Source organism: Euprymna scolopes, chromosome 38 (genome assembly GCF_053919585.1).
Source record: "Euprymna scolopes isolate OS-2025 chromosome 38, ASM5391958v1, whole genome shotgun sequence".
Taxonomy (NCBI): Eukaryota; Metazoa; Mollusca; class Cephalopoda; order Sepiida; family Sepiolidae; genus Euprymna; species Euprymna scolopes.
This window is the reverse complement of record NC_136519.1, coordinates 56,116,917-56,405,274: the sequence shown is the minus strand read 5'-3', so window position 1 is coordinate 56,405,274 and position 288,358 is coordinate 56,116,917. Positions and strand designations below refer to the sequence as shown.

At 33.2% G+C, this 288,358-nt stretch overlaps 1 protein-coding gene and 5 pseudogenes across 2 annotated transcripts; all 6 read left to right on the top strand.

The window, feature by feature from the left end:
* The first annotated feature begins 93,801 nt into the window (after positions 1-93,801).
* LOC145263159 (cyclic GMP-AMP synthase-like receptor 1) lies at positions 93,802-265,392 on the top strand. Of its 2 annotated transcripts, none has more exons than XM_080120165.1 (4): positions 93,802-94,438; positions 240,994-241,225; positions 250,099-250,272; positions 264,341-265,392. In XM_080120165.1, exons 2-4 carry the CDS (start codon positions 241,021-241,023, stop codon positions 264,718-264,720), a joined length of 759 nt encoding a protein of 252 aa, XP_079976291.1. In that variant the 5' UTR covers positions 93,802-94,438; positions 240,994-241,020; the 3' UTR covers positions 264,721-265,392. The 2 variants fall into 2 exon arrangements, with proteins under 2 accessions (XP_079976291.1, XP_079976290.1); XM_080120164.1 differs by having other exon boundaries at positions 93,806-94,438; positions 250,099-250,308.
* Positions 144,426-144,559, top strand: LOC145263449 (U2 spliceosomal RNA; annotated as a pseudogene).
* LOC145263448 (U2 spliceosomal RNA) lies at positions 151,407-151,540 on the top strand (annotated as a pseudogene).
* LOC145263447 (U2 spliceosomal RNA) lies at positions 158,389-158,522 on the top strand (annotated as a pseudogene).
* LOC145263445 (U2 spliceosomal RNA) lies at positions 185,457-185,590 on the top strand (annotated as a pseudogene).
* On the top strand, positions 201,136-201,269 carry LOC145263444 (U2 spliceosomal RNA; annotated as a pseudogene).
* Positions 265,393-288,358: the final 22,966 nt, after the last annotated feature.

The window sequence follows — 288,358 nt, the reverse complement described above, 5'->3', positions numbered from 1 at the left end:
GACACTATTCCTCCATAACTTCTCCATTTTGCACTATTGTTTCATAACTTCTCCATTTGACACTATTCTTTCATAACTTCTCCATTTGACACTATTCTTTCATAACTTCTCTATTTGACACTATTCTTTCATAACTTCTCCGTTTGACACTATTCTTTCATAACTTCTCCATTTGACACTATTCTTTCATAACTTCTCCATTTTACATTATTCTTTCATAACTTCTCCATTTGACACTATTCCTTCATAACTTCTCCATTTGACAATATTCTTTCATAACTTCTCCATTGGACACTATTCTTCCATAACTTCTCCATTTGACACTATTCTTCCATAACTTCTCCATTTGACACTATTCTTTCATAACTTCTCCGTTTGACACTATTCTTCCATAACTTCTCCATTTGACACTATTCTTTCATAACTTCTCCATTTGACACTATTCTTTCATAACTTCTCCATTTGACATTATTCTTTCATAACTTCTCCATTGGACACTATTCTTCCATAACTTCTCCATTTGACACTATTCTTCGATAACTTCTCCATTTGACACTATAGTTTCATAACTTCTCCATTGGACACTATTCATCCATAACTTCTCCATTTGACACTATTCTTTCATAACTTCTCCATTTGACACAATTCTTTCATAACTTCTCTATTGGACACTATTCTTTTATAAATTCTCCATTTGACACTATTCTTTCATAACTTCTCCATTGGACACTATTCTTTCATAACTTCTACATTTGACACTAGTCTTTCATAACTTCTCAATTTGACACTATTCTTCCATAACTTCTCCGTTTGACAATATTCTTTCATAACTTCTCCATTTGACACTATTCTTTTATAACTTCTCCGTTTGACACTATTCTTTCATAACTTCTCCATTTGACACTATTCTTTCATAACTTATCTATTTGACATTATTCTTTCATAACTTCTCCATTTGACACTATTCTTTCATAACTTCTCCATTTGACACTATTCTTTCATAACTTCTCCATTGGACACTATTCTTCCATAACTTCTCCATTTTACACTATTCTTCCATAACTTCTCCATTTGACACTATTCTTTCATAACGTCTCCGTTTGACACTATTCTTCCATAACTTCTCCATTTGACACTATTCTTTCATAACTTCTCGATTTGACACTATTCTTTCATAACTTCTCCATTTGACACTATTCTTCCATAACTTCTCCATTTGACACTATAGTTTCATAACTTCTCCATTGGACACTGTTCTTTCATAACTTCTCCATTTGACACTATTCTTTCATAACTTCTCCGTTTGACACTATTCTTTCATAACTTCTCCATTTGACACTATTCAGTAATAACTTCTCCGTTTGACATTATTCTTTCATAACTTCTCCATTGGACACTATTCTTTCATAACTTCTCCATTTGACACTATTCTTTCATAACTTCTCCATTTGACACTATTCTTCCATAACTTCTCCATTTGACACTATTCTTCCATAACTTCTCCATTTGACACTATTCTTTTATAACTTATCCATTTGACACTATTCTTTCATAACTTCTTCATTTGACACTATTCTTTCATAACTTCTCCATTTGACACTATTCTTTCATAACTTCTCCATTTGACACTATTCTTTCATAACTTCTCCATTTGATACTATTCTTTCATAACTTCTCCATTTGACACTATTCTTTCATAACTTCTCCATTTGACACTATTCTTTCATAACTTCTCCATTTGACACTATTCGTTAATAACTTCTCCGTTAGACACTATTCTTTCATAACTTCTCCATTTGACACTATTCTTTCATAACTTCTCCATTTGACACTATTCTTTCATAACTTCTCCATTGGACACTATTCTTTCATAACTTCTCCATTGGACACTATTCTTTCATAACTTCTCCATTTGACACTATACTTCCATAACTTCTCCATTTGACCATTTGACACTATTCTTTCATAACTTTTCTGTTTGACACTATTCTTTCATAACTTCTCCATTTGACACTATTCTTTCATAACTTCTCCATTTGACACTATTCTTTCATAACTTCTCCATTGGACACTATTCTTTCATAACTTCTCCATTGGACACTATTCTTTCATAACTTCTCCATTGGACACTATTCTTTCATAACTTCTCCATTGGACACTATTCTTTCATAACTTCTCCATTTGACACTATTCTTTCATAACTTCTCCATTTGACAACACTATTCTTTCATAACTTCTCCATTTGACACTATTCTTCCATAACTTCTCCGTTTGACACTATTCTTTCATAACTTCTCCATTTGACACTATTCTTTCATAACTTCTCCATTGGACACTATTCTTTCATAACTTCTCCATTGGACACTATTCTTTCATAACTTCTCCATTGGACACTATTCTTTCATAACTTCTCCATTTGACACTATTCTTTCATAACTTCTCCATTTGACACTATTCGTTAATAACTTCTCCGTTAGACACTATTCTTTCATAACTTCTCCATTTGACACTATTCTTTCATAACTTCTCCATTTGACACTATTCTTTCATAACTTCTCGATTTGACACTATTCTTTCATAACTTCTCCATTTGACACTATTCTTTCATAACCTCTCCATTTGATACTATTTTTTCATAACTTCTCCATTTGACACTATTCCTCCATAACTTCTCCATTTGGCACTGTTGTTTCATAACTTCTCCATTTTACACTATTCTTTCATAACTTCTCCATTTGACACTATTCTTTCATAACTTCTCCATTTGACACTATTCTTTCATAACTTCTCCATTTGACACTATTCTTTCATAACTTCTCGATTTGACACTATTCTTTCATAACTTCTCGATTTGACACTATTCTTTCATAACTTCTCCATTTGACACTATTCCTCCATAAATTCTCCATTTGGCACTATTGTTTCATAACTTCTCCATTGGACACTATTCTTTCATAACTTCTCCATTTGACACTATTCTTTCATAACTTCTCGATTTGACACTATTCTTTCATAACTTCTCCGTTTGACACTATTCTTTCATAACTTCTCTATTTGAAACTATTCTTTCATAACTTCTCCATTTTACATTATTCTTTCATAACTTCTCCATTTGACACTATTCCTTCATAACTTCTCCATTTGACAATATTCTTTCATAACTTCTCCATTGGACACTATTCTTCCATAACTTCTCCATTTGACACTATTCTTCCATAACTTCTCCATTTGACACTATTCTTTCATAACTTCTCCGTTTGACACTATTCTTCCATAACTTCTCCATTTGACACTATTCTTTCATAACTTCTCTATTTGACACTATTCTTTCATAACTTCTCAATTTGACATTATTCTTTCATAACTTCTCCATTGGACACTATTCTTCCATAACTTCTCCATTTGACACTATTCTTCCATAACTTCTCCATTTGACACTATAGTTTCATAACTTCTCCATTGGACACTATTCATCCATAACTTCTCCATTTGACACTATTCTTTCATAACTTCTCCGTTTGACACTATTCTTTCATAACTTCTCCATTTGACACTATTCTTTCATAACTTCTCCATTTGACACTATTCTTTCATAACTTCTCCATTTGACACTATTCTTCCATAACTTCTCCATTTGACACTATTCTTCCATAACTTCTCCATTTGACACTATTCTTTCATAACTTCTCCATTTGACACTATTCTTCCATAACTTCTCAATTTGACACTATTCTTCCATAACTTCTCCATTTGACACTATTCTTCCATAACTTCTCCATTTTACACTATTCTTCCATAACTTCTCCATTTGACACTATTCTTTCATAACTTCTCCATTTGACACTATTCTTTCATAACTTCTCCATTTGACACTATTCTTTCATAACTTCTCCATTTGACACTATTCTTTCATAACTTATCCATTTGACAATATTCATTCATAACTTCTCCGTTTGACACTATTCTTCCATAACTTCTCTATTTGACACTATTCTTTCATAACTTCTCCGTTTGACACTATTCTTTCATAACTTCTCCATTTGACACTATTCTTTCATAACTTCTCAATTGGACACTATTCTTTCATAACTTCTCCATTGGACACTATTCTTTCATAACTTCTCCATTGGACACTATTCTTTCATAACTTCTCCATTTGACACTATACTTCCATAACTTCTCCATTTGACACTATTCTTTCATAACTTTTCTGTTTGACACTATTCTTTCATAACTTCTCCATTTGACACTATTCTTTCATAACTTCTCCATTTGACACTATTCTTTCATAACTTCTCCATTGGACACTATTCTTTCATAACTTCTCCATTGGACACTATTCTTTCATAACTTCTCCATTGGACACTATTCTTTCATAACTTCTCCATTGGACACTATTCTTTCATAACTTCTCCGTTTGACACTATTCTTTCATAACTTCTCCATTTGACAACACTATTCTTTCATAACTTCTCCATTTGACACTATTCTTCCATAACTTCTCCGTTTGACACTATTCTTCCATAACTTTTCCATTTGACACTATTCTTTCATAACTTCTCCATTTGACACTATTCTTTCATAACTTCTCCATTTGACACTATTCTTTCATAACTTCTCCATTTGACAACACTATTCTTTCATAACTTCTCCATTTGACACTATTCTTCCATAACTTCTCCATTTGACACTATTCTTCCATAACTTCTCCATTTGACACTATTCTTTCATAACTTATCCATTTGAACTTATTCTTTCATAACTTCTCCATTTGACACTATTCTTTCATAACTTCTCCATTGGACACTATTCTTCCATAACTTCTCCATTTGACACTATTCTTCCATAACTTCTCCATTTGACACTATTCTTTCATAACTTCTCCGTTTGACACTATTCTTTCATAACTTCTCCATTTGACACTATTCTTTCATAACTTCTCCATTTGACATTATTCTTTCATAACTTCTCCATTGGACACTATTCTTCCATAACTTCTCCATTTGACACTATTCTTCCATAACTTCTCCATTTGACACTATAGTTTCATAACTTCTCCATTGGACACTATTCTTCCATAACTTCTCCATTTGACACTATTCTTTCATAACTTCTCCATTTGACACTATTCTTTCATAACTTCTCCGTTTGACACTATTCTTTCATAACTTCTCCATTTGACACTATTCATTAATAACTTCTCCGTTTGACATTATTCTTTCATAACTTCTCCATTGGACACTATTCTTTCATAACTTCTCCATTTGACACTATTCTTTCATAACTTCTCCATTGGACACTATTCTTCCATAACTTCTCCATTTGACACTATTCTTCCATAACTTCTCCATTTGACACAATTCTTTTATAACTTCTCCATTTGACACTATTCTTTCATAACTTCTTCATTTGACACTATTCTTTCATAACTTCTCCATTTGACACTATTCTTTCATAACTTCTCCATTTGACACTATTCTTTCATAACTTCTCCATTTGACACTATTCTTTCATAACTTCTCGATTTGACACTATTCTTTCATAACTTCTCGATTTGACACTATTCTTTCATAACCTCTCCATTTGACACTATTCTTTCATAACTTCTCCATTTGACACTATTCCTCCATAACTTCTCCATTTGGCACTATTGTTTCATAACTTCTCCATTTGACACTATTCTTTCATAACTTCTCCATTTGACACTATTCTTTCATAACTTCTCGATTTGACACTATTCTTTCATAACTTCTCCGTTTGACACTATTCTTTCATAACTTCTCCATTTGAAACTATTCTTTCATAACTTCTCCATTTTACATTATTCTTTCATAACTTCTCCATTTGACACTATTCCTTCATAACTTCTCCATTTGACAATATTCTTTCATAACTTCTCCATTGGACACTATTCTTCCATAACTTCTCCATTTGACACTATTCTTCCATAACTTCTCCATTTGACACAATTCTTTCATAACTTCTCCGTTTGACACTATTCTTCCATAACTTCTCCATTTGACACTATTCTTTCATAACTTCTCCATTTGACACTATTCTTTCATAACTTCTCCATTTGACATTATTCTTTCATAACTTCTCCATTGGACACTATTCTTTCATAACTTCTCCATTTGACACTATTCTTCCATAACTTCTCCATTCGACACTATAGTTTCATAACTTCTCCATTGGACACTATTAATCCATAACTTCTCCATTTGACACTATTCTTTCATAACTTCTCCATTTGACACTATTCTTTCATAACTTCTCCATTTGACACTATTCTTTCATAACTTCTCCATTTGACACTATTCTTTCATAACTTCTCCATTTGACACTATTCTTCCATAACTTCTCCATTTGACACTATTCTTCCATAACTTCTCCATTTGACACTATTCTTTCATAACTTCTCCATTTGACACTATTCTTCCATAACTTCTCCATTTGACACTATTCTTCCATAACTTCTCCATTTGACACTATTCTTCCATAACTTCTCCATTTTACACTATTCTTCCATTACTTCTCCATTTGACACTATTCTTTCATAACTTCTCCATTTGACACTATTCTTTCATAACTTCTCCATTTGACACTATTCTTTCATAACTTCTCCATTTGACACTATTCTGTCATAACTTCTCCATTTGACAATATTCATTCATAACTTCTCCGTTTGACACTATTCTTCCATAACTTCTCTATTTGACACTATTCTTTCATAACTTCTCCGTTTGACACTATTCTTTCATAACTTCTCCATTTGACACTATTCTTTCATAACTTCTCAATTGGACACTATTCTTTCATAACTTCTCCATTGGACACTATTCTTTCATAACTTCTCCATTGGACACTATTCTTTCATAACTTCTCCATTTGACACTATACTTCCATAACTTCTCAATTTGACATTATTCTTTCATAACTTTTCTGTTTGACACTATTCTTTCATAACTTCTCCATTTGACACTATTCTTTCATAAGTTCTCAATTGGACACTATTCTTTCATAACTTCTCCATTGGACACTATTCTTTCATAACTTCTCCATTGGACACTATTCTTTCATAACTTCTCCATTGGACACTATTCTTTCATAACTTCTCCGTTTGACACTATTCTGTCATAACTTCTCCATTTGACAACACTATTCTTTCATAACTTCTTCATTTGACACTATTCTTCCATAACTTCTCCGTTTGACACTATTCTTCCATAACTTTTCCATTTTACACTATTCTTTCATAACTTCTCCATTTGACACTATTCTTTCATAACTTCTCCATTTGACACTATTCTTTCATAACTTCTCCATTTGACAACACTATTCTTTCATAACTTCTCCATTTGACACTATTCTTCCATAACTTCTCCATTTGACACTATTCTTCCATAACTTCTCCATTTGACAGTATTCTTTCATAACTTATCCATTTGAACTTATTCTTTCATAACTTCTCCATTTGACACTATTCTTTCATAACTTCTCCATTTGACACTATTCTTTCATAACTTCTCCATTGGACACTATTCTTCCATAACTTCTCCATTTTACACTATTCTTCCATAACTTCTCCATTTGACACTATTCTTTCATAACTTCTCCGTTTGACACTATTCTTTCATAACTTCTCCATTTGACACTATTCTTTCATAACTTCTCCATTTGACACTATTCTTTCATAACTTCTCCATTTGACATTATTCTTTCATAACTTCTCCATTGGACACTATTCTTCCATAACTTCTCCATTTGACACTATTCTTCCATAACTTCTCCATTTGACACTATAGTTTCATAACTTCTCCATTGGCCACTATTCTTCCATAACTTCTCCATTTGACACTATTCTTTCATAACTTCTCCATTTGACACTATTCTTTCATAACTTCTCCGTTTGACACTATTCTTTCATAACTTCTCCATTTGACACTATTCTTTAATAACTTCTCCGTTTGACATTATTCTTTCATAACTTCTCCATTGGACACTATTCTTTCATAACTTCTCCATTTGACACTATTCTTTCATAACTTCTCCATTGGACACTATTCTTCCATAACTTCTCCATTTGACACTATTCTTCCATAACTTCTCCATTTGACACTATTCTTTTATAACTTCTCCATTTGACACTATTCTTTCATAACTTCTTCATTTGACACTATTCTTTCATAACTTCTTCATTTGACACTATTCTTTCATAACTTCTTCATTTGACACTATTCTTTCATAACTTCTTCATTTGACACTATTCTTTCATAACTTCTTCATTTGACACTATTCTTTCATAACTTCTTCATTTGACACTATTCTTTCATAACTTCTCCATTTGACACTATTCTTTCATACCTTCTCCATTTGACACTATTCTTTCATAACTTCTCCATTTGACACTATTCTTCCATAACTTCTCCATTTGTACACTATTCTTTCATAACTTCTCTATTTGACACTATTCTTTTATAACTTCTCCATTTGTACACTATTCTTTCATAACTTCTCCATTTGACACTATTCTTCCATAACTTCTCCATTTGACACTATTCTTCCATAACTTCTCCATTTGACACTATTCTTTTATAACTTCTCCATTTGACACTATTCTTTCATAACTTCTTCATTTGACACTATTCTTTCATAACTTCTTCATTTGACACTATTCTTTCATAACTTCTTCATTTGACACTATTCTTTCATAACTTCTTCATTTGACACTATTCTTTCATAACTTCTTCATTTGACACTATTCTTTCATAACTTCTTCATTTGACACTATTCTTTCATAACTTCTTCATTTGACACTATTCTTTCATAACTTCTCCATTTGACACTATTCTTTCATAACTTCTCCATTTGACACTATTCAGTAATAACTTCTCCGTTTGACATTATTCTTTCATAACTTCTCCATTGGACACTATTCTTTCATAACTTCTCCATTTGACACTATTCTTTCATAACTTCTCCATTTGACACTATTCTTCCATAACTTCTCCATTTGACACTATTCTTCCATAACTTCTCCATTTGACACTATTCTTTTATAACTTATCCATTTGACACTATTCTTTCATAACTTCTTCATTTGACACTATTCTTTCATAACTTCTCCATTTGACACTATTCTTTCATAACTTCTCCATTTGACACTATTCTTTCATAACTTCTCCATTTGATACTATTCTTTCATAACTTCTCCATTTGACACTATTCTTTCATAACTTCTCCATTTAACACTATTCGTTCATAACTTCTCCGTTAGACACTATTCTTTCATAACTTCTCCATTTGACACTATTCTTTCATAACTTCTCCATTTGACACTATTCTTTCATAACTTCTCGATTTGACACTATTCTTTCATAACTTCTCCATTTGACACTATTCTTTCATAACCTCTCCATTTGACACTATTCTTTCATAACTTCTCCATTTGACACTATTCCTCCATAACTTCTCCATTTGGCACTGTTGTTTCATAACTTCTCCATTTGACACTATTCTTTCATAACTTCTCCATTTGACACTATTCTTTCATAACTTCTCCATTTGACACTATTCTTTCATAACTTCTCCATTTGACACTATTCTTTCATAACTTCTCGATTTGACACTATTCTTTCATAACTTCTCGATTTGACACTATTCTTTCATAACTTCTCCATTTGACACTATTCCTCCATAACTTCTCCATTTGGCACTATTGTTTCATAACTTCTCCATTTGACACTATTCTTTCATAACTTCTCCATTTGACACTATTCTTTCATAACTTCTCGATTTGACACTATTCTTTCATAACTTCTCCGTTTGACACTATTCTTTCATAACTTCTCCATTTGAAACTATTCTTTCATAACTTCTCCATTTTACATTATTCTTTCATAACTTCTCCATTTGACACTATTCCTTCATAACTTCTCCATTTGACAATATTCTTTCATAACTTCTCCATTGGACACTATTCTTCCATAACTTCTCCATTTGACACTATTCTTCCATAACTTCTCCATTTGAAACTATTCTTTCATAACTTCTCCATTTGACACTATTCTTCCATAACTTCTCCATTTGACACTATTCTTTCATAACTTCTCCATTTGACACTATTCTTTCATAACTTCTCCATTTGACATTATTCTTTCATAACTTCTCCGTTTGACACTATTCTTTCATAACTTCTCCATTTGACACTATTCTTTCATAACTTCTCCATTTTACATTATTCTTTCATAACTTCTCCATTTGACACTATTCCTTCACAACTTCTCCATTTGACAATATTCTTTCATAACTTCTCCATTGGACACTATTCTTCCATAACTTCTCCATTTGACACTATTCTTCCATAACTTCTCCATTTGACACTATTCTTTCATAACTTCTCCGTTTGACACTATTCTTCCATAACTTCTCCATTTGACACTATTCTTTCATAACTTCTCCATTTGACACTATTCTTTCATAACTTCTCCATTTGACATTATTCTTTCATAACTTCTCCATTGGACACAATTCTTTCATAACTTCTCCATTTGACACTATTCTTCCATAACTTCTCCATTTGACACTATAGTTTCATAACTTCTCCATTGGACACTATTCATCCATAACTTCTCCATTTGACACTATTCTTTCATAACTTCTCCATTTGACACTATTCTTTCATAACTTCTCTATTGGACACTATTCTTTTATAAATTCTCCATTTGACACTATTCTTTCATAACTTCTCCATTTGACACTATTCTTTCATAACTTCTACATTTGACACTAGTCTTTCATAACTTCTCAATTTGACACTATTCTTCCATAACTTCTCCGTTTGACAATATTCTTTCATAACTTCTCCATTTGACACTATTCTTTTATAACTTCTCCGTTTGACACTATTCTTTCATAACTTCTCCATTTGACACTATTCTTTCATAACTTATCCATTTGACATTATTCTTTCATAACTTCTCCATTTGACACTATTCTTTCATAACTTCTCCATTTGACACTATTCTTTCATAACTTCTCCATTGGACACTATTCTTCCATAACTTCTCCATTTTACACTATTCTTCCATAACTTCTCCATTTGACACTATTCTTTCATAACTTCTCCGTTTGACACTATTCTTCCATAACTTCTCCATTTGACACTATTCTTTCATAACTTCTCCATTTGACACTATTCTTTCATAACTGCTCCATTTGACACTATTCTTCCATAACTTCTCCATTTGACACTATAGTTTCATAACTTCTCCATTGGACACTATTCTTTCATAACTTCTCCATTTGACACTGTTCTTTCATAACTTCTCCATTTGACACTATTCTTTCATAACTTCTCCATTTGACACTATTCTTTCATAACTTCTCCATTGGACACTATTCTTCCATAACTTCTCCATTTTACACTATTCTTCCATAACTTCTCCATTTGACACTATTCTTCCATAACTTCTCCATTTGACACTATTCTTTTATAACTTATCCATTTGACACTATTCTTTCATAACTTCTTCATTTGACACTATTCTTTCATAACTTCTCCATTTGACACTATTCTTTCATAACTTCTCCATTTGACACACTTCTTTCATAACTTCTCCATTTGACACTATTCTTTCATAACTTCTCCATTTGATACGATTCTTTCATAACTTCTCCATTTGACACTATTCTTTCATAACTTCTCCATTTGGCACTATTGTTTCATAACTTCTCCATTTGACACTATTCTTTCATAACTTCTCCATTTGACACTATTCTTTCATAACTTCTCCATTTGACACTATTCTTTCATAACTTCTCCATTGGACACTATTCTTTCATAACTTCTCGATTTGACACTATTCTTTCATAACTTCTCGATTTGACACTATTCTTTCATAACTTCTCCATTTGACACTATTCCTCCATAACTTCTCCATTTTGCACTATTGTTTCATAACTTCTCCATTTGACACTATTCTTTCATAACTTCTCCATTTGACACTATTCTTTCATAACTTCTCTATTTGACACTATTCTTTCATAACTTCTCCGTTTGACACTATTCTTTCATAACTTCTCCATTTGACACTATTCTTTCATAACTTCTCCATTTTACATTATTCTTTCATAACTTCTCCATTTGACACTATTCCTTCATAACTTCTCCATTTGACAATATTCTTTCATAACTTCTCCATTGGACACTATTCTTCCATAACTTCTCCATTTGACACTATTCTTCCATAACTTCTCCATTTGACACTATTCTTTCATAACTTCTCCGTTTGACACTATTCTTCCATAACTTCTCCATTTGACACTATTCTTTCATAACTTCTCCATTTGACACTATTCTTTCATAACTTCTCCATTTGACATTATTCTTTCATAACTTCTCCATTGGACACTATTCTTCCATAACTTCTCCATTTGACACTATTCTTCGATAACTTCTCCATTTGACACTATAGTTTCATAACTTCTCCATTGGACACTATTCATCCATAACTTCTCCATTTGACACTATTCTTTCATAACTTCTCCATTTGACACAATTCTTTCATAACTTCTCTATTGGACACTATTCTTTTATAAATTCTCCATTTGACACTATTCTTTCATAACTTCTCCATTGGACACTATTCTTTCATAACTTCTACATTTGACACTAGTCTTTCATAACTTCTCAATTTGACACTATTCTTCCATAACTTCTCCGTTTGACAATATTCTTTCATAACTTCTCCATTTGACACTATTCTTTTATAACTTCTCCGTTTGACACTATTCTTTCATAACTTCTCCATTTGACACTATTCTTTCATAACTTATCTATTTGACATTATTCTTTCATAACTTCTCCATTTGACACTATTCTTTCATAACTTCTCCATTTGACACTATTCTTTCATAACTTCTCCATTGGACACTATTCTTCCATAACTTCTCCATTTTACACTATTCTTCCATAACTTCTCCATTTGACACTATTCTTTCATAACGTCTCCGTTTGACACTATTCTTCCATAACTTCTCCATTTGACACTATTCTTTCATAACTTCTCGATTTGACACTATTCTTTCATAACTTCTCCATTTGACACTATTCTTCCATAACTTCTCCATTTGACACTATAGTTTCATAACTTCTCCATTGGACACTATTCTTTCATAACTTCTCCATTTGACACTGTTCTTTCATAACTTCTCCATTTGACACTATTCTTTCATAACTTCTCCGTTTGACACTATTCTTTCATAACTTCTCCATTTGACACTATTCAGTAATAACTTCTCCGTTTGACATTATTCTTTCATAACTTCTCCATTGGACACTATTCTTTCATAACTTCTCCATTTGACACTATTCTTTCATAACTTCTCCATTTGACACTATTCTTCCATAACTTCTCCATTTGACACTATTCTTCCATAACTTCTCCATTTGACACTATTCTTTTATAACTTATCCATTTGACACTATTCTTTCATAACTTCTTCATTTGACACTATTCTTTCATAACTTCTCCATTTGACACTATTCTTTCATAACTTCTCCATTTGACACTATTCTTTCATAACTTCTCCATTTGATACTATTCTTTCATAACTTCTCCATTTGACACTATTCTTTCATAACTTCTCCATTTGACACTATTCTTTCATAACTTCTCCATTTGACACTATTCGTTAATAACTTCTCCGTTAGACACTATTCTTTCATAACTTCTCCATTTGACACTATTCTTTCATAACTTCTCCATTTGACACTATTCTTTCATAACTTCTCCATTGGACACTATTCTTTCATAACTTCTCCATTGGACACTATTCTTTCATAACTTCTCCATTTGACACTATACTTCCATAACTTCTCCATTTGACACTATTCTTTCATAACTTTTCTGTTTGACACTATTCTTTCATAACTTCTCCATTTGACACTATTCTTTCATAACTTCTCCATTTGACACTATTCTTTCATAACTTCTCCATTGGACACTATTCTTTCATAACTTCTCCATTGGACACTATTCTTTCATAACTTCTCCATTGGACACTATTCTTTCATAACTTCTCCATTGGACACTATTCTTTCATAACTTCTCCATTTGACACTATTCTTTCATAACTTCTCCATTTGACAACACTATTCTTTCATAACTTCTCCATTTGACACTATTCTTCCATAACTTCTCCGTTTGACACTATTCTTTCATAACTTCTCCATTTGACACTATTCTTTCATAACTTCTCCATTGGACACTATTCTTTCATAACTTCTCCATTGGACACTATTCTTTCATAACTTCTCCATTGGACACTATTCTTTCATAACTTCTCCATTTGACACTATTCTTTCATAACTTCTCCATTTGACACTATCCGTTAATAACTTCTCCGTTAGACACTATTCTTTCATAACTTCTCCATTTGACACTATTCTTTCATAACTTCTCCATTTGACACTATTCTTTCATAACTCTTCGATTTGACACTATTCTTTCATAACTTCTCCATTTGACACTATTCTTTCATAACCTCTCCATTTGATACTATTTTTTCATAACTTCTCCATTTGACACTATTCCTCCATAACTTCTCCATTTGGCACTGTTGTTTCATAACTTCTCCATTTTACACTATTCTTTCATAACTTCTCCATTTGACACTATTCTTTCATAACTTCTCCATTTGACACTATTCTTTCATAACTTCTCCATTTGACACTATTCTTTCATAACTTCTCGATTTGACACTATTCTTTCATAACTTCTCGATTTGACACTATTCTTTCATAACTTCTCCATTTGACACTATTCCTCCATAACTTCTCCATTTGGCACTATTGTTTCATAACTTCTCCATTTGACACTATTCTTTCATAACTTCTCCATTTGACACTATTCTTTCATAACTTCTCGATTTGACACTATTCTTTCATAACTTCTCCGTTTGACACTATTCTTTCATAACTTCTCTATTTGAAACTATTCTTTCATAACTTCTCCATTTTACATTATTCTTTCATAACTTCTCCATTTGACACTATTCCTTCATAACTTCTCCATTTGACAATATTCTTTCATAACTTCTCCATTGGACACTATTCTTCCATAACTTCTCCATTTGACACTATTCTTCCATAACTTCTCCATTTGACACTATTCTTTCATAACTTCTCCGTTTGACACTATTCTTCCATAACTTCTCCATTTGACACTATTCTTTCATAACTTCTCTATTTGACACTATTCTTTCATAACTTCTCAATTTGACATTATTCTTTCATAACTTCTCCATTGGACACTATTCTTCCATAACTTCTCCATTTGACACTATTCTTCCATAACTTCTCCATTTGACACTATAGTTTCATAACTTCTCCATTGGACACTATTCATCCATAACTTCTCCATTTGACACTATTCTTTCATAACTTCTCCATTTGACACTATTCTTTCATAACTTCTCCATTTGACACTATTCTTTCATAACTTCTCCATTTGACACTATTCTTTCATAACTTCTCCATTTGACACTATTCTTCCATAACTTCTCCATTTGACACTATTCTTCCATAACTTCTCCATTTGACACTATTCTTTCATAACTTCTCCATTTGACACTATTCTTCCATAACTTCTCAATTTGACACTATTCTTCCATAACTTCTCCATTTGACACTATTCTTCCATAACTTCTCCATTTTACACTATTCTTCCATAACTTCTCCATTTGACACTATTCTTTCATAACTTCTCCATTTGACACTATTCTTTCATAACTTCTCCATTTGACACTATTCTTTCATAACTTCTCCATTTGACACTATTCTTTCATAACTTATCCATTTGACAATATTCATTCATAACTTCTCCGTTTGACACTATTCTTCCATAACTTCTCTATTTGACACTATTCTTTCATAACTTCTCCGTTTGACACTATTCTTTCATAACTTCTCCATTTGACACTATTCTTTCATAACTTCTCAATTGGACACTATTCTTTCATAACTTCTCCATTGGACACTATTCTTTCATAACTTCTCCATTAGACACTATTCTTTCATAACTTCTCCATTTGACACTATACTTCCATAACTTCTCCATTTGACACTATTCTTTCATAACTTTTCTGTTTGACACTATTCTTTCATAACTTCTCCATTTGACACTATTCTTTCATAACTTCTCCATTTGACACTATTCTTTCATAACTTCTCCATTGGACACTATTCTTTCATAACTTCTCCATTGGACACTATTCTTTCATAACTTCTCCATTGGACACTATTCTTTCATAACTTCTCCATTGGACACTATTCTTTCATAACTTCTCCGTTTGACACTATTCTTTCATAACTTCTCCATTTGACAACACTATTCTTTCATAACTTCTCCATTTGACACTATTCTTCCATAACTTCTCCGTTTGACACTATTCTTCCATAACTTTTCCATTTGACACTATTCTTTCATAACTTCTCCATTTGACACTATTCTTTCATAACTTCTCCATTTGACACTATTCTTTCATAACTTCTCCATTTGACAACACTATTCTTTCATAACTTCTCCATTTGACACTATTCTTCCATAACTTCTCCATTTGACACTATTCTTCCATAACTTCTCCATTTGACACTATTCTTTCATAACTTATCCATTTGAACTTATTCTTTCATAACTTCTCCATTTGACACTATTCTTTCATAACTTCTCCATTGGACACTATTCTTCCATAACTTCTCCATTTGACACTATTCTTCCATAACTTCTCCATTTGACACTATTCTTTCATAACTTCTCCGTTTGACACTATTCTTTCATAACTTCTCCATTTGACACTATTCTTTCATAACTTCTCCATTTGACATTATTCTTTCATAACTTCTCCATTGGACACTATTGTTCCATAACTTCTCCATTTGACACTATTCTTCCATAACTTCTCCATTTGACACTATAGTTTCATAACTTCTCCATTGGACACTATTCTTCCATAACTTCTCCATTTGACACTATTCTTTCATAACTTCTCCATTTGACACTATTCTTTCATAACTTCTCCGTTTGACACTATTCTTTCATAACTTCTCCATTTGACACTATTCATTAATAACTTCTCCGTTTGACATTATTCTTTCATAACTTCTCCATTGGACACTATTCTTTCATAACTTCTCCATTTGACACTATTCTTTCATAACTTCTCCATTGGACACTATTCTTCCATAACTTCTCCATTTGACACTATTCTTCCATAACTTCTCCATTTGACACAATTCTTTTATAACTTCTCCATTTGACACTATTCTTTCATAACTTCTTTATTTGACACTATTCTTTCATAACTTCTCCATTTGACACTATTCTTTCATAACTTCTCCATTTGACACTATTCTTTCATAACTTCTCCATTTGACACTATTCTTTCATAACTTCTCGATTTGACACTATTCTTTCATAACTTCTCGATTTGACACTATTCTTTCATAACCTCTCCATTTGACACTATTCTTTCATAACTTCTCCATTTGACACTATTCCTCCATAACTTCTCCATTTGGCACTATTGTTTCATAACTTCTCCATTTGACACTATTCTTTCATAACTTCTCCATTTGACACTATTCTTTCATAACTTCTCGATTTGACACTATTCTTTCATAACTTCTCCGTTTGACACTATTCTTTCATAACTTCTCCATTTGAAACTATTCTTTCATAACTTCTCCATTTTACATTATTCTTTCATAACTTCTCCATTTGACACTATTCCTTCATAACTTCTCCATTTGACAATATTCTTTCATAACTTCTCCATTGGACACTATTCTTCCATAACTTCTCTATTTGACACTATTCTTCCATAACTTCTCCATTTGACACAATTCTTTCATAACTTCTCCGTTTGACACTATTCTTCCATAACTTCTCCATTTGACACTATTCTTTCATAACTTCTCCATTTGACACTATTCTTTCATAACTTCTCCATTTGACATTATTCTTTCATAACTTCTCCATTGGACACTATTCTTTCATAACTTCTCCATTTGACACTATTCTTCCATAACTTCTCCATTCGACACTATAGTTTCATAACTTCTCCATTGGACACTATTAATCCATAACTTCTCCATTTGACACTATTCTTTCATAACTTCTCCATTTGACACTATTCTTTCATAACTTCTCCATTTGACACTATTCTTTCATAACTTCTCCATTTGACACTATTCTTTCATAACTTCTCCATTTGACACTATTCTTCCATAACTTCTCCATTTGACACTATTCTTCCATAACTTCTCCATTTGACACTATTCTTTCATAACTTCTCCATTTGACACTATTCTTCCATAACTTCTCCATTTGACACTATTCTTCCATAACTTCTCCATTTGACACTATTCTTCCATAACTTCTCCATTTTACACTATTCTTCCATTACTTCTCCATTTGACACTATTCTTTCATAACTTCTCCATTTGACACTATTCTTTCATAACTTCTCCATTTGACACTATTCTTTCATAACTTCTCCATTTGACACTATTCTGTCATAACTTCTCCATTTGACAATATTCATTCATAACTTCTCCGTTTGACACTATTCTTCCATAACTTCTCTATTTGACACTATTCTTTCATAACTTCTCCGTTTGACACTATTCTTTCATAACTTCTCCATTTGACACTATTCTTTCATAACTTCTCAATTGGACACTATTCTTTCATAACTTCTCCATTGGACACTATTCTTTCATAACTTCTCCATTGGACACTATTCTTTCATAACTTCTCCATTTGACACTATACTTCTATAACTTCTCAATTTGACATTATTCTTTCATAACTTTTCTGTTTGACACTATTCTTTCATAACTTCTCCATTTGACACTATTCTTTCATAAGTTCTCAATTGGACACTATTCTTTCATAACTTCTCCATTGGACACTATTCTTTCATAACTTCTCCATTGGACACTATTCTTTCATAACTTCTCCATTGGACACTATTCTTTCATAACTTCTCCGTTTGACACTATTCTGTCATAACTTCTCCATTTGACAACACTATTCTTTCATAACTTCTCCATTTGACACTATTCTTCCATAACTTCTCCGTTTGACACTATTCTTCCATAACTTTTCCATTTTACACTATTCTTTCATAACTTCTCCATTTGACACTATTCTTTCATAACTTCTCCATTTGACACTATTCTTTCATAACTTCTCCATTTGACAACACTATTCTTTCATAACTTCTCCATTTGACACTATTCTTCCATAACTTCTCCATTTGACACTTTTCTTCCATAACTTCTCCATTTGACAGTATTCTTTCATAACTTATCCATTTGAACTTATTCTTTCATAACTTCTCCATTTGACACTATTCTTTCATAACTTCTCCATTTGACACTATTCTTTCATAACTTCTCCATTGGACACTATTCTTCCATAACTTCTCCATTTGACACTATTCTTCCATAACTTCTCCATTTGACACTATTCTTTCATAACTTCTCCGTTTGACACTATTCTTTCATAACTTCTCCATTTGACACTATTCTTTCATAACTTCTCCATTTGACACTATTCTTTCATAACTTCTCCATTTGACATTATTCTTTCATAACTTCTCCATTGGACACTATTCTTTCATAACTTCTCCATTGGACACTATTCTTCCATAACTTCTCCATTTGACACTATTCTTCCATAACTTCTCCATTTGACACTATTCTTTTATAACTTCTCCATTTGGCACTATTCTTTCATAACTTCTTCATTTGACACTATTCTTTCATAACTTCTTCATTTGACACTATTCTTTCATAACTTCTTCATTTGACACTATTCTTTCATAACTTCTTCATTTGACACTATTCTTTGATAACTTCTTCATTTGACACTATTCTTTCATAACTTCTTCATTTGACACTATTCTTTCATAACTTCTCCATTTGACACTATTCTTTCATACCTTCTCCATTTGACACTATTCTTTCATAACTTCTCCATTTGACACTATTCTTCCATAACTTCTCCATTTGTACACTATTCTTTCATAACTTTTCTATTTGACACTATTCTTTTATAACTTCTCCATTTGTACACTATTCTTTCATAACTTCTCCATTTGACACTATTCTTCCATAACTTCTCCATTTGACACTATTCTTCCATAACTTCTCCATTTGACACTATTCTTTTATAACTTCTCCATTTGACACTATTCTTTCATAACTTCTTCATTTGACACTATTCTTTCATAACTTCTTCATTTGACACTATTCTTTCATAACTTCTTCATTTGACACTATTCTTTCATAACTTCTTCATTTGACACTATTCTTTCATAACTTCTTCATTTGACACTATTCTTTCATAACTTCTTCATTTGACACTATTCTTTCATAACTTCTTCATTTGACACTATTCTTTCATAACTTCTCCATTTGACACTATTCTTTCATAACTTCTCCATTTGACACTATTCTTTCATAACTTCTCCATTTGACACTATTCTTCCATAACTTCTCCATTTGTACACTATTCTTTCATAACTTCTCTATTTGACACTATTCTTTTATAACTTCTCCATTTGTACACTATTCTTTCATAACTTCTCCATTTGACACTATTCTTCCATAACTTCTCCATTTGACACTATTCTTCCATAACTTCTCCATTTGACACTATTCTTTTATAACTTCTCCATTTGACACTATTCTTTCATAACTTCTTCATTTGACACTATTCTTTCATAACTTCTTCATTTGACACTATTCTTTCATAACTTCTTCATTTGACACTATTCTTTCATAACTTCTTCATTTGACACTATTCTTTCATAACTTCTTCATTTGACACTATTCTTTCATAACTTCTTCATTTGACACTATTCTTTCATAACTTCTTCATTTGACACTATTCTTTCATAACTTCTCCATTTGACACTATTCTTTCATAACTTCTCCATTTGACACTATTCTTTCATAACTTCTCCATTTGACACTATTCTTCCATAACTTCTCCATTTGTACACTATTCTTTCATAACTTCTCTATTTGACACTATTCTTTCATAACTTCTCCATTTGACACTATTCTTTCATAACTTCTACATTTGACACTAGTCTTTCATAACTTCTCCATTTCACACTATTCTTCCATAACTTCTCCGTTTGACACTATTCTTTCATAACTTCTCCATTTGACACTATTCTTTCATAACTTCTCCGTTTGACACTATTCTTTCATAACTTCTCCATTTGACACTATTCTTTCATAACTTATCCATTTGACATTATTCTTTCATAACTTCTCCATTTGACACTATTCTTTCATAACTTCTCAATTTGACACTATTCTTTCATAACTTCTCCATTGGACACTATTCTTCCATAACTTCTCCATTTGACACTATTCTTTCATAACTTCTCCATTTGACACTATTCTTTCATAACTTCTCCGTTTGACACTATTCTTCCATAACTTCTCTATTTGACACTATTCTTTCATAACTTCTCCATTTGACACTATTCTTCCATAACTTCTCCATTTGACACTATTCTTCCATAACTTCTCCATTTTACACTATAGTTTCATAACTTCTCCATTGGACACTATTCTTTCATAACTTCTCCATTTGACACTGTTCTTTCATAACTTCTCCATTTGACACTATTCTTTCATAACTTCTCCGTTTGACACTATTCTTTCATAACTTCTCCGTTTGACACTATTCTTTCATAACTTCTCCATTTGACACTATTCAGTAATAACTTCTCCGTTTGACATTATTCTTTCATAACTTCTCCATTGGACACTATTCTTTCATAACTTCTCCATTTGACACTATTCTTTCATAACTTCTCCATTGGACACTATTCTTCCATAACTTCTCCATTTGACACTATTCTTCCATAACTTCTCCATTTGACACTATTCTTTTATAACTTATCCATTTGACACTATTCTTTCATAACTTCTTCATTTGACACTATTCTTTCATAACTTCTCCATTTGACACTATTCATGCATAACTTCTCCATTTGACACTATTCTTTTATAACTTCTCCATTTGATACTATTCTTTCATAACTTCTCCATTTGACACTATTCTTTCATAACTTCTCCATTTGACACTATTCTTTCATAACTTCTCCATTTGACACTATTCGTTCATAACTTCTCCGTTAGACACTATTCTTTCATAACTTCTCCATTTGACACTATTCTTTCATAACTTCTCCATTTGACACTATTCTTTCATAACTTCTCCATTTGACACTATTCTTTCATAACTTCTCCATTTGACACTATTCTTTCATAACCTCTCCATTTGACACTAATCTTTCATAACTTCTCCATTTGACACTATTCCTCCATAACTTCTCCATTTGGCACTATTGTTTCATAACTTCTTCATTTGACACTATTCTTTCATAACTTCTCCATTTGACACTATTCTTTCATAACTTCTCCATTTGACACTATTCTTCCATAACTTCTCCGTTTGACACTATTCTTTCATAACTTCTCCATTTGACACTATTCTTTCATAACTTCTCCGTTTGACACTATTCTTTCATAACTTCTCTATTTGAAACTATTCTTTCATAACTTCTCCATTTTACATTATTCTTTCATAACTTCTCCATTTGACACTATTCCTTCATAACTTCTCCATTTGACAATATTCTTTCATAACTTCTCCATTGGACACTATTCTTGTATAACTTCTCCATTTGACACTATTCTTCCATAACTTCTCCATTTGACACTATTCTTTCATAACTTCTCCGTTTGACACTATTCTTCCATAACTTCTCCATTTGACACTATTCTTTCATAACTTCTCCATTTGACACTATTCTTTCATAACTTCTCCATTTGACATTATTCTTTCATAACTTCTCCATTGGACACTATTCTTCCATAACTTCTCCATTTGACACTATTCTTCCATAACTTCTCCATTTGACACAATAGTTTCATAACTTCTCCATTGGACACTATTCATCCATAACTTCTCCATTTGACACTATTCTTTCATAACTTCTCCATTTGACACTATTCTTGCATAACTTCTCCATTTGACACTATTCTTTCATAACTTCTCCATTTGACACTATTCTTTCATAACTTCTCCATTTGACACTATTCTTCCATAACTTCTCCATTTGACACTATTCTTCCATAACTTCTCCATTTGACACTATTCTTTCATAACTTCTCCATTTGACACTATTCTTCCATAACTTCTCCATTTGACACTATTCTTCCATAACTTCTCCATTTTACACTATTCTTCCATAACTTCTCCATTTGACACTATTCTTTCATAACTTCTCCATTTGACACTATTCTTTCATAACTTCTCCATTTGACACAATTCTTTCATAACTTCTCCATTTGACAATATTCATTCATAACTTCTCCGTTTGACACTATTCTTTCATAACTTCTCCATTTGACACTATTCTTTCATAACTTCTCCATTTGACACTATTCTTTCATATCTTCTTTATTTGACACTATTCTTTCATAATATCTCCATTTGACACTATTTTTCATAACTTCTCCATTTGACACTATTCTTTCATAACTTCTCCATTTGACACTATTCTTTCATAACTTCTCCATTTGACAGTATTCTTTCATAACTTTTCCATTTGACACTATTCTTCCATAACTTCTCTATTTGACACTATTCTTTCATAACTTCTCCATTTGACACTATTCTTTCATAACTTCTCCATTTGACACTATTCTTTCATAACTTCTCCATTTGACACTATTCTTCCATAACTTCTCTATTTGACACTATTCTTTCATAACTTCTCCGTTTGACACTATTTTTCCATAACTTCTCTATTTGACACTATTCTTTCATAACTTCTCCGTTTGACACTATTCTTTCATAACTTCTCCATTTGACACTATTCTTTCATAACTTCTCAATTGGACACTATTCTTTCATAACTTCTCCATTGGACACTATTCTTTCATAACTTCTTCATTTGACACTATACTTCCATAACTTCTCCATTTTACACTATTCTTTCATAACTTTTCTGTTTGACACTATTCTTTCATAACTTCTCCGTTTGACACTATTCTTTCATAACTTCTCCATTTGACACTATTCTTTCATAACTTCTCAATTGGACACTATTCTTTCATAACTTCTCCATTGGACACTATTCTTTCATAACTTCTCCATTGGACACTATTCTTTCATAACTTCACTGTTTGACACTATTCTTTCATAACTTCTCCATTTGACAACACTATTCTTTCATAACTTCTCCATTTGACACTATTCTTCCATAACTTCTCCGTTTGACACTATTCTTCCATAACTTCTCCATTTGACACTATTCTTTCATAACTTCTCCATTTGACACTATTCTTTCATAACTTCTCCGTTTGACACTATTCTTTCATAACTTCTCCATTTGACACTATTCTTTCATAACTTCTCCATTTGACAACACTATTCTTCCATAACTTCTCCATTTGACACTATTCTTTCATAACTTCTCCATTTTGTCGTTTTTTATTACGATGAGTCATTTAAAATGGCTATCAAATAATGTGGAGAATATTGGAAATCTGGGGATAATTGTTCACGGAATACCACTGGTTATTGTCAGTCACTTATGAGAATAGTAAGTAAGAACTCCTTGTAAGTATACATAATTATATAAGAACTAACTACATTAAGCTAAAATAGACAAAACCCAGGATAACAATAAAAGTACACTCTGTGGACAAAGGGACGAAACGGTAGATCACATAAGTGAATGTAGCAAACTAGTTGAAAGAGAATACAAGAATAGACACGACTGCATGGGAAAAACACCATTCACCCGTGTATAGAGCATTGTTGTTATATTTGGGCTGGTGCATCTGCTACTAGTCTCTCACTCCTAGACAAGGTTCAAAAGAGAGTCGCCAACCTGATAGGTCCTGAACTATCATCTAAGCTTCAGCCTCTGTCTCATCGACGAAATGTAGCATCCCTCTGCCTGTTCTACAAGTATTTAACGGTGAATGCTCCGACGAACTGCAAGCACTTGTACCTCCTCGACGTAAATACCCCCGACAAAACCGACAAGCAGTAAAATCACACCCCTTCACAGTTGAGATCCATAGATGTAAGAGAGCCTTCTACTCCAGTAGTTTCTTCTCCAGACCGCTAGGCTTTGGAATTCCCTTCCAGGTCCCTATTTCCCCAACTGTACTGACATGCAGAAGTTCAAGTGTAACGTGGACCAACATCTTGTTGCCCAACCCCCACATAGTACCACTGTAGCTTATGTCCCTGATAGTAGCCCCCTACATCAAAGTGGCAATGGGCCTTGTTTGGGGTGAAAATTTACTAAAAAAAAAAAAACTATGCAAACGAGTGCATTTTAAACATACAGACAGTATCGGAAAATGACAACTACATCCTCTAGGATGTGGTTGTACATGCAGATACACTCATTCAATTAAGAAAATCGGATGTCATCATAGTTTATAGGAAAGAAAGAAAATGCGAAATTGTAGATTTTGCCGTCTCAGAAGATGACATGGGTAAAAATTTAAAAAACAGCAAAACAAAGCAAATATTCTGAAAGGAATATGCAACATCAAGAGAATTGGTATAATACCAGTAATTGTAACTTCACTAGGAACCGAAAGGTGGAAAAAAGAATATGAGAAATTGGAATCAAAGGGAAGACTAACACTTTACAGCGAAAGGTAATGATAAAAACAGTTGAAAAATTCTCAAATACGCCAACACCAATCAACGTGAAATATGAAAACTAATAAGCCACAAAGAAGACTGCAACAAAAATAAAACAATCCAAGAAAACTGAAACTGAAAGACATTTCATTTTATATATGTAAAAAATAAAAATGTTAAATATATACACTTGTGCCCGATATTATTCATACCCCTCGGATCTTTGAGATTTCTATAAGAATATTGCTCAAACCAGAAGGTAGACAATATTAAAGGGATTTCAAACAATAAATCAAGCATAAACATTTAATTTAAACTCAACAAATAAATAAATTATGCAAGTTTGAAACATTATACAAAGAAAAACAATAATGGCACTAGTTCAAAATTATTCATACCTCTCTTACTAATAGTCAATAGCATGCCCTTTATTCTTAATAACTGCCTGTAACCGTTTTGGATATTTATCAACAAGGTTTTTACAAGCATCAACACTGATTTTTGACCATTCTTCAATGCAGTAGTTCTCTAAATCCCTCAAATTTCTAGGTTTCCGCTTTTTAACCTCAGTTTTCAATATGTGCCAGAGGTTTTCGATATGGTTCAGGTCGGGACTCTGGCTAGGCCATTCCAAAACATTAATTTGATTATCCTCAAACCATTTCTTGACTATTTTGGCAGTATGTTTTGGATCATTATCCTGTTGAAGGACCCAGTTTGGTCCTAAATGGAGCTTCTCCGCATCCTGTCTAATGTTTTTCTGGAGTATCTCCAAATATTGCTCCTTCTTCATGGTTCCATCTATCTTGACCAAACTACCTGGACCACTAGCCGAAAAGGAGCCCCAAAACATTAGGCTACCACCACCATGTTTCACCGTGGGTATGGTGTTCTTTGGGTTGTAAGCTTCTCCTTTCTTCCTTCAAACGTAAGAAGCATCCATATGGCCAAACAATTCAATTTTTGTTTCGTCAGTCCACAAAATACTTGAGAAAACGGACTCCGGAGAATTCACATGGGTCCTAGCAAACTTTAGACGTGCTGCAAGGTGTTTTCCGGTGTGCAATGGAGTCCTTCTTGGTCTTCTTCCTTTCAGACCATTTTCATACAGAGTCCTTTGCAATGTTTGCCTTGATATTTTTATGCCAGAAGACTCCAGATTTTCTAAAATGTCCTTATTAGTGGTGGTTGGATTTGCATTAACACTTCTTACAATATTCCTGGTGGCTCTAGCAGACAGTTTCCTTTTCCTTCCTCTACCAATCAAGTTGTTTGTTGTGTGGTGGCTCTGGAATTTTTTGATGATGCTCTGTACTGTTGCTGTAGGGACCTCAAATTTCTTGGAAATTGACTTGTAACCTAAACCATCCTTATGTGAATTCACAATTTTAGTCCTAAGATCATTACTAAGCTCTTTTTTCTTCCCCATTCTAATAATTTTTATTCTTTTATTGGTTTTCAGTTGATATCATTTTAATTTCTGAAAAATGCAAAAAACGAAATGAAATTAATCAAAGGTTGTATAAAAGCATTCAAAATAAGAATCAAACAGAAAACAAACAGTCAGAAACTCGATTAATACTGAAAAAATAAGGGGGTATGATTATTTTTGAACATTGCAGATTTTATAAATAGCTGTATATTTCTTTTATTACAAGTATCCCGAGATTTTAAAATGACGAAAATGATCAGAAGAGGTTTATTAAGAATATGTATCAATATGGACGTAAACAATAAATGCTTACAAAAGTTACACCTAATAAACTTAATTTTCAAGGGGGGTATGAATAATATCGGGCACAAGTGTATATATATACATATATATATATATATATATATATATATATATATATATATATATATATATATATATATATAAACTTCAGAAATAATTTTAAAAAAAAATAATAATAAAATAAAATTTTAAAAGGCATCAGTCTCGGTTGATACCACACAAAATAACTGTGAAAGGTCAAGAAGGATTTAAAGACCGAAGAGGGGGAGCAATCATCAGACTGGGGGAGGGGGGTTATTGCCACCTAAATCCCAGTGAAGACTTTTGCAAACGTTATTGAAAGAGGTGGAGTGTAATGGAAATCTAGGGAAACTTATTGTCACTCAGATTCCAGGGAACACCCCCGGTTACTATCAGTAAGTAATCTCTGATGATAATCTATGTGAGAACGTCTAGTGAGTACCGCATAATAATAATAATAATAATAATAATAATAATAATAATAATAATAATAATAATAATGGAGAGACTAGGGATAATTGGAATCAAAGGGGGGTTATTAAGATACAACGCACAATACTGCTAAAAACAACCGAAATATTAAAGAAAATCCTCGACCGCTGAAACCAACTCATAAAACCAGTGAATGCTGACCAACAACAGGTAAATAGAAATTAAACAATGCAGAAAGAATTATGCACGGCTCCAAAGGAACTGAGACTGCGCATGCATCTATTAAAAATAACAAAGTTATATCAAATTATTTAAAATAAAACAAATAAAAAATTTAAGTTTAGTAAAGTATTAATAATTTTTAATCAAGTTTTACAATAAAAGTAGACATCAAATCCCATTAATAAATTTCTAAATTAGAAACTATGATGGATAGTATATATATATATATATATATATATATATATATATATATATATATATATATATATATATATATATATATATATATACATACTATCCATCATGCGTTTTGTTACTCATTTTTTTTCATGTCTGGTTCCGAAACTGTGTTAAGTCGTAGTTATTCGTTATTCAGAGAGGAATTCATGCAGACCAAACGATCCTGACGCTACGATCTTTGATCTTAAAATATTAGAACGGCTTATTTCATACAGTATATACGAGATTCCTTCAATAAGTTTTCAGACTTTTTCAGATGGGCACTTTTATTGATAGTCCACACATGAAACTCTAGTCCCCTTTAAAGTAATCTCCTCTGGCTACAATGCAGTTGTTGTGGCGTTTCAACAACTTCTAGAAGGCTCCATGGACGTTGTTTTGTGTGAGCATGTCAATGAACCTTATCACAGTCTTTTCATCTCCTTAATTGTCTCATAACGAAAGCCTATTTGAGCTTAGTGAAAAAAAAGTCACAGGGAGCAAAGTTTGGACTTACAGGGAGGGTGAGGAACTGTCTTGATACCTACTTGGTCAAATAATCTTTGACGACACCCTCAAGACATACTTCGCTAAAATCTTCCGCATCTTCAGTTCCTCGGGAATAATTGTGTGTACAGTTCCACACTGACATCAATCTGAGAACTTATTGTCTCTATAGACACACGACGGTCCTTATCCATGAAATTCTTTATTTGGCCAATCCACTCTGGTGTTCTGATTTCCTTACTCCACCCACGCCTCATCATCTTTCATAAACTCCCTACCTTCCTTGGGTCTCTTATGTCACTCAAAAACTGATGCTCGATTCATGCAAAATGGCCCAAAAGCAGTCTGTAGCATACTATACGTTTCTGTGGCATTTTTTCCAAGTTTAAAACAGAATTTTATTTCATATCGTTCTTCAAAATTTTCCTCACGTTCAGATTGCATTTTTGAAATTCACCAGCTGTGATAATCAGGCACTAAAGTGTTGTATAGTGGGGTTCATATTTGGGGATGATATATCGAGAGATGACGGGGACATGGAATACAGGATTGGCAATGATGAGAGAGACATTTATAACATAGAGTGAGAATTCATTATTGAATGAATGTGTATTACTGTTCTTTTACATCAGAGGGGAGAATCATTCCTTATGATAGAAGAGGAGACACATTACTTAGAAGGGGGTTATACAAGCTTCATAATAAGATGATTAACACATTACCTTCAATTGTTGAATGACAACACGAAGACAACAGTTACAAATATCGATGATGGTCTTTATTTCATTTGACCGATTGAAATGATGATGACGTCAGGAATTCACATTGGTTCTACATGGTTAAACTTCTACCCTTTCGCCTCTAAGGAGACCCTCCTCTGACCATCAGCTCTTTCCAACCGACTCTGCTGACTGTTCGAACTTGACTGCCCGACTGCCGACTCTTAGCTCTCGACTCTCGACTCTCTGACTAATCTGCTAATTATCTCTTATTATTGAGAATACCCTTTTTGTTATGACGTCAGATGTGTGGTTCTAAGCGTGACCACTCACGATATTCAGCACACGTTCTCCAAACACACTTCTGCAAACAAAGAATTCTCACAAACCTATTTTTCAACTTAACCTATTTTTTCAATATATTTTAATTTGTATTGTTTATTCTTTTTTAGCTGACCTTTTTAATTCAGTTTTCATAAAAGAACGAACAATTAAATTCTTTTTACAATACAAACAATATCTAACTATTTCCAAAACAATAGCTAAATTCTAACATTCCAGTTTCTGAATCTATTCTGAACCTTGCTTGCAATGTTCGAGTCTCGGCTTATCCTAATCTCATTTTCCACTTATCTAATGTTTTTCTTATTCACATGGAAAGGGGGGCCTTTCCTTGTAACATCAGTCGGATGTATTCCAACTTCTATTGTAGCTGTTCATTTGAACCTAAAATCATAAAAATTAATCAGTCCTCTCATAAGATGCATGGCAATAACATACTGAATTTTTAAGAGTCTACAACAATTTTAAATGCCAGTACAAAAAAAAAGTCTGGAAACTTATTGAAAGCACCTCGTATGACTTCTTATATAATTTATAGTTTTCTATTTATATGCTAACCAGCAAAATTTATAACCTGCCTATGAATGTAATTTTGCTAACTACTTTCTCCTGAGGATGAGAGCCATCCATTTAAACTCCATGGAATAATGTTTGTAAGGGCTTTCTTGCATTCCGTTAAGACATATACTCTCTAAGATATTCTCCCCCACCTATCAGAACCTTTCCATTTCCAGGAACTCAACTATGACTAGAAGCAGCGTTCTATTCACACATGACATTCTTACATTTTCTATTTTAATAAATCGTTAGATCTTCAAAGCTACATGAACTACCATAATAAAAAAACACATTTAGTTTATGTGATATTTGATTATTATGTCTCGGAGATTGTATTTGTTCATTCTTTTCGTGTGCTAGTAAAGAGCGATAAAATGGCGATACTAATGTCATTTATATACGATTCGGTGTCTGTATGTTTATGTATTTGTATGTGCAGGATTCACTCCTAAACTAATTAACATTACGATTTTTTAAACATTACTTCTTGGCGCAAAATATGGTAATGTGTGCTATATTTTATTTGTTGTGATTCTTCACTAAGAGGATGGAAATACTTCGTTAAAATTCAGATGCTTCCTATTTTTTGTGAAATGTTTACAATATGCATGATTATACATTAATACATATGTGCTAAATGTCAGTTTGGAGGAGTATTTGAAGGTTGTTTAGAAGGCATAATATAGACATCCACGTGAACATTGCGATATCTTAGATTTGTATTGAATTTGATCCATAGTCTTTAGCCACAAATTCATTAAATTTGCTTGGATTTTATTTTCTAGAATAAAAAAGATTTAATTGATTTGGATCAAATTTGGAATCGGAATTTAGTATAATATCTTGATTTTTATCCACGTAAGAACTATAAAAGTTGTGCAAAACTGTTATGTTCGTGGAATTCATTTTACTCATCATTTTGGTATCATATTCATTTTATTCATCATTTTAGTATCATATTCATTTTACTCATCATTTTAGTATCATATTCATTAAGGTCGATAAGCTTATCCGTATGGAAAGAATTATTTTATTGAAAAAAAAAAACGATCTCAAAAATGTTTTATGGAAATTAATGAGGCATTGAAAAAACTATCGGTAGTTTGTATTGTTGAGACATGTTGAGTTGATTACTCTCGCACAATTGCCCTTCTCTATCAGTGCCACATATATTTCCGATCATTGCATTTGACAAAATCTTTTTCTACTTGCAAAATTGTACAATCATCTTTATGGTTGAGAGCACAATTATTTATTTTTGTATTCGTTAATTTTCATAATGCGTTCTACCGAATTATCGATCGACGTTGGGTTTTATACTGTATTTATCCAAACGTTGTTATAAGCTTTATTTCTATAATCGAACCCGAATGATGTTGCTACCAACATTTTAAACATTTCCTTTGTATTTGAGACACACATGTGTTATGTGTGTTGTTGATATATTAACAGAACGTTCAAATAAGTTAACAAATATTCATTTTATTTGGATTATTTCGACTACTGTTATCATTTTGAGTCTCATTTTCACAACATTTCGGTTCATACACCCTCCGACCTTCTTCTAGTGTATCTTGTTAAACTCAGGAATCTTTCCGTCAAACTTAGAAATCTGCACAGAATTTCGAACGGAACCATTTATTTTATCCACAGCGTAAGTATGCTATCATTCTCTCAGCCATTATTATATAGAAGTCTTAAGTAATTTGCAGTTGTATTCCTCGTGTTGACTGAAGATTTAACTTGCAACTTTCAAAAGAGTGTCACTTAGAATTGAATTTACCAATTCCTTAATCTCTCTTACCGTCGGTTCATGCGTTGATGAAAACTGTAACCAAATAATTCAAATAATATGGATTATCAATCCTCATCTCAAAATTTTAGAAACATAAGTTTAAATGAGGTTTAATGTTTTCTAGGAATCTAAAGAAACATTTAATTTTCCCTTCGATTACATCTGGAGTCAATAGGGTCGGTTCTCGGTTAGGTCCATAAAATAATTGAAATATATTAAAATGTAAAGAAGTTGCGCTCATTTGTACTCAATTTTTATGGTCTATAAAATAAAACTGAAAGTAAACTAGTAATATTTGAGTGCAAAAGACTAACAATCTATATATTAATATGATAGCGTGTGTGTTATTTTCTGTGTCACGTTTACATCCGGATCGTTTAATTGTTATGAACTTCAATTTCTTGTAATAAATAATTTTACCAAGAATTCTTCACAAGTTTTAGTTTCGGTTTCGATTATAGCTGATGGCACTTAAGTCATCTATTTTTTTATAAATATTTTTATCAAGAATTCTTCATAAGTTTTGGTTTCGGCTTTGATTATAACTGATGGCACTCCAGTAATCTATTTTTATATGAATAATTTTATCAAGAATTCTTCATAAGTTTTGGTTTCGGCTTTGATTATGGCTGAAGGGACTCAAGTTATATATATATTTGCCGGGCGTTCAGGCTAGCTTAGGTAAATACTTTTGCAGTTTTAACAAAAGAGCTACAATAGACCAGTAAAGTGGGATCAGAGCGCCCTCGGGCCAAGATCAAAGTGTAGTATCTGTTCTGCAGATGTTGCACTTCAATTTCTTGTTCTTTCTTAGTTGAGGAGAAATCCTTCACGACTGAGACAATTTTTATTTTTGTTCCTTTTCTCCATATTAAAAAACGACCCTGGTGTCTAACTCTGTCCCGTGAGGAGGCATTGTAAATATCAGAGCGTCTCCATATAGACTGAATATCTACAGAATGCAAACATCAATATATTACATATGAATGAGTCCCCTGTGGAATTTCCACAGGTCCCACTAGTCCATATAATTATTTTTATTGGCGTTTTAAGTAATTTGTTGTATTACAAAAAGCTCAGCGTCACAATGTAGGTTTTTTTAAACACCACCTCACTAACAATTATTTTTTTATTATTTGGCCTCATATTGCAAATATTATTTTTCATTTTTCTTTAAAGACAAATATTGTAAACATAGCTATATTTGAAATTACTTCCTATCAACTTATATCTCCCCATGAAGCAACACTGGATGAATAGCGCTAACATTTTGTATTTCATGCGATTACAGTGCGATATGGTATAAGATGGATGCAAATATTTTTGTCCGTTTCAAATTTCATCTTGAAAATGAAAAAAAAAAAACTGTTTTTGAAAATCTTTGTTCATAACAATAACGACTCTTGATCCCATTTATCATGGAACTTATAATGTAATGTTTTTTAGGTCTGCATGTGAAATATGAACATATCTCATGCCCAATTTTCTCTCGTGATGTTAACTTAAGGTCATCTAAATCGTTTTGTAACTCTCGAAATCTGAGAAAGCTACGGTAGAAGAATATGCAGAATAGGGCAAGATTTTACAACTTATTTCTCCTGAGATATCATTGGTCAGTAATGCTGTGCGAGGACAAGTTTTATCATGATGGAAAATGACTCCGTTTTAAGTTAACGTAAGTAAGAATATTGCAGCAAAATATGAATGGTATTGGAAGCAACGCCTATTATTATTATTATTATTAGTAGTAGTAGTAGTAGTAGTAGTAGTAGTTACTCACTAGTAGTTCTCCCACAAGTTATTATCAGTGATAAAACTGAAAATAAGATGTAGTATTCCATGGAGTCTAAGTGCAAACAAGTTTCATCAGATTTCCGGCACCCTTGATTGTTGGTCTTCTCCACAATTTGAGTGGAAACAAGCCTATCCAATGTTCCAGTATCCTCCGTATCCTTCTGGTGAAAGTCTGGTATGTGCTTTATCTCTCCTTGGTCTTCCATTTTCTTTCATTCATAATCATTTTGTGTGCTATCAACTGAGGTTACTGAGGTTACTAGGAGTTCTCGAATTGACCATCATCAAAGATTACTCACTAACAACAACAACCGCTAGTGTTCCGTTGAGTTTCCTCAGATTTCCAGCACTCTCCACCTCTTTCGATAACCTTTGCAAATGACTTGACACTGACTTAGTGTTTGAAACGATCATTGGTCTTTACTGCAATTGGCTGATAACAATTCTTCCCAAGGTCACAGTCCTTTTTACACCCAGTGGAGGCCTAGTTAGTGTTTTCCCTCCTCCTTCTTTCATTTCTCCTTAATCCTTCACGACTATTTCTGTGGCACCAGTCAATGCTGACACCACCATTTTCTTGTTGCAGAGGAGGCATAGTTAACTTTCAATTTTACGGTTCCAGTTTTCTTCATTCCATGATTCTTTTTATCTTTTTGATTTACTTCCGTTGCAGTTTCCATATGACCCGTTAGGATTTGTAATTTGTGGTGGTTAGTTTCTGCATTCGAGGAGTTTTACTTAAGATTTTAGTTGTTTTCAGCTGTCTGTGTATATTCTAAATCTTCCCCTTGATTCCGAATACTCCTAAATTTTATCCAACTGTTCCTATGAACTCATAACTCATTAATATTGTACCAGCAGGTTTTAGTGGTCCATGGAATCTGAATGACAATCTGAACAAATTCCCTCTTTGATTCTTACAACAATCGGTGAAAATCATTTTGCGTTCTCAGTTATTTTTCGCTGTTGGTTTTCCATGAAATTACAAACCTTTCCAGGATACAGCACTCTGTTCCTTTTCAGTTGAGGTCTCAATAGAGCCTTCCTTCCATAGCCATTCCATCCTCCTCGGCCCCTCGTGACCATTTTCTGGAGAACCATACAATGTTACCATTGGGTTCAGTTTCCTTTGTGTCGCATAATTATCATCATGGTCGTCATCAACATTATTTTTTGTTTGTTTTTCACTCACTGAAGTTCTCCTGCTAATCTCTATTTATTTGCCTTCTTATTGGGGGGGGTAGCTACAAAATTGTTTTATTATATGTGAAAATCTCAACTCCCCAAAAAGAGAATTTGGATAAAGGGATCATGAACATTGATTAGATTCACATCAAACCCGAAATAATTTTACAAGTGAGTTATTTATAAGCTCAGTCTAGAATGATTTCTTCTTCATTGACTGAAGACGGGAAAGATGAAGTGTAGTATCAAAATAGATATTAACTGTGACAGTCACAGGTAAAAACAGGTAAAAACATTCATTGATTCTAAGTAACAACACATCTCCCCATATTTCCAGTACTCTTTACTTCTTTGGTGTATGTTTGCATTTCTCCAACAACCAGTCCACGGTAACGTACAAATACTTTCTCTGGGATTTGAGTTACAACAAATCTTGTCAAAATTCCTGTACTCTCCATGCCTTTTGAATCGATGTCTGGATAGTACTATCTCTCCTTAGACTTTCCATCCTCCAAGAACTATCATGACCATATTCTGTAATAGACTCGTGCTTCTGTGATTCTTAGATTCTTCTATACTTATTAGTAGTATGCATGTATGCGTGCTTGTAAACGGTTTGTGATCATGTTGACAACCGTCAGATAACTAAAGTTAAGCAATGTTGAGCCTGGCTAGTACAGATGGGTGACCATTTCAGAATTCTAGGTGATATGCTCTCCGCTTATCTCAGCATTGCTTCCAGTCGTCATGAACTTGCCACTTGTAATTAAGAATGCCACTCAGAAGAGGTATGATTGCAGATTACACAACTCTCGCCATAAAAATTCCATGCACAGGAACTCTTACAGTTGGTATCCATAGTCTGTTAAGTCTGAATGAAGCTGCAATTCTTTTTCCAACAAGATGGAGATACATGCCACATGAAAGAATGTTCCACCTCCCTATTATATTTTTCTGGGCTACTTTTAAGTGAACCGCCTTGTACCATATATGTATGTATGTATGTATGTATGTATGTATGTATGTATGTATATGCAATTGCTAGTTGATGCTGGTGGACAAAACTATCGATTTCAAAATTGATTCTAAACCAAAAATCATAAATAGAATTCTGTTGTCATCTACTTAAAAGTGATATCAGCTTCATTTACTAATTACTTAGTTGATACAGTTCCTATTAAATAACCAAACGTGAAACAACGTTGAATTTGCCAGTACTAAATGGGGGGGTGTTCTCTTCACTTATTTCAACATTGTTTAGAGTCGTCCTGGATTTCTCCTTGCCACTTAATTCAAGTAGTGTTGATTAAGGACAGGTGTGTCTTTGGATTGAGCAAGTCTTGCTTCACAATTACATCGTGATAGGGTTATTCATTGTCTCCCAAGAATAAACAAAAGCTATTACTTAGCTGACAGTAAGTAATCATTACCATTATTAACATTATAATTACCATATTTTATTAATATTATTATTATTATTAGTAGTAGTAGTAGTAGTAGTAGTAGTAGTAGTAAATATGTTCTTTTTGTAAAGAACAGGACATGAGGACGTTCTTTACATATATATATATATATGTGTGTGTGTGTGCGTGTGTGTGTGTGTGTGTGTGTGTGCGCGCGCGCGTGTATGCATGTTAAGATTCACCTTTAACATAAAGAACTGTCTGTTGCTCCGAGAAATAAAACCGGATTCGGAAAAGTTACCTCTCTTTGACCATTCAGTAAACTTTTCGATTAAGCGTCAAAATATGCCAACAATTCAGGTACATTCCCGTCGCACGCCGTGAGGGAAAATTAATAAATGTGTATCCTATTTTTGTATATATATATATATATATATATATATATATATATATATATATATATATATATATATATATATATATATAATGTGTGTGTGTATACGACTCTCCTATAGCCCACACCAGTGATCGATCATGTCCAAACTTGGTATGATTGTCCCTCCGCCTACGGAAGTTGCGTACCATTTTCCAAAGTAAAGGTCAAGGTCATAGCCTGTGTATATATACTCTCTTACAGCTGGACCTGTTATGACCAAACTTGATATTTTTCAAAGTTAAGGTCAAAGGTTAACACCCGAGTGTACAGCAAAGTTCCCCATGAAACTCCGCGAATTTGCTTCCCTGAAACGGAAGTTAATAATTTAAGGGACTGCCAGAACAAAGCTGATTTAATTCATCAATTAGAAAAATCAAAAGATAAACACATATTTGGCGAAAATCACAAAAAAATAAAAGAATAAAAGAAAATAATAAAAATTATAGCGGTAATTGTTAAAAACACAGTATTCTATATTGGACACTATTTCCAGTGAGACAGATAGAAACAAAGGCTGAATAGTGCCCAACATAAAAGAACCAAAGATTGGTCCTCTTTACGTTGGGTTTAAAACCAACGGTATTGATGTTTTCTGAGCTTCTTTAACATAAAAATATATAAATATTACACTCGTATTTTGAATATCTTTATAATCAATCATTTTGCTGGGTTCCTCTCCGAGAAATTACACACACAGACGCATACATACGCGTGTGTGTGTGTGTGTGTTTGTGTGTTAATTGCCAGTTTTCAATGTCCTCTGTACAATGGATAGTGTATTTTGCATATACATATATATGTATAGATATATGTATATACATATATATGTATAGATATATGTACGTATGTATATATATACATATAGATATATGTATGTATATGTATATATATATATATATAAGTGAAAGTGTCTGTCTGTGTGTGTCTGTCTGTGTATATTTCCCTACACAATAACTCTGTCAATTTTCAGTCTACAGACTTGAAATTTGACATGTATATATGTATGTATGTTTGCATGTCTGCCTAAAACTTTCGACAGAGGCGACGAATTTTCACAAGATTAGTATCGTTTGGAAGCTCGACTCTTCAGACGACAAATACCGAAAAGTTGTCTGAAAACATTAATTTCTTCACCTTCAACTGGGCACTTTTATATAGGGAGGGATCGCTTTTTTCACCGATATTTTCGACAGTCACCCCCTCTTTTCGATTGTCTAGGCTTAATTTTAACTTACGTAACTTCCGGTTTGACGGTGGTCGTAACAGCAAAGACGTCACGTTTTCCCCCCATTCTTTTCCTTCTTCACAGTACGTGTTCGAGCCTGCCTTCCTACTGCCACTTTGTTTTTGTTTTGTTTTTTTCTCAACACACAACTCCAAACACCGGACATCCATATATATAAAAGTGAAAGTTCCCTGTGTGTGTGTGTGTGTGTGTGTGTGTGTTTGGACATTTCCCTACGCAATAACTCTGTCAATTTTCAGTCTACAGACTCGAAATTTGATATACAGTGTATTGAGATTTGGTAAAATCTTTGTAATTCGTTTTCGGTCATAAATTTAGCTGTTAAGGAGTCAACATTCAACGATTTGACCTTTGAGAACTCTACCAAACTCCTCAGACAATTTTGGGTATAAACACTTGAAATTTGAGATATAGGTTCCTTGGACATGGGTCTAACTAAATAACTTGATTTGAGCCCAAAACACTAAATCTTAAGGGTCATAACATGGGTCAAAGTTTTAAAAAAAATGACCTCTGCGGGCTCTACCAAATTACTCAGACAATTTCTGGTCTAAAAATTTGAAATTTTACATAAAGTGCATTCAGAGATAGGGCAAGCTTTTTAATCGGTGTGGGTCGAAAATTTGAGTTACTAATATATAAATGTATGTATGTTTGCATGTCTGCCTAAAACTTTCGACATAGGCGACAGATTTTCACAAGATCAGTATCGTTTTGAGGCTCGACCCTTCAGACGACAAATACCGAAAAGTTGTCTGAAAACATTAATTTCTTCACCCTCAACTGGGCACTTTTCTACAGGGAAGGGTCGCTTTTTTCGCCGATATTTTCAAAAGTCATCCCTTCTTTTCGAATGTCTAGCCTTAATTAAATCCTACGTCACTTCCAGTTTGACGGTGGTCGTAACAGCAAAGACGTCACGTTTTTTCCCCCCATTCTTTTCCTTCTTCACGGTACGGGTTCGAGGCTGCCTTTCCACTGCCACTTTTTTTTTTTTTGTCTCAACATACACCTCCAAACACCCGGGCAACGCAGGGCACCAATGCTAGTATATATATATATATATATATATATATATATATATATATATATATATATATATATATATATGTGTGTGTGTGTGTGTGTGTGTGTGTGTGTGTGTGTGTGCTCGCGCGCGTGTGTTCGTGTGTTAACTGCTGATTTTCAATGTCCCCTACACCATAGACAGTGCATTTTTCTTTTTTCATCGACTATTCTCTCTTTATCTCGTATGCCAAAACTTCGAATCTACCCCATTGTTCTTTTTCTTTTTCACACAGTACGTATAAAATCCTTCCCGCTTCTTCGCTTCTAACCTATTACTCCCTCCAAAGCTCCACCACTTGTGACCTTTCCATGTGCCTCCTACGCTATTCGTAGGGATGTAAAATTTAACCTTTTAACTCTATTTTCAAGCCACGTCTATTTTCGTCCCTCTCACTGTTATTCAATATTTCATAACATCGTTTTTATACCCATATTTTATCGCATCGTTCAAGAGGACTATTTTTCGTGGGTTGTCTGCATAAGTTGTTCGCACTTGCTTTTTATATTTCATACATTTTCTGCTTTTTAAACAACTTGCGTTCATATTTTTTCATGTGATCAATTATTTGTTTAAAACACGTCTCTCGTTGTTATACTTCTGAAATTTTGTGATGAGATTTGTTCATTCGTAATATTTGAATTATTAGCACTACAGCTTTCCTCTTGAGTGTTATTCGCACAACGTTTCGTTCGATGTAACGTCCGCCCTTCATTAGGTGCATCTTATTGAAAATAGCAATCTTTCTGTCAAACTCAGGCATCTGCGCGGAATTTTGAATGGGGTTAGTATGTTCTCCTTGCGTCAGCCATGAATGAGTAGAAGTCCTAAGGAATTCATAATTTTATTTTAATCCTCCAATTGATGACTGAAACTTGAACTTCCAGAAGAGTGTAAATTACAACTGAATTTAACCAAGTACTTTATCCACTACGTCACGGGTACTTTCGACAGAAAGGTTCCCAAGTTTGACGAGATACACTTGAAAAAGGTCGGAGGTTATATCGATCGAAACACTCAAGGTAAGAACAGTTATCCGAATGGTGCAAATAATAAGAACGTCTCTCATTTAAATGAGATTTATATGGCAACTGTTCCCATCTGGAATCTTATTTTAACAACGTTTCGATCGATGTAACCTCCGACTTTTTTTAGCTGTATCTTGTCAAATTTATAGACTCTTTCCGTTGACTGTCGACTTCGGGAATCTTCACGAACTTTCAAACGGAACTGTTTATCTAACCCATGCGGGTAGCATGCTCTTATTCCAGCAGTCAACAAACCTACAAAAGAGCGTAACTTACAATTGAATTTTACCAAGTTCTTTAATGCTTTCCGAGTTTAATAAGTTACACCTTAAGAAGGCCGAGGGTTATATCGATCGAAACGTTGTGAAATTAGAGTTCAAGAGAGGAACAGTAGACAGAAGAATTTCAATAATGCGAATAATCAATCCTTATCTCAAAAATTCAAAAAAAAAAAATAAATAAATAACCACTCTTTACAGCCTTTGATGTGTTGCCGTAGATGGTCGTGTCATCAGTATAGATGTCAGCGAATGATTTAAGTATGTGTTTAGGGAGATCATTGATGTAGATCAGGAAGAGAGTTGGGCCCATGATTGACCCCTGAGGGACTCCAGCATTAATGCTGCAGGCCTCTGGTTTTTGTCCATCGACCACTACTCTTATGAGCATCTCAGAGAGAAATGATTTAATGATAGAGAAAGCATTTTCAGTTATACCGTAGCTGGAAATCTAGGCCTTTATGCCATACCTTGTCGAAGGCCTTATATATGTCAAGAGCAATTGTCCTAGAAAGGAAGTCTTTGTCAAGAGATTCACTAATACTATGAGATATAACCGTTAGCACATCTGCGGTAGATATTGCAGAACGGAAACCATATTGCGTGTCACTAAGAAGGTTATTTTTGCTGAGGTGGTTGACTATTTCTCTATTTAATATGGATTTTAGCAACTTACTCATGACACACAGGAGATTTATTGGTCTGTACTGAGAGGGAGATGACTTATCTTAAATACAGGGCATACTGATGAGGTTTTACAGGGTGTTGAAAAGGCAACGTTTAAACAGTTTTGTAAGTATGGGGGCAAGTTCTGGTTGAAGCTTTTTTAACACTATAATTGGGATGCCATCAGGGCCAGTTGCTTTACTGGAATCAAGGTTCTTGATTAGCTTGGCGACCTCACGTACAGATATTTGTATGTTACCTAGCGTGTTCTGTGTTATAGGAAGAAATATGGGGAGTTGATGGCCTTCGTCGCATAGGGTAGAATTAGCTGCAAAGTTCTTGGCAACTAGTTTGGCTTTGTCTGATGCTGATACATATACTTAATATACATATACTTAATATATATATATACTTAATACACACACACACACACACACACACACACACACACATATATATATATCGGCTTTAAACCAAGCGAAGTTTCAAGAAGTCTTCCCTTTTCAGCTACATAGGAAAGTCTGTGGATGGCTTCGCTCTTTTCTGTTGTCGTCTTCTCCATTTATATATTCACATTTATAAAAATCTCGTTTTGTAACTGCTACATAGGAAACCCCGTATGCGGTTTTGCCCTTTTCCGGTGCAATCATCTCCGTTGAGTTGATCCCAGTGCATAGCGGTTTCCGTATTTAATCTATGGATTCACATCCTGGTCTGGTTAAGGAAAAACATCCCATTCCCGTTTGTCTCGATCGATTACAGAAATAAGAATGATTTTTCTTAACGGTTTTCGCAGCACGTGACCTTGGTTTTCGGTTAAAATTGTTTCCTTAAATTGTTTCCTTTCTCTTTACTTTTGGGAAGGAGGATGGCACAAAGAGAGAGATGGAGAGAGAGAGAAAGGTATACTACGTCAACAGAATGGCTATGATTACCTAGTGTGTCCGTTTCCGCAGAAGGGGGGGAGCTATTTAATACTTATCAAATAAAAAGGAAGGTTTGTCTATCTAGTTTTCTCCCTATCATGATACCCCGTTACAATATACATAAACATGATTTTGCAACTAGGCTCGAATCTTTAGACTTCTGGTAATTATCATTACACTCATGAAATACAAGTGTTTCTAGGTAAAAATAATAAATATTTCAAATATATATATATATATATATACATATACAGGGTGACCAAAAAAAAATAGAGGACATTCAATTGTTTTTCTGAGCATTTTACAGTCAACGGAGAAAAAAAGGCCAAATACCCTAGTGTTTCGATGTGATGTTTTGAATATAATAAACTAGTTATGACCATTCGGACAAAACACTGAGAACCAGGGCCTATTTAGAGTTGGGTCACCCTGTATAATGAAATAAGAATTACAGTTAAGTTTTGTGCTTCCTTTTTAAAATTAAATGTTTTTAACTCTTTTTCAAAGTGTTTTTAACATGTTTTATTAACTACTTGTTATTATATATATATATATATTGTTATTATATATATATATATATATATATATATATATATATATATATATATATATATAATACTTATCATGAAGCATCTAGGATATAGATGCTTCATGATAAGTTTTTTTTTTAAAGAACGTATATGAATTAATCTCTGCAAGGATAAATTAATTTTTTTTGTTCAATAACTAAAACCAGTTCATATATACATGTGTGTGGGGGGGACAAGAAATTCAAACATAAACCTAACAGCCAGCCTTGGCACACACCTGAATGTGCTTCCGCCATTATACATTTGTAGATAGAGACCACTACTTCAAAACTTTAAGTTTTTAAACATCTACTACGTTTTAAACGTAATAGATGTTTAAAAACTTAAAGTCGTGTATAGAACTGCCAGCAATTGCTGCAAATGTATTATAGAAAACGCGAGAGTGTCGTATGCTCAGTCCATCAAGTACAAATAGAAGAACAAAGGTTTGGTTCTCATGAGTTTTGGCGAATAACAAACAAGGTGCTTAATAGATGCATGTTCTCTATTCCGACCATCATCAACAGGCCTAAGGTGATTTCGTCAGTATCTGACAACGCCAAACTCTTTGCCTAAAACTTTGCCGCAAACTCAACCTTATGCAACCAGGGTCTTCTACCTCCAGAATTTTAATCCTAAAACTGAAAATAATCCGAGTGACATCTACATATCTGTTCGTGATATTGTAACACTCATCAAGAACCTTTATGCCAGCATAGCAACAGTCCTGGCAACATTCTAGTAATAATATCAAAAATAAATATAAAATATAAAATAAATATAAAAAAATAATATTCTAGTAATAATATCAAAAAGCTGCAATCGGAAATGGCACCTATTTTTGCAAAGCTGTTCAATCGATGCATAAAGGAGAAATGTTTCCCAACACCTTGGAAAACCTTATTAGCTTACACAACATTGAAAACTAGTGTCGTCTGAATTTCAGTAGAGCCATATTAATTTTCTGTGTGTCATTAGTAAGTTGATTGAATCCGTGTTAAATAGAAAAATTGTCAACTACCTCAGCAAAACAACCTACTCAGCGAGATGTAAAGTTGATTATTGACTGTAATTTTACATAGGATCAGTGAATCTATCGACGGGTATTTTTTTTTTTTTTTTTTTTGCATAAAATTACACTTTACAAGATTTCCAGATTTTTTTTTTTCCATTGGCAGGTTTATATAAGTAGTTGTCGATGGACAAAGTTTTAAGCTCAAAGTATGCGTAGCTAAAGTTGGCGTGCCTCAGGGATCCATCCTGGGTCCAACTTTTTTCCTTATCTTCATCAATTATCTCCCAAATCACATTCCTATGTCATTCGTCGACATACACAGATGACACTACGATCTATGGCAACACTTCAAAGGCCTACAACGAACAATATTTCTGTAAGTCTCTTCTCAAACCTTGAACATGTGGTGCAATGGGGTAAAAAAAAAAAGTGGTTAATTTTAACGCATCCAAAACAAAGTTTTTATCTTTTCGCCATAAACGCTCTGATCCCCATTTGACTTACATCAGATATGTTGCCATGGTCGCCGGTAAAATGGTTGTGTAATTTACCACTCGACGAGGCATGTAACTCCTGACGCAATCCTCTACCTGGGTAGAGCCAAATACGTCCTAAAATGGAGTACTGTTGCTATATTTGAGCGGGAGTTGCTCAGGCACCCTATCCCGCCTTGACAATGTTCAAAACAGGCTTCAAAACCTAGTAGGTGATACCCTTTTTCCTTCCCTCCAACTTCTTTCCCACAGAAGAGGCGATGCGAGCCTGTTTCTGCTCTATCGTTAATTTCATGGCAAATGCTCGTCTGAGCTTCAATCTTGCCAAACTTTCACACAAAAACACTCATCTAGCTACAACAACTATCAGCAATTTTCCTCACTCTCTATCTGTGCGTAAATCTAAACGCAAATTCTATGAACACCGCTTCTTCCCTAGAACTTCCTGCCTGTGGAACTCTGTTCTGCTAACCTGTTTTCCAGCTGATTACAATATGGTTGTCTTCAAATACAATGTAAATAAATTTTTGTTGAACCGCCCTCCCACAAAACATCCGTTTCGATTTCTACACCATTTTCACCACTAACAATTGATACGCTGTTGTCTTAATGACTTCTGTATGCTCATTAACCCTTGTCCTCGAGTGGCGTTCGGGTCTCGATGAGTAGTGACTCCCATGTAAAAAGAAAAAATGAAGATTAATTGGAATTGGTACTCGGAAAAAGCAAATTTTAGAGTAACGGAATTGGTATCGGAATTAGAAAAAAATTCTACCTATTTTCCGATACCTAAAACGATTCTTTAAATTGTCTTTTTTATTTGATTTTGTTTAAAACAAAATCTGACACTGCTGATAGTAATGATCAAAAATATTTATTGATTTTAAACAACCACTAAAAATAATATCGATGGATCAATATTTCCTACACAAGTTTATTTTTATGTTTCAGAAAATATCTGCAGATTTAACACGTGTTTTTACATTAATTGAAGAAAAGCACAACTAAATATTTTGAGATCTATAAAGAATGACAATGGGAATAGGTAATTGTTGTATCGGAATCGGGAAAAATATTGAAATTGTCCTATCACTAATATGTGTGTGTGCGTGTGTGTGTGCGTGTGTGTGTGTGTGTGTGTGTGTATGTGTGTGTGATGAAAATTATGGAAATAATATTCCAACGTGATGGAAATGAAAACGATATATATATATATATATATATATATATATATATATATATATATATATATAATTCTGAAACTCAAATGACTTTGTAACGATGTATGTAACCCACTTTCCGGTTTACGACATCCGGTTGCGCATGCTCACATGACCTGCACACTGAAATATTAACGTTATTATTTCGAAATTATTATTTAGCATGGGAAGAGTGGTGTTTAAAATAACTTAAACGTGATACAGAAATGAACGATGTAAAACATAAAAGCAGACAGTATTAACAATTGTTTATTTGGATAATTTAAACACGAAAGAAAAAGAACAATTGGGACGCTGAAATATTAACGTTATTATTTCGAAATTATTATTTAACATGGGAAGAGTGGGGTTTAAAATAAGTTAAACGTAATACGGAAATGAACGATGTAAAAAAAATGCAGATATATCAAAATTGAATTTAACTATAATAAGTATTATGGTATCTGTTCAGTGCAGATTTACCTATAAGTATGGCCAACTACTTATAATTCAGTAACTGTAAAAAAATTTCAAAAATAATCAATTATAATAAACAGAACGACTCATAGAAATCTATCTATATTCTTTTTTCATTTTAATATACTTTCATAGAAATGTTTGTTATGTCAAAAAAATATATATTTTCTTTACGTCACAAGTGTCACGCTCATGCATGAATTCCATAGCTAATATAACATACTGACCCAATGGGTCACGGGTAGTCTAGTATATATATATAATTGTACAGAAATAAATATAAAGCGCTTATGTTGAAATTTTTTTTTTCTTTGTAATCGAGCACTTTGTTGGAATTCTTTCCCATAAAACAGTAAACATATATATATATATCATATCAATAAATTATTTTCCGTCTTCATTTTTCACACACACACACACACACACAGATATATATATATATATATATATATATATATATATATATATATATATATATATATATATATATATAATCATTGGTAAAATTTCTGCTGAGTAATGTTATTCCTGAAGTTTTTCGGGTTTACCCACATAATCCGACTGAGTTGATTCAAACACAAGTTCACGTCTCCTCACATATATTGATACTCCCCAATCTGTAATGTACCTCCATCAAAACATTGATGTGTTTGTTATTCTATTTATTTTACGTCGACCACGTGGCTGCTAGCTGATGCGACGATTCATGCAAATATTTTGCTTTTCACAATCCTTTCACCGGGTTGATGTATATATTGATTTATGAAAGTATGTGAAACATTGTAAGAAAATATGCTCCCTGGTACAATATTGATTGTCTTCCTAGTTCTGAATTTCAACTACTGTAGTAGTAGTAGTAGTAGTAGTAGTAGTAGTAGTAGTAGTAGTAGTAGTAGTAGTTTAAATAATTAACTTATGCACGTTAATACATAATTCAAATACAAAGACCACAAGACGAGAAATAAGAACTATCGTCTATAGAATTGAATGCGAAAAGGTTTACTCGGTATTCGTGCATTTTTGTTTTTGAGGACCATTTTTTGTTTACATTTTTTAATACTTCTTTTCAGAAACAGAGGGGCACAATTAAAAGATGTTTTTGAAGTTGTTCAAAATAACTGTTCAAAACTAGAAATTTTGACGATTATTTTTATTGATGACGAAATTTTTATTTTGTAAAAAATTGTTCGTTTTTTCTAAGTCATAAATTTCATATAATAACAAGTGTTCATCCATTTCAGATTTTTTTACTTTTATTATAAAAAATCTGTTCATAATTTTTTTTATATTATGTCTACTTTCATTTATTCCAGAAAAAGTACAAAAATGAGTGTTGTAATTTATTTCGACATTCTAATTATTTAAAAAAAAAAAAAAAAAAAAAAGCAAATTATTTTAATTCAATAAATACGCAGATAATCAATTTATTTTGTGTTATTAATGATCAAAGATGGCTTAAACTTCTGGAATTACCTCCCCTGTTTCAGAGGGTAGTCTTCAAAAATTAAAAACAAAATTTGTCCTCAAAGACTAACATGCACAATCTCCGTTTATTCCACTTATGAGAGAGAAAATCTGTTGGAATTGAAAAGCGAGCAGCGAGGCGCAATACACGCGCAATCGTTCACCGTCACAGATGTAGATGATGCTCAGGTCAACTTCACCAATACAAAGATGATAGATTGTTGGGGTGATACCTCTACAGATTTTGATCATGGACTATTCCTTACGTCACTTCCGGTGACAAGTTTTTGCTATCGAGTAGTTTGGAGCTGAGATTCAGTGGGAATGGATCGTAACCTTACTTTGTCCTCCCAGTTGAGCGACTATCAACCAATATACAGTTCTGTATTTTCTGTTAATATATATTTCATTTCATCGTTTCCAAACCTTTTCGTTCTTTCAACATTTAAACCACAACAAACTGGCGACGAGGTTTCGAAAACTCATGAAGGAAAACCGAATTTTAAAATACCCTGGTGTTCCCACAACAAACTGGCTGCGAAGGAATTCGAATAAAACAAAAGCAATTGACGTTAATTCCAAAATATTTACGCGCGAACATTCACAGGCAAAATTTGGCTAGTCTTAATTAGAAAGAAAAAGAGAAAACAGACATTTTTCGAAGGTCCATAAGTAAAGTCATAATGGACGTCGAAACTACTCACACAAAAACGAGTGCCAGAAGGCAGAATGAAAGCTGAAACCGTAAGTTAAAATCTTTAGTCTTTTCTTGAGAAAAAGGTGAAAAAAACGACTTCTGTTACAAAGCGTTTTTGCAGCGGTTTTACATGTTGCAAAAAAAACACAGCTACACAACTGTCACTTTTGAAGAACCAAGAAACTGTTAATTTTTGAAGGCTGGTCTAATTTAGCGCACGTATGTCGTTCCGTGATTAATTCATTGCAAACAGAAATATAACATTTTTAATTAGTTACAAAATTTTTTCTTGAGTTTTTAATCTTTTTTCTTTTCCTAAGTGTCGTTGGAAGTGAACATTTTATTTTATAAAACAAGGACATTTTTTTTGCTAGAAAGCAAAGACGCCATTTTTGTTTGTTGTTAATATTGAAAAAAAAGTTTTCCCCATTTTTATTTCGGCTTTCACTGTTTTAGACCTGAAACCCCCAAGTTATGTATATAAAAAAGAAATTACAGCACAACACACACCCCAAAAAAGATAGAACATTTTTTGTTCCCTCCAAGATTTTTTTTCCAATGTTCATATAAAAAAAGTGTTTTGTCGTTCGCTTCGAGTAGATATCCAAGATGGATATACCATTATCACGCAGTTGCTCAAGGTGCAGCAAAAAAAAACAGTAGAAAATTGAAAAGAACAAAATAGACAGTTCCAGTTGCAATTTCAACAGCAGTTTCAGCAACAACAATTTTTCTGCAGTTCCACAAGCAACAAAAAGACAACGCAACAAATGCTGGAGTAGAAATTGTTACTTCAATAGAAGGTACAAGAGTAACTTTTCTTTAAAATGTTGAACAGATTTTCCCACAAAAAACCATATGGGATTTGATTGAAACGTTCACCTGTGTACCAAAGCAGGATAAGACGTTTGACGCTTTTTATAGGCGATACGAAGACTTCACTGTTGATTGCCAAGAGTGGAGCAATGCCAAAAAAAGGTCCAGTTACTTTTAAGGCAACTAGGAACTACAGGACACAGGAAGACGAACGAACTGGAATTCTCCGAGGCGATCAAACTTTTATCTGAACTTTTTGGCCCGAATACGACTCTTTTTCACAAAAGTACTTCAGCCTGGCGAAACACGATGGCGAAGATTATCTTACATTTGCGTCCAATGTTAACAAACACCGCAACAACTTTCGTCTGGTTGAACTATCAGCGGATGATTTCAAGTGTTTGATTTTTGCACAGGGTTTCGTCTCGACGAAATACGCAGAGATAAAACGACGAGTTCTCTCAAGACTCGAAAGCGAACAAGGGCTCACATTCCAAAAGCTGACAGAATATTTGCAACGCGTAGGCAGTGTAAAGAACGACAAGAAATATCAAAGAGTCAGGTGTGTCATACGTACGAAGAACTAGTTACAGACAAAAGGGATACTCCCTCGGAAAAAAAAAAACAAGGAAACAAGAAGACAACCCAGGCACAATCAAAGAGTAGTTATTCCATCTTCAAACCTAAATTGCCTACAAGTCCATGAAGTCATTGCGGCTAACAACATTGGTCTATAGACTGTTTTTACAAAAATAAAACATACAATGAGAAAGGCCACAAATCGACTCATTCCAGAAAGAATAGAAGAAATAAATGGCTCGACAAGCGAGATCTGACATTGAATTGGAGAGAAACCGGCGGCAATATGTAACTGTTATTATCCTCAACAAGGAAGTAGATTTACAGTTGGATTCCGGTTCAGAGTTGTCAATCATCAACATACAAATATGGAAAAGGTTGAAGTAACCAACCACGAGGAGAACTAACAAATCAGTTCTTGCAGTGACAGGCGATAAGATAAACTTTGAGGGAGAGCTGATACTTCCTATAACATTGAATGGCGCCACCAAAAATGAGTCTTTGTGCACAAGACATCAGAAAATCTCTTCAGAACAGATTGGATGGAGAAATTTAAACTCTGGGACCAACCGATAAACAATTTCTGTCATAAGGTAGAAAACTCTACTGGGGCACAGCAATTAAAGGACGAGTTAAAAGGAAAATTTCCGGAAGTTTTTTCATCGGTACTAGAAAGATGTACCAAGGCTGTAGCCAGATTTGAGCGGAAGAGAAACGCTCTGCCCGTTTTCAAGAAGCAAAACGTTCCGTTTGTGCCATTCGAGAAAATTGATAAAATTGAACTTGGTCGGCTAGAAAAGACTGGAATACTATGAAAAGTGAGCACCAATTAATGGTCTGCCCCTACTGTGTACGTTACAAAAAAGACCAACCAAATTCGTGTCCTGAATGCGGCTCTGAAAGATTATCACTATCCCCTCATTACACAAGAGGAAGCATTCAACAAACTTAACGGTGGTACGAGAAGTCGAAAAGAACGATTTTATTTGCAAAAGCAAAAGCAAATTCGCTATGAAGGGCAAAAACATTTTCGAGGCATTCAATCTCGACCCTCCCCAATGAACACGAGAACCACGACGGTCGGTTTGAAAAGGAAAGTCACCGATCCACTAATGATCGATCTTAAACGTATGACGCCTGTTGAACTCTGGTCCGTCTGCCTGCTTCCCACCTGACTACAACTTGGATGTGTTCAAGTCCAACGTTAACAAATTCCTAATGAACCGCTCCCTTAAGTAAACACTTCATCAATTCTCCACACTAACGTAATGTACGTACTTGCAATAACCCTTATCCCTGAGTGGCTTATGGGCCTTGGTAAGTGGTGACCACTGTGTAAAAAAAATGAGATATTAACAGCTTTTATGATCAAAAAGCTTGGGAGGGGAGTGTTGGAGTGTCACCTCTGCAGATTCTGACGATGGAATATTCCTGACGTCACTTCCGATAACCAGTTTCTGCTATCGAGTAGCCTGGAGCTGAAACTCAGTGGGAGTGGTTCGTTACCTTACTTTGTCCTCCCAGTTGAGCGAAGTCCAACTCAACCAATATACGTTTCTCTATTTTCTGTTAATATATATTTCATTTCACTCTTTCCAAACTTTCTCGTTATTCTTACAACATGTAAGCCACAACAGATGAATAACTGCGTAAATTAAGTGAGACACATTCTACAGAAATTTCATCAACAGCTAAAATTGACTCCCAGTTACAGAATGCTACAATATTGATATGATAGGAACAAACAGGAATAAAATAAAATATTTAATAAGAGCAAATAGTGAATGTCAAAACAACAGACAGTGAGATTAATAACAACTTCAGGAAAAGACTACAGTGCAGTATCTGTTCTGATGCTACACTTCACCTTTTCTGTCCTCGGTCAGTGGAGAAGTCCTTCATAGCAGACACAATTTTTATTTTTGTTCCTATCCATAGTGAATTTTTCTTCAATGTGTGTGTGTGTATTCCAAAGAAACTTTAAGTACTTTTCAAAAAAATAAAATATAAATAATGCAATTTAGATTCCTGTGTATAATAACTTGGTTCAACAAATCGCAGATTTAGCAGTTGCATAAGTTGGCTTAGCACTGAAAAAAATCAAAATTACAATACATGATTCAACTATATAATATTGAAAAGTAAAAAAGATACCTTAACTTGAATTAGAAAATAGAAAATGGGGATCATCAGCTGTTTATAATACAGCTGTTTTGGATATTTCAAAACAAGACGTGTTAAATGTATAGCTTTCCATAAGAAAATACCACATCCCCATTAACAAAAGGTAAACAAAACCAACTTACTATTTCACTAATTAAAATAATAATGTATATATAATAATAATAATAATAATAATAATAATAATAATAATAATAATAATAATAATAAGAAGAAGAAGAAGAAGAAGAAAAAAAAAACTAGTGGGACCTGTGGAAATTCCACAGCTAACTCTTTCATGTGTAATATATTGATGTTGGCATTCTATGGATGTTCAGCGTAAACAGAGTAAAATACTCTTAAATATGATATTTTAATTTATGCAGATTTCGTATATCTTATTATAGAGTCACTTTTCAATCGATTCTTATCTTCTACTATAACAGCTATTGAAAGCAGCAATTGCTGTGGATGTAGTTGGAGGATTCGACATTCCTATCCCGTTGCGGTTAATATGACGAAGGCCAGAAGAAGAATTGGCCGAAACGTCGTGAAAAACCGTGACCTATATTCTACATTTTGAACAGATATGGGGTTGCACCCTTATTATCTGGACCATGTAGTTATAGACATAACATAAGCTTTCCATTTCTCGATTACAAAAATAATGATTTCTCTTTTCTCATATTCCGCCAAATCTCATTGGCTGAGAACTGACTATTCGTTCCTTCCAGAATGTAAATATTCGTACAAAAACGAACGCTAAAGAGATTTACAAACATGGCTTCACTCTATACACGAGGCAATCGTTTTAAATAAAATACACAAATACAAACATATTAACATATCGAAACATGTTCATAAGCCAAGCCTGCTTTTATTTTTACATTAAATATGCCGTACATGTTAACTTCTCTTATACAGCTACGCTACCGTACTACATCTTTTGTGTTTACTTGCATCGCACATATTGTTTTCCGACACATCGTCATATTCGTACGTTTTAAATGCGTTTGCAAAGTCATTTACGTACGTTTTAAAGGCGTTATTTCGAAGGCTCGTAATGTCGTAAGTTCGCCGTGTGAAAGTCGACTAAAATGTATCCTTTTTTACCTCCTTTTCCTCTTAGCGTTACACGTTCGAGCCTGCCTACTGCGGCTAATTTGGGGGGAGGCGTTCCCACGGGTACTAGCTGCTATTTAAATTGGGGGGGGGCTTAATTTTTTTTTCTTATGGCCCGCAGGGGTAATAACTATTATGACATGTTTTATTTTTTTTAAACGTAAGTCACAAAGCAAAATATATTGTTTTGCCTAATTTCTCCCAATTGTATTTTCTTTAACTATAAAATATTATAAAATGTTTGTGAACAATATTGCATTAAAAATTATAAAATATTTCTGTTGTTTAAAATTTAAATTTAAAATGTTTACATTGTTTCACATTATAAAGTGTTCTATTTATATTGTTTATAATGTAAACAAAATTCTGTATATATTGTTTAAAATAAATAATAATTGTTTGTTATTTAAAGAAAACCTTCTGTTTATATTGCTTCTTTTTTCTGCTTATTTTAAATTGTCACTTTCTAAAATGCCATTTACATGAGGAGATTGGGATGTCTATTTCGAAAGCCGTTCTTAACATGAGGAGGTCGGGGGTTGGGTAACAACAACAGCTGTACTTTAATTTATTACGTGAGGATGCATGTTACCATCGGGCAACGATTAACGGGTCCTGCTAGTACATTATAAAGTTGTGATTTCAAAAATAAAAAATATCTATATGGCCTGGGTTTATCAGCTTGAATCGAAATCAAAACCAAAACTTATGAAGGAAAAATATATATGCATATATATATATATATATATATAACTTGAGTTCCTTCAGCTATAATAGAAACCGAAACCAAAAATTATGAAGACTTCTTGCAAAAATTTAAAGATGACTTGAGTGCAATCAGCTATAATCGAAACCGAAACCGAAACAAAAATTTATGGAGAATTCATGGTAAAATTATTTATAATAAGAAATGGAAGATTATAATAATTAAACGACAGCCACTCGGAAGAAAAAAGATGTAAGAGAGGCACACAAAATAATACACACGTTATCGTATTAATATATAATTAATAATAATAATAATAATAATAATAATAATATTTAAACAGTTCTCAATAGTCAAACATATATGTATGTATGGAATTAAATTTAAACTGTGTAAATTAGAATTCATAATGATGTATTATTCGATACAAAATACATTTACAAAACTTAAAATTATCCTTATTCCGTGGTATTTCAAAGAATGACTCTTACTCTCAGATGAAAGTAGTTAGTAAAAAATATTCATAGGCAAGCTATAATTTGGATGGCCAGCATATGAATTGAAAACTAAAAATTATGAGAGAAATTATATTTGTATAAAAGTTGGTAATAATACAGAAATGTATATATTAAAAGGATATTCCATATGAATTTGCGGATCGATGAAGAAAAGTCTTGATTGGCTAGATATAGAGATGCATTTGAAATAATCCAATAGTAATTGTAATAATCCAAGCAAATTCCAAATGCGAAGATGGCATCTTAAAGTGCGGTGAAAGATTTTTTGCATTTCTGCATTAATTTGTAAACTTTTAAAAAAAATTGAATTTGAAGTGTACAACTCGATATGTCTCTTAATTTAACAATATGCAAGCTTTCCTTTTTCAAAGAAATAATCCTATATTTTCTTTAAAACAGTTTTATTTATAATCAGTTTTTTTCTGCCCAATTCGAAGAGCATATATATTCAAAATATCGCTGATGTTTATGGGGAGGCATTAATAATGCATAAAGATTCCCGGCCGAAAAAAATACATCCAAAATTCATTCAACTTTCATATTTACTTTTCATTCACAATTTTTTTTTTTTTCGTTGCATACGTTCATGTAGCATTATTTTTATGGTGAGTGCTTTTCTTGTTTGCGTTGTTCATATTAAGTTCGATGAAAAATCGATTAAAAAAACAGGTAACTAATAATTTTTGTTCACTAGCCGTAATTATTTGAATTAAAAACTTCTTTCTCTTTTTACTTCTTATCTTTATCTTCTTTTTCAATTTTTTTTCTTTCACATAAGAAAATTTATGACAGCACAGTTTGTTAATCTCATTCATATAAACTTGCGCTTAAATTATAAATTTCTGGAGTAATTTGATTAAGTAATTATATTTACTAATTTTTATTCGAACTATCCTATTGAGTCATCCATTCTTATTACCGTATAAGAAATATAAATAAAACTACGTAAGTTTACTTTCGTATTTATTTATATAGATATCTCACTCCTAACACAGTGTTCTACATGTATAAGAGCCAGATACATCCTAAAATGCAGTACTGTTGCAACATCTGGGAAAGAGTTCCTCAGAGTACCCAATCCTGTTTAGATAAAGTTCAAAACCGGTTTCGAAACTTGATGGTTATAAATATATGACAAGATTATTTTGGTGTATGAAGAGTAGCTATTTTGGGCATATTTTAAATAATATAATGTTTAAATTTGTCCAAATGGTTACGAAACAATTGTAACACATTAGGAAATTGTTATATAGGCCTTTCTATGCATAAAGGAAATTACACCGGTTCTTACTATATATATATATATATATATATATATATATATATATATATATATATATATATATATAGTGCCAGTAATGCTTACACGGTGAGAAGGAGCGACAGTACTCCACTGCCTATCTGAGCGCTAGTGAGTTATACCCGTATTCTTACCTTTTGTACCTGTGATGTTAATACACTTCGTTTGTTAAACCAACCTCGACTTGATTTTCTTCTTTTACTATTGTGTTACGACACAATAGATTGGCGATAACGGAATCGAAACGATATCACTGCCAACAATCACCAAAAGTGATTGAAATACAAGGATTCGCGAGATTTTTACGGCAAAACACCTTCATCATTTCAAACAGATCTTTGGAGGTGCAGGGATTAACAGCAAATTAATTACTATAATAGGAAAAAAAAATAAAGACTTACTGTCAAAAACCTACAGCGAGAGAACGCGAATAATATGGTCAATTATAAAAATAATTGAACAGACTGACACGAGTGTTTCGAAAAGGAAAAAGGTTCACTTTTTTGTTTTTTGTTTTCTTTTTTTTTGGGGGGGGTGCACAAGAAACCATTTTTTTTTTTCACGGTAAGAGTTTTTACTTCAAATGACTTGTTCAGATTAACTACTACAAATTCGAATCGTTATTTGTGATGCTTGAACAAACACGTTTGACTATTTATTAGTAAAACGCCCATCAAATTTGACAAGAGAAGGAGAAAGAAAGACAGAAAGAATATATATCCGTAAGCAATAGTGCTTATCAAAGACCTGTTAAATAATCAAATCATATTGTGCAAAACATAGAGGTTAAAAATAAAATAAATGATTTTCGCATACAAAAAAGCTAACTCCCTAAAAAACGAAGGATTTTATTGTTTGCTACGTAAAACCACGTACAAGTTAAAGAAAAAAAAAATTTTTTTTGACAAATGTTATTCCAAACAAAAGAATTGGGGTAAGAAAACTGGATGGACTTTTTGCTCACGAAATAATATTGGAAAAACTTATTTTTTTTTATTTCAAGTGTACATTGTATTTCGTAAATTGAATTCGTTAAGATGGACACCGAGTACAGAGAGTCTATTTTGCAATTATTCAAATTTTAAACAGAACAAAATCGCGCTTTGCAACAAAGACAACTTGAAAGTAAGGAGAAATTTTTAAAAAATTCAAGCAGAACAAAGTCTCACTTTGCAACAAAGACAACTTGAAAGTGAAAAGAAATTTAAAAAGAGCTGTTGCAACAACAGAAACATTTCGAAAAAATCTTGATTAAAACACAGGAAGAACAAGGGAAAATTCTGGAAGCAACACAGTTAACGGAAGCAAACGAGAATCATAACACATTCTTGCAGACAGCTGTGTGGAACGCCATTGAAAACTTCAATTATAAGATGTCACTTTTGCTCATTTCTATGGGAGATATAAAGATATTTTTGTATCGGATTGCAGTACATGGACAGACGCTAAAAATGTTAGGCTTTTGCTAAGAAAATTGGGAACAGCTGAACATACAAAGTTCATGAATTTTATTCTCCTAAAAAGACCAGTGGATTGGACTTCCAAAAGAGAATTACGCTACTAACAGAACTGTTTTCTCCAGCAATATCTCTTTTTCACAGGAGATGTAAGTGTATGAACGTCACTAGAAGGAAGACAACTACACTACTTATGCAAGTATAGTGAACAAACATTGCGACGACTTTAAACTGGATGAATTATCATCAGATAATTTTACATGTTTAATTTTTGTGCAAGGGTTAGTTTTAAATAAAGACGCTGAAATCAGGTAATCAGATAAACTTGAAAACGAGCCGAATTTAAAACTATAAAGCGTAGCGGAAGAGTGTGAACGGTTTGTTGCGTTGAAACAGGACATTCGTGACATAGAGGAAAGCAGAGTATCGCACATTAAAAAGATTCATCAGACGCAAAAAATGGACTTCAAAAAATAACCAGACGAAAAAACAGGGAAAAGATCCGCCTGGACCGTGCTGAAGGTGTGGAGATAAACATTGGTGTCCCTACAAATTTAAACAATGTGACATATGCTGCCAGAAAGGACAGAGAGCATCACATTGTAAGAAAAAATCTGGTAGAAAGAAGACATCCATTAAACTTACAAAAAATTGAACCTGAAGAACGAAATATCCGGAAATATGTACAGGTTAAAATGTTTGAAAAGAAAGTAAGACTACAGCTTGATAGTGGGTCTGACATTTCCATTATTAATGTACATACATGGAAGAAGCTTGGGGGATCTGCTATAATTAAATCACATAAAACGGTGAGCAGCGTCAGTGGTGAAAAAATCATTTTCGAAGGAGAATTATTGACGAATATTTCTTTTCAGAATAAGACCGAAAAAGAAAAAAAATTTGTCATGCGGAAATCAAATAACCTTTTGGAACTGATCTGTTCGAAAATGTTAGACTATGGGATCTGCCTTTAAGTTTGTTTGTTTGTTTTTTTTTTTCCAAAAGGTTGAGGATTCGAATGTGGAGGCAGAAAAACTTAAGAGGGAGCTAAAAAAGAAATTTCCAGACGTATTTTCAGGCGGTCTTGGAAGGTGTACAAAAGCAGTAACAAAATTTGAAGTCAGCAAATGAACAGCCAGTGTTCAGAAAGAAAAGGAACGTTCCATACGTCGCTATAGAACAAATAGACGGTGAATTAGAAAGACTCGAAAATATGGGTGTCATTGAAAAAATGGATTATAGTGAGTGGGCTGCACCAACAGTTTACATTAAAAAAAGAGCAAAGAGATTCGGGTTTGTGCCGACTTCTCGACCGGCTTAAACAGGGCATTACAAGAGCGCCATTTTCCGCTTCCGAGCCCTGAAAAAATATTTGCGAAACTGAGTGGAGCGGAATATTTTTCTAAAATCCACATCAGTGACGCGTATTTGCACGTTCCAATGGATGAGGAGTGTTCAAAGCTGCTATGTATCAATACCCATAAGGAATAGTACAAGTTTAACAGACTTCCATTTGGGGTTAAAGTCGCCCCTGCGATTTTTCAGCAAATTATAGACATTATGTCAAATGGTTTGTTTTTTTCAGTAGGGCACCTGGACGATTTGTTAATGAACAGCACTATCAAAGAACAACACAAGGATCATGTACACCAAGTATTCGAAAGGATTCAGGATTATGAATTTAAACTAAAACAGGAAAAATGTATGCTTTTCATCAGGAAAATAAAATACTTGGAGCAAATAATCGATCAACATAGAAGAAGGCCGGATCCAGATAGATCGAGTGCAATAAGAGAAATATTGAAAATATTGCGTCTCTACAAAGTTTCTTAGGGTTGGCGAATTACTACAATGTATTCGTACCAAATATGCATAAACTAAGATCACCATTAAATGAACTGTTAAGGAATAACCAAAATGGGTCTGGACGCAAGGGGGCGAAGAAGCATTTCAGGAAATTAAAGATATATTAACGTCTGACTTGTTTTTGGCACACTATACTCCCAAGCATGATATTGTAGCTGCAAGCGATACCAGCGCCTATGGCATAGAAGCATGCATATTATACAAAATGGATGATGGAAAAGTAAAACCCATAGCCCATGCATCCCGGACACTTTTGCCATCTGAAAAAAATTACTCGCATATTGGAAAGAAGCGCTAGCCATTATATTCGCGGTAAATAAATTTCATCGTTTCCTGCAGGTAGGCCACTTCTGTTACAAACAGATCATAAACCATTATTAACGATTTTCGGATCGAAAAAGGGACTACCACAACACGGCGAATAGACTCCAAAGATGGGGTACTATGCTTCTGAACGACAATTTTCAAATGGAGTATGTACTATCTAAAAAAAACTTGGTCATGAAGACGGGTTATCAAGGTTAATACTTAAGCAGACAGAACTATTGGAGGATATGGTAATAGCAGCTATTCAAGCAGAAGTTGAGGAAAAAAATATTTTATGTTACACGATAAGAAAATTTCCAGTAACGCTTGGATGAATCTATTATAAGCATGAAAGAAAAAATTAATAACCAACTGGATGAGGAAATCTATTCAATTTGCGATAACGTCCTGTTATATAGCGACGGGGTGGTAATTCCTGCAACACTACAGAAAAGGATGCTCACGGAATTCTATGTAGGATATCCAGAATGAAAAGCCTTATGCGCTCTTTCGATTTTTTTTGTTTGTTTTTTGTTGTTTTTTTGGGGGGGGCAAACATGGATAAGAATATAGAAAAAAGAGTCAGGGAGTGTAGAGGATGCGCATTAGCTATAAAAGCTCCTCCGACTCCATTCGGATCGTGGGCAAAACCGGACCGACCCTGGTCGAGATTTCACTTAGACTTTTCGGGACCGCTAGAGGGGTTCTATTATCTCATTGTTGTAGACAGCCTATCTAAGTGGCCGGAAGTACTAAAATGCAAGAACCCCACATCCGAGGCAACTATTAACTTCCTGTATGAACTATTCACTAGGTTTGGGGTAGTAGACAGCATTGTCACAGACAATGGAACGCAATTCACGTCTATTGAATTTAAACATTTTGTGAGGATCATCTAATCGGGCATATAACTATTCCGCCATACCACCCGAGAAGTAACGGGTAAGCAGAGAGGTTCGTTGATACATTCAAGAGAGCTCTGAAAAAAGCTAGTGGATCACTGACGGATAAGTCAATCCAACAGTTTTTACAGGTTTACAGTCACGTCGAATGCAAACATCGAAATTTCGAAGACACCTGCTGAGATCATGTTCGGACACAAGGTTAGATTGATTTTCCACAAGTTGTTACCAAACCAGGATAGGCCAAACCTCAAAAAATCGATAACAAAAAAAAAAACGGTATAAAGTTGGCGAAAGTATCTTCTACAAGATTCACAAAAATAATATGACTTTCTGGTAGTCCGGCATTGTTGACAAACAAATAGGCAACATGATCTATATGATTAAGGGACCAGATTTCGTGCACAGGCGTCACACTAATCAAATACGGAAAAGATACTCGAACATTGAGATGACCAGATCGCCCGAAGAGGACATCATGGACACAGTATTTGATACTTTTCAGGTGTCCATACCAGAGACGGCTCCTGAGCATAGGAGGTCAAAAAGAAAACGGAAATCAACTGAGTTGATTAGGGTGAACCGAAAACAGAAACGTTATTAATTCCCAGATGGAATGTTTTCAAAGTGGGTGTTATACCGGCCTCTCTATACATAAGGGAAATTACACCGGTTCTCACTATATATATATATATAGTGCCAGTAATATCTATATCGGTGAGAAGGAGCGACAGTACTCTACTGCGTAACTGAGCGCTAGTCAGTTATACCCGTATTCCTATCTTTTTACCTGTGATGTTAATACCAACCTCGACTTGATTTTCTTCTTTTACTATTGTGTTACGACACAACAGATTGACGATGACGGAATCGAGTCTACAAAATATAAATAAAAGGAAATTGACAATGTTCTTAGATTAATTGCCTAATTGGCATGCAAATGTCCGAAGTCGAACAAAATAAAATATGAATAAATATGGTATTTTAATGACTACAATTATTCAAAACAAATGTAGCATAATCAAGTTATATTTACACATTTGTTTATCTCTAAATTAATTCGGTGGCAGTCTATTCATCTTATATCTAAAATTCAAATTACCATCAGTACCTTCGGTTTCAAATCCAAACGATATGCCGAGCACATCAATATCACTAACTACAACTTCAGTAAAGTGTTCGATAAAAAAAATCCAAAAATTGAGAACGTAATATTTTTTATCTATATGCATTATAAGAATCAGAGAAACAGTACCGTCGGTTTCACTTTTTTCAAAAGATTGGTGTAAATTATATACATCTCCAACCTTACTTAGTTTTTCCGTTCACAACTATTTGTTTATCTTTAAATTATTATTTCGGCGACAGTCTTTCTCTCTGCTACAGAAAAATCGGAATGCTATTAGTACCGTTGGATTCACATTTTCTAAGAATCGGTATCAATCATCTTTATTTAATTTTCTTTTCACATTATTTTAGGTCATCTCGGCTCTTTCTACTTTTTTACAAACATCAAAATACTATTAGTACTGGTGATTCCTTTCTCTCTAAGGATTGGTATAATTTATCTATATCTCACGGTTCTTATTTAATTTTTCTATAACATTTTGATACTGAATAAATTTCTACTTGACAGTTTAAATGCTTCAATACTACTCATTATTTCATATTTCATCTATTCCTGTAAAATTTTGAGGCCAATTAACTTGCTACTCGACAGTTTAAATGCTTTAAAATCATCCTCGAGTTATCCATTAATTCATTGTTCTATAAAAGATCTTGTTTCATTTCATAAGATCACAATTCAGTATGCGGCTGGGTTAAATGACCTTTCAAGTGTTCATTGTTTTATTCTTCTACAAAATTTATTTTTTATACAAGATTTAATGTTTAAATCCGTGAAACACGCGCTTTAGTCAACTGCACCAGAGCCGATCTCGAGGACATCAATCTCTGTTTTACCTGCCTTTATTAGTCTTGAGTTTTAGGGGTAGTTCTTTACCTTACTCCTAAGAGTGACCTCCCCTTACCAATCAATGTCCTCTCGCATCTACCGGAGACCGAACTTCCTTTGCTCCACGCTGATCATGCTCTGCCGTGAGGTTTTCTAGCTTACTCGCTCCCCTTGGGTAAAGCCTTCGCCGCCATTCCTTTGATATTTCTAACCAATCTGCCAATGTTTTCACTGCCCATTTTACGTAAACCTATCATCAATTGTTGGCTTTGAAATGAATCTGCCCTCCAGCGCACTATTAACATGAGTCTAGATTGCTCGGGCCTGTTAGCGCACGTCACCTCAATGAACCCGACGACATGCCCCATATCTCCCCTCGAGGCTAACAAGACCGTCTCTGCCAACCTATGCATCATCCTCTTCATCATCGCCCTGTCTAAATTACTTGCCTTTACTTCAGAGAAATTCATTATAATAATAATAATAATACATAATAATAATTCATTATAATAATAATACATAATAATAATTCATTATAATAATAATAATACGTTTCTCTTTTCTTCTTTTTTTTCACAAAAATTACTGCTTCGGTACTAGCTCATTTCTTAAAAGAAAACATACGTTAAAGTAGACTTAATCAAGAAAAACACACTGAAAACAAGCACCCACAAAAAAAATGGACAAAAACAGGGATCCAAAAAATGTCCTCCCTCTCTTCTCATTGTCGTCTGCCGTCTATTTCTGTTGTTGTTGTTGTTGTTGTTGTTGTTGTTGTTGTTGTTGTTGTTGTTGTTGTTAAACTGTACCTTTTTTGCTATTGTGTGGCGAGCTGGCTTCGACCTAATGGTCTTAGCTATGCTCTTTATGTCATTTTAATGTTCAGATTTTTTTTTTTTTTTTTTTTTGCTTTTCAATAGTTCTTTTTCCCGATTTTTTATTCAATTGTTCCTTTTATTTTTTTTTTCTTCAAGAAAAACAGAGTTCTGCGCTCTCCAAAAGTATTTGTGCTAATTTCACAGAGATATGATATCCTGGTCACGGCAACATAAATGCAATCCGAAAGGGTGGTGAGCACACATCCCGCGACACGAGATTACATTTACGTTCCTGTGACATGGGATTTGTGCTCACCATCTCCGTTGTATTAGAATAGAACTTTGAACTGAGATCAACATATAGCATCTGTTCTGATACAAGATTTCATATGTTCTGCCCTCCATAAGTGGGAGAGAAATCCTCCTTGACTGACGCAATTTAAATTTTTGACCCTACACAGAATTACCCCTTTGGGTTAGTGGGGTATTTCTGACATTAAAACCGACCTTGTGTCTAACTTAGCTCTGGGAAAAAGGGGTAAATAGGGGCAGGATGATCAACACCAGAATGCCATTTAATTCATGTATTACGTTGTATGATAATTTTCTGTAAATTTCTCTCTTTTTCTATTTCTCCACCCACCCCTCCCTCCCTCTCTCTCTCTCTCTCTCTGCATATATATATATATATATATATGAGCAAACAGTTAATAAAACATGTTAAAAAACACTTTGAAATGAGTTAAAACATATTTAATCTGAAAAGGAAACACTAGATAAATGGATAGTCCTTAATCCGCAGAGTTTCGAAGAAATACTTTCCTTCTTATCAGAGGGTAGGAATTAGCAAAATGCGGGATCGGATTTTGCATGCAAAAGTATTTGATGAAACAACAAGTAAGTCAAAGATCTTACTTGAAAACAAAAAAAGTGAAGCAGAGGGAATATGGTAAAGAAAAAGGTGATTACACATGAATGGATAGTCTGGTTGAAAATAAATAATCCAGTGACGGTAAAATCCAAATGTATAACTTCAAGAAAGTTACTTGAATTTCCATTTGCACAAGTAAAATCCAACGAAATCCTGTAATTGGAAGAAGATGGTCCATAATTATCCAAAGGCAGAAATCCATGGAAAAATTCACAAAAATGTGTACAAGGAAAAAAAGGAAAAAATTCCAATAATATTGATAAAAGAAAAATAAGATATGCTTTTCACTCTACTGTCGAAACATAAATATAAATAAGAAAGATCAAGGAAGAAAAAGAGGAAAAAAATGGTGATAGAGTTAAATATAAAATAGAGAAGCAAATGTCAAAATGACCCAGACAGGAAATTTTAAAGGCGCAAAAAAAAATATATAGGGCAAAATAATATAGATCAACTGAAATGTACAGGTCATCACTTAAAAAAGGTCAGCAAGAGTTGTTAGAAGACACTAAATGTAAAATAAATAAATAAATGAATAAATAAATAAATAGAAAATAAATAATAAATACACAATAAATAATAAATAAAAATAAAATATAAAATAAAAGATAAAAATTAAGGGAAGAGGATGGCCGATATCTGCGAATTCAGGAAAAACAAGAAAAAAAAGTAAGTAAAAGCATATAGTAAAATATAAGTAAATATACATACAAGATATGAAAGTGTGGGTAGATTGATATATTAGATAGATAGGAAAGTTTAAAGAATCAAACAGAAAATGCAGATAAATAACCGGCCATGCAAAGAAGCGATAAAGAATAAAATAAAGGATTATTAAATTATAAAGTATTAAGAAGTATGTAGAAAAAGGATAAAGTTAAAGAAAAAAAAATTTTATATCTATATAAAAGGTAAAAGTAATAACTATGTAATTTCAAAATTGCCATAATTAAATTTGGACTTATGCTTACAGAATTTTTATTTTATATATATACTAGCAGGGCTACCCGGCGTTGCTCGGGACCGTATAAACAATGAAAAAACAAAAGCAGATATTGAACATATGTTTTATTCTTAGGGGAGAGGAATCTTTCATCTCAAGTTTTAGCGTTACAAACAAACATTTGTCTTTTATATATATAGATAATGACAGGTTTTTTGGGGCCCCCCTCGAAGATAACTGATCAGTTGACCAACTTCTAGTGGTCCGTTTGACGTGAAATTTCGATATTTGTCATCCGGGTGATGGGGCTTCGATATGATACCAAATTTGTCAAGTTTGGTTCCGTCTTTCAAAAGTATTAGCGTTACAAACAAACATACATACATACATACACACAGACGTTTGGCTTTTATATATATAGAAGATATATATATATATATGTATATATATATATATATATGTATATATATATATATATATATATATATATATATATATATATATATATAGCTGTGGACATAATTACTAGCTGTACCCTGCCACACGTTGCTGTGGCTCAATTTGGTGTAATGGAAAAATCTAATAAAAAGAGAAAATGCATGTTTCTTATATTGTTAGTACAGCAATCCACTCCAAAAGTGTAACAAAAAATTTTTTTAAAAAAACTATACTCTTGCAGAATCTGACCAGGATCCTTAGGAGTTTCCATAAATCATGGTTTAGGCTCGACCAGCAGTAAATGGATTAAGCCGAACGTTGCTAAAATGTTGGAATGGTTAATCAATTTTTTTGTGTTTTTGTTTTTGTTTTTTTTTTGTAATCAAAAATCTTCTTTTTTTTAATATTTTGGTGAGGAGGGGTACTATACACAGATTCGAAAAGTTGCCCAAAAACAAATAAATCTAAGCAAAAGTTACATTTCTACATAACTGGATCATTTGTTTGTTCTTATTTAATGTAAAAGGTTTAATCAGCTCGGAAAAGCACACAGTGTTTATCAATGTATTTGAAAAAGACAAATAGTCGTAGACTCTGTTCAATATGCTAAGTTTGGTAAAATAAGTTTAAAAAAACTAAAAAAAACTATACATGACAGTGTAAGAAACCCACCGAATATATGTGACCATGACATAGGCTGACATATTTGGTGGATTTCTGACAGTATATTGTATAGTTTATTAGTTTTAACTCATTTTCCAAAACAACATAATTAACAGTGTCCGCCACCATTTGGATTTTTCAAATACACTGATAAATACTGGTTTTCGAGTCGACTAAACGTTACATTAAATCAAACGGGTTTCTATTACTGAACACAGATCCGAAAAAGTTGTCGAAAAATAAATAATAAATGGTATCAAAGGCAAGATAAGTTACTTTACTACCTAGTTTGGTAGAAAAGTAATTTATTTTGCCTTTGATAATATTTGTTATACATTTGTTTTTTTGGCAACTTTTTATTTTATTTAATATTAATTTCTGTGTTACTATTTTAACGATTAAAAAAGGTGTGTTAAAGTCAAAATTGTATTTAATACTAATTTCTGTGTTTCGGTAATTTTAACGATTTAAAAAAAAGTGTTTTATAATTAGAATCGTTATTTTTCGTCATCTTTTCCCTGACGAATAATTTTTTTTTTTAATAAGGTAATATTTAAAAACACAGTTAGATGATAAATATTCACTGTTATAAAATTTCACAGAAAACGGGATTGTAACTTTCTAGCTTATCGAGTTTGAATAAACCAGACGTTCCATTTATATATATATACATATATATATATATACATATATATATACATATATATATATATGTATATATATGTATGTATGTATAGATGCTTATGCATAGATAATCGTATAACGATTAGATCACTGTCTGATTGACGTAAATGAACATTTAAAATTAAAATGTTCGACTGGTGTTAATCGTGACACCCTGCACTGAAGATTCCCGAAAGGATGAAACACTAGTGTCTGTAGGTATTTAATTATTATAGTAAAAAAATTATTATATATATATATATATATATATATATATATATATATATATCGCATTCTCTATACTCTCTCCTTTCTTATGCTGCTTTTTACGATGGATAATGTGTTTAAACAAAACTGTTGCTGTTGAATAATAGTGGGTTTATACACGAGTAAATGTACTAGTTAAAACAACATTGTACAAAATTTATTGAAGTCATAAACAGGAATGAATTGTAGGCAAAGGTCGGTAACTATAATTCAACAATCGAATACACTTTAATGCATGTACTCACATTGTATGACTCTTTCTATGAATTTCTCTCCTTCTCTCGCTGTGTGTATTTCATTAACTCACTGATTCCTGTTGCTTTGAGGTGCAACATACCAGACAGATGATGAGGGGAGGTTCTATCATGATTTTGCTATTGCCTATGACCTCACTCAGATTGTTCATGAACCCACCCGTGTACCCGATACTACTGGTCAGTATGCAAGCCTTCTAGACCTTTTTCTCACAACTTCCCCGAAGCTATGTTCATGTTCCGTCCTATCTCCCTTGGGATCCTCCGATCACACAGTTGTATCAGTTAAGATAAAAATGAAATGTAATAAATCTTCAGATATACTTCTCCACCGTACTGTATATCGATACTCTATGGCTGACTGGGATAGCTTCCGTACATTCATATCTGATCTACCTCTGCATTCCATGTTTAAAAAGGATGTATCCTCTATAGTATCAGACCTTACCGAATGGTTAACTGTAGGCATAGACTGATTCATACCATCCAAAAAATTCCAACAAAAACCTAACAGCCAGCCATGGTTCTCCCCAGAATGTGGCACTGCGATTGCGCACAGAAATCACTTTTTCCATAGCTACCAACGTAATAGATGTACTGAGACTAAAGCTGCCTTCAGGACTGCCAGCAACCACTGTAAAAGAGTAATAAAAAATGCAAGAGAGCTATATGCTCAGTCCGTCAAATCCAAAGTAGCTGAGCAGCGACTTGGTTCCCACCAGTTTTGGCAAATAGCAAACAGGATCCTGAACGGAAGCGTGCGTTCCATTCTAACCCTCATCAATGGACCAGAGGTCATCTCATCAGCATCAGACAAAACCAAACTATTTGCCAAGAACTTTGCAGCTAACTCTACCCTCTGCAACGAAGGGCATCAACTCCCCGTATTTCCTCCTACAACAGACAACACCCTATCCAACATACAAATATCTGTGTACGAGGTCGCCAAACTAATCAAGAACCTTGATTCCAGTAAAGCAACTGGCCCAGACGGCATTCCAATTATAGTGTTGAAAAAGCTTCAACCAGAACTTGCCCCCATACTAACAAAACTGTTTAAGCATTGCCTTAAGGAGAAGTGCTTCCCAACACCCTGGAAAACCTCGTCAGTATGCCCTGTATTTAAGAACTCAGGTGATAAATCATCTCCCTCTCAATACAGACCAATAAGTCTCTTGTGTGTCATGAGTAAGTTACTGGAATCCATATTAAATAAAGAAGTAGTCAACCACCTCAGCAGAAATAACCTTCTTAGTGACACGCAATATGGTTTCCGTTCTGCTAGATCTACAGCTGATGTGCTAACAGTTATGTCCCATAGGATTAGTGAATCTCTCGACAAAGGTTTCCTTTCTAGGGCAATTGCTCTTAACATATCAAAGGCCTTCGATAAGGTTTGTCATAAGGGCCTATTTCACAAGATTTCCAGCTACGGTATAACTGGAAATGTTTTCTCAATAATTAAATCATTTCTCTCTGATAGGTTCATAAGAGTAGTGGTTGATGGGCAGAAATCTGAGGCCTACAGTATTAATGCTGGAGTCCCTCAAGGGTCAATCCTGGGCCCAACTCTTTTCCTGATCTACATCAATGATCTCCCAAAACACATACTAAATTCATACGTTGACATCTATGCTGATGACACGACCATCTATGGCAACACATCAAAGGCCGTAAATGATAAAGCTCTCTCTGAATCCCTCTCCTCTGATCTTGAGCGCGTCGTTCAGTGGGGGAAGAGATGACTGGTTACTTTTAATGCCTCTAAAACCAAACTCCTAACTTTACATCATCAACACTCTGTTCCTCATCTAGCATCAATTGAAATGGATGGCTCTCGTCTTGGTGAGGCTTCATATTTTGACAAGCTCCTGGGTTTGACCTTTACTCCTGATCTGAAATGGAACACGTATATCAAGTCTGTTGCCCAGGCCGCTGATAAAATGGTAGGATCCTTCTACCGCTCCAGAAGATATCTCACTACTGATGCAATTCTCTATCTGTATAAAAGCCAAGTACGTCCAAAGGTGGAGTACTGCTGCCACATCTGGGCTGGAGCTTCAAAAAACAGCCTATCCTGCCTTGACAAAGTACAAAATATACTTCGTGGCTTAGTGGGTGATGCTCTCTTCGCTTCCCTGCAACCTCTCTCCCACAGAAGAGACGTTGCGAGCCTATCTTTGTTTTATCGTTATTTCTATGGCAAGTGCTCGTCCGAGCTGCAATCTCTGGTCCCCCTCGCCAATCCTTCATGATAAACACCCGTCTAGCTAAAACCACTATCAGTAATTTCCCCCACTCTTTATCTGTGCCTAAATCAAAACGTAGATTCCATGAACATAGCTTTTTTTCTGAGAGGTGCACGCCTGTGGAATTCTCTTCCATTTGCCTGTTTCCCACCTGACTACAACTTGGACGTCTTAAAGTCGAACATAAACAAATTCCTGATTAATCACCCCCTTAAGTAAGACGCTTTATCAAATCTCCAATACCAACTGTTACTACGATATTATCCCATTGATTATTGTACACAAAATAACCCTTATCCCCGAGTGGCTTACGGGCTTTGATAAGTGGTGATCCCCATGTAAAAAAACAAAAAAAAACATACCTGAATAAAACTGATGTTCCACTATTCATTTGTTTTGTTCACTATTTTCTTCATTGCTACAATTAACTTTTTATACTATAGATTATAGATTGTTTCTTTACGGACATCATTCAACTTTGACAAGCTGCATAAATGATAAAATACATTATAAAATACTAACAGTTCAAATGAAAACGAAAAATGTAACTTGAAAAGACAATCATTTTAAAAACTACACTTTAATCATGGGAATAAAAATGATGGCAAAATATTTGGGTTTGTAATGAATTGGGATGCTATAGATAAAAATAAAAACAATCGTTTAGTGTGAGATTCGAACCTGAAAGATAGCATACAATATTGGAACTGAAGTTGAACGTTTATCTACACGGCAGTCTATTAAACGAAAATAGTTTGAACCTATTTAAACTGTTTGTGGGTTCGGCATACGGATACAAAATTAAGAATCTGTTTTTACCTCTGTGCATGAATCTTAAATAGTTCGATTGTCTGAAAAATATAAATAGAAGTTCCATTTTTTTTTTCATGCAAATAGGATGTCACATTACGGCAGGTCGATTTTGGAACCCCGGTGAGGCAATGGTGATGATAGTTGGGGTTTGGCATAGAAAAGACTTACGCGAAATATTTTTCTCAAAATCGTTATCTTTGCTTGAGGAAATGACTTTAAAAGTTGAAAAATTGAAGCGATTAAAAGTTTTTTCGGTGAATTGTCAAGAACGTCCTGCCATCAAAACAATCCGTACTGTTAAGAAAATGGAATCATTATTTAGAATATATTTTAAACTACATTTTTAAATAAAATGAGTGAGGATAATGAATTAATAAAATAAATATTAAGTGTAAAGGCAAAATTATGTTTTTTAAATAATAACGACCAAAGTTCGCTTTTTCATTTCAGGAACTTTTTTGGGGTGTTTTTTTGGGGTAGATTTCACCGTCGCAAAACACGCTCGTTATTGATATTGAAAATTAACGTTTGTTTATTATTTAATTTGAAAACATAACGATTTAGGATTTATTATTTCGAAAGGAAAAACGAAAAAGACTTGTTTAAAATATATATTGTTATATTTCAATTGTCTGCAGTGAATTTAAACATATTTGTTTTATCTTTTTTAATTTGTTTTTCTATTAGGTTGGTGCAAAAATAATGGCATTTTTTGACGTTTAAATGAATGTCAAAAACATTTTTGCACCAACCTAATATTTCACATCAAATTCTATTTTAAATTTTTATTAAAATATGGTAATACTCCAGTTTTATATTAAACCAAAAAAAATAGTCCATACAATTTTATTCTACACATTCTTTACGAAACATAACCACGTAAATTTTCAAGTTTTTCTACTTAATAAAAAATACTTTGCAGAAAATTTGTGTCAAATTTAATTTCTTTTATTGGGAGTAATTGTTTTTAAGCAGTGTTTTTTCTTCTAAAATTATAGTTTTAAAATCAGATAACCCACAAAGATTAATACGAGTAAATAAGGAAACTCCTTTAAAGGTTTTTCGTTATTTGTGCATCTATGTTATTGTGCTAAAATAACTTTGTTATTTAGAAAACCATTCTTAATATGGGAAGGAGGCTGTATTGTAACTATTCTGTACTTTCACCTAAAAATGTAATAAACAAAAATTTCATAAAATTTAAATTTAACTTGAAAATACTATTAAAAATAGCATATTAACATAGATGCACAAGCACTGGTTTTTCAAACTCTAAACACTTATTTAAAATTGCACAGCTACATCAAGAATGAATCTCTTTATGGATAAATTCATGTTATCGAAGGAGGAGCTAAAATCTGCTAAAAATGTCTAAACTAAACTCTACTATGCCTCTGATTTGGTTTGCTCCTCTCTCTTCAATACATCTAATTCAACTCTACAAAGTTTTTCATTATTTCTTATAACTAGCGCTTATTTTTTTACATATGAAACTGGAAGATAGCCTAATACAGTTTCCTTCAGTTATAATCCATTTATTTATTTTACTTTTCAGATTAGAATGTTAGTAAAAGCACGACGTACAGTTTTAACCCGTGGTTCACAAAATTTGCTGGTCCACCTTGTCATTTGGATGAAACAGCACCCCAACTTCACGACAATCATCCAGTTTAGTTAGTTCCTCGAAAACAGTTATCCCCACTCAAAAAAATAGTGAGCTTTCTAAGTTAATTGCCAAGGAAATAATTAGTATTCGGCAAGCAATCAATCCACAATTGCCCTTGTTAAGGTAATATTATATAGGACAGAAGCTCAATATATTTTGCTATGAGAGGGCCAAACAGATTGATAGGAAATTTCTTGTAGCAATCAGTGAAAAGAATGAAAGAACAGCTAGACAGACTGTTTGATATATTTTCTTGTAGCTGTAAACTTTCTGTCTTGAGAAGTGATGACTTTGCAGTAAAGTGCAAGACAGAAAATTGTCAAACAAAGCACATAATCTGCACTTGTCCTCCTAACAAGGAGATAAAATTAATTCTATAGATTCACCTGCAATTATGTTCCTTTTTTTTGTGGAAAATAAAATAATATATTGGTATTAATTATGTAATCTGGATCTATTATTAAACCTGCAATTTTTCCAATTTTCAGGTTCCACTAGAAGAACTGCCATTTACAGCAATTTTTTTAATTAATTGATGGAACAACAAAAAGCCTAACAACATTTACTGGTATTTTCGGGAAACTTTGTATCAATAATTATGAAGATTTGCCTCAAGTAGAATTCTAAAAAATTAGTGTCCCTCCCGATCATCATTATCTGACAGCAGAAGAAACAAATAATTTAAATGTGAAGACCAGAGGCTACTTTTTGAGTATGCTGTTGGCATTTCTTGTGGAGAACTTAACTTAGCAAATTTGGTCCCTTGAATCAAGGAAGATGGCTAACATAAGCCACAAGATTAATGTGTTTATGGACTAGAGTTGTCTATCCTCAAACACTATGATAAATTAAACATTTTGGTCAAATTTATCATCCAAGTGTATGCAGTTAGTTGGTTTGAGATCAAAACCGACAATATTTTTTTTAACCAACAACAGTATATTTTAATATGATTCAGAGAACAAAACAGTTAACTGAAATCCAAATTACTGTTTTAAAATGTTCAAAATACAGTGCTTTTACACTACTTCCGGAAAATATAATATCGATGATAAACTCAGATGAATTGGATGTGAGAGAAGAGGGCATTCAAACGATTTTGTCCATTAGGTAAATAAATATTTATCCATTAAATTTTATTAGTTTTCTTAATTTACCCAAACAATAGTTTTATTCATATTACATCGCAAAATATTTTTAAAAATAAGTGTTTTCAAATAATTGTTTTTTTGGGGGGGGGGTTGCTTTTTCTAGAAATGGTGAACAACTAAAAAAAATGAAAAAGATTACTGCTATCAATTTTGCAGCCATACACTGGTCAAATTTGATTGATTTTTTTCAAAACGCTGTATATGGGCAGGAAACAAGACATAGACACATTATTACAAAGTCATCGTGCCAGCAAATTAGACCTTCATTTTCCTCAAAAGGAAATTATACAGAACAATTTAGTTCTATTATCACTTTATATTATTGCGTTTGATAAAAAAAATTAAAATACATGGTTCTGTAACTTGTATCAAGTTGTTATATTGTGTAATACATCTCCACACATCTTTTTGAATTGTGAAATTTAACAAACTTAGTTGCTTATTAGCTTTTTTTTTACAATTTCTTTTAATCAATGCAGTGAAAGTTGAGATATTTTGCTAGTTGTGATTCATAATTGTTGTGGATACGCCCACTAATTAGCATACGTGGGTGAACAAGATATAGATAAAGGTATCAAGTCAGCAAGACCGGAGAGCTGTGTTCGAACGCCGGATAGGCAAGACGCATGTGCCGGTTTCTCCATGAAAGACTTTAACACGCCCTCTGCCGGACAATCTTCCAACTGCAGTACAACTGCACCTTTGTAAATATATATTATATTTTTGTCTTAATATATTTGTTTTACCTTTACTTTCTGCGTTTGTGTTGTTATTGATACAGACACAACAGTGGCGACGGGATTTCGAAAAAAGATGTACGCGTGAGAAAATACACTATCAAACTCAACAGTGGTATTCGGGAAATACTTACACGTCAAAGATTGAAAAAAAAAATTCACTCGGGAATTCAATGTTTAAAACGCAGCAACTACGAAATTGTTCAATTCAAGCGCTGGATACTTGCAAAACACCAAGATTTTTTTTTTTTTTTTTTTTGTGACTACTTGAAAAGGAAATTCAAAACCCGGGGCATTTGAAAAAAAAACAGCAAGCACTTTATTTCAAAATGCCTACGAGAAAAAAAAACATGAAAGTTACAGTAACCTTTTCTGCAAAGTACACACACACACACACACACACACACACACACACACACACACACACAAAGTGTTTTGCTAGGATACCGTGAACTTATTAGGTAGACTGTTTTGAAAGAAAAAGTACATTTTTTTCTCAGTGTACTAAGAAGGGATTTTTTCTTTCTTGTACGTAATTAATAACGTAACAAAAGGAATCGGTTGTTCGTAGTTATTAAAGAAAGGAAATTGTAAAAGTGACTGATTTACTAATTTGAAAAACAAAATGGAGGATCTTATCAAGTTATTCGCGGAAATGCAAATGCGTCAACAAGAAAGAGACGAAGTACAGAGAAGGCGTCAACAAGAAAGAGACGAATTACAGAAAAAAGAACTACAAGAAAGAGATGAAAGACAACAAGAAAGAGACGAAAGACAGAATGAACGGCTTCTTAAATGTATAGAGCAAATGCAACTTGGTCAAAAAGATTTGTTGGAAAGATTAACGACTAATTATGCACAGGAAAGCAATACGACTTTTTCCAACACAACAATTGTGAATAGCATAGATGTGTTCACGTACCTACCGGAAGAGGATAAAACTTTTGAGGCATACTTCAAGAGGTATGAAGATATTTTCGAAACAGATTGCGAAAGCTGGTCAAACGCAAAGAAAGTAAGTTTATTACTTCGAAAGCTTGGTACCAGTGAACATTGCAAATTTGTTGATTTCATATTGTCAAGGAGAACGAATCAGTTAGACTTCGCTGAGACTTTAAAACTTCTTAAGGAGTTATTCGGACCGAACATGTCTCTTTTTCACAAGAGATGGTCGTGTATGAACCTTAAGAAAACGGAGGAGCAGGACTACCTGACATATGCGTCAGTAGTGAATAAACACTGCGACAATTTTAAATTATCGGAACTTACGATGGACGACTTCAAATGTTTAATTTTTGCACAGGGTCTAGTTTCTACAAAAAAAAATCAGAGATCCGAAGACGCGTTCTCTCAAAATTAGAGATAGAACAAGGTCTGACACTGCAAAAGTTAGCAGAAGATTGTCAAAGGGCAGTATCACTAAAAAAAGACTCCAGAGATATAGAAGAAGCAGGAGTGTCGTACATAAGGAAGATTAAAAAATCTGGCAGAAACGCAGGGCAAAGAAAGTGTGAGACTCGTCAAAATCAAAAAGATTACGCGAGTTATAAATACTCAAACTCTAATTACAGAAAACGAAATTACGATTCAAGTCAAAGGAACTATAAAAAATCGAGACCAAGTAATAATTGCGGAAGATGTGATGAAAAACATTGGGGAAAGGATTGTCCTTACAAAAATATCAGATGCTTCAATTGCGACAAAGTCGGACATAAGAGTATTTGTTGCAGAACAAAATATAGAGTACACCAAATGAGAACAAACGACAAAGAGAAAGACAATTTACGAAAATATGTGTTGGTTAATATTTTCGATAAACAAATAAAATTTCAACTTGATTCTGGAGCAGATTTGTCGGTAATAAACGTTAGCACTTGGAAAAAACTGGATAAACCGACTCTGAAAAAGTCAAGTAAGGGTGCAAGAACGGTGACAGGAGACGAAATCAAATTCGAAGGAGAAGTCGTCCTGCCCATTAATATTTATGGCACGACGAAGAAATTGAAAATCTTCGTAATTAAAGAAAGCGAGAATTTATTGGAAACAGATTTTATTGAAAAATTCAACCTTTGGGATAAACCGATGAACGCTTTTTGTAAAAAAATAACCAGCTGCACCACAACGTCAGAAAATATTAAAAATGAACTAAAGAACGAATTCTCAGAAATATTTACTATGGGACTGGGAAGATGTAATAAATTTAAAGCTCTGTTCGAGCTAAAAAAAAAAAAAAAAAAAGGATGCAACACAAGTATTTAAGAAAAAACGGAACGTGCCATTCGCCGGATTAGACAAAATAGATAGCAAATTAGACAGACCTGAAAGAACGGGCATTTTATCGAAAATCGAAACTAGCGTTTGGGCAGCGCCTATGGTGTACGTAAAGAAGAAATCGGAACAAATTCGAGTCTGCGGAGATTTTTCAACCGGGTTAAATAATATGCTACAAGATCACCATTACCCTTTACCAAGCCCGGAAGAGATTTTTGCCAAACTAAATATTGGGAAAATTTTTTCAAAAGTAGATTTGTCCGACGCCTATTTGCAAATTCCGATAGAAGAAAAATGCTCAAAGATTTTATGCATTAACACACACAAAGGGTTATTCAAGTATAACCGATTACCTTCGGGATAAAAGTCGCGCCGGCGATATTCCAGCAAGTAATGGACACAATGCTGAATGGTTTAGATTGTGCTTGTGCATACCTGGATGACATAATCATAAGGAGTGGGTCCATAAGTGAACATATAGAGCATTTAAAACAAGTGTTCACAAGAATAAACGAGTACGGATTCAAGGTGAAAGAAAACAAATGTGAGTTTTGTCTAGACGAAATCAAATATTTAGGACAAATAATAAGTAAAGATGGTCGACGCCCTGATCCAGAAAGAGCGATAGCATTTAAGAACATGCCAGCACCACATAAGGTGACGACTTTACAGAGCTTCTTAGGCCTCGCGAACTACAACCAAGTATTTATCAAAGGCATGCACGACCTAAGAGCTCCGCTGAACGAATTATTAAAGAAAGAAACACCATGGATATGGACAAAAGAATCTCAAGACTCATTTGAGGAAATTAAAAAGACTTTGATGTCAGATTTATCCTTAACTTATTACGACCCAAAATTACAAATAATTGTTGCGAGTGACGTGAGCTCGTATGGTATCGGAGCATGTATACAGCATATCATGCCAGATGGAACGAAGAAACCTATAGCGCACGCTTCAAGGACCCTAATTCCATTAAAGAAGGCTTACTCCCAAATAGAAAAGGAAGCATTAAGCATTATTTTCGCGGTGACGAAATTCCACCGTTATCTGTACGGGAGACATTTTATACTGGAAACAGACCGCAAGCCCCTAGTGACTATTTTCGGCTCAAAAAAGGGCTTACCAGTATATACGGCGAATCGTTTACTCCGTTGGGGTACGATCTTGCTAAATTATGATTTTCAAATAAAACATCTACGTTCGGGAAAAATAGGTCATGCGGATGGATTGTCAAGGCTTATACCGAAAAGGGATGAAACCTTTGAAGAGTCAGTAATTGCAGCTATACGTTCCAGTTATGGGGAAAAAAACATGGTGGCGAATATAATAAGAGAATAACCAGTCATGCTTACCGATATAAAAAGGGAGGCTGAAAATGACGACGTCATCAAAGACATAAAGAAAAAATGAAGGGAAAATGACGGAAAAACGCAAAGTATATTTTCCTTATGCAATGAGGTATTATTATATAGTGAAAGAGTGGTTGTACGGAAAACCTTGCAGAAAAAAATCTTACGTGATTTTCATACAGGACATCCGGGTATAAATAGGATGAAGATACTTATGAGGAGTTATGTTTACTGGCGTAATATGGATGTGGATATTGCATTAACAGTAAACAAATGTAAAGGTTGTGCGTTAGCCGCTAAGGCACCACCAATAGTCCATAAACCTTGGAAAAAAACTGACCATCCATGGTCACGCATTCATCTAGACTTTGCTGGACCGATCGAGGGACAATACTACCTAATCATAGTATATAGTTTTTCCAGATGGCCGGAAGTAAAGTGGGTCAAAAACCCAACGACAGATAACGCAATAAGTTTTCTGCATGAAATATTTGCACGTTTTGGGGTACCAGACATTGTAGTCACAGATAACGGAACACAATTTACTTCAAGTGTTTTCAAGGATTTTTGTGAATCGTTTCAGGTAAACCATATAACTACACCACCGTTCCATCCTAGATCAAATGGATTAGTGGAAAGGTTCATAGATACGATAAAGCGTGCCCTTAGAAAATCGATAGGGACGCCGACGGATAAAGCATTACAACAGTTCCTGCAAGTATACAGGATAACTGAGAACTGAGAAATTATCGCCAGCAGAATTAATGTTTGCGAGAAAAATAAAATCACTATTTGATAAATAGGTATATTTTAAATGTTTTTAAAATAATATGTCATATTAGGAGTCTGGTACGATAGATAAACGTATCGGATACTTGGTCTACATGATAAAAGGTCCAAAAGGGATACACAAAAAACACCAAAATCAATTGAGAAAACGTCATAGGAAGGACAACGAACATGACAAACCTGGGGGAACAGGAAGATCCAATTGATATACTATACGAAACGTTTAATATTGAACCACCACAGACCATGCCCGAACCGAGGAGATCGGGAAGGAAAAGAAAGGCTGATGATTATGAACCCCAAAAGGAAAAAATATTGAAATCTACACGACTTTAAATCTTGGGAGTGGGGGGGGGTGTTGTGTAGATGCCCACTAATTAGCATACGTGGGTGAAAAAGATATAGATAAAGGTATCAAGTCAGCAAGACCGGGGAGCTGTGTTCGAACGCCAGATAGGCAAGACGCATGTGCAGGTTGCTCCATGAAAGACTTTAACACGCCCTCTGCCAGACAATCTTCCAACTGCAGTACAACTGCACCTTTGTAAATATGTATTATATTTTCGTCTTAATATATTTGTTTTACCTTTACTTTCTGCGTTCGTGTTGTTATTGATACAGACACAACAATAATTAAAATTATAATTCATGTATTTATTTTTCTTTCAATGTATTTCATATAAATATATCAATTTTAATTGAATATTTTATAAAAATAATGAAATTTCAAAGTCAGTGTTGTGAAAAATGCTATGAAAATGAAGGATTTTTCAGCATTTTTCTACACGATTTTAAAAATTAAATGCTCAATTTTCTGTTCAAGATGAGAATCTAATTTTTGGTATATGTTCTTATCACATCAAATCCTAACTATCATCACCAGTGCCATATTGATTTTCTGAAAAAAGTTGCAAATCGACCTGCCCTAATGTCACATGCGTCCAATAATTTCACTAAATCATCTTAACTTATTTTTATGTTTTTTTCTTAATGATAATAAAACCTTTCAGATGGTTATGTTATTCCATCAACTGAGAATGGGAACGCTAAAATATTTGCTTCTAATCTTATTCTTACAAAACATCCAAGCGAAGATGCCTGTGCGTGTGTCTTTTTTATCATTTTGTTATAACTGGCAATGAAGCATCCTACTGAATAGTTAACATTCACTCTTTTTCTCAAACATTCAAAGCGGGAGATCTTTTTCAAATTCTAACCTTCCATTTAAGTGCAATTGTTTGAATCTACCTTGCACTTGATTGACCAGGTATATTTATCAGGTAGTTTTTAGAATTTGTGTCGCTTCTGTCGAAAGTTTTAGGCAAACATGCAAACATACATACATACATACATTTATGTATTGGTAAATAAAAATTTTCGACCCAAACCGATTAAAAAGCTTGCCCTATCTCTGAATACCCTATATGTAAAACTTCAAATGTTTAAACGAGAAATTGTCTGATTAATTTGGTAGAGACCGCAGAGGTCAATATCTTTTTTTTAAGTTTGACCCCTATTATGACCCCTAAACATTTATTGTTTTGGGCTCATGTTAAGTTATTAAGTTAGATCCATGTCACAAGAACCTATATCTAAAATTTCAAGTGTTTATACCCAAAATTGTCGGAGGAGTTTGGTAGAGTTCTCAAATGTCAAATCGTTGAACTTTGACCCCTTAACAGCCAAATTTCTGGCCGAAAATCAGTCACATAGATTTTTCCCAAATCTCAGTACCCTGTATATCAAGTTTCGAGTCTCTAGACTTAAAATTGAGAGAGTTATTGCATAGGGAAATGTACACACACACACACACACACACACACACACACACACACACACGTGCGTTTACTTTTATTTTCTAAAAGATAAGTATTTCCTATTCTGAAAAATAAATATTTTATATTCTTAAAGATAAGTATTTTATTTTCTGAAAAATAAATACTTTCTATGGTGAAAAATTGATATTTTATATCCTAGAAGATTATTCTTTTATTCTGGGAGATAATTATTTTATATTCTGAAAGCTAAATATATTATATATAGATAATTATTTTTATTCTGAAAGCTAAATATATTATATATAGATAATTATTCTTATTCTGAAAGCTAAATATATTATATATAGATAATTATTGTTATTCTGAAAGCTAAATATATTATATATAGATAATTATTGTTATTCTGAAAGCTAAATCTATTATATTGTGAAAAATAAATATGTTATATTGTTAAAAATAAGTATGTATATTTGGAAGATAAGGTTTTTCTATTCTGAAAGATAGGTATTTACTATTCTGACAGATAAGTATTTTCTGTTCTGAAAAAAATATATATATATTCTAGAAAGTAAATATTTTATATACTGAAAGATAAGTATTTTATATTCTAAATGATAAGTAAGTTCTATTCTTAAAGATAGGTATATTATATTCTCAAATATAAGTATTTATATTCTGAAAAATAAATATTTCATATTGTATATTTTTAGTATTTTCTATTGTGAAAAATAAGTGTGATATATTTTGAAACGCATTATTTCATGTGCTTAAGAGATAAGTATTTTATTTTCTGAAATACAAGTATTGTCTAATCTAGAAGGATAAGTTATTACTCTTTTTAAAAATAATTAATTTGTATTTTAAAAAATGAGTACTTCATATTCCGGATGATAAGTATTTTATAATCTGAAAGATAAGAACATTTTTTAAAGATTAGTATGTTATATTTCTTCAGGTAAGTAATTATATTCTGATAGATAAATATTTTATGTTGCAAATGATAAGTATTTTATATCCTTAAAGATTAGTATTCAATATTCCGAAAGAGGAGTATTTTATATTCTGAAAGATCAGCATTTTATATTCTGAAAAGTAAGTATTTTTTCTCTTAAAAGATAAGAATGTTAAATTTTCATAGATAAGTATTTTAATTCGGAAAATCTGAAGAATAAATATTTAAAATTTTGATTAAGAAGTCTATATGTATATATCTATAAAAGTGAACGTGTCTGTCTGTCTGTCTGTGTGTCTGTCTGTCTGTGTACATTTCCCTACGCAATAACTCTGTCAATTTTTAGTCTATAGACTCGAAATTTGAAATACCAGGTACTGAGATTTGGGAAAATCGATGTGACGAGTGTCAGCCAGAAATTTGGCTGTTAAGGGGTCAAATTTCAACGATTTGATCTTTAAGAACTCTACCAAACTCCTCCGACAATTTTGAGTCTAGACACTTGAAATTTTAGATATAGGTTCCTTGAACCTGGATCTAACTTAATAAAGTGATTTGAGCCCGAAACAATAAATTTTAAGGGGTCATAATAGGGGTCAAAGTTTTAAAAAATTAACCATTTTTTTTGTTTTTTTGCTTTTTTTTGCACAGCATACACCTCCAAACACCCGAGCAACGCCGGGCACCCCTGCTAGTATTTTATATTTTGAAAACAATATATTTTATATTTTGAAAAATAAGTATTCCAGAACATAGGTATTTAATATTCCAAAAAATTTTCTGAAATATAAGTATTTTATATTCTAAAATATAAGCATTTTATATTCTGAAAGGTAAGTGTTTTATATTCCGAAATAAAATTTCTTTATGTTCTTAAAGATAAGTATTTTATATTCTGAAACATTAATATTTAATTCTCTGAAAGATAAGATTTTTTTTTAATTCTGAAAGATAGGTATTTCATATTCTGAAAGATAAGTATTGTCTGTTCTGCTGAAATATAAGTAGCTTTTCTTCTAAAATATAATTATTTAATATTCTGAAAATAAGTAAATATATTGTAAAAGATAAACATGTTAAGTTCTGAGAAATAAACATATTATATTCTGAAAAATAAATATTTTATAAACTGAAAAATAAGTATTTTATATTTCGAAAAATATGTATTCTTTATCTTTAAAAAATATGGATTTTATATTCTGAAAGATTAATATTTCAGACACTGAAAAAGAAATATATTGTATTCTAAAAATATGTATTTTATATTCTAGAAGAAAAAAGTATTTTCTATTCTGAAAAATTAGTATTTCATATTCCAAAAAATAAATATCTTATATCCTTAAAAATGAGTATTTTCTAGTCTGTAAGCTAAGTATTTATATTGTTAAGATAAGTGTTTAATATTTTGAAAATAAGTATTTTATAATCTGAAAAATTATTATTTTCTATCCTGAAAGATAAGAATGTTATACTTTAAAATATAAAATTTTATATTCTAAAAGTCAACTTTCTATGTGCTTAAAGATTAATACGATTCTTGGTCTTCTTTAATACAGTTAGAAGTTCCTCCATTGTAAAATCACCCTTCTCAATATCGTGTTCCTGTACAACAATCGGCTGAATTGGTTGGTCTGTCACTTTTGGTTTGTTTCCAAGTAGCTTTTCAAAATGTGCTTTCCATTTCGAACATGCATTTTCCGGAGTGTTTGCCTTTAACTTAGCTTTGGCAGGTCGTTTGCGCCCAGATATCTCATTTACTATTTGCCAAGCCAGATAGGATTGTGTGTTATCTGCTGCATTCTGGATTCGATCTATTTGTTCTTGAACATACTTCTGTTGTTCTGATAGGTGCATCATACTAAGCTCTTGAAGCGCCTGCTTCCTTAATTTTGTATTCTGTCGAGTGGGGTATTTATGTTGTTTTTTGATTATGTTTTTTTAAACTTTTCTCGTTTTGATATTATTTCGTCATTTTCCCACGGTACTTTTCGCTTTACTTTGGGCTTCAGAGGTATACACTTCTTTGCTGCTTCTTGGTGCAATCTAACAAAGTTTTTATAGGTGGTATTAGCGGTTGGTTCCTGCTCTTGTGCTTGTAAAGCATCAAATCTGTTTCGCAGTTCGAATATGAATCTCTGTTTGATCTGATTGTCATGTGACAACGTTGACCAGTTGTAGGGGTGTCTAGATGATTTTTTAGTTTTGTTTGACTTAGCTTCAACTTAGAGGTTACAATCCTATGATCAGTAGACACACCATAGAAACTGCTATAAGCTTTACAGTTATAACAGCTATTGATCCACTTCCTATTTATAAAAAGTCCAGTTGTGCCTTGTCTCCATTTGGAGATTGATGGGTCCAGAGCTTACCGGGTCTTTTCTGAAAACGGGTATTCATGCATTGTAGGTTGTTTTCAAGGAGAATAGTCAATAGATACTCTCCATTTCGGTTTGTTCCATCATGGAAAGAGAACTTATGTTTGTTGTCTTCCCGTCCTATATGTTCCTCCAATAACCAATAAACTATGTTTGGGGATTGAGCGCACTATTTTTGAGAGTTCATCATAGAAGTCCAGGATCTCTTGCTTGTCACTGACGTTGGTAGGGCTGTAGCAACAAATAACAGTAGTAGCAGGATTACCACTGAAGGTAGTAAGAATTATCCTTTGTGTTATCTTCTCAGCACTGCTCGAGGGCTAAGCAGAAGTCTTACCCCCCAATGGTACTATTTGTCGAATTTTTCTATGCTGACGCTGATACTAGTGTCCAGCTGTTACCAATTTCATGGTACTTTATGTCCATGTCGTTGTGGAAGAGATGGTGCTCTTGAATACACGCAATATCGATATTGGAGAGAAAGAAATACAAACTAACCCCCATTCCTTACCCACAAAATTTTCTTTTCTCCATTCACCCCCATCTAGAGGGCATCCCCACTTAGAGACTGACCCGCAGAAGCCAGGTTCCTTTTACAAACCTAGTGGAACGGGCAGTCTATTAACGGGGTTGGGAGGGTCCTACTTTTTTTTTTTTTTTTTTCCCCACCCTCGACACGAATGAATTATTGTACCATTTTTATTGTTATCTTTTTTTGTTTTTACACGTCAATAAAAAATATTTTAAAAATTGGGAAATAAGTAGGATGTCCCTCAGTATGAAAGGGTGAATGTGGTATTATGGTGAAAGATACTAGCTGGGAGAAACTTTTGATTTTGTTTAGTTCTGGAGTGACAAGGATGAATAACGACACCCACAATCCCCCTTTTGAGTTGGCCATGTGCCTAAGTTTTTTGTTCATTGTTGATTTTCAATGTATTTTTAACATGAATAAAGGATTTAATATCTCAAAGTGTAGTATCTGTTCCGGCAGATACTGCAAGCAAAGACCATATATGGGGGCGACCCCACATATAAGACCTTGGTCAATGTAGGGGCAACCCTTCATACCAATTGTCACTATCCAGCTCCCCTACCCCCCGGGGAGTTGGTCCCTATTTCCCCTTCACTCCTCACTTTAAATATCAGCCTTGTGCCTAATTTGCTCAGTGGGGGAAGCAAATAAATACAAGATCAAAGTGTAGTATCTGTTCTTCAGATGCTGCCCTTCCATTTCTTGTTCTCTTTCGGTGGAGGAGAAATCCTTCACGACTGAGACAATTTTTATTTTTGTACCTTTTCTCCACATTAAAAAACGACCCTGGTGTCTAACTCTCTCCCGTGGGAAGGCATTGTAAATAGGTACAATAAAAATTTAACTTTAAAAGATCATAAATTTTTAGAGTGGGAGATGTGTCATGTGACATATATACTTTACATTAAAAAAATAGAAAAAAGAAAAGACAAAGGGAAATATATACGAATTCCTCGGTTACTTACAAGCAAATAAACTGTCCGTGTAATGCTAACAAAATAAGGTCGTTTTCAATGAAAACTGGTAACCTTTAAAAAACGAAAGGTCCGCTGTTTCTTAACTGTTTTCACTTACTGCTGTTTACATAGGAGTGGGGAACTGATGGCGGTCAAGTGGTTAATGACACGGATTGACGACCTGGATGTCCGAAGTTTGAATCCAGTTCGTTCCACAATAATCACTTCCACTTAGGATGTTGGCAACCTTGACGTGTTCCTTCCCATAATCGCCGATGTGTTGCTAGAAAAAATTCTGATTCGAAAAATATTGGGGAAATCAATGCTACAATGACATGAGAACGAGTGATTTGTTTTGGAGGGCTTTTTTGTTGTTGTTTTTGTTTTTTCACTTTTTGAATGAATTATATTTAATCTCATTCAGGTAAATTTAGTGGGCATAAATATGTAAATAAAATATGCAAATTAGTTACAAAATTTCATCGCTTCCACCTTTCTTGCCGAGTTCTGGTTAAATAAAATGACATTATCTATTTAAATATATAGGTTAGAGGAATTCTATAAAGAGTCATTCGACATTATTTCAAAAATAACTTATTATCAAGATAACAAGAAAGTTTTTGTGGTTTTTACTTTTAAATTCAGATGAACATATCTCAGCTAAAACAAAAGTTATTGGTCGAAATAAGCACCATCAGAATCAACACACTTTTGCCAAAGCAAAACAAGTGTATTTATGCAAGTAATGTAAAAATCTTGCGTTCTGGTGGTGATGAAGTTGCTGAAAGCGTTTTTGATATTTTTTAGGTTACATTTCTCATGCAGAAAATTGTCGATATGCTTGAAAAAGTGGTAGTCGGTAGGCGAGAAGTCTGAAGAGTATGGCGGTTGAGGCAGAGTTTTGTAGTCCAATTCGTTCAACTTCTGCAGAGTCAACATGCAGTCAAGCATTGTCGTAAAGAAGAATTGGGCTTTTTCTGTTGACTAATGTTGGATACTGTTGTCAAAGTTTCTGATGCATTTAATCCATTTGTTGACAGTATTTCCCCGCCGTAATGGTTTTATCTGATTTGCAAAAAAAACGCTAATGGATGAGATCGGTCGCAGACCATCAAACAGTCAGTATGACCTTCTTTTGGTGCAACTCTAGCTTCGGAAAATGTTATGACACTTCATAATGAATTTTTTTTTTTTTTTTGGTTGTTGTTCAATTCATGAGGCATCCATTTATCAAGTTTTTTTTTTTGTGGGGGGGGGGGTCTTTCCAATCTCTCTCAAGTGGTTGGAAATAATTGCATAGGTTATGTCTAATTCAGAAGCAAGTTTCGAACAGTTGTATGTGGATTGGCTTCAACAAAGGCTCTTAATTAATCGTTGTCAACATCCGATGGCCGACCACTACACTCATCATATTCAAGACTTTCGTCGCCGCCACGAAATTTTTCAAACCACCATTGTGTTGTGCGTTCAGTAATGGTTCTTGGACCAAGCACTTTGTTGATATCGTGAACTGTTTCAGCAGCGTTTCAGCTTAGCTTGAGTTGAAATAAGAACAATACGAATTTGCATTTTTCATCTTGTATTCAACGTGTATATCCTCTGAAAAGAAGGCATAATTGTTTTAAAACGATTATAATGTAAGATTAGATAGAGCGGAAAATGCTTTTTAAAATAATATATAAAGTAAAAGTATTATAATAAAAACTTATTTGAAATCAAAATTAAAAATTCCACAAGAAGTTTCTTCTCAACCGAATATTTCCTAAAAAATATATACTGATCTGAAGGGGGGGGGGTATTTTCCAGTGAACAACAACAAAACGAAAAAGTGTTAAAAAAGCAAATATATAACAATTAAATGTTGACAAAAGCCAGATCAGTTACTCTTTAACCTATCTAGAAAAGTTCGTTGTTGTTTTGTGGTTTAACTTCTTTTAAGGCATTTGGAAACACAAGTAGTGTCGAATGCTTAAGTTAGACGAGAACCAAATGGCTGACGTCAGACAATCATCTGAGGAGTCTCTATAATCGGTCACAAATCGAAGCCCAGCCAATAAATGTCAGTGATATTTATTGATTTGGTTTCTGTCAGTATTTTGTTTAATGTTCGAGATTTGAGCGATTATCGAGACTCACCGAAAGACCGTCTCATGTCAGCTATGATTTTCGCGTTCTAACTTAAGCACTCGACACTACTTGTGGTGTTTTTAAATAAATAAACGTTTTAAAATAACGTAAACCAAAAAATATCCAGGTAGGTAGAAAAGCAATTTATCTTGCCTTTGGTTAACATTTATTTGTTATATATTTTGGGGGGGGGGCACTTTTTTGCTTTGTTGTCTATACTGCTAAATGCATATTTTTATTTATATTTTAAAAAATATGTGAAATATAATTTAATAAAAATAATTACTTGTTAAATAGGAAATAGTTTAAAATTGGTAGTTTTCAAAGGTACATAACTCTTCGATAATTCAAGCCAATCAATTGATTGGCTTGAATTATTCCCCTTTAGTAAAACTGCAAGTAAAACTCGTCATTTTGCCACTTTTAAATTGAAAATAAAATGTGGGTGATTCTTTTTTGGGACGCCAGGACACCAGGACGCCAGCTCGCCAAAAAGTACGTCATGGGCCAAATTTCATTCCGTCATAAAAACAACTTTATACAGAAAAAAAACAACTTGTTTTTACACTTTTATCTCGCGAATAAATATGAAATTATATATTGAAACCCGCGTTTATTATTTTTAATATCCAACAACGGAGTTGAAGTCAATAATTCCGATTTTAAAACAAAACTAATTTTTTGATAAATCTCTGTTTGGCGTACTCATGAATTATCTTTTCTAAAGAATAAAAATTGAATAAAGTTTATTTTTACAAGAATGGTCAGACATTTACCTAGCAAATAAGCATAAAATATATAGGAGAAACCGCGTTTATTATTTTTTTAAAATCCAAATTATACATCGGGTATGAAGTTTTTTTGTTTTTTGTTTTTTTTGTTTGTTTGTTTTTGTTTGTTTTTTGTTTTTTTCTTAAACGAAACTGACTTCATACGCGGTGTATATTTTTGATTTTTTTTTTAAATAATAAACGCGGTTTTTCATATATGTTTTTATGCTTATTTGCTAGGTAAAGTGGTAATCGTGAAGAAAGAGAGAGCCTGTTTCCTCCGTTTGACTATAGGTGGCGTTAATGTCTGTCCACCCAGTTACGGAAGCACAAAATGTATATAATGGCACCGTTGAAATAAAAATAAATGTTTAATTTTAAACATGTTTTTTTTTTTGTTTGTTTGTTTTTTGCAAACATATTTAAGTTTGTTTTTGTTTTGTTTTTTTTTTCAAACATATTTACGTTTGTTTTTTTGTTGTTGTTTTTGCAAACATATTTAAGTTTTATTTTTCCAAACATTTACGTTTTGTTGCTAGTTTATTTTCAAACATTTACGTTTTTTTTTTTGTTTTTACGTTTTTTGTTTTTTTTTTTTTTGCAGGCATAAACTAAATATTTTTGAAATATTTTTCTTTTAGAAAAGTTTGCTTATGCACTTATTGTACCGCGCTATTTTTTTTTTTTTTTTTATAGTAGTTTCAAGTAATATTCAGGTTTTACAATATCCCTTTTCAAACATATATATATATATATATATATATATATATATATATATATATATATATATATAAATACTCGCGAAAAAAGTAAAATAAGTCCAGAAAAATTAAGAAAAAAGAGGGGGGTCAATAAAAAAAAGAGATAAAAGAAAAAAACGTTGACTTTTTTTATTATAAGAACGTAAAAAATACTCGCGGAAAAACGGTTGTACCCATAAATATGTTTAAAAGAAAAATATAGCAAAAACATTTAATTTATGCTTGCAAAAAAAAAAAAAATATTAAAATTAAAACAAAAATAACGTAAATGTTTGAAAATAAACCAGCAACAAAACGTAAATGTTTGGAAAATAAAACTTAAATATGTTTGCGAAAACAAAACAAAATAAAACTTAAATATGTTTGCAAAAAAAAAAAAAAAAAAAAAAAAAAAAAAAAAAAAAAACATGTTTAAAATTAAAACATTTATTTTTATTTCAACGGTGCCATTATATACATTTTGTGCTTCCGTAACTGGGTGGACAGACATTAACGCCACCTATAGGCAAACGGAGGAAACAGGCTCTCTCTTTCTTCATGATTACCGGTAAAGTTGGGGGTTTTTTGTGTTTTTTTCTGTATAAAGTTGTTTTTATGACGGAATGTAATTTGGCTCGTGGCGTACTTTTTGGCGAGCTGGCATCTTGGCGTCCCGGCGTCCCAGAAAAGAATCACCGATAAAATGTTAATATGAAGTCACATAAACTTGTAAGATTGGTTTTGAATTCATTTCGCTAAAACAAAAATAAGCGTATTTGAATACCATGCCATTTTTATGTGAGATTCCGAAAGGATCAATGTTTATGATCGTTAAAATTTTCTGTTTGCCATCTTCCAAGGCATTCCTCCTTCGTTAAGTTGAATCTGAATTTGGGTAAAAAAAATAAATAAATAAAAATAAAAAAAATAAAAACTAATTTCGTTCAAGAACACACCATCTTACATATTTTTCCGAGAAGCCAGTATGGCTTGACCAGTAATTTTCATAAATAACTTTTTCCGAGAAAATAATAAAATCACTTTCACTTTGTCAATTACAAAAAAAAAAAAAAAAAAAAAATATATATAAAATTGATGATCTTCTACAAAGTAAAAATAATACCAGTGAATAATTTCGGTGCAAGTCCAGAATTCAACCTAATTTTAAAAACTTAAAAATACGGGTTTCCGTCACGGAACGAAAATATGATTTCAAAACTCCTCACATACATTGATCAAGTACTTCTTTATTTATTTACTTTTTATTTAAATTTTTTTGTTGTTTTTAGTTCACTAAAAAGATCAAATTTAATGACAAAACGAAACATTGCGTTTTAATCTGTCATGTTTAATAAATACGGTGGAGATAACTCAATTCGAAGTATAGCAAATCAGCCTTGTAATAACTTCAATTTACTATCATAGTAAATTGAAGTAATACTATGGAAAATCACTAAAAGAAATCGCAAAAATAAACTTGATAAATTTACGTCATATTTCTGATATGACATTTTTGTCTCGTTGTGAATAATACATTAAAAAAAATTCTATAATATATATATATTCTATATATCACCATAAAAAATATAATTTTACTGTTTGAATTTAATACGATCACCGTAATTTTTTCATATACAATTTTACTGTTTTAATTTATTACGTACATCATTGGGCGGACGTACATGAGTGGGTGCCCGGAAAACTCGTCCCAGGAAAACTCGTCTCCGGAAAACCCGTACCCGGAAAACTCGTACCCCAAAAACTCCCACCTTTTTACTAGGTAGGAAAACTGGTCCCTTATTGAATAAATATCGATTGAAAACACATTTTATTGCCGTTCTTGAAAGAGATATTGTTTTTAAAAGAGACTATGCACCCCCATAATATTTTTTAAAATTATTTTTAACTCTTGCTTAAAAAAAATAAATTTGATCACGGAGTCAAGATACGAAAAACGAAACCAAATGTTTATTTGTAAAAAAATACTCTAGTTTTAACACTTTTTGTGTCATTACGAAACAAAAATAAAGAAAGAAAACATGTATTATCAAAGAAAGCAATTACTTTAGGTAATTTTTAACAAAAAACGTCCGAAAATTAAAGAAAATACTGAGGTGGATATAGTTTTAAAACGAGCCTCGCCCACCTCCAAAAGAAAATAAATTTGTTTATTTTTAAGTACTGCACAACTTGTGCAGTACACTGCAGTAGTGCAGTGCAGTACTGCAGTACACAAGTGGTGTATCAGAATTTTTGTAGGAATTTTTGACACCCCTAACACGAAACTGCGAATAAAATATAAAAAAAATCGTAATTTCTCTTTTAAAAGTGGGTTGTTTATTTTCTTTATGGATTATACTTCCAAAATAAACTATTAAAGTTGGTTTAAAAGTAATAGAAATATTTTTTTTAAACAGTAATGAATTTTACCAAATCAATATTTTTCAATTTTTAAACTTTAAAAATCTATCAAAATTTTTCTATTGAAATTTTACGATATTTTCAGGGTACATGTGAAATTTTATGCTCTTTCCAATAAGCTGAATATAATATTTTAGACAAACGTTTTTTTTTAATTCAACCTCCCCCCCCATTTTCAAATGTCTATTAAAAAGTAAATAATTAATTTTATATATCACAAATTGAAGATAAAGGATCAATAAATAATATATTCAAATTTAAAACAAAAAAAGTAGTGTTTTTTTAGAAATTTACCTGTAAAGTTCGAAGATTAAAACCGTTTAAAAAAAAAAAACACGTTGTTTGTATTTATTTTAATGAAACATTTAATTGAAAAAAAATTAGGGTTTGAAATACATTTATCGAGTAGTTATAAGCTTGGAAAGACAGGGGGTCGAATTAATTCACGCGCCCATTTTGAAATGTCTATTAAAAAGTAAATAATCAATTTATGTGCCAAAGTTTTATATATCACAAATTGAAGATAAAAGATCAATAAATTATATATATGTTCAAAATTAAAATAAAAAAAAAAGAATAGTTTTTTAGAAATTTACCTGTAAAGTCCGAAGTTTAAAACCTTTTTTTAAATCACGTTGTTGTTTTTTTGTTTTGTTTTGTTTTTGTTTTGTTTTTTTTTGGGTGTTTTTTTTTGTTTTTTAAATAAAACCTTGGTCCTTTAATTGAAAAAAAAAATTAGGGTTTGAATTATATTTTTCGAGTAGTTATAAGCTTGGAAAGACAGGAGGTCGAATTATTCAATATTTTTCACGAAGTTTCTGACACACCTCAGCCTTTTATTGTTTTAATTTAATACATACATCATAAAAAAAAAACTAGAATTTCACGGTTTTAATTTAATACGCGCATCATACAAAATATTCTATAATTTTACTGTTTTAATTTAATAGATTATTATAAAGATTTATTATAATTTCACTACTTTAATTTAATAGATCATTATAAAGATTTTTAATGATTTTACTGCTTTTATTTATTAGATCATTATAAAGATTATTTATGATTTTACTGCTTTAATTTAATAGCTCATTAAAAGGTTTTTTTCTGATTTTACTGTTTTAGATCATTATAAAGATTATTTATAATTTTATGCTTTACTTTAATAGATCATTATAAAAAAATTTTATGATTTTACTGTTTTAATTTAATAGATCATTATAAAAAAATTTATGATTTTACTGTTTTAATTTAATAGATCATTATAAAGATTTTTTTATGATTTTACTCTTTTAATTATATAGATCATTATAAATATTTTTTATGATTTCACTGTTTTAATTTAATTCGATTATTATAAAGATTTTTTATAAGTTTACTGCTTTAATTTAATAGATCATTATAAAGATTTTTTATGATTTTCCTACTTTAATTTGATAGATCATAATAAACATTTTTTATAATTTTACCATCTTAATTTAGATCATTATAAAGATTTTTTATGATTTTATTGTTTTAATTTAATGGATCATTATAAAGATTTTTTATGATTTTACTGTTTTAATTTAATAGATCATTATAAAGATTTTTTTTTTTTAATTTTACTGTTTTAATTTAATATATCATTATAAAGATTTTTTTATGATTTTACTGTTTTAATTTAATATATCATTATAAAGATTTTTTATAATTTTACTGTTTTAATTTAATAGATCATTATAAAGATTTTTTTAAATTTTACTGTTTTAATTTAATATGATCATTATAAAGATTATTTATGATTTTACTGTTTTAATTTAATAATGTAAACGATTATTTGTCACTTTTACAAACATTTATTTATTTATTTTGAAAAAAGTTTTACTCTTTATGAATATTAAAAGAAAAAATAAGTTGCTAAACATTTATTAATAATTTCTCATTTTTTTTTTAATAGTAATTGCGGATGGGTATGCTCACAACAAATATCAGTTAAATTTTGCAAACTCGAAGTTTATTACAAAAACGTTTTGTTTTAGCACTATTCAACAATTTGTTCATCCGTGCATGTAAATTAAAAATATTTGTAAAAGTGAGAAATTATCAGTAAATGATTTAGTTAATTTTTATTTATTTATTTATTTATTTATTTATCTTTAGGTCCACCTCCACAAATGTTAAGAACGGCTTTTAGAATAAACACTCTCAACCTCTCCATGTTAACAACGGATTTCGGAATAAACACCATTGGGGGGGAGGGGGAAATTTACAAAATTTAACTGATATTTGTTGTCAACATACCCATCCGCAAATACTATTTTTAAAAAAAGTCGATAAAAGTCGTCATTTAAAAAGACATTTAAAATCAAATGTTTGTAAAAGTGAGAAATTATAAATAAATGTTTAGCAACATTTTTCTTTTAATATTCATAAAGAGTAAAACTTTTTTCAAAATAAATAGATAAATAAATGTTTGTAAATGTGACAAACAATCGTTTAGTTACGGCAACGTCAGTAAATAAAATATGTTACGTGCGGGGTGGGTGGAGGGGAGGACTAAGAGAGCAACTATTATTTTTTTCTGCTGGTCGCCATGTAACTCAACGCCCAAGGAGTACCGAATTTTTTAGAAGACATTTGAAATAACAAGAAAGTTTTCAGAAACAATAAAATGTGGTTCATTTTTCTGTGTTACATAATTTTTTTTAAATTGATCTAAAAAAAATTAAGTTTTCACGAGCGGTTTACAAAAGCATTTTTATTTTTCGTTTCTTTTTTTTTTGTTGTTTTTTTTTTGTTTTGATTTTTTAGGGGTTATTCAATTATAGAACTTGTACATTTAACAGGTGCTTCTGCATTAAGTTACCCTTTTATCCGAAAGTAAGGCCCCCCCCACCAATTTACCGTAAGTAACGCGAACGCGCCGACATACACCGAGCAGAAGAACTGTTTAATTTTGCGACACCCCTCCCCCCTGTTCCTGCCCCGCCCTGCCCCTCTACCGCCCTTACCCAATGTAAATAGAATTTTTGTGAAAAATTAAACAGTTCTTCTGCTCGGTGTATGTCGGCGCGTTACTTACGGAAAAAAAACAGTAAATTAAACTGCAGAAGCACCTGTTAAATGTTGTACAAGTTTTATAATTGAATACCCCCCCTCCAAAAAAAATAAATAAAAACGCATCATGTAAGAATAGCATAAACGATGGCGGTGAGTTGACACAAAATAGTGCGAGGGGTCAAGTGTTAATACCATGCAAACGGTAAATTTGCAACGGGTTTGACTAACAGATTCGTTGTCAGCGATCCCGGAAAACCTATAAAAAAACAAATTTTATTGGTCGGTGTTCTGTTGTAGTTAAAGTAAACATTTGCCTTTTTTTTCTTCTTCTTCTTTTTTTTTCTTTTTGGTTTCTAATCTTTTGAGCGCCCCGTAATTGCAAACGGGAGTGTGTTTATTCTTTAATTTTACACAGTCAAAAAATATTTCGTGACCTAAATTTTTCTGGGAAATTGGTAGCAAAATAAAGTATTTTTAGGCTAATTTCTCGGTTGAATACCATTGTCGCTTTCTTTTGCGTTTAATATGATTGAGACATATTGACTCATTTTCACGGAACTAATAAAAGTGAAAGTAAAATGATTTTCTTTTAAATTCAATCACGTGATCGAATATGACGTAATTCATTTACTTATTTAATTTTGTTTCCACCCAAAAATTTGTAAAATACCTCCATCCCTTCAACACGTTGACATTCTTTTATAATAAAACAAGAAAAAAGTCAAATGTCATCATAAGAAGTAGAATTTGTCAAATTTTCCATAAGCACTCGATTGTCGGAAATTGGCGAGAAAGGTAGGTAATACGTATTTATTTGTCTCCCTACGAGTACAGTTTATAGACATGGTCGATTTTTTTATGTAGAAAAAATCCAGCTCCCTCAAAAAGGGCTTTCAGTATAAGTTATATTTACCGAATCGGCGAATGTATATATAAAATATGACGCCAGGAAAATGACAAAAGTAGATAAATATGATACGTAGAAAGAGAAGACAAGTTTGACAAAAAGAATTTAGATTAAAAAGTACAGCTATCCTCCTCCTTAAACATTGAGGTTTAACTTTGCAAATTTTACATTTTTTCTTTTCAGTATATTTTTAATTTTCAGAATAAAATCAATCGTTGAAAAGACGATTGAAAACTGTATAAGCGATAGTAATTGTCTTCTTTTTAAAAAAAAATGTTAAAAAAAAGATTAGGACATGATGAAGATTTTCAAGTTAAAATCAAGTTAGTATTAATATTAAATAAGGAAAAAAACTTTTTAACACATGTTGCGATACAAAGAAATAAAAGACGATCACGAGCTATACAAAAATACATAAATACAAAAATACATAAATACAAAAATACATAAATACAAAAATGCATAAATACAAAAATACATAAATACAAAAATACATAAATACAAAAATGCATAAATACAAAAATAAATAAATACAAAAATACATAAATACAAAAATGCATAAATACAAAAATACATAAATACAAAAATACAAAAATAAATAAATAAATACAAAAATACATAAATACAAAAATACAAAAATGCATAAATACAAAAATAAATAAATACAAAAATACAAAAATAAATAAATAAATACAAAAATACATAAATACAAAAATACAAAAATACAAAAATAAATAAATACAAAAATACATAAATACAAAAATAAATAAATACAAAAATACATAAATACAAAAATACATAAATACAAAAATACAAAAATAAATAAATACAAAAATACATAAATACAAAAATAAATAAATACAAAAATACAAAAATAAATAAATACAAAAATAAATAAATACAAAAATACATAAATACAAAAATACATAAATACAAAAATACATAAATACAAAAATACATAAATACAAAAATACATAAATACAAAAATACATAAATACAAAAATAAATAAATACAAAAATACAAAAATAAATAAATAAATACAAAAATACATAAATACATAAATAAATAAATACAAAAATAAATAAATACAAAAATAAATAAATACAAAAATAAATAAATACAAAAATACATAAATAAATAAATACAAAAATACAAAAATAAATAAATACAAAAATAAATACAAAAATAAATAAATACAAAAATAAATAAATACAAAAATACAAAAATAAATAAATACAAAAATAAATAAATACAAAAATACATAAATACAAAAATACATAAATACAAAAATACATAAATAAAAAATGCATAAATACAGAAATACATAAATACAAAAATGCATAAATACATAAATACAAAAATGCATAAATACAAAAATACATAAATACAAAAATACAAAAATAAATAAATACAAAAATAAATAAATACAAAAATACATAAATACAAAAATACATAAATACAAAAATACAAAAATAAATAAATACAAAAATAAATAAATACAAAAATAAATAAATACAAAAATACATAAATACAAAAATACAAAAATAAATAAATACAAAAATACATAAATACAAAAATACAAAAATAAATAAATACAAAAATACATAAATACAAAAATACATAAATACAAAAATAAATAAATACAAAAATACATAAATACAAAAATGCATAAATACAAAAATACATAAATACAAAAATGCATAAATACAAAAATAAATAAATACAAAAATAAATAAATAAATACAAAAATACATAAATACAAAAATACATAAATACATAAATACAAAAATACATAAATAAATAAATACAAAAATAAATAAATACAAAAATACAAAAATAAATAAATAAATACAAAAATACAAAAATAAATAAATACAAAAATAAATAAATAAATAAATAAATAAAACTTGAATGGAAACTGTGATTATATTCAGCATCCCCGTGTTGATAATATTAGGCTCGTAATTTGCCAGTTTAACTCACTGTACTCTTCAGTTATGAAACCTGAAAATTCGAGCAACGTGGTGATCGTCACTGTTTTCAGTATTGACTTTAATAAATATTATTTTATTACTATTTTTACTAGCGGGACCCGCGGAAATTCCGTAAGAGACTCATTCCATTCATATGTAATACAGGGTGACACCAAAAAACGGGCCCCAACTCTAATTAGACCTCGTTTCTTAGTGTGTTGTCCGAATGAAATGAAACTTTGGTTCAGTGGCGGCTCGTGCATGGAGCTGTGGAACTGCAGCAATACAGCACCCCCAAGTTATTTCTACACAATATTAATGATAAAATTAAAAATAATACGTTTGTTTATTATTATTATTATTATTTTTTTTTTTTTTTTTTTTTTATGTGTACATTATAAAATCATTAACTTTAATGTCGGTATCTCCAAATTCATATAATAACAAAAATAAAACTTGCTTGGAGCTGTGAAATTCACAGTTACACTTTCTTAATAAAATTCTCTTGTACGCATGCGCGGATTAGACGCTTTAGGCAGCCGATGAAAGCCTCTTGAGGAACTGTCGCTTGGCGCAGTTCCGTGTCGTGAAATTCGTTGTCTGCTTAGAGTGTGCGCCTGTATAGATATGATAACATTGTTATTGAAAAAAAAAAGGAGGTTTACTTATATTTTTTAAAATTATTATTAAAATCTGCACATAACGTGTTCTTGTACATAAAATATTGTGCTATTTTTTTTTAAAAATACGCACACTTTTAGCGTTGTGATTTAAGTCGGTAGCAGACGGAAATATATAATATGCAGAAACTGTTTATTTTTATTTATTAAAAGTATTCGGGAATTTAGCACTGAAGCTAACACGCGGCCAAGGGTAAAAACCAAATTTACAATAAATAAATCTTACCATAAAAATAAAGTTACTTTTCCATCTACCTGCCTTTTTGTTTGTTTCTTTAAAGTAGTTTTAAATGATATTTATTTTGCAACAACTAAACTTCACAAAAAAAAAAAACTGTTTACTTTTTTTCCTAGAAGCAAAAAAGCGAAGAAACAGTTTATGTTGAAAATACATTTTAGTTAGAAATCTTTTTAACGTGTATGTTTTAGATATAAAAAAAATTAGCATTTATTTGCCTCCGACAAGGACAATGTTAGAAGTTTTACACTTTGAAAAATGGATTTTTTACACAAGATTTTTTAATTAAAATGTGTTTGTTAGTAAAAAAAAAAACACAGTTTTTTATAATTATGCATTTTTAAACTTTACATTGAATTTGTTAGTAGATGGGTCAGATAATACGCATTAAAAAAAGTAATTAGAAATCCTTCTGGACTGAGACAATTTTAATTTTTTGTTTTTGGGGGAAGAAAGCTACATTAAAATTCGATGTTTTATAATGCTTATATATGACATCCTATTTTCTTATAATAAATCTCCACTTTATGCCGATCTTTACCGGCATGGGAAGGTCAGTAAATAGCCAAGTTTGTTCTTTTTATATAAAAAGCAAGTTGTTAAAAGATTTGTAAATAAAATTTTGTATCTTTAAATATTTTTGTTTGTTTGCTCACTATATAAAAGTGTAAACTTTTTTATTTTGCATTTTATTTACAAATACGTTTTGTTATAAATACATCTTTAAAAATAAATTTTGTAAATAAAACTGTTATTAAATAAAACGCTATTTTCAAATAGTAAACTCCTAAATTAATCCTCGTAGGGAGGCAGGTAAATTTCAAAGTTTTTCTTTTTTGTTTTTATAAAAAATAAGTTATTTTTAAAAATGTTTTTCGTTTGTTTGCAAAAAAAAAAACGCAAACTTTTATTTAATCTGAAAAGTTTAAAGGGAATAAATATATATATTATTTTTATTCTGTAAAGTGTACATAATTTAAAAAAAATCTTTTTAATAAAAAAGTTTTTGCGTATTATCTATTTCTGATTGATTATTTGTCTTTGTTATATAATTGAATATTTATTTGAATGTTTGTTTATTATTTGATTAAATATTTATTTATATATTCGAATTCCTTTACACGATATTAAAAAAATACGTAAAATTTTTGAAGCAGCACCCCCACAATCTCAGGCACGAGCCACGACTGCTTTGGTCATAACGAGGTGCTTTTTTTTAATATATTCACAAAACTTTTGAAGATTTAAAAGAAAAAGTACATATTTACAAAACATTTTTTTAAAGTAAGTAACAAAACGAACGTATTTAAATAAAAGTTATTTAAATAAATGGGTGTCTCTTTCTGTTTCGGATTTTTGCGACCAAGATTGATTTTTATGTACCGTGTTTTTTTTTGGGGGGGGGGCGTCTGCGTGCGTTTTTAAGACAATTCAATATTTATTTAATTATTCTTTAAAACATTAACTTCAGCGATAATTAATATATTTTGAAAATAATATTTTTAAATATTAAATTTTGACGAATATTCGCGAGCAAGATTTTTTGTTTTTAAATAAAAGATATTTAAATAAATGGGTGTCTTTCTGAGTGCGTTTTTTTTTAAATGAAAATTATAAAAAGATTTCTATCTTGTGATACTACATGTCATCTTTATAAAAATAAAAGTTATAAAAAGATATGTGAATAAAATAATATATTTTTTTTAAATCTCGATTGTTTCTACTTGTGATTTTATTATGCATAAAATTGCCTCGGCCTAGAAGGATTTCTCCTTCACTGACCACCGACATACATCGCACTTTAAATAAATATTCAATTGTACAAAAAAAATGTCCAAAACCGTATAGAATGAACCTTTTTTTATAAGTTTTATTCAAACAGTCTATTTGAACTTAATGGACTGTCTTTTTTTTTGTTTGTTTTTGTTTTTTTTACTGTTTTATTCTTTTTATCAAACAAAAATAGAACTTTTTTTTTTTTTTTTTACACGGTGGTCACCACTTATCAAGGCCCGGAAGCCACTCAGGGATAAGGGTTATTGCAAGTACATTACTTTAGTGTGGAGATTTGATGAAGTGTTTACTTAAGGGGGCGGTTCATTAGGAATTTGTTAACGTTGGACTTAAACACATCCAAGTTGTAGTCAGGTGGGAAGCAGGCAGATGGAATAGAGTTCCACAGGCGTGCAGTTCTAAGAAAGAAGCTTTGTTCATGGAATCCGCGTTTTGATTTAGGCACAGATAAAGAGTGGGGGAAATTTTTCACAGTGGATTCAGCTAGACCGGTGTTTTTCGTGAAAGATTGGCGGGGGGGGGGGCTGAGATTGGAGTTCAGACGAGCACCTGCCATGGAAATAACGATAAAATAAGGATAGGCTCGCAACGTCTCTTCTGTGGGAGAGAGGTTGCAGGGTAGAGAAAAGGGCATCCCCCACTAAGCCACGGAGTCTATTTTGTACTCTGTCAAGGCAGGATAGGCTGTTTTTAGCAGCTTCTGCCCAGATATGGCAGCAGTATTCCATCCTTGGACGTACTTGGCTTTTATATAGATAGAGAATTGCATCAGTAGTGAGATATTTTCTGGAGCGATAGAAGGATCCCACCATCTTTCCAGCGACCTTGGCAACAGACTTGATGTACGTGTTCCATTTCAGATCAAGAGTAAAGGTCAAACCCAGAAGCTTGTCAAAACACAGGGCCTCTTCCAGACGAGATCCATCCATCCCAATTAATGCCAGATGGGGATCAGAGCGTTGATGATGTAAGGTCTTACATGCATTAAAGGTAACCAGCCACGTCTTCCCCCACTGAACCACGCGCTCAAGATCAGAGGAGAGAGAATCAGAGAGAACTTTGTTATTAACAGCCTTTGATGTGTTGCCGTAGATGGTCGTGTCATCAGCATAGATGTCAACGAATGATTTAAGTATGTGTTTAGGGAGGTCATTGATGTAGATCAGGAAGAGAGTTGGGCCCAGGATTGACCCCTGAGGAACTCCAGCATTAATACTGCAGGCCTCTGATTTTTGTCCATCGACCACTACTCTTATGAGCCTATCAGAGAGAAATGATTTAATGATTGAGAAAACATTTCCAGTTATACCGTAGCTGGAAATCTTATGAAGTAGACCCTTATGCCATACCTTGTCAAAGGCCTTTGATATGTCAAGAGTAATTGCCCTAGAAAGGAAGCCTTTGTCAAGAGATTCACTAATCCTGTGAGATATAACCGTCAGCACATCTGCGGTAGATCTTGCAGAGCGGAAACCATATTGTGTGTCACTAAGAAGGTTGTTTCTGCTGAGGTGGTTGACTATTTCTCTATTTAATATGGATTCCAGCAACATACTCATAACACACAGGAGACTTATTGGTCTGTACTGAGAGGGAGATGACTTATCACCTGAATTCTTAAATACAGGGCAAACTGATGAGGTCTTCCAGGGAGTCGGAAAGCACTTCCCCTTAAGGTAACGCTTAAACAGTTTCGTAAGTATGGGAGCAAGTTCTGATTGAAGCTTTTTTAACACTATAATTGGGATGCCGTCAGGGCCAGTTGCTTTACTGGAATCAAGGTTCTTGATTAGCTTGGCGACCTCATGCACGGATATTTGTATGTTACCTAGCGTGTTCTGTGTTATAGGAGGAAATATGGGGAGTTGATGGCCTTTGTCATATAGGGTAGAATTAGCTGCAAAGTTCTTTGCAAATAGTTTGGCCTTGTCTGATGCTGACGAGATGACCTCTGGTCCATTGATAATGGTTGGGATAGAACGCACATTTCTGTTCAGGATCCTATTTGTTATTTGCCAAAACTGGTGGGAACCAAGCCGCTGATCAGCTACCTTGGATTTAACAGACTGGGCATATAGCTCTCTTGCATTTTTTATTACTCTTTTACAGTGGTTGCTGGCAGTCCTGAAAGCAACTTTAGTCTCAGTGCATCTATTACGTTGGTAGCTATGGAAAAAGTGATTTCTGTGCGCAATAGCAGCAGCATATTCTGGGGAGAACCATGGCTGGCTGTTAGGTTTTTGTTGGAATTTTTTAGATGGTATGAATTGGTCTATGCCTACAATTAACCATTCGGTCAGATCTGATACTATAGAGGACACTTCCTTTTTAAACATGGAGTGCAGAGGTAAATCAGATATGAATGTACGGAAGCTATCCCAGTCAGCCATAGAGTATCTGTATACAGTACGGTGGAGGGGTACGTTTGAGGACTTATTACATTTCGTTTTTATCTTAACTGATATAATGAAATATATATTATGGACTGTTTTTCAAACATCGAAATTTTAAAATTAAAGTTTTATTAAAAAAAAAAAGACGAGGTGTTTTGTTTTTTTTCGAGATCTTTTTTTTTTCCGCCATTTATTACTTTGAAATTTTATTCAACAATGAAATGATAAAAAAAAATGTTTTGTAAATATATATTTTTTCTTTTGAATCTTCAAAAGTTTTGTAAATATATTTAAAAAAAAAATTGCTGGCGAATATTCGATCATGTTTGCTATTTGACATGTTTACAAACAATCGACGCCATGTGTTTGTGCCAATGTCAAGGTCGAATCACCGGTGTTAGTTGAAATGTGCGCCGAGCACCGCCAGGCGGCGTCGTCTGCTACAGGGTATCTATTTTTACTTTGTCCCAGTTTTTTTTTTTTTTCTGTATTAGTTTTGTCGTGTTTTCTTGGCAAAAACGTTACGTATGAAATTGAAACTGAAAGATATGCGTTTCCCCCTCCACCCTCTCCTAGAATATTTTCGGTTTTAATTTAATAGGGAACGGTTTTATTTTTAATATTTAGGCAAATAATTTCATTACAATGCATTCTACAGTTTAGATATTTTTAACATTTTACAAGAAAACGTTAAAGAATATTTAGTACTATTTTAATATTAAATAATTTAAGGAAAAGTTGGTAAATTTGTAGATGAGAACTCTAAGGTCTCCTGTCCCCCAAAATAACAGATAGATCTACTTTTTTAGACAATTACGTTTGAATTATCTTGAAAAACTTGGGTAAAACAATTATTTTAGAATTCAGAGTGAGAGATCAGTCTCACATAAATTTAACATACGCTGATCACATATTTCTAACAGGATAGCATTTTAAGAGCATATAACCAGAATTTTTTCTATGAAAGAAGATAAATTGTGTTTTTTACAAGGTTATTAACTTAAATTATTGAAATACTAGCAAGACCCATTAACTGGTGTTGCCTGGTGGAAGCAACACCCCCCCTCCGTAAAAAATTAAAGTATGGTTGTTGTTGTTGTTGCCCAACCCTTAACCTCCTCATGTTAAGAACGGGTTTCAGAATGGACTCCCCCATCCTCCCCATGTTAAGGACGGCTTTTGGAATAGATACCTCAATCTCCCCATGTTAAGAACGGCTATCAAAATAGACACCCCATTTTGTGAGGTGAGAGGCTGTCAAAATATTTTTCCCAAATTTAACCTTGATAATTATTGTCAAGATACCCACCTGCAAATACAATAAACCAACAAAAAAAATGGGGGATGGCAGCGTCGGTTGGATAGATTTTTTCCTCACGCGTGCGTACAAATCTGGCGACCACTGATATAAAGTCCAGATTACAGGTCTTTATATCTCGAAAATTACTTTTATCTGCCAAATATAAATGAAATTTTCTTAATTAGCATAGTCGAAAACCTATAAAAGTCGGCATTTTAAAGAAAAGTGTGAAGGTGGAGCTAAGGTAAAAATTTACCTATAAAAAAATCGTAAACCAAGGTAATGTATGTGCAGTGTCGATAAAGAGTCAGGAAAAGAGAAGTAAACAAAATACTCCACAGGAAGTATAATTTGTCTGAAATCAAACTTAACGGCTAACGGCCATTTTGTGATGGGGGTTGTCAAAGTATTTGCCCCAAATGTAACCTTGATAATCGTTCTAAGGATAACCATCCGCAAAAACTATAAACCAACCAAAAAAAATGGAGGGTAGCAGTGTAAAAGAAAACAAAAAATATCATAATGTAAGGTTTGCTAAGCCGCTCCAAAATCAAAAAATCCAAAAATTATACCCGTGTATATTTTTTTTTTTCAGGGTTTGTTTTTGTTGGGGGGGGGGGAGTAGTGGCGTGTTGTTAATGTGTGCATAGGTAAGTGTAAGATTATTAGTATTTAATTTTCTGTTTATGAGCATTTATTATGTTTGTATTTGTATTTGGTTTATTTTTTTAAACTGGGGAGATAAGATTTTTTGGTGTATATACCTATTTTTGCCTAATATGTAATTATATCAAAGAGTTTTCTTGTTAATTTATTTGGAACTGATACTTTCACCTGTGTATTTTATGTACAAGTACCAGGATAACATTAAGAAGTTTGTAAAATTAAAATTAAATTATATCTATATTTTATATTACTATATTTTAGTAGATGAGGACCCTCAGCTATCCTTCCTAAAGATGTGATTCTACTTTTTTCAAATGATTACGTGTGAGCAGATTACGATAAAAGCAATGTTTATAAGCAATATAAATTATTTTAAAGATTATGACATAATTAATTGTTTGGAGTTAGCATCTATTTAGTATTATACATGAAATCTGAAGAAAACGCTTAGAACGCTTAAAATGTTAGTATAATCAACAGATTTCTAAGATGGCGGTATGATTGAAAGGTAGTTGGTTATTAGCTGAGACTCCACATCTACTTTTAAATATAGATAAGATTTATTTTTAACTTACCAAAGTTTTTAATGTTTTACCTTTATGCATTGCATCCAAGATTTTCATAACTCATGAGATTTTTATTTATATCTTTCACTCCTGCTATTTTTCCCATATTTAACCAATTTTACCATTTTTGCTAGTGCCAATTTCCCATGCCATTTTTATTGATACAGTTTGTACATAAGTTCCTATTTGTCTATCATATTCTTAGAGAAGAATTATTTCAGTTGTCACAATACCAAATTCACTCAGGAGGTGGAGGGATATCAACTTAAAATATCTCTAAAATATTGATAAATTTAATTCTAGTCATAACTCTAAAAGTAGATTTTGTTCCCAAGAACAATCTATGCGTCATTATTAAGACAAATGTGCCTATTAATCAAAGATAATTAGAAAATCTATAATTATTGATTTTTAATGAAACTTTTTGAACTTACTCAGAAAAAGTATATGATTATTTTTAAACATTTCTTTTTAAATACAACTTTAAATAGCTATTTGAGAGACAGTTTAACAGTTATAAGTTTTCAAATTTCCATAAATTGATTCAATTAATTTCAAAGTACTAGGTTTAAAGAATTCCAAACGAAAAATACAAACATTAATTATTTCATAGAAGATATGTGACCAAGTGATCTGACTGGACAAAGCCAAGGTGCCAGCACTAAAAAAAAGTCTCCAGAACGGTTTCATACTCTACTTTTAACTCTCTGAGAGGTTCCATATAAACATTTAGTAAGTAAGTCTCAAAACAAATTTAAACATTTAAGTGTGAGATTCCTTCAGTGCGGGCCCCTTAGTCTTTAGAAAAAGATTTTTTTCCTGATATGACAAATGTTAGAAGATGTTGATTCTTTTTTCTCATGTAAATGTATGAATAGAAAAAAAAAAAAGCCCAAATTGAAAAAAAAATCTACAAGTTTTAACATCCGAACTACTTTTTAAATTACTTAATTATGACTTTTTCTTTAATAATTACGATAAAAAATATTAATATAAAATGATCAGAAAAAGGCCAAACTGCTTTTAAAAAGGCAAAATTTGCAAAATTTGGCCTTTAAAAAGCCAACCTGGCAAACCTGGTTTAAAGAAACTAAAATATGAAGAAGTAAATGGGACATAAGTCGTATTACACCGGTAGAAAGAATGCCACTTGATTGGCAAGGGCTGTTTGAACTACTGCTGTTGTTGGAGACTCTTCAGCTGCTGGGCTCGACTTGACTGGGAACGTCAAAGTTGCATCTCGGGAGACTTCCTGCGCTCTCGCCTATTTGTCTGGACCAGCCACTATAATTTATGAGAAGACATTGTTACAACAAGCGCAATATCAGTCACGACCAAACAAATGAATAGAATTAATTCACTGCCAAATCAAATACACTCAAAAGAGTTCTATGTGGAAATTGATTGTGCTTATGTCAGATTCAGCTTGGAATCAAAGTCTCTGTTATTTATTTTCATGGAGAAAGAGTTGAATTTTGATTTCTTTCATTTCAGTTCAACACGAGAAAAGGGTTATTTGCCACTAGGTGTTGTATATGAGATTGTTCGCAAATGAAAAAAATTGCCAGTGTTGCAAAATATGAACCACAATGATGTAAAAGATACAATATTCGCACTGTAAGCATAGTGCAGAAGTCCATGAAAATGTTAATGCGGTAATTCTTGCCAATGAAAGTCTCTTAACAGACTTAATGAAGATGTGTCTATGTTTAGGCATGAAATAAATTGATTCTAGTCTCTAGCGGACTCATGGTAATGAGCCTAATTATTTAGGCATAAAATAAACTGTCTCAAAGAGATGAATGTTGGAGGCTCCATGGTGAGTTTCAGAGTCCTTCTTCTAGAGTTTGGCTGCTTGTGGTGACTGAGGCAGATTCTGCCCATCTGCTCAGTTCAAGTTCTTTGCTAAAACTAAAGGCAAACACACAAAATACAAAAAGCCCGTGAAAGTGCAACGCTTTCCAGAGAATAAAACCGGCCAATTTGATTGGTCCAAAACAATGAAAGGCATGATGTAACTATTCTTACATCGTTTAATCAAGTTGGAGAAAAATTTTAACTGTCAAATAAAAAGTTATACCGAAAATTCAGTTAAAGAAAAAATAAGAGATGTGAGAGGTATAAACTCTACAAATTTGAACAGTCACAGGAATTTCTTTGGTGCGACTGATTTTTTTGGGGGGGGGGGGAGCAGCATCATCTACTGGATTTGGATGTAGTTTAAATTCGAATTATTCATATTTTTGGAACTTGTTATTGTTCATTAATTTTTGTTAAAATATTTACATTTGGAGAATTATTAAACATCTATATATATATATAAAATAGTAGTGGCTGTGTGTGTGTCTGTGTACAATTTTCCTACAGCCCATGCCCCTGGATCGATCATGACTAAACCTGGCATGATGATGGTCCCCCAACTAGGGATGGTGCATACCATTTTTCAAAGTTAAGGTCAAAGGTCAAGGCCACAGCCCAACTCTCCTATAGCCCACACCACTGATGATGATGGTCTCCGGCCTAGGGATGTTGTATACCATTTTTCAAGGTCAATGTTAAAGGTAAATGTCATGTTTGGTGTGTTAGTAATTGTGCATAAAACCAGATCCTAACTTTCAAACACACCGGAAGCTGGCACCGCATCTCTTGATTGAGGTATGGAAGCACAAAATGGATACAATTTTAAAATATATTTTGTCTTTTTTTTTTTTCACTCCTGTCACAAAGTAGAAAGCTCTTAGTTTTTAAGAGTTATCTCCCTTGGATCGAGTTTACTGCCTCTTTGGGCAGATTAAATACCCGACTAGTAAAATACACTTTATGTATTCATTTTTAGCAATATTGTTTCACCAGATAAAAAAAATGCTATAACCCCTTTATAATTACAATATATAAAACTATGTAAACTATTTTATCAATTAATTTTTTATTTTTAAATTGCAGAGTTTATAAACGGAAAAGTTTATAAAGGGAGTTCTCCATCAACACATGTCCAGGGAACTCAAAACCATAACTTATTTAACTCCTTAACAAGAGTTTGCCAAGGAGCTGTAAAATTTTCAGGGATCTCCTGATCCCAGGATATATTGTTTTTCTAGAGTTGACTAATAAGGACCTTGCCCTGAATTGTAAGTGAAAGAAGGATAAAATAGTGGAGATTTGAGACAGAAGCCCACGCTTTTGACCTTAGTGTCTATCACGGTAGGGGCAAGTCTAAATGTATCTAGTTGAGGAGAACAACTGTACCCTAGCACCTTTTCATAGGTGGGAAGAGGGGAGATAATAGATCCATCCTCAATCATCTTGTTTTACAAGTCCAAAGTTCAAACCCTGCATTCTTCAATCTGTCATGGACTGTACAATAAACCGAAAAGAGTGAGTCATAATCACAACCAGTACTAACTAAGTTGCCAACATAAAAATTTTTTAGTAATTACAGAGGAAGACACATCTGAGTTATATCTGTCTGCATGAAACTTGAGTATGTAGCTCAAATTGAAGGAGCTGATGTAGGGGACGCTGGTGACAAACGTCCTACAGTGGAATGATACACAGAAAATCGCCAGTACGAGAACCATAAAATATGTACATTTATTTATATGAAGGAATACATGTTTGATAAAGATAGTTCATACCTTGAATAGAGTTCAGTAATGTGTGTATGCAGTGTGTGTGTGTGTGTGTGTGTGTGTGTGTGTGTGTGTGTGTGTGTGTGTGTGTGTGTGAAGTGCATGTATGCTGGCAGATGATGTGTATATGAATTCTTGGTGTACATATCTAACTTGAGATGCGGTCGTGCGGAGCTAGGGATTGTGCATCCGTCTTGGTCAGAGTTCAGTGACAAAGAGAAAGAATGGAAGTGATGTATCTAATTTCACCGATTTCAGCAGTCGCGTACATAACAGAACAAGGAAAGATAATTTGTGTTACATTAACAGTTCAGAAAATTTCAATTCCCACACTGGCATTAGAGCCAAAAATGATAGAGTTATGCCTATAGGTATACAATTTCCCATTCCCTTTAAGAAAAAAACAAAATCTGTTTTTGTCATAATTAGTTCTCAGGTGGATTTATGGAGATCTCCCAAAATGACATAGTTATTCTTTCTAAAAACTTATTGCAGGTCTAGCAGTTGTGCTGTCACGTTTACTCCAGCTTATGCTGCATAATTAATTGACCCCCCCCCCCGCAGTTTCAAGGAACAATTAAAAACAGGGCAGATTTTTGTGGTGACAATAAGGCCTTCCTTAATAACAGGCCTGTGAGGAATTCAGAAATACTTTTCATACTCCCCAGGAGAAACAGTAAAAAGGTTTGACAATATCACTTTCCTCATATTCTTTGAAAACTTGTAATTGGTATATAAACTCTTTTCCTCTAAATAGTCTGCGACCCTTTGCATAATTTTTAGGGAAGGCACATAATTGAAATCCACCTGAGACAATTTTTCGAAGTCCCAGGGCAAATCAGCGTAATATTTACAGTTTCTTTTAGAACAGTAGTTCTTTTTTTTAAGTATCGATTCTCTCTTCATCATAAGAAGTTAGTTTACCATTCTCATGGATTTTTTTAATGAAGAACACCTCGTTTTTTTATTTTCTTATGTAAACTACTTTAAAATATATTTTTGTTCATTTGTTTGTAGTATAAAAATGCTTCAAAGTGACAATTGAAAAAGTTTTACTATTGGAAAAAAAAACGTGGGAGGAATTTTTACGTGCGACAAGTGGTGTTAGAATATAGCATTCTTTTCACTTGGTTTTCGTTCAAATTCTTTTATAAAATTAAATCATACATATATAGGGTCTCTGATTGCTTAGTGGGTCAATCAGTCAGTGGTAAACTAAAGGCAAATAGTGTATAAACATATGAGACTGCTACAAATATTCAAGAATAATTTATTTGAATTAAAATTTGCTTAACACATATACTTATACTAGTAGCAGCGACTATAATCAACCACAGCAACAGCAGAAGTAACATAGCTACAACAAGCTGTCATTACAATTTTAAATATGTTCTTAATTTCTAAGCCTGGCACTGATTGCTTCTTTTCCAGCTTTCCTAATTGGAGACTATTATACCACAAGTCCCAGGTCCCTGGGTCTGCCCATCAACATAGACATGTACCCCGATGAGGTGGTCTGTTTGCTCAATCCTGCTGCGGGATCAATTGGTGTAACAAGACTGTCTCCAGTCTCTAAACACCGTGGCTAACCCTAAGACCCTGTGACTACATTTTTCTCTTCCCCTACTGATAGACCCTTCAAAATGTAACCAGACACTTACTTGTCACTGGAACTATCACTCTGATGCTCAGAGTGCACAAAATGCACATGACATTAAGTCCATGTGACAATTTCTTTAGCATGCTGGTTGGTCATATGATTTTCTTAAATCTTGTATCAAACACCCTTAGCTCATAAACAAGGTGAATTGGTATTACCCAACACATGAACAGTGTTAAACTATCTCACGTGCTATCTGGGCATGTGATGGGAGATTATAAAAGTACTTCTTTTTTTATTCAAACATCAAAATATAATGCTACTAAACTTTTTGTCTAAAATCCATATTCCAATTTTGATCAAAATCCATTACATGATTTGGATTCTTGGAAATTCCTAAAATTTAAGGCTTAAGCTTAAGGGATCTTTAGATGAAATTGAAATTCAGGGAATCTTTCTTAATTGATTTCAAATGACAATGAATCAAATGGCAATGCAAAATATATTTGAATTTTATAAATCAGAGAATGTGGTAATAATGTCCCCCTAAAAACATTTGAAAACACTTCAAAGAAACTGAAATTTGGGGAAAATATTTATTATTTGATGTCGAAATATATATATTGTTAAAATTTTACAAAAATTGGAAGTATCTGAATTTTTGTGAGTCTTACGCCCTTTTTAGATAAACTTAAACTAAATATAGTCAGAATTTGGACACTATGCCTTGCAGCTATGTTCAAGAATTCATAATTATTGGTTAATTAGTTTAGGAGTAAATCTCATATACAAATATATAAATATATCTAACTTTATAAATATAAAGATGAATGATAAAATCATTTCTGATTCACAGAACAAACAACTAACGTTTATATTCAGCATGAAAGATAGTAGAAAATGGATCTTGAGTTTTCTGTTTAACTCTCTCTTTTCATATTTTTTCCTTTAGCCCACACATTCTAGTAACAATGCTTCTGACAAAGAGGGAAGAATTTCTGTTATCTGGGTCAGAATCTATTCCATTTAACACTTATCGTTGACAAATTTTTGACCTTGAACGAGTATTTTTTTACCTCCTTACATCAAATGGCTTCATGTCTTGTTTGAAGCGATTTCCATTTTAAAAAAATTACAGAAGAAAGTAGCATTCCATGGATGAACACACCAGCTAACTAAACATTAGCTTTCACTCATCTCTCCCATCAACGCTGCGTGCCAGGGAAGGCAAAACAAAGCATCATTTTTTTTAACCTCTATTTGTAATCTGACTTCTTTTAAAATTTTACAACAAAAATGCACATTTTTTATACCACCTGCCCTCATATCTTGCTTGCAGACGTCCTTGTAGTGTAGGACAGTTCTTCCTGCTGGTCTGCAGCTGATTGCAAGCTCACTGTATAAAATATCCTCTGGGGTTCTCCCATCGTCTGTTTGTTTGAACGAGAATGTTTTCCACTTTTTTTCTTTTTATTTTTACTTCTCCCCGAACAAGACACAATGTCACTTTAATATAAGGGGCTACTATTTGGGATCAAATTTATAGGGATACTATGTAAGGGTCTGTTCACATTTATAGGGATACTATGTAAGGGTCTGTTCACATTTATAGGGATACTATGTAAGGGTCTGTTCACATTTATAGGGATACTATGTAAGGGTCTGTTCACATTACACGTGAACTTTTACATGTCAGTATCATCAGAGAAGTAGGGACCCAGGAGGGAATTTCAAAGTCCAGCAGTTCAAGACAGGAAACTATTTGAGTAGAAGGCTTTCCAGTATCTTAGGGTGTCTACAGTGTTGGGGTGGGATTTTGCTGCTTGTCAGGTTAGTCGGGGATATTTACATTGAGGGGACACAAGTGTTTTAAATTCGTCAGAGCACATTCCATTAAAATACTGTGACATGCTGACAATACTACACTCTATGGTAGCACATCAAAGACCGTAAACGACCAAGTTCTCTCTGATTTTCTCTCCTCTGATCTTTGAGCATGTGGAAAGAGGTGGCTGGTTACTTTTAATGCATCTAAAACCAAGCTTTTATCTCTACATCATCTACGCTCTGATGCTAATCTGGCATTGGTTAAAATGAATGGCTCTTGTCTTGGGGAGTCTTCATGTTTTGACAAGCTTCTGGGCTTGATCATTTCTCCTGACCTGAAATGGAACATGTATATCAAATCCATTGCCAAGGTCGCTGGAAAAATGGTGCGATCTTTCTACTGCTCCAGTAGATATCTCACTACTGATGCAATTCTTTACCTATATAAAAGCCAGGTACGGCCAACGATGGAGTACTGTTGCCACATCTGAGCAGTAGCTTAGTGGGGATGCTCTTTTCTCTTTCCTACAACCTCTTTCCCACAGAAGAGACGTTGCGATCCTGTCTCTGCTTTATCGTTATTTTTATGGCAAGTGCTCAGCTGAGCTTCAATGTATGCCCCCCCCCCCCGCCAAACTTTCACAAAAAACACTTGTCTAGCCCAAACCACTATCAATAATTTCCCACACTCTTTATCTGTGCCTAAACCTAAATGAACAAAGCTTCTTTCCTGTGGAATTCTCTTCCAATTGCCTGCTTCCTAGCTGACTACAATCTGATTGTCCTCAAGTCCAACATAAACAAGTTCTTGATGAACCGTCCACCTAAGTAATCCAATTTACAAAATTCCCACTACTTATGTTTACTACGCTATAATCACAATGACTAATTAACCCTTATCCTCGAGTGGCCTCTGGGCCTTTATAAGTGGTGATTCCTATGTAAAAAAAAAAAACAGATCACTTTGCAATCAGATGCCACCATTATCTTATTTCGCTTCATCATGTAAGCAGATGAAGCCTGTGGCCGATTGAATTTGGCCAATCAAATTAACCCTTTTGATTTAACATGTGGATGAAAACTCATGCTGAGAAAACTCGGCTTGAGTTAAAGTGGAGATGAAAGGAAATCCCTTGTATTATCGTCACTGAGTGTAAAGACAGAAGTGGAAATTAATCGCGTTGAAACATGTAATGTCTGACGAACAAGAAAAAGACAGATGCAAGAAACATAACAAAAGCATTTTGAAATGAATAAACTCTCCTAATATTCATCTCTGTGAAGACTTCAATGTTCACAATGTGGAATGGTTAACTCACTCAAATAAGACCGATGATGAGGGGAGGTTCTGTTATGATTTCTCCATTGCTTATGACCTCACTCAGATTGTTCATGAACCCATCCGTGTCCCCGATACTGACGGCCAGTATGCAAGTCTCCTATACCTTTTTCTCACAACTTGCCCTGAACTGTGTTCAGCTTCCATTCTGTCTCCACTTGGATCTTCCGACCACTCTGTTAAGATAAAAATGAAATGTAATAAGTCCTCAGATGTATCTCTCCATCGTACAGTATATCGATACTCTATGGCTGACTGTGATAGCTTCTGTACATTTATATCAGATCTACCTCTGCATTCCATGTTTAAAAAGGAATGTCCTCTGTAGTATCAGACCTTATGGAATGATTAATTGTAGGAATAGACCGTTTCATATCCTTGAAAAAGTTCCAGCAAAAACCTAATAGCCAGCCATGATTCTCTCCAGAATGTGCTGCTGCCATTCCGTACAGAAATCACCTAGATGTACTGAGACTAAAGCCGCTTTCAGGACTGCCAGCAACTACTGTAAAAAAGTAATAAACAATGCAAGAGAGCTGTATGCTCAGTCCGTTAAGTACAAAGTAGCTGAGCAGCAGCTTTGTTCCCGCCAGTTTTGGCAAATAGCAAACAGAATCCTAAACAGAAGCGTGTGCTCTATCCCAACTATCATCAATGGATCTGAGGTAATCTCTTCAACATCAGACAAAGCTAAACTTTTTACTAAGAACTTTGCAGCTTATTCTACCCTTTGCGACCAAGGCCGCAAACTCCCAATATTTCCTCCTGTATCAGAAAACACGCTATGTGATATACGAATATCTGTATGTGATGTTGCCAAGCTAATCAAAAACCTTGATTCCAGTAAAGCAGTCGGCTCTCACAGTATTCCAATTATAGTACTCAAAAAACTTCAACCAGAACTTGCATCCATACTTACAAAATTGTTTAAATGTTGTTTTAAGAAGAATTGCTTCCCATCACCCTGGAAAATCTAATCAGTATGCCCTGTATTTAAGAATTCAGATGATCGGTCAATTTCCTCTCAGTACAGGCCAATAAGTCTTCTGTGCGTCATGAGTAAGATGTTGGAATCTGTGTTAAATAGAGAAGTAATCAACCATCTCAGCAAAAATAGCCTTCTTGTGAGTAGTTTTCTAGCATAGTAGAAAGAACCCACCACAGCAGCCTTGGCAATGACCTCCAATTTATGTTCCTTATGAATGTTAAGCCGAGTTGTTTGAATGAAGTTATCATTATCATGGCTATCAGTGGTTGAGAAGGTTTCTTATTAAAGGAAAGAAGCTTAGTTTTGCCAACAGACTGGAGGTCTTCCTCTAAGGCTTTAGCCATTTTCTTAGATATGTGTTTATTCTTCTCAAGTCTGTTATAGAGTGTGGTGTCATCAGCAATTATACTTAGGATGTCCATCTTCTATCCATTATATAAAAGCTAAAATGTGTGTGTGCATATTTTTTGTATATCTAGCAAAGGCTTTTTTTCGATTTGCGAACGTGTGTTGCATCTAGATTTATTTACGACTTTTACAAAATTCTTGCTATTTTGGCTCCCCTCGTGTGTGTCTGGTTTTTTCGTATAAAAGTGAAATTAATCTAAAGCAAAGGGACTGTTCCAGGCTTTCGTGCCGGGAATGTCAAGAAAGCAATAAAGCTTTGATCAATGTGTGGGAAATAAACCCTTATATCAGACAATTGCTATTCAATTTGGACAATCCCCTTTTTATGAGAAGCTGGTTATCCCCCTCCCCCAACACCTTGGGGAAACAAAGCCAGCCAAAGCTGTGTAAACAAACCCAAAAAAACTGCCTCACAGTAAAAGTTAACTGCAGGATTTCTGTGGTGCGATATTTGACGTCATTAAATTCACGCACCTGTCAATTCAGTTTTTAATCCTTAAATTCAAGCGTTTTCTGTTACTCTCCCTTGCTGGCTGAGCGATAACGTGTCAGTTTTTTTTTTTCATACTTTATTTTCCACCTTAACCTCAAGACTTCTGGTTCGATCCTACCTACCTACCAAAACTTTTTGTTTTTGTTTTCTGATTTTATAAAGAAGTTTAACATCGTTTTTTTTTTTTTAATTTTATCATATTTATTTTGATCTACCCCCCCCCAACACACACACCTTCAAACACCCGGGCAACGCCAGGCACCCCCGCTAGTCTATATATATAAAAGGCAAAATGTGCGTGAATGTGTGTGTGTGTGTGTGTGTGTGTGTGTGTATTTTTTGTGTATGTCTGGCAAAGGCTTTGTTTTTTAAAACTTCTTATATGCTCCATAGATAATAATATCTAAGATTAACGAAACAAGCTCCCGTGTATTTTTAATTTTGTTTGGCAACTTTTACACGCTATTTTCGCATATTTCTTGGTCTACGTGTGTTTCTTTTGCTTTTCAGTATAAAAGCGGAACTGAATCTGTAGCATCAGCTCCCTGGCACTCATGACAGGGACGTCCAGAAAAGCAATGAGGTTTGATCAATGCAGGAGGAACCTCCTATATCAGACAATTGCTATCTATTGCTATCATTTGGACACCTCCATTTTTTAAGGGTAGCTGGTTTTCCACCAAACTCAACACCTTGGAGAAACAAAACCAAAAAAACTGCCTCACAGCCAAACTTAACTGCGGGATTGATGTTTGACCTCATTAAATTTATGCACCTGTCAATTCACTTTTTAATTCAATTTAAAATCTTTCCTCATTTCTCTACCTTCGCAGTGTCGAGGTAAGACATGACGCTTTTTTCCCCGCTTTCGCCTCAAAGATTCGGGTTCAAGAACTTTGCAGCTAATTCTACCCTTTACGACCAAGGCCGCCAACCCCCAGTATTCTCTTGTATAGCAGAAAACATGCTAAGTGACATACAAAACATCTGTACGCAATGTTGCCAAGCTAATCAAAAACCTTGATTCCAGTAAAGCAACTGGTCCTGACGGCATTCCAGTCATATTGTCTTAAAGTGAAATGCTTCCCAACACCTTGGAAAATCTCATCAGTATGCCCTGTATTTAAGAACTCAGGTGATCGCTCATCTCCCTCTCAGTACAGACCAATAAGTCTCGTATGCATCATGAGTAAGCTGCTGGAATCTGTGCTAAATAAGGAAGTAGTCAACCATCTCAGCAAAAATAACCTTCTTAGTGACATGCAATATGGTTTCCGTTCTGCTAGATCTACAGCAGACGTGCTTACAGTTATATCTCATAGGATTGGCAAATCCCTCGATGGAGGCTTCCTCTCTAGGGCAATTGCTCTTGATATATCAAAGGCCTTTGATAAGGTATGGCATAAAGGCCTATTTCACAAGATCTCCATTCATAGTATAGCTGGAAATGTCTTCTCAACTATTAAATCATTTCTCTCTGATAGGTTTTTAATCTTGATGGGCAGAAACCAAAGGCTGGAGTCCCTCAGGGATCCATCCTGGGTCGAACTCTCTTCCTGAGCTACATCAATGACCTTCCAGACCACATCCTTAGTTCATTCATAGACATTTATGCTGACGACACTACCATCTATGGACGCACTTTAAAGACCGTAAACAACCAAGTTCTCTCAGATTCTCTCTCCTCTGATCTTGAGCATATGGTACAATGGGGAAAGAAGTGGCCGGTTACTTTTAATGCATCTAAAACCAGGCTTCTATCTTTACATCATCAACGCTCTGATGTCCAGCTGCCATCAATTGAAATGAATGGCTCTCGTCTTGGGGAGGCTTCATGTTTTGACAAGCTTTTGGGCTTGATCTTTACTCCCAATCTGAAATGGAATACGTATGTCAAATCAATTGCCAAAGTCGCTGGAAATAGATATCTCACTCCTGATGCAATTCTCTACCTATATAAAAGCCAGGTTCGGCCAACGATGGAGTACTGTTGCCACATCTGGGCAGGAGCTGCTAGAAGCAGCTTATCCTGTCTTGACAGAATTCAAAATAGACTTTGTAGCTTAGTGGGGGTGACCTTTTCTCTTCCCTGCAACCTCTTTCCCACAGAAGAGACGTTGCAAGCCTTTCTCTGCTTTATCATTATTTTTATGGCAAGTGCTCATCTGAGCTTCGATCTATGGTCCTCCCTCGCCACTTTCACGAAAAACACTTGTCTTTCCAGAACCACTATCCACAATTACGCATACACTTTATCCGTGCCAACAACTAAACGTAGATTCTATGAACAGGGCTTCTTTCTTAGAACTGCTCGCCTGTGGAACTTTATTCCGTTTGCCTGCTTTCCAGCTGACTACAATCTGATTGTCTTCAAGTCCAACGTGAACAAGTTCTTATTGAACCGTCCCCCTAAGTAATCCAAGTAATACAAAATTCCCACTAATGTTTACTATGCTAAAATCACAATGACTATATATACCTATTAACCCTTATCCTCGAGTAGCCTCTGAGCCTTGATAAGCGGTGACCCCCCCCCCATGTAAAAAAAAAAAAAAAAGAGTCTACCGCCTTCCCCAAAACTTTTTTTTTCACACACCTGGTTAACACCGTTTTCCATGTGAATAAGAAAAACATTAGATAAGTGGAAAATGAGATTAGGATAAGCCGAGACTCGAACTGTGTAAAGCAATATTCAGAGACAGATTCAGAAAATGGAATGTTAGAATTTTGCTATTGTTAAATTTCATATAAAATATATTTAGATATTGTTTGTATTGTAAAAAGAATTAATTGTTCATTGTTTTATGGAAAGTGAATTAAAAAGGTCAGCTAGAAAAGACTGAACAATACAATTAAAATATATTGAAAAATAGGTTAGTGAGAATTCTTTGTTTGCAGAAGTGTGTTTTGGAAACGTGTGCTTACCCACGTGAGTTTAGAACCATACATCTGACGTCATAGCAGAAAGGGAATTTCTCAATATAGGAGCTAGGATTAGCAGATTAAACGACAGTCAGGCGGTCAGAGTCGACAGTCGAGCAGAGGAAAGTCCCTTTAGAAGCGAAGGGAGAACATTTAACCATGTAGAAACGAATTTGAATTCCTGACGTCATCATCATTTCGACCAGTCAAATGAAATAAAGAATATCATCGATTTTTGTAATTGTTGTCTTCGTGTCGTCATTCAACAATTGGAGGTAATGTGTTAATCATCTTATATGTACTTTGTATAACCCTCTTCCAAGTAATGTGTCCCCCTCCGCCATCATAAGTAATGATTGTCCCCCTCCTCGGTGTTAAAAGAACTGATCACCTTCTCTCCTCGCTAATATATGTTATAAGAATCCACAGAACTGTAAAATGTATAAATGTCTTCTCTCTCTCTCTCCCCATCATCTTTAATATGACCCCATGACAATAGTGCATATGACCCCATGACAATAGTGCATATGAGCACGTGGGAAAGTATCAGCAGCAGCGAAGCATGGCTGGCTGCAAAGAGATTAGCAGCAGCAGCAGCACAGTAGCTGAAAAATAGGCACATATGTAAATTAGGAAGTGTGTGCAAGAAGAAAAAGGAAAGAAAATGAGAAAAAATGTACCACATGCTCGAGGAGAAAGAAAGTCGATGTCACAGAAAATAGGCATGTAAAATCAAGGACAAGAATGGGCTGGCATGCAGTCAAAAGGAAGGGAAACACGAGTCAGGTTAGATGGACATGTGGCAGCAAGAGACTTTTTAAGTGGTCTTGAGACGGAAGAGTAATAAAAGCTTTTGTTAAATAAAAAATGTCCATCTGGATTTTTATTTCCTTTGTATGTTAACAGCAACGTTACAGATCTAAATCAACAAGTGTTGCGATTGTTGTTGTTGTTGTTGAAAATCATTCCTGATGATTTTGTTGGCATTCGTTTCTCTGATATCTTTCTGTTAAGAATTCTTTCTAGAAGGATATCAGGGGGTACTTAAGGGAGGGGCCATTTGAGCGTTCCTAATTTAAAGTATTTCTATGGAACGAACTTGACTAGAACTTGGCACACCTTGCCAGTCACTTGACTGAGTCACCATCATCTTTGCAATTGCCACAGTCACCCTTATTATTATTATTGTGCAGAGTGATGATGCTTACATCACACATCTCTGTTTCTTTTTCTCAGCATTTCTAGAACATGGTTGTTCCACTTTGATAATCTCAAGTGGGATACCATTTTTCTTAGAGTTTTGCTACAGGCTGGGGAGTCAATAACCTTGATTAGTTCTGTTACAAAAGATTGAGAGACATCTTGCTTTCTTTTCTGATTAGGCTGATGGTGCTCTTGGTGGCACAAAGAAGGCCATGGTTGAGTTTTATGCCATCATGGCCATCAGGAAAATTCATACACCCAGTTGTTGCATGTAAATCACTCCCCTTCACACTGAAGCAGTTTTCCTGAGGTAGGGTGCTTGGAGTCAATATGTGAGAGATTTAGAAGATAAGTGAGGATCAGTATGCCTATCACCTTAACAGGAAGTGTGCAGCTTTCCGAATTTGAAACGTAGAACCTCTGTCACAGAGCCTTCAATATACCTGTCCTAATATACATAGTGGAACGATAAAATTGTCGCCCTAAAGAAAACAATACTACAGCTTTATTTGAAAATTTTATTGAATAAATCAATTCAGGTAACTTGGTTATGTAGTAAAGTTGACGTCTATTCAAAGTAGCCGCCTTCAGCCTCAATCACTGTCTCGATACAAGTCAGGAACTGGAAGCATGCCTTTTTGATAAGCGCCAGCAGGAGCTCGATGAATACTCGCAGATGGCAGTGATCAAGCAGGTTTTGATGTTGTGGGAAGTCATGTTGGTGATGTTCTCGACGTATGATCAAACAAAGTACTCCAGGAGAGGAGGGGTACAAAGTCATAGCACTTCTTCTGAGGCTAAGCCTGGATCTCTTTGGACTTGTGGGCCAGTGCCGAGTCTTTTTACCACACCCAGGATCTGCCAGCAGCCACTTGATTGCACCAGGGAATCACCACACTTTTAATATCTCTCTGTGGAAGCTATGTTGCTGCCCAACGACTTCTTTCAGTGTGGATCCAACCATAGCCCTGATCTCTCCTTTCACATTGAAAGTCATAAACTTTGTCTTATCCGCATTAATGTGGAGACCAGTGTCATTTGTAGACTTTTCTCGCTTACGTAACAGTGTTTGTGCATCAACAGTGTTGTTCGCGAACAAAGCAATATCGTCTGCATAATCTGCATCAGTTATGGTATAATAAATTATGGGATTTATCTATTTTATTTTTACTTTCATCATATTTTGCTTTGTTTTTGATACCCCCAAATTCGAAGCTATCTCTTTACAACCCTTCCTTTTCATAACCTATCATACTTTTAAATCAGAGTCCATTTTCTTTAGGCTGTTTTTCAACCCAGTTCACAACGGGTACTTTTGCTAGTATATATATATATATATATATATATATATATATATATATATATATATATATATATATAATGCCAGGAAGAAGGAAATTCAGGCATTTGTTACACGCAAAACAAAAAAGAGATGAAAAACAAATGAGCAACAAATAAATGTTACCAAAAGAAAGTCTCTTCTATTTACCTGAATAAGTTTGTTTGTGTTTAAAATTGTTTTAAAGCGTGTTTTTAGTTCAAAACAAACTTAGTGTTCACTCTGTTGAGTTATTATAAAAGAATGGCTGTCCATAAGCCCTTCACAAACTCTGATAGAAAAACATCAAATAAATCTCAATAATCGAACAAAAATGTTCGATCAATATTTTGCTTCGATTTTTGAGTGATTAGAAGAGATTAAGAAGTTAAAACGGACCAGAAATGATTGTCGTTTTAAAAATTGCTTTCCTGATCGAAATTCAAAAAATAATTTTTTTATTATTTTTGTTTTTATTTTGTTTTGTTGTGTTTTTTACGCCATGTAATCATCAAAAATAAAGTAGATTTTGAGTGAGTTTTTTAGTTAAAGGTATTAATATGTTTGACTTCTTATCTTCATCATCATCATCATCTTGTTTTTCTTTTTACAAATTAAACTAATAACCGACTAAATCTTTATAATTGCAAGAAAAAACATGAACATTTCTTTATAGAGAGAAGTTAGAGAATAGTTAACAGAGATCCCTTCCAATGTTAAGAATGATTTTCTCAATAGTGACATAGTAGAAACTCATTCTTGACATGGGGCGGGCTTTCTTAAGTATTCTATTCTTACACTGTTTTCTTATATTGCATACAAATTATTGATTCTTATTAATCGTTTATGAAAATTTCCAATAGCATTAATGACAAACGAATTAAAATAGTATTCGTTTTAAAAAGAAAAATAAATCTTGTCTCAGAACTTTCAAGCAATTACAAGGAAAACGTCTGAGAAAAATATGTAAAAAGATCTACTCTAATAATATACGTCCCTCCCCCTCCAAAGTGTACTTTTTTACGCTTTGCAAAATATATGCAGACATTACATGGAGGGTGGGGAGGTAGAGTCATTTAAATATCTTTTGAAAAGTATCAAATCTCTAATTAAATGTTTTGAAATTTTAAGAGTCAGAATCAGAATCCAGAATTTAAAATAGAATTGATAATTGTATCGGAAAAATTTTTGGAATCGTCCCATATATATATATATATAAAGCTGAATGTCTGTGTGTGTGGGGGGGGTCACGAATAGGCTCCTATATGGTTGACTATTTTAAAACACTGATTACATATAATGATAGAAGATGTATCGAGACACAGGAATGGGTATGTTTGATCTGGCAGAACAGTGGTACATTAAAATTGTGAGGTCTGCGTTCGTGCCTGATCCACAAAGTATGGAAATAAAAATTTAAAAATTAAAAAAAATGTTTACAAGTGTTTTTGATATAGATGTACATAAGAATACTTTGATAAGTATGTTTTAACTTTAATAGGGATGGTATAATAAAATTGTGGGGTCAGCGTTGCCGCCTGGCCTCCATAGAATGGAAATAGGCAAAAACTTTAATAAAGACTTTTCATATCTATCTGCGTCAGTATACTTTGATAATTATGTTTCAGTTTGAAGAAATATTGTATAATGAAATTATGGGGTGTTCGTTCGCCCCTGACCTCCATAAAATGAAAATATGCCACAAAGTTTAACAAGGTTTTTTTTATATAGATCCACAGAATATTGTGATAAGTGCTTCAGTGTGAACAGGTATGGTATAATACATTATGAGGTTTATCTATTTCATTTTTACTTTCATCATATTTTGCTTTGGTTTTGATAGCCCCAAATTCAACCCAAATTTACAACCTTTCCTTTTCATAACCGATCATACTTTCATAAATCAGAGTCCCTTTTCTTTATGCTGTTTTTTAACCCAGTCAACGATGGGTACTTTTGCTAGTATATATATATATATATATATATATATATATATATATATATATATATATATACTAGCATGGGTGCCCAGCGTTGCCCGGGTGTTAGGAGGTGTATTCTGAGCAAAAAAAAGGGGTAATTTTTTAAACTTTGACCCCTATTATGACCCCTGAAAATTTATTGTTTTGGCCTCAAATCAAGTTATTAAGTTAGATCCATGTCCACGGAACCTATATCTAAAATTTCAAGGGTGTAGACCCAAAATTGTCGGAGAAGTTTGCTAGAGTTCTCAAAGCTCAAATCGTTGAACTTTGACCCCTTAATCGCCAAATTTCTGGCTAAAAACCGATCACATAGATTTTTCCAAATCTCAGTACCCTGTATAATTTCGAGTCTGTAGACTAAAAATTCACAGAGTTATTTCGTAGGGAAATGTACACAGACACACACACACACTTTCACTTTTATAGATATATAGATTTAAAATTTGAGTCTGACAGAATGACAAAGTGATATTGCAAACCGATATATTAAACAAACGAACTTCAAAGAGACAAATGAACACATAAGTAAAAAAAATTTGTATTAGAAAACATTTCTTGATTATTCCACGTTTTTTTTACAGACCTGACGACTGAGGTTCGCTCTTAATAAAAATTGTTTTTTTATAGTCTTAATTTTGACTTCCTTTTTCATAAAAAACTAAAAAAAATCAAGAAGGAAAAGAAATTTAATTTTATTCTTTTTTCATTAATTTCTTTCTGTGCAAAGCAATTCTTTCAAACTTAATCTGTTTCCAAAATGTTTTTATTTCATTCCCCTCCCCCTTCATTCATTTTCCTCCTCATAGCAAGTATTAAAATAAACCATTTATAATATTTATTTATGGATTTATTTACTTATCATTTCTTTTGTATCGGTAAATGAATTCCATGCACCCACCATGTTTAAGTTTGGGAGTAAAAAATGTACGATGAACAGAAGGATAGAGAAAATAATGTATATAAATACGCAATCATAGGTCATTATAAACATCATGTATATTTTTACAGACAGCGTTACAAAACTTCAAAATTGGATTGAAATAAAGAACACGATGATTTATACTGAAACTCATCTAATATTAATAATAAAAAAATAATTAAAAAAAACACAAGTTGTTTGTTTAAGTATTATAAGCAACTAGCAGGGCTACCCGGCGTTGCCCGGGACCGTAACAACAATGTAAAAACAAAAGCAGATATTGAACATATGTTTTATTCTTAGGGGAGAGGAATCTTTCAGGGTGAGAGAGAGAGAAGATAAAGAGTGTGAGAGAGAGGCAGAAGAGAAAGTTGTTCCATCCTCTTTCCCAAATTTCACTACTGTGCACGTTTGAACTCTCAATCTCAAGTTGCCTATTGGCCTTGATAAGTGCTAATATAGATAGAAGGGAAAGAGGGTGAGAGAGAGAGTAGATAAAGAGGGTGAGAGAGAGAAAGAGAAGAGAAAGAGGTCTAGAGAGAGAAGAGAGTGAGAGAGAGAGAAATATGGTGAGTCGAGTTGATCCTCGAGTTGCCTATTTGCCTTGATAAGTGCTAATAAAGAGAGAAGAGAAACAGGGTGAGAGAGAGAGAAGATAAAGAGTGTTAGAGAGAGGCAGAAGAGAAAGTTGTTCCATCCTCTTTTCCAAATTGTCATACTATGCACGTTTTAACTCTCATCGTCGAGTCTATCCTCGATTTGCCTATTGGCCTTGATAAGTGCTAATATAGAGAGAAGAGAAACAGGGAGAGAGAGAGCGAGAGAGAGAGAAGATAAAGAGTGTGAGAGAGAGGCAGAAGAGAAAGTTGTTCCATCCTCTTTCCCAAATTTCACTACTGTGCACGTTTGAACTCTCAATCTCAAGTTGCCTATTGGCCTTGATAAGTGCTAATATAGATAGAAGGGAAAGAGGGTGAGAGAGAGAGTAGATAAAGAGGGTGAGAGAGAGAAAGAGAAGAGAAAGAGGTCTAGAGAGAGAGAGAGAAGAGAGTGAGAGAGAGAGAGAGAAATATGGTGAGTCGAGTTGATCCTCGAGTTGCCTATTTGCCTTGATAAGTGCTAATATAGAGAAAAGAGAAACAGGGTGGGAGAGAGAGAAGATAAAGAGTGTTAGAGAGAGGCAGAAGAGAAAGTTGCTCCATCCTCTTTCCCAAATTTGAATACTGTGCACTTTTGAACTCTCACCGTCGAGTTTATCCTCGAGTTGCCTATTGGCCTTGATAAGTGCTAATATAGAGAGAAGAGAAACAGGCTAGAGAGAGAGAGAAGATAAAGAGTGTGAGAGAGAGGCAGAAGAGAAAGTTGTTCCATCCCCTTTCGTGAGAGAGAGGCAGAAGAGAAAGTTGTTCCATCCTCTTTCCCAAATTTCACTACTGTGCACGTTTGAACTCTCATCCTCGTTGCCTTTTGGCCTTGATAAGTGCTAATATAGATAGAAGGGAAAGAGGGTGAGAGAGAGAGTAGATAAAGAGGGTGAGAGAGAGAAAGAGAAGAGAAAGAGGTCTAGAGAGAGAGAGAGAAGAGAGTGAGAGAGAGAGAGAGAGAAATATGGTGAGTCGAGTTGATCATCGAGTTGCCTATTTGCCTTGATAAGTGCTAATATAGAGAGAAGAGAAACAGGGTGAGAGAGAGAGAAGATAAAGAGTGTTAGAGAGAGGCAGAAGAGAAAGTTGTTCCATCGTCTTTTCCAAATTGTAATACTGTGCACGTTTGAACTCTCATCGTCGAGTCTATCTTCGATTTGCCTATTGGCCTTGATAAGTGCTAATATAGAGAGAAGAGAAACAGGGAGAGAGAGAGAGCGAGAGAGAGAGAGAGAGAAGATAAATAGTGTGAGAGAGAGGCAGAAGAGAAAGTTGTTCCATCCTCTTTCCCAAATTTCACTACTGTGCACGTTTGAACTCTCAATCTCAAGTTGCCTATTGGCCTTGATAAGTGCTAATATAGATAGAAGGGAAAGAGGGTGAGAGAGAGAGAGTAGATAAAGAGGGTGAGAGAGAGAAAGAGAAGAGAAAGAGGTCTAGAGAGAGAGAAAGAAGAGAGTGAGAGAGAGAGAGAAATATGGTGAGTCGAGTTGATCCTCGAGTTGCCTATTTGCCTTGATAAGTGCTAATATAGAGAGAAGAGAAACAGGGTGAGAGAGAGAGAGAAGATAAAGAGTGTTAGAGAGAGGCAGAAGAGAAAGTTGTTCCATCCTCTTTTCCAAATTGTAATACTGTGCACGTTTGTACTCTCATCGTCGAGTCTATCCTCGATTTGCCTATTGGCCTTGATAAGTGCTAATATAGAGAGAAGAGAAACAGGGTGAGAGAGAAAGAGAGTGAGAGAGAGAGAAGATAAATAGTGTGAGAGAGAGGCAGAAGAGAAAGTTGTTCCATCCTCTTTCCCAAATGTCACTACTGTGCACGTTTGAACGCTCATCCTCGTTGCCTTTTGGCCTTGATAAGTGCCAATATAGATAGAAGGGAAAGAGGGTGAGAGAGATAGAGTAGATAAATAGGGTGAGAGAGAGAAATAGAAGAGAAAGTTGTCTAGAGAGAGAGAGAGAGAGAAGAGAGTGAGAGAGAGAAATATGGTGAGTCGAGTTGATCCTCGAGTTGCCTATTTGCCTTGATAAGTGCTAATATAGAGAGAAGAGAAACAGGGTGAGAGAGAGAGAAGATAAAGAGTGTTAGAGAGAGGCAGAAGAGAAAGTTGTTCCATCCTCTTTTCCAAATTGTAATACTGTGCACGTTTGAACTCTCATCGTCGAGTCTATCCTCGATTTGCCTATTGGCCTTGATAAGTGCTAATATAGAGAGAAGAGAAACAGGGTGAGAGAGAGAGAGAGATAAGATAAATAGTGTGAGACAGAGGCAGAAGAGAAAGTTGTTGCATCCTCTTTCCCAAATTTCACTACTGTGCACGTTTGAACTCTCAATCTCAAGTTGCCTATTGGCCTTGATAAGTGCTAATATAGATAGAAGGGAAAGAGGGTGAGAGAGAGAGTAGATACAGAGGGTGAGAGAGAGAAAGAGAAGAGAAAGAGGTCTAGAGAGAGAGAGAGAAGAGAGTGAGAGAGAGAGAGAGAAATATGGTGAGTCGAGTTGATCCTCGAGTTGCCTATTTGCCTTGGTAAGTGCTAATATAGAGAGAAGAGAAACAGGGTGAGAGAGAGAGAAGATAAAGAGTGTTAGAGAGAGGCAGAAGAGAAAGTTGTTCCATCCTCTTTTCCAAATTGTAATACTGTGCACGTTTGAACTCTCATCGTCGAGTCTATCCTCGATTTGCCTATTGGCCTTGATAAGTGCTAATATAGAGAGAAGAGAAACAGGGAGAGAGAGAGACAGCGAGAGAGAGAGAAGATAAATAGTGTGAGAGAGAGGCAGAAGAGAATGTTGTTCCATCCTCTTTCCCAAATTTCACTACTGTGCACGTTTAAACTCTCAATCTCAAGTTGCCTATTGGCCTTGATAAGTGCTAATATAGATAGAAGGGAAAGAGGGTGAGAGAGAGAGTAGATAAAGAGGGTGAGAGAGAGAAACAGGGTGAGAGAGAGTGAGAGAGAGAGAAGATAAATAGTGTGAGAGAGAGGCAGAAGAGAAAGTTGTTCCATCCTCTTTCCCAAATTTCACTACTGTGCACGTTTGAACGCTCATCCTCGTTTCCTTTTGGCCTTGATAAGTGCTAATATAGATAGAAGGGAAAGAGGGTGAGAGAGAGAGAGTAGATAAAGAGGGTGAGAGAGAGAAAGAGAAGAGAAAAAGGTCTAGAGAGAGAGAGAGAGAGAGAAGAGAGTGAGAGAGAGAGAGAGAGAGAAATATGGTGAGTCGAGTTGATCCTCGAGTTGCCTATTTGCCTTGATAAGTGCTAATATAGAGAGAAGAGAAACAGGGCGAGAGAGAGAGAGAGAGAAGATAAATAGTGTGAGAGAGAGGCAGAAGAGAAAGTTGTTCCGTCCTCTTTCCCAAATTTCACTACTGTGCACGTTTGAACTCTCAATATCGAGTTGCCTATTGGCCTTGATAAGTGCTAATATAGATAGAAGGGAAAGATGGTGAGAGAGAGAGTAGATAAAGAGGGTGAGAGAGAGAAAGAGAAGAGAAAAAGGTCTAGAGAGAGAGAGAGAGAAGAGAGTGAGAGAGAGAGAGAGAGAGAAATATGGTGAGTCGAGTTGATCCTCGAGTTGCCTATTTGCCTTGATAATGCTAATATAGAGAGAAGAGAAACAGGGCGAGAGAGAGAGAGAAGATAAGAGAAGGGAAAGAGGGTGAGAGAGAGAGTAGATAAAGAGGGTGAGAGAGAGAAAGAGAAGAGAAAGAGGTCTAGACAGAGAGAGAGAGAAGAGAGTGAGAGAGAGAGAAATATGGTGATAGAGAGAGTTAGGAAAGGTGTAGAGATAGAAGAGAGTGAGAGAGAGAGAGAAAGACGGCGAGAGAGAGAGAGAAAGACGGCGAGAGAGAGAGAGAGAGAGAGAGAAGGGAAAGAGGGTGAGAGAGAGAGAGTAGATAAAGAGGGTGAGAGAGAGAAAGAGAAGAGAAAAAGGTCTAGAGAGAGAGAGAGAAGAGAGTGAGAGAGAGAGAGAGAGAGAAATATGGTGAGTCGAGTTGATCCTCGAGTTGCCTATTTGCCTTGATAAGTGCTAATATAGAGAGAAGAGAAACAGGGCGAGAGAGAGAGAGAAGATAAGAGAAGGGAAAGAGGGTGAGAGAGAGAGTAGATAAAGAGGGTGAGAGAGAGAAAGAGAAGAGAAAGAGGTCTAGAGAGAGAGAGAGAAGAGAGTGAGAGAGAGAGAAATATGGTGATAGAGAGAGTTAGGAAAGGTGTAGAGATAGAAGAGAGTGAGAGAGAGAGAAAGACGGCGAGAGAGAGAGAGAGAGAGAGAGAGAGAGAGAGGAAGACGGCGAAAGAGAGAGAGAGAGAGAAAGACGGCGAGAGAGAGAGAGAGAAAGTGTTCTTTGGAAAATGTGCAAGCGACCTAATTTTCGTTTACATAAGCGGCCTGATACTGATACCCCCCTCCCCCTTCAAGTTAACAGAGTTAGAATGTATAAACAAAATGGCTAATCTTTGTTTACATGTAAATTACAAAGAGCAAAGTCATCTTCGCCGGCAAAAAACTTCAAGCAAAAATAAAAACATTTTCCCTACGTCAATTTTCGTGTAATTTTGGGTTTTTTTTATTTTTGGAGTGCGATAATTCCGTTGGTAATAACGGTTCGAGTCGAAAACTAATATTTAACTGTGTTATAGTATCAATTTCTCCTCCGAAGGCAGTTTTAACGTACCTCAGCCGCAGCCGACATTTTACTGAGCTGACGTCACGTCACGTGACACTTAATGAATAACGTTATAATGACAGGTTTTTTGGGGCCCCCCCTGGGAGAAAAATGATAAGTTCACCCCCTTCTAATTGTCCGTTTGACGTGAAATTTTGATATTTGTCATGCGGGTGATCAAGGTGCAATATGATACATAATTTGTCAACTTTGGTTGTGTCTGTCAAAAGTTTGAGCTGACGTCACGTCACGTGACACGTATTGAATAACGTTAAAATGAAAGTTTTTTTGGGGGGCCCCCCTGGGAGAAAAATGATCAGTTCACCCCCTTTTAATGGTCCGTTTGGTGTGAAATTTCGATATTTGTCATGCGGGTGATCAAGGTTCAATATGATACATAATTTGTCAACTTTGGTTGTGTCTGTCAAAAGTTTGAGCTGACGTCACGTCACGTGACACGTATTGAATAACGTTAAAATGACAGGTTTTTTTTGGGGGCCCCCTAGGAGAAAAACGATCAGTTGACCCCTTTCTACTGGTCCGTTTGACGTGAAATTTCGATATTTGTCATCCGGGTGATCAAGGTGCAATATGATACCAAATTTGTCAACTCTGGTTCCGTCTTTCAAAAGTTTTAGCGTTACAAACAAACATACATACATACACACAGACGTTTCGCTTTTATATATTACTAGCAGGGCTACCCGGCGTTGCCCGGGACCGTAATAACAATGTAAAAACAAAAGCAGATATTGAACATATGTTTTATTCTTAGGGGAGAGGAATCCTTCAGGGTGAGAGAGAGAGAGAGAAGATAAAGAGTGTGAGAGAGAGGCAGAAGAGAAAGTTGTTCCATCCTCTTTCCCAAATTTGACTACTGTTCACGTTTGAACTCTCATCGTCGAGTTGATCCTCGAGTTGCCTATTGGCCTTGATAAGTGCTAATATAGAGAGAAGAGAAACAGGGTGAGAGAGAGAGAGAGAGAGAGAGAAGATAAATAGTGTGAGAGAGAGGCGGAAGAGAAAGTTGTTCCATCCTCTTTCCCAAATTTCACTACTGTGCACGTTTAAACGCTCATCCTCGTTGCCTTTTGGCCTTGATAAGTGCTAATATTGATAGAAGGGAAAGAGGGTGAGAGAGATAGAGTAGATAAAGAGGGTGAGAGAGAGAAAGAGAAGAGAAAGAGGTCTAGAGAGAGAGAGAGAGAGAGAAGAGAATGAGAGAGAGAGAAATATGGTGAGTCGAGTTGATCCTCGAGTTGCCTATTTGCCTTGATAAGTGCTAATATAGAGAGAAGAGAAACAGGGTGAGAGAGAGAGAGAAGATAAAGAGTGTTAGAGAGAGGCAGAAGAGAAAGTTGTTCCATCCTCTTTTCCAAATTGTAATACTGTGCACGTTTGAACTCTCATCGTCGAGTCTATCCTCGATTTGCCTATTGGCCTTGATAAGTGCTAATATACAGAGAAGAGAAACAGGGTGAGAGAGAGAGAGAGCGAGAGAGAGAGAGAGAGAGAGAACATAAATAGTGTGAGAGAGAGGCAGAAGAGAAAGTTGTTCCATCCTCTTTCCCAAATTTCACTACTGTGCACGTTTTAACTCTCAATCTCGAGTTGCCTATTGGCTTTGATAAGTGCAAATATAGATAGAAGGGAAAGAGGGTGAGAGAGAGAGTAGATAAAGAGGGTGAGAGAGAGAGAAAGAGAAGAGAAAGAGGTCTAGAGAGAGAGAGAGAGAGAGAGAAAGAGAAGAGAAAGAGGTCTAGAGAGAGAGAGAGAGAGAGAGAAGAGAGTGAGAGAGAGAGAGAAATATGGTGAGTCGAGTTGATCCTCGAGTTACCTATTTGCCTTGATAAGTGCTAATATAGAGAGAAGAGAAACAGGGTGAGAGGGAGAGAGAGAAGATAAAGAGTGTTAGAGAGAGGCAGAAGAGAAAGTTGTTCCATCCTCTTTTCCAAATTGTAATACTGTGCACGTTTGAACTCTCATTGTCGAGTCTATCCTCGATTTGCCTATTGGCCTTGATAAGTGCTAATACAGAGAGAAGAGAAACAGGGTGAGAGAGCAAGAGAGAGAGAGAGAGAGAAGATAAATAGTGTGAGAGAGAGGCAGAAGAGAAAGTTGTTCCATCCTCTTTCCCAAATTTCACTACTGTGCACGTTTGAACTCTCAATCTCAAGTTGCCTATTGGCCTTGATAAGTGCTAATATAGATAGAAGGGAAAGAGGGTGAGAGAGAGAGTAGATAAAGAGGGTGAGAGAGAGAAAGAGAAGAGAAAGAGGTCTAGAGAGAGAGAGAGAGAGAGAAGAGAGTGAGAGAGAGAGAAATATGGTGAGTCGAGTTGATCCTCGAGTTGCCTATTTGCCTTGATAAGTGCTAATATAGAGAGAAGAGAAACAGGGTGAGAGAGAGAGAAGATAAAGAGTGTTAGAGAGAGGCAGAAGAGAAAGTTGTTCCATCCTCTTTTCCAAATTGTAATACTGTGCACGTTTGAACTCTCATCGTCGAGTCTATCCTCGATTTGCCTATTGGCCTTGATAAGTGCTAATATAGAGAGAAGAGAAACAGGGTGAGAGAGAGAGAGCGAGAGAGAGAGAAGATAAATAGTGTGAGAGAGAGGCAGAAGAGAAAGTTGTTCCATCGTCTTTCCCAAATTTCACTACTGTGCACGTTTGAACTCTCAATCTCTAGTTGCCTATTGGCCTTGATAAGTGCTAATATAGATAGAAGGGAAAGAGGGTGAGAGAGAGAGTAGATAAAGAGGGTGAGAGAGAGAAAGAGAAGAGAAAGAGGTCTAGTAAGAGAGAGAGAGAGAAGAGAGTGAGAGAGAGAGAGAAATATGGTGAGTCGAGTTGATCCTCGAGTTTCCTATTTGCCTTGATAAGTGCTAATATAAAGAGAAGAGAAACAGGGCGAGAGAGAGAGAAGATAAAGAGTGTTAGAGAGAGGCAGAAGAGAAAGTTGTTCCATCCTCCTTTCCAAATTGTAATACTGTGCACGTTTGAACTCTCATCGTCGAGTCTATCCTCGATTTGCCTATTGGCCTTGATAAGTGCTAATATAGAGAGAAGAGAAACAGGGTGAGAGAGAGAGAGCGAGAGAGAGAGAAGATAAATAGTGTGAGAGAGAGGCAGAAGAGAAATTTGTTCCATCCTCTTTCCCAAATTTCACTACTGTGCACGTTTGGACTCTCAATCTCTAGTTGCCTATTGGCCTTGATAAGTGCTAATATAGATAGAAGGGAAAGAGGGTGAGAGAGAGACAGAGTAGATAAAGAGGGTGAGAGAGAGAAAGAGAAGAGAAAGAGAGAGAGAGAGAAGAGAGTGAGAGAGAGAGAAATATGGTGAGTCGAGTTGATCCTCGAGTTGCCTATTTGCCTTGATAAGTGCTAATATAGAGAGAAGAGAAACAGGGTGAGAGAGAGAGAAGATAAAGAGTGTTAGAGAGAGGCAGAAGAGAAAGTTGTTCCATCCTCTTTTCCAAATTGTAATACTGTGCACGTTTGAACTCTCATCGTCGAGTCTATCCTCGATTTGCCTATTGGCCTTGATAAGTGCTAATATAGAGAGAAGAGAAACAGGGTGAGAGAGAGAGAGCGAGAGAGAGAGAGAGAAGATAAATAGTGTGAGAGAGAGGCAGAAGAGAAAGTTGTTCCATCCTCTTTCCCAAATTTCACTACTGTGCACGTTTGAACTCTCAATCTCTAGTTGCCTATTGGCCTTGATAAGTGCTAATATAGATAGAAGGGAAAGAGGGTGAGAGAGAGAGTAGATAAAGAGGGTGAGAGAGAGAAAGAGAAGAGAAAGAGGTCTAGTAAGAGAGAGAGAGAGAAGAGAGTGAGAGAGAGAGAGAAATATGGTGAGTCGAGTTGATCCTTGAGTTTCCTATTTGCCTTGATAAGTGCTAATATAAAGAGAAGAGAAACAGGGCGAGAGAGAGAGAAGATAAAGAGTGTTAGAGAGAGGCAGAAGAGAAAGTTGTTCCATCCTCCTTTCCAAATTGTAATACTGTGCACGTTTGAACTCTCATCGTCGAGTCTATCCTCGATTTGCCTATTGGCCTTGATAAGTGCTAATATAGAGAGAAGAGAAACAGGGTGAGAGAGAGAGAGCGAGAGAGAGAGAAGATAAATAGTGTGAGAGAGAGGCAGAAGAGAAATTTGTTCCATCCTCTTTCCCAAATTTCACTACTGTGCACGTTTGAACTCTCAATCTCTAGTTGCCTATTGGCCTTGATAAGTGCTAATATAGATAGAAGGGAAAGAGGGTGAGAGAGAGAGAGAGTAGATAAAGAGGGTGAGAGAGAGAAAGAGAAGAGAAAGAGGTCTAGAGAGAGAGAGAGAGAGAGAGAGAGAAGAGAGTGAGAGAGAGAGAAATATGGTGAGTCGAGTTGATCCTCGAGTTGCCTATTTGCCTTGATAAGTGCTAATATAGAGAGAAGAGAAACAGGGTGAGAGAGAGAGAAGATAAAGAGTGTTAGAGAGAGGCAGAAGAGAAAGTTGTTCCATCCTCTTTTCCAAATTGTAATACTGTGCACGTTTGAACTCTCATCGTCGAGTCTATCCTCGATTTGCCTATTGGCCTTGATAAGTGCTAATATAGAGAGAAGAGAAACAGGGTGAGAGAGAGAGAGCGAGAGAGAGAGAAGATAAATAGTGTGAGAGAGAGGCAGAAGAGAAATTTGTTCCATCCTCTTTCCCAAATTTCACTACTGTGCACGTTTGAACTCTCAATCTCTAGTTGCCTATTGGCCTTGATAAGTGCTAATATAGATAGAAGGGAAAGAGGGTGAGAGAGAGAGAGAGTAGATAAAGAGGGTGAGAGAGAGAAAGAGAAGAGAAAGAGGTCTAGAGAGAGAGAGAGAGAGAGAAGAGAGTGAGAGAGAGAGAAATATGGTGAGTCGAGTTGATCCTCGAGTTGCCTATTTGCCTTGATAAGTGCTAATATAGAGAGAAGAGAAACAGGGTGAGAGAGAGAGAAGATAAAGAGTGTTAGAGAGAGGCAGAAGAGAAAGTTGTTCCATCCTCTTTTCCAAATTGTAATACTGTGCACGTTTGAACTCTCATCGTCGAGTCTATCCTCGATTTGCCTATTGGCCTTGATAAGTGCTAATATAGAGAGAAGAGAAACAGGGTGAGAGAGAGAGAGCGAGAGAGAGAGGGAGAAGATAAATAGTGTGAGAGAGAGGCAGAAGAGAAAGTTGTTCCATCGTCTTTCCCAAATTTCACTACTGTGCACGTTTGAACTCTCAATCTCTAGTTGCCTATTGGCCTTGATAAGTGCTAATATAGATAGAAGAGAAAGAGGGTGAGAGAGAGAGTAGATAAAGAGGGTGAGAGAGAGAAAGAGAAGAGAAAGAGGTCTAGAGAGAGAGAGAGAGAGAAGAGAGTGAGAGAGAGAGAAATATGGTGAGTCGAGTTGATCCTCGAGTTGCCTATTTGCCTTGATAAGTTCTAATATAGAGAGAAGAGAAACAGGGTGAGAGAGAGAGAAGATAAAGAGTGTTAGAGAGAGGCAGAAGAGAAAGTTGTTCCATCCTCTTTTCCAAATTGTAATACTGTGCACGTTTGAACTCTCATCGTCGAGTCTATCCTCGATTTGCCTATTGGCCTTGATAAGTGCTAATATGGAGAGAAGAGAAACAGGGTGAGAGAGAGAGAGAGAGCGAGAGAGAGAAGATAAATAGTGTGAGAGAGAGGCAGAAGAGAAAGTTGTTCCATCGTCTTTCCCAAATTTCACTACTGTGCACGTTTGAACTCTCAATCTCTAGTTGCCTATTGGCCTTGATAAGTGCTAATATAGATAGAAGGGAAAGAGGGTGAGAGAGAGAGAGTAGATAAAGAGGGTGAGAGAGAGAAAGAGAAGAGAAAGAGGTCTAGAGAGAGAGAGAGAGAAGAGAGTGAGAGAGAGAGAAATATGGTGAGTCCAGTTGATCCTCGAGTTGCCTATTTGCCTTGATAAGTGCTAATATAGAGAGAAGAGAAACAGGGTGAGAGAGAGAGAAGATAAAGACTGTTAGAGAGAGGCAGAAGAGAAAGTTGTTCCATCCTCTTTTCCAAATTGTAATACTGTGCACGTTTGAACTCTCATCGTCGAGTCTATCCTCGATTTGCCTATTGGCCTTGATAAGTGCTAATATAGAGAGAAGAGAAACAGGGTGAGAGAGAGAGAGCGAGAGAGAGAGGGAGAAGATAAATAGTGTGAGAGAGAGGCAGAAGAGAAAGTTGTTCCATCGTCTTTCCCAAATTTCACTACTGTGCACGTTTGAACTCTCAATCTGTAGTTGCCTATTGGCCTTGATAAGTGCTAATATAGATAGAAGGGAAAGAGGGTGAGAGAGAGAGTAGATAAAGAGGGTGAGAGAGAGAAAGAGAAGAGAAAGAGGTCTAGAGAGAGAGAGAGAAGAGAGTGAGAGAGAGAGAAATATGGTGAGTCGAGTTGATCCTCGAGTTGCCTATTTGCCTTGATAAGTTCTAATATAGAGAGAAGAGAAACAGGGTGAGAGAGAGAGAAGATAAAGAGTGTTAGAGAGAGGCAGAAGAGAAAGTTGTTCCATCCTCTTTTCCAAATTGTAATACTGTGCACGTTTGAACTCTCATCGTCGAGTCTATCCTCGATTTGCCTATTGGCCTTGATAAGTGCTAATATAGAGAGAAGAGAAACAGGGTGAGAGAGAGAGAGCGAGAGAGAGAGAAGATAAATAGTGTGAGAGAGAGGCAGAAGAGAAATTTGTTCCATCCTCTTTCCCAAATTTCACTACTGTGCACGTTTGAACTCTCAATCTCTAGTTGCCTATTGGCCTTGATAAGTGCTAATATAGATAGAAGGGAAAGAGGGTGAGAGAGAGAGAGAGTAGATAAAGAGGGTGAGAGAGAGAAAGAGAAGAGAAAGAGGTCTAGAGAGAGAGAGAGAGAGAGAGAAGAGAGTGAGAGAGAGAGAAATATGGTGAGTCGAGTTGATCCTCGAGTTGCCTATTTGCCTTGATAAGTGCTAATATAGAGAGAAGAGAAACAGGGTGAGAGAGAGAGAAGATAAAGAGTGTTAGAGAGAGGCAGAAGAGAAAGTTGTTCCATCCTCTTTTCCAAATTGTAATACTGTGCACGTTTGAACTCTCATCGTCGAGTCTATCCTCGATTTGCCTATTGGCCTTGATAAGTGCTAATATAGAGAGAAGAGAAACAGGGTGAGAGAGAGAGAGCGAGAGAGAGAGGGAGAAGATAAATAGTGTGAGAGAGAGGCAGAAGAGAAAGTTGTTCCATCGTCTTTCCCAAATTTCACTACGTTGCACGTTTGAACTCTCAATCTCTAGTTGCCTATTGGCCTTGATAAGTGCTAATATAGATAGAAGAGAAAGAGGGTGAGAGAGAGAGTAGATAAAGAGGGTGAGAGAGAGAAAGAGAAGAGAAAGAGGTCTAGAGAGAGAGAGAGAGAGAAGAGAGTGAGAGAGAGAGAAATATGGTGAGTCGAGTTGATCCTCGAGTTGCCTATTTGCCTTGATAAGTTCTAATATAGAGAGAAGAGAAACAGGGTGAGAGAGAGAGAAGATAAAGAGTGTTAGAGAGAGGCAGAAGAGAAAGTTGTTCCATCCTCTTTTCCAAATTGTAATACTGTGCACGTTTGAACTCTCATCGTCGAGTCTATCCTCGATTTGCCTATTGGCCTTGATAAGTGCTAATATAGAGAGAAGAGAAACAGGGTGAGAGAGAGAGAGAGAGCGAGAGAGAGAAGATAAATAGTGTGAGAGAGAGGCAGAAGAGAAAGTTGTTCCATCGTCTTTCCCAAATTTCACTACTGTGCACGTTTGAACTCTCAATCTCTAGTTGCCTATTGGCCTTGATAAGTGCTAATATAGATAGAAGGGAAAGAGGGTGAGAGAGAGAGAGTAGATAAAGAGGGTGAGAGAGAGAAAGAGAAGAGAAAGAGGTCTAGAGAGAGAGAGAGAGAAGAGAGTGAGAGAGAGAGAAATATGGTGAGTCCAGTTGATCCTCGAGTTGCCTATTTGCCTTGATAAGTGCTAATATAGAGAGAAGAGAAACAGGGTGAGAGAGAGAGAAGATAAAGACTGTTAGAGAGAGGCAGAAGAGAAAGTTGTTCCATCCTCTTTTCCAAATTGTAATACTGTGCACGTTTGAACTCTCATCGTCGAGTCTATCCTCGATTTGCCTATTGGCCTTGATAAGTGCTAATATAGAGAGAAGAGAAACAGGGTGAGAGAGAGAGAGCGAGAGAGAGAGGGAGAAGATAAATAGTGTGAGAGAGAGGCAGAAGAGAAAGTTGTTCCATCGTCTTTCCCAAATTTCACTACTGTGCACGTTTGAACTCTCAATCTGTAGTTGCCTATTGGCCTTGATAAGTGCTAATATAGATAGAAGGGAAAGAGGGTGAGAGAGAGAGTAGATAAAGAGGGTGAGAGAGAGAAAGAGAAGAGAAAGAGGTCTAGAGAGAGAGAGAGAAGAGAGTGAGAGAGAGAGAAATATGGTGAGTCGAGTTGATCCTCGAGTTGCCTATTTGCCTTGATAAGTTCTAATATAGAGAGAAGAGAAACAGGGTGAGAGAGAGAGAAGATAAAGAGTGTTAGAGAGAGGCAGAAGAGAAAGTTGTTCCATCCTCTTTTCCAAATTGTAATACTGTGCACGTTTGAACTCTCATCGTCGAGTCTATCCTCGATTTGCCTATTGGCCTTGATAAGTGCTAATATAGAGAGAAGAGAAACAGGGTGAGAGAGAGAGAGAGAGCGAGAGAGAGAAGATAAATAGTGTGAGAGAGAGGCAGAAGAGAAAGTTGTTCCATCGTCTTTCCCAAATTTCACTACTGTGCACGTTTGAACTCTCAATCTCTAGTTGCCTATTGGCCTTGATAAGTGCTAATATAGATAGAAGGGAAAGAGGGTGAGAGAGAGAGAGTAGATAAAGAGGGTGAGAGAGAGAAAGAGAAGAGAAAGAGGTCTAGAGAGAGAGAGAGAGAGAGAGAAGAGAGTGAGAGAGAGAGAGAAATATGGTTAGTCGAGTTGATCCTCGATTTGCCTATTGGCCTTGATAAGTGCTAATATAGAGAGAAGAGAAACAGGGGTAGAGAGAGAGAGAGATGATAAAGAGTGTGAGAGAGAGGCAGAAGAGCACTACTGTGCACGTTTGAACTCTCATCCTCGAGTCGCTTATTGGCCTTGATAAGAAGGAAAAGAGGGTGAGAGAGAGAGTAGATAAAGAGGGTGAGAGAGAGAAAGAGAAGAGAAAGAGGTCTAGAGAGAGAGAGAGAGAGAGAGAGAGAGAGAAATCTGGTGATAGAGAGAGAGTTAGGAAAGAGGACGCAAGCGGTTCTAATAAAATGTGCATCTATAGGAGATAATGCCTGGGAATGTGTGCACTGTTTTTGTTGGTTTGAAGCTGCCTCTTCCCCCCCCCCACAGTTTAACAGTGGTGTGACGTCAAGAGAAAGAGGGTGAGAGAGAGGGAAGAGTAAGTGGGTGAGAGAGAGAGAGAGAGAAAGAGAGAGAAAAAAAAGAAAGACGGTGTTGGTTTTGTGAAAAAAGTTATTTACAATTGTTTGCCATTAGTGGATGTTGACGTCACGTCACGTGACATGACTAAGCGTTTTTTTTTTTAGTATGAATAACATTTTTTGTTTTAATTATAAAGTCTACACTTAATTTTATAGAAAATAATGTATATATAATAGAAAAAAAAAATTACTGGTTTTGTTGGATTCAAGTGGATCCCCCCCTCCAGTTTAAGAGATAGGAGGTCACGTGGTAATATACAAAATGGCTAGCGTAAATATAAAGATCGGTTGTTTTATCGACGAATATTTTGAAAGCTGAATTTTTTTTATTCCTGTACATTTTTTCCTGACATTTTTCGTTAAAACTCTTGTATAAATACTATTTTTAACCAGTTAATTACGTTGAAGACATTGTCATGGAGTTTATTAATATATAGAACAAAGGAGAAGAGAAATTACAAAAGTATCGGTAAAACAAAGTTTTTATTTACATTTGTTCGCCATTACTGGATGTTGACGTCACGTCACGTGACATGACTAAGCGTTTTTGGATTACGTAATATTAACATTAAAATGACAGGTTTTTTGGGGGGCCCCCCTAGGAGAGAAATGATCAGTTCACCCCCTTTTAATGGTCCGTTTGGTGTGAAATTTCGATATTTGTCATGCGGGTGATCAAGGTTCAATATGATACATAATTTGTCAACTTTGGTTGTGTCTGTCAAAAGTTTGAGCTGACGTCACGTCACGTGACACGTATTGAATAACGTTAAAATGAAAGTTTTTTGGGGGGCCCCCCCTGGGAGAAAAATGATCAGTTCACCCCCTTCTAATTGTCCGTTTGATGTGAAATTTCGATATTTGTCATGCGGGTGATCAAGGTGCAATATGATACCTAATTTGTCAACTTTGGTTGTGTCTGTCAAAAGTTTTAGCGTTACAAACAAACATACATACATACATACATACATACACACCGATTTTTGCCTTTTATATATTACTAGCAGGGCTACCCGGCGTTGCTCGGGACCGTATAAACAATGAAAAAACAAAAGCAGATATTGAACATATGTTTGATTCTTAGGGGAGAGGAATCTTTCATCTCTATGTATTATTTGTTTTATCTACCCTAGGACTGATATTGTTCATGTTTTATCCCTAGCATAGGTAATTTACAGCATGTATATGAAATTGTTTTACCTTAGGGAGAAGAGAACAGGTAATATACAACATAATGTGTCTATATTACATCCCTGGCAACGCCTAGAAACCAGCTAGAACATGTATTTCAGTCAATCTTTATTATATCCTGGGCTATGCCGGGAAACCAGCTAATCTCTATTTAGTGACTTGACCACCAAAATACCTCCCTAAGTGTGTCCTTTCTTTTGAACTTATTAGATATAGGTATCTAGAAATGTGTATGAAATTTTGTTGAATGCATTGTTCACTATGATTTTCTTATTGTTCTACACAATATCAACTGTAGCGAAATAACACAGTAAACTTAGTGTAGTGTTAGAATAAAGAGCAAAGGAAAAAATTAGAATCATATTTTGTAATTGCAAATCTAAATTTGCTAGCATGTACCAGTATTTGCCAGGTTGTGGAAATTTGGAACTTATAACATATGTAGTGGCCTTTTCCTAGATACCTATTGCTAAAAATTATACTTTCATTTTGTTAGAAAAATCTCTCTTCAGATGCCCTGCATCATTCAAAATAAAAACAAATATTTTTATAATTGTTTCAGTATATTGCTACACAATGTGAAAGTTTTTAACGTTTGTAAAAAAAATCATGAATGTGCTTATATTGCAAAAAAGAAAATATCAGTGCACAGTATTGAAAGTGTTTGAGATTCAAAAGTCTGTAACATTTCTACTAACTTCATAAGATGTCATGTGAGAAACTGAATTGAATATCAAGACATTATCTGAAGCGTTTTTATTTTGGTGTAACATATGTGTTTACAGTGAACCTTAACTTTTAATAAACAGATTGGTATGCAATGACATAGGCTAAGAATCTTTAAAATATATATAAATTGGAAAAATGTGTGAACAAATGAAAAAAAAATGATCCGCTCCACTTGATGACATCAAGCACAGTAATATTTTAGTGAAGAAAATATGAAATTGATGTTCAGTGATTAGTTTGGATGAATGAGAAAATGTAATTGTTTGATGCATAAAAATAACTCAGTTGCTGTATTTGATAATAAGCAGCAAAATATAGTGATTTGAATATTTGGGAAAACATCAAACCAGATTATGTAAAAAGAAAAAAAAAAGATGAAATTAGAAAATATATATTTTATGTTTATGAGTTCTGCCAATCAAAATTTTGTGGCAGAAATTGGGTGATTACCATGCAATTTTATTTTGGTAAAATTCTTAAATTATTAGAATGTTTATTATAATTTCTAATTAGTGACTTGTTATAATCAAAATCCGCCCTAAAGAGTGTCCTTTCTTTTATTAGGTATCAGAGTAGGTATCAAGATTTCTACTTCTATACAAATGTGATATTTCAGATCTGTACATAAAAAATTTGTTGAATATATAGGTTGAGAATTGTTCTGTGTCGCTCTCTCTCACACACACACGCATTCTCACTTTTATAGATATAATAGATAGATTACTCTAGATATATTTCCATATGTCTGAATACCCTATATACAAATTTTCAAATCTGTAGATAAAAAAATTTGTTGAGTATATAGGTTGAAAATTGTTCTCTCTCTCTCTCTCTCACACACACATTCTCAATTTTAGAGATATAATAGATAGATTATGCTAGATATATTTCCATATGTCTGAATACCCTATATACAAATTTTCTAATCTGTAGATCAAATATTTGTTGAATATATAGGTTGAAAATTGTTCTTACTCTCTCTCTCTCTCTCTCTCTCTGGCTACCTCACACACACATTCTAACTTTTATAGATATAATAGATAGATTATGCTAGATATATTTCCATATGTGTGAATACCCTATATACAAATTTTCTAATTTGTAGATAAAAAATTTGTAGAGTGCATAGGTTGAGAATTGTTCTCTCTATCTCTCACACACACACATTCTAACTTTTAAAGATATAATAGATTATGCTAGATATATTTCGATATTTCTGAATACCCTATATATAAAAATTTGTTGAATGTATAGGTTGAGAACTGTTCTCTCTCTCTCTCTCTCTCGCTCACACACACACACATTCTCACTTTTATAGATATAATAGAAAGATTATCCTAGATATATTTCTATTTGTATGAATACTCTATATACAAATTTTAAAATCTGTAGATAAAGAATTTGTTGAGTATATGGGTTGAGAATTGTTCTCTCTCTCTCTCTCTCTCTCACACACACACACACACATTCTCACTTTTATAGATATAATAGATTATGCTAGATATATTTCCATATGTCTGAATACCCTATATACAAATTTTCAAATCTGTAGATAAAAAATTTGTTGAGTATATAGGTTGAGAATTGTTCTCTCTCTCTCTATCACACACATTCTCACTTTTATAGATATAATAGACAGATTATGCCAGATATATTGAAATATGTCTGAATGCCCAATATACAAATTTTGAAATCTGTAGATAAAAAATTTGTTGTATACATAGGTTGACAATTGTCCTCTCTCTCACACACACACACATTCTCACTTTTATACATATAATAGATAGATTATGCTAGATATATTTCTATATGTCTGAACACCCTATATACAAATGTTCAAATCTGTGGATAAAAAATTTGTTGAATGTATAGGTTGAGAATTTTTATCTCTCTCTTTTTCTCTCTCTCTCTCTCGCTATCTCACACACACGCATTCTCACTTTTATAGATAAAATAGATAGATTATGCTAGATATATTTCCATATGTCTGAATACCCTATATACAAAGTTTCAAATCTGTAGATAAAAAATTTGTTGAATATATAGGTTTAGAATTGTTCTCTCTCTCTCTCTCACACACACATTCTAACTTTTGTAGTTATAATAGATAGATTATGCTAGATATATTTCCATATGTCTGAATACCCTATATACAAATTTTCTAAACTGTAGGTAAAAAATTTGTTGAGTATGTAGGTTAAGAATTGTTCTCTCTCTCTCTCACACACACACACACACACAAGTTCTCACTTTTATAGATATAATAGATAGATTATGCTAGATATATTTCTATATGTCTGCCTACCCTATATACAAATTTCCAAATCTGTGCCCAAAAATGTGTGGAATATATAGGTTGAGAATTGTTCTCTCTCTCTCTCTCTCTCACACATATTCTCACTTTTATAGGTTATATAGGTTGAGAATTTTTTGCTCTTTCCATCACTCACATTCACACTTTTATAGATATAATACATAGATTATGCCAGATATATTTACATATGTCTGAATACCCAATATACACATTTTCAAATCTGTAGATAAAAAATTAGTTGAATATATAGGTTGAGAATTGTTCTCTCTCTCTCTCTCTTTCTCTCTCTCTCACACACACATTCTCACTTTTATAGATATAATAGATAGATTATGCTAGATATATTTCCATACGTCTGAATACCCTATATCCAAATTTTCTAATATGTAGATAAAAAATTTGTTGAATATATAGGGTGAGAATTTTCCTTCCTCTCTTTCTCTCTCTCTTTCTCACACACACACAAGCTGAACATTGTTCTCTCTCTCTCTCTGACTCTCTCTCTCTCTCTCACACACACACACATGGTCATTTTATAGATATAATAGATAGGTTATGCTAGATATATTTCTATATGTCTGAATACCCTATATACAAATTTTTAAATCTGTAGATAAAAAATTTGTTGAGTATATAGGTTGAGAATTGTTCTTTCTCTCTCTCTCTCTCACACACACATTCTCACTTTTATAGATATAATAGATTATGCTAGATATATTTCCAAATGTCTGAATACCCTATATACAAATTTTCAAATCTGTAAAGATAGAATTTGTTGAATATATAGGTTGAGAATTGTTCTCTCTCTCTCTCTTTCACACACATTCTCACTTTTATAGATATAATAGATAGATTATGCTAGATATATTTCCTTATGTCTGAATACCCTATATACAAATTATCAAATCTGTAGATACAAAATTTGTTGAGTATATAGGTTGAGAATTGTTCTCTCTCTCTCTCTCACTCACTCACTCACTCACTCACTCACTCACACACACACACACACACATTCTACCTTTTATAGATATAATAGATTATGCTAGATATATTTCCATATGTCTGAATACCCTGTATACAAATTTTAAGATCTGTACATAAAAATTAGTTGAATATATAGGTTGAGAATTGTTCTCTCTCTCTCTCTTCTCTCTCTCTCTTTCACACACATTCTCACTTTTCTAGATATAATAGATAGATTATGCTAGATATATTTCCATATGTCTGAATACCCTATATACAAATTTTCTAATCGGTAGATAAAAAATATGTTGAATATATAGGGTGAGAATTGTACTTACTCTCTCTCTCTCTCTCTCTCTCTCACGCACACATTCTCACTTTTATGGATATAATAGATAGATTATGCTGGATATATTTCCATATGTCTGAATACCCTATATACAAATGGTCAAATCTGTAGATAACAAATTTATTGAATAGATAGGTTGAGAATTGTTCTCTCTCTCTCTCTCTCTCGCAACCTTACACACACAACCACACGCAAACATTCTGACTTTTATAGATATAATAGATCGATTATGCTAGATATATTTCCATATGTCTGAATACCCAATATACAAATTTTCAAATCTGTAGGTAAAAAATTTGTTGAATATATAGGTTGAGAATTGTTCTCTCTCTCTCACACACTCACATTCTCACTTTTATAGATATAATGTATAGATTATGCTAGATATATTTCTATATGTCTGAATACCCTATATACAAAGTTTAAAATCCGTAGATAAAAATACGTTGAGTATATAGGTTGAGAATTGTTCTCTCTCTCTCTTACGCACACACACACACACACACACACATTTTCACTTTTATAGATATAATAGATAGATTATGCTAGATATATTTCCATATGTCTGAATACCCTATATACAAATTTTCAAATCTGTAGATAAAAAATGTATTGAATATATAGGTTGAGAATTGTTGTCTCTCTCTCTCTCTCTCTCTCTCTCTTTCTCTCTCTCTCTGGCTACCTCACACACACACACACATTTTCACTTTTATAGATATAATAGATAGATTATGCTAGATATATTTCCATATGTCTGAATACCCTATATACAAACTTTCAAATCTGTAGATAAAAAATTTGTTGAGTATATAGGTTGAGAATTGTTCTCTCTCTCTCACACGAAACTGTGCGCTCGGCTTCTTCCCCCCCTTCCCACCCCAAATGCTTGGGAAACTGTGCACTGTTTTTGTTGGTTTTCAAGCTGCCTCTTCCCCCCCCACACACACAGTTTAACAGTAGTAGGAGGTCAAGAGAAAGAGGGTGAGAGAGAGAGAAGAGTAAGTTGGTGAGAGAGAGAGAAAAGAGAAAGAGGGTGTTGGTTTTATATTTTTATTATCGTCTAATATTTTGAAAGCTGAATTTCTAATAAAATGTGCATCTATAGGAGATAATGCCTGGGAATGTGTTCCCCCCCCCACAGTTTAACAGTGGTGTGACGTCAAGAGAAAGAGGGTGAGAGAGAGGGAAGAGTAAGTGGGTGAGAGAGAGAAAGAGAGAGAAAAAAAAGAAAGACGGTGTTGGTTTTGTGAAAAAAGTTGTTATTTACAATTGTTCGCATTCTTGGCCTTTTGGTCAAGATCAAAGTGTAGTATCTGTTCTTCAGATGCTGCACTTCTATTTCTTGTTCTCTTTCGGTGGAGGAGAAATCCTCCACGACTGAGACAATTTTTATTTTTGTACCTTTTCTCCACGTTAAAAAACGACCCTGGTGTCTAACTCTGTCCCGTGGGGAGGCATAGTAAATAGGTACAATTGTTCGCCATTAGTGGATGTTGACGTCACGTCACGTGACATGACTAAGCGTTTTTTTTTTTTAGTATGAATAACATTTTTTGTTTTAATTATAAAGTCTACACTTAATTTTATAGAAAATGCTGTATATATAATAGAAAAAAAAAATTACTGGTTTTGTTGGATTCAAGTGGATCCCCCCCCCTCCAGTTTAAGAGATAGCAGGTCACGTGGTAATATACAAAATGGCTAGCGTAAATATAAAGATCGGTTTTTTTATCGACGAATATTTTGAAAGCTGAATTTTTTTTTATTCCTGTACATTTTTTCCTGATATTTTTCGTTAAAACTCTTGTATAAATACTATTTTTAACCAGTTAAATACGTTGGAGACATTGTCATGGAGTTTAATAATCTCTAGAACAAAGCAGAAGAGAAATTACAAAAGTATCGGTAAAACAAAGTGTTTGTTTACATTTGTTCGCCATTACTGGATGTTGACGTCACGTCACGTGACATGACTAAGCGTTTTTGGATTATGTAATATTAACATTAAAATGACAGGTTTTTTGGGGGGCCCCCCTAGGAGAGAAATGATCAGTTCACCCCCTTTTAATGGTCCGTTTGGTGTGGAATTTCGATATTTGTCATGCGGGTGATCAAGGTTCAATATGATACATAATTTGTCAACTTTGGTTGTGTCTGTCAAAAGTTTGAGCTGACGTCACGTCACGTGACACGTATTGAATAACGTTAAAATGACAGGTTTTTTGGGGGGCCCCCCTAGGAGAAAAACGATCAGTTGACCCCTTTCTACTGGTCCGTTTGACGTGAAATTTCGATATTTGTCATCCGGGTGATCAAGGTGCAATATGATACCAAATTTGTCAACTCTGGTTCCGTCTTTCAAAAGTTTTAGCGTTACAAACAAACATACATACATACATACATACATACACACCGATTTTTGCCTTTTATATATATAGAAGACTAGCAGGGCTACCCGGCGTTGCTCGGGACCGTATAAACAATGAAAAAACAAAAGCAGATATTGAACGTATGTTTGATTCTTAGGGGAGAGGAATCTTTCATCTCTATGTATTATTTGTTTTATCTACCCTAGGACTGATATTGTTCATGTTTTATCCCTAGCATAGGTAATTTACAGCATGTATATGAAATTGTTTTACCTTAGGGAGAAGAGAACAGGTAATATACAACATAATGTGTCTATATTACATCCCTGGCAACGCCTAGAAACCAGCTAGAACATGTATTTCAGTCAATCTTTATTATATCCTGGGCTATGCCGGGAAACCAGCTAATCTCTTTTTAGTGACTTGACCACCAAAATACCTCCCTAAGTGTGTCCTTTCTTTTGAACTTATTAGATATAGGTATCTAGAAATGTGTGTGTAATTTTGTTGAATGCATTGTTCACTATGATTTTCTTATTGTTCTACACAATATCAACTGTAGCGAAATAACACAGTAAACTTAGTGTAGTGTTAGAATAAAGAGCAAAGGAAAAAATTAGAATCATATTTTGTAATTGCAAATCTAAATTTGCTAGCATGTACCAGTATTGGCCAGGTTGTGGAAATTTGGAACTTATAACATATGTAGTGGCCTTTTCCTAGATACCTATTGCTAAAAATTATACTTTCATTTTGTTAGAAAAATCTCTCTTCAGATGCCCTGCATCATTCAAAATAAAAACAAATATTTTTATAATTGTTTCAGTATATTGCTACACAATGTGAAAGTTTTTAACGTTTGTAAAAAAAATCATGAATGTGCTTATATTGCAAAAAAGAAAATATCAGTGCACAGTATTGAAAGTGTTTGAGATTCAAAAGTCTGTAACATTTCTACTAACTTCATAAGATGTCATGTGAGAAACTGAATTGAATATCAAGACATTATCTGAAGCGTTTTTATTTTGGTGTAACATATGTGTTTACAGTGAACCTTAACTTTTAATAAACAGATTGGTATGCAATGACATAGGCTAAGAATCTTTAAAATATATATAAATTGGAAAAATGTGTGAACAAATGAAAAAAAAATGATCCGCTCCACTTGATGACATCAAGCACAGTAATATTTTAGTGAAGAAAATATGAAATTGATGTTCAGTGATTAGTTTGGATGAATGAGAAAATGTAATTGTTTGATGCATAAAAATAACTCAGTTGCTGTATTTGATATTAAGCAGCAAAATATAGTGATTTGAATATTTGGGAAAACATCAAACCAGATTATGTAAAAAGAAAAAAAAAAGATGAAATTAGAAAATATATATTTTATGTTTATGAGTTCTGCCAATCAAAATTTTGTGGCAGAAATTGGGTGATTACCATGCAATTTTATTTTGGTAAAATTCTTAAATTATTAGAATGTTTATTATAATTTCTAATTAGTGACTTGTTATAATCAAAATCCGCCCTAAAGAGTGTCCTTTCTTTTATTAGGTATCAGAGTAGGTATCAAGATTTCTACTTCTATACAAATGTGATATTTCAGATCTGTACATAAAAGATTTGTTGAATATATAGGTTGAGAATTGTTCTGTGTCGCCCTCTCTCACACACACACGCATTCTCACTTTTATAGATATAATAGATAGATTACTCTAGATATATTTCCATATGTCTGAATACCCTATATACAAATTTTCAAATCTGTAGATAAAAAAATTTGTTGAGTATATAGGTTGAAAATTGTTCTCTCTCTCTCTCTCTCACACACACATTCTCAATTTTAGAAATATAATAGATAGATTATGCTAGATATATTTCCATATGTCTGAATACCCTATATACAAATTTTCTAATCTGTAGATCAAATATTTGTTGAATATATAGGTTGAAAATTGTTCTTACTCTCTCTCTCTCTCTCTCTCTGGCTACCTCACACACACATTCTAACTTTTATAGATATAATAGATAGATTATGCTAGATATATTTCCATATGTGTGAATACCCTATATACAAATTTTCTAATTTGTAGATAAAAAATTTGTAGAGTGCATAGGTTGAGAATTGTTCTCTCTATCTCTCACACACACACATTCTAACTTTTAAAGATATAATAGATTATGCTAGATATATTTCGATATTTCTGAATACCCTATATATAAAAATTTGTTGAATGTATAGGTTGAGAACTGTTCTCTCTCTCTCTCTCTCTCTCTCTCGCTCACACACACACACATTCTCACTTTTATAGATATAATAGAAAGATTATCCTAGATATATTTCTATTTGTATGAATACTCTATATACAAATTTTAAAATCTGTAGATAAAGAATTTGTTGAGTATATGGGTTGAGAATTGTTCTCTCTCTCTCTCTCTCTCTCTCACACACACACACACAGATTCTCACTTTTATAGATATAATAGATTATGCTAGATATATTTCCATATGTCTGAATACCCTATATACAAATTTTCAAATCTGTAGATAAAAAATTTGTTGAGTATATAGGTTGAGAATTGTTCTCTCTCTCTCTATCACACACATTCTCACTTTTATAGATATAATAGACAGATTATGCCAGATATATTGAAATATGTCTGAATGCCCAATATACAAATTTTGAAATCTGTAGATAAAAAATTTGTTGTATACATAGGTTGACAATTGTCCTCTCTCTCACACACACACACATTCTCACTTTTATACATATAATAGATAGATTATGCTAGATATATTTCTATATGTCTGAACACCCTATATACAAATGTTCAAATCTGTGGATAAAAAATTTGTTGAATGTATAGGTTGAGAATTTTTATCTCTCTCTTTTTCTCTCTCTCTCTCTCTCGCTATCTCACACACACGCATTCTCACTTTTATAGATAAAATAGATAGATTATGCTAGATATATTTCCATATGTCTGAATACCCTATATACAAAGTTTCAAATCTGTAGATAAAAAATTTGTTGAATATATAGGTTTAGAATTGTTCTCTCTCTCTCTCTCACACACACATTCTAACTTTTGTAGTTATAATAGATAGATTATGCTAGATATATTTCCATATGTCTGAATACCCTATATACAAATTTTCTAAACTGTAGGTAAAAAATTTGTTGAGTATGTAGGTTAAGAATTGTTCTCTCTCTCTCTCACACACACACACACACACAAGTTCTCACTTTTATAGATATAATAGATAGATTATGCTAGATATATTTCTATATGTCTGCCTACCCTATATACAAATTTCCAAATCTGTGCCCAAAAATGTGTGGAATATATAGGTTGAGAATTGTTCTCTCTCTCTCTCTCTCACACATATTCTCACTTTTATAGGTTATATAGGTTGAGAATTTTTTGCTCTTTCCATCACTCACATTCACACTTTTATAGATATAATACATAGATTATGCCAGATATATTTACATATGTCTGAATACCCAATATACACATTTTCAAATCTGTAGATAAAAAATTAGTTGAATATATAGGTTGAGAATTGTTCTCTCTCTCTCTCTTTCTCTCTCTCTCACACACACATTCTCACTTTTATAGATATAATAGATAGATTATGCTAGATATATTTCCATACGTCTGAATACCCTATATCCAAATTTTCTAATATGTAGATAAAAAATTTGTTGAATATATAGGGTGAGAATTTTCCTTCCTCTCTTTCTCTCTCTCTCTTTCTCACACACACACAAGCTGAAAATTGTTCTCTCTCTCTCTCTGACTCTCTCTCTCTCTCTCACACACACACACATGGTCATTTTATAGATATAATAGATAGGTTATGCTAGATATATTTCTATATGTCTGAATACCCTATATACAAATTTTTAAATCTGTAGATAAAAAATTTGTTGAGTATATAGGTTGAGAATTGTTCTTTCTCTCTCTCTCACACACACATTCTCACTTTTATAGATATAATAGATTATGCTAGATATATTTCCAAATGTCTGAATACCCTATATACAAATTTTCAAATCTGTAAAGATAGAATTTGTTGAATATATAGGTTGAGAATTGTTCTCTCTCTCTCTCTTTCACACACATTCTCACTTTTATAGATATAATAGATAGATTATGCTAGATATATTTCCTTATGTCTGAATACCCTATATACAAATTATCAAATCTGTAGATACAAAATTTGTTGAGTATATAGGTTGAGAATTGTTCTCTCTCTCTCTCTCTCACTCACTCACTCACTCACTCACTCACACACACACACACACACATTCTACCTTTTATAGATATAATAGATTATGCTAGATATATTTCCATATGTCTGAATACCCTGTATACAAATTTTCAGATCTGTACATAAAAATTAGTTGAATATATAGGTTGAGAATTGTTCTCTCTCTCTCTCTCTTCTCTCTCTCTCTCTTTCACACACATTCTCACTTTTCTAGATATAATAGATAGATTATGCTAGATATATTTCCATATGTCTGAATACCCTATATACAAATTTTCTAATCGGTAGATAAAAAATATGTTGAATATATAGGGTGAGAATTGTACTTACTCTCTCTCTCTCTCTCTCTCTCTCTCTCTCACGCACACATTCTCACTTTTATGGATATAATAGATAGATTATGCTGGATATATTTCCATATGTCTGAATACCCTATATACAAATGGTCAAATCTGTAGATAACAAATTTATTGAATAGATAGGTTGAGAATTGTTCTCTCTCTCTCTCTCTCGCAACCTTACACACACAACCACACGCAAACATTCTGACTTTTATAGATATAATAGATCGATTATGCTAGATATATTTCCATATGTCTGAATACCCAATATACAAATTTTCAAATCTGTAGGTAAAAAATTTGTTGAATATATAGGTTGAGAATTGTTCTCTCTCTCTCACACACTCACATTCTCACTTTTATAGATATAATGTATAGATTATGCTAGATATATTTCTATATGTCTGAATACCCTATATACAAAGTTTAAAATCCGTAGATAAAAATACGTTGAGTATATAGGTTGAGAATTGTTCTATCTCTCTCTTACGCACACACACACACACACACACACATTTTCACTTTTATAGATATAATAGATAGATTATGCTAGATATATTTCCATATGTCTGAATACCCTATATACAAATTTTCAAATCTGTAGATAAAAAATGTATTGAATATATAGGTTGAGAATTGTTGTCTCTCTCTCTCTCTCTCTGGCTACCTCACACACACACACATTTTCACTTTTATAGATATAATAGATAGATTATGCTAGATATATTTCCATATGTCTGAATACCCTATATACAAACTTTCAAATCTGTAGATAAAAAATTTGTTGAGTATATAGGTTGAGAATTGTTCTCTCTCTCTCACACGAAACTGTGCGCTCGGCTTCTTCCCCCCCTTCCCACCCCAAATGCTTGGGAAACTGTGCACTGTTTTTGTTGGTTTTCAAGCTGCCTCTTCCCCCCCCCCACACACACACAGTTTAACAGTAGTAGGAGGTCAAGAGAAAGAGGGTGAGAGAGAGAGAAGAGTAAGTTGGTGAGAGAGAGAGAAAAGAGAAAGAGGGTGTTGGTTTTATATTTTTATTATCGTCTAATATTTTGAAAGCTGAATTTCTAATAAAATGTGCATCTATAGGAGATAATGCCTGGGAATGTGTTCCCCCCCACAGTTTAACAGTGGTGTGACGTCAAGAGAAAGAGGGTGAGAGAGAGGGAATAGTAAGTGGGTGAGAGAGAGAGAGAAAGAGAGAGAAAAAAAAGAAAGACGGTGTTGGTTTTGTGAAAAAAGTTGTTATTTACAATTGTTCGCATTCTTGGCCTTTTGGTCAAGATCAAAGTGTAGTATCTGTTCTTCAGATGCTGCACTTCTATTTCTTGTTCTCTTTCGGTGGAGGAGAAATCCTCCACGACTGAGACAATTTTTATTTTTGTACCTTTTCTCCACGTTAAAAAACGACCCTGGTGTCTAACTCTGTCCCGTGGGGAGGCATAGTAAATAGGTACAATTGTTCGCCATTAGTGGATGTTGACGTCACGTCACGTGACATGACTAAGCGTTTTTTTTTTTTTAGTATGAATAACATTTTTTGTTTTAATTATAAAGTCTACACTTAATTTTATAGAAAATGATGTATATATAATAGAAAAAAAAAATTACTGGTTTTGTTGGATTCAAGTGGATCCCCCCCCTCCAGTTTAAGAGATAGCAGGTCACGTGGTAATATACAAAATGGCTAGCGTAAATATAAAGATCGGTTTTTTTATCGACGAATATTTTGAAAGCTGAATTTTTTTTTATTCCTGTACATTTTTTCCTGATATTTTTCGTTAAAACTCTTGTATAAATACTATTTTTAACCAGTTAAATACGCTGGAGACATTGTCATGGAGTTTAATAATCTCTAGAACAAAGCAGAAGAGAAATTACAAAAGTATCGGTAAAACAAAGTGTTTGTTTACATTTGTTCGCCATTACTGGATGTTGACGTCACGTCACGTGACATGACTAAGCGTTTTTGGATTATGTAATATTAACATTAAAATGACAGGTTTTTTTGGGGGCCCCCTAGGAGAGAAATGATCAGTTCACCCCCTTTTAATGGTCCGTTTGGTGTGGAATTTCGATATTTGTCATGCGGGTGATCAAGGTTCAATATGATACATAATTTGTCAACTTTGGTTGTGTCTGTCAAAAGTTTGAGCTGACGTCACGTCACGTGACACGTATTGAATAACGGTAAAATGACAGGTTTTTTTGGGGGCCCCCCTAGGAGAAAAACGATCAGTTGACCCCTTTCTACTGGTCCGTTTGACGTGAAATTTCGATATTTGTCATCCGGGTGATCAAGGTGCAATATGATACCAAATTTGTCAACTCTGGTTCCGTCTTTCAAAAGTTTTAGCGTTACAAACAAACATACATACATACATACATACATACATACACACCGATTTTTGCCTTTTATATATATAGACTAGCAGGGCTACCCGGCGTTGCTCGGGACCGTATAAACAATGAAAAAACAAAAGCAGATATTGAACATATGTTTGATTCTTAGGGGAGAGGAATCTTTCATCTCTATGTATTATTTGTTTTATCTACCCTAGGACTGATATTGTTCATGTTTTATCCCTAGCATAGGTAATTTACAGCATGTATATGAAATTGTTTTACCTTAGGGAGAAGAGAACAGGTAATATACAACATAATGTGTCTATATTACATCCCTGGCAACGCCTAGAAACCAGCTAGAACATGTATTTCAGTCAATCTTTATTATATCCTGGGCTATGCCGGGAAACCAGCTAATCTCTTTTTAGTGACTTGACCACCAAAATACCTCCCTAAGTGTGTCCTTTCTTTTGAACTTATTAGATATAGGTATCTAGAAATGTGTGTGAAATTTTGTTGAATGCATTGTTCACTATGATTTTCTTATTGTTCTACACAATATCAACTGTAGCGAAATAACACAGTAAACTTAGTGTAGTGTTAGAATAAAGAGCAAAGGAAAAAATTAGAATCATATTTTGTAATTGCAAATCTAAATTTGCTAGCATGTACCAGTATTGGCCAGGTTGTGGAAATTTGGAACTTATAACATATGTAGTGGCCTTTTCCTAGATACCTATTGCTAAAAATTATACTTTCATTTTGTTAGAAAAATCTCTCTTCAGATGCCCTGCATCATTCAAAATAAAAACAAATATTTTTATAATTGTTTCAGTATATTGCTACACAATGTGAAAGTTTTTAACGTTTGTAAAAAAAATCATGAATGTGCTTATATTGCAAAAAAGAAAATATCAGTGCACAGTATTGAAAGTGTTTGAGATTCAAAAGTCTGTAACATTTCTACTAACTTCATAAGATGTCATGTGAGAAACTGAATTGAATATCAAGACATTATCTGAAGCGTTTTTATTTTGGTGTAACATATGTGTTTACAGTGAACCTTAACTTTTAATAAACAGATTGGTATGCAATGACATAGGCTAAGAATCTTTAAAATATATATAAATTGGAAAAATGTGTGAACAAATGAAAAAAAAATGATCCGCTCCACTTGATGACATCAAGCACAGTAATATTTTAGTGAAGAAAATATGAAATTGATGTTCAGTGATTAGTTTGGATGAATGAGAAAATGTAATTGTTTGATGCATAAAAATAACTCAGTTGCTGTATTTGATATTAAGCAGCAAAATATAGTGATTTGAATATTTGGGAAAACATCAAACCAGATTATGTAAAAAGAAAAAAAAAAGATGAAATTAGAAAATATATATTTTATGTTTATGAGTTCTGCCAATCAAAATTTTGTGGCAGAAATTGGGTGATTACCATGCAATTTTATTTTGGTAAAATTCTTAAATTATTAGAATGTTTATTATAATTTCTAATTAGTGACTTGTTATAATCAAAATCCGCCCTAAAGAGTGTCCTTTCTTTTATTAGGTATCAGAGTAGGTATCAAGATTTCTACTTCTATACAAATGTGATATTTCAGATCTGTACATAAAAAATTTGTTGAATATATAGGTTGAGAATTGTTCTGTGTCGCTCTCTCTCACACACACACGCATTCTCACTTTTATAGATATAATAGATAGATTACTCTAGATATATTTCCATATGTCTGAATACCCTATATACAAATTTTCAAATCTGTAGATAAAAAAATTTGTTGAGTATATAGGTTGAAAATTGTTCTCTCTCTCTCTCACACACACATTCTCAATTTTAGAGATATAATAGAAAGATTATGCTAGATATATTTCCATATGTCTGAATACCCTATATACAAATTTTCTAATCTGTAGATCAAATATTTGTTGAATATATAGGTTGAAAATTGTTCTTACTCTCTCTCTCTCTCTCTCTGGCTACCTCACACACACATTCTAACTTTTATAGATATAATAGATAGATTATGCTAGATATATTTCCATATGTGTGAATACCCTATATACAAATTTTCTAATTTGTAGATAAAAAATTTGTAGAGTGCATAGGTTGAGAATTGTTCTCTCTATCTCTCACACACACACATTCTAACTTTTAAAGATATAATAGATTATGCTAGATATATTTCGATATTTCTGAATACCCTATATATAAAAATTTGTTGAATGTATAGGTTGAGAACTGTTCTCTCTCTCTCTCTCTCTCTCTCTCGCTCACACACACACACATTCTCACTTTTATAGATATAATAGAAAGATTATCCTAGATATATTTCTATTTGTATGAATACTCTATATACAAATTTTAAAATCTGTAGATAAAGAATTTGTTGAGTATATGGGTTGAGAATTGTTCTCTCTCTCTCTCTCTCTCTCACACACACACACACACACATTCTCACTTTTATAGATATAATAGATTATGCTAGATATATTTCCATATGTCTGAATACCCTATATACAAATTTTCAAATCTGTAGATAAAAAATTTGTTGAGTATATAGGTTGAGAATTGTTCTCTCTCTCTCTATCACACACATTCTCACTTTTATAGATATAATAGACAGATTATGCCAGATATATTGAAATATGTCTGAATGCCCAATATACAAATTTTGAAATCTGTAGATAAAAAATTTGTTGTATACATAGGTTGACAATTGTCCTCTCTCTCACACACACACACATTCTCACTTTTATACATATAATAGATAGATTATGCTAGATATATTTCTATATGTCTGAACACCCTATATACAAATGTTCAAATCTGTGGATAAAAAATTTGTTGAATGTATAGGTTGAGAATTTTTATCTCTCTCTTTTTCTCTCTCTCTCTCTCGCTATCTCACACACACGCATTCTCACTTTTATAGATAAAATAGATAGATTATGCTAGATATATTTCCATATGTCTGAATACCCTATATACAAAGTTTCAAATCTGTAGATAAAAAATTTGTTGAATATATAGGTTTAGAATTGTTCTCTCTCTCTCTCTCACACACACATTCTAACTTTTGTAGTTATAATAGATAGATTATGCTAGATATATTTCCATATGTCTGAATACCCTATATACAAATTTTCTAAACTGTAGGTAAAAAATTTGTTGAGTATGTAGGTTAAGAATTGTTCTCTCTCTCTCTCACACACACACACACACACAAGTTCTCACTTTTATAGATATAATAGATAGATTATGCTAGATATATTTCTATATGTCTGCCTACCCTATATACAAATTTCCAAATCTGTGCCCAAAAATGTGTGGAATATATAGGTTGAGAATTGTTCTCTCTCTCTCTCTCTCTCTCACACATATTCTCACTTTTATAGGTTATATAGGTTGAGAATTTTTTGCTCTTTCCATCACTCACATTCACACTTTTATAGATATAATACATAGATTATGCCAGATATATTTACATATGTCTGAATACCCAATATACACATTTTCAAATCTGTAGATAAAAAATTAGTTGAATATATAGGTTGAGAATTGTTCTCTCTCTCTCTCTTTCTCTCTCTCTCACACACACATTCTCACTTTTATAGATATAATAGATAGATTATGCTAGATATATTTCCATACGTCTGAATACCCTATATCCAAATTTTCTAATATGTAGATAAAAAATTTGTTGAATATATAGGGTGAGAATTTTCCTTCCTCTCTTTCTCTCTCTCTCTTTCTCACACACACACAAGCTGAAAATTGTTCTCTCTCTCTCACACACACACACATGGTCATTTTATAGATATAATAGATAGGTTATGCTAGATATATTTCTATATGTCTGAATACCCTATATACAAATTTTTAAATCTGTAGATAAAAAATTTGTTGAGTATATAGGTTGAGAATTGTTCTTTCTCTCTCTCTCACACACACATTCTCACTTTTATAGATATAATAGATTATGCTAGATATATTTCCAAATGTCTGAATACCCTATATACAAATTTTCAAATCTGTAAAGATAGAATTTGTTGAATATATAGGTTGAGAATTGTTCTCTCTCTCTCTCTTTCACACACATTCTCACTTTTATAGATATAATAGATAGATTATGCTAGATATATTTCCTTATGTCTGAATACCCTATATACAAATTATCAAATCTGTAGATACAAAATTTGTTGAGTATATAGGTTGAGAATTGTTCTCTCTCTCTCTCTCTCACTCACTCACTCACTCACTCACTCACTCACACACACACACACACACACATTCTACCTTTTATAGATATAATAGATTATGCTAGATATATTTCCATATGTCTGAATACCCTGTATACAAATTTTCAGATCTGTACATAAAAATTAGTTGAATATATAGGTTGAGAATTGTTCTCTCTCTCTCTCTTCTCTCTCTCTCTTTCACACACATTCTCACTTTTCTAGATATAATAGATAGATTATGCTAGATATATTTCCATATGTCTGAATACCCTATATACAAATTTTCTAATCGGTAGATAAAAAATATGTTGAATATATAGGGTGAGAATTGTACTTACTCTCTCTCTCTCTCTCTCTCTCTCTCTCTCACGCACACATTCTCACTTTTATGGATATAATAGATAGATTATGCTGGATATATTTCCATATGTCTGAATACCCTATATACAAATGGTCAAATCTGTAGATAACAAATTTATTGAATAGATAGGTTGAGAATTGTTCTCTCTCTCTCTCTCGCAACCTTACACACACAACCACACGCAAACATTCTGACTTTTATAGATATAATAGATCGATTATGCTAGATATATTTCCATATGTCTGAATACCCAATATACAAATTTTCAAATCTGTAGGTAAAAAATTTGTTGAATATATAGGTTGAGAATTGTTCTCTCTCTCTCACACACTCACATTCTCACTTTTATAGATATAATGTATAGATTATGCTAGATATATTTCTATATGTCTGAATACCCTATATACAAAGTTTAAAATCCGTAGATAAAAATACGTTGAGTATATAGGTTGAGAATTGTTCTCTCTCTCTCTTACGCACACACACACACACACACACATTTTCACTTTTATAGATATAATAGATAGATTATGCTAGATATATTTCCATATGTCTGAATACCCTATATACAAATTTTCAAATCTGTAGATAAAAAATGTATTGAATATATAGGTTGAGAATTGTTGTCTCTCTCTCTCTCTCTCTCTCTCTCTCTCTCTCTCTCTCTCTCTCTCTCTGGCTACCTCACACACACACACATTTTCACTTTTATAGATATAATAGATAGATTATGCTAGATATATTGCCATATGTCTGAATACCCTATATACAAACTTTCAAATCTGTAGATAAAAAATTTGTTGAGTATATAGGTTGAGAATTGTTCTCTCTCTCTCACACGAAACTGTGCGCTCGGCTTCTTCCCCCCCCTTCCCACCCCAAATGCTTGGGAAACTGTGCACTGTTTTTGTTGGTTTTCAAGCTGCCTCTTCCCCCCCCACACACACACAGTTTAACAGTAGTAGGAGGTCAAGAGAAAGAGGGTGAGAGAGAGAGAAGAGTAAGTTGGTGAGAGAGAGAGAAAAGAGAAAGAGGGTGTTGGTTTTATATTTTTATTATCGTCTAATATTTTGAAAGCTGAATTTCTAATAAAATGTGCATCTATAGGAGATAATGCCTGGGAATGTGTTCCCCCCCCCACAGTTTAACAGTGGTGTGACGTCAAGAGAAAGAGGGTGAGAGAGAGGGAAGAGTAAGTGGGTGAGAGAGAGAAAGAGAGAGAAAAAAAAGAAAGACGGTGTTGGTTTTGTGAAAAAAGTTGTTATTTACAATTGTTCGCATTCTTGGCCTTTTGGTCAAGATCAAAGTGTAGTATCTGTTCTTCAGATGCTGCACTTCTATTTCTTGTTCTCTTTCGGTGGAGGAGAAATCCTCCACGACTGAGACAATTTTTATTTTTGTACCTTTTCTCCACGTTAAAAAACGACCCTGGTGTCTAACTCTGTCCCGTGGGGAGGCATAGTAAATAGGTACAATTGTTCGCCATTAGTGGATGTTGACGTCACGTCACGTGACATGACTAAGCGTTTTTTTTTTTTAGTATAAATAACATTTTTTGTTTTAATTATAAAGTCTACACTTAATTTTATAGAAAATGATGTATATATAATAGAAAAAAAAAATTACTGGTTTTGTTGGATTCAAGTGGATCCCCCCCCCCTCCAGTTTAAGAGATAGCAGGTCACGTGGTAATATACAAAATGGCTAGCGTAAATATAAAGATCGGTTTTTTTATCGACGAATATTTTGAAAGCTGAATTTTTTTTTATTCCTGTACATTTTTTCCTGATATTTTTCGTTAAAACTCTTGTATAAATACTATTTTTAACCAGTTAAATACGTTGGAGACATTGTCATGGAGTTTAATAATCTCTAGAACAAAGCAGAAGAGAAATTACAAAAGTATCGGTAAAACAAAGTGTTTGTTTACATTTGTTCGCCATTACTGGATGTTGACGTCACGTCACGTGACATGACTAAGCGTTTTTGGATTATGTAATATTAACATTAAAATGACAGGTTTTTTGGGGGGCCCCCCTAGGAGAGAAATGATCAGTTCACCCCCTTTTAATGGTCCGTTTGGTGTGGAATTTCGATATTTGTCATGCGGGTGATCAAGGTTCAATATGATACATAATTTGTCAACTTTGGTTGTGTCTGTCAAAAGTTTGAGCTGACGTCACGTCACGTGACACGTATTGAATAACGTTAAAATGACAGGTTTTTTGGGGGGCCCCCCTAGGAGAAAAACGATCAGTTGACCCCTTTCTACTGGTCCGTTTGACGTGAAATTTCGATATTTGTCATCCGGGTGATCAAGGTGCAATATGATACCAAATTTGTCAACTCTGGTTCCGTCTTTCAAAAGTTTTAGCGTTACAAACAAACATACATACATACATACATACATACATACACACCGATTTTTGCCTTTTATATATATAGATGACTAGCAGGGCTACCCGGCGTTGCTCGGGACCGTATAAACAATGAAAAAACAAAAGCAGATATTGAACATATGTTTTATTCTTAGGGGAGAGGAATCTTTCATCTCAAGTTTTAGCGTTACAAACATTTGTCTTTTATATATATAGATAATGACAGGTTTTTGGGGGGGCCCCCCTGGGAGAAAAACGATCAGTTGACCCCTTTCTACTGGTCCGTTTGACGTGAAATTTCGATATTTGTCATCCGGGTGATCAAGGTGCAATATGATACCAAATTTGTCAACTCTGGTTCCGTCTTTCAAAAGTTTTAGCGTTACAAACAAACATACATACACACAGACGTTTGGCTTTTATATATTACTAGCAGGGCTACCCGGCGTTGCTCGGGACCGTATAAACAATGAAAAAACAAAAGCAGATATTGAACATATGTTTTATTCTTAGGGGAGAGGAATCTTTCATCTCAAGTTTTAGCGCTACAAACAAACATTTGTCTTTTATATATATAGACTAGCAGGGCTACCCGGCGTTGCTCGGGACCGTATAAACAATGAAAAAACAAAAGCAGATATTGAATATATGTTTTATTCTTAGGGGAGAGGAATCTTTCATCTCTATGTATTATTTGTTTTATCTACCCTAGGACTGGTATTGTTCATGTTTTATCCCTAGCGTAGGTAATTTACAGCATGTATATGAAATTGTTTTACCTTAGGGAGAAGAGAAGAGGTAATATACAACATAATGTGTCTATATTACATCCCTGGCAACGTCTAGAAACCAGCTAGAACATGTATTTCAGTCAATCTTTATTACATCCTGGGCTATGCCGGGAAACCAGCTAATCTCTATTTAGTGACTTGACCACCAAAATACCTCCCTAAGTGTGTCCTTTCTTTTGAACTTATTAGATATAGGTATCTAGAAATTTGTGTGAAATTTTGTTGAATGCATTGTTCACTATGATTTTCTTATTGTTCTACACAATATCAACTGTAGCGAAATAACACAGTAAACTTAGTGTAGTGTTAGAATAAAGAGCAAAGGAAAAAATTAGAATCATATTCTGTAATTGCAAATCTAAATTTGCTAGCGTGTACCAGTATTTGCCAGGTTGTGGAAATTTGGAATTTATAACATACTAGCAGGGCTACCCGGCGTTGCTCGGGACCGTATAAACAATGAAAAAACAAAAGCAGATATTGAACATATGTGTGATTCTTAGGGGAGAGGAATCTTTCATCTCTATGTATTATTTGTTTTATCTACCCTAGGACTGGTATTGTTCATGTTTTATCCCTAGCATAGGTAATTTACAGCATGTATATGAAATTGTTTTACCTTAGGGAGAAGAGAACAGGTAATATACAACATAATGTGTCTATATTACATCCCTGGCAACGCCTAGAAACCAGCTAGAACATGTATTTCAGTCAATCTTTATTATATCCTGGGCTATGCCGGGAAACCAGCTAATCTCTTATTAGTGATTGACCACCAAAATACCTCCCTAAGTGTGTCCTTTCTTTTGAACTTATTAGATATAGGTATCTAGAAATGTGTGTGAAATTTTGTTGAATGCATTGTTCACTATGATTTTCTTATTGTTCTACACAATATCAACTGTAGCGAAATAACGCAGTAAACTTAGTGTAGTGTTAGAATAAAGAGCAAAGGAAAAAATTAGAATCATATTCTGTAATTGCAAATCTAAATTTGCTAGCGTGTACTAGTATTTGCCAGGTTGTGGAAATTTGGAACTTATAACATATGTAGTGGCCTTTTCCTAGATACCTATTGCTAAAAATTATACTTTCATTTTGTTAGAAAAATCTCTCTTCGGATGCCCTGCATCATTCAAAATAAAAACAAATATTTTTATAATTGTTTCAGTATATTGCTACACAATGTGAAAGTTTTTAACGTTTGTAAAAAAAATCATGAATGTGCTTATATTGCAAAAAAGAAAATATCAGTGCACAGTATTGAAAGTGTTTGAGATTCAAAAGTCTGTAACATTTCTACTAACTTCATAAGATGTCATGTGAGAAACTGAATTGAATATCAAGACATTATCTGAAGCGTTTTTATTTTGGTGTAACATATGTGTTTATAGTGAACCTTAACTTTTAATAAACAGATTGGTATGCAATGACATAGGCTAAGAATCTTTAACAAAATATATATAAATTGGAAAAATGTGTGAACAAATGAAAAAAAAATGATCCGCTCCACTTGATGACATCAAGCACAGTAATATTTTAGTGAAGAAAATATGAAATTGATGTTCAGTGATTAGTTTGGATGAATGAGAAAATGTAATTGTTTGATGCATAAAAATAACTCAGTTGCTGTATTTGATATTAAGCAGCAAAATATAGTGATTTGAATATTTGGGAAAACATCAAACCAGATTATGTAAAAAGAAAAAAAAATATGAAATTAGAAAATATATATTTTATGTTTATGAGTTCTGCCAATCAAAATTTTGTGGCAGAAATTGGGTGATTACCATGCAATTTTATTTTGGTAAAATTCTTAAATTATTTGAATGTTTATTATAATTTCTAATTAGTGACTTGTTATAATCAAAATCCGCCCTAAAGAGTGTCCTTTCTTTTATTAGGTATCAGAGTAGGTATCAAGATTTCTACTTCTATACAAATGTGATATTTCAGATCTGTACATAAAAAATTTGTTGAATATATAGGTTGAGAATTGTTCTGTGTCGCTCTCTCTCACACACACACGCATTCTCACTTTTATAGATATAATAGATAGATTACTCTAGATATATTTCCATATGTCTGAATACCCTATATACAAATTTTCAAATCTGTAGATAAAAAAATTTGTTGAGTATATAGGTTGAAAATTGTTCTCTCTCTCTCTCACACACACATTCTCAATTTTAGAGATATAATAGATAGATTATGCTAGATATATTTCCATATATCTGAATACCCTATATACAAATTTTCTAATCTGTAGATCAAATATTTGTTGAGTATATAGGTTGAAAATTGTTCTTACTCTCTCTCTCTCTCTCTCTCTCTCTCTCTCTCTCTCTCTCGCTACCTCACACACACATTCTAACTTTTATAGATATAATAGATAGATTATGCTAGATATATTTCCATATGTGTGAATACCCTATATACAAATTTTCTAATTTGTAGATAAAAAATTTGTAGAGTGCATAGGTTGAGAATTGTTCTCTCTATCTCTCACACACACACATTCTAACTTTTAAAGATATAATAGATTATGCTAGATATATTTCGATATTTCTGAATACCCTATATTCAAATTTTCAAATCTGTAGATAAAAAATTTGTTGAATGTATAGGTTGAGAACTGTTCTCTCTCTCTCTCTCTCTCTCTCGCTCACACACACACACACATTCTCACTTTTATAGATATAATAGAAAGATTATGCTAGATATATTTCTATTTGTATGAATACTCTATATACAAATTTTAAAATCTGTAGATAAAGAATTTGTTGAGTATATGGGTTGAGAATTGTTCTCTCTCTCTCTCTCTCTCTCTCTCTCTCACACACTCACACACACAGACACACACACACATTCTCACTTTTATAGATATAATAGATTATGTTAGATATATTTCCATATGTCTGAATACCCTTTATACAAATTTTCAAATCTGTAGATAAAAAATTTGTTGAGTATATAGGTTGAGAATTGTTCTCTCTCTCTATCCCACACATTCTCACTTTTATAGATATAATAGACAGATTATGCCAGATATATTGAAATATGTCTGAATGCCCAATATACAAATTTTGAAATCTGTAGATAAAAAATTTGTTGTATACATAGGTTGAGAATTGTCCTCTCTCTCACACACACACACATTCTCACTTTTATACATATAATAGATAGATTATGCTAGATATATTTCTATATGTCTGAACACCCTATATACAAATGTTCAAATCTGTGGATAAAAAATTTGTTGAATGTATAGGTTGAGAATTTTTCTCTCTCTCTCTTTTTCTCTCTCTCTCTCTCGCTATCTCACACACACACATTCTCACTTTTATAGATAAAATAGATAGATTATGCTAGATATATTTCCATATGTCTGAATACCCTATATACAAATTTTCAAATCTGTAGATAAAAAATTTGTTGAATATATAGGTTTAGAATTGTTCTCTCTCTCTCTCACACACACATTCTGACTTTTGTAGTTATAATAGATAGATTATGCTAGATATATTTCCATATGTGTGAATACCCTATATACAAATTTTCTAATTTGTAGATAAAAAATTTGTAGAGTGCATAGGTTGAGAATTGTTCTCTCTATCTCTCACACACACACATTCTAACTTTTAAAGATATAATAGATTATGCTAGATATATTTCGATATTTCTGAATACCCTATATTCAAATTTTCAAATCTGTAGATAAAAAATTTGTTGAATGTATAGGTTGAGAACTGTTCTCTCTCTCTCTCTCTCTCTCTCTCTCGCTCACACACACACACACATTCTCACTTTTATAGATATAATAGAAAGATTATGCTAGATATATTTCTATTTGTATGAATACTCTATATACAAATTTTAAAATCTGTAGATAAAGAATTTGTTGAGTATATGGGTTGAGAATTGTTCTCTCTCTCTCTCTCTCTCTCTCTCTCTCACACTCACACACACAGACACACACACACATTCTCACTTTTATAGATATAATAGATTATGTTAGATATATTTCCATATGTCTGAATACCCTATATACAAATTTTCAAATCTGTAGATAAAAAATTTGTTGAGTATATAGGTTGAGAATTGTTCTCTCTCTCTATCCCACACATTCTCACTTTTATAGATATAATAGACAGATTATGCCAGATATATTGAAATATGTCTGAATGCCCAATATACAAATTTTGAAATCTGTAGATAAAAAATTTGTTGTATACATAGGTTGAGAATTGTCCTCTCTCTCACACACACACACACATTCTCACTTTTATACATATAATAGAGAGATTATGCTAGATATATTTCTATATGTCTGAACACCCTATATACAAATGTTCAAATCTGTGGATAAAAAATTTGTTGAATGTATAGGTTGAGAATTTTTCTCTCTCTCTCTTTTTCTCTCTCTCTCTCTCTCGCTATCTCACACACACACATTCTCACTTTTATAGATAAAATAGATAGATTATGCTAGATATATTTCCATATGTCTGAATACCCTATATACAAATTTTCAAATCTGTAGATAAAAAATTTGTTGAATATATAGGTTTAGAATTGTTCTCTCTCTCTCTCACACACACATTCTGACTTTTGTAGTTATAATAGATAGATTATGCTAGATATATTTCCATATGTCTGAATACCCTATATACAAATTTTCTAAGCTGTAGATAACAAATTTGTTGAGTATGTAGGTTAAGAATTGTTCTCTCTCTCTCTCTCACACACACACACACACACACACACAAGTTCTCACTTTTATAGATATAATAGATAGATTATGCTAGATATATTTCTATATGTCTGCCTACCCTATATACAAATTTTCAAATCTGTACCCAAAAATGTGTGGAATATATAGGTTGAGAATTGTTCTCTCTCTCTCTCTCTCACACACATATTCTCACTTTTATAGATATAATAGAAAGATTATGCTAGATATATTTCTATATGTCTGAATACCCTATATACAAAATTTCAAATCTGTAGATAAAAAATTTGTTGAGTATATAGGTTGAGAATTGTTCTCTCTCACACACACCTACACACACACACACACACACACACACACATTCTACCTTTTATAGATATAATAGATTATGCTAGATATATTTCCATATGTCTGAATACCCTACATACAAATTTTCAAATCTGTAGATAAACAATTTGTTGTAAATATAGGTTGAGAATTTTTTGCTCTTTCCATCACTCACATTCACACTTTTATAGATATAATACATAGATTATGCCAGATACATTTACATATGTCTGAATACCCAATATACACATTTTCAAATCTGTAGATAAAAAATTAGTTGAATATATAGGTTGAGAATTGTTCTCTCTCTCTCTCTTTCTCTCTCTCTCACACACACATTCTCACTTTTATAGATATAATAGATAGATTATGCTAGATATATTTCCATACGTCTGAATACCCTATATCCAAATTTTCTAATATGTAGATAAAAAATTTGTTGAATATATAGGGTGAGAATTTTCCTTCCTCTCTTTCTCTCTCTCTCTCTCTTTCTCACACACACACACATACACATTCTCACATTTATTGATATAATAGATAGAATATGCTAGATATATTGCTATATGTCTGAATACCCTATATACAAATTGTCAAATCTGTAGATAAAAAATGTGTTGAATATATAGGCTGAAAATTGTTCTCTCTCTCTCTCTGACTCTCTCTCTCTCTCTCTCTCACACACACACACATGGTCATTTTATAGATATAATAGATAGGTTATGCTAGATATATTTCTATATGGCTGAATACCCTATATACAAATTTTTAAATCTGTAGATAAAAAATTTGTTGAGTATATAGGTTGAGAATTGTTCTTTCTCTCTCTCTCACACACACATTCTCACTTTTATAGATATAATAGATTATGCTAGATATATTTCCAAATGTCTGAATACCCTAGATACAAATTTTCAAATCTGTAAAGATAGAATTTGTTGAATATATAGGTTGAGAATTGTTCTCTCTCTCTCTCTCTCACACACACATTCTCACTTTTATAGATATAATAGATAGATTATGCTAGATATATTTCCTTATGTCTGAATACCCTATATAAAAATTATCAAATCTGTAGATACAAAATTTGTTGAGTATATAGGTTGAGAATTGTTCTCTCTCTCTCTCACTCACTCACTCACTCACACACACACACACATTCTACCTTTTATAGATATAATAGATTATGCTAGATATATTTCCATATGTCTGAATACCCGGTATACAAATTTTCAGATCTGTACATAAAAATTAGTTGAATATATAGGTTGAGAATTGTTCTCTCTCTCTCTCTCTCTTCTCTCTCTCTCTCTTTCACACACATTCTCACTTTTATAGATATAATAGATAGATTATGCTAGATATATTTCCATATGTCTGAATACCCTATATACAAATTTTCTAATCGGTAGATAAAAAATTTGTTGAATATATAGGGTGAGAATTGTACTTACTCTCTCTCTCTCTCACGCACACATTCTCACTTTTATGGATATAATAGATAGATTATGCTGGATATATTTCCATATGTCTGAATACCCTATATACAAATGGTCAAATCTGTAGATAACAAATTTATTGAATAGATAGGTTGAGAATTGTTCTCTCTCTCTCTCTCTCGCAACCTTACACACACAACCACACGCAAACATTCTGACTTTTATAGATATAATAGATCGATTATGCTAGATATATTTCCATATGTCTGAATACCCAATATACAAATTTTCAAATCTGTAGATAAAAAGTTTGTTGAATATATAGGTTGAGAATTGTTCTCACTCTCTCTCACACACTCACATTCTCACTTTTATAGATATAATGTATAGATTATGCTAGATATATTTCTATATGTCTGAATACCCTATATACAAAGTTTAAAATCCGTAGATAAAAATACGTTGAGTATATAGGTTGATAATTGTTCTCTCTCTCTCTTACACACACACACACACACACACACACACACACACACACATTTTCACTTTTATAGATATAATAGATAGATTATGCTAGATATATTTCCATATGTCTGAATACCCTATATACAAATTTTCAAATCTGTAGATAAAAAATGTATTGAATATATAGGTTGAGAATTGTTGTCTCTCTCTCTCTCTCTCTGGCTACCTCACACACACACACATTTTCACTTTTATAGATATAATAGATAGATTATGCTAGATATATTTCCATATGTCTGAATACCCTATATACAAACTTTCAAATCTGTAGATAAAAAATTTGTTGAGTATATAGGTTGAGAATTGCTCTCTCTCTCTCACACACACTCAAATATAAAGTGTGCATCTTTTTTTAATAGGAGGTAATGCTTGGGAAACTTTGAACTCGGCCTATTCCCCCCCCTCCCCCACAAAAGCGGTGTCATTCTCTTCCCCCCACCCCACTAAGTAAATATAAAGTGTGCATCTTTTTTTAGTAGGAGGTAATGCTTGGGAAACTGTGCACTCGGCTTCTTCCCCCCCTTCCCCCCACAAAAGCGGTTCTAGTCTCGTCCCCCCACCCCAAATGCTTGGGAAACTGTGCACTGTTTTTGTTGGTTTTCAAGCTGCCTCTTCTCCCCCCCCCCACACACACACAGTTTAACAGTAGTAGGAGGTCAAGAGAAAGAGGGTGAGAGAGAGAGAAGAGTAAGTTGGTGAGAGAGAGAGAAAAGAGAAAGAGGGTGTTGGTTTTGAAGCTGCCTCTTCCCCCCCCAGTTTAACAGTGGGTGAGAGAGAGAAGAGTAAGTGGGTGAGTGAGAGAGAGAGAAAAGAGAAAGACGGTGTTGGTTTTGAAGCGGCCTCCTCTCCTCCCCCCTTCCAGTTTAAGAGGTATGAGGTCACGTGGTAATATACAAAATGGCTAATTATTTTCTACCATAAATATAACGATATTTTTATTATCGTCTAATATTTTGAAAGTTGAATTTCTAATAAAATGTGCATCTATAGGAGATAATGCCTGGGAATGTGTGCACTGTTTTTGTTGGTTTGAAGCTGCCTCTTCCCCCCCCCCCCCACAGTTTAACAGTGGTGTGACGTCAAGAGAAAGAGGGTGAGAGAGAGGGAAGAGTAAGTGGGTGAGAGAGAGAGAGAAAGAGAGAGAGAAAAAAGAAAGACGGTGTTGGTTTTGTGTAAAAAGTTGTTATTTACAATTGTTCGCCATTAGTGGATGTTGACGTCACGTCACGTGACATGACTAAGCGCTTTTTTTTTTTTAGTATGAATAACATTTTTTTGTTTTAATTATAAAGTCTACACTTAATTTTATAGAAAATAATGTATATATAATAGAAAAAAAAAATTACTGGTTTTGTTGGATTCAAGTGGATCCCCCCCTCCAGTTTAAGAGATAGCAGGTCACGTGGTAATATACAAAATGGCTAGCGTAAATATAAAGATCGGTTTTTTTTATCGACGAATATTTTGAAAGCTGAATTTTTTTTATTCCTGTACATTTTTTCCTGACATTTTTCGTTAAAACTCTTGTATAAATACTATTTTTAACCAGTTAATTACGTTGGAGACATTGTCATGGAGTTTAATAATCTATAGAACAAAGCAGAAGAGAAATTACAAAAGTATCGGTAAAACAAAGTTTTTATTTACATTTGTTCGCCATTACTGGATGTTGACGTCACGTCACGTGACATGACTAAGCGTTTTTGGATTACGTAATATTAACATTAAAATGACAGGTTTTTTTGGGGGCCCCCCTGGGAGAGAACTGATCAGTTCACCCCCTTTTAATGGTCCGTTTGGTGTGTAATTTCGATATTTGTCATGCGGGTGATCAAGGTTCAATATGATACCTAATTTGTCAACTTTGGTTGTGTCTGTCAAAAGTTTGAGCTGACGTCACGTCACGTGACACGTATTGAATAACGTTAAAATGATAGTTTTTTTTGGGGCCCCCCCTGGGAGAAAAATGATCAGTTCACCCCCTTCTAATTGTCCGTTTGATGTGAAATTTCGATATTTGTCATGCGGGTGATCAAGGTGCAATATGATACCTAATTTGTCAACTTTGGTTGTGTCTGTCAAAAGTTTTAGCGTTACAAACAAACATACATACATACATACATACATACACACCGATTTTTGCCTTTTATATATTACTAGCAGGGCTACCCGGCGTTGCCCGGGACCGTAATAACAATGTAAAAACAAAAGCAGATATTGAACATATGTTTTATTCTTAGGGGAGAGGAATCTTTCAGGGTGAGAGAGAGAGAGAGAGAAGATAAAGAGTGTGAGAGAGAGGCAGAAGAGAAAGTTGTTCAATCCTCTTTCCCAAATTTGAATACTGTGCACGTTTGAACTCTCATCGTTGAGTGTATCCTCGAGTTGCCTATTTGCCTTGATAAGTGCTAATATAGAGAGAAGAGAAACAGGGGTAGAGAGAGAGAGAAGATAAAGAGTGTGAAAGAGAGGCAGAAGAGAAAGTTGTTCCATCCTCTTTCGTGAGAGAGAGGCAGAAGAGAAAGTTGTTCCATCCTCTTTCCCAAATTTCACTACTGTGCACGTGTGAACTCTCAATCTCGAGTTGCCTATTGGCCTCGAAAAGTGCTAATATAGAGAGAAGAGAAACAGGGTGAGAGAGAGAGAAGATAAAGAGTGTGAGAGAGAGGCCGAAGAGAAAGTTGTTCCATCCTCTTTCCCAAAGTTGAATACTGTGCACGTTTGAACTCTCATGGTCGAGTTGATCCTCGAGTTGCCTATTGGCCTTGATAAGTGCTAATATAGAGAGAAGAGAAACAGGGTGAGAGAGAGAGAAGATAAAGAGTGTGAGAGAGAGGCAGTAGAGAAAGTTGTTCCATCCTCTTTCCCAAATTTGAATACTGTGCACGTTTGAACTCTCATCGTCGAGTTGATCCTTGAGTTGCCTATTGGCCTTGATAAGTGCTAATATAGAGAGAAGAGAAACAGGGTGAGAGAGAGAGATAAAGAGTGTGAGAGAGAGGCAGAAAAGAAAGTTGTTCCATCCTCTTTCCCAAATTTGAATACTGTGCACGTTTGAACTCTCATGGTCGAGTTGATCCTCGAGTTGCCTATTGGCCTTGATAAGTGCTAATATAGAGAAAAGAGAAACAGGGTGAGAGAGAGAGAAGATAAAGAGTTTGAGAGAGAGGCAGAAGAAAAAGTTGTTCCATCCTCTTTCCCAAATTTGAATACTGTGCACGTTTGAACTCTCATCGTAGAGTTTATCCTCGAGTTGCCTATTTACCTTGATAAGTGCTAATATAGAGAGAAGAGAAACAGGGGTAGAGAGAGAGAGAAGATAAAGAGTGTTAGAGAGAGGCAGAAGAGAATGTTGTTCCATCCTCTTTTCCAAATTGTAATACTGTGCACGTTTGAACTCTCATTGTCGAGTCTATCCTCGATTTGCCTATTGGCCTTGATAAGTGCTAATATAGAGAGAAGAGAAACAGGGTGAGAGAGAGAGCGCGCGAGAGAGAGAAGATAAATAGTGTGAGAGAGAGGCAGAAGAGAAAGTTGTTCCATCCTCTTTCCCAAATTTCACTACTGTGCACGTTTGAACTCTCAATCTCGAGTTGCCTATTGGCCTTGATAAGTGCTAATATAGATAGAAGGGAAAGAGGGTGAGAGAGAGAGTAGATAAACAGGGTGAGAGAGAGAAAGAGAAGAGAAAGAGGTCTAGAGAGAGAGAAGAGAGTGAGAGAGAGAGAAATATGGTGAGTCGAGTTGATCCTCGAGTTACCTATTTGCCTTGATAAGTGCTAATATAGAGAGAAGAGAAACAGGGTGAGAGAGAGAGAGAAGATAAAGAGTGTTAGAGAGAGGCAGAAGAGGAAGTTGTTCTATCCTCTTTTCCAAATTGTAATACTGTGCACGTTTGAATTCTCATCGTCGAGTCTATCCTCGATTTGCCTGTTGGCCTTGATAAGTGCTAATATAGAGAGAAGAGAAACAGGGTGAGAGAGAGAGAGAGAGCGAGAGAGAGAGAAGATAAAAAGTGTGAGAGAGAGGCAGAAGAGAAAGTTGTTCCATCCTCTTTCCCAAATTTCACTACTGTGCACGTTTGAACGCTCATCCTCGTTGCATTTTGGCCTTGATAAGTGCTAATATAGATAGAAGGGAAAGAGGGTGAGAGAGATAGAGTAGATAAAGAGGGTGAGAGAGAGAAAGAGAAGAGAAAGAGGTCTAGAGAGAGAGAGAGAAGAGAGTGAGAGAGAGAGAAATATGGTGAGTCGAGTTGATCCTCGAGTTACCTATTTGCCTTGATAAGTGCTAATATAGAGAGAAGAGAAACAGGGTGAGAGAGAGAGAAGATAAAGAGTGTGAGAGAGAGGCAGAAGAGAAAGTTGTTCCATCCTCTTTTCCAAATTGTAATACTGTGCACGTTTGAACTCTCATCGTCGAGTCTATCCTCGATTTGCCTATTGGCCTTGATAAGTGCTAATATAGAGAGAAGAGAAACAGGGTGAGAGAGAGAGAGGTAGAGAGAGAGAGAAGATAAATAGTGTGAGAAAGAGGCAGAAGAGAAAGTTGTTCCATCGTCTTTCCCAAATTTCACTACTGTGCACGTTTGAACTCTCAATCTCAAGTTGCCTATTGGCCTTGATAAGTGCTAATATAGATAGAAGGGAAAGAGGGTGAGAGAGAGAGTAGATAAAGAGGGTGAGAGAGAGAAAGAGAAGAGAAAGAGGTCTAGAGAGAGAGAGAGAGAGAGAAGAGAGTGAGAGAGAGAGAGAAATATGGTGAGTCGAGTTGATCCTCGAGTTGCCTATTTGCCTTGATAAGTGCTAATATAGAGAGAAGAGAAACAGGGTGAGAGAGAGAGAGAAGATAAAGAGTGTTAGAGAGAGGCAGAAGAGAAAGTTGTTCCATCCTCCTTTCCAAATTGTAATACTGTGCACGTTTGAACTCTCATTGTCGAGTCTATCCTCGATTTGCCTATTGGCCTTGATAAGTGCTAATATAGAGAGAAGAGAAACAGGGTGAGAGAGAGAGCGAGAGAGAGAGAGAAGATAAATAGTGTGAGAGAGAGGCAGAAGAGAAAGTTGTTCCATCCTCTTTCCCAAATTTCACTACTGTGCACGTTTGAACTCTCAATCTCAAGTTGCCTATTGGCCTTGATAAGTGCTAATATAGATAGAAGGGAAAGAGGGTGAGAGAGAGAGAGAGTAGATAAAGAGGGTGAGAGAGAGAGAGAAAGAGAAGAGAAAGAGGTCTAGAGAGAGAGAGAGAGAGAGAGAGAGAAGAGATTGAGAGAGAGAGTAATATGGTGATACATGTGCACGCGACCTAATTTTCGTTTACATAAGCGGCCTGATACTGATACCAACCCCTCCCCCTTCAAGTTAACAGAGTTAGAATGTATAAACAAAATGGCTTAATCTTATTTACATGTTTTACAAAGAGCAAAGTCATCTTCGCCGGCAAAAAACTTCAAGCAAAAATAAAAACATTTTCCCTACGTCAATTTTCGTGTAATTTTGGGATTCTTGTTTTTGAAGTGCGATAAAACCGTTGGTAATAACGGTTCGACTCGATAAGTAATATTTAACTGTGTCATAGTATCAATAACTCCTCGAAGGGAGCTTAATCCTTCTCAGCGGAGCCGACATTTTACTGAGCTGACGTCACGTCACGTGACACGTAATGAATAACGGTAAAATGTAAGGTTTTTTGGGGGCCCCCCTAGGAGAGAAATGATCAGTTCACCCCCTTTTAATGGTCCGTTTGACGTGAAATTTCGGTATCTGTCATTCGGGTGATCAAGGTTCAATATGATACATAATTTGTCAACTTTGGTTGTGTCTGTCAAAAGTTTGAGCTGACGTCACGTCACGTGACACGTATTGAATAACGTTAAAATGATAGTTTTTTTGGGGGCCCCCCCTGGGAGAAAAATGATCAGTTCACCCCCTTCTAATTGTCCGTTTGACGTGAAATTTCGATATTTGTCATGCGGGTGATCAAGGTGCAATATGATACCTAATTTGTCAACTTTGGTTGTGTCTGTCAAAAGTTTTAGCGTTACAAACAAACATACATACATACATACATACATACACACCGATTTTTGCCTTTTATATATTATGATCAGTTCACCCCCTTCTAATTGTCCGTTTGATGTGAAATTTCGATATTTGTCATGCGGGTGATCAAGGTGCAATATGATACCTAATTTGTCAACTTTGGTTGTGTCTGTCAAAAGTTTTAGCGTTACAAACAAACATACATACATACATACATACATACACACCGATTTTTGCCTTTTATATATTACTAGCAGGGCTACCCGGCGTTGCCCGGGACCGTAATAACAATGTAAAAACAAAAGCAGATATTGAACATATGTTTTATTCTTAGGGGAGAGGAATCTTTCAGGGTGAGAGAGAGAGAGAGAGAAGATAAAGAGTGTGAGAGAGAGGCAGAAGAGAAAGTTGTTCAATCCTCTTTCCCAAATTTGAATACTGTGCACGTTTGAACTCTCATCGTTGAGTGTATCCTCGAGTTGCCTATTTGCCTTGATAAGTGCTAATATAGAGAGAAGAGAAACAGGGGTAGAGAGAGAGAGAAGATAAAGAGTGTGAAAGAGAGGCAGAAGAGAAAGTTGTTCCATCCTCTTTCGTGAGAGAGAGGCAGAAGAGAAAGTTGTTCCATCCTCTTTCCCAAATTTCACTACTGTGCACGTGTGAACTCTCAATCTCGAGTTGCCTATTGGCCTCGAAAAGTGCTAATATAGAGAGAAGAGAAACAGGGTGAGAGAGAGAGAAGATAAAGAGTGTGAGAGAGAGGCCGAAGAGAAAGTTGTTCCATCCTCTTTCCCAAAGTTGAATACTGTGCACGTTTGAACTCTCATGGTCGAGTTGATCCTCGAGTTGCCTATTGGCCTTGATAAGTGCTAATATAGAGAGAAGAGAAACAGGGTGAGAGAGAGAGAAGATAAAGAGTGTGAGAGAGAGGCAGTAGAGAAAGTTGTTCCATCCTCTTTCCCAAATTTGAATACTGTGCACGTTTGAACTCTCATCGTCGAGTTGATCCTTGAGTTGCCTATTGGCCTTGATAAGTGCTAATATAGAGAGAAGAGAAACAGGGTGAGAGAGAGAGATAAAGAGTGTGAGAGAGAGGCAGAAAAGAAAGTTGTTCCATCCTCTTTCCCAAATTTGAATACTGTGCACGTTTGAACTCTCATGGTCGAGTTGATCCTCGAGTTGCCTATTGGCCTTGATAAGTGCTAATATAGAGAAAAGAGAAACAGGGTGAGAGAGAGAGAAGATAAAGAGTTTGAGAGAGAGGCAGAAGAAAAAGTTGTTCCATCCTCTTTCCCAAATTTGAATACTGTGCACGTTTGAACTCTCATCGTAGAGTTTATCCTCGAGTTGCCTATTTACCTTGATAAGTGCTAATATAGAGAGAAGAGAAACAGGGGTAGAGAGAGAGAGAAGATAAAGAGTGTTAGAGAGAGGCAGAAGAGAATGTTGTTCCATCCTCTTTTCCAAATTGTAATACTGTGCACGTTTGAACTCTCATTGTCGAGTCTATCCTCGATTTGCCTATTGGCCTTGATAAGTGCTAATATAGAGAGAAGAGAAACAGGGTGAGAGAGAGAGCGCGCGAGAGAGAGAAGATAAATAGTGTGAGAGAGAGGCAGAAGAGAAAGTTGTTCCATCCTCTTTCCCAAATTTCACTACTGTGCACGTTTGAACTCTCAATCTCGAGTTGCCTATTGGCCTTGATAAGTGCTAATATAGATAGAAGGGAAAGAGGGTGAGAGAGAGAGTAGATAAACAGGGTGAGAGAGAGAAAGAGAAGAGAAAGAGGTCTAGAGAGAGAGAAGAGAGTGAGAGAGAGAGAAATATGGTGAGTCGAGTTGATCCTCGAGTTACCTATTTGCCTTGATAAGTGCTAATATAGAGAGAAGAGAAACAGGGTGAGAGAGAGAGAGAAGATAAAGAGTGTTAGAGAGAGGCAGAAGAGGAAGTTGTTCTATCCTCTTTTCCAAATTGTAATACTGTGCACGTTTGAATTCTCATCGTCGAGTCTATCCTCGATTTGCCTATTGGCCTTGATAAGTGCTAATATAGAGAGAAGAGAAACAGGGTGAGAGAGAGAGAGAGAGCGAGAGAGAGAGAAGATAAAAAGTGTGAGAGAGAGGCAGAAGAGAAAGTTGTTCCATCCTCTTTCCCAAATTTCACTACTGTGCACGTTTGAACGCTCATCCTCGTTGCATTTTGGCCTTGATAAGTGCTAATATAGATAGAAGGGAAAGAGGGTGAGAGAGATAGAGTAGATAAAGAGGGTGAGAGAGAGAAAGAGAAGAGAAAGAGGTCTAGAGAGAGAGAGAGAAGAGAGTGAGAGAGAGAGAAATATGGTGAGTCGAGTTGATCCTCGAGTTGCCTATTTGCCTTGATAAGTGCTAATATAGAGAGAAGAGAAACAGGGTGAGAGAGAGAGAAGATAAAGAGTGTGAGAGAGAGGCAGAAGAGAAAGTTGTTCCATCCTCTTTTCCAAATTGTAATACTGTGCACGTTTGAACTCTCATCGTCGAGTCTATCCTCGATTTGCCTATTGGCCTTGATAAGTGCTAATATAGAGAGAAGAGAAACAGGGTGAGAGAGAGAGAGAGCGAGAGAGAGAGAGAGAAGATAAATAGTGTGAGAGAGAGGCAGAAGAGAAAGTTGTTCCATCCTCTTTCCCAAATTTCACTACTGTGCACGTTTGAACTCTCAATCTCAAGTTGCCTATTGGCCTTGATAAGTGCTAATATAGATAGAAGGGAAAGAGGGTGAGAGAGAGAGTAGATAAAGAGGGTGAGAGAGAGAAAGAGAAGAGAAAGAGGTCTAGAGAGAGAGAGAGAGAGAGAAGAGAGTGAGAGAGTGAGAGAAATATGGTGAGTCGAGTTGATCTTCGAGTTGCCTATTTGCCTTGATAAGTGCAAATATAGAGAGAAGAGAAACAGGGTGAGAGAGAGAGAGAAGATAAAGAGTGTTAGAGAGAGGCAGAAGAGAAAGTTGTTCCATCCTCTTTTCCAAATTGTAATACTGTGCACGTTTGAACTCTCATTGTCGAGTCTATCCTCGATTTGCCTATTGGCCTTGATAAGTGCTAATATAGAGAGAAGAGAAACAGGGTGAGAGAGAGAGAGAGGGAGCGAGAGAGAGAGAGAAGATAAATAGTGTGAGAGAGAGGCAGAAGAGAAAGTTGTTCCATCCTCTTTCCCAAATTTCACTACTGTGCACGTTTGAACTCTCAATCTCGAGTTGCCTATTGGCCTTGATAAGTGCTAATATAGATAGAAGGGACAGAGGGTGAGAGAGAGAGAGTAGATAAAGAGGGTGAGAGAGAGAAAGAGAAGAGAAAGAGGTCTAGAGAGAGAGAGAGGAGAGTGAGAGAGAGAGAAATATGGTGAGTCGAGTTGATCCTCGAGTTACCTATTTGCCTTGATAAGTGCTAATATAGAGAGAAGAGAAACAGGGTGAGAGAGAGAGAGAGAGAAGATAAAGAGTGTTAGAGAGAGGCAGAAGAGGAAGTTTTTCCATTCTCTTTTCCAAATTGACATACTGTGCACGTTTGAACTCTCATCGGCGAGTCTATCCTCGATTTGCCTATTGGCCTTGATAAGTGCTAATATACAGAGAAGAGAAACAGGGTGAGAGAGAGAGAGCGAGAGAGAGAGAGAAGATAAATAGTGTGAGAGAGAGGCAGAAGAGAAAGTTGTTCCATCCTCTTTCCCAAATTTCACTACTGTGCACGTTTGAACTCTCAATCTCAAGTTGCCTATTGGCCTTGATAAGTGCTAATATAGATAGAAGGGAAAGAGGGTGAGAGAGAGAGAGTAGATAAAGAGGGTGAGAGAGAGAAAGAGAAGAGAAAGAGGTCTAGAGAGAGAGAGAGAGAGAGAGAGAAATATAGTGAGTCGAGTTGATCCTCGAGTTGCCTATTTGCCTTGATAAGTGCTAATATAGAGAGAAGAGAAACAGGGTGTGAGAGAGAGAAGATAAAGAGTGTTAGAGAGAGGCAGAAGAGAAAGTTGTTCCATCCTCTTTTCCAAATTGTAATACTGTGCACGTTTGAACTCTCATTGTCGAGTCTATCCTCGATTTGCCTATTGGCCTTGATAAGTGCTAATATAGAGAGAAGAGAAACAGGGTGAGAGAGAGAGCGAGAGAGAGAGAGAGAGAAGATAAATAGTGTGAGAGAGAGGCAGAAGAGAAAGTTGTTCCATCCTCTTTCCGAAATTTCACTACTGTGCACGTTTGAACTCTCAATCTCGAGTTGCCTATTGGCCTTGATAAGTGCTAATATAGATAGAAGGGAAAGAGGGTGAGAGAGAGAGTAGATAAAGAGGGTGAGAGAGAGAAAGAGAAGAGAAAGAGGTCTAGAGAGAGAGAGAGAGAAGAGAGGGAGAGAGGGAGAGAAATAGGGTGAGTCGAGTTGATCCTCGAGTTGCCTATTTGCCTTGATAAGTGCTAATATAGAGAGAAGAGAAACAGGGTGAGAGAGAGAGAAGATAAAGAGTGTTAGAGAGAGGCAGAAGAGAAAGTTGTTCCATCCTCTTTTCCAAATTGTAATACTGTGCACGTTTGAACTCTCATCGTCGAGTCTATCCTCGATTTGCCTATTGGCCTTGATAAGTGCTAATATAGAGAGAAGAGAAACAGGGTGAGAGAGAGAGAGGTAGAGAGAGAGAGAAGATAAATAGTGTGAGAAAGAGGCAGAAGAGAAAGTTGTTCCATCGTCTTTCCCAAATTTCACTACTGTGCACGTTTGAACTCTCAATCTCAAGTTGCCTATTGGCCTTGATAAGTGCTAATATAGATAGAAGGGAAAGAGGGTGAGAGAGAGAGTAGATAAAGAGGGTGAGAGAGAGAAAGAGAAGAGAAAGAGGTCTAGAGAGAGAGAGAGAGAGAGAAGAGAGTGAGAGAGAGAGAGAAATATGGTGAGTCGAGTTGATCCTCGAGTTGCCTATTTGCCTTGATAAGTGCTAATATAGAGAGAAGAGAAACAGGGTGAGAGAGAGAGAGAAGATAAAGAGTGTTAGAGAGAGGCAGAAGAGAAAGTTGTTCCATCCTCCTTTCCAAATTGTAATACTGTGCACGTTTGAACTCTCATTGTCGAGTCTATCCTCGATTTGCCTATTGGCCTTGATAAGTGCTAATATAGAGAGAAGAGAAACAGGGTGAGAGAGAGAGCGAGAGAGAGAGAGAAGATAAATAGTGTGAGAGAGAGGCAGAAGAGAAAGTTGTTCCATCCTCTTTCCCAAATTTCACTACTGTGCACGTTTGAACTCTCAATCTCAAGTTGCCTATTGGCCTTGATAAGTGCTAATATAGATAGAAGGGAAAGAGGGTGAGAGAGAGAGAGAGTAGATAAAGAGGGTGAGAGAGAGAGAGAAAGAGAAGAGAAAGAGGTCTAGAGAGAGAGAGAGAGAGAGAGAGAAGAGATTGAGAGAGAGAGTAATATGGTGATACATGTGCACGCGACCTAATTTTCGTTTACATAAGCGGCCTGATACTGATACCAACCCCTCCCCCTTCAAGTTAACAGAGTTAGAATGTATAAACAAAATGGCTTAATCTTATTTACATGTTTTACAAAGAGCAAAGTCATCTTCGCCGGCAAAAAACTTCAAGCAAAAATAAAAACATTTTCCCTACGTCAATTTTCGTGTAATTTTGGGATTCTTGTTTTTGAAGTGCGATAAAACCGTTGGTAATAACGGTTCGACTCGATAAGTAATATTTAACTGTGTCATAGTATCAATAACTCCTCGAAGGGAGCTTAATCCTTCTCAGCGGAGCCGACATTTTACTGAGCTGACGTCACGTCACGTGACACGTAATGAATAACGGTAAAATGTAAGGTTTTTTGGGGGCCCCCCTAGGAGAGAAATGATCAGTTCACCCCCTTTTAATGGTCCGTTTGACGTGAAATTTCGGTATCTGTCATTCGGGTGATCAAGGTTCAATATGATACATAATTTGTCAACTTTGGTTGTGTCTGTCAAAAGTTTGAGCTGACGTCACGTCACGTGACACGTATTGAATAACGTTAAAATGATAGTTTTTTTGGGGGCCCCCCCTGGGAGAAAAATGATCAGTTCACCCCCTTCTAATTGTCCGTTTGACGTGAAATTTCGATATTTGTCATGCGGGTGATCAAGGTGCAATATGATACCTAATTTGTCAACTTTGGTTGTGTCTGTCAAAAGTTTTAGCGTTACAAACAAACATACATACATACATACATACATACACACCGATTTTTGCCTTTTATATATTACTAGCAGGGCTACCCGGCGTTGCTCGGGACCGTATAAACAATGAAAAAACAAAAGCAGATATTGAACATATGTTTGATTCTTAGGGGAGAGGAATCTTTCATCTCTATGTATTATTTGTTTTATCTACCCTAGGACTGATATTGTTCATGTTTTATCCCTAGCATAGGTAATTTACAGCATGTATATGAAATTGTTTTACCTTAGGGCGAAGAGAACAGGTAATATACAACATAATGTGTCTATATTACATCCCTGGCAACGCCTAGAAACCATCTAGAACATGTATTTCAGTCAATCTTTATTATATCCTGGGCTATGCCGGGAAACCAGCTAATCTCTTTTTAGTGACTTGACCACCAAAATACCTCCCTAAGTGTGTCCTTTCTTTTGAACTTATTAGATATAGGTATCTAGAAATGTGTGTGAAATTTTGTTGAATGCATTGTTCACTATGATTTTCTTATTGTTCTACACAATATCAACTGTAGCGAAATAACACAGTAAACTTAGTGTAGTGTTAGAATAAAGAGCAAAGGAAAAAATTAGAATCATATTTTGTAATTGCAAATCTAAATTTGCTAGCATGTACCAGTATTTGCCAGGTTGTGGAAATTTGGAACTTATAACATATGTAGTGGCCTTTTCCTAGATACCTATTGCTAAAAATTATACTTTCATTTTGTTAGAAAAATCTCTCTTCAGATGCCCTGCATCATTCAAAATAAAAACAAATATTTTTATAATTGTTTCAGTATATTGCTACACAATGTGAAAGTTTTTAACGTTTGAAAAAAAAATCATGAATGTGCTTATATTGCAAAAAAGAAAATATCAGTGCACAGTATTGAAAGTGTTTGAGATTCAAAAGTCTGTAACATCTCTACTAACTTCATAAGATGTCATGTGAGAAACTGAATTGAATATCAAGACATTATCTGAAGCGTTTTTATTTTGGTGTAACATATGTGTTTACAGTGAACCTTAACTTTTAATAAACAGATTGGTATGCAATGACATAGGCTAAGAATCTTTAACAAAATATATATAAATTGGAAAAATGTGTGAACAAATGAAAAAAAAATGATCCGCTCCACTTGATGACATCAAGCACAGTAATATTTTAGTGAAGAAAATATGAAATTGATGTTCAGTGATTAGTTTGGATGAATGAGAAAATGTAATTGTTTGATGCATAAAAATAACTCAGTTGCTGTATTTGATATTAAGCAGCAAAATATAGTGATTTGAATATTTGGGAAAACATCAAACCAGATTATGTAAAAAGAAAAAAAAAAGATGAAATTAGAAAATATATATTTTATGTTTATGAGTTCTGCCAATCAAAATTTTGTGGCAGAAATTGGGTGATTACCATGCAATTTTATTTTGGTAAAATTCTTAAATTATTAGAATGTTTATTATAATTTCTAATTAGTGACTTGTTATAATCAAAATCCGCCCTAAAGAGTGTCCTTTCTTTTATTAGGTATCAGAGTAGGTATCAAGATTTCTACTTCTATACAAATGTGATATTTCAGATCTGTACATAAAAAATTTGTTGAATATATAGGTTGAGAATTGTTCTGTGTCGCTCTCTCTCACACACACACGCATTCTCACTTTTATAGATATAATAGATAGATTACTCTAGATATATTTCCATATGTCTGATTACCCTATATACAAATTTTCAAATCTGTAGATAAAAAAATTTGTTGAGTATATAGGTTAAAAATTGTTCTCTCTCTCTCACACACACATTCTCAATTTTAGAGATATAATAGATAGATTATGCTAGATATATTTCCATATGTCTGAATACCCTATATACAAATTTTCTAATCTGTAGATCAAATATTTGTTGAATATATAGGTTGAAAATTGTTCTTACTCTCTCTCTCTCTCTCTCTCTGGCTACCTCACACACACATTCTAACTTTTATAGATATAATAGATAGATTATGCTAGATATATTTCCATATGTGTGAATACCCTATATACAAATTTTCTAATTTGTAGATAAAAAATTTGTAGAGTGCATAGGTTGAGAATTGTTCTCTCTATCTCTCACACACACACATTCTAACTTTTAAAGATATAATAGATTATGCTAGATATATTTCGATATTTCTGAATACCCTATATATAAAAATTTGTTGAATGTATCGGTTGAGAACTGTTCTCTCTCTCTCTCTCTCTCTCTCTCTCGCTCACACACACACACATTCTCACTTTTATAGATATAATAGAAAGATTATCCTAGATATATTTCTATTTGTATGAATACTCTATATACACATTTTAAAATCTGTAGATAAAGAATTTGTTGAGTATATGGGTTGAGAATTGTTCTCTCTCTCTCTCTCTCTCTCTCTCACACACACACACACATTCTCACTTTTATAGATATAATAGATTATGCTAGATATATTTCCATATGTCTGAATACCCTATATACAAATTTTCAAATCTGTAGATAAAAAATTTGTTGAGTATATAGGTTGAGAATTGTTCTCTCTCTCTCTATCACACACATTCTCACTTTTATAGATATAATAGACAGATTATGCCAGATATATTAAAATATGTCTGAATGCCCAATATACAAATTTTGAAATCTGTAGATAAAAAATTTGTTGTATACATAGGTTGACAATTGTCCTCTCTCTCACACACACACACATTCTCACTTTTATACATATAATAGATAGATTATGCTAGATATATTTCTATATGTCTGAACACCCTATATACAAATGTTCAAATCTGTGGATAAAAAATTTGTTGAATGTATAGGTTGAGAATTTTTATCTCTCTCTTTTTCTCTCTCTCTCTCTCGCTATCTCACACACACGCATTCTCACTTTTATAGATAAAATAGATAGATTATGCTAGATATATTTCCATATGTCTGAATACCCTATATACAAAGTTTCAAATCTGTAGATAAAAAATTTGTTGAATAAATAGGTTTAGAATTGTTCTCTCTCTCTCTCACACACACATTCTAACTTTTGTAGTTATAATAGATAGATTATGCTAGATATATTTCCATATGTCTGAATACCCTATATACAAATTTTCTAAACTGTAGGTAAAAAATTTGTTGAGTATGTAGGTTAAGAATTGTTCTCTCTCTCTCTCACACACACACACACACACAAGTTCTCACTTTTATAGATATAATAGATAGATTATGCTAGATATATTTCTATATGTCTGCCTACCCTATATACAAATTTCCAAATCTGTGCCCAAAAATGTGTGGAATATATAGGTTGAGAATTGTTCTCTCTCTCTCTCTCTCTCACACATATTCTCACTTTTATAGGTTATATAGGTTGAGAATTTTTTGCTCTTTCCATCACTCACATTCACACTTTTATAGATATAATACATAGATTATGCCAGATATATTTACATATGTCTGAATACCCAATATACACATTTTCAAATCTGTAGATAAAAAATTAGTTGAATATATAGGTTGAGAATTGTTCTCTCTCTCTCTCTTTCTCACCTCTCTCACACACACATTCTCACTTTTATAGATATAATAGATAGATTATGCTAGATATATTTCCATACGTCTGAATACCCTATATCCAAATTTTCTAATATGTAGATAAAAAATTTGTTGAATATATAGGGTGAGAATTTTCCTTCCTCTCTTTCTCTCTCTCTCTTTCTCACACACACACAAGCTGAAAATTGTTCTCTCTCTCTCTCTGACTCTCTCTCTCTCTCTCACACACACACACATGGTCATTTTATAGATATAATAGATAGGTTATGCTAGATATATTTCTATATGTCTGAATACCCTATATACAAATTTTTAAATCTGTAGATAAAAAATTTGTTGAGTATATAGGTTGAGAATTGTTCTTTCTCTCTCTCTCACACACACATTCTCACTTTTATAGATATAATAGATTATGCTAGATATATTTCCAAATGTCTGAATACCCTATATACAAATTTTCAAATCTGTAAAGATAGAATTTGTTGAATATATAGGTTGAGAATTGTTCTCTCTCTCTCTCTTTCACACACATTCTCACTTTTATAGATATAATAGATAGATTATGCTAGATATATTTCCTTATGTCTGAATACCCTATATACAAATTATCAAATCTGTAGATACAAAATTTGTTGAGTATATAGGTTGAGAATTGTTCTCTCTCTCTCTCTCTCTCTCACTCACTCACTCACTCACTCACACACACACACACATTCTACCTTTTATAGATATAATAGATTATGCTAGATATATTTCCATATGTCTGAATACCCTGTATACAAATTTTCAGATCTGTACATAAAAATTAGTTGAATATATAGGTTGAGAATTGTTCTCTCTCTCTCTCTTCTCTCTCTCTCTTACACACATTCTCACTTTTATAGATATAATAGATAGATTATGCTAGATATATTTCCATGTCTGAATACCCTATATACAAATTTTCTAATCGGTAGATAAAAAATTTGTTGAATATATAGGGTGAGAATTGTACTTACTCTCTCTCTCTCTCTCTCTCTCTCTCACGCACACATTCTCACTTTTATGGATATAATAGATAGATTATGCTGGATATATTTCCATATGTCTGAATACCCTATATACAAATGGTCAAATCTGTAGATAACAAATTTATTGAATAGATAGGTTGAGAATTGTTCTCTCTCTCTCTCTCTCTCGCAACCTTACACACACAACCACACGCAAACATTCTGACTTTTATAGATATAATAGATCGATTATGCTAGATATATTTCCATATGTCTGAATACCCAATATACAAATTTTCAAATCTGTAGGTAAAAAATTTGTTGAATATATAGGTTGAGAATTGTTCTCTCTCTCTCACACACTCACATTCTCACTTTTATAGATATAATGTATAGATTATGCTAGATATATTTCTATATGTCTGAATACCCTATATACAAAGTTTAAAATCCGTAGATAAAAATACGTTGAGTATATAGGTTGAGAATTGTTCTCTCTCTCTCTTACGCACACACACACACACACACACACACACACACACACACACACACACACACACACACACATTTTCACTTTTATAGATATAATAGATAGATTATGCTAGATATATTTCCATATGTCTGAATACCCTATATACAAATTTTCAAATCTGTAGATAAAAAATGTATTGAATATATAGGTTGAGAATTGTTCTCTCTCTCTCTCTCTCTCTCTCTCTCTCTCTCTCTCTCTCTCTCTCTGGCTACCTCACACACACACACATTTTCACTTTTATAGATATAATAGATAGATTATGCTAGATATATTTCCATATGTCTGAATACCCTATATACAAACTTTCAAATCTGTAGATAAAAAATTTGTTGAGTATATAGGTTGAGAATTGTTCTCTCTCTCTCACACGAAACTGTGCGCTCGGCTTCTTCCCCCCCTTCCCACCCCAAATGCTTGGGAAACTGTGCACTGTTTTTGTTGGTTTTCAAGCTGCCTCTTCCCCCCCCCCACACACACACAGTTTAACAGTAGTAGGAGGTCAAGAGAAAGAGGGTGAGAGAGAGAGAAGAGTAAGTTGGTGAGAGAGAGAGAAAAGAGAAAGAGGGTGTTGGTTTTATATTTTTATTATCGTCTAATATTTTGAAAGCTGAATTTCTAATAAAATGTGCATCTATAGGAGATAATGCCTGGGAATGTGTCCCCCCCCCCACAGTTTAACAGTGGTGTGACGTCAAGAGAAAGAGGGTGAGAGAGAGGGAAGAGTAAGTGGGTGAGAGAGAGAAAGAGAGAGAAAAAAAAAGAAAGACGGTGTTGGTTTTGTGAAAAAAGTTGTTATTTACAATTGTTCGCATTCTTGGCCTTTTGGTCAAGATCAAAGTGTAGTATCTGTTCTTCAGATGCTGCACTTCTATTTCTTGTTCTCTTTCGGTGGAGGAGAAATCCTCCACGACTGAGACAATTTTTATTTTTGTACCTTTTCTCCACGTTAAAAAACGACCCTGGTGTCTAACTCTGTCCCGTGGGGAGGCATAGTAAATAGGTACAATTGTTCGCCATTAGTGGATGTTGACGTCACGTCACGTGACATGACTAAGCGTTTTTTTTTTTAGTATGAATAACATTTTTTGTTTTAATTATAAAGTCTACACTTAATTTTATAGAAAATGATGTATATATAATAGAAAAAAAAAATTACTGGTTTTGTTGGATTCAAGTGGATCCCCCCCCCTCCAGTTTAAGAGATAGCAGGTCACGTGGTAATATACAAAATGGCTAGCGTAAATATAAAGATCGGTTTTTTTATCGACGAATATTTTGAAAGCTGAATTTTTTTTTATTCCTGTACATTTTTTCCTGATATTTTTCGTTTAAACTCTTGTATAAATACTATTTTTAACCAGTTAAATACGTTGGAGACATTGTCATGGAGTTTAATAATCTCTAGAACAAAGCAGAAGAGAAATTACAAAAGTATCGGTAAAACAAAGTGTTTGTTTACATTTGTTCGCCATTACTGGATGTTGACGTCACGTCACGTGACATGACTAAGCGTTTTTGGATTATGTAATATTAACATTAAAATAACATTAAAATGACAGGTTTTTTGGGGGGCCCCCCTAGGAGAGAAATGATCAGTTCACCCCCTTTTAATGGTCCGTTTGGTGTGGAATTTCGATATTTGTCATGCGGGTGATCAAGGTTCAATATGATACATAATTTGTCAACTTTGGTTGTGTCTGTCAAAAGTTTGAGCTGACGTCACGTCACGTGACACGTATTGAATAACGTTAAAATGACAGGTTTTTTGGGGGGCCCCCCTAGGAGAAAAACGATCAGTTGACCCCTTTCTACTGGTCCGTTTGACGTGAAATTTCGATATTTGTCATCCGGGTAATCAAGGTGCAATATGATACCAAATTTGTCAACTCTGGTTCCGTCTTTCAAAAGTTTTAGCGTTACAAACAAACATACATACATACATACATACACACCGATTTTTGCCTTTTATATATATAGACTAGCAGAGCTACCCGGCGTTGCTCGGGACCGTATAAACAATGAAAAAACAAAAGCAGATATTGAACATATGTTTGATTCTTAGGGGAGAGGAATCTTTCATCTCTATGTATTATTTGTTTTATCTACCCTAGGACTGGTATTGTTCATGTTTTATCCCTAGCATAGGTAATTTACAGCATGTATATGAAATTGTTTTACCTTAGGGAGAAGAGAACAGGTAATATACAACATAATGTGTCTATATTACATCCCTGGCAACGCCTAGAAACCAGCTAGAACATGTATTTCAGTCAATGTTTATTACATCCTGGGCTATGCCGGGAAACCAGCTAATCTCTATTTAGTGACTTGACCACCAAAATACCTCCCTAAGTGTGTCCTTTCTTTTGAACTTATTAGATATAGGTATCTAGAAATGTGTGTGAAATTTTGTTGAATTTTGTTGAATGCATTGTTCACTATGATTTTCTTATTGTTCTACACAATATCAACTGCAGCGAAATAAAACAGTAAACTTAGTGTAGTGTTAGAATAAAGAGCAAAGGAAAAAATTAGAATCATATTCTGTAATTGCAAATCTAAATTTGCTAGCGTGTCCCAGTATTTGCCAGGTTGTGGAAATTTGGAATTTATAACGTATGTAGTGGCCTTTTCCTAGATACCTATTGCTAAAAATTATACTTTCATTTTGTTAGAAAAATCTCTCTTCGGATGCCTTGCATCATCCAAAATAAAAACAAATATTTTTATAATTGTTTCAGTACATTGCTACACATTGTGAAATTTGTTGACGTTTGTAAAAAAAAATCATGAATGTGCTTATATTCCAAAAAAGAAAATATCAGTGCACAGTATTGAAAGTGTTCGAGATTCAAAAGTCTGTAACATTTCTACTAACTTCATAAGATGTCATGTGAGAAACTGAATTGAATATCAAGACATTATCTGAAGCGTTTTTATTTTGGTATAACGTATGTGTTTACAGTGAACCGTAACTTTTAATAAACAGCTTGGTATGCAATGACATAGGCTAAGAATCTTAGACAAAATATATATAAATTGGAAAAATGTGTGAACAAATGAAAAAAAAAAATGATCCGCTCCACTTGATGACATCAAGCACAGTAATATTTTAGTGAAGAAAATATGAAATTGATGTTCAGTGATTAGTTTGGATGAATGAGAAAATGTAATTGTTTGATGCATAAAAAATAACTCATTTGCTGTATTTGATATTAAGCAGCAAAATATAGTGATTTGAATATTAAGGAAAACATCAAATCAGATTATGTAAAAAAAAAAGATGAAATTAGAAAATATATATTTTCTGTTTATGAGTTTTGCCAATCAAAATTTTGTGGCAGAAATTGGGTGATTACCATGCAATTTTATTTTGATAAAATTCTTAAATTATTTCAATGTTTATTATAATTTCTTAGTAGTGACTTGTTATCATCAAAATCCGCCCCAAAGAGTGTCCTTTCTTTTATTAGGTATCAGAATAGGTATCCAGATTTCTACTTCTATACAAATGTGATATTTCGGATCTGTAGATAAACAATTTGTTGCATATATAAGCTGAGAATTGTTATCTCTCATTCTCTCTCTCACACACCCACACATTCTCACTTTTATAGATATAATAGATAAATTATGCTAGATATATTTCCATATGTCTGAATAATCTATATACAAATTTTCAAATCTGTAGATAAAAAATTTGTTGAGTATATAGGTTGAGAATTGTTCTCTCTCTCTCTCTCTCCTCTCACACATGCTCACTTTTATAGATATAATAGATAGATTATGCTAGATATATTTCCATATGTCTGAATACACTATATAAAAATTTTCTAATCTGTAGATAAAAATTTGTTGAATATAAAGGGTGAGAATTGTTCTTACTCTCTCTCTCTCTCTCACACACAGACATATTCTCACTTTTATAGACATAATAGATAGATTATGCTAGATATATTTCCATATGTCTGAATACCTTATATACCAATTTTCAAATCTGTAGATAAAAAATTTGTTGAATATATAGGTTGAGAATTGTTCTCTCGCTCTGTCTCTCTCTCTCTTGCTACCTCACACACACACACACGCAAACATTCTCACTTTTATAGATATAATAGATAGATTATGCTAGATATATTTCCATATGTCTGAATACCCTATATACAAATTATCTAATCTGTAGATAAAAAATTTGTTGAGTATATAGGTTGAGAATTGCTCTCTCTCTCACAGACACACACATTTTCACTTTTGTAGATATAATAGATAGATTATGCTAGATATATTTCCATATGTATGAATACCCTTTATAACAAATTTAAAATCTGTAGATAAAAAATTTGTTGAATATATAGGTTAAGAATTGTTCTCTCTCTCTCTCTCTCTACCTCACACACACCCACACACACAAACATTCTGACTTTTATAGATATAATAGATAGATTATGCTAGATATATTCCATATGTCTGGATACCCTATATACAAATTTTCTAATCTGTAGATAAAAAATTTGTTGAATATTTTCAACCCTTATCCTCGAGTGGCGTCTGGGCCTTGATAAGTAGTAATGCGTATTTAGCAAAATATAAATATATATATATATAACAAATTTACTGAATTTCCATTACTAACGATTACTGTATTGTCCAATTGACTACTGCGCTTTTCAACCCTTATCCTCGAGTGGCCTCTGGGCCTTGAGAAGTAGTAATTACTAACGATTACTATATTGACCAATTGACTACTGCACTTTTTAACCCTTATCCTCGGGTGGCCTCTGGGCCTTATTGTCCAATTGACTACTGTGGACTTTTTAACTCTTATGCTCGAGTGGCCTCTGGGCCTTGATAAGTGGAAATGACTAAGTAACAAAAAATAGGTATATAACAAATTTACTGAATTTCCATTACTAACGATTACTATATTGTCCAATTGACTACTGTGCACTTTTCAATCCTTATCCTCGAGTGGCCTCTGGGCCTTGATAAATGGTAATGCGTATGTAACAAAATATACATATATATAACAAATTTACTGAATTTCCATTACTAACGATTACTATATTGTCCAATTGACTACTGCACTTTTAAACGCTTATCCTCGAGTGGCCTCTGGGCCTTAATAAGTGGTTGTGCCTAAGTAACAAAAAATAGGTATATTACAAATATCCCGCATTTCCATTACAACCGACTACTACGGTGCACTTTTCAATCCTTATCCTCGAGTGGCCTGTGGGCTTTGATAAGTGGTAATGCGTATTTAACAAAATATTAATATATATATAACAAATTTACTGAATTTCCATTACTAACAATTACTATATTTTGTCCAATTGACTACTGCACTTTTCAACACTTATCCTCTAGTGGCCTCTGGGCCTTGATAAGTGGTAATGCCTATATAAACAAAATATAAATATATATATAACAAATTTCCCGACTTTCCATTACTAAGTATTACTATGTTGTCCAATTAACTACTGCCATTTTCAACCCTTATCCTCGGGTGGCCTCTGGGCCTTATTGTCCAATTGACTACTGTGCACATTTAACTCTTATCCTCGAGATGTATCTGGGCCTTGATAAGTGGAAATGCCTAAGTAACAAAAAAATAGATATATAACAAATTTCCCGAATTTGACTACTGTGCACTTTTCAACTCTTATCCTCGAGTGGCCTCTGGGCCTTGATAAGTGGTCATATATATTTTTTACAAAATAACAAAATAGGTTGGAGTCGCTGAATAACTCATCCTCCCGTTAAAGCGGTTCCATCCTCTTTCCCCAATTTGACTACTGTGCACTTTTCAACTCTCGTCCTCGAGTGGACTATGGGCCTTGATAAGTGGTAATACATATTTTATGAAAAATATATCTATATATATCTATATATATATATATATATATATATATAACAAAATAGGTTGGAGTTGCTGAATAACTCATCCTCCTGTTAAAGCGGTTCCATCCTCTTTCCCAAATTTGACTACTGTGGACTTTTTAACTCTCATCCTCGAGTGGCCTATGGGCCTTGATAAGTGGTAATACATATTTTTTTATAAATATATATATATATATACCAAAACAGGTGTGAGTCGCTGAATAATTCATCCTCCTATTAAAGCGATTAAATCCTCTTTCCCAAATTTGACTACTGTGCACTTTTAAACTCTCATCCTCGTGTGGCCTCTGGGCCTTGATAAGTGGTAATATATTTTTGTTATAAATATAGATATATATATATATATATATAAAAATAGGTTGGAGTCGCTGAATAACTCATCCTCCCGTTAAAGCGGTTCCATCCTCTTTCCCGAATTTTACTACTATGCACTTTTCAACTCTCATCCTCGAGTGGCCTATTGTCCTTGATAAGTGGTAATATATATTTTTTAATAAAAGTATATATATATATATATATATAACAAAATAGGTTGGAGTCGCTGAATAACTCATCCTCTCGTTAAAGCGGTTCCATCCTCTTTACCGTATTTTTTATACAGTGCACTATTCAACTCTCATCCTCGAGTGGCCTATTGTCCTTGGTAAGTGGTAATATATATTTTTTAATAAATATAGATGTAAATATATATATAAAAAAATAGGTTGGAGTCGCTGAATAACTCATCCTCCCGTGAAAGCGGTTCCATCCTCTTTCCCGAATTTGACTACTGTGCACTTTTCAACTCTAATCCTCGAGTGTCCTATGGGCCTTGATAAGTAGTAATATATATTTTTTACAAAATATATACATACATATATATAACAAAATAGGTTGGAGTCACTGAATAATTCATCCTCCTCTTAAAGCGGTTCCATCATCTTTGCCGAATTTGACTACTGTGCACTTTTAAACTCTCATCCTCGTGTGGCCTATGGGCCTTGATAAGTGGTAATATATATTTAAAAATAAATATAGATATAAATATATATATACCAAAATAGGTTGGAGTCGCTGAATATCTCATCCTCCCGTTAAAGCGGTTCCATCCTCTTTCCCAGATTTGACTACTGTGCACTTTTCAACTCTAATCCTCGAGTGTCCTATGGGCCTTGATAAGTAGTAATATATATTTTTTAAAAAATATATACATACATATATGTAACAAAATAGGTTGGAGTCACTGAATAATTCATCCTCCTCTTAAAGCGGTTCCATCATCTTTCCCAGTTTGACTGCTGTGCACTTTTCAACTCTAATCCTCGAGTGTCCTATGGGCCTTGATAAGTAGTAATATATATTTTTTAAAAAATATATACATACATATATGTAACAAAATAGGTTGGAGTCACTGAATAATTCATCCTCCTCTTAAAGCGGTTCCATCATCTTTGCCGAATTTGACTACTGTGCACTTTTAAACTCTCATCCTCGAGTGGCCTATAGGCCTTGATAAGTGATAATATATATATATATATATATATATATATATATATTACAAAATAGGTTGGTGTCGCTGAATAACTCATGCTCCCGTTAAAGTTGTTCCATCCTCTTTCCCAAATTTGACTACTGTGACCTTTTGAACTGTCATCCTCGAGTTGCCTATTGGCCTTGATAAGTGCTAATATAGAGAGAAGAGAAACGGGGTGAGAGAGAGAGAAGATAAAGAGGGCGAGAGAGAGACAGAAGAGAATGAGGGGAGAGAGAGAGAGAAGAGAAAGACGGTGTGAGAGAGAGAAGAGAAAGGGGGTGAGAGAGAGAGAAGAGAAAGAGGTAGACAGGGAGAGAGAAGAGGGTAAGAGTGAGTTGAGAATGAGGGTGAAAGAGAGAGAGAGAAGAGAAAGAGGGTGAGAGAGAGAGAAAAGAAAGACGGCGAGAGAGAGAGAAAAGAGAAGAGAAGAGAAAGAGGGTAAGAGAGAGAGAGAAGAGGGTGAGAGAGAGAAGAGAAAGAGGTAGAGAGAGAAGAGGGTGAGAGAGAGCAGAGAAGAGGGTGAGAGAGAGCAGAGAAAGAGGGTGAGAGAGAAAGAGGGTGAGAGAAGTGAAAGAGGTAGAGAGAGAAGAGGGTAAGAGAGAAAGAGGGTGAGAGAGAGAAGAGGGTGAGAGAGAGAGAGGTAGTGAGAGAGAGAGATAAGAGAAAGAGGTAGAGAGAGAGAGAAGAGGGTAAGACAGAGAGAGAGAGAGGGGTAGTGAGAGAGAGAGAGATAAGAGAAAGAGGTAGAGAGAGAGAGAGAGAGAAGAGGGTGAGGGAGAAAGAAGAGGGTGAGAGAGAGCAGAGGGAGAGAGAGAGAGAAGAGAAATAGGTAGAGAGAGAGAGATGAAGGTGAGAGAGAGCAGGGAAAGAGGGTGATAGAGAAGAGAAAGAGGTAGAGAGAGAGAGAGAGAAGGGTGAGAGAGAGCAGAAAAAGAGGGTGAGAGAGAGAGAAAGAGGGTCAGAGAGAGAGAGAAGAGAAAAAGGTGTACACAGAGAGTGAGAGAGAGAAGAGGGTAAGAGAGAGAGAGAGAAGAGGTTGAGAGAGAGAGAGAGATAAGAGAAAGAGGTAGAGAGAGAGAAGCGGGTGAGAGAGAGAGAAGAGGGTGCGAGAGAGAAGAGAAAGAGGTAGAGAGAGAGAAGCGGGTGAGAGAGAGAGAAGAGGGCGCGAGAGAGAAGAGAAAAAGGTAGAGAGAGAGAAGAGGGTGAGAGAGAGAGAAAGAGGATGAGAGAGAGAAGAGAAAGAGAGAGAGAGAAGAGGGTGATAGAGAAAGAGAGTGAGAGAGAGAAGAGAAAGAGAGAGAGAGAGAAAGAGGGTGAGAGAAGAGGGTAAATGTGCATCTTTTTTTATAGTAGGTAATGCTTGGGAGACTGTGCACATTGCCTCCTCCCCCCTCCCCCCTACAAAAGCGGTTCCATTCATAAGAAAACAAACTCGTATAAAAGTAATTTTCGTGTATTTAAGCGGCCTCATACTGATAGCCACCCCCCCTTCCAGAGAGAGAGAAATATGGTGATAGAGAGAGTTAGGAAAGGTGTAGAGATAGAAGAGAGTGAGAGAGAGAGAGAAAGACGGCGAGAGAGAGAGAGAAAGACGGCGAGAGAGAGAGAGAAAGACGGCGAGAGAGAGAGAGAGAGAGAGAGAGAAGGGAAAGAGGGTGAGAGAGAGAGTAGATAAAGAGGGTGAGAGAGAGAAAGAGAAGAGAAAAAGGTCTAGAGAGAGAGAGAGAAGAGAGTGAGAGAGAGAGAGAGAAATATGGTGAGTCGAGTTGATCCTCTCTCTCTCACTCTCTTCTCTCTCTCTCTCTCTCTAGACCTTTTTCTCTTCTCTTTCTCTCTCTCACCCTCTTTATCTACTCTCTCTCTCACCCTCTTTCCCTTCTCTCTCTCTCTCTCTCTCGCCGTCTTTAGAGAGAAGAGAAACAGGGCGAGAGAGAGAGAGAAGATAAGAGAAGGGAAAGAGGGTGAGAGAGAGAGTAGATAAAGAGGGTGAGAGTGAGAAAGAGAAGAGAAAGAGGTCTAGAGAGAGAGAGAGAGAAGAGAGTGAGAGAGAGAGAGAGAAATATGGTGATAGAGAGTTAGGAAAGGTGTAAAGATAGAAGAGAGTGAGAGAGAGAGAGAAAGACGGCGAGAGAGAGAGAGAAAGACGGAGAGAGAGAGAGAGAGAGAGAGAGAGAGAGAGAGAGAGAGAAAGACGGCGAAAGAGAGAGAGAGAGAGAGAAAGACGGCGAGAGAGAGAGAGAGAAAGTGGAAAATGTGCAAGCGACCTAATTTTCGTTTACATAAGCGGCCTGATACTGATGCCCCCCCTCCCCCTTCAAGTTAACAGAGTTAGAATGTATAAACAAAATGGCTAATCTTTGTTTACATGTAAATTACAAAGAGCAAAGTCATCTTCGCCGGCAAAAAACTTCGAGCAAAAATAAAAACATTTTCCCTACGTCAATTTTCGTGTAATTTTGGGTTTTTTTTTATTTTTGGAGTGCGATAATTACGTTGTTAATAACGGTTCGAGTCGAAAACTAATATTTAACTGTGTTATAGTATCAATTTCTCCTCCGAAGGCAGTTTTAACGTACCTCAGCTGCAGCCGACATTTTACTGAGCTGACGTCACGTCACGTGACACTTAATGAATAACGTTATAATGACAGGATTTTTGGGGCCCCCCCTGGGAGAAAAATGATAAGTTCACCCCCTTGTAATTGTCCGTTTGACGTGAAATTTTGATATTTGTCATGCGGGTGATCAAGGTGCAATATGATACATAATTTGTCAACTTTGGTTGTGTCTGTCAAAAGTTTGAGCTGACGTCACGTCACGTGACACGTATTGAATAACGTTAAAATGACAGGTTTTTTTGGGGGCCCCCCTAGGAGAAAAACGATCAGTTGACCCCTTTCTACTGGTCCGTTTGACGTGAAATTTCGATATTTGTCATCCGGGTGATCAAGGTGCAATATGATACCAAATTTGTCAACTCTGGTTCCGTCTTTCAAAAGTTTTAGCGTTACAAACAAACATACATACATACATACATACACACCGATTTTTGCCTTTTATATATATAGATGATCAGTTCACCCCCTTCTAATTGTCCGTTTGATGTGAAATTTCGATATTTGTCATGCGGGTGATCAAGGTGCAATATGATACCTAATTTGTCAACTTTGGTTGTGTCTGTCAAAAGTTTTAGCGTTACAAACAAACATACATACATACATACATACATACACACCGATTTTTGCCTTTTATATATTATACTAGCAGGGCTACCCGGCGTTGCTCGGGACCGTATAAACAATGAAAAAACAAAAGCAGATATTGAACATATGTTTGATTCTTAGGGGAGAGGAATCTTTCATCTCTATGTATTATTTGTTTTATCTACCCTAGGACTGGTATTGTTCATGTTTTATCCCTAGCATAGGTAATTTACAGCATGTATATGAAATTGTTTTACCTTAGGGAGAAGAGAACAGGTAATATACAACATAATGTGTCTATATTACATCCCTGGCAACGCCTAGAAACCAGCTAGAACATGTATTTCAGTCAATCTTTATTATATCCTGGGCTATGCCGGGAAACCAGCTAATTTCTTATTAGTGACTTGACCACCAAAATACCTCCCTAAGTGTGTCCTTTCTTTTGAACTTATTAGATATAGGTATCTAGAAATGTGTGTGAAATTTTGTTGAATGCATTGTTCACTATGATTTTCTTATTGTTCTACACAATATCAACTGTAGCGAAATAACACAGTAAACTTAGTGTAGTGTTAGAATAAAGAGCAAAGGAAAAAATTAGAATCATATTCTGTAATTGCAAATCTAAATTTGCTAGCGTGTACCAGTATTTGCCAGGTTGTGGAAATTTGGAACTTATAACATATGTAGTGGCCTTTTCCTAGATACCTATTGCTAAAAATTATACTTTCATTTTGTTAGAAAAATCTCTCTTCGGATGCCCTGCATCATTCAAAATAAAAACAAATATTTTTATAATTGTTTCAGTATATTGCTACACAATGTGAAAGTTTTTAACGTTTGTAAAAAAAATCATGAATGTGCTTATATTGCAAAAAAGAAAATATCAGTGCACAGTATTGAAAGTGTTTGAGATTCAAAAGTCTGTAACATTTCTACTAACTTCATAAGATGTCATGTGAGAAACTGAATTGAATATCAAGACATTATCTGAAGCGTTTTTATTTTGGTGTAACATATGTGTTTACAGTGAACCTTAACTTTTAATAAACAGATTGGTATGCAATGACATAGGCTAAGAATCTTTAACAAAATATATATAAATTGGAAAAATGTGTGAACAAATGAAAAAAAATGATCCGCTCCACTTGATGACATCAAGCACAGTAATATTTTAGTGAAGAAAATATGAAATTGATGTTCAGTGATTAGTTTGGATGAATGAGAAAATGTAATTGTTTGATGCATAAAAATAACTCAGTTGCTGTATTTGATATTAAGCAGCAAAATATAGTGATTTGAATATTTGGGAAAACATCAAACCAGATTATGTAAAAAGAAAAAAAAAGATGAAATTAGAAAATATATATTTTATGTTTATGAGTTCTGCCAATCAAAATTTTGTGGCAGAAATTGGGTGATTACCATGCAATTTTATTTTGGTAAAATTCTTAAATTATTTGAATGTTTATTATAATTTCTAATTAGTGACTTGTTATAATCAAAATCCGCCCTAAAGAGTGTCCTTTCTTTTATTAGGTATCAGAGTAGGTATCAAGATTTCTACTTCTATACAAATGGGATATTTCAGATCTGTACATAAAAAATTTGTTGAATATATAGGTTGAGAATTGTTCTGTGTCGCTCTCTCTCACACACACACGCATTCTCACTTTTATAGATATAATAGATAGATTACTCTAGATATATTTCCATATGTCTGAATACCCTATATACAAATTTTCAAATCTGTAGATAAAAAAATTGTTGAGTATATAGGTTGAAAATTGTTCTCTCTCTCTCTCACACACACATTCTCAATTTTAGAGATATAATAGATAGATTATGCTAGATATATTTCCATATGTCTGAATACCCTATATACAAATTTTCTAATCTGTAGATACAAAATTTGTTGAATATATAGGTTGAAAATTGTTCTTACTCTCTCTCTCTCTCTCTCGCTACCTCACACACACACATTCTAACTTTTATAGATATAATAGATAGATTATGCTAGATATATTTCCATATGTGTGAATACCCTATATACAAATTTTCTAATTTGTAGATAAAAAATTTGTAGAGTGCATAGGTTGAGAATTGTTCTCTCTATCTCTCACACACACACATTCTAACTTTTAAAGATATAATAGATTATGCTAGATATATTTCGATATTTCTGAATACCCTATATATAAAAATTTGTTGAATGTATAGGTTGAGAACTGTTCTCTCTCTCTCTCTCTCTCTCTCTCGCTCACACACACACACATTCTCACTTTTATAGATATAATAGAAAGATTATCCTAGATATATTTCTATTTGTATGAATACTCTATATACAAATTTTAAAATCTGTAGATAAAGAATTTGTTGAGTATATGGGTTGAGAATTGTTCTCTCTCTCTCTCTCTCTCACACACACACACACATTCTCACTTTTATAGATATAATAGATTATGCTAGATATATTTCCATATGTCTGAATACCCTATATACAAATTTTCAAATCTGTGGATAAAAAATTTGTTGAGTATATAGGTTGAGAATTGTTCTCTCTCTCTATCACACACATTCTCACTTTTATAGATATAATAGACAGATTATGCCAGATATATTGAAATATGTCTGAATGCCCAATATACAAATTTTGAAATCTGTAGATAAAAAATTTGTTGTATACATAGGTTGACAATTGTCCTCTCTCTCACACACACACACATTCTCACTTTTATACATATAATAGATAGATTATGCTAGATATATTTCTATATGTCTGAACACCCTATATACAAATGTTCAAATCTATGGATAAAAAATTTGTTGAATGTATAGGTTGAGAATTTTTATCTCTCTCTTTTTCTCTCTCTCTCTCTCGCTATCTTACACACACGCATTCTCACTTTTATAGATAAAATAGATAGATTATGCTAGATATATTTCCATATGTCTGAATACCCTATATACAAAGTTTCAAATCTGTAGATAAAAAATTTGTTGAATATATAGGTTTAGAATTGTTCTCTCTCTCTCTCTCTCACACACACATTCTAACTTTTGTAGTTATAATAGATAGATTATGCTAGATATATTTCCATATGTCTGAATACCCTATATACAAATTTTCTAAACTGTAGGTAAAAAATTTGTTGAGTATGTAGGTTAAGAATTGTTCTCTCTCTCTCTCACACACACACACACACACAAGTTCTCACTTTTATAGATATAATAGATAGATTATGCTAGATATATTTCTATATGTCTGCCTACCCTATATACAAATTTCCAAATCTGTGCCCAAAAATGTGTGGAATATATAGGTTGAGAATTGTTCTCTCTCTCTCTCTCTCTCACACATATTCTCACTTTTATAGGTTATATAGGTTGAGAATTTTTTGCTCTTTCCATCACTCACATTCACACTTTTATAGATATAATACATAGATTATGCCAGATATATTTACATATGTCTGAATACCCAATATACACATTTTCAAATCTGTAGATAAAAAATTAGTTGAATATATAGGTTGAGAATTGTTCTCTCTCTCTCTCTTTCTCTCTCTCTCACACACACATTCTCACTTTTATAGATATAATAGATAGATTATGCTAGATATATTTCCATACGTCTGAATACCCTATATCCAAATTTTCTAATATGTAGATAAAAAATTTTTGAATATATAGGGTGAGAATTTTCCTTCCTCTCTTTCTCTCTCTCTCTTTCTCACACACACACAAGCTGAAAATTGTTCTCTCTCTCTCTCTGACTCTCTCTCTCTCTCTCACACACACACACATGGTCATTTTATAGATATAATAGATAGGTTATGCTAGATATATTTCTATATGTCTGAATACCCTATATACAAATTTTTAAATCTGTAGATAAAAAATTTGTTGAGTATATAGGTTGAGAATTGTTCTTTCTCTCTCTCTCACACACACATTCTCACTTTTATAGATATAATAGATTATGCTAGATATATTTCCAAATGTCTGAATACCCTATATACAAATTTTCAAATCTGTAAAGATAGAATTTGTTGAATATATAGGTTGAGAATTGTTCTCTCTCTCTCTCTTTCACACACATTCTCACTTTTATAGATATAATAGATAGATTATGCTAGATATATTTCCTTATGTCTGAATACCCTATATACAAATTATCAAATCTGTAGATACAAAATTTGTTGAGTATATAGGTTGAGAATTGTTCTCCCTCTCTCTCTCTCTCACTCACTCACTCACTCACTCACACACACACACACACACATTCTACCTTTTATAGATATAATAGATTATGCTAGATATATTTCCATATGTCTGAATACCCTGTATACAAATTTTCAGATCTGTACATAAAAATTAGTTGAATATATAGGTTGAGAATTGTTCTCTCTCTGTCTCTTCTCTCTCTCTCTTTCACACACATTCTCACTTTTCTAGATATAATAGAGTGATTATGCTAGATATATTTCCATATGTCTGAATACCCTATATACAAATTTTATAATCGGTAGATAAAAAATTTGTTGAATATATAGGGTGAGAATTGTACTTACTCTCTCTCTCTCTCTCTCTCTCTCTCTCTCTCTCTCTCTCTCACGCACACATTCTCACTTTTATGGATATAATAGATAGATTATGCTGGATATATTTCCATATGTCTGAATACCCTATATACAAATGGTCAAATCTGTAGATAACAAATTTATTGAATAGATAGGTTGAGAATTGTTCTCTCTCTCTCTCTCTCTCGCAACCTTACACACACAACCACACGCAAACATTCTGACTTTTATAGATATAATAGATCGATTATGCTAGATATATTTCCATATGTCTGAATACCCAATATACAAATTTTCAAATCTGTAGGTAAAAAATTTGTTGAATATATAGGTTGAGAATTGTTCTCTCTCTCTCACACACTCACATTCTCACTTTTATAGATATAATGTATAGATTATGCTAGATATATTTCTATATGTCTGAATACCCTATATACAAAGTTTAAAATCCGTAGATAAAAATACGTTGAGTATATAGGTTGAGAATTGTTCTCTCTCTCTCTTACGCACACACACACACACATTTTCACTTTTATAGATATAATAGATAGATTATGCTAGATATATTTCCATATGTCTGAATACCCTATATACAAATTTTCAAATCTGTAGATAAAAAATGTATTGAATATATAGGTTGAGAATTGTTGTCTCTCTCTCTCTCTCTCTCTCTCTCTCTCTCTCTCTCTCTGGCTACCTCACACACACACACATTTTCACTTTTATAGATATAATAGATAGATTATGCTAGATATATTTCCATATGTCTGAATACCCTATATACAAACTTTCAAATCTGTAGATAAAAAATTTGTTGAGTATATAGGTTGAGAATTGTTCTCTCTCTCTCACACGAAACTGTGCGCTCGGCTTCTTCCCCCCCTTCCCACCCCAAATGCTTGGGAAACTGTGCACTGTTTTTGTTGGTTTTCAAGCTGCCTCTTCCCCCCCCCCACACACACACACAGTTTAACAGTAGTAGGAGGTCAAGAGAAAGAGGGTGAGAGAGAGAGAAGAGTAAGTTGGTGAGAGAGAGAGAAAAGAGAAAGAGGGTGTTGGTTTTATATTTTTATTATCGTCTAATATTTTGAAAGCTGAATTTCTAATAAAATGTGCATCTATAGGAGATAATGCCTGGGAATGTGTTCCCCCCCCCCACAGTTTAACAGTGGTGTGACGTCAAGAGAAAGAGGGTGAGAGAGAGGGAAGAGTAAGTGGGTGAGAGAGAGAAAAAAAAGAAAGACGGTGTTGGTTTTGTGAAAAAAGTTGTTATTTACAATTGTTCGCATTCTTGGCCTTTTGGTCAAGATCAAAGTGTAGTATCTGTTCTTCAGATGCTGCACTTCTATTTCTTGTTCTCTTTCGGTGGAGGAGAAATCCTCCACGACTGAGACAATTTTTATTTTTGTACCTTTTCTCCACGTTAAAAAACGACCCTGGTGTCTAACTCTGTCCCGTGGGGAGGCATAGTAAATAGGTACAATTGTTCGCCATTAGTGGATGTTGACGTCACGTCACGTGACATGACTAAGCGTTTTTTTTTTTAGTATGAATAACATTTTTTGTTATAATTATAAAGTCTACACTTAATTTTATAGAAAATGATGTATATATAATAGAAAAAAAAATTACTGGTTTTGTTGGATTCAAGTGGATCCCCCCCCCTCCAGTTTAAGAGATAGCAGGTCACGTGGTAATATACAAAATGGCTAGCGTAAATATAAAGATCGGTTTTTTTATCGACGAATATTTTGAAAGCTGAATTTTTTTTTATTCCTGTACATTTTTTCCTGATATTTTTCGTTAAAACTCTTGTATAAATACTATTTTTAACCAGTTAATTACGTTGGAGACATTGTCATGGAGTTTAATAATCTCTAGAACAAAGCAGAAGAGAAATTACAAAAGTATCGGTAAAACAAAGTGTTTGTTTACATTTGTTCGCCATTACTGGATGTTGACGTCACGTCACGTGACATGACTAAGCGTTTTTGGATTATGTAATATTAACATTAAAATGACAGGTTTTTTTGGGGGCCCCCCTAGGAGAGAAATGATCAGTTCACCCCCTTTTAATGGTCCGTTTGGTGTGGAATTTCGATATTTGTCATGCGGGTGATCAAGGTTCAATATGATACATAATTTGTCAACTTTGGTTGTGTCTGTCAAAAGTTTGAGCTGACGTCACGTCACGTGACACGTATTGAATAACGTTAAAATGACAGGTTTTTGGGGGGGCCCCCCTAGGAGAAAAACGATCAGTTGACCCCTTTCTACTGGTCCGTTTGACGTGAAATTTCGATATTTGTCATCCGGGTGATCAAGGTGCAATATGATACCAAATTTGTCAACTCTGGTTCCGTCTTTCAAAAGTTTTAGCGTTACAAACAAACATACATACATACATACATACATACATACATACACACCGATTTTTGCCTTTTATATATATAGACTAGCAGGGCTACCCGGCGTTGCTCGGGACCGTATAAACAATGAAAAAACAAAAGCAGATATTGAATATATGTTTTATTCTTAGGGGAGAGGAATCTTTCATCTCTATGTATTATTTGTTTTATCTACCCTAGGACTGGTATTGTTCATGTTTTATCCCTAGTGTAGGTAATTTACAGCATGTACATGAAATTGTTTTACCTTAGGGAGAAGAGAACAGGTAATATACAACATAATGTGTCTATATTACATCCCTGGCAACGCCTAGAAACCAGCTAGAACATGTATTTCAGTCAATCTTTATTACATCTTGGGCTATGCCGGGAAACCAGCTAATCTCTATTTAGTGACTTGACCACCAAAATACCTCCCTAAGTGTGTCCTTTCTTTTGAACTTATTAGATATAGGTATCTAGAAATGTGTGTGAAATTTTGTTGAATGCATTGTTCACTATGATTTTCTTATTGTTCTACACAATATCAACTGTAGCGAAATAAAACAGTAAACTTAGTGTAGTGTTAGAATAAAGAGCAAAGGAAAAAATTAGAATCATATTCTGTAATTACAAATCTAAATTTGCTAGCGTGTACCAGTATTTGCCAGGTTGTGGAAATTTGGAATTTATAACATATGTAGTGGCCTTTTCCTAGATACCTATTTTTATAATTGTTTCAGTACATTGCTACAAAATGTGACATTTGTTGGCGTTTGTAAAAAAAATCATGAATGTGCTTATATTCCAAAAAAGAAAATATCAGTGCACAGTATTGAAAGTGTTTGAGATTCAAAAGTCTGTAACATTTCTACTAACTTCATAAGATGTCATGTGAGAAACTTAATTGAATATCAAGACATTATCTGAAGCGTTTTTATTTTGGTGTAACGTATGTGTTTACAGTGAACCTTAACTTTTAATAAACAGATTGGTATGCAATGACATAGGCTAGGAATCTTAGACAAAATATATATAAATTGGAAAAATGTGTGAACAAATGAAAAAAAAATGATCCGCTCTACTTGATGACATCAAGCACAGTAATATTTTAGTGAAGAAAATATGAAATTGATGTTCAGTGATTAGTTTGGATGAATGAGAAAATGTAATTGTTTGATGCATAAAAAATAACTCATTTGCTGTATTTGATATTAAGCAGCAAAAAAATAGTGATTTGAATATTTAGGAAAACATCAAATCAGATTATGTAAAAAAAAAAGATGAAATTAGAAAATATATATTTTCTGTTTATGAGTTTTGCCAATTAAAATTTTGTGGCAGAAATTGGGTGATTACCATGCAATTTTATTTTGGTAAAATTCTTAAATTATTTCAATGTTTATTATAATTTCTTATTAGTGACTTGTTATCATCAAAATCCGCCCCAAAGAGTGTCCTTTCTTTTATTAGGTATCAGAATAGGTATCCAGATTTCTACTTCTATACAAATATGATATTGTAGTACAGTAAATGTCAAATTGTTTTTCAAGTATTAGTTTGTAACGTTTGTACTGACTTCATCAGATTTCATGTAAGAAACTGAATTCTATGTAAGAAGACTTTATCTGAAGTGTTTTTATTTTGGTATATCATGTGTGATTACACTGTAGTAATTGCGCTGAAAGCATGTTAATTACAAATGACAAAAGTTAAATCAATTTCTGATTCAGCTACACAATATAAACTACAGGAAATCAAATTTGCAAAATAAAAGCAATATGTAGTTATGGGTTAGTTTGGAGTTAGAATAAAAAGCCAACAAAACAGTTAGTTTGTATTGTGTAGATTGGTCATTTCTGATAGTATTGAGAGTCGTCAATGAAAATCTTAATTTCTGACAAAATACTGAATGTTTCTTGGATACCCATTCGTAAAAAGTACTTTTTTTGGAAAAAAAAAAAAAAAACACTCCCCGGATCACCTTCACCACCTTAAAAAAAAACAACTTTATTCTTCAAAAAATGTGCACATTGTTAGTGTAAAAAACAGATTCGCACCACTTGATGAAATCAAGCATAGTAATATTTTAGTAAAGAAAATATGAAATTGATTTTCAATAATTAGTTTGAATGAATATCAGAAAATGTAATTGTTTGATGCATAAGAAAGAACTCATCTGCTGAATTTGATATTAAGCAGCAAAATATTTCAAAACATAAAAGTGTGAAACATAACATGAATACTCTCCATTGTCACTTGAAAACATTGGTCTTGGTAGGCAGTTTATTAGATGCTCAAATAGTGGTCTTGGTATGGTGTGCTTAATATTATTGTATGCAAAATGTAAAAACACAAAAGAGGGTACAATCAATATTGAAAAAGTAACATCTGTCACAGAAAATAGTAATTTATAAATATCAAAAGAAATATTATTCTGTACTTAAAATGTTAAACTTACTGTTAACAATAATTTAAAATGGTGATACGGATGAGTCCAACAACTTAGTCCTTGAGCTTTCTTATTGGTCATAGTAAAAAGAAATTGTAGTCTTTCAAGTTTGTTGGTCGCATTGGGATTCTTGGAATGTATCAACAGATTCCTGCATATGAATCTTTGTTAATTCCACACAATACAAAATATATATACAAAACAAAGTAAAGCAAAGTATAGGGTTAGTTGTGTCCTCTAATTATCAACCAAGTATATGTATTGATAAAAAGATAAAAGCAATGGAAATGTTTATTACAATGTATCAATATTAAATTTTTATCATGAAAGTTTGTAAATATTTAAAACTATCCACACTGGTATGTGGAAATTCTAGATACCTATTGTTATAAAGTTCCAATTCATGTTTGATATATCACTCTACATGTTCCCTGTTGCACCCCAAAGATGTAAATGATTATCGAGAAAGTGAAATAAACAGTTTTTGAAATAAAATAGAAACAAATGCTGATGTTTACAATATAAAATACTGTGTTCAATGGAATTGAGCCTTATACAATATTGGTGGAATAAAAAAATCCATTTTTTAAATTCAATTTAAGAAATGAGCAAAAATTTGATATTTAAAATATTTGGCATGTAGAAAAAGAAATATAAGATAAAATGTGATAAAGCAGTAAGAATCATATGCTGAATTCAATTAAAAACAAATATGATTGTCAAAGAAATATCATGAAAATTTTGTAAGTGAAAAAAATTATTTTTTGATATATTTGGTTTCGAAGTATTAAGAAACATGTACAACTTCATTTTAAAGACAAAACGAAAACTGTACTAATGATAATGACAATGGTGAAAGGAAATTGGAAAAAAATGTATCAGAGGTAAAATGTTGGTCACATATACGTTTGTGTGGTATGCATGAAACACGTGTAGAAAATTATATTTTCTGATGCTGAAAGTAAGAAGAGAAACATTGTTAAAAAATGATCTAAAAGGCAATAGTAAAATCCTCATTTTTAGTGTGGGATATGTTGTTTGTTTCAATTGAGAAAGGAAACTTTAATTTATACAATTTGATGTTATAGATCACAAGTTTTATTACAATAAACATTGTGTTCTTTAATTATCAACCAAGTATATTTATTGATAAAAAGAGAATGTAATGGACATGTTTATTATAATTTATCAATATTAAATTGTTATCATGAAAAACCAATGGAAAGCGTGAATGTTATTTGGTGTTTTTAAAAAACAGCTACCAATGATTGTAACCAGTGATATTTGTGTATGCTAACAGTGCAAATGTGGTGGAGAAATGAATTTTTGTTTATTCTTCACAATATAAAATATATACACAAAACTAAAACATAATTTACGGTTAGTTAATGATAAGTTTAGGTTAGAGAATTAAGCAAAATTATAGATACCTATTGTTATAAAGCACCAATTCATGTTTGGTATATCAATCTACATGTTCCTTGTAGCACCCCAGAGGGGTAAATGAGTGTCAACAAAATGAAATAAAACATAGTATTTGAAATAAAATGAAAAAGTGCTTGAAAAGTGAAATATGCTGATGTTTACTATCTAAAACATTGCGTTCAATGCAATTGAAACTTATACTATATTGGTGGACTAAGAATTAAAGAAATAAAATTTCAGAAATTAGCAAAAAATTGATATATAAAATATTTGGCATGAAGAAAAACAAATATAAGACAAAAGGGGAAAAAGCAGTAACAATCATGTGCTGAAGTTCATTGAAAATAAATCGTTTGTCAAAGAAATATAATGAAAATTCTCAGAGTGAAAAAAAAATGGGATTTTTACAAATCTGGTTTCCAAGTAATAGGAAACATGTACAGCTTCATTTTAACGACAAAATGTAAACTGTAGTAATGGTAATGAGAATGTTGAAGGAAATTGGCAAAAAATTGTTAGTCAAATGTTGATCAAATATTATAAGTTTGTGTGATATGCATGAAACGTTTAGAATATGATCTGCTCTCATGCTGAAAGCAAGTAGAGAAACATTGTGAAAAAATGATGTAAAGCTAAGCTAAGCAAACGACCAGTGAATGGAAATGTTTATTATAATGTATCAAGATGAACATATTATCATGAAAAAGCAAATCGAAATAGTGATAGTTATTTGGTGCTTATACGAAACAGGTATCAAGTATTGTCACCAGTGATTTTATTGATGTTAACAGTGCATGTCACTAAAAATAATGATGGTAGCGAAATTAAGTTTTGTTAATTCTACCCAATATAAAATATATACGCAAAACAAAGTAAACAAAGTTACGGGTTAGTTAATGATAAGTTTAGGTTCGAGAAATAAGCAAAGGAAAAGAAAAAAAAGGTACATGTGTTTATATTGTGTAAAATGTTAGTCTGTAAATATTTCAAACTATCAACACTGGTATGTGTAAATCCTAGATACCTATTGTCATAAAGTACCACTTCTTGTTTGATATATCACTTTACATGTTCCCTGCAGCATCCCAGAGAGTTAAATGAGTGTCCACAAAATGAAATAAAACATAGTACTGGAAATAAAATAAAATAAGAATATGTCTGAAAAGAAATAAATGCTGTTTACTATATAAAAAGTTGTTTTCAAGTGTCAAATGGAATTGAATCTTATACAATGTTGGTGGATTATGAAATTGCATGAATGAAATAACATTGGAGAAATAAGAAAAAAGTTTATATATACAATATTTACAAATGTAAGATAAAAGGTGAAGAAGGGCCAAATCCGAGATCTATAAATCGTAAATTTTCAAAGTGAAAACAGTTTTTTTTTTTTTTTTAGATCTGCTTTCCAAGTAATAGTAACCATGTACAGCTTCATTTTAAATGAAAACTGTACTAATGATAATGTTCATGGTGAAAGGAAATTGGAAAAAAATTAAAAATGTCAGAGGTAAAATGTTTGTGTGGTATGCATGAAACACGTGTAGAAAATGATCTCATGCTGAAAGTAAGAGAAACATAGCTAAAAAATTATGTAAACGCAATAGTAAAATCCTCATTTTTAGGAACATAGTGTGGGGTATGTTGTTTGTTTCAATTGAGAAAGGAAAGTTTAATTTTTAGAATTGGATGTTATAGATCACAAGTTTTATTACAATAAACATTGTGTTCTCTAATTATCAACCAAGTATATTTATTGATAAAAAAGAAAAGTAATGGACATGTTTATTATAATTTATCAATATTAAATTGTTATCATGAAAAACCAATGGAAAGCGTGTTGGTTATTTCGTGTTCATAAGAAAAAACATCATGGGTTGTCACCAGTGATTTTATGTATGCTAACATTTCGCTGCAAATGTGGTAGCTAAATGTCTTTTTGGTTATTCTACACAAAATAAAATATATACACAAAACAAAGTAAAAGAAATGTCAGGGTTAGTTAATGATAAGCTTAGTACCAAGAAATAAGCACAGAATAAGGAAAAGAAAGATACATTTGTTGATATTGTGTCGATTGGTGAATTTGTTGGTTCATTTTGTTTTATGACATATCAACACTATATCAGGTTATTTCATGCCCAATCTAGTGACATTTTTTTTTCCTAGAATATATTTGTTTATTTAATGTTGGTTTCTATTTAACTCATAATTGGGACCCTAACAGGTACTACTACTCCAGATCAGAGTGGACCTGGTAGCAATAGCAATTAAATGGTGGCTTCACACTTCACAAAGCCCCATGTTTGGATACAGTTTATGGTCATATCCAGGACCTGGTGAATTTGTAAATAATTGAAACGATCAACACTGGCGAGTTAGAATTCTACATACCTATTGTTATAAAGTACCAATTTATGTTTTACATATCACTCCACAATGTTGCTGCAGAATCCAGACAGTTGAAAGAGTCTCAAGAAACTGAAAAGCTATTTAGTACTCTTAAATAAAATAACATGCATAAAGAAATCCTAATATAAGACAATAGATGAAAAAGCAATAAAAATTTTGTGTGGAATCAAGTGAAAACAGTTTCTTTGTCAAAGAAATTGCATGAAGATTCTCAGAGACTTTTCCTTCCTCGTTCCCTTCCCTTTTGGTGGACGGAAACTTTCACAGTGGCTCAGAAGGTGGGCTGAGCACACTTCCTACAAAGGTGGGATGGGTAAATTTCTTTTTCATTTGGTTGCCTGGAGGACAGGCTTAGGCGCCCCCCCCCCAAAAAAAAAGGGTTGGAGCCAGGGAACTTCTCCTCCCAGAAGGGGGAGGGGGGCCCGGGAAGGCTTCTCTTCCCATATTTTTTGTTTTGTGTAAGGTTGATCTCTTTCCAAAGGGAGTAAGAGGATATCCCTCTCTTAGGAGGAGACCGAAGGCTCCCTGGGCCTCCCATCCTCCTTCTGAGAGAAGTTCCCCGGCTTCCACATTCATTGCTCAGCCCGCCGTCCAGGCAATCAGAGTCTGATTGTCTGCCGTATATAAAAAGGCGATTTTAGCTTGTCAGGCGGTATGCTCTGCGTAGACCATTTTTCTTCCACCTGTTGACCTTCCCTCCCTGTCATACAATACGCTTAAACAGGATATTTTAATTTATGCAGATTCCATATAGACTTTTAGTTTCCCAGGGTGTATACCCTCCGTTGACCATTTATGTTTAAGAGTTTTCCTTGCCCCTTCTCTGCCCCAGAATGGGAAGGGAGCTCTTTCCCACTGTATGGGGGGGGGGCGGCTTTCTTTTATGGTTATGTGGGGAGCCTTACCTTTACCCCCCTTAAGGTGGTAGGTCTTTTTTGTAAAATTGTTAGTCAAATGTTGATCAAATATTATAAGTTTTTGTGATATGCATGAAACATGTGCAGAATATGATCTGCTCACATGCTGAAAGCAAGTAGAGAAACATTGTGAAAAAATGATGTAAACCTAAGCTAAGCAAACGACCAGTCAATGGAAATGTTTATTATAATGTATCAACAATAACACATTATCATAGTTATTTGGTGCTTATACGAAACAGGTATCAGGGATTGTCACCATTGATTTTATTTATGTTAACAGTGCATGTCACTACAAATAATGATGGTAGCGAAATTAAGTTTTGTTTATTCTACCTAATATAAAGTATATACACAAAACAAAGTAAACATCTGCTGAATTTGATATTAAGCAGCAAAATATTTCAAAACATAAAAATGTGAAACATAACATGAATACTCTCCATTGTCACTTGAAAACATTGGTCTTGGTAGGCAGTTTATTAGATGCTCAAATAGTGGTCTTGGTATGGTGTGCTTAATATTATTGTATGCAAAATTTAAAAACACAAAAGAGGGTACAATCAATATTGAAAAAGTAACATCTGTCACAGAAAATAGTAATTTATAAATATCAAAAGGAATATTATTCTGTACTTAAAATGTTAAACTTACTGTTAACAATAATTTAAAATGGTGATCAGGATGAGTCCAACAACTTAGTCCTTGAGCTTTCTTATTGGTCATAGTAAAAAGAAATTGTAGTCTTTCAAGTTTGTTGGTCGCATTGGGATTCTTGGAATGTATCAACAGATTCCTGCATATGAATCTTTGTTAATTTCACACAATACAAAATATATATACAAAACAAAGTAAAGCATAGTATAGGGTTAGTTGTGTCCTCTAATTATCAACCAACTATTGCTAAAAAGAGAAAAGCACTGGAAATGTTTCTTATAATGTATCAATATTGAATTGTTCTCATGAAACACAAATCGAAATATTGATAGTTATTTGGCGCTTATAAGAAACAGGTATCAGGGATTTTGGTGTATCAGATGTTTTTACAGTGAACTTAACTTTCAAGAAACAAATTGGTATGCAATGACATAGGCTAAGAATCTTAGACAAAATATATTCAAATGAAAAAAAATGTTGAACACTTATAACTTTGTATGGACTCTCAAAAACATTTGTAAAAAATGTGTAAACAAATGTAAAAAAAAATGATCCGCTCTACTTGATGACATCAAGCATAGTAATATTTTAGTGAAGAAAATATGAAATTGATGTTCAGTGATTAGTTTGGATGAATGAGAAAATGTAATTGTTTGATGCATAAAAATAACTCATTTGCTGTATTTAATATTAAGCAGCAAAATATAGTGATTTGAATATTTAGGAAAACATCAAACCAGATTATGTAAAAAAAAAAAAGATGAAATTAGAAAATATATATTTTATGCTTATGAGTTTTGCCAATTAAAATTTTGTGGCAGAAATTGGGTGATTACCAAGTAATTTTATTTTGGTAAAATTCTTAAATTATTTCAATGTTTATTATAATTTCTAATTAGTGACTTGTTATCATCAAAATCCGCCCCAAAGAGTGTCCTTTCTTTTATTAGGTATCAGAATAGGTATCCAGATTTCTACTTCTATACAAATGTGATATTGTAGTACAGTAAATGTCAAATTGTTTTTCAAGTATTAGTTTGTAACGTTTGTACTGACTTCATCAGATGTCATGTAAGGAACTGAATACTATTTAAGACTTTATCTGAAGTGTTTTTATTTTGGTAGATCATGTGTGATTACACTGTAGTAATTGCGCTGATAGCATGTTAACTACAAATGACAAAAGATAAATCAATTTCTGATTCAGCTACACAATATAAACTAAAGGAAATCAAATTTGCAAAATAAAAGAAAAATGTAGTTATGGGTTAGTTTGGAGTTAGAATAAAAAGCCAACAAAACAGTTAGTTTATATTGTGTAGACTGTTTAATTAACTTTGTTCATTTCTGATAGTATTGAGAGTGGTCAATGAAAATCTTAATTTCTGACAAAATACTGTAATTTTCTTGGATACCCATTCGTAAAAAGTACCTTTTTTGTGAAAAAAAAAAACACTCCCCAGATCACCTTCACCACCTAAAACACAAAAACAAAAATATCTTTATTCTTCAAATAATGTGGTTGACTGGAGGACGGGCTGAGCACTCCCAAAAAGGTAGGAGCCGGGGAACTTCTCCTCCCAGAAAGGGGGCCCGGGAAGGCTTCCCTGTCCCCATATTTTTTTTTTTTTTGTGTAAGGTTGATCTCTTTCGGAATGGAGTAAGCAGAACCGACAGGGGGGGGGGTCAATCAACCATACAAAAGGATATCTATCTCTTAGTTGAAAGAGGGAAGGTCTCCCTGTCCTCCCATACCCCTTCTGAGAGAAGTTTCCCCAGCTCTCAGCTTTTGGGGGGGGGGGTAGGAGGGCTTAGCCCGCCCTCAAGGCAAATAGTCTGACTGTCTGCCTTATATAAAAAGGCGATTTTAGCTGGTCAGGTGGTATGACCTGCATTGACTATTTTTCCTCCACCTGTTGACCTTCCTTAATATTTATTTTTAATAATAAACACATTTTATTTTAATATTAATATTTATTTGTAATAATAAACACATTATATTATTTTAAATATTAATATTTATTTTTAATAATAAACACATATTATTTTAAATATTAATATTTATTTATAATAATAAACACATTTTATTCTACTTTAAATATTAATATTTATGTTTAATAATAAAAACAATTTTAATATGTATTTTTTAATAATAAAAACATTTTTATTTTAATAATTATTTTTAATACTAACTCATTTTATTATTGTAAATGTTAATATTTATTTTTAATAATTATTGTTATTTAATAATAATATCTTCTATTTTTTTACTGTTTATGTCTAACTTTTATCGACTTTTTCTTTTTTAATAGCATATTCTTTAAATGAATAGAAAAATAATTTCCCAAATTTTAGACCCCGGTTATTTGGCTGATAGTCGATAAAAGTGATTAAAAGAGGTTTGAAAGCATTTAAACTGTCGAAGAGTTTTATTATAAATAAAAGAGTTTAGTTTGTTGAACTTAATGGACTTTTTTATTGTATTAATTAACTGTTTATTCTTTTTATCAAACAAAAATAGAATTTTTATATTGACATGTTATGGACTGTTTTTCTAACATCGAAATTTTAAAATTAGTTTTATTTAAAAAAAAAAAAAGACTCGCCATTAGTGGACGGTCAAAAGACAAATATATAACAAATAAATGTTAGCAAAGGCAAGATAAGTTACTTTTCTATCCAACTGGATATATTTTTTGTGTTTTTATTCAATGTAACATATTTATTCAGCTCGAAAAACATACAGTGTTTACCGATGTATTCGAAAAATGCCACCCGTTGTTTACAAAGCCATTTGCCGGAAGTGACGGTTTTTTTTTATATAAGTTTTATTCAAACAGGCTTTATTTGAACTTAATGGACTTTTTTTTGTATTTATTAACTGTTTTATTCTTTATGGACTCTTTTTCGAACATCGAAATTTTAAAATTAGTTTTATTTAAAAAAAAAAAAAGACGGTGTTGTTTTTTTAATTGAATTCTACACTTTTTCAACAAACTGTTACAGACATAATGGGGTATTATTATACAAACACCGTGACAGCGTTAGGGTTAGGGTTAGGATTAGGGTTAGGGTTAGGGTTAGGGTTTAGGGTTAGGTTTAGGGTTAGGGTTAGGGTTAGGTTTAGGGTTAGGGTTAGGGTTAGGGGTTAGGGTTAGGGTTAGGGGTAGGGTTAATTCGCTGTCACGGTGTTTGTATAGTTTTACCCATAATGGACTACCCCCAACAAAAAACTGCGAATAAAATATATAAAACTCGTAATTTCTGTTTTTAAAGTGGGTTGTTTATTTTCCTTATGAAATATACTTTCAAAATAAACTATTACAGTCGTTAAAAACATAATAGAACTATTAATTTATTATTTTTTTAAAAACAATGTTTACAAAATGTCTAAGCGCGTTTCTCTCGATGGCTTTTAATAATAAAAATGTGGAAACCTTTAAACTGTCGAATATGATTTTTAGGTAATTTAAAAAGAAAATGCTATGGACTGTTTTTCGAACATCGAAATTATAAATTTTAAAATTAGTTTTATTAAAAAAAATAAAAAAAGACGGTGTTGATTTTTTAATCGAATTCTAAACTCAACAAACTTTTACAGACATAATGGACTGTTTGTCAAACATCGAAAATTTTAAAAATAACGTTTTATGTACTATTCTAGAGTTATCGAATCTATAAAGTCTATTTTTTTTATATGCTAGTGCAGAGAGTGTTAAAAACATAACAGAACTATTAATTTATTATTTTTTAAAAACAATGTTTACAAAATGTCTAAGCGCGTTTCTCTCGATGGCTTTTAATAATAAAAATGTGGAAACCTTTAAACTGTCGAATATGATTTTTAGGTAATTTAAAAAGAAAATGCTATGGACTGTTTTTCGAACATCGAAATTTTAAATTTTAAAATTAGTTTTATTTAAAAATAAAAAAAAGACGGTGTTGTTTTTTTAATCGAATTCTAAACTCAACAAACTTTTACAGACATAATGGACTGTTTGTCAAACATCGAAAATTTTAAAAATAACGTTTTATGTACTATTCTAGAGTTATCGAATCTATAAAGTCTATTTTTTTATATGCTAGTGCAGAGAGTGATCCGTGCTAGATTAAGAATGGCTTTTAATAATAAAAATGTGGAAACCTTTAAACTGTCGAATATGATTTTTAGCATACTGTAATTTTCGTGTACATAAGCGTCCTCATGGAAACAAAATATTTTTACAAAAAAATAGTAGCATTGAGTTAAATAAATAACTGTTGCCAGAATTTATAGAATTTTTATTTTTTAATAGCGTTTTCTTAAAACGAATAGAAAAATAATTTCCCATGAAAAAAAAAAGAAAATGCTATTAAAAAGTATAAAAAAAATTAAAAAAAAAAAAAAAATTTCTGTAAACATTGAAAAAAAAATATTTGTACCCAAAAAGTATTAGCATATTAGTTAAATAAATAACTGTTGCCAGAAGTTAAATAAATTTTAATAAGTTCTATAAATAAAAAGAAAGCAGTATAAAATACGTACGTAAAATAAAAAACACACCGAATGGTTTTAAAATGAAAGTGTGTGAGAGAGAGAGGGGGGGAGAGAGAAAGCGGTGTATATTGAAGTTAGTTCCTAACCAAAAGCGGTGCATTCGCCATTAGTGGACGTTGACGTCACGTCACGTGACATGACTAAGCGTTTTCAAACGAATAGAAAAATAGAAAGAGGGTGATAGAGAAAGTGAGAGAGAGAGAGAGAGAGTAAGTGTGAGAGAGAGAGACGGTGTTGGTTTTACTCCTCCCCCCTTCCAGCTTAAGAGGTATGAGGTCACGTGGTAATATACAAAATGGCTAATTATTTTATATTACATAAATATTACGATATTTTTATTATCGTCTAATATTTTGAAAGGTGAATTTTTTTATTCCTGTACATTTTTTCCTGACATTTTTCGTTAAAACTCTTGTATAAATAATATTTTTAACCAGGTAATCACGATGGAAACATTGGCACAAAGTTAAATAATAGATATAAGTAAGGCAAAGAGAAAAATGCAAAAGTATCGAAGACAAAACTTATTTACAATTGTTCGCCATTAGTGGTCGTTGACGTCACGTCACGTGACATGACTAAACGTTTTTTTTTTTTTACGTATGAATTACATTGGATCATTCAAGAATTACGTAATAAAAAGCATTACAATGACAGTTTTTTTTGGGACCCCCTTGGAGATAACTGATACGTTTACCCCTTTCTCCTCGTCAGTTTGACGTGAAATTTCGATATTTGTCATCCGGGACAGGGGGCTTCGATATGATACCAAATTTATCAAGTCTGGTTGTGTCTTTCAAAAGTTTTAGCGTTACATACAAACATACAAACTCACAGATTTTTGTCTTTTATATATATAGACTAGCAGGGCTACCCGGCGTTGCTCGGGACCGTATAAACAATGAAAAAAACAAAAGCAGATATTGAATATATGTTTTATTCTTAGGGGAGAGGAATCTTTCATCTCTATGTATTATTTGTTTTATCTACCCTAGGACTGGTATTGTTCATGTTTTATCCCTAGCGTAGGTAATTTACAGCATGTATATGAAATTGTGTTACCTTAGGGAGAAGAGAACAGGTAATATACAACATAATGTGTCTATATTACATCCCTGGCAACGCCTAGAAACCAGCTAGAACATGTATTTCAGTCAATCTTTATTACATCCTGGGCTATGCCGGGAAACCAGCTAATCTCTATTTAGTGACTTGACCACCAAAATACCTCCCTAAGTGTGTCCTTTCTTTTGAACTTATTAGATATAGGTATCTAGAAATGTGTGTGTAATTTTGTTGAATGCATTGTTCACTATGATTTTCTTATTGTTCTACACAATATCAACTGTAGCGAAATAACACAGTAAACTTAGTGTAGTGTTAGAATAAAGAGCAAAGGAAAAAATTAGAATCATATTCTGTAATTGCAAATCTAAATTTGCTAGCGTGTACCAGTATTTGCCAGGTTGTGGAAATTTGGAATTTATAACATATGTAGTGGCCTTTTCCTAGATACCTATTTTTTTAATTGTTTCAGTACATTGCTACAAAATGTGACATTTGTTGGCGTTTGTAAAAAAAATCATGAATGTGCTTATATTCCAAAAAAGAAAATATCAGTGCACAGTATTGAAAGTGTTTGAGATTCAAAAGTCTGTAACATTTCTACTAACTTCATAAGATGTCATGTGAGAAACTTAATTGAATATCAAGACATTATCTGAAGCGTTTTTATTTTGGTATAACGTATGTGTTTACAGTGAACCGTAACTTTTAATAAACAGCTTGGTATGCAATGACATAGGCTAAGAATCTTAGACAAAATATATATAAATTGGAAAAATGTGTGAACAAATGAAAAAAAAAATGATCCGCTCCACTTGATGACATCAAGCACAGTAATATTTTAGTGAAGAAAATATGAAATTGATGTTCAGTGATTAGTTTGGATGAATGAGAAAATGTAATTGTTTGATGCATAAAAAATAACTCATTTGCTGTATTTGATATTAAGCAGCAAAATATAGTGATTTGAATATTAAGGAAAACATCAAATCAGATTATGTAAAAAAAAAAGATGAAATTAGAAAATATATATTTTCTGTTTATGAGTTTTGCCAATCAAAATTTTGTGGCAGAAATTGGGTGATTACCATGCAATTTTATTTTGATAAAATTCTTAAATTATTTCAATGTTTATTATAATTTCTAATTAGTGACTTGTTATCATCAAAATCCGCCCCAAAGAGTGTCCTTTCTTTTATTAGGTATCAGAATAGGTATCCAGATTTCTACTTCTATACAAATGTGATATTGTAGTACAGTAAATGTCAAATTGTTTTTCAAGTATTAGTTTGTAACGTTTGTACTGACTTCATCAGATGTCATGTAAGGAACTGAATTCTATTTAAGACTTTATCTGAAGTGTTTTTATTTTGGTAGATCATGTGTGAGTACACTGTAGTAATTGCGCTGATAGCATGTTAACTACAAATGACAAAAGATAAATCAATTTCTGATTCAGCTACACAATATAAACTAAAGGAAATCAAATTTGCAAAATAAAAGAAAAATGTAGTTATGGGTTAGTTTGGAGTTAGAATAAAAAGCCAACAAAACAGTTAGTTTATATTGTGTAGACTGTTTAATTAACTTTGTTCATTTCTGATAGTATTGAGAGTGGTCAATGAAAACCTTAATTTCTGACAAAATACTGTAATTTTCTTGGATACCCATTCGTAAAAAGTACCTTTTTTGTGAAAAAAAAAAAAAACACTCCCCAGATCACCTTCACCACCTAAAACACAAAAACAAAAATATCTTTATTCTTCAAATATTGTGGTTGACTGGAGGGCGGGCTGAGCACTCCCAAAAAGGTAGGAGCCAGGGAACTTCTCCTCCCAGAAAGGGGGCCCGGGAAGGCTTCCCTGTCCCCATATTTTTTTTTTTTTTGTGTGTAAGGTTGATCTCTTTCCGAATGGAGTAAGCGGAACCGACAGGGGGGGGGGTCAATCAACCATACAAAAGGATATCTATCTCTTAGTTGAAAGAGGGAAGGTCTCCCTGTCCTCCCATACCCCTTCTGAGAGAAGTTTCCCCAGCTCTCAGCTTTGGGGGGGGGGGTAGGAGGGCTTAGCCCGCCCTCAAGGCAAATAGTCTGACTGTCTGCCTTATATAAAAAGGCGATTTTAGCTGGTCAGGTGGTATGACCTGCATTGACTATTTTTCCTCCACCTGTTGACCTTCCTTAATATTTATTTTTATTAATAAACACATTTTATTTTAATATTAATATTTATTTGTAATAATAAACACATTATATTATTTTAAATATTAATATTTATTTTTAATAATAAACACATATTATTTTAAATATTAATATTTATTTATAATAATAAACACATTTTATTCTACTTTAAATATTAATATTTATTTTTAATAATAAAAACAATTTTATTTGAATATTAATATGTATTTTTAATAATAAACACATTTTTATTTTAATATTAATATTTATTTTTAATAATGAACACATTTTATTATTTTAAATATTATTATTTATTTTTAATAATAAACACATTTTATGTTATTTTTAATATTAATACTTATTGTTAATAATAAACACCTTTTATTATTGTAAATGTTAATATTAATTTTTAATAATAAACACATGTTATTTTATTTTAAATATTAATATTTACTTTTAATAATAAACACATGTTATTATTTTAAATATTAATATTTATTGTTAATAATAAGCACATTTTATAATTTTAAATAGTAATATTTATATTCATTAATAAACACATTTTATTTTATATTAAATATTAATATTTATTGTTATTAATGAACACATATTTTAAATATTAATAATTATTTGTAATACTAACTCATTTTATTATTGTAAATGTTAATATTTATTTTTAATAATTATTGTTATTTAATAATAATATCTTCTTTTTTTTTACTGTTTATGTCTAACTTTTATCGACTTTTTCTTTTTTAATAGCATATTCTTTAAATGAATAGAAAAATTATTTCCCAACTTTTAGACCCCGGTTATTTGGATGATAGTCGATAAAAGTGATTAAAAGAGAGATTCATGAACATTAACGTTGTCATATAAAAAGAAAATGCTAATAAGAAGTGTTTTTAATCAATGTAACATATTTATTCAACTCTGTCATATATTTGTTTGATGACAACTTTTTCGAATCTGTGTACAGTAAAAACGATATACTTACATAGGATTTTGAAAGCATTTAAACTGTCGAAGAGTTTTATTATAAATAAAAGAGTTTAGCTTGTTGAAATTAATGGACTTTTTTGTTGTATTTATTAACTGTTTTATTCTTTTTATCAAACAAAAATAGAATTTTTATAATGACATATTATGGACTGTTTTTCGAACATCGAAATTTTAAAATTAGTTTTATTTAAAAAAAAAAAAAAGACTCGCCATTAGTGGACGGTCAAAAGACAAATATATAACAAATAAATGTTATCAAAGGCAAGATAAGCTACTTTTCTATCCAACTGGATATATTTTTTGTGTTTTTATTCAATGTAACATATTTATTCAGCTCGAAAAACATACAGTGTTTAGCGATGTATTCGAAAAATGTACATGGGGGGGGTTCGTGAATTTAAAAAAAAAACGATAGTCTAAAATATTATTTTCGATTTATTGGAAAGAACATAAAATTTCACATTGACCCTGAAAATATCGTAAAAATAGAATCAATAGAAAAATTTTGATAGATTTTAAAATGTAAAAAATTGTAAAATATTGAGTTCGGAAAATTCATTACTTTTTTAAAAAAAAAATATTTGGGTTTGTATTATTGTACACGTAGATTCAAAAAAGTTGTCAAAAGACAAATATATAACAAATAAATGTTATCAAAGGCAAGATAAGCTACTTTTCTATCCAACTGGATATAATTTTTGTGTTTTTATTCAATGTAACATATTTATTCAGCTCGAAAAACATACAGTGTTTAGCGATGTATTCGAAAAATGTACATGGGGGGGGGGGGTTCGTGAATTAAAAAAAAAACGGTAGTCTTAAATATTATTTTCGATTTATTGGAAAGGACATAAAATTTCACATTGACCCTGAAAATATCGTAAAAATTGAATTAATAGAAAAATTTTGATAGATTTTAAAATTTTAAAAATTGTAAAATATTGAGTTCGGAAAATTCATTACTGTTTAAAAAAAAAAATATTTGGGTTTGTATTATTGTACACGTAGATTCAAAAAAGTTGTCAAAAGACAAATATATAACAAATAAATGTTATCAAAGGCATCTGGATATATTTTTTGTGTTTTTATTCAATGTAACATGTTTATTCAGCTCGAAAAACATACAGTGTTTACCGATGTATTCGAAAAATGCCACCCGTTGTTTACAAAGGAAGTGACGGTTTCTTTTTAAAAACAATGTTTACAAAATGTCTAAGCCCGTTTATCTCGACAACTTCCGGTTTTGCCGCCGGCCGGCTGCGAATAGCATAAATAAATAACTGTTGCCAGAATTTAACGAATTTTTATTTTTTAATAGCATTTTCTTAAAACGAATAGAAAAATAATTTCCCATGAAAAAAAAAAAAGAAAATGCTATTTAATATAATAAAAATTACTGAGATAAAAATATAAAAAATACATACGTAACATCAGAAACACACCGACTTGTTTTAAAGAGAAAGTGTGTGTGAGAGAGAGAGAGAGAGAGAGAGAGAGAGAGAGAGAGAGGGAAGAGAAAGCGGTGTATAGTGAATTTTGTTCCTTTTCGAAGCAGCACAAAAATTAAGTGTTTCCATAGTAACCAAACCGGTGCATAGTGAAGTTGGGAATTAGATTCGCCACTAGTGGACGTTGACGTCACGTCACGTGACATGACTAAGCGTTTTTAAACGAATAGAAAAATAGAAAGAGGGTGATAGAGAAAGTGACCGTATAAACAATGAAAAAACAAAAGCAGATATTGAATATATGTTTTATTCTTAGGGGAGAGGAATCTTTCATCTCTATGTGATTATTTGTTTTATCTACCCTAGGACTGGTATTGTTCATGTTTTATCCCTAGCGTAGGTAATTTACAGCATGTATATGAAATTGTTTTACCTTAGGGAGAAGAGAACAGGTAATATACAACATAATGTGTCTATATTACATCCCTGGCAACGCCTAGAAACCAGCTAGAACATGTATTTCAGTCAATCTTTATTACATCCTGGGCTATGCCGGGAAACCAGCTAATCTCTATTTAGTGACTTGACCACCAAAATACCTCCCTAAGTGTGTCCTTTCTTTTGAACTTATTAGATATAGGTATCTAGAAATGTGTGTGTAATTTTGTTGAATGCATTGTTCACTATGATTTTCTTATTGTTCTACACAATATCAACTGTAGCGAAATAAAACAGTAAACTTAGTGTAGTGTTAGAATAAAGAGCAAAGGAAAAAATTAGAATCATATTCTGTAATTGCAAATCTTAATTTGCTAGCGTGTACCAGTATTTGCCAGGTTGTGGAAATTTGGAATTTATAACATATGTAGTAGCCTTTTCCTAGATACCTATTTTTATAATTGTTTCAGTACATTGCTACAAAATGTGACATTTGTTGGCGCTTGTAAAAAAAATCATGAATGTGCTTATATTCCAAAAAAGAAAATATCAGTGCACAGTATTGAAAGTGTTTGAGATTCAAAAGTCTGTAACATTTCTACTAACTTCATAAGATGTCATGTGAGAAACTTAATTGAATATCAAGACATTATCTGAAGCGTTTTTATTTTGGTGTAACGTATGTGTTTACAGTGAACCTTAACTTTTAATAAACAGATAGGTATGCAATGACATAGGCTAGGAATCTTAGACAAAATATATATAAATTGGAAAAATGTGTGAACAAATGAAAAAAAAATGATCCGCTCTACTTGATGACATCAAGCACAGTAATATTTTAGTGAAGAAAATATGAAATTGATGTTCAGTGATTAGTTTGGATGAATGAGAAAATGTAATTGTTTGATGCATAAAAAATAACTCATTTGCTGTATTTGATATTAAGCAGCAAAAAAATAGTGATTTGAATATTTAGGAAAACATCAAATCAGATTATGTAAAAAAAAAAGATGAAATTAGAAAATATATATTTTCTGTTTATGAGTTTTGCCAATTAAAATTTTGTGGCAGAAATTGGGTGATTACCATGCAATTTTATTTTGGTAAAATTCTTAAATTATTTCAATGTTTATTATAATTTCTTATTAGTGACTTGTTATCATCAAAATCCGCCCCAAAGAGTGTCCTTTCTTTTATTAGGTATCAGAATAGGTATCCAGATTTCTACTTCTATACAAATATGATATTGTAGTACAGTAAATGTCAAATTGTTTTTCAAGTATTAGTTTGTAACGTTTGTACTGACTTCATCAGATGTCATGTAAGAAACTGAATTCTATGTAAGAAGACTTTATCTGAAGTGTTTTTATTTTGGTATATCATGTGTGATTACACTGTAGTAATTGCGCTGAAAGCATGTTAACTACAAATGACAAAAGTTAAATCAATTTCTGATTCAGCTACACAATATAAACTAAAGGAAATCAAATTTGCAAAATAAAAGCAATATGTAGTTATGGGTTAGTTTGGAGTTAGAATAAAAAGCCAACAAAACAGTTAGTTTGTATTGTGTAGATTGGTCATTTCTGATAGCATTGAGAGTCGTCAATGAAAATCTTAATTTCTGACAAAATACTGAATGTATCTTGGATACCCATTCGTAAAAAGTACCTTTTTTGGAAAAAAAAAAAAAACAAAAAAAAACACTCCCCGGATCACCTTCACCACCTTAAAAAAAATAACTTTATTCTTCAAAAAATGTGCACATTGTTAGTGTAAAAAACAGATTCGCACCACTTGATGAAATCAAGCATAGTAATATTTTATTAAAGAAAATATGAAATTGATTTTCAATAATTAGTTTTAATGAATATCAGAAAATGTAATTGTTTGATGCATAAGAAAGAACTCATCTGCTGAATTTGATATTAAGCAGCAAAATATTTCAAAACATAAAAATGTGAAACATAACATGAATACTCTCCATTGTCACTTGAAAACATTGACCTTGGTAGGAAGTTTATTAGATACTGAAATTGTGGTCTTGGTATGGTGTGCTTAATATTATTGTATGCAAAATTTAAAAACACAAAAAAGGGTACAATCAATATTGAAAAAGTAACATCTGTCACAGAAAATAGTAATTTATAAATGTCAAAAGAAATATTATTCTGTACTTAAAATGTTAAACTTACTGTTAACAATAATTTAAAATGGTGATCAGGATGAGTCCAACAACTTAGTCCTTGAGCTTTCTTATTGGTCATAGTAAAAAGAAATTGTAGTCTTTCAAGTTTGTTGGTCGCATTGGGATTCTTGGAATGTATCAACAGATTCCTGCATATGAATCTTTGTTAATTCCACACAATACAAAATATATATACAAAACAAAGTAAAGCAAAGTATAGGGTTAGTTGTGTCCTCTAATTATCAACCAAGTATATGTATTGATAAAAAGGTAAAAGCAATGGAAATGTTTATTACAATGTATCAATATTAAATTTTTATCATGAACAACAAATCGAAATAATGATAGATATTTTGTGCTTATACGAAACTGGAATCAAGGATTGTCACCTGTGATTTTATATATGTCAATAGTGCATGCCACTACAAATGATATTAGCCAAATTAAGTTTTGTTTATTTCACCCATTATAAAATATATACACAAAATGCAGTAAAAAAAGTTTAGGTTTAGTTAATGATAAGTTTAGGTTCGAGAAATAAGCAAAGAAAAGAAAAAAAGATACATTTGTTTATAGTGTGTAAATTGTAAGTTTGTAAATATTTAAAACTATCCACACTGGTATGTGGAAATTCTAGATACCTATTGTTATAAAGTTCCAATTCATGTTTGATATATCACTCTACATGTTCCCTGTTGCACCCCAAAGATGTAAATGATTATCGAGAAAGTGAAATGAAACAGTATGTGAAATAAAATAGAAACAAATGCTGATGTTTACTATATAAAACACTGTGTTCAATGGAATTGAGCCTTATACAATATTGGTGGAATAAAAAAATCCATTTTTTTAATTCAATTTAAGAAATGAGCAAAAATGTGATATTTAAAATATTTGGCATGAAGAAAAAGAAATATAAGATAAAAGGTGATAAAGCAGTAAGAATCATATGCTGAATTCAATTAAAAACAAATATGATTGTCAAAGAAATATCATGAAAATTTTGTAAGTGAAAAAAATTATTTTTTGATATATTTGGTTTCGAAGTATTAAGAAACATGTACAACTTCATTTTAAAGACAAAACGAAAACTGTACTAATGATACTGACAATGGTGAAAGGAAATTGGAAAAAAATGTATCAGAGGTAAAATGTTGGTCACATATACGTTTGTGTGGTATGCATGAAACACGTGTAGAAAATTATATTTTCTGATGCTGAAAGTAAGAAGAGAAACATTGTTAAAAAATGATCTAAAAGGCAATAGTAAAATCCTCATTTTTAGTGTGGGATATGTTGTTTGTTTCAATTGAGAAAGGAAACTTTAATTTATACAATTCGATGTTATAGATCACAAGTTTTATTACAATAAACATTGTGTTCTTTAATTATCAACCAAGTATATTTATTGATAAAAAGAGAATGTAATGGACATGTTTATTATAATTTATCAATATTAAATTGTTATCATGAGAAACCAATGGAAAGCGTGAATGTTATTTGGTGTTTTTAAAAAACAGCTACCAATGATTGTAACCAGTGATATTTGTGTATGCTAACAGTGCAAATGTGGTGGTGAAATGAATTTTTGTTTATTCTTCACAATATAAAATATATACACAAAACTAAAACATAATTTACGGTTAGTTAATGATAAGTTTAGGTTAGAGAATTAAGCAAAATTATAGATACCTATTGTTATAAAGCACCAATTCATGTTTGGTATATCAATCTACATGTTCCTTGTAGCACCCTAGAGGGGTAAATGAGAGTCAACAAAATGAAATAAAACATAGTATTTGAAATAAAATGAAAAAGTGCTTGAAAAGTGAAATATGCTGATGTTTACTATCTAAAACATTGCGTTCAATGCAATTGAAACTTATACTATATTGGTGGACTAAGAATTAAAGAAATAAAATTGATATATAAAATATTTAGCATGAAGAAAAACAAATATAAGACAAAAGGGGAAAAAGCAGTAACAATCATGTGCTGAAGTTCATTGAAAATAAATCGTTTGTCAAAGAAATATAATGAAAATTCTCAGAGTGAAAAAAAAATGGGATTTTTACAAATCTGGTTTCCAAGTAATAGGAAACATGTACAGCTTCATTTTAACGACAAAATGTAAACTGTAGTAATGGTAATGAGAATGTTGAAGGAAATTGGCAAAAAATTGTTAGTCAAATGTTGATCAAATATTATAAGTTTGTGTGATATGCATGAAACGTTTAGAATATGATCTGCTCTCATGCTGAAAGCAAGTAGAGAAACATTGTGAAAAAATGATGTAAAGCTAAGCTAAGCAAACGACCAGTGAATGGAAATGTTTATTATAATGTATCAAGATGAACATATTATCATGAAAAAGCAAATCGAAATAGTGATAGTTATTTGGTGCTTATACGAAACAGGTATCAAGTATTGTCACAAGTGAATTTATTGATGTTAACAGTGCATGTCACTAAAAATAATGATGGTAGCGAAATTAAGTTTTGTTAATTCTACCCAATATAAAATATATACGCAAAACAAAGTAAACAAAGTTACGGGTTAGTTAATGATAAGTTTAGGTTCGAGAAATAAGCAAAGGAAAAGAAAAAAAAGGTACATGTGTTTATATTGTGTAAAATGTTAGTCTGTAAATATTTCAAACTATCAACACTGGTATGTGTAAATCCTAGATACCTATTGTCATAAAGTACCACTTCTTGTTTGATATATCACTCTACATGTTCCCTGCAGCATCCCAGAGAGTTAAATGAGTGTCCACAAAATGAAATAAAACATAGTACTGGAAATAAAATAAAATAAGAATATGTCTGAAAAGAAATAAATGCTGTTTACTATATAAAAAGTTGTTTTCAAGTGTCAAATGGAATTGAATCTTATACAATGTTGGTGGATTATGAAATTGCATGAATGAAATAACATTGGAGAAATAAGAAAAAAGTTTATATATACAATATTTACAAATGTAAGATAAAAGGTGAAGAAGGGCCAAATCCGAGATCTATAAATCGTAAATTTTCAAAGTGAAAACAGATATTTTTTTTTTTTAGATCTGCTTTCCAAGTAATAGTAACCATGTACAGCTTCATTTTAAATGAAAACTGTACTAATGATAATGTTCATGGTGAAAGGAAATTGGAAAAAAATTAAAAATGTCAGAGGTAAAATGTTTGTGTGGTATGCATGAAACACGTGTAGAAAATGATCTCATGCTGAAAGTAAGAGAAACATAGCTAAAAAATTATGTAAACGCAATAGTAAAATCCTCATTTTTAGGAACATAGTGTGGGGTATGTTGTTTGTTTCAATTGAGAAAGGAAACTTTAATTTATACAATTCGATGTTATAGATCACAAGTTTTATTACAATAAACATTGTGTTCTCTAATTATCAACCAAGTATATTTATTGATAAAAAAAGAAAAGTAATGGACATGTTTATTATAATTTATCAATATTAAATTGTTATCATGAAAAACCAATGGAAAGCGTGTTGGTTATTTCGTGTTCATAAGAAACAACATCATGGGTTGTCACCAGTGATTTTATGTATGCTAACATTTCGCTGCAAATGTAGCTAAATGTCTTTTTGGTTATTCTACACAAAATAAAATATATACACAAAACAAAGTAAAAGAAATGTCAGGGTTAGTTAATGATAAGCTTATTACCAAGAAATAAGCACAGAATAAGGAAAAGAAAGATACATTTGTTGATATTGTGTCGATTGGTGAATTTGTTGGTTCATTTTGTTTTATGACATATCAACACTATATCAGGTTATTTCATGCCCAATCTAGTGACATTTTTTTTTTCCTAGAATATATTTGTTTATTTAATGTTGGTTTCTATTTAACTCATAATTGGGACCCTAACAGGTACTACTACTCCAGATCAGAGTGGACCTGGTAGCAATAGCAATTAAATGGTGGCTTCACACTTCACAAAGCCCCATGTTTGGATACAGTTTATGGTCATATCCAGGACCTGGTGAATTTGTAAATAATTGAAACGATCAACACTGGCGAGTTAGAATTCTACATACCTATTGTTATAAAGTACCAATTTATGTTTTACATATCACTCCACAACGTTGCTGCAGAATCCAGACAGTTGTAAGAGTCTCAAGAAACTGAAAAGCTATTTAGTACTCTTAAATAAAATAACATGCATAAAGAAATCCTAATATAAGACAATAGATGAAAAAGCAATAAAAATTTTGTGTGGAATCAAGTGAAAACAGTTTCTTTGTCAAAGAAGTTGCATGAAGATTCTCAGAGACTTTTCCTTCCTCGTTCCCTTCCCTTTTGGTGGAAGGAAACTTTCACAGTGGCTCAGAAGGTGGGCTGAGCACACTTCCTACAAAGGTGGGATGGGTAAATTTCTTTTTCATTTGGTTGCCTGGAGGACAGGCTTAGCCCCCCCCCCCAAAAAAAAGGTTGGAGCCAGGGAACTTCTCCTCCCAGAAGGGGGAGGGGGGCCCGGGAAGGCTTCTCTTCCCATATTTTTTGTTTTGTGTAAGGTTGATCTCTTTCCAAAGGGAGTAAGAGGATATCCCTCTCTTAGGAGGAGAGCGAAGGCTCCCTGGGCCTCCCATCCTCCTTCTGAGAGAAGTTCCCCGGCTTCCACATTCATTGCTCAGCCCGCCGTCCAGGCAATCAGAGTCTGATTGTCTGCCGTATATAAAAAGGCGATTTTAGCTTGTCAGGCGGTATGCTCTGCGTAGACCATTTTTCTTCCCCCTGTTGACCTTCCCTCCCTGTCATACAATACGCTTAAACAGGATATTTTAATTTATGCAGATTCCATATAGACTTTTAGTTTCCCAGGGTGTATACCCTCCGTTGACCATTTATGTTTAAGAGTTTTCCTTGCCCCTTCTCTGCCCCAGAATGGGAAGGGAGCTCTTTCCCACTGTATGGGGGGGGGCGGCTTTCTTTTATGGTTATGTGGGGAGCCTTACCTTAACCCCCCTTAAGGTGGTAGGTCTTTTTTGTAAAATTGTTAGTCAAATGTTGATCAAATATTATAAGTTTTTGTGATATGCATGAAACATGTGCAGAATATGATCTGCTCTCATGCTAAAAGCAAGTAGAGAAACATTGTGAAAAAATGATGTAAACCTAAGCTAAGCAAACGACCAGTCAATGGAAATGTTTATTATAATGTATCAACAATAACACATTATCATTGTTATTTGGTGCTTATACGAAACAGGTATCAGGGATTGTCACCATTGATTTTATTTATGTTAACAGTGCATGTCACTACAAATAATGATGGTAGCGAAATTAAGTTTTGTTTATTCTACCTAATATAAAGTATATACACAAAACAAAGTAAACATCTGCTGAATTTGATAATAAGCAGCAGAATATTTCAAAACATAAAAATGTGAAACATAACATGAATACTCTTCATTGTCACTTGAAAACATTGGTCTTGGTAGGCAGTTTATAGTTTATAGCTGAAATAGTGGTCTTGGTATGGTGTGCTTAATATTATTGTATGCAAAATTTAAAAACACAAAAGAGGGTACAATCAATATTGAAAAAGTAACATCTGTCACAGAAAATAGTAATTTATAAATATCAAAAGGAATATTATTCTGTACTTAAAATGTTAAACTTACTGTTAACAATAATTTAAAATGGTGATCAGGATGAGTCCAACAACTTAGTCCTTGAGCTTTCTTATTGGTCATAGTAAAAAGAAATTGTAGTCTTTCAAGTTTGTTGGTCGCATTGGGATTCTTGGAATGTATCAACAGATTCCTGCATATGAATCTTTGTTAATTTCACACAATACAAAATATATATACAAAACAAAGTAAAGCATAGCATAGGGTTAGTTGTGTCCTCTAATTATCAACCAACTATTGCTAAAAAGAGAAAAGCACTGGAAATGTTTCTTATAATGTATCAATATTGAATTGTTCTCATGAAACACAAATCGAAATAGTGATAGTTATTTGGCGCTTATAAGAAACAGGTATCAGGGATTTTGGTGTATCAGATGTTTTTACAGTGAACTTAACTTTCAAGAAACAAATTGGTATGCAATGACATAGGCTAAGAATCTTAGACAAAATATATTCAAATGAAAAAAAATGTTGAACACTTATAACCTTGTATGGACTATCAAAAACATTTGTAAAAAATGTGTAAAGAAATGTAAAAAAAAATGATCCGCTCTACTTGATGACATCAAGCACAGTAATATTTTAGTGAAGAAAATATGAAATTGATGTTCAGTGATTAGTTTGGATGAATGAGAAAATGTAATTGTTTGATGCATAAAAATAACTCATTTGCTGTATTTAATATTAAGCAGCAAAATATAGTGATTTGAATATTTAGGAAAACATCAAACCAGATTATGTAAAAAAAAAAAGATGAAATTAGAAAATATATATTTTATGCTTATGAGTTTTGCCAATTGAAACTTTGTGGCAGAAATTGGGTGATTACCAAGTAAATTATTTCAATGTTTATTATAATTTCTAATTAGTGACTTGTTATCATCAAAATCCGCCCCAAAGAGTGTCCTTTCTTTTATTAGGTATCAGAATAGGTATCCAGATTTCTACTTCTATACAAATGTGATATTGTAGTACAGTAAATGTCAAATTGTTTTTCAAGTATTAGTTTGTAACGTTTGTACTGACTTCATCAGATGTCATGTAAGGAACTGAATTCTATTTAAGACTTTATCTGAAGTGTTTTTATTTTGGTAGATCATGTGTGATTACGCTGTAGTAATTGCGCTGATAGCATGTTAACTACAGATGACAAAAGATAAATCAATTTCTGATTCAGCTACACAATATAAACTAAAGGAAATCAAATTTGCAAAATAAATGAAAAATGTAGTTATGGGTTAGTTTGGAGTTAGAATAAAAAGCCAACAAAACAGTTAGTTTATATTGTGTAGACTGTTTAATTAACTTTGTTCATTTCTGATAGTATTGAGAGTGGTCAATGAAAACCTTAATTTCTGACAAAATACTGTAATTTTCTTGGATACCCATTCGTAAAAAGTACCTTTTTTGTGAAAAAAAAAACACTCCCCAGATCACCTTCACCACCTAAAACACAAAAACAAAAATATCTTTATTCTTCAAATATTGTGGTTGACTGGAGGACGGGCTGAGCACTCCCAAAAAGGTAGGAGCCAGGGAACTTCTCCTCCCAGAAAGGGGGCCCGGGAAGGCTTCCCTGTCCCCATATTTTTTTTTTTTTGTATGTAATAATAAACACATTTTATTCTACTTTAAATATTAATATTTATTTTTAATAATAAAAACAATTTTATTTGAATATTAATATGTATTTTTAATAATAAACTCATTTTTATTTTAATAATTATTTTTAATATTAACTCATTTTATTATTGTAAATGTTAATATTTATTTTTAATAATTATTGTTATTTAATAATAATATCTTCTATTTTTTTACTGTTTATGTATAACTTTTATCGACTTTTTCTTTTTTAATAGCATATTCTTTAAATGAATAGAAAAATAATTTCCCAAATTTTAGACCCCGGTTATTTGGATGATAGTCGATAAAAGTGATTAAAAGAGAGATTCATGAACATTAACGTTGTCATATAAAAAGAAAATGCTAATAAGAAGTGTTTTTAATCAATGTAACATATTTATTCAACTCTGTCATATATTTGTTTGATGACAACTTTTTCGAATCTGTGTACAGTATAAACGATATACTTACATAGGATTTTGAAAGCATTTAAACTGTCGAAGAGTTTTATTATAAATAAAAGAGTTTAGTTTGTTGAACTTAATGGACTTTTTTGTTGTATTTATTAACTGTTTATTATTTTTATCAAACAAAAAATAGAATTTTTAATATATAACAAATAAATGTTATCAAAGGCAAGATAAGCTACTTTTCTATCCAACTGGATATATTTTTTGTGTTTTTATTCAATGTAACATATTTATTCAGCTCGAAAAACATACAGTGTTTAGCGATGTATTCGAAAAATGTACATGGGGGGGGGTTCGTGAATTAAAAAAAAAACGGTAGTCTAAAATATTAATTTCGATTTATTGGAAAGAACATAAAATTTCACATTGACCCTGAAAATATCGTAAAAATTGAATCAATAGAAAAATTTTAATAGATTTTAAAATTTAAAAAATTGTATAATATTGAGTTCGGAAAATTCATTACTGTTTTAAAAAAAAGAATATTTGGGTTTGTATTATTGTACACATAGATTCAAAAAAGTTGTCAAAAGACAAAGATATAACAAATATTTTTAATAATTATTGTTATTTAATAATAATATCTTCTATTTTTTTACTGTTTATGTATAACTTTTATCGACTTTTTCTTTTTTAATAGCATATTCTTTAAATGAATAGAAAAATAATTTCCCAAATTTTAGACCCCGGTTATTTGGATGATAGTCGATAAAAGTGATTAAAAGAGAGATTCATGAACATTAACGTTGTCATATAAAAAGAAAATGCTAATAAGAAGTGTTTTTAATCAATGTAACATATTTATTCAACTCTGTCATATATTTGTTTGATGACAACTTTTTCGAATCTGTGTACAGTATAAACGATATACTTACATAGGATTTTGAAAGCATTTAAACTGTCGAAGAGTTTTTTTTATAAATAAAAGAGTTTAGTTTGTTGAACTTAATGGACTTTTTTGTTGTATTTATTAACTGTTTATTATTTTTATCAAACAAAAAATAGAATTTTTATATTTACATGGACTGTTTTTCTAACATCGAAATTTTAAAATTAGTTTTATTTAAAAAAAAAAAAAAGACTCGCCATTAGTGGACGGTCAAAAGACAAATATATAACAAATAAATGTTATCAAAGGCAAGATAAGCTACTTTTCTATCCAACTGGATATATTTTTTGTGTTTTTATTCAATGTAACATATTTATTCAGCTCGAAAAACATACAGTGTTTAGCGATGTATTCGAAAAATGTACATGGGGGGGGGGTCGTGAATTAAAAAAAAAAACGGTAGTCTAAAATATTATTTTCGATTTATTGGAAAGAACATAAAATTTCACATTGACCCTGAAAATATCGTAAAAATTGAATCAATAGAAAAATTTTAATAGATTTTAAAATTTAAAAAATTGTATAATATTGAGTTCGGAAAATTCATTACTGTTTTAAAAAAAAGAATATTTGGGTTTGTATTATTGTACACATAGATTCAAAAAAGTTGTCAAAAGACAAATATATAACAAATAAATTTTATCAAAGGCAAGATAAGCTACTTTTCTATCCAACTGGATATATTTTTTGTGTTTTTAATCAATGTAACATGTTTAATCAGCTCGAAAAACATACAGTGTTTACCGATGTATTCGAAAAATGCCAGCCGTTGTTATTTCAGCTAGAGCCGTGTTGCCAAGGTACATTCATGTGCCTATCAGGGTTGCCAGCTTGGCTTTTTTTTTCAATTCTGATAATTTTATATAAATATTTATTAAATATAGATTATTAAAGAAAAAGTTACAATAAAGTATTTGTTGTATATGTTGTAAGATACGATGTTGTAAGATACGAAACGACGGCTTAAATTAAATACATGTCATATCTCGGTGCTGGTCGGCCATTTTGGCACTCTCGTCTAGGTCGACCGAAAATGCTATTAAATATACTAAAAATTACTGAGATAAAAGTATAATAAATACGTACGTGACAAACTGTGTGTGAGAGAGAGAGAGAGAGAGAGAGAGAGAGAGAGAGAGAAAGAGAGAGAGAGGGAGGGAGGGAAGAGAAAGCGGTGTATATTGAATTTTGTTCCTTTTCGAAGCAGCACAAAACCGGTGCATATTGAAGTTAGCAATTAGATTCGCCACTAGTGGACGTTGACGTCACGTCACGTGACATGACTAAGCGTTTTTAAACGAATAGAAAAATAGAAAGAGGGTGATAGAGAAAGTGAGAGAGAGAGAGAGAGTGAGAGAGAGAGACGGTGTTGGTTTTACTCCTCCCCCCCTTCCAGCTTAAGAGGTATGAGGTCACGTGGTAATATACAAAATGGCTAAGTATTTTACATTACATAAATATTACGATATTTTTTATTATCGTCTAATATTTTGAAAGGTGAATTTTTTTATTCTCGTACATTTTTTCCTGACATTTTTCGTTAAAACTCTTGTATAAATAATATTTTTAACCAGGTAATCACGATGGAATCATTGGCATAAAGTTTTAAAAACGATATAACTGAGACGAAGAGAAAAATGCAAAACTATCGGAGAAAGAACTTTTTATTAACAATTGTTCGCCATTAGTGGACGTTGACGTCACGTCACGTGACATGACTAAGCTTTTTTTTTTTACGTATTAATTACATTGGATCATTCAAGAATTACGTAATAAAAAGCATTACAATGACAGTTTTTTTTGGGACCCCCTTGGAGATAACTGATACGTTTACCCCTTTCTCCTCGTCCGTTTGACGTGAAATTTCGATATTTGTCATCCGGGACACGGGGCTTCGATATGATACCAAATTTATCAAGTCTGGTTGTGTCTTTCAAAAGTTTTAGCGTTACATACAAACATACAAACTCACAGATTTTTGGGATTTATATATATAGATGATGATGATGATGTAGTGGCCTTTTCCTAGATACCTATTTTTATAATTGTTTCAGTACATTGCTACAAAATGTGACATTTGTTGGCGTTTGTAAAAAAAATCATGAATGTGCTTATATTCCAAAAAAGAAAATATCAGTGCACAGTATTGAAAGTGTTTGAGATTCAAAAGTCTGTAACATTTCTACTAACTTCATAAGATGTCATGTGAGAAACTTAATTGAATATCAAGACATTATCTGAAGCGTTTTTATTTTGGTGTAACGTATGTGTTTACAGTGAACCTTAACTTTTAATAAACAGATTGGTATGCAATGACATAGGCTAGGAATCTTAGACAAAATATATATAAATTGGAAAAATGTGTGAACAAATGAAAAAAAATGATCCGCTCTACTTGATGACATCAAGCACAGTAATATTTTAGTGAAGAAAATATGAAATTGATGTTCAGTGATTAGTTTGGATGAATGTGAAAATGTAATTGTTTGATGCATAAAAAATAACTCATTTGCTGTATTTGATATTAAGCAGCAAAAAATAGTGATTTGAATATTTAGGAAAACATCAAATCAGATTATGTAAAAAAAAAAGATGAAATTAGAAAATATATATTTTCTGTTTATGAGTTTTGCCAATCAAAATTTTGTGGCAGAAATTGGGTGATTACCATGCAATTTTATTTTGGTAAAATTCTTAAATTATTTCAATGTTTATTATAATTTCTTATTAGTGACTTGTTATCATCAAAATCCGCCCCAAAGAGTGTCCTTTCTTTTATTAGGTATCAGAATAGGTATCCAGATTTCTACTTCTATACAAATATGATATTGTAGTACAGTAAATGTCAAATTGTTTTTCAAGTATTAGTTTGTAACGTTTGTACTGACTTCATCAGATGTCATGTAAGAAACTGAATTCTATGTAAGAAGACTTTATCTGAAGTGTTTTTATTTTGGTATATCATGTGTGATTACACTGTAGTAATTGCGCTGAAAGCATGTTAATTACAAATGACAAAAGTTAAATCAATTTCTGATTCAGCTACACAATATAAACTAAAGGAAATCAAATTTGCAAAATAAAAGCAATATGTAGTTATGGGTTAGTTTGGAGTTAGAATAAAAAGCCAACAAAACAGTTAGTTTGTATTGTGTAGATTGGTCATTTCTGATAGTATTGAGAGTCGTCAATGAAAATCTTAATTTCTGACAAAATACTGAATGTTTCTTGGATACCCATTCGTAAAAAGTACCTTTTTTAAAAAAAAAAAAAAAAAAAAACACTCCCCGGATCACCTTCACCACCTTAAAAAAAAAAACTTTATTCTTCAAAAAATTCCTGAATGAAATATGGGAAACATGTACACCAGAAACAGACTACTCTTTGAACTGATAGAGCCAGAGAGAACCCTCGATGTCAGATGTGACTGGTGGCAGTGAAAGTATTACACAGCAACAGAAATTCCACTCCATGAGGCAAAACTAGAGTGAGTCAGTAAAACAGTTCTTATCAAGATTATGTGGCCAAATTTTGTGAATTTCGAAATCAATGTCCAAACAAATTTGCTGGCAGCAAGTGAACTATTCATTAGTATTGGAGATTTGTCTTACTTAAGGGGGTGATTCATCAGGAATTTGTTTATGTTGGACTTGAAGACATCCAAGTTGTAGTCAGGTAGGAAACAGGCAAACAGAAGAGGGTTCGGTTAGTCTGCCTGGAGGCAACAGACAAGTCAACTCCCCACCTTAACAATGCCATATACCCTCTTGCATTATCTGGTGTACAAAGGTCGAACCAAGAAAAGGAGGCCAAGGCTCCTTCAACCCCAGAATACACCAAACATTGCAACAGATGGGAGATGTCACACTCTAGAGCAATGACACTATTTTTAACATGAGAGACGAGGCTACAAAATTGCTGCTACCTTCCTATTATCCACCCAGCAGAATTTGAATACTGCACAACATGATCAAAACCCAATCACCTCGACTTCTGTGTAAAAATAAAAAAAAATAAATATAAAACAAAAATTATTTTCTTTAATTTGTCTGGCCCACAATCCATTAAAATAACATAATCTGGCATGCAGAGTCAAACGAGTTGCTGACCCTTGCTCTAAAGAGTCAATGAGTCGAAAAGATTGCCTAGGAGTTGAACTCAAGTGCAACTTTTGCAAAGCGGTGAATCACCTGAAAAAGGTATATCATAAATTTGAGGTGTCCTGAACGGTAAGCACAAGCAAAGTATCGATTTAAAAAAATATCTTTATATACTTATTTTAGTCTTAAACAATTTCTTGAAAAGTGCATATTTAAGCATTAAAAAGTGAAAAAGAATAATTTGAACAACCAAGTGGTAATCCTACGATGATGCAAACCTTATGTTATATTACCTTTGCATTGTAATTGTTACGTAAAAAAATTCAGCAGAGTAAAAGAAATATTATTCATATTAAAAATTAGAATATTATAAAAAAATGGCTGAGAGAAAATTTTTAAGAAAAATCATGTTAACAAAAGTGTTTGTAAATCTTGTGGTAAAAACATTTAATTCTGATCAGTACAAGAGTAAAAGAAATATTACTTATATTTGAAATTAGATATTGTGGAAATACATTTAAACGTTTAGATCTTACATGAACCAAGTTGCAGATAATTACTCATATTTGAAATTAGATATTGTGGAAATACATTTAAACGTTTAGATCTTACATGAACCAAGTTGCAGATAATTACTTATATTTGAAATTAGATATTGTGGAAATACATTTAAACGTTTAGATCTTACATGAACCAAGTTGCAGATAATTACTTATATTTGAAATTAGATATTGTGGAAATACATTTAAACGTTTAGATCTTACATGAACCAAGTTGCAGATAATTACTTATATTTGAAATTAGATATTGTGGAAATACATTTAAACGTTTAGATCTTACATGAACCAAGTTGCAGATAATTACTTATATTTGAAATTAGATATTGTGGAAATACATTTAAACGTTTAGATCTTACATGAACCAAGTTGCAGATAATTACTTATATTTGAAATTAGATATTGTGGAAATACATTTAAACGTTTAGATCTTACATGAACCAAGTTGCAGATAATTACTTATATTTGAAATTAGATATTGTGGAAATACATTTAAACGTTTAGATCTTACATGAACCAAGTTGCAGATAATTACTTATATTTGAAATTAGATATTGTGGAAATACATTTAAACGTTTAGATCTTACATGAACCAAGTTGCAGATAATTACTTATATTTGAAATTAGATATTGTGGAAATACATTTAAACGTTTAGATCTTACATGAACCAAGTTGCAGATAATTACTTATATTTGAAATTAGATATTGTGGAAATACATTTAAACTTTAGATCTTACATGAACCAAGTTGCAGATAATTACTTATATTTGAAATTAGATATTGTGGAAATACATTTAAACGTTTAGATCTTACATGAACCAAGTTGCAGATAATTACTTATATTTGAAATTAGATATTGTGGAAATACATTTAAACGTTTAGATCTTACATGAACCAAGTTGCAGATAATTACTTATATTTGAAATTAGATATTGTGGAAATACATTTAAACGTTTAGATCTTACATGAACCAAGTTGCAGATAATTACTTATATTTGAAATTAGATATTGTGGAAATACATTTAAACGTTTAGATCTTACATGAACCAAGTTGCAGATAATTACTTATATTTGAAATTAGATATTGTGGAAATACATTTAAACGTTTAGATCTTACATGAACCAAGTTGCAGATAATTACTTATATTTGAAATTAGATATTGTGGAAATACATTTAAACGTTTAGATCTTACATGAACCAAGTTGCAGATAATTACTTATATTTGAAATTAGATATTGTGGAAATACATTTAAACTTTAGATCTTACATGAACCAAGTTGCAGATAATTACTTATATTTGAAATTAGATATTGTGGAAATACATTTAAACGTTTAGCTCTTACATGAACCAAGTTGCAGATAATTACTTATATTTGAAATTAGATATTGTGGAAATACATTTAAACGTTTAGATCTTACATGAACCAAGTTGCAGATAATTACTTATATTTGAAATTAGATATTGTGGAAATACATTTAAACGTTTAGATCTTACATGAACCAAGTTGCAGATAATTACTTATATTTGAAATTAGATATTGTGGAAATACATTTAAACGTTTAGATCTTACATGAACCAAGTTGCAGATAATTTTTCTGCCTGCAAGTACAAGGCACAGCCGCCAAACATGCATCACTTTGAGTGGAATGAGGAGTAATTTCAGTGACAGTGGAGGGAACAATGATGCCTGAAACTCATGAATGATTTGGACATATACTGAAAAAAAATATGTGAGCCAGTGCAGTCATTACATCCCTGTTTTTGCAGATGCAAGGGCACAGGCATGTTCAAGTGGGACCAAATTTCAGAAACTTCTAGGATACCCAGAGTTGTACCCATTGGATACACAGCATTTACACAAAGAAGTGTCTTATTTCTGCACATAAAGGTGCGAACAAAAGAGACACAACAATATGTGTCTAAAAACACATCTGGACCTTATTTGTCACAAATGGCCTTGAAAAACTTCTCTGCCTCACTATCACAGAATAGTCCTCAGAGGAACACAAAGGAATTGCAGATGCCCGCACAAAACGTCTGTCCTGAGGAAACCAGAAACTATTCCGTTCAAGCTAACAGAAGCCAACAGACATGAATTGGAACAATGTCTAATGGAAAATTTTAAATCAAGTGCATTCAACACATGTCCACATCAACCACTGCAAACAATGAAATAAAATCCTTAGAAATAAAATTTATCCTAGAGGTAACATTCAACACCAATTCACATAGAGATACTTGTTCCTCATCACTGGAAGAAAATGGTGCAGCAGTACATAAACAGAAATGATGCACTATGGATAATATGAACCGGTACTGGTAGGCACACTTACTACTTAGTGTTCAATGGTGGTGGTCATGCCAAAAAAGAATGGGTCCCCAAGATGCACGGTCGATCTACAGAAGTTGAATGATACCACATCACACCTCATTCCCATTCAATCAGGTTTCAATGCTACATCAGAAAAATGGTACTCGACACATGGATCCGATACCACATTTTACTGCCATTCCCAGATGCATGGGATGGTACTATGTTCATTACTGAGTGGAGATGATATAGGTACTGTAGGACTCCTCAAAGATTCCATGGATCAGGGGATAGATACATCTCTCAGTTTGATGATATCACTGTGAATATGGCTTCTAAAACCTGATGTATAAGCAACAATTTCCTATGGGAAGACTCAACAGTCTTCATTCTGGCACATGATTGACTACATCAGTTATTGTCCAAACAAGGGAATTGTATTTAATTAAGACAAGTTTGACTTTGCTGAAAGGTGGCGTCCGCAGGATTTCTGGTTACAATAAACTGTGTTAAACCCACGAAAAGAATGACTGAAGCTATCTTTCACTTCCCTAGTCCCACAAATATCACTGAGCTTAGATACTGGGTTGGACTCATGAATCAGATGTTGCATACCTTTTCACAGGCAGAAGTTACGACTCCCTTCCAAGAGTTATTGAGGGCAAATAAGAGAAAGTTCTGTTGGGATGAAACACTTGAATAGCTATTCCAAGAATCAAAGAGAGTAATAGTGAAGACATTGAGAAAGGTATCCAAACATTTGAAATGAACAGAGCGACAGATTACAGCAAAACAGAAATATTGTACTTTCTATTTTAGAAACACTGCAGATGTGAGGGTGAATTGAACATGAGTTGTTTAGGATGGTCACTGGAAACTCATACTGACTGGATCTCATTCTACAAATGGTGTAGAATCATGATATGCATCAGTGAAAAGAGATTGTGCATCCCGATACCTAGCGGGTACCCTACCAAAAAATCATGACCAAATGATTGACACTGCTATCAAAATGCCTTCACATCAATGTACAAAAGTGATCCTAAATTGAAAGCTGTTTTATGAAAAATGCCATCCACAGATACATATTGGTCACTAGTGAACCCTATATAACTCAAGAAAATAAATATCAATATTGTTGAGCATAATACTAATGAATGAAGCCATTTTGAATTAGATCTTAGGTGATCTAATGCAAAATGGCTTCCCCTAATCATGCAACGTCCTCCCATGCATAGTTTTAGTTTTCTGGCCTATACAAGAAGAATTATATTGCTTGGTAGGAGTTATTATCAAAGGCAATGAAATCCTGATACCTTGACAACTGTGCAGAGGTACTGAAATCTCTTCACTCCAAACATTAAGGCATAAATTGTATGATGATTAATGCAAGACAATGAAGGTTTTGGGTTGGTTTTTATGCTAACATTAAACAAACTAGATCTCAGTGCCATGCTTGCAACACGATTGCACCATCTCAGCCCAGAGAGTCCTTGATGCCACCAGCAGATCCAGAATTTCCATTTCAACAGGTGGTGGTTGACTTTAGGTTATTGTGCATGCTGATTGTATTGTGGACTGGATGAGTAGAAGTGGCCTTAATCATGTTGGACCACTTTCGAGTCCCACGAATACAACTCCACTTTGAGAAACAGTTCTACAACCATCATTGTCATACACTCTGGAAACTCTAAGTCGAAGACTTTGTCCAGATCCAGAATCAATATGGTAACTGTGATGAACATGCATCGAAGCGTTCAGAAATTGTATGCCAATGTCTAAGTTGACCCTACCTACAGCAAAAATATGCATCTAAGGGCCATAAAAAAGCCAATACAAGTCATTCGGAAAGTAACTGCCAAGGTTGCGCAGATAACATATCATGCCGAATCGTTGGAGGTGTTTGGGTTCGAATTGACAAAGTTGCTTAAGATTGTGTAGTGTCAAATCATTGGAGGTGTTCAGGTTCGAATCGATGGAGTTGTTTGGGATCCTATAATGTCGAATCGTCAGAGGTATTCGAATTTGATTTGGCAAAGTTGTTCGGAATTGCGCCAAATCTTCAGAGGTGTTTGATTTTGAATTGACGGTGTTGTTGGGTCACAAAGACAAAATTGTTCGGGACTGCCACGTATGATAACAATTATATATAGAAGAGACATGGGGGCAGCTATTTGCTTTTATGTAGATGTTAGCAACAAACTGGAAGAACATATTTTTCACTTTACATATAATAGAACTCCTATGAACTTTCCAATTATTTCCTATTCTTTATAACTTTAGATAATTCCTATTTGTTTATAACATTTCCTATAATTCTTTTATTCTTGTTTGCATTTAACAATCGAATTTCCATTTTGAATTTAATTTTTTATGCATTTATTTATTCGTTACTTTTTTGTTTTTATTTATCTTTTCAAAGGTTTTGAAGCCAGACGAGTTTGACTATATGATGTATCCTACAAATGTAAAATGTAAAATCGAGCCATATGATAAAGATCCCTGTTTTTGCCGTGTCTTTGTAACCAATAAAGATGGTTTGCCATACCATTTTCAAAACATATTAACAGCAGAAAATGAACTGAAGCCATCAGAATTTAAAAAGTTCACTTTCCCAGTATTTAAAGAGCTGGCCAAAGAAAATAGGCGTTTATGTAAGAAATATTCTTTTCTTTTTTTAATTCTTTTTTTACTTCTTAATTTAATTCTTTTTTTAATTCTTTTTTTTTTCTTTTTTAATTCTTTTTTTAATTTTTGTTTAAATTCTTTTTTCAATTCTTTTTTACTTCTTTTTTACTTCTTTTGTTAATTCTTTTTTACTTCTTTTTTACTTCTTTTGTTAATTCTTTTTTTAATTCTTTTTTAATTCTTTTTTTTACTTCTTTTTTTAATTCTTTTTTTTTAATTCTTTTTTTAATTTTTGTTTACATTCTTTTTTTTAATTCTTTTTTACTTCTTTTTTACTTTTGTTAATTCTTTTGTTAATTCTTTTTTTAATTCTTTTTTTACTTCTTTTTTTAATTCTTTTTTCTTTTTTAATTCTTTTTTAATTCTTTTTTTAATTCTTTTTTTAATTCTTTTTTTAATTCTTTTTTAATTCTTTTTTTACTTTTTTTTCTTCTTTTTTTAATTTTTTTTAATTCTTTTTTTACTTTTTTTCTTTTTCTAATTCTTTTTTACTTCTTTTTTACTTCTTTTTTTAATTCTTTTGTTAATTCTTTTTTTTTTATTCTTTTTTAATTCTTTTTTTAATTCTTTTTTCTTTTTTAATTCTTTTTTACTTCTTTTTTTAATTTTTTATTTACTTCTTTTTTTAATTCTTTTTTAATTCTTTTTTTCTTTTTTAATTCTATTTTTACTCCTGTTTTTAATCCTTTTTTTAATTCCTTTTTTATTCTTTTTTACTTCTTTTTTTAATTCTTTTTTTAATTCTTTTTTTTCTTTTTTAATTCTTTTTTTACTTCTTTTTTTAATTCTTTTTTTAATTCTCCCTCAAACAACCCTTTTTTACATTTGTTAATACAACAAATATATTGTATTACACTTGTTAACATAACAAACATATTGTATTACATTTGTTAACATAACAAACATGTTGTATTACATTTGTTAACATAACAAACATATTGTATTACATTTGTTAACATAACAAACATATTGTATTACATTTGTTAACATAACAAACATGTTGTATTACATTTGTTAACATAACAAAATATTGTATTACATTTGTTAACATAACAAACATATTGTATGGCATTTGTTAACGTAAGAAACATGTTTTATTACATTTGTTAACATAACAAACATATTGTATTGCATTTGTTAACATAACAAACATATTGTATTGCATTTGTTAACATAACAAACATATTGTATCACATTTGTTAACATAACAAACATATTGTATTACATTTGTTAACATAACAAACATGTTGTATTACATTTGTTAACATAACAAACATATTGTATGGCATTTGTTAACATAACAAACATATTGTATTACATTTGTTAACATAACAAACATATTGTATTACATTTGTTAACATAACAAACATATTGTATTACATTTGTTAACATAACAAACATATTGTATTACATTTGTTAACATAACAAACATATTGTATTACATTTGTTAACATAACAAACATATTGTATTACACTTGTTAACATAACAAACATATTGTATTACATTTGTTAACATAACAAACATATTGTATTACATTTGTTAACATAACAAACATATTGTATTACATTTGTTAACATAACAAACATATTGTATTAGGAATAAAAATTACATAATTAATGAAAATACATATTTAAAAACTTATTTAAAATCATATTAACATTTTATCAGTTCATAACATTAAAAAAAATATGCAACATTTTATGTCAGTGACTGAAGAAAAATAAATTTTTGATTTTCAAGATATTTTTAAAGAAAAAGAGAAAAAATGTTACCAGCAGTTGTGCATATAAGAAAGGATTGAGTCTGGAAAGGTTGTCATGAATGTATTGATTTTGCGAGTCTACAAATTGGCTTCGGAAAAGAAATATTGTTACTGGGGCCATGATCATCAAAAAGTGTTATGGGTTCCTAGATATGACGACCATATCAGACACACTGTTACACAGGCGTCTTGATTTTGAATGATGGTCACTGTTAGATAGTGCGATCCGAAAAGCGGAATTGGCGCTGGTGGTGTTTTTTTTTAAATCGAAAAAAAACGACAAAATTTTTGTTTGTTAAATATGGAAACATGCAAAATAAGGTCAATCTTTTTTAATTTAAACAAAAAACACTCACGTCTAAAAATAGAAATCAGATGAACAATACATTGAACGTCTCGGTCGATATTCGATCATTCTATGTCAACGAAATAGATTATCTAGCAGATCGAGTTACGCTTATGTCTAGGTCGGAGTCTCTGGACGAACGTGACAGAAATCATATAAAAAAATGTGCAGATTTTAGCAGGAGGGTAGTCGGCCAGCGGTACTGGTGAAGAGACAATCACCTCAAGTTGAGTAAGTCGCGCCTTCTGGTCCCATCCTTAGAATCGAGACGCCTAGCAGTGTTGATTGCCCCCCCCCCGGTTCTTTTCTACATATAACAAGCGTTGTTGTTTTTTTTGTGACGTTATCATCATCACCAACACCACACGACAAAACGTCTTAACACAACCAGAGCCTGACTGAGTTATACCAACTTGTTTTGAGTTGTTTTTACTGTAGTGCATGGAGATCATTAGTAAATCTCTTTAAGTTTCTATCTTTGAAAGAATTATCAGATTGGCTAAAATATATAAGTGATGAAATCGATTGGAATTTTATTGCTTTTATCCACAGAACAGACTAGAAATGTCTGTATTTCACTGACTAAACAGAAGCAATGATGGATTTGTCTGCTAAAATGCTATTTATGTCAAACTTCTAAAATATGTTTGACTTTATTTTACATATATCCTAGAAGAGTACTCTCCAGAATTGATTAAAATAATTTTTAAAACAGTAGATTTTTGCACTAAAAATTAAAATTAAATATATTGATACATAATTTTGTGTTAAAAATGTTTATTTTCATTTTAATCAAAATTCATGACATGATTTTGAAAACATCTAAAATTTAATGCTTCAACTTTTAAGGGGTTTTAAAAAGAATTGAAATCAAAGAACTTTTGTTTAATTAATGTTTAATGATTATGGATCAGATTTAATGCAAATCTGAAATATTTCCATTTTTAAATTAATGTTATGTCCATAGTATGTCCACTGAAAACGCTTTGAAATACATGAAAGAAAGTAAAATTTGGTGAATATTAATTAATTAAGGTAAAAAAAAATTGTGGATTTTTATGAAGAGCTTTTATACCTTTTTCAGAAAACTAAATTAAATCTTTAGACAATGTCCCCACAAAAGGAAATTCCTCCTTGCCAAATGGCCTTGTGGCTGATCTCCCGTTACTCAGGTCAAGAACTGACTTCTAACTTCTTTGGAACTGTGGCTCGTGATGTCAAGTCTACCCGGTGTCCTACGCATGGATTCTCAATGAATATATGTTGAATTCTGCTGAAAAGCAAAAGCAAAGCTTGCATGCATGCCGGAAAGACAGACAAAATCAGGGTTTTCTAACTACTAAAACATTTCTAACTACTAACACATTTCTAACTACTAAAACATTTCTAACTACTAAAACATTTCTAACTACTAACACATTTCTAACTACTAAAACATTTCTAACTACTAACACATTTCTAACTACTAAAACATTTCTAACTACTAAAACATTTCTAACTACTAACACATTTCTAACTACTAAAAAATTTCTAACTACTAACACATTTCTAACTACTAAAACATTCCTAACTACTAACACATTTCTAAGTATTAAAATATTTCTAACTACTAACACATTTCTAACTACTAAAAAATTTCTAACTACTAAAAAATTTCTAACTACTAAAACATTTCTAACTACTAAAACATTTCTAACTACTAACACATTTCTAACTACTAAATGATTTCTAACTACTAACACATTTCTAACTACTAAAACATTTCTAACTACTAACACATTATTAACTACTAAAAAATTTCTAACTACTAAAACATTTCTAACTACTAACACATTTCTAACTACTAAAACATTTCTAACTACTAACACATTTCTAACTACTAAAAAATTTCTAACTACTAAAAGATTTCTAACTTCTAACACATTTCTAACTACTAACACATTTCTAACTACTAACACATTTCTAACTACTTACACATTTCTAACTACTAAAACATTTCTAACTACTAACACATTTCTAACTACTAACACATTTCTAACTACTAACACATTTCTAACTACTAAAACATTTCTAACTACTAACACATTTCTAACTACTAACACATTTCTAACTACTAACACATTTCTATCTACTAACACATTTCTAACTACTAACACATTTCTAACTACTAACACATTTCTAACTACTAAAACATTTCCAACTACTAAAATATTTCTAACTACTAACACATTTCTAACTACTAAAACATTTCTAACTACTAAAACATTTCTAACTACTAACACATTTCTAACTACTAACACATTTCTAACTACTAACACATTTCTAACTACTAACACATTTCTAACTACTAACACATTTCTAACTACTAAAACATTTCTAACTACTAACACATTATTAACTACTAAAACATTTCTAACTACTAAAACATTTCTAACTACTAACACATTTCTAACTACTAACACATTTCTAACTACTAACACATTTCTAACTACTAAAAGTTAATTTCACAAAAATTACAGATCTTTTTTACATTGTTTAGTCACCAAAACATTTTAAGGTTCACAAATCTCTTCTGCTCACGGGATTGCTGGTCAGGATGGCAGAGAGGGGGTCGTCAGGCGTTTTAGGAGCTGTTTCTTCTCGAGATTCAGTGCAAATCTGTCTGTTTTGAGTGGGTATTAGCTTTTTATTGAAGGGTCACAGGGTGGGTCGGTTGATCCACCCAACCAATCAGACCTGAATTGCATGTGTGCAATTCAGCACTATGACCAGAATTTTGTAATCTGAGACCAAAATGAAATCATTTTCAAACGACTTAAAGAGGTCAACCCCGTCATTCAGAAAGCCCTCGTCTGAAACAGGTGTCCTCGAGGCCACGATAGGTCTGGCTTCATCTCCACATTGTTCTGACATTTCCAGTCTCCTCATTCTCAAACAACAAAACACATGTCTGGTTTTAACAATAAAAAAATATATATGTTTTATTTCAAGTATTTTCGATACCCGCCATTGTCCAGGAATCAATTCGACAATCTTAGCCTATTTTCCCGGTCTTCCTCAGGTCCCAGGGGGGTCTCAACCTCTCCAATGGGGAGCAAATCGCTCCCTTAAGATGATCATGTTACATTCGCCCCCTTAGAGATATTGCTTAGCATAGAACCAATAGGTCTAATCTCAACACACCGCTCCGACCCTCTCACAGCTTGCCACCAGACACACCTCCCTCTCTCCATGGTTGGTTTACCTGTCAAGAAAAGATAACATATACACAGTCTGACAGCCACTCTTCAACAAGGGTTCTCCCCCTTTTTTCCATATAAAAGTTCATAAGAAATAATAAAATGCACTGTCCGATTCAGGGTAATTAAGTCTCTTTTCTTTTCATCATGAATTATGAAAGCGTTTGTTTGTCCTTTTTCTTTTCCCAATTTACAGTAATAACTAAAAAAAAGAATCACCATTTATAAATGTCACTCACAGGGTTTTTTTTGGGTTTTTTTTCAGTTTATGAATCCTGTATTTCGTAGTTATCAACTTATTTAAAATTGTCATTCTTTTTTTTTAACTCACAAGAGTTATCTCCCCTGTTTAAAAATTTTTATTGTTTTTTTTTTCAAAAAAGAAAGTTACTCGAATTTTTTCATCAAGGGTTTACAAAAGTTATTCCCCTTTTTCATAATTTTTTTTTTTTTCAGAAATTCAGTCACAATTTATAAGATTTTCTTTTCACAGAGGTTCAGTCATTATTCACAAGACTTTTTTTTTTAAATAGAATATATACAACCCTAATCAGGGTAGGACCTGCTTTTTATTTAGCTAGGGAGGATTTCTCTCACCTTAACCAATTGCAGTTGAGGTTTCACCTTATAATTCACAGTTCAGCCCCTCATAAGCATCTTGTTGAATTCAGGATTCTTCTCACCTCCTTCAATTTGGCAATTCACAGCTCAGCGTTCTGCAAGAATTTTGATAAAACAAAAAGAAAAGGAAAGAAAAGAAGAGAATTCTTCGAGTCATCTTTCAGTTCCTCTGATTGGGAAGGTTTTTGGGATGCACATCGGTTTCGTTTGTATCAGCATCAGGAACCGCATTTTCCGGAATCACAGGCAGCTTTGGACCAGACTCTCTCGCCCCCCCCCCCATCTGTGCAACCAGCCTCAAGATGCTTTATCGCCTCGTTTCCTCCTCATATTCGTTCTTTTTACACACCATACAATCGCCACCAACAACACACATATCATTACTAGCGTGCTCACTCCCACTCCTGTAATCACTACCTTACAAAGTGTATCCCGAGATTCCGTAATCTCAAGACCGTCTAATCAGGTCTGCAATTCACTCAAATCTATTTGTCTAACTCCTCCCAGAGCTTTTGGTAACCTAAGTCGGGTACATGGCAGTGATCGACGGATCAGGGGATCCCAGAGGTTAGTAAGGTTATTCAATTGGACATTTGTCCACTCTACTTCAGGTGCTTTTAATAAATACCATTTCTCAACTTGATAATATGCAGGTAACCCTATGCCCTTTCTCTGGGCTTCACATCCCCTTCCCAGTTCTACCAAAGTTAAAGGCAGGCTCACCTTAATTATTTCAGCAGCTGTGTTACCACATACCTTGGACAATTCTATTGCCTGTTGTGTGTATACCAACCAGGTGCCTTCGGCTACTCTTACAGCCAGTGGCAAAAGACCCTCACTTGCCACCTCAACCTTGCAGATGGGATTTATTACTCTCTCATCCCCCTGAAACAATCCCAACAAACACAACTCATGATCTCCAGTTAAATATAACGGACTTTGTGACCGGCAAATTCCAAGGTCATTAATCCGGCATTCTCCTGCCTCTCGCTGATTCAATAGCATAAATCTTTCCCTTGCCATATTAAACGCTACATATTCTGACTCCACCCTGTAACTGACTACCAACCCCAACTTGGGTGTGTCCAGTGGATAGGGTGGAGTGATAACTTGATAAACCTCATACTTGGTTCCTCAATCCCAGAGGGGCACAGACACAAACACTTCTAACCATGTACTGCACCCCAGGGTGTTATAATATTCCTACAACCCTTCCTTAGGGCTAGCTGGAAGTTATAGATACGATGGTAATTTTTTTGTCTTATATCCTCCAAAACATTTTGCAGCTGATCCGAGCTTATTATACTGGGGGACAAATGTCCCAATGCTTGACCATCCAATTGGGCCCCTATATAGGTGGTCCACTCAACCAATGACTGCTCGGTCTGTTGTAAACATTACAGCATATGCATTAATTGTAAATATCTCTGTAGGAAAGCTTCCCCTCTTGAAAACTCAGTTTCAATTCGGCTAGACACATTCTACAATTCCTCATGTAAAGTTTCTAATTGATTAATAATAATTTCTAATTGATTAAAAATATCATTAAGGCCTTCCCTATTTTCTTGCATTTCTACTCTAGTGATATTTATTATCGATAGCCCCTCCTTGGTAATTTGTGTTAATGTTTTCTGCCCTCTCTCTAATTGTTCTATTCGTGTCCTTATTAACTCGAGGTACTCTTCCATAACCACTCCGAATAATTCCTCCAAAGCTTTGCTTATTCTTGGTATAACTGCTCTCTTAGGCCTCGGTTCCAGGTTCCTAAATCTCTGATAATCGTTCCTTTGATCAGTCCACCGGCACCTTAAAATGCACATCTCATCCTCTAAGGGACTCAGTATCTGCATATATTGCCCCACTTGTTCATAGGTACTAACTAATTGTCTTCTTAACACATCAAACTGATCAATTCCCCTCCAATGAGCACTAAAAAGAAATGGTTTGGTCAGCGACTCAACTGTCCAACTGATACACCAATAACAACGTATGGTAGTTGGGTGCGTCTAACAACTGTTGTGGCTGCCAATAACAAAATATATAAAGAAATACAGCCACACCTATCGATGATGTCTTACAAACAATGGAACGATGAGAAAAGAAGTGAGAAAAAATAAATTCCCAGGGACTCCTCTCCTTTGTTACACTGTGTGTGGATATTCCGCCTAAAAAGAAGGCAATTATGGTCCACCAATAACACCAAACAAGAATAAGAACAATTTCCCAAGGGCTCATCCCTTGGTTAGGCCGCATGTCATCAAAAACTCTGATACGCATGTCTACAACAACTCATATAGAATTGTTATACAAAGGTCGCTGACTAAAAAAATACTTTTATGTCAATAGCTACTCGTACGTGACTCGTATGTGACTCGTTCAAAGAATTGTATTTCTATGGCATACCATATGTGACTCGTATAAATTTCTGACAAAAAGATATTCCACTTAAGCATAGATATTCCACTCAAACATAGAAGCAAAACAATTTCTCCAGGGCCAAGTAACCCCTTCACCTTCGTTGACCTCTCAGCAGGACTGCACCAGCAGATCATGCAAGACAGGCATCATCGACAGGGGCAAAGCGCCAACAAGACAGTTCCCGATCATCACACTCAAAAACCCCCTCTATTGAGTCGTCATCATTTTTCCCTACCACTGAATTTCTGAAGGTCGGAGGTGCCACCCTCCTGTTTTTTTTTTTTTAACACTTTAAAAAACATATGATATCCCACTTAATTGAGAAACAAATATTCTAAGAAAGAAGTGTTTTTATGAGAGTAGTTAAAGACATTCTCTAGAGAGAGAGAAAAAGCAAGACAAAAAGAGAGAGAGAGAATGATCATTTTATATGTTGTTTTTTTCTCCTTCAGCTATCATTGAGAACAAAGTCACTTGTCCAGCTTTTACCATCAAATATGAATATAAAAGCTATGGATGCAAAGAGGCTGATATTGACCTAGTCCCTTCATTGTTGGTTCAGGAAGTTCCAGAAATATATATGGAATGGGAAAGCAGGAAGATTTCCATACAGGGTAAAAATGAGGGTAACATTTTTGTTGTTCCTAAAATGAAAACTGTTGGTGAGTTCTTGAATGATGTCAATTTCATTACATTTATAACTGTTTCATTTTTTATATGTCGTTGTGTGTATATATCTGTGTATATATAAGTATGTGTGTATGCATGTGTGCATATATCCATGTGAATGTGTGTGTGTGTGTGTGTGTGTGTGTGTGTGTGTGTGTGTGTGTGTGTGTGTGTGTTTCAAATATTATAAGTATACATCATTTTTACTAAAGAGTTAACAACTTTATTGTAAAGTCCGTGTTCACACTTCCTATCCATAAAAAAATAACACAACCTTTTACATTTAATTTTGAAGTGCTCAATACAAAGTAGACAAATAAATAAAACTATATAAACATTAGAGCAGTCTACACAAACTAAATTTCAAAATTAGTACATCTCAATGGAATTACGAAATCAACTGAATATCTAAATATGTAGTTGATTTTACTGCCCAGTTGTGATGTTATATATATATATATATATATATATATATATATATATATATATATATATATATATACAGTCCTGGTCAAAATCATAAGACCACTTAAGAAAGTAAGCGTTTACGCATATTATCGAATTTTTAATAAAACAAATGGTTGAAACCATTGCCAAAAGGGAAAATATGATGGAAAAAATGAAATCTGCTTCATTCGAAACCTTAAACCTGATCCAATAATTATTTTTTAAAAAACAAACATCTTCACCTGGTCAAAATGATAATGACCACTTTAATAAAATCGGCTAGTTTTGAAAAAAATGAATACAAAAAGCTTTCTATGTTACTAAAAGCAACTTGTTAGTGGATAAAAAACATCTTACTAAATTATAAATGGCAAAAGGGAAACCATTATCAGAGTTTGAGAGAGGAAGGATCTTTGAGCTTAATAGGGGTGAACTCTCCCCTAGATCCATTGCAAACGAAGTGAATCGTAGCAAAACGGTCATCACAAATTTTTTAAGAAATCCAGATCAATATGGGCACAAAAAGAGTCCACGTTGACCAAAAAAAATAACCCCATCACTGGATCGCCATATCAGAAGAAGTTTAAAAAAAAACTCCAGTATGAGCTCAAGTCGATTGAAAAGCCAAACAGCAGCAGAATGTAGTCCTAAAACCATCAGAAGGCATCTGAAAATGAAGGGTTTCAATCATTTAAAGCGACTGCAGAAACCACGTCTCCTTGAACAGCACAAAACGAACTGACTTAAATATGCCGCCAAATACCAGACTTGGGATGAAGAGAAGTAGGAGGGAAAATGTAATTTTCTCCGATAAGAAAAAGTTTAATCTAGATGGTCCAGATTGATTTCAATACTATTGATAAAAATTTGCCCAAAGAGACTTTTTCAACTCGGCATAGTGAAGGAGGGTGTTTAATGATCTGGGGTGCTTTCTTGTCAGCTGGGACTCTAAAGTTGAAAGTAGTGCAAGGCCGGAAAACATCATTGAAGTACATTTCAATGCTTGAAAATGCTTCTATCAGGATTAAAGGTCCACATCTGTGTGGAAGAAATTGGATTTTCCAGCAAGACAATGCTGCGATACACACTTCTCGACAAGCACGAGAATACTTTTCTTCAAATAATATAGAATTGTTAGATCATCCAGCATGTTCTCCGGACCTCAATCTTTGGGGATGGATGGCAAAAGAAGTGTTCAAGGATGGAACCCAGTATGATTCGATAAAGGAACTTTCTGATTCAGTTTTCAGTAGATGGGATAAAATTTCTTCGCAACTGATAAAAAACTTAGTCGCAAGCATACCGAAGAGAATTTTTGAAGTAATTCGTAATAATGGAGGCTATACTAAATACTGAGACCCTTTTTAGTAATTTATAATTGCCTTTTGTTTATCAGTGGTCTTATCATTTTGACCAGGTGAAAATGTTTGTTTTTTAAAAAATGATTATTAGATCAGGGTTAAGGTTTCGAATGAAACCGATTTCATTTTTTTCCATCATATTTTCCCTTTTGGCAATGGTTTCAACCATTTGTTTAATTAAAAATTTGATAATATGTGTAAACGCTTACTTTCTTAAGTGGTCTTATGATTTTGACCAGGACTGTTTATATATATATCTATATATCTATATATCTATATATATATATATATATATATATATATATATATATACATATATATATACATATATATATATATATATACATATATATATATATACATATACATATATATATATAGATATATAGATATATATATATATATATATATATATATATATATACTTATACATACATATATATATATATATATATATATATATATAGATATATATAGATAGATATATATATATAGATATATATATTAGGGTTTAAATTGCTTTTAGGGCACAACCTATCATGGTAGTAATTCCATTGGAATCGTCGATACCGGTAGAAATAACACTGAGGTGGAGAGAGAGAAGAAAAGGAGGTCCATTCTGTTTGGTGTCTCTCTCAGTAAGAACGAGTTGTTATTCTTCAAACCGGATGCTGGCCGACTTCCTTAGGGGAAAGGAAGGATCAATGTGCCTCTGATTGGTCAGTATGTGGCCAAATAGCACAGGGAAGAGGCATTGATTCGTGGCAGAAAAAAGTTCCATTTGTTTCTGCTACATATATATATATATATATATATATATATATATATATAGATCTCTATATATATAATTGAATAAAATAAAGAAAAATATTTTATATTAGATCCTATCAATTAAAATATGAATAACTATATTACATCTTCGAAGAAAGAAAAAAGAAAGAATAAATAATCGATAGTCACGATAATGATGAGAAGAAATGAGAGCTGCTCCAAATTCTTGAGATGCAAAGTTCTCATGGCCACGAAAAGAAATTTATGATGCTCACCCTTATGAAGTCATTCAAAGTTCAAATTACAATTTCAGAAGAATATTTATGATGCTCACCCTTATGAAGTCATTCAAAGTTCAAATAAAAATTTCAGAAGAATATTTATGATGCTCACCCTTATGAAGTCATTCAAAGTTCAAATTACAATTTCAGAAGAATATTTATGATGCTCACCCTTATGAAGTCATTCAAAGTTCAAATTACAATTTCAGAAGAATATTTATGATGCTCACCCTTATGAAGTCATTCAAAGTTCAAATTACAATTTCAGAAGAATATTTATGATGCTCACCCTTATGAAGTCATTCAAAGTTCAAATTAAAATTTCAGAAGAATATTTATGATGCTCACCCTTATGAAGTCATTCAACGTTAAAATTACAATTTCAGAAGAATATTTATGATGCTCACCCTTATGAAGTCATTCAAAGTTCAAATTACAATTTCAGAAGAATATTTAGGATGCTCACCCTTATGAAGTCATTCAAAGTTCAAATTACAATTTCAGAAGAATATTTATGATGCTCACCCTTATGAAGTCATTCAAAGTTCAAATTACAATTTCAGAAGAATATTTATGATGCTCACCCTTATGAAGTCATTCAAAGTTCAAATTAAAATTTCAGAAGAATATTTATGATGCTCACCCTTATGAAGTCATTCAAAGTTCAAATTAAAATTTCAGAAGAATATTTATGATGCTCACCCTTATGAAGTCATTCAAAGTTCAAATTACAATTTCAGAAGAATATTTATGATGCTCACCCTTATGAAGTCATTCAAAGTTCAAATTACAATTTCAGAAGAATATTTATGATGCTCACCCTTATGAAGTCATTCAAAGTTCAAATTACAATTTCAGAAGAATATTTAGGATGCTCACCCTTTTGAAGTCATTCAAAGTTCAAATTAAAATTTCAGAAGAATATTTATGATGCTCACCCTTATGAAGTCATTCAAAGTTCAAATTACAATTTCAGAAGAATATTTATGATGCTCACCCTTATGAAGTCATTCAAAGTTCAAATTAAAATTTCAGAAGAATATTTATGATGCTCACCCTTATGAAGTCATTCAAAGTTCAAATTAAAATTTCAGAAGAATATTTATGATGCTCACCCTTATGAAGTCATTCAAAGTTCAAATTACAATTTCAGAAGAATATTTAGGATGCTCACCCTTATGAAGTCATTCAAAGTTCAAATTACAATTTCAGAAGAATATTTATGATGCTCACCCTTATGAAGTCATTCAAAGTTCAAATTACAATTTCAGAAGAATATTTATGATGCTCACCCTTATGAAGTCATTCAAAGTTCAAATTAAAATTTCAGAAGAATATTTATGATGCTCACCCTTATGAAGTCATTCAAAGTTCAAATTACAATTTCAGAAGAATATTTATGATGCTCACCCTTATGAAGTCATTCAAAGTTCAAATTACAATTTCAGAAGAATATTTATGATGCTCACCCTTATGAAGTCATTCAAAGCTCAAATTACAATTTCAGAAGAATATTTATGATGCTCACCCTTATGAAGTCATTCAAAGTTCAAATTACAATTTCAGAAGAATATTGATGATGCTCACCCTTATGAAGTCATTCAAAGTTCAAATTACAATTTCAGAAGAATATTTATGATGCTCACCCTTATGAAGTCATTCAAAGTTCAAATTAAAATTTCAGAAGAATATTTATGATGCTCACCCTTATGAAGTCATTCAAAGTTCAAATTACAATTTCAGAAGAATATTTATGATGCTCACCCTTATGAAGTCATTCAAAGTTCAAATTACAATTTCAGAAGAATATTTATGTTGCTCACCCTTATGAAGTAATTCAAAGTTCAAATTACAATTTCAGAAGAATATTTATGATGCTCACCCTTATGAAGTCATTCAAAGTTCAAATTACAATTTCAGAAGAATATTTATGATGCTCACCCTTATGAAGTCATTCAAAGTTCAAATTAAAATTTCAGAAGAATATTTATGATGCTCACCCTTATGAAGTCATTCAAAGTTCAAATTACAATTTCAGAAGAATATTTATGATGCTCACCCTTATGAAGTCATTCAAAGTTCAAATTACAATTTCAGAAGAATATTTATGATGCTCACCCTTATGAAGTCATTCAAAGTTCAAATTACAATTTCAGAAGAATATTTATGATGCTCACCCTTATGAAGTCATTCAAAGTTCAAATAACAATTTCAGAAGAATATTTATGATGCTCACCCTTATGAAGTCATTCAAAGTTCAAATTACAATTTCAGAAGAATATTTATGATGCTCACCCTTATGAAGTCATTCAAAGTTCAAATTAAAATTTCAGAAGAATATTTATGATGCTCACCCTTATGAAGTCATTCAAAGTTCAAATTACAATTTCAGAAGAATATTTATGATGCTCACCCTTATGAAGTCATTCAAAGTTCAAATTACAATTTCAGAAGAATATTTAGGATGCTCACCCTTATGAAGTCATTCAAAGTTCAAATTACAATTTCAGAAGAATATTTATGATGCTCACCCTTATGAAGTCATTCAAAGTTCAAATTACAATTTCAGAAGAATATTTATGATGCTCACCCTTATGAAGTCATTCAAAGTTCAAATTAAAATTTCAGAAGAATATTTATGATGCTAACCCTTATGAAGTCATTCAAAGTTCAAATTACAATTTCAGAAGAATATTTATGATGCTCACCCTTATGAAGTCATTCAAAGTTCAAATTAAAATTTCAGAAGAATATTTATGATGCTCACCCTTATGAAGTCATTCAAAGTTCAAATTACAATTTCAGAAGAATATTTATGATGCTCACCCTTATGAAGTCATTCAAAGTTCAAATTACAATTTCAGAAGAATATTTATGATGCTCACCCTTATGAAGTCATTCAAAGTTCAAATTAAAATTTCAGAAGAATATTTATGATGCTCACCCTTATGAAGTCATTCAAAGTTCAAATTACAATTTCAGAAGAATATTTATGATGCTCACCCTTATGAAGTCATTCAAAGTTCAAATTAAAATTTCAGAAGAATATTTATGATGCTCACCCTTATGAAGTCATTCAAAGTTCAAATTACAATTTCAGAAGAATATTTATGATGCTCACCCTTATGAAGTCATTCAAAGTTCAAATTAAAATTTCAGAAGAATATTTATGATGCTCACCCTTATGAAGTCATTCAAAGTTCAAATTACAATTTCAGAAGAATATTTATGATGCTCACCCTTATGAAGTCATTCAAAGTTCAAATTACAATTTCAGAAGAATATTTATGATGCTCACCCTTATGAAGTCATTCAAAGTTCAAATTAAAATTTCAGAAGAATATTTATGATGCTCACCCTTATGAAGTCATTCAAAGTTCAAATTACAATTTCAGAAGAATATTTATGATGCTCACCCTTATGAAGTCATTCAAAGTTCAAATTACAATTTCAGAAGAATATTTATGTTGCTCACCCTTATGAAGTAATTCAAAGTTCAAATTACAATTTCAGAAGAATATTTATGATGCTCACCCTTATGAAGTCATTCAAAGTTCAAATTACAATTTCAGAAGAATATTTATGATGCTCACCCTTATGAAGTCATTCAAAGTTCAAATTAAAATTTCAGAAGAATATTTATGATGCTCACCCTTATGAAGTCATTCAAAGTTCAAATTACAATTTCAGAAGAATATTTATGATGCTCACCCTTATGAAGTCATTCAAAGTTCAAATTACAATTTCAGAAGAATATTTATGATGCTCACCCTTATGAAGTCATTCAAAGTTCAAATTAAAATTTCAGAAGAATATTTATGATGCTCACCCTTATGAAGTCATTCAAAGTTCAAATTAAAATTTCAGAAGAATATTTATGATGCTCACCCTTATGAAGTCATTCAAAGTTCAAATTACAATTTCAGAAGAATATTTATGATGCTCACCCTTATGAAGTCATTCAAAGTTCAAATTACAATTTCAGAAGAATATTTATGATGCTAACCCTTATGAAGTCATTCAAAGTTCAAATTACAATTTCAGAAGAATATTTATGATGCTCACCCTTATGAAGTCATTCAAAGTTCAAATTAAAATTTCAGAAGAATATTTATGATGCTCACCCTTATGAAGTCATTCAAAGTTCAAATTAAAATTTCAGAAGAATATTTATGATGCTCACCCTTATGAAGTCATTCAAAGTTCAAATTAAAATTTCAGAAGAATATTTATAATGCTCACCCTTATGAAGTCATTCAAAGTTCAAATTACAATTTCAGAAGAATATTTATGATGCTCACCCTTATGAAGTCATTCAAAGTTCAAATTACAATTTCAGAAGAATATTTATGATGCTCACCCTTATGAAGTCATTCAAAGTTCAAATTACAATTTCAGAAGAATATTTATGATGCTCACCCTTATGAAGTAATTCAAAGTTCAAATTAAAATTTCAGAAGAATATTTATGATGCTCACCCTTATGAAGTCATTCAAAGTTCAAATTACAATTTCAGAAGAATATTTATGATGCTCACCCTTATGAAGTCATTCAAAGTTCAAATTACAATTTCAGAAGAATATTTATGATGCTCACCCTTATGAAGTCATTCAAAGTTCAAATTAAAATTTCAGAAGAATATTTATGATGCTCACCCTTATGAAGTCATTCAAAGTTCAAATTAAAATTTCAGAAGAATATTTATGATGCTCACCCTTATGAAGTCATTCAAAGTTCAAATTACAATTTCAGAAGAATATTTATGATGCTCACCCTTATGAAGTCATTCAAAGTTCAAATTACAATTTCAGAAGAATATTTATGATGCTAACCCTTATGAAGTCATTCAAAGTTCAAATTACAATTTCAGAAGAATATTTATGATGCTCACCCTTATGAAGTCATTCAAAGTTAAAATTAAAATTTCAGAAGAATATTTATAATGCTCACCCTTATGAAGTCATTCAAAGTTCAAATTACAATTTCAGAAGAATATTTATGATGCTCACCCTTATGAAGTCATTCAAAGTTCAAATTACAATTTCAGAAGAATATTTATGATGCTCACCCTTATGAAGTCATTCAAAGTTCAAATTACAATTTCAGAAGAATATTTATGATGCTCACCCTTATGAAGTCATTCAAAGTTCAAATTAAAATTTCAGAAGAATATTTATGATGCTCACCCTTATGAAGTCATTCAAAGTTCAAATTACAATTTCAGAAGAATATTTATGATGCTCACCCTTATGAAGTCATTCAAAGTTCAAATTACAATTTCAGAAGAATATTTATGATGCTCACCCTTATGAAGTCATTCAAAGTTCAAATTACAATTTCAGAAGAATATTTATGATGCTCACCCTTATGAAGTCATTCAAAATTCAAATTACAATTTCAGAAGAATATTGATGATGCTCACCCTTATGAAGTCATTCAAAGTTCAAATTACAATTTCAGAAGAATATTTATGATGCTCACCCTTATGAAGTCATTCAAAGTTCAAATTACAATTTCAGAAGAATATTTATGATGCTCACCCTTATGAAGTCATTCAAAGTTCAAATTACAATTTCAGAAGAATATTTATGATGCTCACCCTTATGAAGTCATTCAAAGTTCAAATTACAATTTCAGAAGAATATTTATGTTGCTCACCCTTATGAAGTAATTCAAAGTTCAAATTACAATTTCAGAAGAATATTTATGATGCTCACCCTTATGAAGTCATTCAAAGTTCAAATTACAATTTCAGAAGAATATTTATGATGCTCACCCTTATGAAGTCATTCAAAGTTCAAATTAAAATTTCAGAAGAATATTTATGATGCTCACCCTTATGAAGTCATTCAAAGTTCAAATTAAAATTTCAGAAGAATATTTATGATGCTCACCCTTATGAAGTCATTCAAAGTTCAAATTACAATTTCAGAAGAATATTTATGATGCTCACCCTTATGAAGTCATTCAAAGTTCAAATTACAATTTCAGAAGAATATTTATGATGCTCACCCTTATGAAGTCATTCAAAGTTCAAATTACAATTTCAGAAGAATATTTATGATGCTCACCCTTATGAAGTCATTCAAAGTTCAAATTACAATTTCAGAAGAATATTTATGATGCTCACCCTTATGAAGTCATTCAAAGTTCAAATTACAATTTCAGAAGAAAATTTATGATGCTCACCCTTATGAAGTCATTCAAAGTTCAAATTACAATTTCAGAAGAATATTTATGATGCTCACCCTTATGAAGTCATTCAAAGTTCAAATTACAATTTCAGAAGAATATTTATGATGCTCACCCTTATGAAGTCATTCAAAGTTCAAATTACAATTTCAGAAGAATATTTATGATGCTCACCCTTATGAAGTCATTCAAAGTTCAAATTAAAATTTCAGAAGAATATTTAGGATGCTCACCCTTATGAAGTCATTCAAAGTTCAAATTACAATTTCAGAAGAATATTTATGATGCTCACCCTTATGAAGTCATTCAAAGTTCAAATTACAATTTCAGAAGAATATTTATGATGCTCACCCTTATGAAGTCATTCAAAGTTCAAATTACAATTTCAGAAGAATATTTATGATGCTCACCCTTATGAAGTCATTCAAAGTTCAAATTACAATTTCAGAAGAATATTTATGATGCTAACCCTTATGAAGTCATTCAAAGTTCAAATTACAATTTCAGAAGAATATTTATGATGCTCACCCTTATGAAGTCATTCAAAGTTCAAATTACAATTTCAGAAGAATATTTATGATGCTCACCCTTATGAAGTCATTCAAAGTTCAAATTACAATTTCAGAAGAATATTTATGATGCTCACCCTTATGAAGTCATTCAAAGTTCAAATTAAAATTTCAGAAGAATATATATGATGCTCACCCTTATGAAGTCATTCAAAGTTCAAATTACAATTTCAGAAGAATATTTATGATGCTCACCCTTATGAAGTCATTCAAAGTTCAAATTACAATTTCAGAAGAATATTTAGGATGCTCACCCTTATGAAGTCATTCAAAGTTCAAATTACAATTTCAGAAGAATATTTATGATGCTCACCCTTATGAAGTCATTCAAAGTTCAAATTACAATTTCAGAAGAATATTTATGATGCTCACCTTTATGAAGTCATTCAAAGTTCAAATTAAAATTTCAGAAGAATATTTATGATGCTCACCCTTATGAAGTCATTCAAAGTTCAAATTACAATTTCAGAAGAATATTTATGATGCTAACCCTTATGAAGTCATTCAAAGTTCAAATTACAATTTCAGAAGAATATTTATGATGCTCGCCCTTATGAAGTCATTCAAAGTTCAAATTACAATTTCAGAAGAATATTTATGATGCTCACCCTTATGAAGTCATTCAAAGTTCAAATTACAATTCCAGAAGAATATTTATGATGCTCACCCTTAAGAAGTTATTCAAAGTTCAAATTACAATTTCAGAAGAATATTTATGATGCTCACCCTTATGAAGTCATTCAAAGTTCAAATTACAATTTCAGAAGAATATTTATGATGCTCACCCTTATGAAGTCATTCAAAGTTCAAATTACAATTTCAGAAGAATATTTATGATGCTCACCCTTATGAAGTCATTCAAAGTTCAAATTAAAATTTCAGAAGAATATTTATGATGCTCACCCTTATGAAGTCATTCAAAGTTCAAATTACAATTTCAGAAGAATATTTATGATGCTCACCCTTATGAAGTCATTCAAAGTTCAAATTACAATTTCAGAAGAATATTTATGATGCTCACCCTTATGAAGTCATTCAAAGTTCAAATTACAATTTCAGAAGAATATTTATGATGCTCACCCTTATGAAGTCATTCAAAGTTCAAATTACAATTTCAGAAGAATATTTATGATGCTCACCCTTATGAAGTCATTCAAAGTTCAAATTACAATTTCAGAAGAATATTTATGATGCTCACCCTTATGAAGTCATTCAAAGTTCAAATTACAATTTCAGAAGAATATTTATGATGCTCGCCCTTATGAAGTCATTCAAAGTTCAAATTACAATTTCAGAAGAATATTTATGATGCTCACCCTTATGAAGTCATTCAAAGTTCAAATTACAATTTCAGAAGAATATTTATGATGCTCACCCTTATGAAGTCATTCAAAGTTCAAATTACAATTTCAGAAGAATATTTATGATGCTCACCCTTATGAAGTCATTCAAAGTTCAAATTACAATTTCAGAAGAATATTTATGATGCTCACCCTCATGAAGTCATTCAAAGTTCAAATTACAATTTCAGAAGAATATTTATGATGCTCACCCTTATGAAGTCATTCAAAGTTCAAATTACAATTTCAGAAGAATATTTATGATGCTCACCCTTATGAAGTCATTCAAAGTTCAAATTAAAATTTCAGAAGAATGTTTATGATGCTCACCCTTATGAAGTCATTCAAAGTTCAAATTAAAATTTCAGAAGAATATTTATGATGCTCACCCTTATGAAGTCATTCAAAGTTCAAATTACAATTTCAGAAGAATATTTATGATGCTCACCCTTATGAAGTCATTCAAAGTTCAAATTACAATTTCAGAAGAATATTTATGATGCTAACCCTTATGAAGTCATTCAAAGTTCAAATTACAATTTCAGAAGAATATTTATGATGCTCACCCTTATGAAGTCATTCAAAGTTCAAATTACAATTTCAGAAGAATATTTAGGATGCTCACCCTTATGAAGTCATTCAAAGTTCAAATTAAAATTTCAGAAGAATATTTATGATGCTCACCCTTATGAAGTCATTCAAAGTTCAAATTAAAATTTCAGAAGAATATTTATGATGCTCACCCTTATGAAGTCATTCAAAGTTCAAATTACAATTTCAGAAGAATATTTATGATGCTCACCCTTATGAAGTCATTCAAAGTTCAAATTACAATTTCAGAAGAATATTTATGATGCTCACCCTTATGAAGTCATTCAAAGTTCAAATAACAATTTCAGAAGAATATTTATGATGCTCACCCTTATGAAGTCATTCAAAGTTCAAATTACAATTTCAGAAGAATATTTATGATGCTCGCCCTTATGAAGTCATTCAAAGTTCAAATTACAATTTCAGAAGAATATTTATGATGCTCACCCTTATGAAGTCATTCAAAGTTCAAATTAAAATTTCAGAAGAATATTTATGATGCTCACCCTTATGAAGTCATTCAAAGTTCAAATTACAATTTCAGAAGAATATTTATGATGCTCACCCTTATGAAGTCATTCAAAGTTCAAATTAAAATTTCAGAAGAATATTTATGATGCTCACCCTTATGAAGTCATTCAAAGTTCAAATTACAATTTCAGAAGAATATTTATGATGCTCACCCTTATGAAGTCATTCAAAGTTCAAATTACAATTTCAGAAGAATATTTATGATGCTCGCCCTTATGAAGTCATTCAAAGTTCAAATTACAATTTCAGAAGAATATTTATGATGCTCACCCTTATGACCTCATTCAAAGTTCAAATTACAATTCCAGAAGAATATTTATGATGCTCACCCTTAAGAAGTTATTCAAAGTTCAAATTACAATTTCAGAAGAATATTTATGATGCTCACCCTTATGAAGTCATTCAAAGTTCAAATTACAATTTCAGAAGAATATTTATGATGCTCACCCTTATGAAGTCATTCAAAGTTCAAATTACAATTTCAGAAGAATATTTATGATGCTCACCCTTATGAAGTCATTCAAAGTTCAAATTACAATTTCAGAAGAATATTTATGATGCTCACCCTTATGAAGTCATTCAACGTTCAAATTACAATTCAGAAGAATATTTATGATGCTCACCCTTATGAAGTCATTCAAAGTTCAAATTACAATTTCAGAAGAAACGGTTCAGGAAGTTTTTCAAACAAGTAATAAAATTATTCCAATCCAATTAAAAAAGAAAAAAGATGATTTCTTTACCTTTTTCCTTGATTGTATATCCAGATATATAAAGTTTTCAAATGTTCAATTCTGAAATTCATAATAACACGGTAACCTCTTTGAATGTGTTGGATGCACGATGCTTGAGTAATATGGTCTTATGCCTTCTTTGAATCTGCTGAATCGCATAAGTAAAATCTACTGTCCTCAATGGATAATCTTATGAATGCTGTCTTTGTGGGGAGACACGCACATTGCAACAAAGGTGCACATATGTCTATACACAACTCAGTATCAGGTGGAGATTTTCTCTTATAAGTTTTCATTTGATGGGATAGAGCTGGGTGGCACATTTTCACTGTTACCTATGTATGTGCAGGTTTCTGAATGAAGCTGTAATAATATCAATAAAAAAGAAATGTATTTGAAATGATTGAAATTGAAAAATGGATGTAGAAATGTTAATAAGTCATTGAATCATGGATACACAGGGATCCTCACTGATTCCCAGAAGACACCGCATGTGTCATAGAAAGGCATTGTAATGAATTTAATTTATCAAATGAATACTGAGTACATCGGTATACCTGACGCATGATGATCACTAGAGAAGAAACAGAGAGTCACATCATCTGGTTTACCCCACTTGATATCACACAAACAGTTGTAAAGGATCAGAGAGCATGGAAAGACAGAGGTGGGAGAGCACCTACCAAACCTTCACTTGAAGTGTGCATAAAATACTGGAGGCTTATTGCCCCTCATATTCCAGAGGAGGCCAACAATTATTGCTAGCAAGAAATCAATGGTAAACGGTTGTTGCAATAATGCAAAATGATTTGCAATGGTTACCTAAAGGTGTGATGAATAATGGAAACTTGAAGAGACTTGTTGTCACTCAAACTTCAGAGAACACCATTTGTCAGTGAGCAATTGATGATAATGACGTGTGAAAATTTCAAGTGAATGAATACTGACAAAAAAAAAGAAAGGTTAAGCCAGACACATGAGGGACTAAAGTAAAGTAATATCCTACTAAAGAATATATAAATATATAAGGGAAGGAATACTGATAATATGCATATACACAACTGAACAATACAAACAAAATAACAAAATAATTGGAATATATTTTCATATAATTATTGCATTTTCTTCAGACTTTATTCTTTTATTTGATGAAAGAAAAATAGTGTCTTTGTCTCATGTTTTATTTTTCAATTCTTTTTCTTCTTTAGATGGTACAGAAGTAGAAGTATGGAGGCTGAGTTATTCATTCTTTGAGAAGGAAATCATCGGCAAAAAATGCACAACAGATGAACGCTTCATCATACGTATTCTGAAGAAAATTCGAGAAGAAGTTAAAGATGAAAACAGCAGTCTTTGTTCATATCACATCGTAACTTCTTGCTTACATTTCTTTCATGAAATCGAGGAACGACCTAAACTTCAGGAATATACCATACAAGTTATGACTTCTTTGATTAGGCAACTGAAAGAGCGGAAACTTCCACATTTCTTTATTAAAAATTGCAATCTTTTATTGGACGTAAAAGAGAGTGAATGCCAAAGGTATATTCAGAGACTGAACGCATACAGACAAAAATGGATGCCTTAACAGCATAATTTTTTTTTCTTAAAAAATGTATTTTTGTTTCACTTTTTGTTGTTTTTTCTTCTTTTCCTGAATGCTGAACGTTAGCGACAATTAGATCTTAACAATTAATGCATCCAAGTTTTATGAAGCCTTTTACTCTCTAACGTTGCATTTCTCATTCATGACTTTTCCCATTCTATTAATGCTTATATGTGCCTATGTAGTGGATTTTACAGCAAAATAATGATGCTCTTAAATATGATATATTCAAATAAAGCCAGTGATAGCAAGTTGAATGCATCTACATCATTAACATGTTCATCTGTGACCGCTGGCCTTGGTTGATGTCTGTTTATAATATATAAATTTCTTTATTTCTTAAAAAGTGTAACCAATCAAAACAAAATATCATTACTTTCTGGATAATTCAGTGTCAGTTCTTAAAAGATATCTTCTAGCAGACAGTTTATAATAATGAATAAATCATAATAATTCATGATAAATCAAATAACAATTATCTGTACAAAATCAATAAATAATCACAAAAAAGAGAACGATATGCTGTTAGAAGGGATTGAACTCACAACTTTTGTTTAATGTTTAGGATTTGTACAAACTTCAAAAATCCTGGAATTGTGACTATTGCCTTGAAAAGGCCTTATTTCTATTATTAAAAAATGTATTTTTGTCTCACTTTTTGCTGCTTAAATGATGCTTAAAGATGAAATATTAAAATGCAAAGTAATAACAAGATTCATTAATACCTCCGTCTTTTTGCTGAAAATTCTGAAGCTTCACTGTGCGAAACAGGAAGTGACCTCTGTAACAAATGTTTGGCTGATGCCTAATACAGTCTCAGAAACATTCAAACATTAAACTAATGTTTTGTTTCTATCCACGCAAGACGTAACAAAGAATTGCCCTCTTTCCTTCCTTCCAAATTCAATGCATCTAGCCTGATAGCCAATATGTTATGCCACTTTCAAACACCATTTTAGACACACTCAGTCACGATAAAAAGATGATACATTGCATCCGACAAGCAACACCATCACAATTGCAACATCTCTAGAGGAAGGAGTTCCTATTTTTCTCTCTAAATATTTAGTCCTACCACCACTACTAGTTGTCACCGAAACCAATTCTACATGTTCCACAGATACTGTGATTACACCTACCATTACTGGCTCATGGATACATAGAGATAACATAACCTTTCCAATTTTCGATTCATAAATAATAAAGTCTCCCTTCGAAATTCTGTCCATTCTTATTGGCTGAGCTCTGAAAATTTTCATAATCTGGAATCAAGTTATTCTCTTCATAAACAAATAGTTAGTAACATTACAATATGGCATCACTAAGAGACATATTTTTTGCCTGAAGTCAATTTCATTTAATGCATGGGTTATTTCATACATTTAAGATGGAAAAATACAAGAGAGCAAAAATAATTAAATGAAAGTTAAATAACCCATTTACCTGCTTCCCTTTAAATTAGACTATCCACTATAAAATTTTACTTTGTCATTGATATCTATGACGACGACAAACTCCTTGTAAACATCGACAAAACTGCATTCTTATACCATTAAACACAGTGTGTGTACATTTGTGATGTTTAAAAATGACGCATTACTTATGTACTTATATATATGAAACATTTTAGCTCCCAAATATTTGTGACTTTTATTTTAAGATTTCCCCTAAAATCTTAAGATAGGCAAATGCCAACGTTTTTGTCGACAATGACAACAACGAGGACGTCTTCATCAAAATGTCAACAAAACAGATTTCTTTTACCATAAAATATACTGCGTGTACATTGGTGATGTTTAAAACTATGCATATACATATGTATTTATATATTGAAGATTTTCGTTTCTAAATATTTGCGACTTTTATATTAAGATAAACACATAAAAAAATAAATGATGACATCTTCTTTCTAACTAAATTGAAGACGTTGTAATGATGTTAGTTACTGGAGTAATACCAATTCACCCCACTACAGGCTAAGAGTTGGGTGGGGTGTTCGACATGAGGCTTAAGAAATTTATCTTTTTCTCCAAAGTGAGAAGTGAAGTTGACATGGCAATGAGAGGTCTGCTCTATTATCTAGGAAATATTGTCATAAAGTCACCTGTTATATTTAAGTGCTAGACCATCAAGTAAGTGATGGGAATTGAACCTTGGAAGATAATACAGTTTATCTTTGAGGGAAAAGTAATTTCAGTTGAAGAGAAAGAAAAAAGGGAAAAAGAATTAAAGAGAGATATGGTTACGAAAGAGAAAGAAGAGATTCACAAGAAAAGAGAAAAGAAAAAGAATATGAAATAATGGGATAAAGAAAGGAAAAGTAATCTTCAAATGACAGAGGGAGAAGAAGCCGATTTAATAAAAACGATTGTGTTTTTAGAAATAAGAGTCTTGCTGGCTGGAATTGAGCAATGCACATCGCCTTGACCTCCCGCCCAGTGGGATGGGGGCCAAACTTCCAGAAAAGCTAAGTTGAAAAGCTCTTGTTCCAAACTGGGAAATTGTCTAAACAAACTTAAGTTGTACAACCTGCATCACGAAACTGTTAGGAACCCAAAGAACTCAACTTTATACAAGTGCACCCCACATATCTTAAGACTATTTTATCAATAATTATTTTGTTTTGTTTAAAAGAAAATGCCCCTGAGTTTTTCTTTACTTCTCGATTGCCAGCCTAAATGAAGACGCAGTTTATTTCAGATATGCTCTGACGTGAGACGATGGAAGACACAGACCAGATCCAACACAAAGTCAAAGCGACGGCCGAAATAGACAGTGTTGCCACACAGATTTAGGGCTGTGCTTGTTTCGCATGCCCTGAGCAGCAGAGCGGTATTTTTCAGTGACCAGTGAGAGTCTGGTCACCCTTGAAGGGTTCACCACTAGATAGACCTAAGAGTGTAGCCCTGCTGGGTTGCATCTTTGGTCCTGTGAGCCGAGAACAACGAACACGGCCAGGGATATATCCCAAATATAGTCCTGTGAACCAGGATCCGACAGATGTGGCCCAGAGGACGTGTAGGGTTATAAGGTTAGCTCCCAAATATTTGTTTGTTTTTTTTATGCCAAAAGATAAATATGGAAATTTATTGAACGAAATTTTTTAGCACCAATATGCTACCTATTTCCTTCAATAATATTTTTTTTTGTATCGGAAAAATGATTAGAAAATATACTCAATTATTTGGAAGCTAAACCCTTAATATATAAATATATATGGAATGCGTTGGTACCTCGCCATGGTACATTCATTTTGGGCACAAACGCTAGTGCCCGCTATTATACTGGGCTGGCAGTGGCTCCCACTAACAACCATAGTTTGTTTTTTTTACAGGTGGGCTGGGAGCATACTTCAACCATGCAACGCCGGTACACAGGTCCTACTAGTTGTAAATATTTGCAAGACTTAAATAGTTTAAGACAATCAACAAAAGTTTATCTTTTGCTGACTTAGGTAGGTTTGAGAATGTTTTGATAAAAATAAGGTTAGCGGCCACATCAGAGAGTAGAGGTTTCCAGTTGCTGGAGAGATCTACTCGATGGTCAGTCATCATTTTACATCCTGTAACTAATAGGATGCTACAGCTAAGATGTAAAGTCCAGTAAAGTAGATTGTGACTCTGAGGGGACGAGAACCTAAAGACTGAGAATAAAGCTACAGGGAATATAACCAGAAGTTGTCTCAGTGTTGTTGTTTACATGGAAGTTAAAGATCTTATTTTATAGAGCTTCAAGCAACCACCAGAAAATAAAGGAACTAGTTGTCTGTGCATACACATTAGCATTTACCGCATCTCTTTAACTGTATATAAAAAATACTAACTATTGTCAATGGATAACATATATACTGAACAGGTTCGATTAAATGGATAACATGGATACATTGAACAGTTTCAATTAAAATTGAGAAATTAATCTTCAAAAAATTGCTGTTTTGATTTAGTGGCAAATTATTTTAAAAGAAATAAAACTGAGAAATTAATAAAATAAATGTTATTTTGTTTTACTGACATAAATTATGTTAAACAAAATAAAATAGAGACATTAATTTAAAAAAACGCTATTTTGTTTTAGTGATATGAATTCTTTAAAAAGGAATAAAATTGAGCAATTAATTTTTAAAAATTGTTATTTTGTCTTAGTGACATAAATTATTTTTAAAAAAAATAAAATTGAAAAATTAATACAAAAATTTGTGATTTGTGATAAATTATTTTCAAAGAAATAAAATTGAGATATCAATAAAAAAAAATGTTATTTTGTTTTAGTGACATGAATTTAAACAAAAATAAATTGAGAAATATTTTTAAAATATTGATTTTTCTTTTAGTGACATGAATAATTTTAAAAGAAATAAAATTAAGAAATTAATAAAATAAATGTTATTTTGTTTTAGTGACATATATTATTTAAAAAGAAATAAAATTGAGAAATTAATGCAAAAATGTTACTTTGTTTTAGTGACATAAATTATTTTAAAAGAAATAAAATTAAGAAATAAATTTTAAAATATTGTTATTTTGTTTTAGTGATATAAATAATTATAAAAGAAAGAAATTTATAAATTAATAAAGAAATACTATTTTGTTTTAGTGACAAAATAATTATAAAAGAAAGAAATTTATAAATTAATAAAGAAATGCTATTTTGTTTTAGTGACAAAAATATTTTAAAAGAAATAAAATTGAGAAAGTAATACAAACGATTGTTATTTTGTTTTAGCCAAATAAATTATTGAAAAATATTATTTTAACAGTAAAAAATGAAAAATAAATTAAAAAATGTTATTTTGTTTTAGTAGCATAGATCATTAAAAAATGTAATACAATTTTAAAAATTAATTTTAAAAAATGCTATTTTTCTAGTGACAAAAATTATTTCAAGAGAAATAAGATTGAGAAATTTATACAAAAAAATTTTTTTTGTATTAGTGACATAAATTATTTTAAACGAAATAAAATTGAGAAATTAATTTTAAAAGTGTTATTTTGTTTTAGTGATATAAATTATTTGAAAAGAAATAAAATTGAGCAATTAATTTTTAAAAATTGTTATTTTGTTTTGTGACACGAATTATTTGAAAAAAATTAAAATCGAGAAATAAATTTTAAAATTGGTTTAAAATAGAGAAATAAATTTTAAAATTTATAAAATTTGTGACACAATTTATTTTAAAAGAAATAAGGAAAAAATAAGAGGAAAATGTCATTTTATTTCACTGACACATTAATCAATTAATTAATTAATTAATGTTATGTTGTTTTAATGAAATAAATATTTTAAAAGAAAAAAATTGAGATATGAATAAACAATGTTCATTTGTTTTAGGGAAAAATTATTTTAAGAGAAATAAAATTGATACACTAATTAAAATGTTATTTTGTTTTAGTGACATAAATAATCTTAAAATTAAATGAAATTGAGAAATGAATAAAATAAATGGTTTTAGTGACATGTATTATTTTAAAAGAGAAAATTCAGTACATAACCGAATTATTTGGCTCACAATTTTTCTTTACGTTAAATTTAATTGTTTAAAACTTATTTTAATATTAAATTTTTAAATACAAATCATTTCGGTAAAAAAAAAAAGATGTATTCGTAGGGTAAATGGTAATGACCGACATTCAAATTCATAACGGTGACAGGAGTATAGGTTGAAATTCTCCTTAACAAGAAAAAACAAAAAGAACATCAGTAAATAGCAACAACTGTTCTAAATTCTAAAACTCAAAATAATAATAAATTTCATTTAATCAGAAATAGTTTATTTTTATATATGGGAGATGTGTAATTTATGTTCCATCCTCTATGTTTGTGATCTCCTTTGAGCATGAAATTAATAAGATGAAAGTCCATGAATAAAGCTATCTGCATTTTTATGACACAAAAATACAGAATTATAATCCAAGTAAAATATAATATTTGTGCGATTGTAAAGTATTGGCTGGAAATTTTTCATGACTAATGAAATCCTTTGCAACTGAGGAAATTGTTATTGTCAATATATTTTATGAAGAAACACTGTGAATGAAAGTATACCAGGGAGGTAAGAGTTTTGCAAGGAAAAATATTCGTTCTTTGTTGTTTGCATGAGTTTCATTGGTAAAGGATTGAGTAATTTATCCATTGTAGCTTGAGTTTCGTGTCCTTTGTGGTGCAGTTTTATGTCTTTTAGATACAGTTGGATACGTAACTTGCGGAGACATTTGAAGATTTGTTTTTGGCGCATCAGGTCTTTTATATTGATTTTCTAGAATGTTCCAGCCTGTTCACTGTCTATAAGCAAAAATAGACAAAAGTATAGTCTCATGGATTTGTGTGCTAAAAGGTCGTATCACAACCACGATTTTACGCATTGATAGAATTGCATGGGTGAACGGTGACAAAACTAAATTGTTCCTGAAATGAATAAATTCTGGCCGAATACATTCCTCTGATTATGTGACAAGCAATTTGACTTAGCCGGTCCCTACATATTCTTATCTATTCTGGTACTACACTTCATCTTTTCTGCCCTCAAAGAAATTCTTTTAGATTGAGAAATTTTTTATTTTTGTTCCTATCAGAGTGCCCCTTTTTAGGGAAATGAATTTTCACCTTATTAGAAACTAACTCTCGCAAGTATAAAGGGACGATGTCACAGTAAAAAAAATTATTCTTCATAATATTGTACTTTACATCTTATAGTAAACCCCGCCCCACACACACACACATAACAAATGGGATTCTACTTTTGGTATCCATTGTAAGTGCGATAGTTAAACAAAATTTAAAATAATAAACATAATTTTGTTGTAAATACTGTTAATTATGTAAATTATTCGTGCAGAGAGGTAAAATAATAGGAATTCTGGTCGCAGCTATTTTTAATTTACCCAACTTTCACAAGCTATTTTCAAATTATTTTTTGATCGCCGCGTAGCGGGGAAAACAGAAACTGGCTTCCAGCGCAAAACTAGGTCAAACATCATGCGACTTAACGTTCTCGCACCTGTTAAGTTCGCTTTATATACGTCAACTTAACACATTTATCATTTTATCTATTCCTGTGGTTGAGATGGTTAGGTCGCAGGTTTTTTTTTTTTTTATTTCCTTTCCACCTCCGCGTCAAAGGTTCGGAGTTGAAGCCTACCTTTCTTCTTTTTTTTTCTTTTACACCTTCAAACACCCGGCCAACGTTTTTTTTTAAACAGAGTTGTTTTTATCTACCCCCCCCCAACACACACACACCTCCAAACATCCAGACAACGCTGGGTACCCCCTGCTAATATATCTATAAATATAAAACCGAAAATGTGTGTATGTATGTATGTATGTGTGTTCGCTTTTTGTGTATGTCTGTAAAAGGCTTTTTTCCGAGAAGCAGTCGGTCGGATCACAACTTCTTAAAACTTTTTATATCACATGTAAATCATAATATCTATGAGTTACGAATGGAGGTCGCTTGTCTATTTAATTTGCTCGACTTTGAAAAGATAAATATTCAACACTTTTCGCTCACCGCATGTGAATTAGGCTTTTTCGTATAATAAAAGCGACGCTAATTCTGGCGGTATTTTTCTGGTCATCGCCGGAAATGTCTGAAAGCAATCAGCTTTGATCAATGTGGAAATTTTCCTTGCTATTCAATTTGGACAATCCCCTTTTTATGGGGAACTGGTTTTCCCCACAACATCTTGGGAAAATCAAAATAAAAAAAGCGCAAACATGTTTCCGTTAGCATTTAGCGGTGGCCCACTGGTTAACGTCGCACAATTTTTTCACACTTTAATTTCTAACTTTGCCTCAAGGGTTCGGGTTCAATCCTCATACTTACCTATCAAAATTTTTTTTATTTTAACCCCCCGCCTCAACACACACACCTCCAAACACCCGGGCAACGCTGGGTACACCCCGCTAGTCTATAAATATAAAAGCGAAAATGTGTGTTCGCCTTTTCCGTATGTCTGTAAAAGGCTTTTTTCCGAGAAGCGGTCGGTTGGCTCACAATTTCTTAAAACTTTTTATATCGCATATAAATGATAATATCAGAGGTCGCCTGTCTATTTAATTTGCTTGACTTTCAAAAGATGAATATTCAACAATTTTCGCTCACCGCATGTGGATTAGGCTTTTTCGTATAATAAAAGCGGCACTAATTCGGGCGGTATTTTTCCGGTCGCCATCGTCAGAAACGTCCGAAAGCAATCAGCTTTGATCAATGTGGAAATATTTTCCTTATATCAGACAATTGCTATTCAATCCCCTTAACATCTTCGGAAAATAAAAATAAAAAACGCATTCCTGCAGTAAATGAATACTACCCCACAATCAAAGTTGACCTCATTAAAACGGGCACCTGCCAATTCTAAATAATTAAATAAATTCAAATGCGTTTCCGATAGCATTTAGCGGTGGCCCACTGGTTAACATCGCACGTTTTTTTTCACACTTTAATTTCCAACTTTGCCTCAAGGGTTCGGATTCGATCCTCATACTTACCAATCAAAAAAAAATTTTATTTTAACCCCCCCCCCCTCCCCCGAGTTTTGATTTACCCAAAATCACACACACCTACAAACACCCGGGCAACGCCAGGTACCCCCTGCTAGTCTTATATATAAAAGCGAAAATGTGTGTGTGTGTGTCTCGCAAAAACTTTCGACATGGGCCACGGATTTTCGCCAGATAGGTATCATTTTAAAGCTTCAACCTTCGCCTAACAAATATCGAAAAATTGGCCAAAAACATTAATTCCTTCACCCTAAATCGGGCCCTTTTCTACAAGGAGGGTGCCGAAAAAATCGTTCCTTCATTTTCTCTCCTCCTGCTACTACGACAATGACGTCATGTTTGACCTAGAAAACGTTGACGTTAGTTTAAACCACCTACAAGTGTTTTTAAAGGTTTAATTTTATCCATTATTAAGTGTATGTCTCTTTAGCGTACGGGTAACGTGTTGGGCATTTTTTTCCTGCTTTAGCTTCGGTGCTTTGGGTTCAAGCCTGTCATTCTACCTAAACTTTTTTTCCTCTTTTACACATTTTTTTTTTTAACGTTTGTTCGCTGTTTTGCTTTGTTTTGGTTTTTCCAATTTTTTTTAACATCGTGTTTTTTTTTTTATAATATTAAAACAGGGTCACCCTCTCCTACATACACATCTCCAAACACCCGGGCAACGCCGAGTACCCCCGCTAGTCATTAATAAAAAGGTAAGGTTGACTAGAGATTTACTTGACCAGAATCACTGCAAAAATAAAATAGTTTGTCTCATAATTGATTTAAGAAATGAAAACACCGAACTGGAATTGGAAAATAAAACGAAATAGTTATTTATATTTTGCAACAAATTCTTCAGAATTTGTAAATTCTTCAAAAATGAAAATGAAAGTGAAAGTGAAAGCAGAGAAAAAAAACTTTCTTAATTCTCAGCGTTGTATTTTTCTTTTCATCTCGCTTCTCTGCCCGAGCAGTAGTCGTAATTTTCTTTCTGTCTTTTTCTACCCAACTCATAACGAACTTGCAGCAGGTCAGGAGGCGGTATGGAGGTGTACAATTCGACCGTACAACTACAAGGTAGACCCAGATGCAAAAAGATAACGGCAGAATGACAGACACTGATATTCGTTTAAAGACAATGGATATTATGTTTTATTTAACCAAAAAAAAAAAATTAAAGCGAATAAATTTGTAAGGTCTGGAGATTATGATGAGTCCAAGTGAGGCATGCTCAGCTTCTGGAACAGAGTAGTTAGACGTCAGTAGGCACTGGAGCAGGCAACCAGACAACAGTAGGTACTGGAACAGGGACGCTGGGCGTAAGTAGGCACTGGAGCAGGCATTGAGACGACAGTGGGTACTGGAGCAGGACTGCTGGACATCAATAGGTACTTGTATGGGTTTCAGGATATCGACATGCACTGGAACAGGTAGCTGCAGGAGGCGTGAGAGACTTCAGGTGGTGCTAAGAGCTGCAGACACAATGGATGCTGCAGCAGGCACTGAGATCTGCAGGTTGTGTTGGGAGCAGCAGGAGTGGGCCGGAATTCCCTTATTATAGAAGGGTTCCTCAAGAGGCAGGCAGTCAGTAGTAGTAGCATACAAATAGTTTTTGGTTCGCATACAAGTAGTGTTGAAAAAGTAGCCCTGAAAAGGGTTGTTGGAACTTCTGCTGGGACCCTTCGGTGCTGTATTCATGAAGAGTGTTGGTACAACAGATGTCGCTCTTAATAAACAAATGATTAAAATTAATTTCCAACTGAAAGTGTCACAATCAAAAATGTTTCAGATGTATATTGATTGTGTTTATATTCAATTTGGTTTGAAATTGAAAATATGCTGTTATTGATTATTTGTAAAAACAATCAAGTTTTATATCTTTTTTCATTTGTAGCTAAAATGAAGGGAAATTGACACAACAAATACCCAGGATCCGCCCACACACAATGACGCATGTGTGACACAAAGTGCAAGTCACATGGCTGACTTTGCTGAAGCACGATCATTGTGTGTTTTTTGTTTTAGTGGAAAGCAGTATTCTGATACCCACCATAACAAACTCATATGAACAAGATAACATTGCTCTCCAATGAAAAAAAAACGTCTTTTTATGCTGCTACGTCAAACATCAACATAAATTTGTATTTATTATTTTCGTATTATTTTTATGTATCGGATGTGTTCCAGGTTCAAGTGCCAGCGCATCTCTACATGGGCGCTGATTGTCATGACTCTCCACGCTGTTATTGCACCCCTTCTTGATATCATGATCACATAGGCGGCATCCCACCTTCTTAGATGTGCAGCTACTGCAGCCTGCTCTGTAACTCTCATGTAGTTGTTTAAAATGGCATGAGTGAGCATATGGATCAGAATGAAAGAGACACAGAAAAGCAACAAAGGCTCACCTTAAATCCAAGAATACTTTTATTTACAAAAGGGTAAAAAAGGAGTCCATATTGCAAAAGAGTGCCCTATTCAGCTTCTGCCAAATGGCGGGTAGTTCTTGCCTTGAAAGGCGAAGGTAGTTTTCTTCTTGTTGAAGATGCTGGTAGAATCGGCCGCTCGTTGAATTGGTTGAGGGTTCTCGAAATCTTTCCAGACTGTCGAATACGAACAACGCACATTGCGATCGAAGTTCATAAAATAATATGCCCCCTTGCGGGCAATGATAATGAAGTAATTATTCCATAGAAAATTTTAGCCTCTGGCTAGTATCCGCATTTAAATGAGCGGAGAAATAAATGGGGTAGAACCCTGCCTTAGTTCATTAGGTACGGAGCGAGATTACGCGCGTCTGCTTGGCATGACGTCATATTGAAATCTGTTTTTTGAAACATAATATTCCCGCCACTTCTGAATCCTCCGCAGCAACTGAACAACGCAATACCATTGGTCGAAATAATCGTGTGATTTACAATCACGCGGTTATCGCCCTTGCATTCTGAAATTTCTAACACACTGCCAAAGAAAGGAAGAGAAAGAAATGGATACTCATTTCTTTCTTTTTTATCGGGAAATTAAGGATTGTCGCCTATTTGGACAAGTTGTTACAATGAAATTCTGTCCCAAAGGACTTAATATTAACACAATAATAGGAATTAAATTCAATGTGTGTCTGTTGTCAATCTGAACTTATAACGATCTCTCTATGGCAAACAGAGAATTTATTAGTAATAAAAGGTATGACTCTACTGATGAGTCTATAAAAGGAATATACAATTATTAACTTGGTGTTTGGTCCGCACAATCCGGACACACCCAATCTTCAACGGTAACTTGTTGGTCGACCCCGACACAACCAAAATGGTACCACTCATTGCACGAGTCGCAACACACCATAGGTGTTGTTCCGTCGTTGGCGACTGAACATGTAGGGCAAAAGAAGGGGCCTCCTTCTTCCGCAAATTCTACTAATGCAGGTTCAGGGTTATGTTTCATTTCTAAAGGATAAATATTTTTTAAGGAATGAATTTGGACACACCCGTCGTTCAGCACTGAGGCTGAACGAACCCTGTTGTCCTTTCTGACCAATAATTTTACTACCTTACCCAACCCCCAGAAGGGCCGGGACTTATTAGAAGATTTGATAAGAACAATTTCACCCTCTGATATTTTAGAGGTTTCATTTTCTGTAATGTGGGCGTCTACTTCTCTAATTGAGAGCAAGTAGTCATTATGCCAAATACGTTTGAATTTACTGACAAATTCATCCCTAATTTCAAGGGAATGTAAGAGCGAATTTCTATTTGGAGGTTCTGGACAAGGGTCCTCTGAACCGCTAAGATTGATAAGCAGGCGGGGATGATATCCTGTCTGCAAAAAATGGTTGGGAGTCAACCCATCAAGGCCTCTATCAGAAGCCGAAATAAATGTTAGTGGCCTATCATTTATGGCCTTTTGAACATCTGAAAGGGCGGTTAGGAACTCGAAATAACCGACCCTCCTCCTACTCAACAACTTGGAAAGACACTGTTTCACAGTTTTAATTAATCTCTCCCATACTCCACCATGCCATGCAGAGTACAGGGGAATTGTATAATGAACAATAGTAGTGGATTTGAAATATTCTCTAAATTCATCAGACACAAATATGTCTGATAATATAATACCCGACGCTATGAAAGATTTAGCGTTGTCGGAATACATATGAGTTGGTACACCAAATAAGTTGGTGAACCTAGCGAACACTAACAAGAAAGATCTTGCGCTCATGTCCGGTACCAATTCCAAGTGTATGGCATGTAAACTCATGCAAGTAAACAGTAGGATGTACATTTTGACATCCTCATTATTGTTTTTGACAAAAAATTGTCCAGTAAAATCCACCCCTACACATTTGAAGGGCCGGACAAAATTTACTCTATCAGAAGGCAGTTGAGACCCAGAGGGAGCTTTGTACGGTAGAGAATTAATTCTCTTACATTTAACACAGTCACGGAGAACCGACTTCACCGCCTGTCACCCTTGGGGGATCCAAAAACCCGATAGCCTCACCTTGCTAAGGGTTGAATTTGCTCCTATATAACAACAATTCTGGTGAGCTTCAATAATGACCAATTTGGTCAGGTGGGTATTTTTTTCTAACAATATAGGAAATTTCACTTCATATGGAAAAACCTCGGAGTTCTGAATACGTCCTTGAGTCCGTATCAGTCCCTCCCTATCTAGGAATAACCCAAGGGCCGTAACTCTTGGGGGAGCAGCCCTATTAGAGGGTTGTTGCAAATAAGCAAGTTCTGTGGGAAAGGCTTCCCTTTGTAAATGAGAGAAGAGCAACAATTTAGCTCTCTTGACGGTGTCAGTCTTTCGGTGACGTAATTTATCACCAAATCTCACAACTTTTTCTAAGACATTAATAGCCTTAGTTAATGAGGAAAAATCAGATATTTTAATTGGCAAGTGATTCTCGTTAGAAGCAGTTTCATCCGAGAACATACATGTTACCATCTTCCTGTTAACATTGTTAAGACAAGGCAAGGGGGACGTAAGCCAGCTGATTTCAACTTGATTAAGCCAATCTGGTCCGCAGGTCCAAAATTTGAAAAATTGTTTGAACTTAGAGGCAGTAATACCTCTGGTTAAAAGATCAGCCAGATTATCCGACGAAGGAACATATCTAAATTTAGGGTTTATCCCATATTTAAATTTAATGTTTTCAATGAACTTATTAATGTCTGACACGCGATTTTCAATGAATATATTTTTTCTCGCAGCCTTTCCATTCAAAATCCATGACAGGGATACTTGTGCGTCAGACACGACAAAAAAGGATTTGATATTGATGGGCGCTAGAGCACCCAAACCTTGTGGAATAACTTTAAACGCTAGAAATATAGCTAATAATTCCAAAACAGGTAGTGATTTTCCCTTGATGGGTGCCACTTTTGCCTTGGCGAAAATCAAGGAACACTGAGCACCTTGTTTCGCATGCATGGAAAACCCATAAGCATGCTTAGAAGCATCGCTAAAGCAAATAATTTCAACAGGGGATTCCGCTAGGAGAGTACATCTAGGAAATTCAAAGTTCCCTATACAATTCAGCTCGTTGGCATGTGCTTGCCACGTGGCCTTAACTTCTTCAGGGATTTGTTGATCCCAAGACAACTCCTTTTTCCACAGTTGACTAATAATAATCTTCCCCTGCACGGTGACAGGAAGAAGTAAAGATAATGGATCATATAGACTTGAGACTTGAGATAATATCTTGCGTTTGGTATTGGCATTGCCATCAATTACAGATGGAGCGAGTTTAAGGGTATCCCTTTCAACAGAATATTGATACCCCAGCACCTTTTCAAAGTTGGGGGAAGAAGACGAGATAGTACCGTCTTCCATCATTTTATTTTGTATGCTCGTGCAATTGGAGTTGCAGGACTGGAGTTCAAACCCCGCTTCTCCGAGTCTGTTGCGGACTTTATTATACACATAGGTTAGAGTATCTCGGTCACTATTAGTAGTAACTAAATTGTCAACATAGAAATTATTGGAAATCGAATGTGAAGCTAAATCGGCTTCATATTTTTTGGCATGATGCTTAAATATAAAGCTTAATATAAAAGGGCTGGCATTGAACCCAAAAATAATAGTATTAAATCGGTAGGCGCACAATTTGCCATCTACCTTGAGGAAAAAACAAAATCTATTTTTATCTTCAATAGATTTTAACCTGATCTGTAAAAAAGCTTTGCGCAAATCGCCCAAAAGCACATATTTTTCTTTTCGGAAAGCTAGTAGAATATCTAGCAACAATGTAGTCATGTTAACACCCAAATAAGCAGCGTCGTTAATCGAAATGCTACCTTTACGTTTCAACGAACAATTGAAAACAGGGCGGATTTTTGTAGTTATTCCCAGACCTTCTTTAATTACTGGCCGATGGGGAATCCATTTATAATTCTCATAAGTTCCATGGGGAACGGTGAAAGGTTCGATAATTCCGCAGTCTTCGTATTCTTTGAAGACCTGTATATTATACAGTCCTTTTCCTTCCAAGGACTGGGCCACCCTATGCATTATTCGCAGTAAAGGCACATAATTGGACTCCACTTTGAGAAGCTTGTCATGCTCCCAAGGCAGCTCGACGTAATATTTTCCTTCCTTGAGAACTATAGCCTCTTCGAAGGCATTTATTTTCTTCTTATCAATTGAAGACAACTGGTTGGCATCCTCGATATCTATGGAGTCCAGAGAAAAAAACTTTTCTACTCCACGTTCAACAGCAGGACCATCAAAAAAAGGTTGCAGCACATCATCGTAAGATGCTACTGGCTTTAATACACTGTCAATTAAATATGACTGACACATAGGGAGTGTTTTAATAACTTGATCGAAGGCTGGCAATTTTTCCACAGCCTTATCATTTTTGTTTAAAAAACTTGACCCCTCACCGAAGGGAATGATATAATTGGGGAGTTTCCAAGCGGAGCCTCCCAAGCACTTAATTAAACTGAGATTATGGATTCTAGGAATAAGATCCAGGCCAATGATACCTAGAATGTTAGAACCGTTTAGTTCAGAATAACCAGGGCAAAACTTATACCCCTTTTCAGTTAAATTCGACGTAATCTCATCGAACCTGTTTACGTTAAATTTCAATTTCAAATTTTCAGCAAACAATGCAGAATGATAAAAAGGACGCTGATGTCCCAATTTAATAGACACTTCCAGCTCTGAAAGATGTAAGGACTTATTCCCCACAAGGGTATTGACGGACATCTGTACCGTCTCAGGATTTAGCTTACGGTTGTGAATCAACCGATCCAGAATTGTTTTAGAGAAAAAGGATTTTTGGCTACCCGTATCTATCAGACAGAAAAAATAAACCGGGTGCCCTTTAACCTTCAAAGATATCTTGAGTACAGGACTAATACTCTTGTCCTGATCCGCAACGAAAGTACGTCCCACAAAGGACCTAGATTCTTTTGGATACATTAAGGAATAATGGTTTTTTAGACCACAATTACTGCAAGGGAAAGGGAACCCCTTAACCCCCCTGCAACTGGACTCTGAGTGCTCACCGAGGCACCGGAGACATAATCTTAATTCTTTCGCTCGAATAATTTTAGATTCCGAATTTGGAAAATTAGAACAAACTTTTGTCAGGTGACCATCAACCTGATACAATTTACAAAATTTATTTTCGCCATTTTTGACGAAAGACTTAGAGTTATTATTACTCTGAAAGGACTTGATTTGTTTTGGCTCCGAATTCTTCGCCACGAGTGTTCCAGAATTCAACGAACCCGACATGTTTGGCGGGAAATTTCCCCGCCTTGACGCATTTAAAGGCGACGCCATTATTATGTCTATAACGCCAAACGTATACATTAAAATAGACTTTAAAGAAGGAAACCGTTCACAGGATTTATTCATTATTTCTCTGCGAACACTGTTCGGAAATTTAGCGAACAGAATATGAGCTATCAATCTTCCTGAGGTGGATTTATCTGTAAGAAAATCCGTGCCAAAGGAATTATCCATCTCCGTCAGTTCTAGTTTGACTCGCTGGACGAGGATTCTGATATCCCTCAAAGACGCAAAATGGTCTGGTTGTGGAATAATGTCATCGAATATTTTGTTCATAATTGCTGAAGGATATAAATATTTTTCCTTCAGACACTCCAAAGCTGCTTCGTAATTCTCGGGAATCACATCAAACCTAGAAATAATATTAAACGCCTCTCCTGATAATTTGGATTTTAGCAATAATAATTTATCTGCACTTTTCATGTTCGCAGTACAGAATTCAAATTTCCTTAGGAACCCACGGAATTCAAACTTATTGGGAGTTGGATCCCCACTAAACGGGGGACACTCCAACTCCATTTTCATGGGAACAATATCCCTTGATTTCTCAATCTCCGGCTGGAGCTCAGCCAATCTGTCGTGGACTCCCGCTTTAAACATTTCGAAATCTCGACATATATTTAGTCTTTCCTCATCTGGGGACTTGAAAATTAACTGATCTAATAAATCGTCTACTTCAGACAATCGTTTCTCGATGTCGGAAGAAAAATTATTTATACAACGCCCACCTCCTCTCTCGTTCATCCAATCCAAAGAAGCCGTTATACGAAACTTTTTAGCTTCTATTCGACCAACAAGATTTGAATTTGCCATGTTCGAAGGACACGACACGAGAAAAAAAATGGCCGTTCCCACGTGGGGAAATAAAATCAAAGGGCGCGAAAAGGATTCTCCGACGAGAAGCACTACTATCTGAAGGGGGTTACGTCAACAAATTTCGAAACTCTCAATGAACAAGGAATTTAAACCCATAAGAAAAGTTCAGACTGACATTCGACAACACATTTCAACAATGAATCAATTATAAATTCAAGAATCCATATATAATTTTTTTTCATACATTATTTAAACGATTACAATTATCGTAAAATATTTGAAAGGTATTTTTTTTTACGAATTAAAACTTCAATTTACATGAAATAATATATTTTTTCTTCAAATGAATTTCAGTTACAATTTATTGAAGGAATATTTATTTTCAATGAATATGTTCTTTTATGGACTATTACAATTTAATATAAGAATGAATATTCAATATATTATTTTTTTTTCAAAACACATGGTCTTTTAAGGACCATTACAAATTAAATATAATAATGAATATTAAATACATTATTTTTTTTTTAAAGCAAAAGGAAAAAATCCAAAATAATGTGGGGGGGGGGGAATCGAAATCTTATGCAATAAAACGTTGTTACTCATAAGAAAAAAAAATTGGAGGGGGGGGAAGGAATATCTTTTGGAATAAAAACGGTGTAAGAAATTCTCTTACTCGTTTTTGCCTTTGACAGAATGAAAGAGACACAGAAAAGCAACAAAAGCTCACCTTAAATCCAAGAATAATTTTATTTACAAAAGGGTAAAAAAGGAGTCCATATTGCAAAAGAGTGCCCTATTCAGCTTCTGCCAAATGGCGGGTAGTTCTTGCCTTGAAAGGCGAAGGTAGTTTTCTTCTTGTTGAAGATGCTGGTAGAATCGGCCACTCATTGAATTGGTTGAGGGTTCTCGAAATCTTTCCAGACTGTCGAATACGAACAACACACATTGCGATCGAAGTTCATGAAATAATATGCCCCCTTGCGGGCAAGGATAATGAAGTAATTATTCCGTAGAACATTTTAGCCTCTGGCTAGTATCCGCATTTAAATGAGTGGAGAAATAAATGGAGTAGAACCCTGCCTTAGTTCATTAGGCACGGAGCGAGATTACACGCGTCTGCTTGGCATGACGTCATATTGAAATCTGTTTTTTGAAACATAATATTCCCGCCACTTCTGAATCCTCCGCAGCAACTGAACAACGCAATACCATTGGTCAAAATAATCGCGTGATTTACAATCACGCGGTTATCGCCCTTGCATTCTGAAATTTCTGACAAGTTAAAGTGAGAGAGAGAGTCGAGCAGACAGACGAGTTGAAATGTAGCCTTTGTAATATGTTGTTAAGGCCCGTGAGCTGAAAAATGACGTTATCCCTAAGGTCCTAGCAAGCAAGATCTGTCAAAAAGTCAGACTGTTTGAATGAGTCAGAAAACTGAAAAATTGCATTAAAAAAAGAGAAAGTTTATTGGTTGCTTGCTTTTGTTTCAGGTTATTTAATGCAGAATCAAGTGATTTTGAAGAAAATCTTTTTAATAGAATATATTTGTTTTATTCAAGGTTTCTATTTAACCCATAGTTGGGACCCTAACAGGTCCACTCCGGGTCAGCGTGGACCTGGGAGCAATGGCACACTCCCCAAAGCCCGCAAGGTGGGCCCTTATCATCAGATATAGTTTAAGGTCATATCCAGGACCGAGAAAGATAAGGAGTACCATGATTTGTAGTGAAACTCATTCAATATTAATTAAAAATAAAAAAGAATTAAAAACGGAAAAGTTGTGAGTTTATATGCTAAAAGTAATTAAACATTTCGTTGTGTTATGGATTTTAAAGACTAAAATACGTCCAGTATTTACTTATAAATTACATTTAAAACAAAGAAAAGAAAGGAACACGATTCGATTTATAGTGAAACTGAACTTTATTCAATATAAATAAAAAAAATTATGCATGTAAAATTATGTTTGAAGCAGAAGACAATGAAATGTTGCAAAACATAAAATATGAATTTAATAAACAACTATTAAACAACGAAGTTAAAATCAAACTATAATTTTTTTTTAGTTAAAATGAACAACCATACTTTTTATAACAAAACGAACAATACTTTTTTAAAATCAAAATCAACAATAAATCATTTTTAAAAGGAAACAAATGAAAAATTAGTTTAACTGAAAAATGAACAAGTTAACAAAAATAAATAAAACAAATTAAATTCAAACAAATAATGTTAATTTAAATAAAGTTACTAGTGCAGAAATATTTTAAACATCAAATATTAAAACATTGCAAAAATCTGTTGTAGAATTTAATTAAAAGCTTTAATTTTTCTTTTTCGGATATTTTTTACTACTATTGTCATTCTCTTTGCGAGCTTAGAAACACTTTTTTTTCAACTGTCTTCATGCATACACGTTTTTTTTTACACTAATAAACATACAGTTAAAGAAAAAATAATAAACTCAAATAATAAAAAAAAAAAACTTGCTAGATCATCCATCTAGAAATAAACTCTGATGTAAAACCTGTACCACATAAACAAATTCTTGTTATATAATTATATATAGAGCTGTACCGATTAATCGGTAGCTAATTGGTAATCAGCATGATCGGTCGCTTTGCCAATTAATCGGTAGTTCGGAAAATTTGCGGATTAATCGGCCGATTACTTACTTTTACCTTTACTATTAAATTTAAATCATTTCATCACTGCCAAATGGCCCATCAGATTAACATTGTAACTGCTAATTTAACATTTGTTAATTGTCTGGCCATTATTATGGCTTTTTGTCTTTATTAAATAAAATTACAAAATACAATTTCTAATTCTTGATTAAACAATTAGATAAGAAAAAGAAATTACAAACCAACTACAAAGTACAAATCGTAATTCTTTAAGTAAATAATTATAAGTTGAAGTTCTGCACCTGTTGCTGCTCTACTTCTTCTATTCTAGCTGCTTGCCTCCTCTACTCTCATAGTCCCCTCAGTATTTAAAGTTGAATACTTTTAAGTTGTAATGTAAAAACATTAGACTTTCTCTATTCTCATGATGCAGCCTCTCACCCTCCAAGATGAAGGTGGTGCACTTAAATATTTTGAAGCCAGTTTACTCAGCAATGGTAAGGTCTCCTGTGTCTACTTCCACCACTGAAATGAATCATCACCTCTTATGAGTAGTTGTAAAGCTATGTAGTGGTCAAGTTATTTTGTGCACTTAACCGTAAGGGATTTACTCCTTTTGAGTTTAGATTGTGGTTCTTGTATTTCTATTGTAGTTGCAGTTTCCAATTTTAACTCGGCTTCTACCTGCGCTAAGTTTTCATTTGTTACTGTCGAAGCCAATTCATAAAAAAAGGCTTGAAAGAGATAGAGTTTTACTTTCACTTTAATCTTCTTGAACCTCAGCAGAGATTGACGAAGTGTATCCTGCTGATTGTACTTCATTATCGTCATAGAAAGTAGATTTAGAATCCAATTCTTAGTGTTTTCCATGCCATTCTTTTGAAATTTAAATGTGTATCTTGGATTTAGGAAAGTAGACACACAAGTTTTTATCATTTAGATGAAAATCTTGTCTCCGTTGATTCAGTGGTAAGAATTCCGCTAAAGTCAGAAATATCAGAATTAAATTGGACAGGTTTTGAAAGAAATAACCTCAAAGCTAAAATTGTAGGTATTATCGATACGGCTGAAGTTCTGTGACTTGCTTCTTTGGTGGTTTCTTCAAATGGATTCAGTAACTGGACAATTTCTTGGTAAATTGTTAATAGGAATTTTATAGCATTGAAAATTCTTATATGAAAAAGATGAACGCATCTCTTATTAAAAAATTCTGGTTTGTGCAAATCATTTACATATATATGCCACGAAAGAGTCCTTTCTGATTAATGCTTACCAGATAAAAAATATACTGTTATTCTGAAAAACAGCCAAGTTCATTTGCTTATATTAAAACTGGTAAACATTAATCAGAAGGGATTTTTCTGGGCATTCAATGTAAAGTAGAACGATCCGCACAAACCATTTGTAAATAATCACAGCAGTAACTTAATTAAAGCAATAAATAAAAAAAAATAGTAATTATGCAGAGAATTTTTTGGAAACCCATTTCTTAACATGTGCAGGAGAGGGTGTTTTTCTAACTAGTTTGTACTTTCACCTAACAATTTATTAAACTATGCAAAACAAGTGATTTGTGTCACAAGCATTGAAGAAGGACAACTGAAGTTTTTTTTCTCTGTGTGTGTTTGACTGGGGAAAGGGTTGAGGAAACCACCTCAAATGGACCAATGTGATTAGTGCCAAGCGAAGAATTCAACAGAATTGCAAAGAAATACCAATTTGTATAAAGAACTCTATTGTTGATAGCATGCAGTTCTTACTTTTATTATTAAAATTAAATGGATGTTGAACACTTTTACTTAATTACATCGCCATGATAAACAAAGTGAAAAATGCTACATAAAATTATTACATTTTCTTGAGGATACTATTTAAGAAGTACATGGTGTAAAGAGCTGACATTTGGATATAGCATTCTACAATATGTATTGATTAGGCATGCAAAATTCCAGATCTTCTAATAGTTTTTGTGATATATGATTTGGAAATTAGTATATGTTTATGACATTTGATACTTTATTTCTGCCACCACAATTGAACATACCAGCATTTTTATCGACTCGTAATTGCAGTTGGAATCGTTTTAAAAATAGGCATAATAATCATTATGTATAGAATAATATTGAATGTTCATATTTACTGTCTTTTTATTCAGTTTTATTTGATGATACTTTAGCAATTGTCCATCAGTGCAATTTTGCTATTATAAATGATGCAATGCTCACTTTTCACACCTCAAAAATGGAGGCCAAAACTGAATTAGAAATAATTGTACTTTTACTTCCTACTGTCTTATACTAGGAGTGATGAAACCATTTTTTATGACATTTTTACTGGTTATTTTTTTTTTTCAGTTGGTTTCAAAGTTGCCATGTTGTAATTTACACATGTTCGTGCTCCTTCACCTCAGCAGGTAGTGTCCACTGCTGATTCTGCTTCATTATCATCAGTGCAAAGTAGATTTAGAATCCAATTCTGAATATGTTTTCTATGTCAATCTTTTAAAATTAATATTTGAATCATGGGTCTAGGAAAGTAGACATACACAAGTCTTGTTTCACTTGATAACCTGAACTGTTCAACAATGGTAAGAGGGATTCCACTAAAGTCAGAAATACTAGAATTAGATTGAACAGTTTTTGACAAAAATAACCTCAGAGCTAAATTTGTATGTATTATCATTGATATGGTTGATGGTCTGTAACTTGCTTCTTTGGTGATTTCTTCAAATGGATTCACTAACTGGATATTTTTTCAAACAAGGTGTTAAGGTAGTAATCTTATCAACAGCACACATTACAAGAGCTTTTCATTGTTCTTAATTTATTTTCAGCATATAATATGTTGAATTCCACCATGTGATCACATCTTGAATTAGTTTGTTTTGTTTTTTTCAAATTAAGCTGATCCTGTGTTTCAGTTAATTTACTAATTGCTAATAGAAGGCGATTAAAGTGAGAGATTGTATTTCTGTTGGATGTAATGGTTGTCTTCACAGCCTGAGTTACAATGTATGGTAGTTATTCTAAACCACATTCTCTGACATTAGCAAGTATATTTGTTCTTGAATCCCACAAGACTAAGAAAATTTTATTGAAGATTGTATACTCATCCAGAACATTGTACAATTCTTCACTTATTATTGCATCTGTGTGTAAACCAGGGAATGGAATCCCTCTAAGCACAGTTCTACACTGTTCGAAGTCATTTGATAACCTATCAAACTCAGAAAAGTAGCGTTATCTGTTGTAGCTGTCCAAATGCCTGTAGTTCATCGAATGTTGTTAATTTCAGCAGGAAACCATTGAATTTTTGTTTTACTTCTGTAAATATATCAAATTATTTTGTAGTAAAGTACGTTTTTGATGGAATGCTGTAATTTCAATAAAGTTTTGCAACAAGCCTATTAAATCTAATGTCAGATGTTACAGAACCTGGTTTAATATCAACAGCAATCATTTCTCTTATCAGATGATGGATCTCTTGTGACCTGTGATCATTAATATCTCAAATTTTCTTTTTGGCTAATATTGATTGGTGTTTCACTGGAGGCTTGTAGTTGCTGCCACTTGTTCCTGGAATGTTTGCCCCTGAATATTCATTGTGCTTCCTTTTTTTTATTTCCAACTTTTACTTCTTTTAAACGAACCTTTGTAAGATGTTTTAACATAGTCATTGTAAAAGTTTTTGCTAATTTGCCACCTTTTGATGTAATGGTTTAACATAAATTGCAGGCAGCTGTATTCTTATTCTTGGGATTGCCATCAAAATATTTCCAGCAGAAACTGGTTGCCATAATGGTTGAAAGTTGTTGTCAGAATATAGTTAATTTTTTATGTATTATGTTTTATATCTAATTAGTAATTTATCTAAATAAAATATAC

Bases quoted from the DNA above. Each gene is read 5' to 3' on its own strand.
- LOC145263159 (XM_080120164.1), top strand. From the start codon at position 241,021: ATGATGTATCCTACAAATGTAAAATGTAAAATCGAGCCATATGATAAA. The intron at 241,226-250,098 runs GTAAGAAATATT...TTTCTCCTTCAG, and splicing joins CAAAGAAAATAGGCGTTTAT to CTATCATTGAGAACAAAGTC. The intron at 250,309-264,340 runs GTGAGTTCTTGA...TTTCTTCTTTAG, and splicing joins TCCTAAAATGAAAACTGTTG to ATGGTACAGAAGTAGAAGTA.